The sequence below is a fragment of the Equus caballus genome, chromosome 14 (assembly GCF_041296265.1).
Source record: "Equus caballus isolate H_3958 breed thoroughbred chromosome 14, TB-T2T, whole genome shotgun sequence".
NCBI lineage: Eukaryota > Metazoa > Chordata > Mammalia > Perissodactyla > Equidae > Equus > Equus caballus.
In genome coordinates this window covers 59,745,923-60,034,280 of record NC_091697.1, presented here as the reverse complement: position 1 = coordinate 60,034,280, position 288,358 = coordinate 59,745,923, and the positions used below count along the sequence as shown (strand labels likewise).

Here is a 288,358-nt window from a genome sequence, read left to right as displayed (position 1 = left end):
GAGAGAGAGAGTAAATGAACTAGATTCTAGTTTGCAAGCCAGCTATCCCACATAGAACGAGATCATTTCTAACAGATAAGCTGGTGGGGCTTCTGACATTTGCAGGGTATTAGCTCTTGATATATTTGAAGTAGGCTCTGGGGGCATGTCTCTGCACAGAGAAACCTAACATGGGATCCATTTATAGTTTCATTGCAGGCTTGTGAAGCATCAGCGAACCGTGGTGCATCATGATGAAAGTCTTTTTAAAGCTGTATTAATGATTCACGTAGTCATTCAATAGGACCCACTAGAATCTGTACTGTCTTATCAATCCCACTTTCCTGTGAGTGCTGTTCCTGAAGATCTGGCTACTTGACCACTGAAGGGAGATGAAGGATATTTCAAAAGAACCATTTGCCCTCAGGTACCCAATACATTTTGATGGGATATTTAAAATATTTAGAGCACAGAGAGATAGATTATGCTACTTGGAGACATTTGTAACCCAGATCTTCCATAGTCTTCGTGTTTTTAAGTGCTTCAAGGTTATTCATGACAGGTAGAGTTTATTTCTAACAGTCTTAGAACAGTTTTGACTAATCCCAGGCTGGTGCCATTTGACATGAAAAATAACAACACCCTATACCTTTCATCATAGTAGTCTGCTCTTATAGGTTGTCTAGGGTTAGTTAGACAAACTTGCTTTGTCCCTTGCTTGGATTGGCTTTGCCCTCTGGTGTCTCTCAAGGTCTTTATGCACATGGGAAGGGCCAGGAGACAGCAGAGCTGTGGGTGACCCGTTTGTCTACACTGCCTCCTATCATCTCCTGTCTGGGCTTTTTCTTCCTTCTCTTATTTATCCCAACATCCCCAAATGCCCTCAGACTCTTTCTACTTCTTCAGCCCTGAGTTTCTTAAGACATGACCTGTTAAATTAATGTTACTCATGGTTAAATAGTAATTGATAGTAGAGTAAGTGAGCCAGGAAGCTGCACTTCAAATTAAATAACAATTATAAGCCAATTTATTCTCCTTTCACTCTGACACTCAAAACTCCTCTCCTTTCACATTAAGCTCGTAGCAATTCTTACAAGCCAGAGTTAGATGGACAAAATGCTGTTTATTAACCAACTCTTTATAGAAAGATAATGCATGTGAGCTGATTTCCTGTAAAATATGAGCGTTATCGGAACTTGAAGATCCTCTATTACAGTAAGATTTAGTTTGAAAATTAGTTAAGAATACAACTTGAAAAACCCTCCATTATACAAATAGGGCCATAGAGTCTCAGAGATGGGAATTTACCTAAACTCATAAAATATATTAACAGCAGAGCTGGGTTAGATTCTCTTTCCCAGTCAGTGTTCTTTCCATTGCACTCTGCTGCTATGGCCATTTAGCAGCAATATCCCATACACATTTTCAGTTAATTCAATGTGAATCAAGTAGTAAATTTCACAAAAAAAGAGACAAGGAACCTTAGAATCGTTAATTAGGCAAGTCATGAAGATTCAAAACATTAAAGCACTGGAAAATTCTGCGTCCTCCAACATTTTATCTTGAATAATTTCAAACCCATAAAAATGTTGAAGGAATAGTACAAAAACATCTATATACCCTTCACTTAGATTTGCTAATTGCTAATATCTTGTCATATTTGCTTTCTCTGTCTCTATTTACATATATACATTTACTGAACTATTTGAAAATAAATTGCAGACATCATGACATTTCATTCTTAAATTCTTTCTAAGAGTAAGAAGTTTTCTTACATAGTCAAAATACATTAGTCAAACTGGACTTTAATACAATAATATCTATTAACAACATATAGTTTACATTAAAATTAACATAGGGTAATCCCCATTCTTTTGTTTTGTTTTCACGACTTTTACTATTGTAAAGAGACCAGATTAGTGCTTTTTTTTAAGTTTCCAATAATTTGAACTTGTCTAATTGTTTCCTTATGATAAGATTCAGGTTAAATTTTTTTTTGGCAAGAATACCAAATAGAGGATATTATGTCCTTCACTGTACATCAGCTTTTTAAATGTCACTTTTCTAATTTATAAATAATCTATGCAGTGATGATTTGAGGCTATGTGAACACCTGTTCCTCAACAAATTTCTATTCAATGGTTTGAGCACTTATTAATGATGCTTTTTATCATATTGGTAGTTGTAAAATTGATTTTAGAATTTATCATTTCTTATACATTTATTAATTTATATTCTTCTGTAAAGATTAACTTTCTCTTTTTTCTAAGAACTCAGATTCTTTTTTATTCAATGTGTCATAACCTATTAATATCATAGTTTATATGAATATATATTCAAATTGTCAAACGAGAGCTCTGCCAAGAGAGTTCCTGTGTCCTTTTGACATCTCTACCTCAGTTTTTTGGCACTTCTTTAGTTCTGGCACAACACGTTATTCCAGGCTTCCTTTGAACATTTCCTACATCATATCTGGTATTAGCTCCCAGGGGTCTTGATTCCTTTTAGTGAGGAATTATATTTAGAAACTTATATAGACATATATTTTCACATCTTTCTTGCATAAGAGGTGGAATAAAAAGTCTTATCTTTTTATCTTACATATTTTGCTTGAAAATATATCCTAGCAATTACTTCATATCTATTCTTAGAGATCTTCCTTCTTCTTTTATACATCTGAATAGTATTCCATGTACCATCATTTTTCTCCTATATTTGTGCTTTTAGGTTGTTTCCAATATTTTTCTTTTGCAAATAACACTAAAACTAATACATGTGTGCATATGTATTTTTATATTACTGGAGGTGCATATTCAAGGTGAACTCATAGTAGTGGGATTTGTGGGTCAAAAGATAAATGCACACATAGTTTGCTAGATATCACCAAGTTTACCTCCAGAGGGACTGCACAATTCTTCACACATACACCCCCCACCCAGCAAAAAGATAGTGGGTATGCTGACTTTAGTAAGAATGAGTCTATTGTTTTCCCATTTAAAAAGGTACTGGCATTAGATCTGAGGTCTGTATGTCTATTTCTATCTCTATCTCTATCTCTGTATCTGTCCCTGTCTCCACCTCCATCTCCATCTCTACCTCTACTTCTGTCCCTACCCCCATCCCTATCCCTTTCAATATCGTCGTCATCATTGTCCTTCGAGATAGATAGATAACATCCAGAATAGGATTATAAAATCATGCTCAACATAAAGTATAGAACCCATGCAGTACTAAACTTATTAATAACTAAAACAATGTGGACAATAGCAAAATATAGGTTCTTTTTTTAGAATGATCTGAGACCATTGACAATTCCCCAGATGTCTTTTCTCTCCCTCATGAGGATATCTTCTGGTTTGGACTTAGCATACAAAGTGTTAAGCAGTGTATATACAACATTACTTGAACAGAGAGCCATTTCAGCAGTACATACTCATTTTGTACCCCTTTAGATATGCAGGTTATGTGACACTTTCCAATAAATCATGCCTTATAAACTGATGTCTGAGTTGATGTAAAATGAGCAATTATTCTACTAAAAGATCTATCCTAAAAATGTTAATGGATGAAGATCCTTTATGATCTTTCTGCTAGTGAATACCACTAACGTGTTTGTAGGAGGTCAGCTTGTTTGCAAGGGGTTTTGACTGGGTCTCTTTTTTTCCTTCACCAGAGGTCTCTAGTAAAAGGAGAATAATAATACAGTACAAGACTGTTGTGTGTGTATCTGTATATGTAAAATATAGGTGTACATTTTTTAAATGGGGCAGGAAGTATCAATTCCCTGTCATTGAATATTTCCATAAGAAATAGATATTGAATTTTTTCAAAGACCTTTAAGCATTTATTGAGATGATTATGTGATTTTTCTCCTTAGATCTCTTAATATAATTTATTATATTAATGGATTCCTACTGCTGAACCAGCTTTGCATTCTTAAAATAAATCCCATGTGTTCGTTATGCGTTATTTATCTAAATATAGTATGGTGTTTGCTCTTATTTTTTTAGGATTTTTCCTTTGATATTCATAGGAAACATTTGTCTGTGTGTGTGTGTGTGTGATATCTTACTCAAGTTTAGGTGTTAATGTGGTACTTGCTTCATAAAAGAAATTTGGGAATTTCCTTCATTTTCTATCCTCTGGAACATTGTTTAAAAGATTTATTCTTTCAAAACTTGGTGATATTTCCCTATAAAATTATCTGGGCCTTGTGTTTTTTTTTATGAAGTAGAAATTTTATATTTTTCTTCTAAGGAAATTGGTTTGCTCCAGCTTCTATCTTGATCAGAGTCAATTTTGGTAAATTGCTTTTGCCTAAATAATTATCTATTATTTTATATAGATATTAAACTTTATGCATAAATTGTGTAGTCTCTTTTGATTATTTTTATTATTTATTATTATTTTATTATTTATTTTGATTATTTTTGATTATCTTCTGTTCACTGGTCATTTCTTACTTATCATCAAAGTTTATGGAAAGGACTTTGGAAGATGGCGGTGAACTCACCTTCTCCCACAGACACAACAAACCTACAACTACCTGTGGAACAGTTTCCTCTGTGAGAGATCTGGAAACTGGATGAAAAGAACCTCCACAAGTGATGACACAGACAGGGGTGGAAGATGCAGAGATACAGCCCCACTGAGGTAAAAACCACAGTCTAGCTGCAGCACTTAACAGTCAAGAGCGATCTCAAGGTACAGAGCTTTTCCCAGAGGAGTAGGAGATTTGAGCTTCACATTAGGCTCTCTAGCCCTTAGATCCAGCATGATGGATGAGATCCCATAACACTTGGCTTTACTGGTTTTGAAAACCAATGGGGACTATGCCCAGGAAAACTGTATAACTTCAGTGAAAGAAAAATCTCCTCTTAAAGGGCCCATGCACAGACTCGCTCAATCTAGAAACCAGCATAAAAACACTAGATAGAAAAGTACATAGTCAATTGGTAAAAGAGACTCACTTACTAAGCTCAGAACACATCTCAGAGAAGCAGGAGGCAGCTGGGCCCACCCCAAGGGACTGAGACACTGGAGGCAACCATTATTGGGACCTAGTTCAGTTGCTCTACCACAGAGGCTAGCAGGGACCATTGGAATCCTCTCTCTAGTCTGTCAGTGCAGGGATCAGCCCCATGCGCTAGAGCACCTGAGGCAAACAAGTGCAGCCAGGCCTCAGGGACCAGCACCAGCCTCCAGTGAGGCTTCAGCAGCTTTTTGGGCCCATGGCTGACTTTTGCCGCCACTCATCACAAACAGCAACACAGGAGATCTGCCCCACTTTCCAATGCCTAAAACTGTTGTACCCTGCCACACCTGGGGCCTACCCCACCCATCAGCCAGTTTTTGCTAGAGGTCTACCCTGCCCTAAAGCAGCCAAGCCTCCTGTGCAGATAACCTCACCTGAAGCCCGCTCCACCCTGACCCAGCAAAATAGAGACAACCAGCACTGCAGGGAGCTGCACCAGGGGCCTGCAGCATTTGTGTGCCCTGGGCCTAGCAACCAGTCATGCTGGGGGCCTGAGTCACTTACTAGCAAAACTGCAGTAGTTGTGTGCTTCCAACCTCAAAGCAAGACTTGCCAGGGGCTTACCCCACCCAATAAAGTGCCTGTAGCAGCCACAAGTGGTCAAGCCTCACAACCAGCCAGCCCAGGGGCCAGCCTAGCCAACCCATGAACCTGCAGCAATAGCAGCCCTGCACAAGAGAAGGGCAGATGCAGCCCACACAGGGGACAGCCTTGGAGCATTTGGCATGGGTGACAGGAGGGAAGCACACTCCTGGGACCTCTAAAGCATCTCTTACATCAGCCCACATTTCCAAGTTCAGGAGACATAGCCGATCTACCTAATACATAGAAATAAGCACAGAGAAGTAGGCAAAATGAAGAGACAAAGAAATATATTCAAAAAAAAGGGAATAGGACAAATCCTCAGAAAAAGAATTAAATGAAACAGAGATAAACAATCTACCAAAAAAGAGAGTGCAAACTAATAGTCATAAGGATGATCACTGAGATGGGGAGAAGAATAGATGAATACAGTGAGAAATTCAATAAAGAATTAAAAAATATAAAAAAGAACCAATTAGAGCTGAAGAATACAATAATGGAAATGAAAAATTCCCTAGAGGGAATAAACAGCAGAGAAGATGACACAGAACAGATCAGTGATATGGAGTAAAGAGTAGAGGAAATCACCCAAGCTAAATGGAAAAAAGAAATAAAAAGAATGAGGACAGTCTAAGGGACCTCTGGGATAGCATCAAGTGTACTAACATCCACATTACAGGTGTCCCAGAAGATGAAGAGAGAGACAAAGGGGCAGAGAACTTATTTGAAGAAATAATATCTGAAAACTTCCCTAACCTGGGAAGGAAACAGACGCCCAGGTACAGAAAGCACAGAGAACACCAAACAAGATGAACCCAAAGTGGTCCACACCAACACACATTATAATTAAAATGTCAATAATTAAAAATAAAGAGAGAATCCTAAAAGCTGCAAAAGAAAAGCAGCAAGTTACGTGCAAAGGAAAACCCATATCGCTATCAGCTGACTTCTCAGCAGAAACCTTATGGGCTAGAAGGGATCGGCATGATATACTCAAAGTGCTGAAAGGAAAAAGCTTACAACCAAGAATATCCTACCCAGCAAGGTTATTGTTCAGAATGGAAGGAGAGATAAAGAGCTTTCCCAACAAGCAAAAACTAAAGGAGTTCATCATCACTAAACTGGCCTTACAAGAAATGTTAAAGGGACTTATTAAAATGGAAAAGAAAAGACCACAAATATGAATAAGAAAATTATCAAAGAAAAAATATCACAGGAAAAGTAGTGGATCAACCATCTATGAAGCTAGTATGAAGGTCAAAAGACAAAAGTACTAAAGTCATCTATTGTCTATGATAAGAGGTTAGGGGATACACAAAAATAAAACAGGTAAAATAAGATAAAAAAACATAAAATGTAGGGGGCAGAGTAAAAGTGCAGGTCTTTTAGTAGGAGGTCAACTTAATATTGATTGCTATATATATAGGTTAATATATATGAACTCATAATAACTACAAACTAAAAACTTATAATAAATGGACAAAAAATAAAGAAAAGGAACTCAAACATAATACTAAAGATAGCTGTCAGGGGCAGGCCCCATGGCCGAGTGGTTAATTTCACATGCTGTGCTTCGGCAGCCCAGGGTTTCACCAGTTTGAATCGTGGGTGTGGACATGGCACCGCTCATCAAGCCATGCTGATGTGGCATCCCACATGCCACAGCTAGAAGGACCCACAACTAAAAAATATGCAGCTATCTACCAGGGGGCTTTGGGAGAAAAAGGAAAAAGTAAAATCTCAAAAAAAAAAAAAAGATAGCCACCAAACCACAAGAGAAGAGAACAAGAGAAGAAAGGAACAGAGAAGAACTACAAAAACATCCAGAAAAATAGTAATAAAATGGCAATAAGTACATACTTAACAATAGTTACTCTAAATGGAAATGGACTAAATGCTGCAATCAAAAGAAATAGGGTTGGGGCTGGCCCAACGGTGTAGCAGTTAAGTTTGCACACTCAGCTTCAGCAGCCTGGGGTTCACTGGTTCGGATCTCAGGCATGGACCTACTCACCACTTATCAAGCCATGCTGTGGCAGACATCCCACATATAAAGTAGAGGAAGATGGGTACAGATGTTAGCTCAGGGCAAATCTTCCTCAGCAAAAAGAAGATTGGTGGCAGATGTTAGCTCAAGCCTAATCTTCCTCAAAAAAAGAAAAAAGACATAAGGTGGCTGAATGGAAAGAAAAACAAGACCCATATATATGCTACATGCAAGAGACACACTTCAGACCTAAAAACACTCACAAACTGAAAGTGAAGGAATGGAAAAAGATATTCTATGCAAATAGAAACAAAAAGAAATCTGAGGTAACAATATATCAGACAAAATAGACTTTAAAACAAAAACTGTAACAAGAGATAAAGAATGGCATTACATAATAATAAAGGGAACAATGCAGCAAGACAACATAACACTTGTAAATATCTATGCATCCAGCACAGGAGCACCTAAACACATAAAGCAATTGCTAACAGACATAAAAAGAGAAATAGACATTAACATAATAATAGTAGGAGACTTTAACACTCCACTTATATCAGTGGGTTGATCATCCAGACTGAAAACCAATAAGTAAACATTGACCTTAAATGATACATTAGACCAGATGGACTTAGTAGCTATATACAGAACATTCCATCCAAAACCCACAGATAACAGATTCTTTTCAAATGCGCATGGAATACTCTCCAGGATAGATCACATATTAGGCCACAAAACAAGTCTCAATAAATTTAAGAAGATTGAGGTAATACCAAGTATCTTTTCTGACCACAATAGTATGAAACTAGAAATCAACTACAAGAAGAAAACTGGAAAAATCACAAATATGTGGAGATTAAACAAATGCTACTGAACAACTACTGAGTTAATGAAGAAATCAAAGGAGAAATCACAAAAACACCTGGGACAAATAAATATGAAAATACAACATATCAAAATTTATGGGATACAACAAAAGTGGTACTAAGAGGCAAGTTTATAGTAACACAGGCCTCCCTGAAGAAACAAGAAAAATTTCAAATAAACAATCTAACAATACCCCTAAATGAACTAGAAAAAGAAGAAGAAACAAAGACCAAACTCAGCAGAACAAAAGAAATAATAAAAATCAGAGTGGAAATGAATGAAATAGAGACAAAAAAGACAAGAGAAAAGATCCATGAAACTAAGAGCTGGTTCTTTGAAAATATAAACAAATTGACAAACTTGTAGCTAGACTCACCAAGAAAAAAAGAGAAAACTCTTGGTTAAATGAAATCTGAAATGAAAGAGGAGAAATTACAATAGACACCATGGAAATACAAAGGATTATAAGAGAATACTACAAAAAGCTATACATCAACAAATTGGATTATCTAGAAGAAATTGATAAATTCTTAGAATCATACTACCTTCCAAAGCTGAATCACAAAGAAATAGAGACTCTGAGTAGTCTGATCACTAGTAAGGAGATGACAACAAATCAAAAGTAATCAAAAACCTCCCAAAAAAACAAAAGTCCAGGATCAGATAGCTTTCCCAGTGAATTCTACCAAACATTCAAAGAAGATTTAATACCTATCCTTCTCAAACTCTACGAAAATGTAAAGAGGAGGAGATGCTTCCCAACTCATTCTGTGAGACTAACATTACTCTGATACCAAAACCAAACAATGACAACAAAATAAAAGGAAATTACAGGCCAATATCACTGGTGAACATAGATGCGAAAATCCTCAAGAAAATATTAGCAAATTGAATACAACAACACATTTAAAGGGTGATACACCATGATTATGATTAAGTGGGATTTAGTCCAGGAATGCAAGGATGGTTCGACATCCACAAATCAATCAATCCAATACACCACATTAAGAAAATGAAGAATAAAAATCACATGATCATCTCAATAGATACAGAGATACAGCAAGTATCAACAAGCTATATCAGCAGGACATCAATAAGCTGTATCAACAGGAAAGTACCTCAACACAATAAAGGTCATATATGACAAACCCACAGCTAACATTATACTCAATGGTGAAAAACTAAAAGCAATCCCTCTAAGAATAGGAACAAGACAAGGATGTCCACATTCGCCACTCTTATTTAACACAGTATTGGAAATCCTCACCAGAGCAATCAGGCAAGAAAAAGAAATGAAAGGGATCCAAATTGGAATGGAAGAAGTAAAATGGTCACTATTTGCAGATGACATGATTCTACACATAGAAAACCCTAAAGAATACACCAAAAAACTGTTGGAAATAATAAATGAATATAGTAAAGTTACAGGGTACAAAATCAACATACAAAATCATTTCCATTTCTATACACTAACAATGAAATAGCAGAAAGAGAAGTCAAAAACCATCTCATTTACAATCACAACAAAAAGGAATAAAGAGGAATAAATTTTACCAAGGAGGTGAAAGGCCTGTACACTGAAAACTATAAAACATTGTTGAAAGAAATTAAAGAAGACACAAAGAAATGGAAAGCTATTCTGTGCTCTTGGATTGGAAGAATTAACATAGTTAAAATGTCTATACTTCCTAAAGCAATCTACAGATTCAATGCAATCCCTATCAAACTCCCAACGACATTTTTCACTGAAATAAAACAAAGAATCCTAAAATTCACATAGAACAACAAAAAACTCTGAATAACCAAAACAATATTGAGAAAAAAGAACAAATCTGGAGGTATCACACTCCCTGATTTCAAAATATACTACAAAGGTATAGTAATCAAAATGACATTGTACTAGTAGAAAACCAGACCCACAGATCAATGGAATAGAAATGAAGGCCCAGGAATAAACTCACACATTTATGGGCAGCTAGTTTTTGAAAAAGGAACCAAGAACAGCAATGGAGAAAGGAAAGTCTCTTCAATAAATGGTGTTGGGAAAAATGGAAAGCCACATGAAAAGGAATGAAAGTAGACCATTATCTTACACCATACACAAAAATTAACTCAAAATGGATTAAAGACTTGAATGTAAGACCTGAAACCATAGAACTAGAAGAAAATATAAGCAGTGAGCGTTCGACATGAACCTTAGCAGTAGCTTTTTGAATATCATGTCTCATCAGGCAAGGGGGAAAAAAAACAACCAAATGGGACTGCATCAAACTAGAAACCTTCTGAACAGCAAAGAAAACCATCAACAAAACAAAAACACAACTTAATTGGGAGAAAATATTTGCAAATAATATATCTCTTAAGGGTTTAATATCCAAAATGTATAAAGAACTCATACAACTGAACGACAACAAAAAAAAAAAACCCAATTAAAAAATGGGCAAAGGATCTTAACAGACATTTTTCCAGAGAAGATATACAGGTGGCCATCAGGCACGTGAAAAGATATTCAACATCACTCATTATTAGGGAAATGTAAATCAAAACTACAATGAGCTATCACCTCATGCCCATCAAAATGGCTATTATTAAAAAGACAAGAAATAAGTGTTGGAGAGGACGTGGAGAAGCGGGAACACTTGTGCACTACTGGTGGGAATGTAAACCGGTGCAGCCACTATGGAAAACAGTATGGAGATTCTTCAAAAAGTTAAAAATAGAAGTGCCATATGATCCAGCTACACTATTTCTGGATATTTATCCAAAGAACACAAAAACACTAATTCAAAAAGATATGTGCACTCCTATGTTCATTGCAGCATTATTCACAATAGCCAAGACTTGGAAGCAACCTAGGTCCCCGTCAAGGGATGAATGTATAAAGAAGATGTGGCATATATACAAAATGGAATACTAGTCAGCCATAGAAAAGGATGAAATCTTGCCATTTGCGACAACAGGGATGGACCTTGAGGGTATTATGCTAAGCAAAATAAGTCAGATGGAGAAAGCCAAGTACCATATGATTCCACTCATATGTGGAAGATAAAAAAACAAGCAAACACATAGATAAGGGGAAAAGATTGGTGGTTACCAGATGGGAAGTGGAGAGGGAGGAGGGCAAAATGGATAAAAGAGCACATGTCTATGTGATGGATGGCAATTAGTCTCTGGGTGCTGAACGCAATGTAGTCTACCCAGAAATCAAAATATAATAATCTACACCTGAAGTTATGTAGTGTTATAACCAATGGTATACCTTAATTAAAAAAGAAAATTAATATTTCTATTATCAGAATGTTTGTTGATTTGAATTTTTATTGTTCTCCAGAAGAGGCTAGGTAAAATTATCTCTGAAAGATTTTACAAACGCATAAAAGAAAATTATAGGATTTTCTAATTATACAACATAAAAAGACAAGTGATGGCTTAAAATAAATAATTAATAAAATTTATAAATTTGTGGCTTTAAGTTCATCCCATAGATTCTGGTGTACTATGTTTACATTATCATTGCTCTTTGAGAAATACAGGAATTTCAGTTCATATTTCCCCTTTCACTCAAGAATTATTTCACACAGAGTTTCCTTTTATAAATATTCAGGAATTTTCTTATTTTATTATTAATTTTTTACTTTATTGCAATGTCAAGAACTGTTTTTCTATTATAACTATTTTATAGAACTTAGGCTCTCTTTATGACTTGATATTTGGTCAATAGTTGTGTGTGTTCCATTTGTGTTGGAGGAGGACTATTCTCTATTTTGGGGTTACAGAGTATAGTATACACTATAATACCTTATTGGTATTTTTGTATAGGTCTTCTCTGCCTTACCTATTTTTTGTCCACTTGATCTGTTTTCGGCTGAGATTGTTATGAAAATGTCTCCTCTTTATAGTGGGTTTCTCTCTATTTCCCCTTTCCTTCCTTATAATTTTTGCTTTGTGAAAGTAATTGCTTGTTTCTGGTTCATAGATTTTTATAAATATTGTAACTTCTTTGTGAATTGTGGCTTTTAGTCTGTCAAAAGAAAATTCAGAGAGCTTTACTTGATGTGGATATTTTGTCGAGTGAGAAACACACTGTTGACAAATAAGGAGACTTCAAACCAGAACGTGGTACGAAGCTCAGAGGCGTGTCATTACAGGATGGCTTATAAAGTAAGAATGAGTACATTGTTTACCCTTTACAGTGGGGGGGTTCCAGACGTAGGAGATTGGTTAAAAGTAATTTTCTTATATCATATTACAAAGTGAGCTAAGTTTTTTTTGCGATTATCAGAGGTACTTACAAGAAATAGCCTAAATTAAATTTCACTTACATTCATGAAATAAGCTAGATTAAATTTGCATATGTGGCTAAACTAGTTCTGTCTGCTTGGGGGATCTTCAAGCCTGGCTTCCATTTTATTTTAACAAGTATTATAAAAAAAAATTTTTAACACTCAGTGCCTTTTAGTCTGAATTCTAGTCCGTTTGATATAGGGAATAACCACTATTTTCTTATTTTTTTCATTTGTCTCATACTTTTGCCCATCTCTTTATTTTTAGGCTTTCTGAATTACTTCATTTAAGGTGGTATCTCTTGCATACAACATAGAGTTGGGTTTTGCTTGCAAAAATTCAATGTTTTATTAAATAGACAACTAAGCTATTGTTATTCTGTCTTAAGGCAATGGGATGTAATAATTTACAGGAGTCAGGGGGTTGTCAATTACGTGCAGTTGGAAGAACACTTTATCTTACCCCGTTGTACTGTTTCTATCCCCAGATAGGTGTTGTGTAGATGGTTTTAATTGAATCACTTTAAGGGAAGAGTGAATTTTTTTAAAGTTTGCCTTTTGCTGGAAAATAAGTACCAAAAAAGAATGTAAAAAAGCATTTGGAACATGTTGCTCTAACTTTTATGTGAATGATTAAGGACTTAGGGCAAATCTCAAAGGCTATAAAGTATGTAAAATCTGGGAGATCAAGTTCTACTTTCATGTTCCCTGTTTACTATCAGCAAATCTTTGGGCAATCACTTAAACTCTCTGAGCCTCAGTTTCCTTCTAAAGAAACTAGGGATAAAATTAGCCCTGCTACCTTCTTTTCAAAATGTTTGCACACATCAAAATGTCCATCTCCATAATCCGTCTTTCATAAGGCCTCATTCCCCAGCAAAGTTTGGTCATGCTACTTGTCTTGTAAATTTCCTATAATAGCTTTCCTTTGTCTTTATGTGTTTAAATAATTAAAACATTTTTATAAAATAAGAAATCTATATCCTTTATATTTGCAATAATCTTCTCTATACCTCTTCTGAGCTCCAGTCCCCTAGAGGTAACCACTCTCAAATTTTTCTGTTTTTAGTTCTGTGGGTGCATGAACATTTGCCTTCTTTCTTCTAAGTAATACAGACAAAATTTCTTGATTTGTCAACTTGAGATTGTATCTATTGCTTCTCCACTATGAAAAATAAGGATTAACTCAAACTGAACATCATCTTCCCTTCCTTTCCCAATATTTAAGATATTGGGAAATATCTTAGATATTTATTAGATATTATATTAGATAGTATATATCTCTCCAATATCTTAGATAAGATATATATGCTTATATAAGACATAAGCTTATATAAGATATAAGACAAGATATAATATACTTATATCTCTCCCTATTGTTTCATCAATTTTAGGCACAGCCAAAGTTATTTCTTGCACCCTATCATTCCCTCTCACTACTTCTTCCTAATTGTATCCTCAACTCTGTCAACTCCGTCTGGCATATATGTGGTTACAGTTGATATAATTCACATTCTCCTCTGTTATCATAATTACTTGTTTACAGAAAAGTCATAAACAAACACTGATTTTAAAGGATGAGCTCAAATAAACAGTACTTATGTTATTGTCTCATTTTTATATTGGTAATATGCTCCAATTACATTCCCTTTTCTGGGTCCTAATAGCATCCTTGTGCTCCTAAAAGGAGCATGTTCCTAGCATCAAGGTTAAATAGATTATTTTCATTTAAAATCTACCTTTGTAGCTTGATTCATTTTTGGACCATGAGTTTCTTGCATTTCTGTTTTCTTGTTGAGAGAACTAAGTTTATCGTTTCCCAAATATCTTCCAGCTTCTTTTTTGGGTTACCTACTCCTTGACTCCATTTCATTCTCCTTGGAAATATTCTTTCAGAAGCTTCACTTTCTCCTCTAACGTGGACCCATTCAAGGCTAATATTCAACTAGTACATACTAGTACAACCGTACCCATTTTTAAAACAATGAAATATTTGTGTGTCAGAGGGAAAACATTTTAATAGTGTCTGTAACAAGTGATAAAATTAATTAGTAATATAAGTTTACATGTAAATGCATTAATTCAAGTGTTGTCATAGAATCTTGTGATGACCCTTCATGATGGACCTTCCGTCCATCATAGCAACATCTGAGAAGATACCTCCCAGTAAGCCAGCTAGACAATGTAGCATTCTTTACAATGCACTCTGTGATTTAGGCTAATCAGTTCATTTTTATTCTCTACATAATTCATACTTTGTGTGTTAAAATCATAATCCTTGCACTAATTGTTAGTGAATTGTTTTGATATTTGTAAAATCAAACAATAATAACGAAATATTAAAACTGCTCTTTTTTGCTGCCCGGGTTAATGTCACCATTTCATTTCACTGTCTGATTTTCCCCTTATTTTCATAAAATAAACCTCAAGTCTTTTCTTCTTTAAAAAAAGAATGCATAGATGGCAAAATGTGAGTCCTTGCATTTCTGAAAAATAAATTTATCGGAACACTCAAATTTAATTGTTAGCTGGGTTGGGCATAGAATCATAGATCAAATATCTTTTTTTCTCATACTCTGAAGGTATTACTTCATCATTTTTTAGCATCCATTTTTGCTGATCCTCTTAACAGATATGGATTGCATACCTATTATATTTTAGGTGCTGATATTAATCTGATACTGATTGCTTTCCTGATGACATTGCTCAATGGGCCCTTTCAATGTAACATTTCTTATACTATTTGTTTGATAATTTCCTCGCCTATGTTTTCTCACTTCTTTCTTTTAGACTTCCTAATAGTTGAATGGTGAAGAGATGCTCTCTTTCTCATGGTGCTATAGTTCTCAATGTTTTTGCTTTTTTTCCAACTTTTCCTTCACATGCTGAGAAATATCTTCCATGTAATCATCCCTGTTTTCTATTGAATTTTTCATTTTGGAAATCATTGCTTCTAATTGGTAAAAGTTGTTCATTTTCTCATTGTTCTCTTCCCTCAGCCCAATATGTAAATAAGCTTTAGTCCCCTTACATGGTACCTGAATTTGAAGCCAGGAAGATTAGAAGTATCCTAGTAAGAATACTTCACAACTGCTTTTCTTATGCCAATGGTTTCCTTTTCTCTTCTTTTTCATCTAGCTCCTTCATTTACTTTCCTATTCCTTTTCAAATTTTATTTTATTCTTTGTCTAAGATCTTTAGTTTCCTTTTCATTCTCTCTAAGATCCCCTTATCCATTTTTGTTTCTTTCATGTTTCCTCATGGAGGAATAATATCACGAAATCTGGAATAATAGCTATCTTAAAATGGACAGACCTTTTGTTTTTTATTTTCTAGAATAACTTGGCACAACCTCTTCCTTTTTCCTCTTCTCTCTTTCGATTTGAGTGTGAATGAATCTTTGTGGGGAATTTTAGGCTTCCAGTGTCTCAATGTTGTTTTGCAAAACACTTAGCAAAACTTTTGCACAGGATGACTGAGATAAGGATAGTTGTATTTGTAATATACATAATTCAGGTACCCTCATGGAAACTTGGAAGCATTAAAATGAGTACTGCTGGTTTTAGATTAATTGTGGATCAAGAAGGTTGTTTTCTATCGAAATACATTTAATTTCAGAAGTTTGAGACATTTTTAACTCTAACATGATAGCTCTGAAAAATCTGAAGGAAGATGTAGGAAACAACTTAAATACATTATATTTAATAACTCTACACATAACTTTTAATTATTCTGGAAAAGTCATAATTATCTATTAAATATTATGATCCTCAATTAAGAGTAGTTTATCTTTACCTAAGTTTTTTTCCAGTTCTGTTTACATTAATCTGCATCATTATTTTGCAGTAAAGTAAGATCAGAGAACCACTTGGGGAGAATAATAACCTTTTCTAAACATGTGAGTTGAAATTGCGTTAATTAAGTCCAAATTACATACCTAAATACAAAATGATCGGTACCATAGCAGGACTAGCTGAAGGTCTCATGCAGCCCATATCTTATTATTATCATTATTAAATTTTGGCATTCAAATATCCAGGCCCTCCCTTTCCCCACAAAAGTCATTGTTTGTTTGATGGTCCTGCTACAATAGGTGAAATAAGTGCACAAAAAAAATTTATTAGATAAGAAACCAACCTCTTGACTCCTCTGACTCACAGAGAATGTTAACAGGAAAATTCACAAGAGAGGAAGACCATTAATCGTGGCCTCAAATGCCTCTGGACCCACCATGGCCTGCCAAAGGTCATCCTAAAGAACATACATCACTGTGCCATCTGATATCTCTTTATAGCCTGTTAAATAGAAGTGGTTACCTATTTCACTCGAGCCACAAATTCAATTCCCTGCAGTAATGTAAGATAAATTTCTTTAGTGCTCCCTTGTATTTTTCCCGGTCAATTTGTCATTTGGGACTGAGTGAAGAAGAATAGTTTGTGTAGCTGAATGTCTGGACAAATTTAAAATGACGCAATGTATGTGATTAGTCCTCCACCAATTGTGATATTGTCCAGCCTACAAAAGATAATGCTGTACTACATGGAGCCGTGAATTCTGCCACCAGATGAAAACCACACTAACCAGTGCCAGCACCATCCACTGGACCAATTACCCAAATCTCGGAGGAGATAGAAACACCTTTCACCCTCAGGGTCTTTGAAATTCAGTAGAGACGCTTGCCGAAGGCATAGGTTCCACTGCATCATTTCAAAAGAAAAGGCATCTTTCTCCAGGACAAGGACGAGGCAAGTTTGTCTGTAGCACTGTGACCTTTCACACAGCAACTGAACAACTTAACAGTCTGGGGTAGGGGAGCAGGTAAGAGAAACCCTGGCAAGAATCAGTGTCCATGTTTTGTAAGTCTAAAAGCTCTAAAAACAAACAAAAGAAATTATGGTTTAAGGTTAGATCTATGGTACGATGAACTTAGAATTCTCTTGTCTACAGAGTCAGACATTCAGGCCTGTGCTCTGGTGAGCAATGCTTATCCAGTTATATATCATGGGGGATCAGAATTGGCCACCCCAAAATGTGTCTCTTTGACTTGATTTGGTTCTGCTTTCTTTTTTTTTTTTCTTTTTTTGCTGAGGAAGATTTGCCCTAAGCTAACATCTGTTGCCAATCCTCCTCTTTTTTCACTTGAGGAAAATTGTCCCTGAGCTAACATCTGTGCCAGTCTTCGTCTATTTTGTATATGGGTCACCACCACAGCATGACTGATGAGTGGTATAGGTCCACACCCGGGATCCAAACCCACAAACCTGAGCCGCCAAAGTAGAGCACACCAAACTTAACCACTAGGTCATGGGGCCAGCCCCAAGACTTGATTTTTTTTTTTTTTAAAGATTGGCACCTGGGCTAACAACTTGTTGCCAATCTTCCTTTTAAAGATTGGCACCTGGGCTAACAACTGTTGCCAATCTTTTTTTTTTTTTTTTTTTGCTTTATTTCCCCAGCCTGAGTGTATATCTTAGTTGCAGGTCCTTCTAGTTGTGGCATATGGGACACCACCTCAACGTGGCCTGATGAGCAGTACCATGTCCACGCCAGGATCCGAACCCTGGGCCGCCGCGGCGGAGCATGCGAACTTAACCACTCGGCCACAGAGCCGGCCCAAGACTTGATTATTTTAAAGAACAAAAGATTCTGAAGGAAAACTTTGACCTTCACTCTAACTACCTAAAAGAATTTAAAATAGAAGGCCTGTTCCAGGAAGAAGCTAATACCATAAGATAACTATCATATAATGTGAAATGGGTGTAATAGACAGAAAGGCATCAGCAAAACCATTTTGATCAAAGTTCTGTCTCTTGGGTCACACTATCTATAGAAGGCCCAGCAAAAGCTTGTTTATCAACATTTGCATTTCCATCTCTATGTAAATTGCCTCCCTCCCCTTTGAAGATGCAAACCACTACTCCCAACATCCCCCTTTGTCTTTAGCTGATGATGGTATTTAATGTGGCCGCTTTCACCATTCTGGTGAGTTACTCAGTTTTCCCAGGTTTCTCCCAAGTATACATGTTATTAAACTTTGATTTTCTCCTGTTACTCTGTCTCTTGTCAATTTAATTCTTAGACCAGCCAGAAAGACCTAGAGGGTAGAGGAAATTTTCTGTGCTCCACCCCCCACCCCACAATATCTACTTTAAAATGATCTGTATACATTCTAATCTTAGAGTATTCCTGCCAAGATTTTGCTGGTCATGATTTGCAGGTAAAACTTCAGCCAATGCCTACCCAAGCATCCAATAATGTTTCATCCAATGAAAACCTGGACTTAGGGACCATTCAAACTGATGATTCGGACACATTGTCGGTACAGACACACTGACTGCATCCAATGATTTTACCTCATCCACACTGACCAGTCTAGATACCCAATAGGCCTGACCCACAAGTTCATACCAAGCATCCAGTTCATCCCACTCACCATGGCAGCGGGATCTGACCACACTGATGTTGGGGAAGAAGTTCAGGTTGGCGTTGCTCAAAATTTCCAGTAGGCCATCTTCTCTCTTCTTGTAGTTATAGAAAAGTGTGATTTTTACTTAATTGCTCCAGGCTCTGAATGCAAAAGCATCCAAGTATCACATACAAACAATACCTGTTTTTCCTTCTTTTTTCTTTTCTTTTTTAAAGCCTGCTGCTTACAGAGCTCTGGCAAATAGTGTTTGGTTTGAGACATGAATACAATTTGGAGTATTCATTTACTTATCTTTTAGAAATTAATATTGGAATTTCTACAACGTCAAGCATCACAAAGATGTCTCCTATTTTAAACTTAATGGTGCCTGAAGTATAAGAATTGTACATTTTGATAGAGTCTCCTTATGTAATTTGTCTAGTAATGGAAAAGCATATGAAGCTGTGTCAAAATTTTAATCATTGGACTTAATTGTGATATCTTAGAACAATTATGTTGCTAATGGCGTTTATAATGAAATATATTAAGGCACTCATTTAATTAATAACTAGAATGATCTCTAGTAGAGTATAATTTATATTTAGTGCAGGTGGCTCAGGTAAACCGATCTGGGTAACAATTCCTTTCCATTTCCTGCAGCATCTCTTCATTTCTTTATTATAGAAGGAATTATAGGATACCTGGCATACGTTTGTCAGTGTCACCTATGGAACACTGACTGCTTTGCATGTAATATGTCTGATGTTACACTTACCATGTTTGATGAATTTTAGCTGTGACAGTTATGGTTTTATGTTCCTATAAAATGGAAGGTCATTTAAAAAGGATAATTTTCTGTGAGAAAAAACAGATAAAGTGTTTTTTTAAGGCCTTCTTTTTCTTTTTCCTTCTTTCTTTTTCCGAGTGGGAATGAAAAAAGAAGCCACCTAAATGGGTGCTGTTCACGTTATGCTGCCACCATTTAATCTGCTTGCTCTCAAACTCAGGTGTGGACATGCATATATTCTTTGAATGTAAGAGCCAATATCACCTAGGTGCATGCTGCTTTTCACAAAATAGAGATAAAATGACTTGTCTCCATTAGTGATTTCCTCAACAAAAGCATAAACAAATGCAACAAATACTTATTTAGAATTGACCCATGAAAAACCTCTATGGATTGATACTTCATATAGATTCTCTGAATCTAAAGATCAGGTGATTTGTGGTAACATAAAAATACTAGACATTATAAAGTCATTTATCAATTCTATTATACTTATTTTTCTTTCCTACCCTAAGAACAAATAATTTAGTATATTTTATTCCAATGTCTTCTCTACCGTTGGATTTCTAGGGTATATAGTTTTATTTCACACAGAACAAGACTTCTCTCACAAGAAATGAGACTTAAGCACATCAAAAAGTATTTTCTATGAATTTTTGTGACAAACACTGTAATGGAAATTCTGTTACTATAATAAGGATAACAGTCACCTTCTAGTTGACAACTCTGATATATTAATGGGAAAATGAATTGTGATTTGGAATACATTGAATTAAATCAGCTGTAGATGTGAATTCTGCTTGCTATGTCACCGCAGATTATTTTCAAACAGTGTAAATTACTAGCAACTAAAAGTTTAAAAGGATTTAATATCATGCAGTGCTAGGTAAAAAAAGAGAACATGCTTAATAGCACATTAATTAATGCTGAATTCAAATTGAATCTTGAGAGAGTCTACAAATGCATCGGGGAGCTGGTTTTAATCTTTGCGACCACAGTGAATACGATAAATTAATGATAGGGCACAGAGAATGTTGTCTAAAGTGTTACTCCATCTTATAGAAAAGCAACTGCTTATGAAAAGATTTCTCTGCAGGCAAAGTGAAACTCATAATTGACAGCAAAAAGCTAGAAAAGAAGCCAGTGTCATAAGCTTTAGGAAGCTTTTACCCAGAACTTTAAATTAGAACATGTTTTCTTCCATTCTTTGATCCCAAGCAACCTATTGAATCCCCATTTTTGTGTCTGAAGTTCACTAATGGAAGGGTGCCAAAAAAAGATGGAAATTAGACAGCAAGTCTTTCCTTTAGGGGAGAATACACATGTGCACACACAGGCAAACAAAAAACCTCATGGAGGTACAGTTTAACCGCACACATAGCTTTATTTGAGATCCATTGTGAGAGATTCTGGCTATCAGGACCCGCTCCCAGGTCAGGCCCCTCCAAGGAGCTAACTCATTTCACTGACCCCCAAAATCCTGACTTCTTTCATCTGATCCCATCAGCTCTTAAAACTTAGTAAAAACTGGCAATCCATCTCTCCTTTCTGTGCTCAGATTCCTGGACAGTAGTTTGTCATCCTGTTCTCTTTTCTTCCCTTTCTCTGTATTTTCTGCTGAAAAGTTTGACCAGACACAAGCTCATCCCCTCAGATTCTGCATTACCGTGGAGGCTGTGGCTCTGGCCAGGTGTCGCCACCCTACTACATGTGATCATGCTGGATGAGGGCTCCAGTCCTTCTGTGGTGTCTCTAGCTCTCTTGAACAAATTCTTCAAGCTCAGTTTAGAGTCAACCCTAATTACACAAGGAGTGAGAAGCAACTAGGATGAAAATAAATGCTTGTGGCAAAGATGAGCAAATTCACTTGGAAATGTTAGGCAAATGTCAGTTTATTATTTTAAGCTGAAATGCAAATATATCCCATCCTGATATCACCTTAGCCACTCACTAAAATTTAGTGAAATTATTGCTGTGTTAATGGATTTTCTGGCAGGCATTTCCCTCCTTCCATGAAATAATCTAAGGCATTAAATCTTTCAATAAATGATTGTGTGTCACTCACACAGGTTTAAATATGGAGAATTATAAGCTTCTCTTTTACTACCTAAATTGCATTGAGATACAGGTATAATTGGCAGTTTAGATATTCCTTGAGTGCTTTCCTTGTGAATCAGGACAATGCTAGGCATTTGAACTTTGAAATAGAAAGGAGCCAACTTCACATTCAACCACTGTCTTTCATTAGTTTGAATTTGTGGATTCACATGTTTGGTATTTTGTATAAATAAAAGCAAAGCATGAGAAAAGGGATTAGCAGAGAATGTATCTTCAATCTTAGAGAAATATTTGTCCTTACTAAGTTAGCTGTTTTCTGTAACAAATGTATATAGTTTAAAGAGCTTTCTCAATTTAAACTCACCACATAAAATTTGGAGAATAGCATAGAAACTGATTATTTCTGGAATGTATCCCAGGATGTTACTTACCTAAGGTTTCCTCGGAAAATTCATTTTGATTTAAGCCTAAACCCTGGATCGGATACTTCCAAAGGCTATAAATATACACGTTATTTACCAGGATAGGACTTTTTAGAAGTTATTCATACATAAAATGTTCCATCCTTAATACATAAATCTGAACTAAAACTAAACCTGCAGGGTATTCATGACAATTCATGCAAAGTCAGAATTATGCAAAAAAGTGCACCTTTGCATACTAAAAATGGAAAATACCGTCCCTACCCCAGTCCCTGCTCACGGACTAAGACAGTCAGCCTTCAGCAATAAAAAGCTTTCCTTCAAGAAACTAAGTAAGCTTATCAAGCATCTGCACCTCACATCCCTGCGGGAAGGGTTACCGTCCAAGTCCGCCTCTCCCTCTTCCCTTCAAATTCTTCACTCCCCTTGATTACTTTCCCTCCTTTTCCTGTGAATGTGCTGATTTTTTCTGCCTCTGCATTTTTCTCAGACCATATGGAGTGTTTTATAGTTGAAGGGCCTGCTTATATTTTGCCTCTACCATGAAGTTTTGGCAGACCACCCCAAAGCCCCCTCCCTCAGCTGCGTGTATTGGCTATTGTGGTCCACATCACCGATCCGACCTTAGCGGTTAATGCCTAAGTATCGTTAGGGTTTTTTTGCATTCGTTTTTCTGTACCATTAATGCCTAGGTTTTATCAGGATTTTGCATTAGTTTTTCTCTCCATTCAGATGGCAAACTTCCAAAAACGGGCAAGGACCCTGATTTTTAAAATTCCCCCCACATTCTATTATAGTGCCTTCCTCATTATACATACTGAATAGATACTAGTATTTTGATTGATTGCAAAAAGGGAGTAAAGATACCCTGAACATTTCATATAAATGTTCACAGTCTTTGAGTCCAGCTTGGACTCTGCTTAGGCTGAAGTGTTAGGTGTTTGTTCAAACCCCACAGGTACAGCTCTGCAAAGAGTGGCCTGCAGACCCCCGCAGGAACGTGAACTGTTTGCTAGCCGTCCCTGCCCAGAGAAGGAGGTGCAACAGAACGTAAACATACCGTGTCACGAAGCACACTGCCGAGTTCAGCTGCCACGTTTTTTTTAAAGCAAGACTTTCTCACTGAAGAAACCATCGACACACTGACAAACACTAAGACAGAAATTCTTTTTTTACAGTGAGGATAACAGACACTTTCTAGTTGACAATTCTGATGTATTAATGGGAAAATCAATTACGATTCATTTGATTTACTTTCAGCTTCTTATCTCATCTTGAACCCGGAACAGACGGTTCGGACCGCTGCTTGAGCAGCACTGGTCTCACCTGAAGAGTACATTAGAGTGTGAACATGTCACATACACTCCGTATAAGGCTATATACATATAAACTTTACTTTCTTGAATATGCAATTTTATAAGCCTCGGTTTCTTCATCTATAAAATGAGGATAATCATATTTCCTTCACAGAGTTTTCATAAGGATTAAAATTTTTAAAAGGCATGAAAAGCTTTTAGCCCAGGACCTGGTACGTATCAGCACTGAGCGATTGGTGCCTGTGACTATTATCTAAGCTCTGTCCTCTGTGCTGCATGCCATTCTAGCAGAATGCATTAGTTAATTATAAAATTTTAACACACTTAGTTACTATATTTAATTATAAATATAATTAAAAGAAAACATTTGTCTGCCGAATAAATTTTTGAGAAATCAATGAACAGTTTCTCATGGCAAGATACAGACTTCAGAAGATATGAGTGAGTTCTATCAAGACTTAAAAATGCCTGTAAAAAGACAGATGTCCTGCCTTATGCAGCAACATGGATGAACCTGGAGGTCATTATGCTCAGTGAAATAGGTCAGTCACAGAAGGAGAAATACTGCATGATTCCACTGATGTGAGACGTCTAAAGAAGCCACACTCATAGAAGCAGAGAGTAGAATAGTGGTCGCCATGGGCTGGGGGGAGGGGGAAATGGGGAGTTGGAGTTGCTATTCAACAAGTATAAAGTTTCAGATATGCAAGATGGTTAAGTTCTAAAGATCTGCTGTACAACGCTGTACCTATAGTCAAAAGCACTGGATTGCACGCAAACTTTTGTTAACAGGGCAGATTTCATGTTAAATGTTCCTACCACAATTTAAAAAGAAGCTACATACATTTTTATAGGCAGTTTTACACAGGGCCTGAGGTTTGAAATAGGTGAAACTATATTACGCATTGTAGAAATTCTAAGATTAATTTATTTTTTAACTTTTTTACTGATGTATAATTGACATACAACATTATATTAGTTTCAGGTGTACAACATAATGATTCAATCTTTGTATATATTGTGAAACGATCACCACAATGAGTCTAGTTAACTTCCATCACCATACAGAGTTAAAGAATTTTTTTCTTGTGATGAGAACTTTTAAGATCTCCCCTGTTAGCAACTTTCAAATATGCAATACAGTATTGTTAACTATAGTCACCATGCTGAACATTACATCTCCATGACTTATTTATTTTAAAAAAGGAAGTCTGGGGGCTGGCCCCACGGCTGAGTGGTTAAGTTTGCGCTCTCCGCTGCAAGCGGCCCAGTGTTTCGCCGGTTCGAATCCTGGGCGCGGACATGGCACAGCTCATCAAATCACGCTGAGGCAGCGTCCCACATGCCACAACTAGAAGGACCCACAATGAAGAATATACAACTATGTAGCGGGGTGCTTTGGGGAGAAAAAGGGAAAAAATAAAATCAAAAAAAAAATAGAAGTTTGTCTTTTGACTCCCTTCACCCATTGCCCCTCCCCCACCTCTGGCAACCACCAATCTGTTCTCTATATCTCTGAGCTTGGTTTTTTGTTTTTTGGTTTTTTCAGGTTCCACATATAAGTGAGATCATAAGGTATTTGTCTTTTTCTGTCTGACTCATTTCACTTAGCATAATGCCCCCGAGGTCTACCATGTTGTCGTGAATGGCAAGATTTCATTCCTTTTTATGGCTGAATAATATTCCATTATATACATATACCACATTTTCTTTATTCACTCATCCATCTATGGACACTTAGGTTGTTTCCATATCTCAGCTATTGTAAATAATGCTGCAATGGACATGGGGGTGAACATATCTTTTCAAATTAGTGTTTTTGTTTTCTTCAGGTAAATATCCAGAAGCAGAATTGTTGGATCATATGGTAATTCTATTTTTAATTTTTTCAGGAACTTCCATACTGTTTTCCGTAGTGGCTGCAGCAATTTACATTCCCTTCAATAGTGCACAAGAGTTCCCTTTTCTCCACATCCTTGCCAATGCTTATTTCTTGTCTATTTGACAATAGCCACTCTAACAGATGTGAGGTGGTGTCTCACTGTGGTTTTGATTTCCATTTCCCTGATGATTAGTGATGTTGAGCATCTTTTCATGTACCTGTTGTCCCTCTGTATGTCTTCTTTGGGAAAATGTCTATTCAGATTCTCTGCTCATTTTTTAATTGGATTGTTTGTTTTTTTGCTGTTGAGTTGTATAAGTTCTTTATATATTTTGGAAGTTAGCCCCTTATCAGATCTATAATTTGCAAATATTTCCTCTCATTCCATAGGTTGCCTTTTCATTTTGTTGATGGTTTCCTTTGCTGTGCAGAAGCTTTTTAGTTTGATGTAGTCCCATTTGTTTATTTTTGCTTTTGTTGTCTTTGCTTTTGCTGTCAAGTCCAAAAAATTATTTCTGAGACCTATATCAAGGAACTTTTTGCCTAGGTTTTCTTGTAGGAGTTTTATGGTTTCAGGTCTTACACTCAAGTCTTAAATTCACTTTGAGATAATTTTTGTGTATGGTGTAAGATAGTGGTCCAGATTCATTCATTTGCACGTGGCTGTCCAGTTTTCCCAACACTGTTTACTGATGAGACTGTCCTTTCCCCGTTGTATTAAGATTAATTAAAGAAATACATCTGTGTGTCTCAGATTGCTGGGTGATCATCATGTCTCAGATATGTGATGTGTACAGATAAAATACACTATTTATAAAGCAGACTCTGTTAATGCCTATCAGGGTGGCCAGACTGGTTATTATATAGGAACTAGAGATTCATTTATCAAACATTTATTGAGCACCTATTCTGTGCCAGGCACTATTCTGGGACCTGGGAATTTAGCAGTGAAATAAAGAGTCCTAAATCCCTGTCCTCATGGAGCCACACTCTCATGATTTTTTTATCTGCAGTGCTTTAACTGTGGCCACATCAGCACTTGTGCTTGGACTCATTAGTGTCCAGAAGGTTTAGTGTGGTTTAGTTGAGGTTTGAGCCATGCTTTTTAATTTTTACCTGATCTACTACTAGGCCTGGATGAGGGGCCCTTCTCACTCAGCTAAGGGGCTGTCGACCACAGACAGCCATGGCCGGGTGAGGGTGGTGGTGCAAGGCTTCAGGCTCCCACAGGGACTCATGTCCATGCCCTTCCTGGTTCAGCCACTCAGCCAAACCCAAAACAGCCCCTCATCCCCGAGCCAAATTTCTTTCTATTTTTTTTCCTAATGAAAGTTTTAAAAAAATATTTCCTTTGGCCATTTCTAGACCCTATTGTCCCTCTCAAATTTATACAATATACTGGAGAGTATAATTTGGGTCCTTTAGGTACCATTTAATTTTATGGAGCAGTGATTAGCTATTTGTGATTATGATTGTGTGTACTGCCTCCTGAATTACAGAGATCCTGCTCAGCCCCACAGAGTGATGATTTAATGGTGTGTTCAGCCCATCAGTGAGGTCAGACTAGTTACTATGTAAAAGGAAAGAGTTTTTTCTTTGCTAAAAACAGTATTTATTGGGCTGGCCCCGTGGCCGAGTGGTTAAGTTCGCGTGTTCCGCTGCAGGCGGCCCAGTGTTTCGTTGGTTCGAATCCTGGGCGCGGACATGGCACTGCTCATCAAACCACGCTGAGGCAGCGTCCCACATGCCACAACTAGAAGGACCCACAACGAAGAATATACAACTATGTACTGGGGGGCTTTGGGGAGAAAAAGGAAAAATAAAATCTTTAAAAAAAAAAAACAGTATTTATTTTCTAAGCCAATGGAATCTCTTGTTTTTTAAATCTATTCACATGAAATCACTAGGAAATAATATCTAGGGATATATGTTTTTGTCTCCATTTTTCAATTTAGAAAATTGACATGCGTGTATATACATATAGAATTTCTCCCTCCATGCATATTACGGCATAGTCCAGAACTATTGAAAAGTTTATTTTATAAATCAAATGTGAATCAAATGCTAGGAGCAAGAACCTTTTAATTTGTCTATGTGGCTTCTATTTGCTTTTATTATTTAAAATATACTTTTTAAGACACATAAATCAATTACTGAAATCGCCTTCTATGTTTTTCCTTTTTACCTGAGAAATTTTGACTTGGGTGGATGTCACCTTGCTAACTTCCTTTCTGTTCTTATTGGAACAAATGCCATACATTGAGAGTTAGAGTCTCCTCAAAAAAGATGCGTAAGTATCTGTGGCTTGCATCAAAAAGTGTGGCAAAATTAGTGTTAATTCACATCTTAGATAACCACTCAGGGAAACAAAGTAAGCAGAATATTGTCAGATAGGGTGTTACAGTAATAATGAATGCTTTGCTAATGATATTTACTTTTAGAATTATGTGATATCAGATTAAATGTCATGAGCAAGACAGCAGGGAGATAACAAAGAATGAAGTATCGGCTTTTTTCTTGGTAATTAAATCAAATCAAATTTAATGAAGTCTCAGTTGGAGACTTGCAGGCCAGAGGCACTTAGGACTAGGTTAAAGGAACAAGCTGATTAGAATGTTTGAATCCCTACTTCCTAGTTCTTCTCCCACACTGTACACTGCTAACAACTCACATCCACTAAATTGTAATGTTTCTTTACTACCAAACAAAAACATAAAGGAAATAGGAGGTTATCTATAATCCCTATTAAAGACTCTTTGGTGTCTAGAAATAGACTCTAAACTCAAATCCCAGGTTTCTGCCTAGGGCCCTAGGTAGCATCACACATTTGAGAAGTTCTGCATGGCTGTGTGTCCAAGCATCACTCTAGAAACATATTTAAGTCAAGGAAATCATGACATGTATGAAGATAGCTGCTGTCTGATGTGCTCAAGCGTAAACAGAGGCAGAGTGAGTCACTCCTGGATGATGAGTGACTGAGAGGCCATTCGGAGGGAGGAGTAAGAAGGTGAATCATCTGTGGGTGTCTTGGAAAAGGACAACACATCATATGAGGTTCTAATTTTGAGACCTGGAATTTGACCACTGCAGATGTTGGTATCTTTTAGCATTCACAGTGCACCACTGCAGTCTACCATAAATCACGATTGATTTTAGTCATCAGTTTTCAATCCTGAGACTCATACTCCAGCACACAGGATTTAAATCCAATCTTCCGCGGGGTCCTAGGTCCCTTCTGTTTTCCACTTACAAAAAGCACAGAGGAAAACTTGGGAACTGTTAGAATACTGCCAGGAGGGTAGCAGCAAATTTGGGAGATGAATAATTCTTAAATATAATGTTACAACATACTGGTCTAGCCAGATCAGTTGTAGAGTATATCACACAATAAATTATGACTAACATACTTAAGTGCCTCAGTAATCCCATCTATGGGTGCAAATGGCACATTATTATCCATATTTCACCGGTTTGTGCCCCCTCTCCTCATCCCACCTCCAAGCCCAACTGCAGAATATTTGTCTCTGTCTCTCAGCTACCGAACAGCCACAATATCGTCTCTCTTGTTCCTGGGCTCTCTGAAGAACCTCACGTATGCTCAAACCCAGCAGCCTCACGCATTCCTCTCAGTGACCACCCTCTTCCTGCCTAAGAAACTTTCTTTCATGCTCCCACTCCCAAGGTGCTGAATGATATGCTACCCTATTGCCTTCCCTCTGCCCCTGGAGCTGTCTTGAATTTGATTCAGAAATGGAAGAGTATCTGCTCCCAAACTGGTGTTAAGCTTGGTCCCCAGAGTTCCAGAGTAGCAGGATTTGGGCCCTAAGTCTCTTGTGGAAAACCCCATTTGGCTTCTGCTTGCTGCCGTTTCTGTGGGAATCAGACCTAGTGCCCGGGGCCAAGACACCCCACTGGTCCTCTCCATGGTCTTGGCTTCCTTACCTGGCCTCCACACACTAATAACAGCTTTCATCCAACACTAATAACAGATTTTACCCGGAGGCCCTCTGACCCCATGCTTATCAACTGAAACCAAAATGAGCCTAGGTGACACGGACTGTCAGTCCGACACACTGAGGTGATGTCTCTGAACTTGCACCAAAATGTAAAAATCCATAGAACCTTGTGGACCAGTAAACTTTTGCTGTGACTGGGAATTAGGCAAGTGTGAAATGAGTGAGGGAAGAAGAATGATAAAATATGGAGCAAGAAAATTAATTAATTTGGGGTAAAACCATTAAGGCTTTTGAACACCATGCTGTGTTTGAATATTACTTGGTAGATAAATGGAAATCATTAAAAGTTTTTAATTTAGGTAAGTAACATGGTTAGTTCTGTTTTTTAAACTATGTCCTTGGCAGCAGTGTGAGAACGATTAACCTGTGGACATGCAATGAGACTAATGCAAAGATAATGCAATAGTACAAGTAGGAAATGATGAAAGCTTGATAAAAGTCATGCACTTGTATTAATAAGGATGCTGATATTTATTGTTTACTACGTGGTAGGTGCCAAACTGAAACCTAGGGGCAAAAAAGTGAAGTGGTTAAAAGCGTGAACTCTTTAATCAGACTGTTTGGGTTTGAATCTTGGCTGAAGGTTTACTACGTGTGTGAGCTGCAGTGAGTTATTTAGCCTCTGTTCTTCAGTTCTCTCATCTATAAAATGAGAGCAACAATAGGACCTATCTCATTAGTTGTTGTGATAATTAGATGAGTTAAAACGTATAAAGTATTTAGACTAGTGCCTGGCACATAGCCTTATTCTTGTTTCTATTTCTATTTTTATTATTATTATTATTATTATTATTTCCCAAGATCATAGAGCTAACAAACAATGGAGTTTGGATTTTAATTTTTGTTGTCTGACTTCGAGCCCCATTCTTAAATACTCTGCTATACAGAGGACCTATCAGAGTGAGAATTAGAGAGGTAACATAAACAAAATAGAAAAGGTAAGGGAGAGGGAGGTATTCAGAATGACTGAATGTTTCTTATTTGCGCAGCTTTCCAGAAGAGAAGGGAAAATAGAAAACCAAGGGAAGAAAAACCTTCTTGAAGAATGAGTTGATTAACAGCATCATATGTGGTGGCATATGGCAAGCTCAATTAGTGCTAACAAGTGACTGGATTTCCAAAAAGATAGATGGAAAGAAAAGTAGGTATCTTTGATCAAAGAAGTATACTCATCTAACTCAGAAGTTAAAACTTTTTGGCAGAAAATTTGTTTGGTCAGGGAAGAAGGGAATTCTTACCCAGCAAGTGGAATGAAATGTGATCCCGATGATAATTGAGAGATCATTAATACTATTTGCTTTCAGAGGCAGATACCTATCTTCAACTCTGTGAATTCCAATTTTGTGATTCTTATTTTTTATAAAGAACCGCCACATTTTAGTATGCCTGTGATATGCCTAGATGAATAAATGGACCTGAGAAAAATATTGACCAACACAGACTTGATGGATTTGTTTCTAAAGTTTTATAAATGGGCTTTAGTATTGATAGCGTACTGATGAAAAACTAGAGTTTGATTTTCTCTCTTTTAAAACAAATTTTTCTTGGATTATTGGTCTACTGTTAATAAGAGGTTGTAAAAAGATTTTCTTTACCTTTTGAGTAATCCACTTACAAGGCACAACAGATTCTGTGTCTTAACAGAATTATTTCCTGTGCTTTAAATTGGCATTATCATATCCTTGTTTATTCAAGAGAACCAAGTCTTCTCATTTTTTAAAGAGTTAAAGGTTTGTTTTTCTTTACAATCATGTTACCTCTTAAATTTACTTTTTAAATCTTTTATTGTCACTTGGATTAAATAAGTAGCTAAATATTGTTCCTCAGTGATTCCTGATCCCATTTAACCAAGTGTTCAAACCTGACAAATTTTGGTATTTTTTTCCACAATATAAAATCTTAAGTGAAATTTTCTTTCTTTTTTTTAAAAAGCCCACCTTATTGAGATATGATTGACATACAAAAAGCTGTACATATTTAATATATACAACCTGATATGTTTGAAGATAAGTGTACATCTGTGAAACCATCACCACAATCTATGCCATAAACACATCCATTACCCTCAAAAGTTTCCTCCCATCTTCTTTATTATTATTATTATAAGAACACTTAATATGTCACCTCTTAGCAAATTTTTAAGTATACAGTACAGTATTATTAACCATAGGCACTATGCTGTGTAGTAGATCTCCAGGATTTGTTCATTTTACGTAACTGAAACTTTGTACCCTTTGAGTAATACCTCCCATTTCCTTCTTCCCCCAGCCCCTGCCAACCACCATTCTACTCTGCTTCTATGAGTTTGACTACTTTGGATTCCTCATATAAGTGGTATCATTTAGTATTTGTCCTTTGTTTTTGGCTTATGTTGCTTAGCACAAATGTCCTACAGTTCATCTATGTTGTGGCAAATGGCAGGATTTCCTTTTTTAATGGCTGAATAATATTCCATTGTATGTATATACTGAAGTTTTTTATCTATTCACCCACTGATGAACATTTAGACTGCTTCCATGTCTTGGCTGTTGTAAGTAATGCTGCAGTGAAAACGGAAGTGCAGATATCTCTTTGAGATCCCGATTTCAATTTCTTTGGAAATATACCCAGAAATGGGAATGCTTCATCATATGGTAGTTCTATTTTTAATTTTTTAAGGAACCTCCATACTGTTTTCCATAGTGGCTGTGTCAATTTACATTCCCACCAACCAAATTGCCTTGCCAATTACATAATTTTTGTAATGAATTCCTATCAGATCTTTAACCACAGCCATTTTAAGTCTTTTGTCACTCACAGATAGTTGTCTTTATTTTTTTTTACTCTGATGCTTCCCTGAAAATACTTGCAATTAGCTATAGATTGGAATGCTTTGTCTTCAACAAAAAGAGACTGTTTATGAGACCCATGGAATGGACTATGCCAGGTACTCTGGGGCATAAACTTCTGATGACATTGCTTAAATAACTTGAAGACCATACCGCTGGACTGAGTCAGAATTTCCACAACTCTAGTGGAGAGGTTGACGGGTTCATGAGACTACTAACCTGTGATCAAGCCAGACAAGAATTAATTACATAGTACTGAATGAACTAAGGAAGGATGGTTATGGGTTTTTTTGAAATGTTGCTGATGTTTTAATGTTCCATTTTCTGGATATAAGGAACTCCTTTCTCTTTAACTCACAACTTAGTAGAGTATACTTTTGTAAACAGAAATGAGACATTTATCTTTTTCTCCCTTCCTGATCCCTCCAGAATTCAGAAACTATTATTGAGTATACTTATTTTCATTGCAATATAATTATTTTAATAGGTTCAATAAGAATCTATCCTCCTTGTAACAGGCCATAATTGGAAATATTGGTTATATAACCAAGGCTTTAACTGAAACAGCATATTGAGAATGATATGCTTAGAATCAGATATGACCAGAGAGTTTTAAGGAACTAAGGTTGACTTTATAGAGTCAATGCTTACAAAGCTCTCTTGGGAAAATTGGCCTGGTTTCTGGCTGACAGGGTCCCCAGGCTTACCGGTGAGTAAGGAAGATCACTTCCTGGCAGGTGCGTGAATCTTAGGGTATTTTGGGGACCTGAAGAAGAAAGGAATTCAGCTAAATCTGTAGGTACTGCAGGTGAAATCTGGTGGCAAGTTCTTGACTTGGCTTTCTAGCCTCAAGAGGCTTTTAAAAGTCCAATCTGAGATTCGTTATGAAAACTTCCAGTAAATTTTAAAATAAGTAAATATCCCATGTAGTCAATTACCGTTCTTTCTGCACCTACACAAATAATCAAACCAAATCTAATGAGACCAGACTTATTTTGTGATTGAGGATAATCTCACTTTGAATATCTTTGATTGAAAGAGCATAGACTATGGAGAGAAATTTTATGTTTCACTAGAAAACTATAGCTCACCCTTGAGGGTTAACAGATTCTAGTGCTGTTCATTGTCTTTAAGCTATTATTCACCTATCTATAAACTGCATGGTTTCATTACCTGCCTGTAAATTACACTCAATTCTGCCATCTTACAGAAATTGTCAACTCTTAACAAATTTAAAATTTTTGCAGTTTCCTTCAATATCTGACTACAACTCTACAAACTAATGTTTCCAATTTTTTTCCCACCCTCCTGACTTGACATCACTGAGAACTAAAATCTGACTGCCCAGATCCTTATTGGGCCTCTTTGTTGTTTCACAGCTGAACTTGACCCCCAGGATCTGAAGAAGTCTTGCAAGCTAAAGCTGGATAACTTACAGTTTATACCACAGCAGGTCATGTATGGGCAAACTTTGTACCTGGAGCCCCTGCTGTGGGGGTCCATCAGGAAGTTCACTGGAACTCTGGCATCTTCCATTCTCTGTAGTGGGAAATAACCGTGACTATGAACAATCCTACCAAAACCTCTATAATGTCTATGTCATCACCAAAAATATTCAGACTGCAAATCAAGAAATCTATCAGATTGCTACTGCTATTCTCACTCCACCATCTAAATACACGTCAAGCCCAAGGTCTAAGGATCTTCTTGATGGGCCAAGCTCTGGTCTCAAAAACTGGGTTTTATAGTCTGCTCCAACCGTTAATCTTTTTCTTTTCATTTCTATAAGAATCTCCCCCATAAATGCCCAATTGCTTGTACCATACAGCAAATATTCTCTACCGCCAAGTCTCAGCCTATGGTCCAGTTAGTCCTTCAACAACAGAAATGTGCTGAAACGAACTTAGTGGAAAACCAAGTTTCCCAGTGAACAAAATAGGGAACTGACAAAGACAGTCTTAACATTCCCTCAGCTTGACCAAATTTTAGACAGGGTGCTTTCTGCCTCTAGGTCTCTGACCTCTCTTTCCTTAGAACATTTACTTCAGAAAACTTGTAATTTTAAATTATTTTCTGTCCCTTTGAGATGTAAATCTTTTTTAAAAGCTTCTTGTCAGTTTCACAGTCCAGGACTCTTTCTCAGGGATCTGAGAGCCATCCCTTTGAAATATAATTATCAATGAAGATAGCGCCCCTATCTTCCAGTTTCTGTAGGAAAGTAGGAGCCTAACTTCTGTGGGCACCTAGATCCAAGTTGTAAAATGACCTCCTGTCTCAAAGACATGAGAAAGTTTATTTTTCTTTGGGGTAATGTCAGTTAGTAAACGTAGATGGCCTATGTTCTCCTTGTCCTAGCATTTAAAAACCCTGCCTTCCCTGTGTTTCATACAGTTGAGTTCAGAGTGCTTTTGGTCTCCTTTCCACGTTGGTAATAACCTTGAATAAAGTTTTCCTTGCCTGTTTACCTTTGCCAATTTTTGCTTTGACGACATGAAACCCAAAAAACCTTTCAATTGTTCTCAGATGTCCTTAGATCTTATATCAAATATATAAATTATTTTTGACCCACAAATCCAGAGTTTAAAATTAAGCAGACTACAGGAAATAAACATTTTTAATTCAGCTAAAAAAATGGCTCACAATGCAGGTCAATGTTTGTTCATTTACCTGCGGTTCTGTATTACGAGATGGATTGCCGTTTTTCAATCCAAGCTGGATTCTTTGTGATTTGGCCAAAAACATTTGGGCTGCCTTTTTTCTGAGGTAATGAAGTTAAGATTTCTGGAACCCTGAATGTGGCTCCTTCATAAGCATCCGTACCCATTTGGTCCTTGAAAGTCTTATTAAAACTAGGGCTTCAATTACGTACCTGGACTCCTACCCCAGCTAGTTGCAAAAGCCTGAGTTTTCCTTTTACTCTTTATCTTAAAGCTTAACATGGAGGCAGACTCATGAAATCAGCTTCATGGTTTAACACAAGCAAAATATAGAGGATAAGGGAGAGGACAGGTGGAATGATGCCAGAGAGAGCAGCAGGGGAACATACATCCTCCAGAGGAGTGTGTTTGCTTCAGCTCAGACCAATTTATAATTCTTTTCCACCCCCCAGTAAAAGTTTTATGCCCCTTTCCCTAACACCTAGGCATAATTTCTTCTCCTTAGAGGCGAAGACTTGATTGTGTAGAATGTGTCACGAATAGTATTTGAACAATTTTCCATAAGGAACTACTTCTAAAACTTCCGTAATAACAACATTCATTGCCTGTTTTTGGTGTCTTATGCTGTTCTGTAACATTTAATTTTCTGCCCTAATTTATACCCTCTTAAATTTTTACTTGCTCTGGTCCATCTTCTGAATGCAAGATTTTTTACTTTTCTTTACTTACATTAATTGAATCCTAAGATTTAAAATGCGTTTTTCTTAAATGTTATCCAGTATAAATGTAAATTTAGTATTCTCACAGGTTCTCAAAGGAAAGGCCGCATGCTCAATGCTTTATGAAAGAATTTCAGCAATAATCAGACTGTAAATGCCACTCTAATAGACAGAGAGGCAGCTGCAGGGTTCACTCCCCTGAGGCTGGAAGTCTCACAGAATTCAACAATTGCAGAGAGAGAATCCTGAGAGGTCTAGTTTTGTTTTCCTTGTGGTTTTAGTCCTTTAATTACACAAACTGTTTAAGCAATCATTCATTGCTTCTTTGCAGCCATTTCCTTCTTCATGAACAGTTAACCTGTCTGATAATTTCATTAGTCAATGCATTTTAATGACTTTTCATGGCTTATATACTGTAAGGTAAAACTACATTTCCACCTTGAAATAATGGACATCTTTGAGAAATATTTAAAGGAAAAAGCAAGACCAAATGATTTTTCACTGATTAGGACATTGTTTTTTCCTAAACTTGTTTGATCTAAATCTCTCCCTACCGCCTGTCTCATTTTCTTGTAACACCTATTTATACCCCGCACTGATAGTATCCTGAAAAACACACTTCTGGAAACAGTGTTCTAGATAGACTCGGTCAAAGAATGGAATGGCTTCAGGCACTTTTTTTCATTGGAATTCTTTTGTTAAAAATATACAATTTAAGTTCACTATTATATGCCACATGACAGCATTACAGCAGAGGAAGTAAAGAAAGAGAAACACATTATATTTATTCTGCAACTATGATTGAATTTTCAGGGTGTCTGTACTTTACTGAGTAACTAAAAATTCACAATTGGATCTTCAACTTTGCAAGTTCAGTTACTCAATTTTATGAAAATGAGTTACGTGAACAAACTCATGAGACCTCAATTTATAAAATGATTTATTAATCATAATTGATTATATGTCTTTCTAGTTCACAGAAATGTTTTATGTAATACATTTTCGAAAATGTTTCTTTTATCTGTGATAAAAGAATTACTTTGTTGAAGGGCATGTCAGAGATTTGATTTCATTAATTGCATTGATTTTCCAGGAGGAAGATAGAATATGCAACTATAGGAGTTTTTATGAGATAGACTAGAAAATGTCTCTGACGATATCTGGGACTTAAATAAGGCACCAGTGTAAAAAAAAAAAAAATAAGGCACCAGTGTAACAGCAGACCTTTCTTCTCATTTTTGTCAGTGGAATTAAACCTGAAATCAGAGACCTAATTAGAAAACAGCAATTAGAATGGGAAATAGTCCTGCAACACCTGGCCGGACATTTTGAAAGGCTCTAGAACAAAACAAGATAGGCCCCAGATAAACTTATGGCCTTACAAATCAAAAAGATATGTGGCCCACTTCCTAACATACCACCTATAACCAGGACACTTGTAGATATTATAAATAGAAAAAAGCATTGATCCGTCTTGCAAAAGAAAACCAAGACAAAGAAAAATTCCTCAATTCAGATCAATGAGAATGCTCTGAGAAAAGAAAAAGCACCCAACATACTGGCTTCACCTTAAACACTCAAGGTGAATTAGCTACAAATATAGATGGTCACCTTCCTGATAGATACCAACACTAGTCTTTCTACGTCAAGTCCTGCCATCTTTCCTCAATCTCTTCCTCAGAGTAAATATACCACATGGGTGGTGGGTATTCTAAATAACCCACAGACTTTCCCTTTTTTTCCCAGTCCTTAACTGTAACCCTTGGGCAAGGGTTATTTTCAATATTGAAAAATAATTCTTCCTGCTCTGTGACGCCACTCCTTTAATAGGGAGAGACTTGCTTTGCAAACGGAATTGTAACATAAAATGCGCAGCAGAGGGACTATCTCTAGAGATTCCAGAGGACTCTTCTATTCATTATCAAGTGTGTATGCTTTGGACATACCTTTGCCTTCTTGATTATATTTGACCCCTGTTGTTGTCCATTCCATAATGGCCTTGTCTCTCTTTTTTTTCCTCTTTATGATAATTGTTAGGTCGCAACAAACTTATTCTAATGCCATTCTAATGCCATCCCAAACAGTAGTCCCTACTCTTAATCTTACCAACTGCTGAATATGTCATCCATCACCAGATCCCCATGATAAAAACCTCTGGGCAATTCTGGTCTCATCAAAAGAGACCACAGGGAATTATAGCCAATGGCATTTCTATTTGCACCTACATGGACAAATGACCTTAAAATTTGATGGTTCCTCCTCTCTCAAAAAAACAACTTTTTTACAATTGATTTTACAACTATTACAATTGATCAATTACAGATAATTTTAAATCTGAATTCGACAACCTCCATTGGATGATGAACCAAAAAATTATCACTTAGAAGAGATTAATAGAGATCCAAATATGTAACCAAGCTAATGTAAGGTCTTGGTTCTGATCTCATGTTTTGAACAAAACTCCTTTTTTCCTGTGCCCCTACCAGCTACTACTTCCTTTACAGCCAGGATGTCTGGTCTAGTTTGCCCCAGACTAACACCTTATGCATTTTAGAAATAATATTCTGAAATGAATTCTGTAAGTCACCAACTTAGATATGACCTCCAAAATGCAGCTACCCTTGCTTATTCAGGCTCTCTACCTGGAAGAATTGCTGACTCAGTGCTTATACAATCAGAGCAGTGTTCCCAATGGTAAGAATCTTACAAAAGAAAAGACTGAAAAAAAGGTATCACTAACTCTAGCAGAAGTTATTAATGACACCACCTCTTCCTTAGATGGTTTACAGATCATTTTCAGCTAACTGGCATGAGTAGGTCTTGATTTCTTGTTGCTTAGCCATGGTGGCAGCTGTGCCATTGCTAATATTTCTGTGATGGTTGTTCTGTTAGGAGCTTATGCTGCCATACGAAAGGAAGACACTCCTGGAATAGATACAATATGGATTGGAGAGGTCTAGATTTATTATTTTTTCACACGGTTGTCAATTATATATCTGAAACATGAGGAAAAGGCCATTCTTTCCTCACTGCACTGGAATGACACTACATGCAGAATAACTCTATATGTGTTTGTCTGTATTTCAGTTTTTTATTCAGCTCCTTATTCTGTTCCACTAATCTACTTATCAATCCTTGTTTAATATCACACTATCATATTTACTGTATCTTTCAATACGTGTTAATATCTGCAAGTATAATATCTCAAGTTTTATTCTTCTTCTTCAGGGGGATCTTTGCTATTTTTGGCCCTTTGCATTTCCCTATACATTTTAGAATTAGCTTGTTAATTTCTACAAAAAAAAATTCAACCTGGATTTTGATTGGGATCACACTGAATCTATAGGTCAATTTGAGAATTATTGACATTTTTCATTATTAAGGCTCTCAATTCATGCACCTGCTATATTCATCTAAGTCTTTTGTAGTTGTATTTTTTTTTTTTACTACATAGCTTCTGTCTCCAACAAGTTGCCTTTATTTTCACTTTCCTTGACTTATTTTTATATGTCTTCCATTGAGAGTTTAAAAAACTGATTGAAAGTTCTGAATAAATAGGTTGACTCCCTGAGTTTAACCCTCTCTGGTAGAGTGATCAAGTAGGCTGTTTGTTGAGAAACTCTGATATACAGTATTATTAGATTTTTTCTCTTGGGCTCATCTTTTCCTAAATATGACACTTTTATCTTCTCTTTGGCAGGTAAAGTTCAGTCTACCAGAGTTCTGGGAAGTGAGTGAGGAAAGTTGGGGATCTTAGTAAACAATCTGCATAAGATCACTTATCCCACCTATTTTTGTTACTGTACCAACGCCCTTAACTTTGCCTTACATCCCCCAAGCTAGATACCCTGTATTTTAATCTCTCCAGTCCTGAATTATCATGGGTAGAATATAATCAGTTGCCCAGAAACATATGATGGTGAGTAGGTTTATAAATATCCTTTTTATACAATATAATAAAGTATTATTTAGCATTCCCTTTGACCTTCATTCCAGAGGTATTTGATACTGCCAGTTTCCAAGTCGTTGAATATTCTGCAGTGAAAATCAGATTGTTTCTCAGTTTTTGCTTTTATTTGCTTAGTATTTGGCTCTGTACTCTGCTTAGTTGCTTACCATGCATCCATCTCTTTTCCAGCTTCCAAAATTTTGTGTATGTTGTCTCTTTTTCTGTTCTCACTGTCTTTGTGGTTTAATTTTTTAAATCCCTTTTAAAAATCCCTTACTATAGTTTTAGTTGCATTTGGGACGGACTGAAATTTGATACCTTTGTTCAATTAGACTTCTTAGTTTGGAATGTGATATCTCCATTTTCAGGGAGGATCCTAAGACTTCTTACTGAGATATATTTAACACTCTGGTTATACCAGCATCATCCTTACAAATAGACATTTAAATTAGCTATGTTCTTCAAAAAAGAACGTCCATGTTATAATGACCCTTATGCTATTCTATTTTATTTTATTTTATTTTATTTTATTTTTGAGGAAGATTACCCCTGAGCTAACATCTGCTGCCAATCTTCCTCTTTTTGCTGAGGAAGACTGGTCCTGAGCTAACATCCATGCCCATCTTCCTCTACTTTATATGTGAGATGCCTACCACAGCATGGCTTGCCAAGTGGTGCCATGTTCACACCCGGGATCCGAACTGGCAAACCCCAGTCCACCAAAGCAGAACCTACACACTTAACCACTGCATTGGACCAGCCCCTCCCTTATGCTATTTTAAAGGGGACAATTTCTAAACTTTTTCTCAAATTTTGCATATATAATGAGACTAGATATTTCCCTCAGCACTGCTTACATATACACACTAACATGGCCCACATGATTGTCATTTTTGGCTAACATGTACTTTTTAGTTTTTATTTATGTTATTAGCATTATTTGGGATTACACAGTAAATCCTTTCAGAGGTCACTTAAGTTTCACCAGTATTAAAAAAAACTTTTTTGAGGAAGATTACCCTGAGCTAACATCTGCTGTCAATCTTCCTCTTTGTGTTTGTGACCCGCCACCACAGCATGGCCACAGACAGATGAGTGGTGCAGGTCCACACCTGGGAACTGAACCTGGGCCACCAAAGCAGAGCACACCAAACTTAACTACTAGGCCACCAGGGCTGGCCCAATAAATATTGTTTTTGAAGTAAAAAAGCAATTGATCAAATTCTGGTTATTTATATTATTTACAACTAACAAAAATACATTTATCATGTTGAGCTAATTGTCCAAGAGTGATATCACCTTATTTAATAAGACAATTTTATTTTTGTTTTAAATTTTAAATTGATATTATATTTACATAAGTAGAATCCTCTCACCTTTAATCACCAATTTTCATCTGTATTCCCCGTGTCTTCTGCTAAGAATCATCAAACATCAGCATTTTAGAAGTTCTTTTAACAAATGATGATGTAGAAGTCCAATAGGTGATGTGACTTAAGCCAGGTTGAATGTTTACTGGCTGAGCAGCAGGAAGCCTTGACTTTTCTACCTTACAGTTCAGGACGTTTTTTCATTGTACCAGTATCACCTCCTCTAAATCAGTCTCATGAGAATTTTATGCACATAATTTTGGGTTCCCATTTCTTTGGGGAAGGATGTGTGTAGTGTATAAAAAAAAGCTTTTGTCTTCTGAGACTGAGCTTATTCACTCAGGAAATTTTTCATTCACATCAATTATTTGCCTGCCTGACACTTTTCTGGGTACTGTGGCAATAGCAATGAACCAGATAACCAATGTTCCTGTTTTTCTAAAGTGTGCATACTATTTGTAGAGTCAGAAGGTGTGTAAGTAATAGAGAAGGTAATTTTAGATGGAGACAAGAGATAGTGGTTGTCAAATTTAGGATGGTCATGGCCGGCCTCTTTGAAGAGAGGAAGAAAGCCTTGAATGGTGTAGTGGGTGCTATGAAGCATCACCTAGGTCCCCACTTCTATCACGACTGAAGCCTTCATTCCCCAGTTCCTGAGTCTCGCCTGCTGACAGCCCTCAGCTGAGTCCCTCACTAGAGAATGTTAACAGCTGAAAAGGACTGTCCCCCTAAGATTATACCCTTTTCCCAGGGCAGCTGTCAGCCAATGACTGGTTGATATGAGAGTGTAAAGATTCAGCCACCTTGCCTGAATTCAGGGCCATCCCAACCCCAGAGCTCTTTTTAGGATTGGCTGAGGCCTTTGTTGCAACTGCATCACAGTTCAACCTTTACCTCTGCCTAATCCTGCTTCTTTTACTCTCCTCATAGGTATTGATCCCAAGTACTCCCAGTATACTTTGTGCACATAAATCTCCATCTCCGATTCTGCTTCCCAGGAAAAATGATCTCTGACAAATGGTGAACCATCATCCATCAGTAAGGAAGAAAAGCACCCTTAGAAGTAACGGTGATTATAAAGGCCCTGAGGTGGGAATGAGCTTGTAAAGGCTGGAACATGAGGAGCGAGGGTTACAATGGTATGAATTGAGGCAGAATCCAGAACACAGAGCTGTTCAGGCCAAGGTACAGAGTCTGGAATTTATTTTAAATATAGTGGGAAATATTTAAAGCGTTTTAAGAAAAAGAATGTAATGATTGAAAGGTAAAAGATTGCTTTTCTGTGAGGAGAATGGATTATATCAACGGTGGCTGGAGGATGGAAATAAAATCAGGAAGATCAGTTAAGCAGCTATTATAGAGGTCTGAAAAAGAGATGATGCAGGATGGATTATAATGGGGATTTCTGACATAGAGAGAAATGGTCAAATTCGAGAGGGATTGTGGAGGTAGACCCTACAGGATTTGCTGATGGATTAAATGCAGAGAGTGATAAATGGAGAGGATAAAATGGTGACTCCTAGCTTTTAGTCCTTGCAATTGGGTGGATGGTGCTGCCATTTATTAGGATGGAACATACCGGAAAAGGGCAAACTGGGAACAGAATAAACTAGGAATCTGTGGTAGACATATTATATTTGAGGTGTTTTTTAGACACTTGGACATATGCATATAGATCTTAGGGAAAAGGGGCCAGAGTTTCAGTGAATCAATCTCTCTCTCTCTCCCCAGATATATGTATATAATTTGCTAGTGATTTGCTGACTTGATAAGTATATTAACAAAAACAGATTTTTCATATTCTGGCACCCATACTACATCTCCTATCTTCCCCCAAACCAGAGAGACAGCTCCACAGATTTGGTAAATCAGATGAAATGCCACCCAGAAAAGAGCAAATCACATGAGCACATAAGCACAAGGGGCTTGGCAAAAATATATATGACAAAGTTAAAAAAAAAGAAAAGCAGTCCAGCACACATTCACTATTTGCCTAAAGCCAGTTTTCTATATCCTTTAGTACAGAATCAATACAGAAGTTATATGAAAACTCTAGCAGCAAATATCATGCTGGTTTTCAAGCAAATCCTGCATCATGAGATGTAGACTGATGATGTAAGACATTATTTTTCCTGGAGAAAAAAAAGTGAGAGGTCCCCAAAGCCTGTATCCATCAGATGAGTTTAGAATTGGTCTTTGCCTTCTTTCTTCTTTCCTCATTTATTCCTTTTAGGAATATGTGAATCATAAAATTTGTGTTAATAACTTCAAGTTGAAAGCAACTAACGTGTGATTAAGACTTATATTACAATCACTGGAGCTTAAAACATTAAAATAAATCCCAATCTACATGATGAAAGTGCATTTATTCATTCCTTCTACTGCTAAAGAATAGAAATGAACATAGTGGCTCTCTCTACCCTTTTAGACTTTACTCTCTAGGATTTTATAATCTCAATACATCCAGATTTTTATGGTCACTCACCCCAGGCTTTGGCATAGACTGAGAGTTAAGCACAATTCCCTGAGCGATAGTTTATAACCCAAGTCCTTCCTCAAACCTGATTCCAACACATTAGTGGGCTAGGATACTTCTGTGGAGGACTGCTGAGCTAGGTGATAGAGACAAGTAGGTAATTACAATAACGTCTTAAAAGTTCAAGGACATTGTAACCAAAATCAATAGAATCTCCCAGGCCAGCCCACTAAGGAACTTCTAGCATGTCCCTTCCCTCGGTACCAGCCCAACCCTATTATGCAGAAATAGGTAGTAAGTGAGGGCAGGGAACAAGGAATCTGATGGGAAATGAATCCACGGAAGCGTCTGCAGAGCTGTGAGATAGATAGAGTGTGAGAGAAATGGGAAAGTGGCTAGTTTCAAAAGTAGTCCTACGAATTTTTAATTGGATCTACTTTAATGTTCTTTGAGAGACATAAGTAAAGGCCCAACTTAATTTTAATTACTTCTGATTGATCAATTCTTTGAATGTGGCAGCATGCTGAGATTGGGCAACAAGGAGCCTTTGGATTCACTCGGGTGATAAGAGAAACACGTATGGAAGGTGTCTAGCACATGAGGAGAAAGAGTTGAGAGGAAAAAGCAAGAGGTACAAGTCAGGCTTGCAGCCGTGAGCAGTAGCAGAGGCAAAGAATGTAAAAATAGGACTCAGCTTCATGGTTCATGGCTCCAGCCAGGCACAGAGGAAGAGATGGAAGAATAATAAGTAATCAAGCCTAGTAACAATCAATATTATTCTTTTTCCCACCTTCTCTTTAGAAAACCACGTATTTGAGTGTACGTGTTCTGGGGACACTCCCGGCTTAGCAAGGGGCAAAGCCATCTAGAAGGATGGATAGTGGCACTGTTAAGCTTAGAGACTAACCTGTGCATCTTTAATTGCCCTAATATGTTTTAACTAAAGCATTTATGAGCCTGACAGGATACAGTTAGATTTTGTTCTTCCTTTGGAGAAATAACCACTCTCTGTAAAATACCAAAAACTTTTCTTGGTCTTATTAGAGAAGGAAGACGAAGCAAAAGTTCTGTCTCTAGAGAAAGGTAAAACTGTTAAAATAGGATCCTGGGCATCCGTCCTAGCCACATTTAATGGCACCAGGAAACTAAGGCAATCCTCTTCTCCTCGCTTTGGCTCATTTTACCAGCCCTGAGGCTTTCTGAAAGCCAGCCCTTTCCACTCTTGTCCAGTAACATTTCTTTATGCTCAACTGACCAATTTAAGCCACATTCTTCCTCTTTGGAATTTTTTGCTCCAGGTCTCCTGTAGTTTTGTAATTATATTCTTTTAACCCACATTTATCTTTCATTATCATAAGGCAACCTTTATTCACACTTTAATCCATACCCACTCACCCATACCAGAAACAGGGGGTCATCTTTGCCTTGTCTCTCTCTTACCATACTTTTTGGTCATGGAAATTTAACGTCCTAAGTATCTCTGATTCATCCCCCTGCTACCACTGCCTTGCTTTGGGCCTTCATCACCTCTGGCCTGGAAAGCTGCCACATCATTACTGAGAGCTTGTTCCTGCAGCCTGAATCATGTCACTGCCCAGATTTAAATCCTGTAACACCCCTCCCCCACCCTACAGGGTAAAATCTCACTCTTAAGCACTTGCACAAGGTCTTTGGGCCTGATCCCTGTTGGCTGTCCCTGCACCTCCTCTTCCCTCTCCAACACACACTCGCCCTATGAGTCAGTAATTCTGAACCTCTGGAAGTTCTCCAAATGCACCATGCTCCTTCCTAAGATCCATGCCATAGCACATGATCTTCCCACTGCCCAAGATGCCCAACCTCAATCGTCAAGCTGCCTCAACTGCCAGTTTCAGGTCACAACTTGAAACTGCCCCTAATTACCAAGGTAGACTTAGGAGTTTCCTCCTGAACTCTTCTCACCCCTTGTTCATGCTTCTGATGTAGCACTTGCCACCTGCGTTGTCATGATCTCATCGTGAACCCGAGTTCTTCCTGCACTGTGACCTCCTTAAGGCCGAAGATGGCATGGTACAAGGTGTATTTGTAGAATAAGTAAACAAATGAAACAGAAAAGGGATCACTTAGAACACAGAAAGGCAGTTTTGTCACAGGCCCAAAGCCTCACTTCAGAGTCTCCAGAGATGATCAGTGACACATCAAAGAGATGGCTTAAGGTTGTCCTTATGTCTTTCAGGAACAAAATCTAGGCAGATAATCTCTAACATGAAGTTCTACTTGGCTCTTGTTCAGGTCTACTAGATCATTTTTATGGACTCTTGTTCTTTGCTGATATTTTCTAGTTACCCTTTCTTTCTCTTTTTTTTTTGGAAAACATAAAATAAAAACATACCTTATCTCTTGTAACTGATATAGCAATGAAAATAGAAGCTGTCGGTCACCAAGTTTGGACAGATTATTTCAGGCTAAATCACTCCCCAGGATTCCTTCTTTCACTTTACTTCATGCTTCTGTAGATTCCCTGCTTTCTTGCCACCTCAGAAACTCTTTTTAAATGGTGGTCTTCATGTCTTATTTAGCTTTTGTAGTCACTGAGTTGGGAGAGTCTTTAGGGTATCTAATCAACAAGCTTGCCCTCCATTATCCTAGTAACAGACCCAGAATGTCCTGGTCATGGGATGGGCACATGATACTGGTAGAGACAATCTTAGTCTCCAATCTCTCTGGGCCTGTGATTGGTTGAGGCTGAGCATGTGCCCCAAGTGGAGACAATCACAGACCTTTCCCAGGATTCTTCTAACTGGAGTCAATCGAGGAAGAGGATAGTTTCCTCTCCTTGGGTTTGAGCTGTGAGGTTGTGATATCAGAATTTCTGGCACTCATGGTTTTTTTCCCCTGACATGGGACAAAAGCCTGTTTGCCATGAGAGAAATCAAAATCACGCAGAGATCAGCAAAGATTAGAGATGGGTTGAGAAAGAGTGACAGAGAAAAAGAGAGAGTACTTTGGAGGTATCAGGTTTCCAGTTCCAATTGCTGAGATCCTTGGAGCTGCCTGAGTTCCTTTGATACTGTGACAAAACGAAATATCCTTCCTATAAATTCCTTTTTTATGCTTAATTTAGTATAAATTGGATTTCTAATACTTTTAACCAACTCATTCTAATATAGTACCTCTTTTTTTCTCTCTCTGAATATATGTGATGTTGTAAACACTTAATGTTTTCATTAACACCAAGAATCCCTGTTTTTTTCTGAAGACCACTGTCTCTTTCAAATGGAGTTCTGACTGGCCACACTGCTGTATCATTACAACATGGGAATGTGACCGCCTTTTGGGTTAGCTGAAGATGATGTGGGAATTAGTGGTTCATCCTGGTTTAAACTGGCACCCTGCTTTTTGAAACTAAAATAACAGGATGGAAAAGTTCTTATAAAACCAAATGGTGACAGAGTTTGTATCAGTCAAGGTCCAGTCAGTAGAGACCATACAGTAATTAGATAGGAAATTTTAATAGAAAGAATTATTACATGTCACAGGAGATTGGAGTAACAGAGCATTGACTAAGGGGTTAAGAGAACTTAAAATACACAGCAAAAGCAGATACAAGGAACATCTACTACCCCTTGGTCTGAGGCAGAGTACTCAAGAAAGGAATACATTTGGGAGATCCCCATTCTCCCCACCTAAAACTAATATTCAGATCTCTTTGAGGAGGGTGCATTTGTAGCCCACTGGATGGCAAAGGAGTTCATTGAGGTGCTGTGGGCCAAGGCTGGAAAGCAGGAACTAGCCTGCTGCGGTGCCGAAGAAACTCACCAATAAGCTTCCTGTGATGAGGGCCTGCCGTTGAATTTTCTGGGAAGTTGACTGGGTCACAGGTGGGACTCATTGGGAAGTCATTCACCTAGAGTAGTAGGGTACTTGCTGGGAATCTGGAGTATCTTCAGAATTCATGGGAAGGCGCCTGTGTGGGATGCTGCTGAACTTGCTGGGAAGTCATCTGGGGCACCCATGGAAATTGCTGGAAAGCTACCTGCCTGAGTGCCCCCTGAAACTTGCTGGAGGTTAGCTCTGCGGGTTGTCCTGCATGCTAGCTGAGTACCTTCAGTACTCTTGATTGGCAAAGCTTAACATTGTGCCAGCTGGCAAAAGAAGAATCTACACAAGATTTCACTCCAATACCAAAAGGTTTATAGAGATTAGATTTCTGTACAGGGCAAAGAGCAGCTGAAATGCCACATTTCAGAGTCTATTTTAGAATCTACAAGTAAAGGCAACATGTGGTCTTGGAGCTGGGTATGGAATCAGCTGGGAGCACTGGGTCAGTAGTCACAGAACCAGTCCTGGGAGCTCCGATATCATCACATGAGCTATGTAGACCCCTTGTCCTGTCTTTTGTTTGTAGATAGGTGAGACATGGTTAAAGTGATCATGAATGGGAGCCATGAAGGGAAAATAAGGAGAATAAAGGCCACAAAAAGGCAATAGCCAAAGCGGAATGTGTAGAGGCATAAAGACCCAGCCTCTAGGCCCCTCGCGTCCAGACAAGGCTGGGCAGGCAGCATGTTTCTGAGCCTCAGTTCTTCTGTAGCACCAACTGATCATTTCTCTGCTTCATTTTTCCCTTCCCTATGGCATTTCAGATGCTTGTCTCCAGACTCCAGTGCAAGCACTGAATTCAGGAAGTCCAGGTCCTTAATGATTTGCTGATTCTTACAGATGATTCTAACTAGCTATAATAATGCAGAATTAAACTCACCATTCTGATGAAAGAAAGAAAACAAGAAATTCGTTCTAAGATTCTTCAAATTAAGAAAAAATGATAATATAAATTTCAGATATTTGAAAAAAAAATGAAAGAGGAGACATTAGAACTGATACCACAGAAATACAAAGGATCATAAGAGACTACTGTGAACAATTATAAGCCAACAAGTTGGGCAACATAGAAGAAATGGATAACTCCTAGAAACATACAACCTACCAAGACTGAATCATTAAGAAGTAGAAAATCTGAACAGATCAATTACTAGTAAGGAGATTAAATCGGTAATCAAAAACCTCCCAACAAGCAAAAGTCCAGGGCCAGATGACTTCACTGGTGAATTCTACCAAACATATAAAGAAAAATTAATATCAATCCTTCTCAAACTCTTCCAAAAACCAGAAGAGGAAGGAACACTTCCAAAGTCATTTTATGAGGGCAGCATTACCCTGATACCAGACAAGAACTCCACAAGAAAATAAAATTACAGATCAATATCCCTGATAAACATAGACTCAAAAATTCTCAACAAAATATTAGCAAACTAAATTCGACAATACATTAAAAGGATTGTACACCATAATCAAGTAAGATTTATCCAGGGATGCAAAGATGGTTCAATATCTGCAAATCAATCAATGTGATACACCACATCAACAAAATGAAGGGTAAAAATCATGATAATCTCAACAACGCAGAAAAATCATTTGACAAAATTCAATATCCTGTCATCATAAAAACTCTCAAATGCTTGGTATAGAGGGAATGTACCTCAGTATTATAGAGGCCATATATGACAAGGCTACAGCTAACATTATACTCAATGATGAAAAGCTGAAAGCTTTTCCTCTAAGATCAAGAGTAAGACAAGGATGCTCGCTCTTGCCACCTTTATTCAACAGAGCACTGGAAGTCCTAGCCAGAACAATTAAGCAAGAAAAAGAAATAAAAGTCATCCAAATTGGAAAGGAAAATGTAAAACTGTCTGTATTTGCAAATGACATGATATTATATATAGAGAAAACCCTAAAGATTCCACCAAAAACCTGTTAAAACTAATAAATGAATTCAGTAAATTTGCAGGATAAAAAACCAACATACGAAAACCAGTTGCATTTCTATACACTAATAACAAGCTATCAGAAAGAGAAATTAAGAAAAAATCCTACTTGCACTTTCATCAAAAAGAATAAAATACCTAGGAAAAAATTTAACCAAGAAGTGAAAGACGTGCACTGAAAAGTATAAGACATTGATGAAAGAAATTGAAGAAGACACAAATAAATGGAAAGATATTCTGTGCTCATGGATTGGAAGAATCAATATTGTCAAAATGTCCATACTACCCAAGGCAATCTACAGATTCAATGCAATCTGTATCAAAATTCCAATGGCGTTTTTCACAGAAATAGAAAAAAACAATCCTAATATTTGTATGGAACCACATGTGACCCCAAGTACCCAAAACAATTTTGAGAAAGAAGAACAAAGTTGGAGGCATCACACTTTCTGATTTCAAACTATATTACAAAGCTATAGTAATCAAAACAATATGATTCTGGCATAAAAACAGACACACAGATCAATGGAGGAGGATAGAGGGCCCAGCAATAAACGCATGCATATATGGTCAACCAATTTATGACAAAGGAATCAAGAATTTACATAGTCTCCTTAGTAAATAGTGCTGGAAAAACTGGACAGCCTCATACAAAAGGAAATTGGGCTATCTTATACCACTCACAAAAATTAACTCAAAATGGATTAAAGACTTAACACAAGACCTGAAATGATAAAACTCCTAGAAGAAAACATAGTGGGTTCCTTATCATTGGTCTTGGCAATGATTTTTTGGATTTGACACCAAAGGTGAAGGCAACAAAAGCAGAAATAAACAAGTGGGACTACATTAAACTAAAAAGCTTCTGCACAGCAAAGGAAATCATCAACAAAATGAAAGGCAACCTACAGAACGGAAGAAAATATTTGCAAACCATGTATCTGATAAGGGGTTAATATCCAAAATATATAAACTCATATAACTCAATAGCAAAAAAGCAATCCAATGGGCAGAATTAAAAATGGGGAGAGGAACTGAACATTTTTACGAAGAAGACATACAGATGGCCAACAGGTACATGAAAAGGTGCTCCGTGTCACTAATCACCAGAGAAGTGCAAATCAAAACCACAATGAGATATCACCTCATAACTGTTAGAATGGCTCTTATCAAACACACAAGAAATAAGTGTTAGGGAAAATGTGGAGAAAATGGCACCTTTGTGCACTGTTGTTGGGAATGTAAATTGGTGTAGCCACTACGGAAAAACAGTTAGAAAAAGTTAAAAATAGAACTACCATATGATCCAGCAATTCCACTTCTGGGTACATATCTGAAAGAAATGAAATCACTATCTCAAAGAGATATCTGCACCCCCATGCTAACTGCAGCATTATTTACGATAGCCAAGACATGGAAACAATCTAAGTGTCCATCAACAGATGATTGGATAAAGAAAATGTGGTGTATATGTATACACAATGGAATATTATTCAGTCATAAAAAAGAAGAAAATACTGCCATTTGCGACAACATGGATGGACCTTGAAGGCATTATGCTAAGTGAAATAAGTCAGAGAAAAACAAATACTGTATGATTTAACTTGTATGTGGAATCAGAAAAAAAAAGAAAAAGCAATCAGGTTACCAGAGGCAGGGGATAGGGGAAGGGAAATTGGATGAAGGCGGCCAAAAGATACAAACTTCTGGTTACAAGATAAATAGGTATTAGGATGTAAAGTACAGCATGACAACTATAGTTAACACAGCTGTACGATATATGTGAAAGGTGTTACGAGCGTAAATCCTAAGGGTTCACCACACAAGGAAAAAACCTTTTTCTTTCTCTCTTTTTTTTTTCTTTGATATCTATATGAGACAGTGGATGCTAATTAAACTTATTGTGGTAATCATTTTTTTAAAAAAGGAAAAGTGCTAAGAAAATAGATCTTAAAAGTTCTCATCACAAGAAAAAAAATTATAAATATTTGAGGTGATGGATATTAACTAAACCTATTCTGTTAATCACGTTCCAGATATACAAGTATCAAATCATTATATTGTATACCTTATACTAATACAATGTTATATGTCAATTATATCTCAATAAACCTGGGAAAAAAGAGAAGAGTTAAAAGGTTTTTTTAAAGGCTCAGGGAGACTTGAGGCCTTTTAGAAACTTCTTTCTGCAATATCAGCATATATATATGTCAGAGATGAAAAAGACATATTTTTTTAAAAGCCCCCAGCCAAAGAAAATAAAACTCTAAACTTCAACATAGTATATGTCTAAGAGGCCTTTTACTGAAAAAGTGTCTCCCAAGATAATGTGAATATTACTGGATTGAGAGGAACTGGGAGGCCCACACAATAAGGCATGCGGGGCAGTGTTGGCCCAAGAAATAAGGTGAGGTATGATTGGCAAGGGGCGCCCAGGGTTCTCAATGGGCACCACAGAGAGAAAGGCTTGCTTGATCTTCAGGACAGAAAAGGTGGGCTTATATGATAAAAGAAAAGAACCACTGAATAATCCGTGAGTGAAGCAATTTGACCATCAATCTAGAAGGTGTTTGCCCCATGAAATTGATATTAGGTGAGGAATAGGGTTTTGCATAAGTCTAGGAATCCATTTTGTATAAATGTCCATGTTTTACATAAACTACTTTACAAAAGAATGTACTTCCAATTCACGTAGAGAAAGGAAGAGGAGCAGCAGAGTTGATGATCCTAAACAAGAACCCAAAATTTCAATTACCCTCATCAGTGGTTCTGAACTAGAGGTGATTTTGCTCCTCTGGGAACTTACGGCAATGTCAAGGCATTTTCGGTTGTCACAACTGGAGGAGGAGTGATACTGGCATCTAGTGGGTAGAAGTCAGGGATGCTGCTAAATATCCTACAATGCATAGGACAGCCTCAACAATTTAGCATTATCTGGATCCAAATGTCAACAGTGCCAAAATTGAGAAACCCTGCATTAGATAACCTATTTGACAAATTGATTATTTTTTTGCTTTTCCTGATAGTTTATAGCTTAGACTAATTGCACCGGAACCTATGTACTTAAGCTTGAGAAAGATATGAATTATATATTTCATGCTGTCCTTCAAATCTATGAGAGAGCAAGGTGTCACATAATAGGATTTTGCTGTACTAAGCTTTGTTGCAATCCGTAATGACTAACCAGTTGATACCGTATGTGTGTGTGCGTGAGTTCTGTGGCGAATAATGCAAAAATATCGCATGCAGAAGCAATCTGAGGTTTCACAATTTGTTGTGGATAAGTCATGGCTTGGATGATAAACCTACTGATAATTTTGGTTTGATTGTCTCAACATTTCCTAGAGCCCATGAGAAATTGGGATAAAATTATTAAGGAAGCCCGAAATTAATAAAATGCATTCATTTAATTATAGGGTCTTTGGTTTCCATTTTTCTTCTTTTTTCCAAGTATGAAACTAGGATATAATTTTTTTCTGGCACATATGCTTAACTCCACTTCTTTGATAGGTAATTTTCACCTCAAAAACATCAAAGAGTTTTCCCACCCCATCTAAAACCAGAACATTTATAACCTATGTTTTCAGAGACTTTGAAATATAAACTATATCCAGCTGTAGGAGCAACATGGAAATGGATTGATCATAGTTTGAAAAATCTAAACCAACACAATCTCTAGCCAAGAAATATATTTGATTCAACTATCCCATCGGTATTATGAGCTATTAAAAATGAAGAGTCTCTCTGGCTTCAGAGTAAGTATATCGATTCCCCACTTCCTTCCATTTCTGGAGACTTCTCAGCAATGTAAGTGCACAGAGGGAGAAAATATAATAAATATGCTTCCTTGATGAGAGTGAAGGAAAAGTTCTGCAGTAAATAGTTCAGTCAGTTCATTGTAAATTCTTAAAACCTCTCTTCCAGCATCATATTCTTTTAAATGCAAACTCAAAGCTAAGGAAAAGCTCATCTCAGGTTTGTCTTTTATGACAGCAGTGTGGGAGGATTAATAAATGTTATGAGATTTCCTGAAGAATAAAGGCACTTTTCAGAGTGAATAAAAGTAGTTTTAATAGATACAAACACCATTTTCGTCAACATAAGTTTTGAATTTCCCCTGAGGTGAGTAGAGAGATAGAGACAGCCAGGGTAACTAGTTAGTTGTTTTCTTATAGTATACCCCAACAGGAACGGCACTTCAAGGGTTCAGATTTCAGTATTAAGTGACATTATACCTTCTCCATCTTCACACTCCCTATTTCTAATATCTTCTTCCTTCTAACCAAGTTGGTGCTTGAGAAGTGAAACTGTGAAAGCTTGCTGCAAACATCCACATCTATTTTATACATAGATTTTTGAGGTGTGTAGCATAGAGAAGTTTTCTGAACCTCTGGTCCACTTAATGGTTATCTCTGTACCCTAGGATCCTTGCATCAACATTCCCATCTCTGCTGAGGCTCCCTTGTCAGATAGAGTAAGGCTTACTAGTTGATTCTACGTGATTTAAGCCTGTGGTCTCCAATAAAAGACCCCTGGAGCTCTTTTCTTCTTTTATCTTCCTCATGATTTAGTGTCATTAAAACCCACCTGAGATTCTCCCCAGCTACATGGGACTTCTACTTGCTTGTTTTGGGATGCAGCTGCAGCTGATTCATAATTGTCTCTCTTCCCTCCTTCAGAATATTTACTAGCATGTACCGTTCAAACTTCTGCATATGCCTTCCTAGGACATTTTCAAGTGCATACTTCATTTACTTGAGGATTATTCCAAATTATCGAGAGCCTAATAAGATCTGCTAGAATATAACTAAGGTTTGGGGTCGGCCCAGTGGTGCAGCGGTTAAGTGCACACATTCCGCTTCTTGGCAGCCCAGGGTTCGCCGGTTCGGATCCCCGGTGTGGACATGGCACCACTTAGCAAGCTATGCTGTGGTAGGCTTCCCACATATAAAGTAGAGGAAGATGGGCATAGATGTTAGCTCAGGGCCAGTATCCCTCACAAAAAGAGGAGGATTAGCAGTAGTTAACTCAGGGTTGCTCTTCATCAAAAAAAAAAAGGAAAAGAAACAGAATATAACTAAGGTTCATCTTGAGGTGGAAAGGCTCAGTTATCTAAAAATCCTGGAAGCTCCAATACACCCTATTTCATTGCTTATCTGTCTCTTCTTTAATCTTTCTTGAAATTGATATGCCTAGACTCATTAACCTTGTTCTCATTCAGGAGAAAATTTAATTGGATGAAGCTAGGGGAGGAGTGACTATGAGTGATATTCCCTGCATATGCATAAGTAAAGCAACAGATGAAACAGCAAAGTGGATAGAACCCCTATAGTCAACTTAGACCTTTTTGTATACATATATTTTTTATTGTGATATATTCCATATGCCATTAAATCCACCATTTTAAAGTGTACAATTCAGTAGTTTTCTAGCATAGTCACAAGGTTGTGAAACCATCACCCCTATTTAATTCCAGAACATTTTCATCAACATAGACTCATTTTTGGCCTTAAAAAAAGTTTCATAATGCTTTTGCTTTCTAATGGTTTAAGAGGGAGACAGTGTAGTAGACAGAATAATACACCCTCCCACCCAATGTCTACATCCTAATCCCAAGAGCCTCTGAACGTGTTAGATTACATGGAAAGGAGAGATTAAGATTGCAGATGGAATTCAGGTTGCTAATCAATTGATGCTGAGATGGGGAGATCATCCCAGATTATCTGTGCAGGCCCAAAATAATCACAAAGTTCCTTAAAAGTAAAAGAGGAAATCGGAAGAGTCTTTGTCATAGAGACGGGGATGTGATGAGGGAAGCAGAGGTCAGAATGTTGCAATTGCTGATTTGAAGATGGCTGGAGAGGCCAGGAGCCAAGGAACACAGGTGACACGTAGAAGCTCGAAAAGGCAAGGAAAGAGATTCTCCCATAGAGCCTCCAGGAGGAAGGCAGCCTTGATGACATTTTGATCTTAGTTCAGTGAGATTCATTTCTGACTTCTGACCTGTAAGATAATACATTTGTGTTGTTTTGAGTTACTAAATTCGCAGAAATTTGTTACAGCAGCAATAGGAAACTAATACAGATGGGGAAGGATGGTATGTGGGAGAAGGAGAAAAAGAGAAAGAGACACACACACACACACACCATTAGGTACTGTTGCATGTCTAGCCCCTTTGCTGATGTCCCAGACTGAGAGCTGCCTTTGTCATTTCGCACAGTCCTGTTGGCCTTTGAAAGAGTGGTTGAGAGTGGAGGCACTTTCCTCACATGCTCGTAGACCATTTAATGTGTTTTGCCTAGCTAGAGCTCAGGAACTCCACTAAAGGTGATGTAAATGGACTAGAATTTTGGCTGGTCTTGAGGGTTTACTGAGTCTCTCAGGAAGCTGTTAGGAAATGGAGCTTGTTAATCAAGGAGAACAAAGAGCAGCACACCTCCATCCCTAGTTGTTGACTCCACTTCAGGTGAAGCTAACCGCACAAGAGAAACCCCTTGACACTACGAGAGAGGTAAGTAACTTGATTATAGTGCTGTGACTCAGTTTCGTTTATCAACTCTTTAAAACTTCAAATCTGACAAGCTTTAAAAGTGGAAGGAACATGAATGCTAATGTAATGCGCTTCCCATTTCTTTTTGAGAAAATATTTTAAAAGATTTTGTAAAATCTGATATTAGTGGGGTTTTTTAAGTAAAAGCAAAAAATTAAATTAATCTTGAAATTCTTCAGATTCACTTTCTGAAATATGTTAAATATTAAGTCATGCTTCAAGAATTTTGAAAACAACTGGAAATACAATAGAAAATATAAGAATGCTAATTTCTCTTAAATGTTGATCTGAATGAATAGCGTGCTGGTGAAGGCTCTGGATTGACAGATTTAGGGACTGCAGCTTTAATTTTGTCTTTGACAACACAGTAAAGACTGCCTCATCTCAGCTACCTTTGATTCAGCTTCTGAATTGTGAGCCCCGGGCAGAGCTTATAACTAGTCTCTCTGATCGCAAGTCGTTAGCAGGAGAGCCATGCTGCTGGGTAGTCTTCCTCTGGAACTGGAAAGGGTAACACATGGTTATTCTCATGAGCCGCCAGTCTGCAACAGGGTTGTACTGGTAAAAGTGTGGCTCTATGGCTGACTCCTGAGTATTCTTAGATACCAGGATCTGAGTGCTGGGGCCCTGAGCTTCCATAGAATGCCCAACCTTACTGACTTAAGCAATTTATTGTAAGGATATTAAAATTTGTCACAGTATCAAAGGAAGGGCTGCAGGAACTCGGGCAGCTCCAAGAATCTCAGCAATCGGAACTGGAAACCTGATACCTCCAAAGTACTCTCTCTTTTTCTCTGTCACTCTTTTTCAACCCATCTCTAATCTTTGCTCATCTCGCTTGGCTTCAATCTCTCTCATGGCAAACAGGCTTTTGTCCCATGTCAGGGGAAAAAAAAACATGAGTGCCAGAAATTCTGATATCACAACCTCACAGCTCAAAACCAAGGAGAGGAAAATATCCCCTTCCTCTATTGACTCCAGTTAGAAAAACCCTGGGGAAGGTCTGTGATTATCTCCACTTGGGGCACATGCTCAGTCTCAACCAATCACGGACCCAGCGAGACTGGAGACTAAAATTGTCTCTGCCGGTGTCACGTGCCCATCCCATGACCAGGATATTCTGGGTCTGTTACAAGGATAATGGAGGGCAAGCTTGTTGATTAGATATCCTAAAGACTCTCCCAATTCAATGACTACAAGAGGTAAATAATATATAACAACCACCATGTAAAAAGAGTTGCTGAAATGGCAAGAAAGTAAGGAATCTACAGAAGCCAACAAGGTGAAAGACAGAATCTTGGGGAGTAATTTAGCCTGAAAGAATCTGTCCAACCCTGGTGACCTAGAGCTTCAAGGTTTATCTTCAAACAAGTATACAGGGTTAAGAGAACAAAGGATTGCAGGAACCCAGGCCAGCACCATCAGGCTGTTATCAAACCTCAACAGAGGGGCTGGCCCAGTGGCCAACTGGTTAAGTTCACGCACTCCAATTCAGCAGCCTAGGGCTCACCGGTTCGGATCCTGGATGCAGACCTACACACCGCTCATCAAGCCATGCTGTGGTGGCATCCAACATGGGGGAACTAGAATCACCTACAACTAGGATATACATCTACATGCTGGGGCTTTGGGGAGGGAAAAAAAAAGAAGAAGATTGGCAACAGACCTTAGCTCAGGCCAATCTCCTCTCCAAAAAAAAACCTCTAAAGGATGAGGGGAGGGAAAGGTTAGCAGAACCCAAAAGGAGAAAGAACCATAAAGAGTAGGCCACCTCAAGAGAAGCAAGGATCTTAGTTGAGGAACACAACCTTTGCAGAAAAGAATCCAGGGGAACAATTAGCCTAACCTCACTTTCTTTCTTTGATCCCCAACTGAGTGTTAGTCAAACCCTTCTGAAGCCAGAGGGTATGGGAACCCTGTTGAAGTAATCCATACAGATTAGCCACCTAGGACAAAGCATCAGGCGGATCTGTAGGAGCAAACAGAAGACATTCGGCATATATATGCCCTAACTGGCCTACTTCTAACATTTCCCCCATCCCCACCTCTCCACAACAGCCAGGATGATCTTTCAAAATAAAATTCACATTCTGCCACACCCTGATTAAGATGCTTTGGGTCTTCCCATTCCACTAGAGTTCCATAGTGAACAATCTCCATACCTTGTCCTTCAAAGTTCTCTCAACATAATTTGGATCCTACCTATCTCTCCAATTCATCTAGTCTCACTTTTTCCCTTAAGTTCTTTATATTTACTGTTTTATTTGGAGGGGAATCTCTTCCTTGACTTTTCATGTCAAGCTTCTTTATAGACATCAAGTATCAGCATAAATGTCACCTCCTCAAAGAAGTCTTCCATGACCACCCAATTGCAATGCTTGGTTATTTTCTAAATAACCCATAATACAATGTGCAAGTATGTTATTTATTCACTTGTCTACTTGCCTACAGTCTGTCTTACCTACTAGAACATAAAAGATCCATGAAGATGAGGAATTTTTTTACCTTGTTCACCATTGTATCCCCAGGTACTAGCATGGTGGTTGGCACAGAGTAGGTTCTCAGGAATTATTTGTTGAATGAACGAATGAATGGTTCCTGATCAAAAGAGTCGCCTTCAGTATCCCATAATGTGTCAGTCACTTATTAAGTTTACTAATTTCTCAAGGATGTGCTTGTGTCACCATGGTGGTGCTGATATTAAGTAGTCATCTGTTTAAAACTGACCAAGACTCACTAGAAATCACAGCACCTTAGAAATCCTCAAAGATTAGGAAATGTAGTACAGTTCTATAGGGAGTATTTTTGGAGGAGGAGACTGACTGAGCAAACACAACACTTTTGCTTGGGCTTTAAAGAAGCAGCAGTAATAGAGGCTCAGATACAGTGAGTTTTCAGTGAACCTCCTAAGAAAAGGAAAAATAGGGAAATATTTGCAGGCTCAGAAAACTTGCTATTGAGAACATGGAAATCATGTATGTACTCTTTGATTACTTTGAAAGCCCAGTTTCTTACTAAATCATCATCACAGTGTCAGTAAAGAGCTCCTTTCCTTCCCAAACAACAAGCACAGGAAAGGGGAGAGGAAGTCCCCTTTCTGCTGCTGCATAGGAAACCAATCATAGAGAGGTGGCATAATTAGATCTGCAAGTCAACTCGTTTGGTCAAAAACCTCACAGCTCCAAAGCAGCGATGATCATGGAAACTGAGCCAAGGGGAAATGTCTTAACCATGTACACAGACAACTGATTAGTAACAGAGTGAAGGTCTTCAGTCAAATCCTTCATTTCACTTTTTGAACCACAACACAATAAAACAATCTCAAAGTAACTTTTTAATATTTCATCATACTCCATACAAATGCACAAGTCTAAATAGTGCATAATATTGTCAGTAAAGAGGGTACAGAGAGAGTTAATCAGTTTCCCTCTCAGTCCCATTACCCATAGGAAGTTATTCAGTAGGCCCTTAAGTACTCTGTGGACTTGTATGTGTGCTAATCTGGGCATATAAACTCTTAGCCTTGAATCCTAAGGCAGTTCTAATCATACGAGGTCCTTGGATATCTTAAGGATAGGGTGTCTCATACTGAAGCTGACAGTTCTAATGACGACTATCCAACACAGGTCAGTGGATATTTGTCAAAACCTCTTAACCCAATGCAGAGGAATGCTTGGTGCCTTCATGGTAGAGGCTTTTCCCAGAAGTCTGGGAAGAAGATCAGGGATATTAACTTCTGGTTTTCAATTTATTCTGGACTGGGCAAAGGCAAATCTTGAACTCTCATTTCTCTGTGAATGTCCTACAGTCTTCGTGGAATATGCAGAGACTTGCTGCTCAGAAGGATGTAGGACTACATATGCCCTTTGTGTTCTTCAGCAAAAAATTCCTGACTGACTTCCCAAGCCTATAATTTTCTGCAGAAGGATAGATGATATCTTCTTCCTGACTTGATTACAGTCCAGTCGAAGCATTTGGGAAGAATATAATGCCATTCTTGAAATTTTAAGTAGTCAAAATCATATTCAAGACTTTTAGTCCAAGTCAGCTTGGCCTAACTCTTCATTCATTCTCCATTGACTAAATCATTCATTCAGTTGGCTGATCAACAAATATGTACTGAGAGTTGTTTTATCTGCAAGAGAGGATATAGAGAGTAATTGACAGCCTCCATTTAAATGGGAGAATTATAAACATCATACACATAACAAGGCCATATATGAGCACAGACGTTGCTGTTGATTCAGCCAATGGAAAGACAACTACAAATAGAGAAATCAAGGAAGACTCAGTTGAAAAAAACAATGATACCAGGGTTCAGCTTTGACAGGTGATTAACATGTGAATACAGAGAAAAAACAGCAGATAAACAAGAGTGGAAGAGTACAAAGACATGAACGCACTGCCAAACCTGCTGCAGAGGGTACTGATATGGGCGTAATGGAGGATGTCACTGGAAATGTGTGTTGGAACCAGACTGGAAATCCTTGAATGCCAATTTGGGCATATCTTCTAAATAACAGTAAAGTTGTAAATGTTCTTGAGTAATGGAATTATAATATCTTTGAAGTGGAAATGCCTTTAGAGATCTAAGTATTGGTCTCAGAAGACTAATATGAAAATGGTGGCTGGCTAGATTAGAGGACAGAGAGCCTGGAGGTGAGGAGGTAAGAGACAACAGGTGATAAGGGCTTAGACTTAGAGTGATGACTTTAGAAGTCTAAAGAGTCTAATATGAGAGAAGTAAGAATTGACAGGCTTTATTTAGTAACTGATCATGAGATATAACGAAGAAGAAGGAGTCTAAGATGACGCCGAAGTTTCAAGCCTATGTAAACACAACAGTGGTGGTACTCGCCATTAGAGAAGTCTATTAGGGGAATGGTGGATGATGATGACACTTATAGTTGAGTTCAGATGAGGTGAGCAAGATATCCAAATACATTCCCACTAAGTGGCTGGAGTTTTATGACTGGAACTCAGAACTGTTCAAAAGCTGGGGATGTGGATTTGGAAGTCATTTGTGTAGAGGTTTCTGCCAATATTGAAATTATGGTCTGAGAATAGCCACTGACTTCTGAGAAGCCACAGATACTGTGGCCCTTTTATGTGGACACACAAGAAAATCATTCCCTATGTTTTTGTTATCCCAAGAGAAAGAAGAGTAGGCAGAGTACATTCCACAGTTAGTACTTTTCCTTAGAAATCACAATAAATACAATGAAGTCGATATGTATCATGTGGAACAATATGGCCTATTCTTATTTGTCTTTGCATTCCCTGTCCCTTTCACACAGTAGGTGGCCTCCACAACACTTGGCCATCAAATTAAAATGAAAGCTAGCTCGTAAGATAATTAATGTGCCTTAAAAATGCATTGGGAAGGGTTTACAGTGCTCGATTTTCATTCCAAGTACTTTTGTTAAGAATATAGTAAAAAGCCCAAAGAAGTTTGGAAAACTCTGGTTATGTTTTTTTTTTTTTAAAGGAATGAAAAAGATAAAAATTCTTCATTTTGTGCCTTAATTATCATTAGCAACAGTTTTGGGAACCAAAACATTAACCTTGAATCATTATTGTCATTGTTAATCTTCTAAGGCAGTACTTAGAGCTATGCCATAAAATTTAGCATATGGTTATACATTCTTTTTCTTTGTCCTCTGAATCAGAGAACCAAAATTTTAGAATTGGAAAAACCTTAGTGCTTATTCATTTTCAATGGTAAAAATTTAGAATGCTAGCAGTTGTTTAACATCTACAGGTCTTATCTCCTATGTCTTATCTCTCAACTCCAAAACCATAGATTTATAAAGTCTAAATCCCTTGCTTGTTTGAAATCCCCCATGTTAGCAGACTGTTCAATAGATGGTATTTAGCAAATACTTTTTGACTTGTGTGTTAGTCTACCAAACAAGCCCTAAATTTACAAACACACATAATGCACACACTATAATTGCTCAAAATAAGGGTTAGAAAATCTTTTTCTTTCTGCATTAACTAAATCATAGAAAAATACTGATGTCAGTGAGGGTCCTAGGCTTTATGGAGAGCAAGGTAGCAAAGTAAATGCTATCTTTCAAGGAACTTTTCTGAAAGCACTGCCAAGAGGGGAAAGAAAAGTTAATGATAAGTGATTAGGTTTACACCTAAACAGTCATTGGAACATTTTGCCCATATATGCTCACTTACTCTATTTTTTATGTTTTAATTTACCAATGTCTACACAGAGACCTACCTACAGATTACTTTAGAAGTCAGGCTGTAGGGAAAGCCTCAAAAAAATGTCTAGATCCCCATGTAAGTGTCAAACAGGGGCTGTGAAAACAACAGGTAATACTTGGATGCATCCTTTTGTAATTTCAGCTCTACACGTAAGGAGGGAAAAGACCAGCAGCAGCATCAAGCTGATGGTTTCTCAACGCGATGCTCTGTCACAACAGCAAAACCAGTGGTTGTCTCAAGCACAAGGCTAGGTTTCTCTTACCTTCCACGGAGGATGCATCAGACAAAATGACAGGCAGTTTTACAGAATAAACATTAAGTTGTTGTCCTTCTGATTATATGGAACATACATACACACAAAATGCTCAGAGGGCATGAAAGTTCCTCAGGAAGGACCCGTAAATTTAATAAGCACAACTTCAAACAAAGCATTCACAGGGTTTCGTTAGACTGCAGAATCCAGTAAGGCGAAGGCCAGCAGACGTGGCATGCCAATAGTTCAGCTTGATTAGTGCTCATTTTATGGTGCTGCTCTGCCCTGCTGTGGGAACACTGAGAAGTGCATGAGAAGACAGTGCTCAGAACTCAGAATCAGCTAAAATAAATGCCTGTAGTCAGAGAAACCGCCAAAGCACAAATAAAGAACAGAGGCTTCTCTCTTAATAAGATATCCACACTAAATATTCACATTTTCTGAATATACACTATACTTGATTACTGGATGCAAAAGGATAAGATACAAATGACTAAGAGGGAAGGTGATTTGCAAATGTCATGTGGTTTTCAATTATCCACTTGTAAAGTTGAATTTAGTGTTCCTATAACCTTATCTTCTAGTTTTTCCAAGGTGAAATGTTGTTTGATGGTGTATATAACATGGTATGGGTTTAAATGTGAACAGCAGGGATAACAATATTAATGATTAACTTAATGAGCAATTACCGTATGTCAGATACTAGGCAAATATTAATTCTTTTAACCTTCACAACAAACTCGTGAGATGAGAACTAGCTCTTTATATTTTTCACAGTGCTTTCATGTGTTTTCTGCTGCTCCTTAAACAATGCTCTGAGGGAGACAGGGAACCACATGGTACACAAGACACCTCAAAGACCTTGAGGTGAATAGGTAGGACCAAGACCACTCCTAAGTGGGAGTCAGAATCTGTGTCCAAGTATCCTAATCCCCAGGGCAGCATTTATGTCACTTACACAAAGATGTTTGGTTTACAGACCCGTTTATCAGACGAATCTTGATGAAGAAATGCATATCAAAACTGAGTAAGCAGAAAGTATTATGATGCATCTGATAATGACATGTTTTCTCTCTACCATTTTTAACATTGGAAGAAAAAGGATACTGACCAAAATAGGAAAACAATAAGGCACAATCATTTATTCCATTATACATTAAGCAGGCTTGGTTTAAAGGAAGTTAATTACCATTACGTCCCATCTGAAGGCCCAAAATGAGGTTGAACTTTCGCAAAGAATTTCCCCCCCATTGCTCTGACCTACTTAATTAAATCCTGTTTCTAAAATCTAGACATCCATATGACACTTCCTAAGAGGTTAATATGTCTTGATCTTGACAAGCTATCCACTTTCCTGAGTTTTGATTGTTTGTTTATGTTTTTGTTTTGTTGTTTTGGTGTGGTTTGATTTTTGGTTGCTTCAGTGCTAACAATGACCATCATTTAGATTTGTAACCTTCAAGCTTGTGGTGAATCATATTTGAAAACTGCCTTCTAAATTTAGCTTGATTTCCCCAGCAATCTCCTCAAAATCAAGATATTGTATGTATATATTTTATATTTTCAAAAATAGATTTCCCAACTTCAGACTGACTGTGCTCATGTGACAGTTTATAACTGCAACCCGGAATTAACAAATGCAAGGACTAGAATCAAATTAACACGGGTTCCAAACTTATAAGTGGGTTACAAAAGTTTATTTGCAAGTTAATAGTATGGAAATTGTGAGGAGTTTTCCCATTTAAAAGTTAATCCCAATAGCACTTATTTTTAATATAGTGTTTTTTGCTACAAAACCATCAATCATTAGACCTTTGCAAGACCCCTGCAACAAGGGCCCCTGCGCCAGCTCTGAACCTTCACTTGGCTCACCCCTCTGCATGGGACATGGAGCAAGGAGTCCGCAGGGCCGCAGGGACAGGCCCACCCAGACTCTGCCCTCTTCTACTGGTACCTGGGCTCCCCAGTTCACCGGGGAGGAGGGTGAAGGGGTCTTTGTGGGAAGATGGAAGGAATGTGGTTGTGACAGCCAGGGTGTGGGCACCCTGTGCACTGTCTCAGGGAAAAAACAGAAACAAGGGGGTGGCCTGTGAACCTGGAGCTGGGTTGGAGGCCAGCACTCTCTGCAGTGCCACATTCTAGGGAAATCCCATAAGAGTCTAAAAAATCCAAATCTCACCTTCCAGGTCCTTACAAAGATATATCAGCAAGAAAGGAGGCCAGAACAGAATATTTTATTCAAATATTTATTAGCTAGATATTTTTAAACAAAAGGAGCAAACAAACAAAACTTGGCAGAATATAGAACCTGGGAACATATAATTAGAAGCACTAAAAATAGCTAAGAAGTATATAAAAATGTGTTCAACCTGTGGAGAATGCAATACAAATGCATCAGTGAGACATCTTTTCTGCCTCTCAGACTGACAAAAATTAAAAGATTGATAAAATGTAATGTTGAAGTGAAAATACCACATACAGAATGGGAAGAATATTTGCAAACCATATATCTGATAAGGGACTTGTATCCAGGATTTATAAAGAACTCTTACAACTCAACAGTAACAGACCACCCAATCAAAAATGAGTAAAGGATTTAAGCAGACATTTCTCCAAAGAAGATATGCAAATGGCCTAAAAGCACATAGTGAAAAGATGCTCAACATCATTACTTATTAGGGAAATGTACATCAAAATCAAAAGGAAATACCACTTTATACCCATCAGGATACCCCTTAGGAAAATAACAAGTGTTGGTGAGGATGTGGAAAAATTGGAACCTTCATACATCGCTGATGGGAATGTAAAATGATGCAGCCACTTTGGAAAGCAGTTTGGCATTAAACATATAGTTACCGTATGACCCAGCAATTCCACTCCTAGGCATATACCCAGGGAAAACAAAAACGTTATGTCCTCTAAAAAACTTGTCCACAAATGTTCACAGCAGCATTATATTCATAATAGCCAAAAAGTGGAAACAACCCAAATGTCCACCAACTGTTGAATAGATAAACAAAATGTGGCATATCTGTTAATGGAATATTATTCAGCCATAAAAAGGAACAGCTTTTTTTTTTTAATCAAAACTGACCTAAATGCCATCTAATTAGAATTGTTGACTGCCATATATTAAGATATGAATACAGTGTTTTCTCTCAATTTAGTGAGTCAACACTTCTGAAAGCTAGATTCCCTTGCAAACAATGCAAGAGAAAGACAAAAAAACCTTTACTTATGGCTAAAATTCATTTCTGAAGTTCTTTTCTAATACACCTAAATAATATTCTTGCATGTAGGACTTCTTGCCCAAGACCTAATCAATGCTTATTGAACAGGAAGCAATATCTACTCCTTAAAGAGAATTAACACATTGGTAGACTTAAGTGGTGGGAATTTAAGATTAATTTATTCATTAAATAAATGGTCAGATGTCATTGGATGGGGATTGCTGTGTAATCAGCAATAGAAGCACAGGAACACACACACACTGGTAAATCCTACTAAAGTGACTGGCAAAAGTACCGAGTCATAAGCCATGCCTAGGGGGAGAAAGAAGTTCTCTTGTCCCAAAACTGCCACATGGCCCTTAAAGAAGAGGAAGAATGTCACTGTGCCCTGCTGGCTGGGTGTGCAGCCTCCAGTGAGCCTCTGCAACCTGGGTCATGCTGCTGATCTCCCCAGGGTCCTGGGTCACACAGGCTCACCAGCTGGTCCTGCACACCTGCCTTCCTGAGGTTTTCCCCTCTATTTGATTTCTCATTTATACCTCATAAGATGCTACAATTCTCAGCTTCTTTCCTGCATAAAAATAGAGATTAATTACAGCTTCCTATCAGATCTATGAACTTTTAAATGGCCTGCATAAATGAAACTTAACGATTCCCCAAAGTACATGACCGATGTTCATGAATAGTACTCACCAAAAGTACGATTGTACTACATAAGTGGCCTACTAGAACTTCTAATTACATGCTGCACTTGAAAAAAAATACACTTCTGGAAAATTAACACTCTACCTACAAAACATGAATAAAATAAGGCCTTCTTTGCTCTACTTAAGTTGCATCTTTATTACTTCCTAAGGCCCATTCTCCCAATCTGCTATGGAAGCAGCAATTCTCTATTCTCATCAGCCATTCAGAGAAACTAAAGTAGTCCATAAACCCTGTAGGATGAGTCCCTCGCTCCAGGAATTAGCAATCATCAAGAAGGGGGAAATCACTGTTGACAAGTGAAAGGATACCTATCCCCTGGAAATGCCATTGAAATAACTAGAAAAATGTCCTCACAAGACACAGAAACACCCTTGCCTCCAAGACAAGGGCCCCAGTAAGCATGGAGCACAGGATCGGCAAGTCATATTCCTAAAAAGGAGACAAGCATTCTATTGTCCCACTTCACTACTAAAAACATCATTGCAAAAAGGTGGAGATAACATAAAAGGACAAGATGCTGAACTGTCAGGAATGCTGGCTCCCTCTCCCAAGATCAACCCCAATTACGTAGAAAAGGAAAACTGAGAAATCCTTGTTAATGGCTTAGAAACTTCAGCAGTCTGGGAATTATAAGCAAGGAGTGCCCTCCTATACCGTTTCTCCCCACAAGGCTGTGATATTTAATTGTTTGTGTCAACTTGACTGAGCTAAAGGATGCTAAGATAGCTGGTAAAACATTGTATCTGGGGGTACATGTGAGGGTGTTTCCAGAAGAAATTACATTTGAATCAGTAGAACAGAGCAAAGAAGATCTGCCCTCACCATGTGGGTGGGTATCATCCAATCTGGTGAGGTCCCTAATTGAGCAAAAAGGCAGAAGAAAGCAGAGTTCTCTCTCTCTCTCCTGGGGCCAGGATGGCATCCTCTCCTGCCTTTGGATACTGGACATTAGAGCTCCTGGTTCTCTGGTCTTCAGACTCTGAGACTTAAACTAGCCAGCCCCCTGGTTCTCAGTCCTTCAGACACAGACTGAATTATGCAACTGGCTTTCCTGGTTCTCCAGCTTGCAGATGGCAGATCACGGTACTTCCTGGCCTCCATAATCACGGTGAGTCAATGCCTGTAATAAATCTCCTCTTATATTTCGGTTCTGTTTCTCTGGAGAACTCTAATACAGAGGCAAAAGGGAAAGACCTGACCTGCAGGATTGTTTTGAGAGGTGAGGGGTGATTGAGTGTGGGTTTTCTTGACCATGGATTTTCTCCTGCTTGAAGCTCTCACCCTGTGACTCATCCACTTCCCCATCTCCTGAGACCTTGGAGCAGACTGGGATCTGGCCTTCCCCTGATTTCCTGCTTTTGGGTGGGGACTTCTCCTTTTCTAAATTTGTGACTATGATATGGCCTGTGAACACTTTGAAGTTTTTAAAATGGGAGACCTGGGAGAAACTTGGCTCTGAACGGGTATTATCTCTGAAATTCTGAAGGAAGCATACTCCTTCCACAAGAGCCAGCTGAAACCATGGCTACAAAAGGAACCCCAGTCCCACTCAAGCATCTAGTCCCTGACTAAAACCAAGGAGGAAAAGAAACATGAGAGAATGGGTTTTGAACTTGAAGAATTTTAGACTTTGGACTTTTAACTCACAAGCGAAAGAAATTTGGGGGTTAGATTTTAATTCCTTTGTACCTAATTGTCTCTGGGCTTAAATTTACAAAAAGATTTCATCTTTAGGCTTTAATTTCTCCCTGGGAATTTGACAATGAAGGATTTATATTCACATTTGAAACAGTTTCATATTTTGAGTTTTTATTATTAGAGTATCTTAATATTTTCATTCAGTCTCATGCAGAACCTCTGATAGGCTATATTGGTCAATGTCACTGGACATAGTTTGGGATGGAAAATAGGGGATTTTCAGCCTTTGATATGGAGTATCTTTGGTGTTGATTTAAACATGTATTGTACACTGATATGGTGACTGACAAATAATAATGTACAACTGAAATTTCACAATGTTACTACTATGACCTCAATAAAAAAAAAAATGTATTGTGCATTTTCTAGCCTTTTGGGGCCAAAATCTAAACTCCCACCAACAATCCCAGAATGATGCCCAGAAGAGAAGTGGTGGTTTGGGAGGAGCAGTTTTACAAAGAGGCAATAAAACTGGGAACAGCCTGTGATTGACCATGGACTTAGTAAATAATCAGTGAATTAAAAGAACGAAAAGCTGGGGAATATAGGAATAGAATTCCTTTCTTCTACTCCTGGCTTCCCTGAGGAGGGCTTTTTCCTAAGCACACTCTTCTTTTCTCACTCCATCCCAAGGCATGGGGAGTAATTTATCTGATTGGTAAATCTGTGAAGACTAACCACTAATACAAATTCTCAGCTCTGCTATGCTTTCTTTTACAACCCAGGTGCCTTCCAGAGGCTCACATCGCCTGCTTCTCCCCCCGTGCTTTTACCCCTCTTGGGTTAAATGTGTTTAATTCTGGGTTGAGTATTAGCAAGAGCACATGGCTACAGACCTAGAACCACATCCTCCCGCCTCATCTCTACCAAGAATAAAGATGTAATCAAAATGTTGGTCCCATCTTTAATCTTTGTTTTATTTTCTCAATTTTCCCAAAACTCAGTTAAGAAAGAGGGGTGCCACTTATCGGGGGGTGCTTTTGGAGACCTCAATACAAAGTAATTCATATTTTCCAAAGAGAAATGCTATTCATTAGGAGTTCAAAAGAGCAAATAACAAAAGTTATTATAGAATCCTAAACACACTGAAGAGTTGAATCTTAAAGATACAAACACAATATCTCAGTCTTAAGAAGGATTATATCCTCCATTGAGCAAACATGAGCATTCTCTTATATCCATCTTCTTTCTCTGAATTCATTTATAGCCACATTCAATGGAGTAAAAGTAATATAAGCTGCAAAATATATACTACATGCAGAACTTGCTCAATTATTTCCAACAGGAAGAGAATTCATTCCCTTATCTTCTGTCTTCTGCCTAACAGTAGTTAATAACAAACAAATAATTGAATGAGGCATTTCCTGAACTTCAGAAAGGAAAATGAATGCAATTCCTTTTTATTATAGCAGATGTTTTTTTAATTCACAGCATTAACAAAAACCCAAAGAAAGACTTCTTGAAGTAGAATCTAATTTATTTTCTTTAATAACAAAAATGTGTTCCATAAAAAAGTTTTATTGAATGACAAAATGCAATCTAGCAAAAACCTAATCCTCTCCTGAATGGAACCTGTACTATATAGCCAAATATAAGTGTCTAATGTGATGTGACAATAATACAATTTAAAAAGGATAAACTGTTGCTCTCGACAGTAAGATTCTTATCAATCTCACAGCTAGTGATAGCCTTTGAGCTCTTTTATTTTCAGGAACTGTTAATGCTATTCCCAACAGAACAGATACACCATATAAAGAGGAAATAGGAGAAAGAATAGTGACACAATGTATTTTGCAATATGTCATCAAAAATACTGGGAGGAATTGCAGATCATTTAGCAATTATTATTGTTTTAAAGTGTCTTATCTAGAGCAAGAATGAAGATAAAGGAGGAAAATATTGTAGACCTCAACTGCCATTACATTGGTTCCAAAGTACTTTTAGTCATTTGAAGTCATTTATTCTTGTGGAAGAATGAGAATTCTGACTGGCTTCTTTGCAGAAATTGACAAGCTAATTCAAAAATTCATATGGATATATGGGTCAAAGAAGAAATCTCAAGAGAAATTTTTAAATATTTTGAACTAAATGAAAATGAAAGTATAACATCAAAATTTGTGGGATGTGGCAAAAGCAGTGCAGCATTGAGTGCATATATTAGAAAAGAAAGATCTAAAATCAGTAATCTAAGCTTTCACCTTAGGAAACTAGAAAAAGAAGAGCAGATTAAATCCAGAGAAAGAGAAGTAAAGAAATAATAAAAATTAGAAAAGAAATCAATGACATTGAAAACTGGAAATCAATAGAAAAAAATCAATGAAATGAAAAGCTGTTTCTTTGAAAAAATTAATAAAACCAAAAGTTTCTAGCCAAGCTAAGAAAAAAAGAGAGAAGATACAAATTACTAATATCAGAAATGAAAGAGGGGATATCACTACAGACCCAATGGTATATCAAAAAGATAATAAAGGAATACTATGAACAACTCTTTGCTCAAAATTTGATAACCTTGGGGCCGGCCCCATGGCCAAGTGGTTAAGTTCGCGCGCTCTGCTGTGGCAGCCCAGGGTTTCGCCAGTTCGGATCCTGGGCGCGGACATGGCACTGCTCATCAGGCCACATTGAGGCAGTGTCCCACATGCCACAACTAGAAGGACCTGCAACTAAGATATACAACTATGTATGGCAGGGTTTGGGGAGATACAGCAGAAAAAAAAAAAAAGATTGGCAACACTTGTTAGCTCAGGTGCCAATCTTCTAAAAAACAAAAATTTTGATAACCTAGATGGAATGGACCAATTCCTTGAAAGAAGCAATCTGCCAAAACCCACACAAGAAGAAATAGACAACCTGAATAGGCCTATTTTAAAGAAAATGAATTATTCTAAAGAAAATGAATCAAAAATTAATAACCTGCCAAAACAGAAAGCACCAGGCCCAGGTGGGTTCACTGGTGAATCCTACCAAACATTTAAGGAAGAAATTATACTATTCTCTGCAATCTCTTTCAGAAAATAGAAGCAGAGAGAATGCTTCCTAACTCATGCTATGAAGTCGGTATTACCCTAATACCTATGCCAGACAAGACATTACAAGAAAAGAAAACTACAGACCAATATCTCTCATGAACATAAATGCAAAAATTCTCAACAAAACATTGACAAATCAAATCCAACAAGGCATAAAAGAATTCTATACCATAACCAAGTGGGATTTATCCCAGGTATACAAGCCTGGTTCAACATTCGAGAATCAAATAGTATAATCAAAAGGCTAAAGAAAAATCACATAACATATCAGTAGATGCAGAAAAAGCATTTGACAAAATCCAACACCCATTCATAATAAAAACTCTGAGCAAACTAGGAATAGAGGAGAACTTCCTCAACTTGATAAAGAACATCTACAAAAAACCCACAGCTAACATTATACTTAATGGTTGAGAAACTAGATGTTTTCCTGCTAAGATCAAGAAGAAGGCAAGAATGCCCGTTCTCACCATTCCTTTCCAACATCATACTGGAAGTCCTACCTAATGCAATAACACAAGAAAAGGAAGTGAAATGTATACATATTGGGAAGGAAGAAATAAAACTGTCTCTGTTTGCAGATGACATGATTGTCTACGTAGAAATTTGGAAAGAATTCACCAAAAAAAAAAACCCTCTTGAAACTAATAAGGAAATATAGCAAGGTTGCAGGATACAAGATTAATATACAAAAGTCAATCACTTTCCCATATACCAGCAATGAACAAGTAGAATTTGAAATCAAAAACACAATATCACTTACATCAGACCAAAAATGAAATACTTAGGTACAAATCTAAGAAAATATCTATAATATCTATATGAGGAAAGCTACAAAACTCTGATGAAAGGAATCAAAGAACAGCTAAATAAATGGAGAGAGATTCCATCTTCATAGATAGGAAGATTCAATATCATCAAGATGTCAGTTCTTCCCAACTTGATCTAGAGATTCAGTTGCAATCTCAATCAAAATCCCAACAAGTATTCTGAATTTACAAAAAGTATTTGCAAACAATGTATCTGATAAAGGACTGTTATCAAAAATATACAAAGACCTCTTAAAAGTCAAAAATAAGAAACGTCCAACCTGATTAAAAAATGGGCAAGAGACCTGAAAAGACATCTCACCAAAGAAGATAGACAGTTGCTAAACAAGCATAAGAAAACATCCTCAACATCATACGCCATTAGGAAATTGCAAACTAAAATAACAATGAGATACAACTACGCACCTATTTGAATGCCCCAAATCCAAAACCCTGACAATACCAAATGCTGGTGAGGATGTGGAGCAACAGAATTCTCATTCATTGCTGGTGAGAATGTAAAATGGTACTGCCATTTTGGAAGACAGTGTTGCTTTCTTGCAAAGCTAAACATACTCTTACCATACAATACAGCAACCATGCTCCTTGGTATTTACTCAAAGGAGCTGAAGACTTATGTGCACACAAAAACCTGCGCACAGATGTTTAAAGCAGCTTTATTCATAATTGCCCAAACTTGGAAGGCTACCAAGATGTCCTTCAGCAGGTGAATAGATAAATAAACTGCGGTACATCCAAACAATGGAATGTTATTCACCACGAAAAAGAAATGAGTTATCAAGCCATGAAAAGACATGAAGGAAACTTAAATGCATATTACTAAGTGAAAGAAGCCAATCTGAAAAGGCTACATACTATATGACCCCAACTATAGGACATTCTGGAAAAGGCAAAACTATGGAGACATTAATAAGATCAATGGTTGCCAGGGGTTAGTGCAGAGGGAGGGATGAAAAGGTGGAGAGGATTTTTAGGGTAGTGAAACTATTCTGTATGAAACTATACTGGTAGATATATGTCATTATAGACTTTGTCCAATCTCATAGAATGTACAATGCCAACAGTGAACCCTAATGTATTATTGGGTAATAACGATATATCATTGTAGGGTCATTGATTGTAACAAATGTACTGCTCTAGTGCAAGATGTGGATAGTAGGGGCAGGAGGTATATAGGAACTCTTGCACTTTCTGTTCAGTTATGCTGTGAACCTAAAACTGCTCTAAAAAATAAAACCTATTTTTTAAAAAATCATATAGAAATGCAAAGGACAATGGAGAAAAGAAAGCCTTTTCAACAAATGGTGCTGGGAAAACTGGAAAGCCATATGTAAAAGAATGAATATTGACCATTCTTTTTCACCATTCACCAAAATAAACTCAAAATGGATCAAAGACCTAAAGGTGAGACCTGAAACCATAAGGCTTCTAGAAGAAAACGTAGGCAGTACACTCTTTGACATCAGTATTAAAAGGTTCTTTTCAGACACCATGTCTTCTCAGAGAAGGGAAACAATAGAAAGAATAAACAAATGGGACTTAATCAGACTAAAGAGCTTCTTCAAGGCAAGGGAAAACAGGATTGAAACAAAAAAACAACCCACTAACTGGGAAAAAATATTTGCAAGTCATATATCTGACAAAGGCTTAATATCCATAATATATAAAGAACTCTCACAACTCAACAACAAAAAATCAAACAACCCGATCAAAAACTGGGCTGGAGACATGAACAGACATTTCTCCAAAGAACATATACGGATGGCCAATAGGCACATGAAAAGATGCTCATCATCGCTGATCTTCAGGGAAATGCAAATCAAAACTACACTAAGATATCACCTTACACCCATTAGAATGACAAAAATATCTAAAACTAATAGTAACAAATGTTGGAGAGGTTGTGGAGAAAAAGGAACCCTCATACACTGCTGGTGGGAATGCAAACTGGTGCAGCCCCTATGGAAAACAGTATGGAGATTCCTCAAAAAATTAAAAATAGAACTACCATACGATCCAGCCATTCCACTACTGGGTATCTATCCAAACAGCTTGAAGTCAGCGATCCCAAAAGTCCTATGTACCCCAATGCTCATTGCAGCATTATTTACAAGAGCCAAGACATGGAAGCAACCTAAGTGCCCATGAACAGATGAATGGATAAAGAAGATGTGGTACATATATACAATGGAATACTACTCAGCTGCAAAACAGAACAAAATCATTCCATTTGCAATAACATGGATGGACCTTGAGGGAATTATGTTAAGTGAAATAAGCCAGCTAGAGAAGGATAATCTGTGTATGACTCCACTCATATGAGGAATTTAAAAATGTGGACTAAGAGAACAGTTTAGTGGATACCAGGGGAAAGGTGGGGTGGGGGGTGGGCATAAAGGGTGAAGTGGTGCACCTACAACATGAATGACAAACATTAATGTACAACTGAAATTTCACAAGATTGTAACCTATCATTAACTCAATAAAAATTTTTTTAAAAATCATATAGAAATGCAAAGGACCCAGAATAGCCAGAAAAATGTTGAAAAAGAACATTGGAGGACTCACACTTCCCAGTTTCAAAACTTACTACAAAGCTACAGTAATCAAGACAGTGTGGTACTGGCATAAGAATAAACTTATAGAGCAATGGAATAGAATTGACAGTCCAAAAATTAATCGTCACATTTACAGTGATTATTTTTCTTTTTCTTTTTTTGCTGAGGAAGATTTGCCCTGAGCTAACATCTGTGCCCAGCTTCCTCTATTTTGTATGTGGGTTGCTGCCACAGCATGGCCAAGAAGTGGTGTAGGTCCACACCTGGGAACCAAACCCAGGCTGCCAAAGCAGAGCACACCAAACTTAATAGGCCATGGGGCTGGCCCCAACAGTAAGTTGATTTTTGAGGAGGGTACCAAGATAATTAAATGGGGGAAAGAACAGTCTTTTCAGCAAATGGTACTGAGACAACTGGACAGCCATATGCAAAACAATGACTTTACATGATATACGAAAACTTAAAATGGATCAAAGACCTACATGTAAGAGCTAAAACTATAAAATTCAGAAGAAAACATAGGTGTAAAATGTTGTGACCGTGATTAGGCAATGACTTCTTAGATACAACACCAAAAATACAAGCAACAAAGGAAAAGTAAATTGGACATCACCAAAATTAAAAATTTTTGTATTTCAAAGGACACCATGAAGAAAGGGAAAGATGACTCAGGGAATGATAGAAAATGTGTGCAATTTTTATTTCTAATAAGGGTCTAGCATCCAGAATATATAAAGAACTCACAACTCAATAATAAAATAACAATCTCATTTTTCAAATGGGCAAATGATCTGAATAGACATTTCTCCAAAAAATATATATAAATGGTAACTAAGCACACAAAAAATGCTCAACATCATTAGCCATCAGGGAAATGCAAATTAAAACCACAAGATACCACTTTACACCCACTAAGACAACTGTAAGTTTTTAAAAGGCAGTATCGGCCAGGATATAGAGAAATTGGAACCCTCACACACAGTGGTGTGATTGGAAAATGGTCCAGCCACTTTGGAAAACTGTTTGGCAGTTTCTCAAAAGGTTACACATAGACTAACCACATGACCAATTAAGTAACCATATAAGCAATTCCACTCCTAGGTATATACCTAAGAGAAATGCAAATACATATCTACACAAAAAACTTGTCCGTGAATGTTCATAGCAACATTATTGATAATAGCCAAATATGGAAACAACCCAAATGTCCATCAACTGATGAATGGATAAACAAAATGTGGCATATCCCAACAATGAAATATTATAAATCAATAAAAAGGAATGAAGTACTGATAGAAGCTACAACATGGATGCTAAATTAAAGAAGCCAGTCACTAAAGACCACATGCTATATGACTCCATTTATATGAAATGTCCTGAATAGGCAAATTCATGAAGACAGAAAATAGATTAGTGGTTGCCCGGGGCTGAGGGGTCAGTGAGTTTGGGGGGAAATGGGGAGTGACTACTAATGGGTAAATTGCAGACAACCTTACACTTCACTTTATCCCTAAATAATCCAGCATGTATCTGCTAAGAATAAGGATATTCTCCTTTAAAAGTACAATGTAATTACCTACCTAGGGAAATTAACAATTTAATAATGTCATCTAATATATAGTTTATATTCAAATTTTCCCAACAGTCCCAGAAATGTCTTTTATAGCTGTTTTTAAATCCAAGATCCAATCATTATAAATACATTGCATTGTCTCTTTTGCATCTTTTAATCTAGAATAGTTCTCATAACTTTTTGTGGTAGTGGTTATTTATAATGTTGGTAGTGGTGGTGGTATTGATGTTTTTCATAACATTGACTTTTTTAAAGAGTTCAGCCCTATTTTCTTATAAAATGTCGCACATCTTGGATTTGAGGATTTATCTGATTTCCTCACTATCAGATTCAGATTAAACATTTCGGCCAAGGATAATACCTAGATGGTATTGTATACTTCTTATTGCATTATTATTGGCGATGATATTTTTGTTCACATATTTAATATGCTGACCATCAGATCTCATCATTGTAAATATACACTTTCCCCTTTTGTAATTAGTAACTAATTTGGAAACAATACTTTGAGACCACGTCCCACAAAACTTTTCGTCCAATGATGTTATCATGCATTGATGATCCTTGCCTCAATCAATTATTATATTATGAGTTGCAAAATGGTGATATTTTTCATCTGATCATTTCTTCTACTAGTTGGTACTTTTGTTTGGGGGGAAAAAAAGCCTTTCTATCTCTCCACTCGCCCCCTCTCTCTATCAATATGTATTCACAGATTTATTTGCCCATGTATTATGATCCTTATTATTTATTTTTATACTCAAATTATCCCCAATTTGGCCACCAGGAGGCCCCTCAATCCAATTCCTGTGTCCTTTTGACATGACCTCATCAGTCTTTTGAGCACTTCCCACTACCTGGCTTACAGACACAACAACACATCCCATGCTCACCTTGTACATTCCCTGCCCCATACCTGAATCAACCGTTTCTTCAAGGAACCTTTAAGTTGAGAATGATATTTAAAAATCAAAAGCTGGGTATTATGTGGTGTTTATTGTCACTAGGCCTTTAGAGTGGACAAGCTAGGACTTTTTTTTTAATCATCAGTGTATACTGATACTTCTCAACTTCACTGGGTTCTTTCTCACCTTTCCATGTCCCATGTCTTTACCTACCTTTTCCCACAATGAAAACTCTAATTCCCATTCACACCAATATCTTTACTCATTCGCTCTATCCTATAATACACACAAAAAGTTACATAATTATAACACCAACAGCAAGCCCATGAGGCAGTGTTCAAGATTTCTTTGCAGTTGTCTTTGTCCTTAGAATTTATCCTACTAAGAATACAGTCAGTGTGCTGTGTTCAAAAGTAACTTGAATGATTTTTTATGTATGTTTTTAATATTTATACATAGCTGATTTCATTTGGTTCTCTTTACATTCGACACTAGGCTCTACTTTTTATCCTTTTTATTTACTTTCAGTTTATTAACTCTGGTGTGTTTCCAGGCTTTCTCTATCCCTGTCGATAGTAGAAAGTGCTAGCTTTGCCTGGCAACATCTCTTTCTGCAGTTCTAAGGATGGTCCCAAGGTGCCATTTAGGATCTCTTGGGATCTTCTGATAAATAATTGCAGAGAAAGAAATATAAGAGGTTCACGGAAGGGAGAGGATTAGGCACGAGAGAGTTCCCTTTTCTCTTTAAAGAGTCAGGCACAGGAATAGCTGCAGTATGTAAGAGAAGTAATTGAGCAAAGGTCTTCAAGCAGTCAAGAGCAGCTTCCACACTAGAGGAAAGGCTGCGTCAGTAACAAAGGGGGTTCAGTATGTTGGGAATTTGAGGTGGTCTGAGTCAGCCAAATTCTCCAATATAGTTCATTCCAAGTATTCAAATCCTACTCTTTCCTGATCAATATCCTAACTTCCTCATAAGATACAGGCTATAAATTAAACTAATAAAATTTGGCCACCTTGAGGATCAATTTTTTTTCTGGCTTACAACTGTTTCAGTTCTTCAGCTGCAAGAGCTTATGTCTTGAAAATCTCTCTCATAGATTTTTATAGTAGAGTCACAGAAAGTCCTTGAGTTGCAATTGATAACAAGCTAATAATCTAGAAATCTTAGCTTGTCATTCTTTAAGGTGTTCAATAATGTTAGAAGCAATCACAACACCTCCACAGACCTTGAATTCTGCCTATCCTTCATACTTTCTATGGCAGTAGCACTTGGAAGCCCAAAGCCTTGCCTTCAATTGGCATATCAGTACAAGTGATTCATGAAATGATTTAATTAGCTATTTTGCTACTATTTACCACAGGCTGTAAAAATCCAATTCCTTAATGTTAGCTGGATTCCCCTTGCCTTCACCCCAAACGAGGCCAAATAACTATCTCAGCTCTCCACCACCCCACTCCACCTTTCCCTGAGGATCTATTGCCTACCACCATTCCTGGTAAAAATTTCTCCAGCAGTTAATTTCTTGAAACAATATTTAATGTAAAGCTCACAGAATAACGGGGAAAATAGGTAAGAATAAAAAGAAGCTATGCAGACAATACCACAGTCAAAAACAGAACTGGAGAGCTAGTCTGTTGAGGCACTGCTACTGCTGGCACTGAACACAGAAACTAGTTTGCACCGTTTTCATCCCTGGTATTCAGTACTGGACCCAAGGGTTGGCAACACAGGTACTGTTGTGCCTGTCAACTGGATGCTACTGCCACTGACACCAGAAAGAAGTCTCCACTGCCCTTGTTTCTTTGTGTCATTAGTTTCAAATTCAAAATCCCAGATAAGTGCATCTGATTGGCAGAGCCTAAGTCAAGGGCCTACATCCCAGCTGGCAGAGAAGCCAGAGTACTAGATGTCTGTTCATTTTCACTTCTCTTTTGGAAGGCAAGGAATCTCTCAAATAGGAAGGAGGCTCAAATGCTGGACATCAATAATTGTAAGTGTCCATTATACACATAATTCTCTGAGAAAATGCCACAGGATGTAATAGATGTAAACAAGGTTGTTCATTTTTTAGCAATACTATATTTAATACGTACAGCACAGTGCCTGTCTCATAGCAGGCACTAAATAAATAGCAATTGCTATTAATACTATCATAAAACTATCATAATTACTATCATAACCATGGTCATAATTATTACAAAATGTCAACCAACAGGGATTGATGAATAAGGATTAAATGAAATAAAAGTCTCAGGTACACTGTAGAGACTAATGACAAAGAGGCCTAGCTGGCCCCTCCTAATGCCATGACACTATGTAAGACCCCCTAGAAACTAGGTATAACACCAGCAATGGAAGGGGGAAACTTTAAATTGACTAATATTAAGAATCTTCCACCATGATGGATCAGAGACTCAAAACAGAAAATAAGTTGTTACAGAAAATCAAAAAGAGGTGTATTTCTTGCATACTTGAGTTATAGGTGGATATTTGTACCCGCTATACCTTTTTTCAGGTACACTGTACTGGTCAAGCAAAGTACCTGTATTGACCGCTTCAGGAAAGCCTCAGAGGACCTGCCACACCCACTATCCCTTTCTATATGAGTCTATGAGTTCTTTACCCACTGGCTACCCTGGATACCAGATTGCCTCACCACAGTGAAAGCTGATCAGCCATTAATAGGCTATTCTGCAGCCTACGAGGTCATCTGACCCCAGGTTTGCACCTTAGGAGTCGTCTTCTCTTAGGAAGTATGAACTCAAGTCACACAGAGATACAGAAGCAATTAGTCTTAATGGCAGGAGGAGAGAAAGAAAGTAGCTAAGTCAACATAATGTTGGTGGGGTAGATTGTTTAATGGCTATATCTTCCTCCCATCCTAGTATGCACGTCCCTTTGCAAGGTGACTTTTCTGGTTCTCCCATGCATAAGTGAACTGTTTCTCCAAATCCTTAAATCAAGCTGGACTTTTAACTTGATTCTACCAACAGGATATAGTGGAAGTGACGTTATTTGAGCTCTGAAGCCTAGGCCTCAAGGGGATTTGCAGCTTCTGTTTTGCCCTCTTGAAATTCTGCCCTGAGAACATTATGCTGTGAAGCATCTTGGGGTGAAAGACAACATGGAAAGCGGCCAAGCCATCCCAGTTGTCTCAGCTGAATCCATTCCATCCACCCTACATGAGGGAGCCCAGGTGAGATAAGCAAAACTGCCCAACCAACACACAAAATGATGAGAAATAATAAATTCTAATTATTTTAAATAATTGTTTATTACCATGTGACTGCCACGTAAGCTGATCTAGCCTACAGAAGAATAAGGGGCCAGCCATACAGGAGAATCAAAAGACCCCAGGTGACTGCCAGTACCAACTGTGAGACATCTGAGTGCAATCATCTTGGCCCTTCCAACCTTCAACAGAACACAGCAACACGACTAAGCTCAGGCAAAAGCAGCAGCAGAACCAGCCAGTCGGTCCCTGGAACCTTGACCAATAATAAATCCCTGACTCCTCTCTTTGTCTTACCCCCATATTTTACACATTGGCAAATCCTGCCAACTTTACCTTCAGAATACATGATGAATCTGATCACTTCTCCTCAGCTCCATCACTATCATACTGGTCCAAGATACCACCACCTCTTGCATGGATTATAAAATGGTCTCCTAATAGGTCTTTTTGGAGTGACTAAAATATTCTATACTTGATTGTGGTGATGGATACATGACTATATACATTTGTCAAAACTCATCAAGCTGTACACTTTTTAAATTCTGTATTTAAATTTTAACTCAATAATCTTGACTTTTAAAAAACTAATATGAAGCTGTCCAAGCTTTCAGGTCATTTTCAAACAAAGTACAATGAATCCATGTCAAACCAACTGCACTTTTTCTAAGAAAAGTGCAAAATAATCTTCAGTATGAAACAAAAAGAAAGTTCACAGACACAACCAGCAACCAGCAAGACAACTTAGTGGTTGTCTACCTGATTTATTAGCACTGGTTTGACAAAATCAGTGGGAAAGACAATATGCCCAAAGAAAACAGACACAACCCTCTTATACATAATACAAATGCTTCTCTCATTTTATATTCTTTATAAGTGACACAAATTCCTCCAAAACTCCTCCCCAGACCTTCCCACATTTAAAAAAAAGTCATAAAAGTGTAAGGAGGGGCTGGCCCCGTGGCCGAGTGGTTAGGTTCACGAGCTCCGCTGCAGGCTGCCCAGTGTTTCGTCGGTTCAAATCCTGGGCACGGACATGGCACTGTTCATCGAACCACGCTGAGGCGGCGTCCCACATGCCACAACTAGAAGGACCCACAACTAAGAATATACAACTATGCACCGGGGGGCTTTGGGGAGAAAAAGGAAAAAAATAAAATCTTTAAAAAAAAAGAAGTGCAAGGAGAAAAAGAATAATTTTTAAAAACCCTCTTGACATGGGAAAGGCTTTTAAAATATGAAATAAAAAATTAATACATTAACTATACAAATATTTTAAATGCCATAAACAAAGTAAAAAAAATGACAATTGGGAAAAAATTATTTCTAAGACATAAACAGCCAATTTCCCTAGTCCCCTCCAAAAATATTTAAAAATCAGTAACAAAATAAAAAATTTAGAAGAATAACAATTTTTAATTGAATGTGTCAAATCCTACTAAAATGATCTTTTTAGAGATTAAAAATGGAAGGACCCCTTGGGGATGTAATATACAGCACGGTAACACAGTAATACTTTTGCATATTTGAAAGTTGCTAAGAGAGTAAATCTTTTTTTGTTTTGTTTTGTTTTCAGTGAGGAAGAATGGCCCTGAGCTAACATCTGGGCCGATCTTCCTCTATTTTGTTATGTGGGATGCCACTACAGCATGGCTTGATGAGCAGAGTGCAGGTCCACACCTGGGATCCAAACCCACAAACCCCAGGCTGCCAAAGCAAAGTGTGCGAAATTAACCTTTATGCCACCAGGCTGGCCTCTCAGAGAGCAAATCTTAAAAGGCCTTATGACAAAAAAATTTTTCTAACTATGTATGGTGATGGATGTTAACTAGACTTGTGGTGATCATTTTGCAATATGTACAAATATCGAATCATTATGTTGTATACCTGAAACTAACACAATGTTATATGTCAATTATACCTCAATTAAATAAAATTTATATTAACCCCCCACCACCACCACCAAATAGAAGGAACCCATAAGCACAAAGAGAATGAGAGGAGACAAAAGCAGACAAGAAGTATCAAATAAATTTTGGAAGCTGGAAAATGCTTACACGAAGGAAAGCCAAGAGGCAAAACTAGTTGCCCTTCACAAACCTAGAAAGGCTAGGGTACATGGCAAGACTAAAAACAGAGTTTGGTTGTCAGTCTATAGAAGAACAAAGACTCTGAGCTTCCCTCCCCAACTCCACATGGCCAGACTCATTCACAACTTAATTTTATTTTGCTAATGTGCACATACACATTCAAAACAGTGAGTTTTCAATTTGGAAAGTTAATTCTAAGTAATGTTTTCAAGTCTTCATAATAAATATTCAGACAAAGTTTACATCACAAGGAAATACCAATGTATGGCTTCACAGGGTAAACAGTGATTCTGTGACAAACCTACTTTCATCCCTTCCAAACTACCCCAACAGTCCCGGGGAAACATGTCGGCTGGACAAAAGGCATTGTTTCTATACCCAAAACTGTCATTTTCTGGATCAATCATATCACATACTCTTTTATGCTAGAAAATGAGAGAATTAGATTAGAAAATCTTCTCCTGCACTAATATTTTACCCTAAAAGGATATTTCAAAGCTAAAGCTAAATTTATGAAATCTTACAATTTGTCTTCAAAGACCAGTCCCACCATTATAACAACGTAGATATGTTGAGTCCTCCTTCAGGAGAAAAAACAAGAAACCCCCCAAATTATGAACTCTATCTTTATCCATTCCAACAAATATATTTATTAAAATAATAAATCACATACAGAATTCAGAGAGACTGTAAACCATGCAACAGCATCTTTTATTGTGTATGGGTTTTTTAAATTATTTCTCAATCTCTCCACACACAGGCAAAAATAAGGATACCGTTTAACATATTGGAACTTGCAAATTTGATCAGTGACTAGACAAGGGAAAATTATCCCTAAAACATGCTTAACCAGGAGGCCAATTCATCTGCCGACCTCCAAGAACATGGAGATGAACATGATAGACAGACTGTCCCCCATCTGAACCTTCATTCACCACCATTCGGTAACCTTTCTTCAGGCCCAGATCAGCAGCACATTTCTTGCCAACAATCATTAAATGTCCAAGAAGCTAGAAGAGAAAAAAACGTTTCTTAAGAACAGGCAATTTACAACTTCTTGCAAACCACCAAGTTGAAATACTAAATTAAAAAACTGCCAAGTTGAAACATACTCCTTTGGGCAATTATCTGGAAACCCTTTTAATCCTAATACAACATAATTTACAATTAAAAACTCATTAAGATTAGGTATTTATTCCTTAATTTCAATAAACAAATTAGAGATATATATCTACTGCTCAATTAAAACAATTTTAAAATCATACTCCAAGAGATTTAAATTTTCTTAATAAAGCAAAATATCTTGCTTTCTTGTTAGAAAAGAGGATATCAATTAGGATAGGTTTGGTTACACTGTGGTAAAAACCATCCCAAAATCTGGTTTACAACAAAAATACATTTCTTGTGCTTACTACACATTCATCATAAGTTGACCAGGCTCTATATTCTAAATCTTTTTCACTTTGAAACCCAGGCTGATGGAGCAGTTTCTATATGATCACAGTGGCAGAGGGAAGAGAGAACACGCTAAAACAGTTGCTAGCTCTTGAAGTTCCTACTCAAAAGACATATACCACTTCTGTTTGCATTCCTTGGCCAAATCAAGTCATACGACCAGGCCTGACATCAATGAGGCATGAAGTATAATGCACCCCTAATGAAGAATAGTATTTATGAACAATTATACAATCTACTACAAAGAGCATTAGGAAAAACTTTAATTGAGGTCTATACCTCCTGGCAAAACCAAATACTTATTCTTCTTTCCTTTAACAGCATTAATAGAAGAAGAGTCATTGAACCCTCTTTTGTATGACATACTATTTCTTTGTTGAGGATAATGAGTCTCACCAACTAATCCTTGCTTGGAACACTTTTTGCTTAAGAATTTGTGGTGATGGATGTTAACTAGACTTATTGTGGTGATGATTTTGTAATATATACATGTATCAAATCACTATGTTGTACAGCTAAAACTAATATGTTATATATCAATTATGTCCAATTAAAAAAATCCAACTATTTATATATTGCATTGAAGCATTAAGGATTTTCTGGTTTTCCTCAGTAGTGAATGCCCTTAGCAAAATGAAAATGTGACATCACTTTAAGGTCAAAATTTAGTCTCCCAATTTAAAAAGAAAGAAAATAAATTATGTTAGTAAATTTACTTACACTTTCATCATCATCTTCTGCTACAGAAATCTGGGATATATGTTTCTTGGGTATCACCAGAAAATGTGTTGGCGCTTGAGGGGAAATGTCATGGAAAGCAAGGCACTAGGGAAAAGGGGGAAAAAAAAAATCAAAGTTTTAGTACTACATCATCTTGTGGGCTTACCATTCTTTTGTACTAACCCTATGAGAGACACTGCAGTAGATGCTAGGAAATCAGAAGTGCACACAATACATGCGATCCCCTGATCCCTTTCATAAAATTTACAGTCTAATGGGAAGACTGACTTTAAACAAATAAAGGTATAATTAACCAAAGATCCTATGTTAGAAAAGAAAAAGGTGAAAGAAATGATTATCACAGAAAAACATGATTTAGATTGCATGGTCAGGAAAAACCCACTCTAAGGGAGTAGCATTTACACTGAGATCCAAAGGATAAGTAGAAATAAGGCATGCTAATCCTTGTCTACCTTTCCAGTCTGATCTCATGCAACTCTTCACGCTCAAGTCACACTGTCCGTCCTCTCTCTCCACCCTCAGGGCTTTTTCAATTGCTGTTCCCTCTACCACAAAGATCGTCTCCCCTCCAACTTTTGTCTAACTTAACTGCTATTCATTCCTCAGCTCTCAGCACAGGTATCATTTCCAGAGGAAATCTCTGATTCCCCTGGCCACCGTTCCTGGGTCAGGAGCCCCGGCTGCACCATTTCCTGGGTTTTTCTTTTACTGCAGTGATTGGTTTTGTAATCATGCAATTTGTCTGATATTTGACTAATTCCTTTTTCTTCCCACTTTACTCAACTATTTAAGAAATATACCTACTCTCCTTTGTAGAAATGAAGAGGCTAAGTAGCATTTAGACAAATTACATGAATGTTTTTGTGTCTCTCGCTCTCTCCTGGGGGTGGAGGCTGCTTAACAGACGCTGGTGTCAAGATGGCGGTGTGTGCGGCCTGTGAACTCACCTCCTCCCGGGGACACAGCAAAGTGACAACCACTCTCGGAACAAGGACCCCTGAGGGAAGCTGCTTAATAGAACCTCTCTCTGCTTATCTAGGAGTGATTCTATTCGGTTCCCCATGCAAAACGCTGTATCATTCAGATGATTTATGCTGTTACACTGTCACACTTAAGTTGTTCAAAAGTCAGTATTTCAACAATCATTTACAAAAAGCAACTGAAAGTATTTAAAGAGAAATGCACATTTTCTAAAACAGAACAATTTCCCTAACTAGTGATAAAGATATTTAAATAAAATTCACTTCAAGGAATCTATAATCAAATCTTAGATAACGTTTTGAATCGAAGAACGCTACTAGTAGCGCTAAATGTTTCTCTTTTATTCCATATTTCTTAACGTTAATTTAACAAGTTTACAAAACTTTTTCTAATTCAACCAACCTCCTGCCCAGCTTTGCTTGAGATCCACACACGTATATACAACTGCCCGCTAAAGGCTTTACACTAAGTCACTTCAACTCGGCCTTTCTAGAACAGACTCGCACCTACAATAATATCAACAAAAATTACATTCTTAGTCATAAAATGGCTTCCTGTCAAATATAAATAGAATCACTTTTCCTCGGAGAGGCCCACTTCTGCCTCGAGAGTATGCAGCCCGAGAGCGGGGGCGGGGGTGGGGGGAGGTTGGGGAGGACGTGGTCTGGGGGAAGATGCGGGGCGAGGTGTGAACCCGGCGGGCCAGCGCGTCTGCGCGCCCCCCGCAGCCCGTGCGCCCCGACCCCCAGCCCCGCGCCGCGCGGAGAGGCGCCGGGCCAGGCCGGCCGTGCGCGGGAGATCGCGGAGATTGGGCCCGAGTCAAGGCGCGATCGGGTTTCTCCCTGTCAGGCAGAGCGCTGGCGAGATTGTGGGATTCCTGACACACAGGCGAGGTCCGAGGCAGCGGGGAAGCCGGCGGGCGCCCACGCCGAGAGCCCGGCGCGCCCCCCACGCGGGTCAAACCCCGCAGTGCGGGCCCCGCGTGTGCCCGGTGGCCTGGCCCGCGCCCGGGGCTGATAACGCGTAACCGGAGCGCCGGCACGCGCCGGCAGGCCGCCTCGGAGCGGCCGCGGCCCTGCCCGCTGGCTGGGGGCCCGCGGCAGAGGCCGCGTGGGGCGGTCCGGTCAGTTCCCTTCCCCGCAGCGCCGCCCTGCCCTTCCATGCCCTCGTGGGAGACCCCCGTGTCCACGGGCGGCCGCCCTGCCTCAGCCCACGGGCGCCTGGTGCCTACCTGGTCATCCTCAAAAATGATTTTGGCTGGGATTTCCTTGCGAATGATCTTCCCGAAGATCGTGTCCCCACCAGGCCGAGCGGCCTGAGCCTTGGCGATCTCATCTGCCATCTCGGCCTCCCTCCCGCGGCCGCACGGGGAGAAGCTCGAGAGGAGGGAGGAGCCGCGGGAGCAGGCGGAGGGCGGCAGCGCAGGCTTGGGACCCCGGCTCTCGCCGCGCTGGTCCAGCGCGTGCGCACTGACGTGGCGTGGTGCGGCGGGCGTGCCAGGGCCCTGGGCAAATGGCCAGGCAAAACGTGGTGGAATAAAGGTTCCTGAGCCTGGGCCCCGGAAGGCCGTACGGAGGTGGTTTTTCTTTCTTCCTTTCTTGTGTCTCAGGGAGTGGAGTTAGTGGTATAAGACCTTCTTCACTTGCCTTATGGACGCTTGTAGGAAAATTGGATACTGTAACTGAAAAGATTTGATAATCCAAGCAGTGCTGGCCATGTTTGCTGACTGAAACACCGTAACGCTTCATTTTTCAGCCACATAAGGTCTTGGCCCACCAAATAAACGCTCCTTGCATCCATTTTTTTCTCCCTCTAGCAGTGGTTCTCACCCTTGACTGCACGTTAAAATCACTTGGGGAGCTTTAAAAAAATCCCTTTGAACCTGGCCACATGCCAGATCAATTAAATCAGACTCTGAGAGTGAGACCCAGGGATCAGTAGTTTGTAAATCAGCCTAGACGTATCTACAAAGAATTTTTCCTAGCAGTAATCAACATAATGTAGGATGCCTCAAAGGCACAAAACCTTCCTTAACCTCACATATCCCTCCATGTCTTTGCTCCTTTTTAAGAGAATTTTCTATCTATTGTGTCCACTTTCTCATGTTTCTTTTTTCAAACCATTTTCCTCTTGTCAAGGTCACTAAGGACCTCCACTTAAAAAATCCTCTAGGCAGTTCCAGTTCTCATCATTCTAGACCTCTTGGCATCATTTGCCACTGTTGACCGTTGCCTCTTTTCAGCAGTGGTCTTCACTCTCCTACTTCCCTGGATGCTATTTCTCCTTCCTAGGGAGCCTCCTGCTCCAGACCTCTCAATGGGTTCCGTTCCTGGCCCTCTTCTCTAGGTAACAGTTATTCTCCAAATGTCTTTATTTAAAAAAATTAATTATACCTCCCAGACTGCCCTATGTGATCATACTTCACCAATTTGCCGTGGTGAAATTATTGATAGTGGTCCTCTTTAATCTCAAAAGTGTCCCATTTGGTACTTCTGCTATCAAAGATTTTACTGGGACAATTGGTGAAATCTAAGTAATGGCTTTAGAGTAGATAATAGTTTTGAAAATCATGTTAACTTCCTCACATAACCACAGCAAAATTATCAAAATTAGTTGATCCTGGGTGGGGCCCTATAATTTAGGTTTCTATAGCAGTTGCTGCTGGCCCTGGAACCATACTTTGAGAACCACTCATGTAAAAGAATGTCTTTTGTAGGAAAAAAAAAAAACTCACCGAAGTATTTAGGAGTATGGAGGTATCATGTCTGCAACTCATTCTCAAACAGTGAAAAGATACAAAAAAATACGTCCACATATAGATAAGTAAAGTGATAGAAAAGATTAAAGCAATTGTAGTAAAATGTTAACATTTGGGGAATCTGAGTGAAAGGCATATGCAAACTCTATTATTCTTGCAACTTTTCTGTAAGATTGAAATTGTCAAAATAAAAATTCAAAAAGAAAAAATATGTATTGGCTTGGATAATAAATAATACAGTCACCTTTCAGTAAGTCTGATGCTTTATCATGTACAGAGCAATGACTCTCCAGTATTTATCTCCTGACCTACGTCTCACCTTAATTCCAGATTGATCTATGGTACATATCACTGCCTACTCACCATCTCCATTTGGATGTCTACCAGGTACTTCAAATTTATTTTTACTCCCTCCACAACAAACAAAAAACCTCCTCCTGCAGCATCCTAATTCTACTATAATACCATTGACCCAATTGCTCAAGCCAAAAGCCTTGAAATCATCCTTAACTCTTCTCTGTGTACTTTCAACACATATCATGAATCTAATCACTTCTCACATCCTTTAATCCAAGTCACTGTCATATCTTGCCTGGAGTACTTCAAGAGCCTCACAGTTGGCCTCTCTGCTTCCACTATAGTCAGTTTGCCATACAGCACCCGAAATGATTTTTATAAAATATAAATAATGATGTTACTCTCCTGCTGGTAAGGCATTTCATCACAGAATTAAATCCAAAATCCTTACCTTGGTTTTAGGGCTCTTATGTGATCAGGCCCATGGATGCTGCTTCTACTTCATTTCCTTTCATTTCAACCTTCTTGACAAGCTTCACCCAAGCTGGGAGTGGTAGACAGAAGATGCCCACATCCTAATCCCTGGAACCCGTGAGTATGTTACTTTACATAGTGAAGAGGATTTGCAGATGTGATTAAGGATGTTGAAGCAGAAAGAGTCCTGGATTATCCGGGAAGGCCCATTATAATCACAGGGGCCCTTACAATTGAAAGCAGACAGGGGCATGAGAGTCAGAAAAGGAGATATGATGATGGAAGTAGGAGTGAGAGGCAAAGATTCAAGATGCTCTACTGTTGGCTTTGATGATGGTAGGGCCCACAAGCAGATGACATTCTCGATCTCAGAAGTCTAAACTGAGTTTCACTGGGCCAAAATCATGGTGTCAGCAGGGCTGCATTCCTTCCAGAGGCTCTAGGGGGAAACGGTTCCCTTGCCTTCTCCAGCTTCTAGAGGCTACCTGCATTCCTTGGCTTGTGGTCCATTCCTCCATCTTCAAAGCCAACCGCAGAGCATCTTCAAACCTCTCCCTGACTCTCCTTCCCTCTTCTACGTACAAGGATCCTTATGATTACATTGGGCCCACTAGACAATCCAGGATAACCTTCCCATCTCAAAATCCTTAGTTTAATCACATCTGCAAAGTCCTTTTTGTCAAATAAGGTAACATATTCCGAAGTTCCTAGGGTTAAACAGGAACATCTTTTGGAGGCCATCATTCTGCCTACCACAAAACTCCATGAACTTACATGATGAACATGCTGGAATTTCCTGTTCATTTCTGAGTTCCACACTTTGAGATGCCAATAAATCAGGACATATTTCCAGAATAATCACCCATTTATGGAACAGCCAAAGGAACCGTACAGATTTATCTAAGAGAAGAGAAGCTTCAGGACTAAACTGATTTTGACACTATGAGAACTGTATTTTCAACACTGGCAAGTGAGGGGTTTTGACTAACTGAATACAGGACCCTACTTAGCTAGAAATTATTACAATAAATTACAAATTTTCAGGAAACTGGGATATGATTCTAAACTGGAAACGAAAAGTAAGCATCCTTTACTCTTTCATTAGCAATCAGAAGGCACTACAATGCAATGTCACAAGATAATCTAATTTATTGTTTCCTGGATACAAGTACCTAGTATATTTAGTTTAACTGTTTATGTTAAACACTCTTCTGCAAATCTAATACATTTTAATTTAAAAAACAAAGTCAACTATTATCTTGCTAATCTCATGATGACTTGCAATATTCTTTAAAATGACATAAATCACAGACAATGAAAAAGGTCTTGGAGATTCATTGACTTTCATTCCTAATAAAAAGTCAATTTTTTTTTCACCTAAAAGTTAACCTGAAAGGCTGTGCGGGTAGGGAAGACAAACAATGATTATGTAATGGGAACAAGGTTGAGATTTTTCGTTAATACTTGCAAGGTCGTAAGTTAAAATGTACTTAAATAAATGGTTTATGATTGTCTATGATCGTGATGCTGCTAACAAACTATCCATTTCCCACCTCTTGACCAGCAAAGCCAAGGAGTAGGATAAGTTGAGTAGGCAAGATGTGGAGGGTAAGAGTAGGCTTTTTGGTTAGGCATAGGGATTTGTATCCCAGACCTCCATTTACTAGACGTGTAGTCTCAAGCAAGTAACTCAACCTCACCTTCCGGGGGAATTAAATCAGAAAATGTATGAATACCACTTTTCGGAGTCAGTGTTCCAGTCAGCGTCCGCTGTGGTTGTTAGGCTTGGCTCATATTTACGCAGTTTTGCAAGGAGACAGTCGCAACTTGGAAACGTTAAAATAAGGGTTCTTTAATAGACAACCTCAACACCAAACAGAAGGTAACGACATATACCTGCCGAAGCCATCCATTAAATATCAATCCACTATCCGCCACCACAGCTTGCGTCAGAAAACACCGGAAGTGACTCTGCCCCTAACTAACATGGCGTCCAGGAGATTTCCGTTCTGCTCTCCGGTAATTGAGCGCGGCGGCTTCTCGCGGGTTTACTAGATGGCTCCGTCTTAGCAAACTCCTCTCCAGTGTCCCTCCGCGAAAGGCGGGGCTACGAAGGATACCTGCTTGGTGATTGGTTGTGGCGAGTTACGATCATGGCTCTAGGGAGTTAGACGGTCCAAGCCAGGTGGTGATTGGTTGCCGAGAGGCGGGGCAGCTTGACCGCTGGAGAGGTAGCCGCAGTGGCGAGGAGAGCGATGGGTCAGGCGGCCAAGGTGACAGGGCCCACGGACGGGTTGGTTGCGATGCGGGTGGGGAGGGTAAGGGTGTGGCCTTAGCAAGGTTGTCTAAAGTCTTTGTAGCTGAGGTTCAGGACCGTCCACGAAGGATGTAGCCGTTCCCCCTGAGGAGCCCGGCGACCAACCCCGAAGGGTGGTCGATGGTTTGTGCAGGTGCGGAGGAGGGAGGGAGGCACCAGTGGCTCCTACTTCTTAGTCAACCAGTGTACCGAGCGTTTATCCAAGATGTAAGCCCGCCACTTGAGTTCTGCCCCCGTTTCATCTCCCCACGGAGTATTTGTCTGAGGGACCCATTTCACATCCTTGGGATGTGTACGAGACGCCTAAGGCAGTCCTGCGCTGCAACCCTCCCATGAGGGGAAAGGTTTAGTCCAATAACCCGAAGGTACACAGAAGTCTAGGAACCAAGGAAATCGAGTCGCGGCAAAATCACTTGCCAAAAGTAACATTTAGCCGCACAGAGCAGAGGACCGTGAGACCTGATGCTCCAAAAGAGCTGGGAAGTGATGGCCCCACCCCCGTCACATCCCTGCGGACCTGTTCTCAGATTCATTTCTCGTCAAACTGATGCACGTTCCTGGCTGGCGCACAGTTCTCAGGGACCAGTTGTCCCTAACCTTAGATATCATCAGCATGGCCGGTTAGGACTTGTTCCTGTGGTTGGCTGAAACAGAGACATGGGAAGGGGAAAATGGCCTGCTACAGTATAGTGAGGAAAATGAATGCTTATGGTTGGTCGATAATAGGGAGCCACCAAGCGGTACCTCATGTACACCAGGCAGTACTAACTGAACTTGGTGTTCTCAGTATATTTTAATGTATGTCACACCACCAGTAGAAACAGAAATGTAAAGGGTTGTTCATTCAAAAAATTTATTGAGTGTCCATAATAGCTATTAGTAATACCTATCAGGCAGCATTTAGTCTATACTGTCTAGGCATAATGGATGCAATGATAAATAGAACACCTTTGCCTTCATACTTAAGGCTGGCAAGTGGGGAGATTTTAAACAATTACTTAATTACAATTATAGTAAGTGCTTCGGATGGAAAATGCAGTGTATTTTGTGAGCATAGGACTGGGATTTGACCTATCTGGAGGGATACAAAAAAAAATCTCTCATAGAAGTGTAAATTGAGACCTGAATGATTAGAAATTAGCAAGGAGAAGAGAGAAAAGTAGTTCAGAAAGAGGGAGTAGCGTATGGAACATCCTTAAAGTGAGAAGTTGCTGGGAAAACTTGAATACAAATGAAATTAAATAGAATTCATTTCAAAAACACTTTGGCAAGGCCTACCATGTGTGGTATGTGTGGAGGGGGTGGCGACCAAGAAGCCTTTGAGGAAGTATGGGACAACAGCAAGTTAGCATTTAGTGAGCATACAATGTAGAAAGTGCCTAGTGCTGTGGGTATACTCAGGAGGAGCATATAACCCAGACTTAGAAGAGATAGGTAAGTAATGACTATCTAAAGTGAAACTTGGTACAGAAATTATACCATGTACCCTTGAAATTAGCCCATTGTTCAAGAAAGTTGAGACAAAAGGCTAAGTAACTTGTCCAAGCTTACAAGAAGTGGCAATGTCAGGTTCAAACTGATCTGACTGTAAAGAATCCGCTTCCTATATATACTGCCTCAGTTTGTCCAATTAATGTAAGTAAATGAGGAAGAGAAGACAATCTGTGACCTAGCTCTCTGCTTTTTAATAAAAGTTTATTGACTCCAAAGTGATACTAGCTGCAATAGCTCCAAGGAAGTAATGATGACATTTGCTTTTTCTTAAAGTGGTTCTTAAATTGGGGATGCTGGTTGTTAAACTAATGGAATCACTTTCGTTTTTTTCCTCCTCTGAATAGCATGTAAAACAATTAGGTTTACTTACCTTTCATTTTCTTCTTAATCTCATGCAATCTGTCCTCCACTGCTCTTGTAATATTGAACTACCTGGGTTTCTGTATTGTTCTGTCACCTTTAAAGTCTGTGTTTCTACCAACAGTCTTTTCAAGGCAATCTTGGCCTTTTGTGGGTTTTTCTGCTAAGGAAGATTAGCCCTGAGCTAACATCTGTTGCCAGTTGTCTTCTTTTTTTGCTTGAGGAAGATTAACCCTGAGCTAATATCTGTGCCGGTCTTTCTCCACTTTTTATGTGGGTTGCTGCCACAGCGTGGCTGACAAGTGGTGTAGGTCTGCACAGGGGATGTGAACCCGTGACCCAGGCCTCTGAAGCAGAGCACACTGAACTTAACCACTATGCCACAGGGCCAGCCTTGCAATCTTGGGTTTTGCTATGAAACAAAACCCTCAAATTCTTTCAGCCTCTACACATTACTCAATTCCAAAGCCACTTCCACCTTTTTGTTGCTTGTTATCGTAGAACCCCAATTCCCAGTACTAAAATCTGTGTTAGCTTCCTCTGGCCACTCTAACAAAGTACCACAAAGTAGGTCGCTTAAAACAGCAAATTTATTGTCTTATGGTTCTGGAGGCTAGAAGTCTGAATTCAAGGTGCCAGCAGAGCCATGCTTCCTCTGAGACTCTTGGTAGAATCTTTACTTCTTCCTTGCTTCTGGTGGTGGCTGTCAATCCTTGGCATTCCTTGGTGTGCTGTTGCATTGCTCACGTCCATCTTCACATGTCAGTCTTCCCCCATATGTCCCTGTCTTCACATGGCCTTTTCCTCTTCTCTTAAGGGTAACAGTCGTGTTGGATTAGGGCCTACTCTAATGACCTCATCTTAATTTGATTACATCTACAAAGACCCTATTTCCAAATAAGGTCCCATTTACAGGTACTGGCGATTAGGACTTCAACATGTCTTTTGGGGTGGACACAAATCAAGGCATAACAATATGGATATACCACATTTTATGTAGCCATTCATGAGTTGACAGACATTTATTTAGGTTGTTTCTACTTTTTGACTATCATGAATAATACTGCTGTGAACATTCAAGTATAAGTTTTTTTGTGAACGTATGTTTCCTTTCTCTTGGGTATAGACCTATGCGTGGAATTGCTAGGTCATATGATAACTCTATGTTCAACTTTTTGAGCAACTGCCAGACTGTTTTCCGACGTTTTAAATTCCCACCAACAATGTATAAGAGTTACAATTTTTCGACATCCTTGTCAACACTTGTTATTGACTGTCTTTTTTGACTCTAGCCATCCTACTGGGGTGAAATAGTATCTCACTGAGATTTAGTTTTGTATTTCCCAGATGGCAAATTATGTTGAGCATCTTGCCAGGGCCTTAATGGCCATTTATCTGTCTTCTTTGGAGAAATGTCTATTCAAATCCTTAGCCTATTTTTAAATTAGTTTTTTTTCATTGTTGAGTTATGAAAGTTCTTTATATGTTCTAGATACTAGCCCCTTATCAGATATATGATTTGCAAATATTTTCTCCAATTCTGTGGGTTGTCTTTTTTTTTGACAGTGTCTTTTCCTTTTCTCTCTTTAAAATAATTTTTTAGTTTTTATAAAAGTGATGAATATGTAAAATTTAAGAAGTCAAATATTGTTACACAGAAACCAGTAAGTGTCTACTTCCTTCTACATATCCCCGATTCCTGTTCCCCAGAGATAAGCACCTTTAATCATTTTAGCTATTTGTTCTGAAATTTACCTCTATGTTTCTAAATAACAAGTTTAAACTGCTATTTATTTTTTTTTTCTCTTTGGAGATATTATTTATTGACTTCTTACTAGGGAAGTTGAGAACTAAGCTCCCCTTACACACTATTCCTCTCAGAATTTTGGTGAATCAGGTTTTCACCTTTGATGTTATTATAACTATATAAAACTTGTCCACAGCTGAGCCTTCTAATATAATACTATATGATTACATTGCCTTTCTTTCTTAGTTTTTCTTGAAATTAGTAACTGCCTTATTTTCATTATCATTGGCTAGTTTCCTACATATCTGTTTCCAAACTCAGAGCAAAACTGAAGTCTACCAATTTCGTTTTTTTCCTAGCAACATCTTTTCTGGAGCAGTTGAACCTTTTGCTTTAGTCCAGACTAGTTTTCCAGGCTGGCTGCACAAATGCTGACCTGTATTTGCCCTTCACCCTCATCTCTGCCTCTCCTGTGTTGGATTACTTGTCTCCCTGATTCCCATGTTTTTTTCTTTTGTGGCTCATCTTGTTTTGGTGGAGCACATTCTTCTACAGCTTTCCACTAAAGGGTGTACGGCAGATGAGAGACTGTATCTCTGAAAATATCTATTTGCCTTTATAGTTAGGTGATAGCCTGACTAGGAATGGTATTCTAAGCTAGACATTTTTTTCAAAACTTCAAGATATTATACCATTGTCTTCTCACAGCAATGCTCCTTAGAAGTGAGGTGCCATTCTGATTTTCTGTCCTGTATATGTGAACTGTTTTTTCTCTCTGAGATTTTTCTTTTCATTAGCATTGTGCTGAACTTACATCATAATGTGCTGTGGTATGGGTTTTGTGTTGGGTACTTGGTGGAGCCCTTTCAATCTAGTAACTCATGTACCTTACTTGTGGAAATTTTCTTGGGTTTTTTTCCCCCTTTTAATTTCTTCCATCTGTTTTCTCTATTCTCTCTTTGTTGAAGATCATATTAATGTAACTGTTGGGCCATTTAGACTATTCTCTTAATTTTCTTATCTTTTCTCCCCTCAATTTCTATCTCTGAATTTTTATTCTACTTTCCAGGCAACTTTTTGCAACTTAATCTTTGCTATTGCTCATTTGATATCCAAGAGCTTTTAGGAGTTTTCTGAATGTTCCTTTTTTAATGTATTATAACTTCCTTCTGTTGTTATTCCATGTTTGCAATAACTTATGTTTCTGAAGGAGCTCTTTGTGGTCATTCGGTTTTTGTTTTGTTTTTACATTTTCTGCTACCTGTTTCCTGTTTCTGATTTGGTGTCTGCCTTTGATGTTATAGTTTTTTTTAACATATGTAAAATACTTGAAACAGTGCTTAGCACACAGGATATACTCAGTATGTTAAATATTGTTATCTGATGGATGGACTGGAAGAAAGGAGGGAATGGTGGCAGAGTGACAAATCTTTGTAAGTGGTCTGAGCAAGAGATGGGGAGGGTCTGAACTTAAATAGTTTCAGGAGATGGTTAATGTATAGAAGATTAGAGAGACATTCCTAAAGTTTCTACATGAGAAGTAAGGTAGATATAAAGAATGACCTAGAGGTTTCTGGCTTGAGATATTTGGCATCTTCTATAACTGAAATTGAGAAGACAGGAGAAAGAGCATTATTGAGGGAACAGCATTGAGTACCATTTTGGACTTGAGCAGTGTGAGGTGGCCTGGGCCTGTCACTAAAGCATGTTCACAATCTGTCTTCTACCAAAATAGTAGGCTCTTTTCTGTTTTTTTAACACAGTCATAGAATATTCATAAGTCTCAGCGTTCCACTTCTCTTTTGAGAAATCACAATTAAACTTGCCTAAATTGTCTGAAACATCTTCCTTCAGTTCTCTCTTAAGATGTAAGAGATGTAAGTTCATGAGCTTATGAATATGTGTATATGACTTTAAGAGCAGATGAAGGCCTCAATATGTTAAGAAAAGTGAGAACAAATACATACCAGATTGGTAAAGTTGATTACCTTAGCAGAGTGGTTTTTGGCAGGGGGATTATTAACTTTTTAACCATCTTTGTATTGTTTTGTTTCAAAGAACTTTGTATTATTCTTGTAAATAAAGCTAATTTTTTTAAACTTAAATAATCAAGGGAAAGTTATTTTGGCAAACCCTAGTTTTCACCAGCTATTTTGAAAAATAGTCTAAGTAACAAACAGAAAGGAAATACTGTTTAATCTTTGTAATTATGTAAAATGTGAAATTTTTTCTTTTGAGGTCTGAATTCTGAGTTTCTCTACAGGTTTTACAGCTCTTTAAAACATTGCACAGGACCAGACAACAAGTTTTTAAAAATGATGCCAGAGCATTAGAAGGTAAGGTTATTTTTTTCCCCTGTGGAGCAAGTCCATTCTTGAGATGAGTGCTAGTATATCCAAGAGACCCTGTATGGTCAAGACCCATCTTGAGGAATGACCTTCATTATCTCTCCCCTTAATGTCATAATGTAAAGGTGAGTTTATATTACACTTTTTTGAGGTGTATCTGCTTAAAGAAAAATTTTAGATCAAGTCTTCATAAGGAATCAGAAGAAAAAAAGGATCAGAATTTCAGTGTGCTGCATTGCTTGCCTTATGTTCAAGCCATTAAACTCATTTCTCTATTATATGATCAAATTTTCACAGTCTCAATGGCCAGATACAGTAGTTCCCTCTTGTCCGTAATATTTAAATTGCCTGCCATTCTGAGTAGCGTGGTGAAATCTCACACCTTTCTGCTTGCTTTAAATGTTTTTAAGTGAAATAATTATAAGAACAGCTAACATTGCATATTTACTAGGTACTTTACATGGATTGTTACGTTAAATGCTCACAGCAACACAGTAAGGCAGTTTGTCAGTTAGTTTAGACTAAATTATGGTGCTGTGATGATGCCAAAGTCTCAATGGTGTAGTGAACAAAAGTTTTATTTTTCACTCACTCTACATATCAACCAAGGCACTCAAAATTATACTTATATCTCCTCTTTGCTACCATATCTTTATTTTAATTGTGTGTGTGTGTATGGTTTAACATGTTTATATGTATTGAGTTTTGCCATTTTTAAAAAGAGAATTTTAATTTAAATCCTGAGATTTATAGAAACAATATTAAATTAGATTGATTAGAATCCAATAGCTAGAAGTACGCAAATGAAATTGGAAGTAAAAAGCAGGAGCAAAAATATTAGAGCACTGAAGATTTATATTAGGTGTAACTACAAATTTGCCTGTCAAAAACTTTCCAAGAGACTTTTTTATTAAGTTTATTTTTTATACTTTATTTATATATATATTTTTTATACTTTTTTTTTATACTATACTTTTATTTTTATACTTTGTCTTACATGGAGCAAAACTGTTTCCTCTACTAGAGAAATTGTCATTCAAAATGAAGAACATGTAAATTGTTGGGACAGGAATTATAAATTAGAAAAGCAAATAACTGTATGTGTATTTTTCTCTTTCTAGCAGCCAGAATAAAGATAAATGAAGAATTCAAAAGCAATAAAAGTGAAACTTCTCCTAAGAAAATAGAAGAGGTACAGTAATTGAGTTTTTCAGTTATCATAAAACTTATAAATTTTCTCAGCAACTAGAGGAAATGATGAAAATAGAGGGGTTATATGAAATAAAAACCAATACTTGATAGTTAAAACCATCACAACTGTAGATAACCATCACTTGTTTGGTATGGCTTACCTCCTCAGGGTCATCTGCCTACACCCATAAAACAGCAGGTTGCCTGGTAGAAAGAACATGGATGTAGCCATGGTCAAAGCAAGAGCAACCCAAAAACCCACAGAAATTCTAACTTCACCTAAGGCAAGCGACTGAAACTAAGGAGAATGAGTGTTATAGTAACTCAGAACTACAGAGGGAACTCCTACTCATTTAGCTTAACTAGATAGATAGTTTTTTTTTCAATTTCTATCTTGGCAGTGGAAGTTAACCAGCCAGAGTTTATGAACTATGATTGCTTTGCCTTCTGTATTTACATTTTAGTCACTTGCTCTAGGTGAAGACAGTCTACTGACACTAGTCTGTGAGCTCGCTAGTGTTCTTAATGTTCATTAATGTACTTTTTTTTTTTTTTTGAGGAAGATCAGCCCTGAGCTAACATCTGCTGCCAATCCTCCTCTTTTTTTTTTTTTAAAGATTTTATTTTTTTCCTTTTTCTCCCCAAAGCCCCCTGGTACATAGTTGTATATTCTTCGTTGTGGGTCCTTCTAGTTGTGGTATGTGGGACGCTGCCTCAGCGTGGTTTGGTGAGCAGTGCCATGTCCGCACCCAGGATTCGAACCAACGAAACACTGGGCCACCTGCAGCGGAGCGCGCAAACTTAACCACTCGGCCACGGGGCCAGCCCCCCAATCCTCCTCTTTTTGCTGCAGAAGAGTGGCCCTCAGCTAACATCCCTGCCCATCTTCCTCTACTTTTTTATATGTGGGACGCCTACCACAGTATGGCTTGCCAAGCAGTGCCATGTCTGCACCCGGGATCTGAACTGGCGAACCCTGGGCTGCCAAATTAGAACGTGTGCACTTAACCACTGCGCCACCAGGCCAGTCCCCATTAATATACTTTTAATGTTCATTAAAAAAAATGCACAATGATTCTTTTGCTGTATAAAATCATACCACATATACGCATTGTCTCTGTCTTGAGCTTCCTAAGTGTTCCTATATCTGGCTTTGTATAAACGTAGACAAAGGATCCTTAGGAAGAAAATGAAAAATGGAAAATTATTTGAAAGGGTAGTTATGGTTCTAAGAATTGGTTTGGTAAAGAGGAAAGTACAGATTAGAGAAATTCTTCAATGGTTAATAAAATTTCCACATGTTAAAAAAAATTGATAAAGATGCATTTATATTTAGTAAAGAAAAATGCTATTTTTGAAATAGTAAATATCTGTAATGAATAAAGCTGATGAGACAAAATGACATAGCCTAAGTATTTATGTCCCTACAATATAAGGAAAGCATATGATAGGGCAAATAGGAACTGAATTTTTATTCATGGGAGAAGTGAAGATGACATTATGATCAAGTCATGACTTGAAGAGAAGTTAAAAGTTATATTTGGAAGTTGGTACTATTTGCTATTCAGTAGACTGGTTAATAACAATATGGTAATTACTTTTAAATTTTGAAATCATGCTTTAAAAACTTTTAAATTGAGGTCTGTTTATATCAACTAAACTGGGAAAATAAACTATAATCTCCCAAATTCATTGTACTTGTAGAGCACTGATTTAACGTTAAGCAATCTAGAAATTAGATGTTTATTATATACAAATGTATATTTTGTACTTTCTGTAACTCTGTGTATATTAAATATTCAGGAGTTTTTAGATAATTGCATTGTCACGTATTAGAGGGTTTATGAAATCTTGGCACCAAAAGGAATCTTAAGCATCCTCTAGACCAGCAATTTTCAAACTTTTTGGTCTCAAGACCCTTTTACCTTCTTAAAAATTGAGGACCCCGAAAAGTGCTGTTTATGTTTTAATGTCTATAAATATTTACCATATTAGAAATTAAAACAAATTTTTTAAATATATATTGATTAAATCATTTTAAAATAATAATAAGCCCATTATGTGTTAACAAACACAACATTTATGAAAAATATATTTTCGAAAGAATTTAGTGAGAAGAGTGGCATTGTTTTACATTTTTGCAAATCTTTTTAATGTCTGGCTTAATAGAAGTCAGCTAAATTCTCATAATCTGCTTCCTCATTCAATCTGGTGCAATGTTTTCTAGGTTGAAGTATATGAAGAAAATTCAGCCTCACACAGATAGGGGTATCACCTTTTCAAATAATTGTGAATATTCTTTGATACTACACCTCAACAAGTGGTAGATTTCCTTAAAGTTTAGTTGTAATGTGTAATTCAGTTATCTGTTAGACCATGAATATAATGTGTGTGTGTATATATATATATATATGTGTGTATGTATGTATGTATGTATCTACATATATATTTTTTTTTGGTTCCGAGGTTCATACAGACCCCGTCTGCTCATCCCTTCTGATCTCCCCTATTCTTTGTTCCTCATCTAGCCTTGTTTTCAGCCTTAAATCTGGGACTTGACTCAGTTTATACACCTCTAATGAGTGAGGAGGCTCATTTTTTTTCCTTTCTCTACCCTGCTAAGGCTGTCTCTACCCTTCTCAGGTCTGTCAGGAACTGAGGCTTTGCTCTTCCACAGTCTTTTCCATATCAATTAATAGCAGCTTCCTCCTTTTGAATGCTCAGACCAAAAACCTTGATGCTCTCTTTCTTGATTGCTTTCCTTTTCTCACACTTACATCCAGTCTGCCAGTAAATCATATTGGCTTCACCTTCAAAATATATCCAGAATTTGACCACTTCTCATCCTCCCCATTGTTATCTCCTGGTTCAAGCCATCGTATCTCAATGGATTGTTACAACAGCCTCCCACTGGGTCTCCCTGCTTCCTACCTGACTGCAGCCTATTCTCAATAATTTTAAAGGCAGAGTGAGCCTTTAAAAAAAGGCATATCCCATCACTGCTCTATTCACAACTCCCATGGCTTATCATCCCATTCAAAGTAAAATCGAAAGTCCTTGCCATGACCTATGAGACTCTATTGTCTGACTCCTGTTAACTTCCCACCTCAACTCACCACATCCCTCTCACTCTTCCAATCTTTGCCTTCTTTAAGGGTGCTTGAATTTACCAAGAACTTTCCTGTCTCAGGGCCGTTGTGCTGTTGCTTCTTCCTAGGATATTCTTCCACATGCCCTCAAGTCTTCATTTATTCGGCCAATAGATTGTATTCCCTTTGAATGGATCTTTTACCCATGCATGATTTTATAACATCGTGCACTGATGATTTGGAAAATACAGGTTCATCAAGTAATGCAGATCTTACAAATGTTGATATAGTTCAATATGTAATATTTTAAAGATATATATTAATATCAATATCATCTCATCAGAAAAATCTTTAAGTATTGGGAAGCTGTCAGGCTTACAGCAGCAGATACAATTTCTGCAGAATTTCAGTTTTTGCTTGAAAACTTGAGTTTTATCATTGTCAGCAGATGCTGTCAGTTGTTTTCTTGAAGTGACAGACTCACTTCACTCATTTCCAAGAAAATGTCTGCCACATACCCAAGACTGAATAGTCATAGTTTATCTGTCAATGATTCATTCAAGTAAAAATGGTATTCCATGGAGAAACATCTACTTCTGCTCACAACTCAAACAATAGGCTCTAGTATTATGAAAATAATTTTGACTTCATGGGTGCTGTGAAGAGGTCTCAAGGTCCCTCAGGAATCCACAGGTTTGAGAATCGCTCTTCTAGTCCAGTTTTCATCTTGCATATGATGAGTTCTGAAACTTAGAGAGACTAAGTTATTAACCCCAAGGCCATACTCTTAATGACAGAGCCAGAGTTGGAATCCAAGTACTCTGGTTCCTAATCCATTACTCTTTCTAGTGTTCAGAACATCCAATAATATAAAAGAAAGATTCAACCCTCCCCTGCCAAAAAAACTGTAGATTTGAGGGCTGGCTCGGTAGCGTAGTGGTTAAGTTTGGCGTGCTCCACTTCGGTGGCCCAGAGTTTGCAGGTTCAGATCCTGGGTGTGGACCTGCACTGCTCATCAAGCCATGCTGTGGCGGTGACCCACATACAAAATAGGGGAGGATGGGCACAGATGTTAGCTCAGGACCATTCTTCCTCAAGAAAAGAGGATGATTGGGGGCTGTCCCCATGGGTGTAATAGTTAAGTTCAACACGATCTGCTTCTGCAGCCCGGGTTCAGATCCCAGGCACGGACCTACCACTCATCAAGCCATGCTGTGGTGGCCACCCACATACAAATTAGAGGAAGATTGGCACAGATGTTAGCTCAGGGCAAATCTTCCTCAAGCAAAAAAAGAGGAAGATTGGCACAGATGTTAGCTTGGGCCAGTCTTCCTCACCAAAAAATAAACAAAACTGTGGATTTTAAACACATTGTAAAATATATATTACAAAAAAATCTAAATCTGTTTTGGAACAAAATATGGAGTGGATGGATAAAGTTAAAAGTATATGGGTGTCTTGAGCTTTCTGTATACTTGGGATGGTTACAAAAAGTTAAAGACAGTATTATCTGAAAAGAAATTGTAGCAAACCTATAGTTTTCAAAAACAGTACATTTGTATGAACCATTGAAAAAACACCCAAAGGATTTATTCTGTTTGTTTGGTTTTCTTAACAGCTAATAAAAATAGGTTCCGATGTTGAATTGTTGCTCAGAACATCTGTTATACAAGGTATCCACACAGACCACAATACACTGAGTAAGTAAAATTAAAGAAAAATGTTTTCTGACTGCAGTGTGTTTTAAAAATTGAACAATTACAGTGCTTTTAATGCTGAGTGGTAAAACAGCTTGATTTTGCCAGACAATGTGGTATATCTTGCATACATTTGCAAGGCTACCATTTAAAAGTGCTGAATTATGAAACTTCGTTTTACCAGATTTTTTTTTCTTTTTTAATTTATTTTTTCTTTTTACTCTTAACCACTGGTTATATTACCAAAATACAGGTACAAAGACAGTATGACTATTTTTGTTGTATTTATTTGGCATTCCTAATTATTCTAGTTCGTTTATAACCTGCCTAGACTCAGTCTGTTTCCTTTCCTTTTATTCTATGATTAGAGCTATTTTAATTCAGAAGAGTTGGGATTAGAGGAAATAGAAATGTAGTTGAGCATCGTCCATAATACCTCCAGGCTCCTGGTGAGGCTTCAGCAGAATCGCATTTCACATCATATTTTGTTTTAATTTCCTGAAGTATATTTGGAGGTAACAACAACGAAAAAAAGATGGTATTCAAAACTTTTGAAAGGTATCTTTATCTTTAAGGTAAACTAGTGAAGTGCACAAACAGAAAAGTGCACAATTTGTAACTACAGTCCAGTGAATTTTCACAAAGTGAAATATCCATGTAGCCAACATCCATATCAAGTTATATCATATGACTAGTATCCCAAAGCCCCCTCATATTCCTCTCGGTCACCCCCTTCCCACAAACGTAACCACTATCCTGACTTTTAACATTATAGATTTTTAACTTAGTATAATAAAGTGTTTGAACTTTATATAAATTGAATGATATAGGATTACTGTTTTGTCTGGCTTCTTTCAACATTTTATTTGTGAGATTTATCTATATTGTTGTGTATAGCAATATTTCTATGAATATTATTTTACTATACCACAGTTTATCCATTCTACTATTCATTTGTATTGTTCCTAATTTTGGATGATAATGAATAATGATTCTATGAACATTCTTGTATGTACCTTTTGGTTTAAAATAGATATACATGTATACACACACACAAATAAATATACATATAAAATGCATTTTCTTAGGTGTATGTATATCTAGCAGTGAAATTTCTGGGTCATAGAGTTTGTGTTTATTCAGATTTAGTAGATGCTGCTAACCAGTTTTCCAAAGTGGTGAGACTAATTTTACACTTCCAGCAGTGGCGTCTGAGAGCTCCAGTTGCTTTACATCCTCACCAACGCTTGGTACTGTGCATCTCTTAGGCTTTCTGATGGTTGTGTAACGGTATCACGTTGTGATTTTAATTTGCATTTCTCTGGTAACTAGTGAAGTATTAGCACTTTTTCAGTTGTTTAATGGCCACTTGGATATTCTCTTTTATGAAGTCGCTGTTCAAGTCTTTGACCATTTTCTAAGAGGTTATCTGCCTTTTTATTATTGATTTGAACTAATTTTTTTTATGTTCTGAATACAGATCCTTTGCTGAATATTTGCATTACAACAACCTTCTGCTTTGCGGCTTTCTTTTTTGTTCTGGTAATGTTATCTTTTGATGAGAAGTTTTTAATTTTAATGTAGACCAGTTTACCCATTTTTTCTTTTATGGTTAGTACTTTTGAATTCTGTGTAAGAAATCTTTGCCTATCTCAAGCAAAATCATGACGAGATCTCCTATGCTTTCTTCCAATAGCCTTATTGTTTGATCTTTTCCTTTGGTTGTTTATATCAACTAGAGTTGATTTTTGTATATGATGTGAGATAGAGGTCAAGATTTCTTTTTTTCCATGTGAATATTCAGGTGATCCAGCATCATTTATTGAAACAACCACTCTTTCCCCCTACACTGCAGGATCACCTTTGTCATAAAATCAAATAACTATATATGTGTGCTTCTGTTTCTAGACTTTGTAACCTCTTCAGTTAGTTTGTTTTTCTATCTTTGCATCATATACCATAATGTCTAAATTACTATAGCCTTATAATAAATTTTGATATCCAGTAGCGTAAATCCTGTAGGACTTTTTAAGTTATTTTTAGTTCATGAGGATTTATCAGAAATTATTTCATCTGAGTTAGCTTTATAAGGACAATAAACGTGGTTAATCCTAGATTGAAAATTTGTAGTCATTAGCTTTAATCTTAATAATGATCTTTAGAGCTTCTGTGTAGTATAGCTGAGATTTTACACAGGTAATCACAGCTAAGTATTATTTTCATTATATGAATAAAAATTTCGTTTATTTCAAATGACTAAATTTGATATCTATATTTCAAATGCCTGGTTTTAGATATGATAATATTCATTTAAATTTCTTTTTATCTTTTGGTTTTCTGTATAATTTAATTTTCTCACAGGATTGAACATTTTGACTTTTTAATGATTATTAGTAGGTATTATATATTAGTATATTATATTATATATATTAGTATATAATACTATATTGCCTTAATAATGGCCTTATTCTTTCCAGCAAGATATGTATGGATCTCTTTTTCCTACTTTATGCGTATAGGTCCAAGATATAACAAATTTGATTCTTTAATCTCTGTTTTAAAAAAGTTGCTTTGAGCAGAATTCCTCCACATATTTTAGCAGTCTGTACGGGCACATAGAAATGAGAGGAATTAAAATTCTGCTTCTTGGGGCCAGCCCTGTGGCTGAGTGTTTAAGTTCGTGCGCTCTGCTGCAGCAGCCCAGGGTTCAGATCCTGGGCGCAGACATGGCACCACTCATCAGGCCACGTTGAGGCGGCGTCCCATATGCCACAACTAGAAGGACCTGCAACTAAGATATACAACTATGTAACACGGGGGATTTGGGGAGATAAAGCAGAAAAAAAAAAAAAGATTGGCCACAGTTGTTAGCTCAGGTGCCAATCTTTAAAAAAAAGAAATTCTGCTTCTTGGCTAGAAAATAGAGAGTTGTGATTGTGTGTTTCTAAAAAATATAAGATAATGTCCCAACATGAAAAATCATAGAAATTGAAAATAATATAATGAAACTTCGTCTGCAAGAGTAATCACCTTGTATGCATGAATTCTAAATCCATCTCTATTTTTCCTTCCCCTCCAAATAATAGCTACGGTAGAAAGTAAATATTGACTCCCAGTAAGAACTCTTTATTGTAAATAATTTCTCTTTTTTTCCTTTTTAAAAAAATCACTTCCCTTATGCTTACAGATAATTTCAACGTTCTTTATTACAGACATAATAATTTCATCATTTGAGAAAAACTCCTTATTTTTAAAATCTTTAAAAAATATTGGGTAAACTACAGGCATACCTCGTTTTATTGTGTTTCGCAAATATTACGTTTTCTTGCAGATTAAAGGTTTGTGGCAACCCTGCATCAAGCAAGTACATCGGCAGCAGTTTTCCAAAGGCATTTGCTCAGTTCATGTCTCACTTGTACATTTTGCTAATTCTCACGATACTTCAAACTTTTTCATTACTGTTATATTTGTTATGGTGATCTGTAATTAGTGATCTTTGATGTTACTATTGTAATTGTTTTGAGGTGCCACAAACCATGCCCATATAAGATGACAAACTTGATCAGTAAATACTCTGTGTTCTGCCTGCTCCACCAACTGGCCATTCCACTGTCTCTCTCCCTCTCCTCGGGCCTCCCTAGTCCCTGAGACATAACAATATTGAAATCCAGCTAATAAACCTTTAATGGCCTTTAAGTGTTCAAGTGAAAGGAAGAGTCGCACGTGCCCACTTCAAATCAAAAGCTACAAATGATTAAGCTTAGAGAGGAAGGCATGTCGAAAGCCAAGATGGGCCCCAAGCTAGGCCTCTTACACCAAACAGTTAGCCAAGTTGTAAATACAAAGGGAAAGTTCTTGAAGGAAATTAAAAGGACTACTCCAGTGAACATATGAATGATAAGAAAGCAAAACAGCCTTATTGCTAATGAGAAGAAAGTTTTATTGGTCTGATAGAAGCTCAAACCAACTACCACATTCCCTTAAGCCACAGTGTAATCCAGAGCAAGGCCCTAACTCCCTTCAATTCTATGAAGGCTGAGAGAGGTGAGGAAGCTAGAGAAGAAGAGTTTGAAGCTAGCAGAGGTTCATTCATGAGGTTTAAGGAAAGAAGCTATTTCCATAACATAAAAGTGCAAGGTGAAACAGCAAGCACTGGTGTAGAAGCTGCAGCAAGTTACTCAGAAGATCTAGCTAAGATAATTAATGAAGGCAGCTACAGTAAACAACAGATTTTCACTGTAGACAAAACAGCTTTCTATTGGAAGAGGATACCATCTAGGACTTTCATAGCTAGAGAGAAGTCAATGCCTGGCTTCAAAGCTTCGGAGGACAGGCTGACTGTTTTGTTAGGGGCTGATGCAGCTGGTGACTTTAAGTTGAAGCCAGTACTCATTTACCATTCTGAAAATCTTAGAACCCTTAAGAATTATGCTACATTTATGCTGCTTGTGCTCTACAAATGGAAAGCAAAGCCTGGCTGACAGCACATCTGTCTACAACATGGTTTACTGAATATTTAAGTCCACTGTTTGATACCTGTTGCATAGAAAAAAAGATTGCTTTCAAAATGTTGCTGCTCATTGGCAATGCGCCTGGTCACCCGAGGGCTCTGTGGAGATGTACAAAATGAATGTTGTTTTTGTGTCTGCTAACACAGCATCCAATCTGCAGCCATGGATCAAGCAGAAATTTTGACTTTCAAGTCTTTATTATTTTAAGAAATACATTTCATAAGGCTATAGCTTCCATAGATAGTGATTTGTCTTATAGATCTGGGCAAAGTCAATTGAAAACCTTCTGGAAAGGATTCACCATTCTAGATGCCATTAAGAACATTTATGATTCATGGGAAGAGGTCAAAATATCAGCATTACAGGAGTCTGGAAGAAGTTGATTCCAACCCTCATGGATGACTTTGAGGGGTTCAAGACTTCAGTGGAAGAAGTAACTAGACGTGGTAGAAATAGCAAGAGAATTAGAATTAGAAATGGAGTCTGAAGATGTGACTGAATTGCTGCAATCTCATTAACAAAGGAGAAATTGCTTCTTCTGGATGAGTAAAGAAAGTGGTTTCTTGAGATGGAATCTGCTCCTGTTGAAGATGCTATGAAGATTGTTGAAATGACCATAAAGGATTTAGAATATGACACAAACCTAGTTGATAAAGCAGCGGCAGGGTTTGAGAAGATTGACTCCAATTTTGAAAGAAGTTCTACTATGGGTAAAATGCTATCAAACAGCGTTGCATACTGCTGCAGAAAAATCATTCTTGAAAAGAAGAGTCAATCAATGTAGCAAACTTCAGTGTTGTCTCATTTTAAGAAATTGCCATAGCTACTCCAACCTCCAGCAGCCACCACTCTGATCAGTCAGTAGCCATCAGCATCGAGGCAAGACCCTCCACCAGCAAAAAGATTATGATTCACTGAAGCCTCAGATGATGGTTAACATTTTTTAGCAATAAAGTATTTTTTGATTAAGGTATATGCATTTTATTTTAGACATAATGTTATTGCACATTAGTAGACTACAGTATAGTGTAAACATAACTTTTATGTGCACTAGGAAACCAAAACGTGTGATTTTGCTTTATTGACATACTTTATTGCAGTGGTCTGGAACCAAACCTGCAATGTCTCTGAGGTATGCCTGTATTTTTCTTTCCAAATATTCCCTACTTTTTTGTATTTTTTGAGGTATGATCTCAGGTGCATGAACTTGGATTAGTCATTTTTTATTCATACCATTCTCATCATTTGTCCAGTCTAGCCTTCCTAGATATTCTATAGAAAAATAATAACTATTATTTAGAAAAATACTGAAACTAACTCGTTATTCTACACTTACTTTCTCATTGATTATTGACATTTGTCAAAGCCCTCTTTATCCTATGGACATTGGTCAGCTAGTTTCAGTTTTGGCCTTTATCAAACATATATTCTGGGCCAGCCCCAGTGGCCTAGTGGTTAATTTCAGCACGCTCCACTTCGCTGGCCTCGGTTCAATTCCTGGGTGTGGACCTACACCGCTCATCTGTCAGTGGCCATGATGTGGCAGTGGCTCACATAGAAGAAAAGGAAGATTGGCAACAGATGTTAGTTCAGGTGAATCTTCCTCAGCAAAAAAATACAAAAACAAACACATACATTCTATAGACAGTGACCAAATTTATAAATAAAAATGGTACCAAGAAAATGCAGGACTTCAGGTGGCTGTATATTAGTGGTTCCTAGTTTTTGAGTAGCATTATCCATATTTTTTAACTTCTTATCTGGCAGATATGTGAGACAAACAAAATAGGGATGTGCTTCTGACCATGTGTAATACATTTTTTAAAAACTCTAGGAAGCTATTCTTTATTTCAAATGTGTTTTTAACTTCTGTTGTTTGGTTTTTTTATATTTGTCTTTGCCTAAAACTATCTTATGGTTTGTATTCTAAAGTAGGGTAATGTAATTCAACAGACATTTATGGGATGCCTGTTGTGCTACACACTCAGAATAGAACAATGGACAAGACAGATCTGGTTCCTGTCCTTGTGGAACTTAGAGTGCTGTGTATAAGATAGACAATTAAGTGTTCAGTCATAGTCCTTTGGGTGCCATGATAAGAGGGGCAGAGGTGTTGTTGAGGCACATAGGCGGAACTGCAAATCCAAAACTCGGTGGGTCAGGGACAGGTTCTTAGAAGAAAACAATTTTGTGTTCAAGTTCTCTAATTTGAACTTATTTATATTTGTGTGCTTGGTATATTTAGAGACATTTCTGTAACTGTGGACTTAAATATTTTAATATCCTATAAATTATGTCCCAGATGCCTCTATGATTGCCACACTATTATAAACTATGCCACCAGTAGGTTTTTTTAATTGGCATATAACACTGTATTAGTTTTAGTATAAGATAATGATTTTAAAAGCAATCCTGAGCAAGAAAAACAAAGCCGGCGGAATCACAATCCCCGATTTCAAAACATACTACAAAGCTACAGTGATCAAAACAGCATGGTACTGGTACAAAAACAGGTCCACAGATCAATGGAACAGAATTGAAAGCCCAGAGATAAAACCACACATCTATGGACAGCTAATCTTCGACAAAGGAGCAGAGGGCCTACAATGGAGAAAAGAAAGTCTCTTCAACAAATGGTGCTGGGAAAACTGGACAGCCACATGCAAAAGATTGAAAATTGACCATTCTTTTTCACCACACACCAAAATAAACTCAAAATGGATCAAAGACCTAAAGATTAGGCCTGAGACAATAAGTCTTTTGGAAGAGAATATAGGCAGTACACTCTTTGACATCAGTTTCAAAAGAATCTTTTCGGACACTGTAACTCCTCAGTTGAGGGAAACAATAGAAAGAATAAACAAATGGGACTTCATCAGACTAAAGAGCTTCTTCAAGGCAAGGGAAAACAGAATTGAAACAAAAAAACAGCTCACTAATTGGGAAAAAATATTTACAAGCCACTTATCCGACAAAGGGTTAATCTCCATAATATACAAAGAACTCACACTGCTTAACAACAAAAAAACAAACAACCCGATCAAAAAATGGGCAGAGGACATGAACAGACATTTCTCAAAAGAAGATATGAATATGGCCAATAGACACATGAAAAGATGTTCATCATCGCTAATCATCAGGGAAATGCAAATCAAAACTACACTAAGATATCACCTTACCCCCGTTAGATTGGCAAAAACATCCAAAACCAAGAACGACAAATGTTGGAGAGGTTGTGGAGAAAGAGGAACCCTCATACACTGTTGGTGGGAATGCAAACTGGTACAGCCACTATGGAAAACAGTATGGAGATTTCTCAAAAAGTTAAAAATAGAAATACCCTATGACCCAGCCATCCCATTACTGGGTATCTATCCTAAGAACCTGATAACAGATATCTTGAGTCCGTTGCACCCCTATGTTCATCGCAGCATTATTTACAATAGCCAAGACGTGGAACCAGCCTACATGCCCAGAAACTGATGACTGGATAAAGAAGATGTGGTATATATACACAATGGAATACTACTCAGCCATAAAAAAAGACGAAATTGGCCCATTCACAACAACGTGGATGGACCTCGAGGGCATTATGTTAAGCGAAATAAGTCAGTCAGAGAAAGACGATCTCTATATGACTCCACTCATAGGTGGAAATTAGTATATTGAGAAGGAGATCTGATCGGTGGTTACCAGGGAAAAGGGGGGGTGGGGGGAGGGTACGAAGGGGGAAGTGGTGTACCCACAACATGACTAACAAAAATGTACAACTGAAATCTCACAAGCTTGTAATCTATCATAACATTAATAAAAAAATATATATAAATAGAAAAAAATAAATAAAATTTGACATTCAAAAAAAAAAAAAGATAATGATTTTATATATGTGCATATGGTGAAACGATTACCACAGTTTTTAGTTAACATCCATGACCATACATAGTTCTGATTTTTTTTTCTTATAATGAGAAGTTTTAAGATTTATTGTCTTAGCATCTTTCAAATATACAATATTCTTAATTATAGTCACCATACTGTACATTACGTCTCCAGGGCTTCTTTATCTTAAAACTGGAAGTGTGTACCTTTTGACCACCTTCACCCATTTCATCCACTCTCCGACCCCCCATGTTGGGCAACCACCAGTCTGTTCTCTGTATCTATGAGTTCAGTTTTTTTATTTGTTTTCCTTTTTTTTTAGTTTCCACATATATATGTCTTTCTCTGTCTGACTTATTTCACTTATCATAATGCTCTCAAGGTCCATCATTTTGTCACAAATGACAGGGTTTCTTTCTTTTATATTTCCTTCATTTCTTTCTTTTATATACATTGTGTGTGTGTGTGTGTGTGTATACACCACATTTTCTTTATCCATTCATCTGTCAGTGGACACTTAGGTTGTTTCGATGTGTTGCCTATTGTAAGTAATGCTGCAGTGAACATGAGAGTACAGGTGTCTTTTTGAGATAGTGATTTCATTTTCTTCAGATAAATACTTAGAAGTGGAGTTGCTGAATAGTATGGTAATTCTATTTTTAATTTTTTTAGGAGCCTCCATACTGGCCATAGTGGCCTTAGCAATTTACATTCTCACCAACAATGCACAAGGATTCTGTTTCCTCCACATCCTTGGCAACGTTTATTTCTTGTCTTTTTGATAATAGTCACTCTAACAGATGTGAAATGATGGCCCCCCTGGTTTTGATTTGCATTTCCCTCATAATTAATGATGTGAGCACTTTTTTGTGTACCTGTTGGCCATTTGTATGTCTTCTTTGGAAAAATGTCTATTCAGATCCTCTGCCCATTTTGTAATCAGAATGTTTGGTTTTTTTCTATTGAGTTGTATGAGTTCTTTATATATTTTGGATATTAGCCCCTTATCAGATACATGATTTGCAAATATTTTCTCCCATTCCATGGGTTGCTTTTTCGTTTTGTTGATGATTTCCTTTGCTGTGCAGAAGCTTTTTAGTTTGATTTAGTCTCACTTGTTTATGTTTCCTTTTGTTGCCTTTGCTTTTGGGGACAAATCCAAAAAGCCATTGGCAAGACCAAATTCAAGGAGCTTACTCCCTTATGTTTTCTTCTAGGAGTTTTATGGTTTCAGATCTTATGTTCAAATCTTTAATCCATTTGAGTTAATTTTTGTGTATGGTGTAAGGTAGGGGTCCACTTTCATTCTTCTGCTCCAGGCTGTCTAGTTTTCCCAGAACTTTTTATTGAATAGACTGTCCTTTCCCCCATTTAATTCTTGGCTAATTTATCGTAAATTAATTGACCATATATGTGTGGGTTTATTGCTGGGCCCTCTTTTCTGTTCCATTGATCTATGTGTCTGTTTTTATGCTAATACCATAATGTTTTGATTACTGTAGCTTTGTACTGTAGTTTGAAATCAAGAAGTGTGATGCCTCCAGCTTTTTTCTTCTTTCTCAAGATTACTTTGGTTTCTCAGGGTCTTTTGTGGTTCCCTACAACTTTTAGGATTATTTATTCTGTTTCTGTGAAAAATGTCTTTGGAATTTTTTTTTTTTTAGGAAGATTAGCCCTGGGCTAACATCTGCCTCCAATCCTCCTCTTTTTGCTGAGGAAGACTGGCCCTGAGCTAACATGCATGCCTATCTTCCTCTACTTTTTATATATGGGATGCCTGCCACAACATGGCTCACCAAGCGGTGCCGTGTCCACACCCAGGATCCAAACTGGTGAACCCTGGGCCACCGAAGTGGAACGTGCAAACTTCACCGCTGCACCACTGGGCCGGCCCCTGGAATTTTGATACAGATTATATTGAATCTGTAGATTGCTTTTGGTCGTAGGAACATTTCAACAATGTAAATTCACCCAATCTATGAGCATAGGATATCTTTGCATTTATTTGTGTCGTCTTCAGTTTCTTTCATCAATGTCTTATAGTTTTCAGTGTACAGCTCTTTTGCTTCTGTGATTAAATTTATTGCTAGGTATTTTATTCTGTTTGATACAATTGTAAATGGAATTTTTTCCTTAATTTCTCTTTCTAATAGTTTGTTACTAATGTACAGAAACAACTGATTTTGTATATTGATTCTATATTCAGCAGCATTCCTGAATTTGTTTATTAGTTCTAGCAGTTTTTGGTGGAGTCTTTAGGATTTTCTATATATAAGGTCATGTCTGCAAATAGAGACAGTTTTACTTCTTCTGTTCTGACTTGGATGCCTTTTATTTCTTTTTCTTGCCTAATTGCTCTGGCTAGGAATTCTAGTACTGTGTTGAATAGAAGTGGTAAGAATTGGCATCCTTATCTTGTTCCTCATCTTAAAGGAAAAGTTTTCAGATTTTCACCATTGAGTATGATGTTAGCTGTGGGCTTGTCATATATGGCCTTTATTATGTTGAGGTATGTTCCCTCTATACCCACTTTGTTGAGAGCTTTTGTCATGAGTGGATGTTGAATTTTGTCAAATGGTTTTACTGCATCTATTGAGTTGATCCTATGGTTTTTATCCTTCATTTCATTAATGTGGTGTATCGCATTGATTGATTTGTGGATGTTGAACCATCATTGCATCCCTGGAATAAATCTCAATTGATCATAATGTATGATCCTTTTCATGTATTATTGAATTTGGTTTGCTAATATTTTGTTAAGGGTTTTTGCTTGTATTTTCATCAGGGATATTGGCCTGTAGTTTTCCTTTTTTGTGTGGTTCTTGTCAGGCTTTGATATCAGAGTGATGTTGGCCTCATAGAATGTGTTAGGAGGCGTTCCATCTTCCCTAATTTTTTGGAATAGCTTGAGAAGGATGGGTGTTAAATCCTCTCTGAAAGTTTGGTAGAATTCTCCAGCAAAGCTGTCTGGTCCTGGGCTTTTCATCTTTGGGATGCTTTTGATTACTGTTTCAATCTCTTTACTTGTGATTGGTCTATTCAGATTCTGTATTTCTTCTTGACTGAGCTTTAGGAGGTTGTAAGAGTCTTAGAATTTATCCATTTCCTCTTGGTTATCCATTTTGTTGGCATATAGTTTTTCATATTATTCTCTTATAATCGTTATATTTCTGTGGTATCCATTGTTATTTCTCCTCTTTCATTTCTAATTTTATTTATCTGAGCTTTCTCTCTTTTTTTCTTTGTAAGTCTGGTTAGGGGATTGTCAATTTTATTTATCTTCTCAAAGAACCGGCTCTTTGTTTCATTGATCCTTTCTACTGCCTTTTTTGTTTCAATAGCATTTATTTCTGCTGTGATTTTTATTATTTCTCTCCTTCTGCTGACTTTGGGCATTGTTTATTCTTCTTTTTCTAATTCAATTAGGTGTAGTTGAGATTGCTTATTTGGGCTTTTTCTTATTTGCTAAGGTGAGCTTGTATTGCAATGAATTTCCCTCCTAATACGGCTTTTGCTTCATCCCATATGAGTTGGTATGGTATGTTTTCATTTTCGTTTGTCTCCAGATATTTTTTTATTTCTCCTTTAATTTTTTCAATGATCTATTGCTTGTTCAATACCATGTTGTTTAGTCTCTACATCTTTGTCCTTTTCTCAGCTTTTTTCTTGTAATTAATTTCTAGTTTTATAGCACTGTGATCAGAAAAGATGCTTGTTATTATTTCAATCTTCTTAAGTTTATTGAGACTTGCTTTGTTTCCCAACATATGGTCTATTCTTGAGAATGTTCCATGCACACTTGAGAATAATGTGTGTTCTGCTGTTTTGGGATGGAGTGTTCTATATATGTCTGTTAAGTCCAACTGGTCTAGCTTTTCATTTAATTCCACTGTTTCCTTGTTGATTTTCTGTCTGGGTGATCTGTCCATTGATGTGAGTGGAATGTTGAGGTCCCCTACTATTATTGTGTTATTATTAATATCTTTTAGGTTTGTTAATAGTTGCTTTAGGTACTTTCGTTCTCTTGTGTTGGGTGCATAGATATTTATGTGTTCTTTCTTCTTGATGGAATGTCCCTTTGATCATTATATACTGCCCCTCTTTGTCTCTCTTTACCTGTCTTATCTTGAAGTTTACTTTGTCTGATAGAAGTATTGTGACACCTGCTTTCTTTTGTTTGCCATTAGCTTGGAGTATTGTCTTCCATCCCTTCACCACTCTGAGCCTGTGTTTGTCATTGGAGCAGAGGCATGTTTCCTGGAGGCAACATATTGTTGGGTCTTGTTCTTTAATCCATCTCGCCACTCTGTCTCTTTTTATTGGAGAATCCAATCCATTTACGTTTAGGGTGATTATCAATATGAGGGCTTAATACAGCCATTTTATCACTCTTTTTCTGGTTCTCCTGCATTTCCTTTGTTTCTCGTCCTGTGTATTTTGGTCTACTAATCAAGCTATATAGTTTTTTATGTTGTGTTACTTTGTTTTCTCCTTATTTATTATTTGTGTCTCTGTTCTGCATTTTGTTTAGTGATTACCCTGAGGTTTGTATTCAAGATCTCGTGGATAAGAAAGTCCCTTTTCTGATGGCCTCTAATTTCCTTAGACTAAACCAATTCAGTCCCTTTCCTCTTCTCCTCCTAATTTGTTTTTCTCACATCTTATGGCATCTTGTATTGTGAGTTTGTGGTTAAAATGACAAGATTATCTTTGTTTTTGGTGTTTTCCTTCCCTTTGTCTTTAATGCTATGCTTAAGTATTTGCTGTCCTGCTCTGATTCTGTCTACCTGTTTATCTTCTTACTTTGTGCGTTTTAACTCCTTTCTCCCTTTTTTTTTTTTCAGGTATGAGGGCCTTCTTGAGGATTTCTTAGGGGGAAGGGGGTCTCATAGCTATGAACTCCTTTAGCTTATGTTTGTCTGGGAAAGTTTTTATTTCTCTATAATATCTGATGGATATTTTTGCTGGATAGAGTGTTCTTGGCTGAAAGTTTTTGTCCTTCAAAGATTTGAATATGTCATTCCAGTCTCTCCTAGCCTGTAAAGTTTCTGCAGAGAAATCAGCTGAAAGCCTGATAGAGGTTCCTTTGTATGTTATTTTCTTCTCCCTTGCTGCCTTTAGTATACCCTCTTTGTCAGTCAGTTTTGCCTGTTTCACTACTATATGCCTTGCAGTAGGTGTTTTTACATTGACATATTTAGGAGGTCTAGCAGCCTCTTCCACATGGATTTCCTTCCCTAGGTTTAGGAAGTTCTCTGTTATTATTTCTTTGAACAAGCTTTCTACTCCATTCTCCTTCTCTTCTCCTTCTTTAATACCTATAATTCTTAGGTTGCATTTCCTAATTGAGTCAGATATTTCTTGGAGACTTTTTTCATTTCTTTTTAGTCTTAGTTCTCTCTTCTCTATCTGGAGCATTTAAACATGTCTATCTTTGATTATGCTGATATACTTCTCTATGGTGTCCACTTGAGTGTTCAGGCAATCCATATTTTGTTTTATTTCTTCCATTCTGTCTTTCATCTCTAATATTTCTGATTGATTCTTCTTTATAGTTTCAGTCTCTTTTGTGAAGTAGTTCCTGAACTCATTGAATTGTTTCTCTACATTCTCTTTTATCTCATTGAGTTTTTTGATGATAGCTTTTTTGAATTCTTTGTCATTTAGATTACATATTCTGTGTCCTCAGGACTGATTTCTGGGTACTTGTCATTTTCTCTCTGGTCTGGAGATCTAATATAATGTTTGATATTGCTAGAAGGAGTTGCTCTGTTTTTTCACATCCTAGTGTGATTTGGTCACAGTTACCACCTATCGCCAGTGGTGGGTGTCAAGAGCCACATATTCTGAGCCCTCTGCCTTCATCCGAAACCCCAGGGGCTGGAGCCATGCTGAGTGGGTTGGGGTAGGGTCACTTTGTCCTGCATGCTCTTGGGGTTTTTTCCCTCTGCTTTCACTATCCTCTTTCCTGGGGTGTTGGCTTGATAAAGTCAGCCCCCGTGAAGGCTTTCACCCCAGTAGAGGGCTTCCCTCTAGGCTACAAGGGGCCTCAGGAGTCCTTGATGTTCCCGCAAATGAATGTCCTCTCCCCTATTCCTTCCCTTTTGGAGGCCTCACGTGGTCCCAGATCGCAGTCTTTAGGGGAGGGAGTGAAGTTTTCTCTTACCCCGTTCCACTTCCTCCAAGGAGGCCTCCAGTCTCTCTGCCCTCCATCGTATGGCTGTGTGGGTCTCTTTGACGTTTTTTGTGTTGTGTTTGGATGTCCTCTGTTGGAGTATGAATGTCCTTTTCATTGTATATTGGAGGGGAAAGATTACTGGGACAACTCACTCCGCCATGATGCTAACATCACTCCATAAGTATTTTTTGATCATGACAGTTCACCAGGATTCAGCTCTTCTGGAGAAAAAAGGAGAAATCATGTATCTTCTCAAAATTTTGTATGTAAGAGCTTTATCTCAGTTGACTCCAATAAGATATCTTACCTAGTACTCAACATTTGTTGTTGTTGCTGTTTAACATTGTTTCTCAATGGTGCACTATTGGCATTTTGGATGGGTTAGTTCTTCACTGCACCAGACTGTCCCACACATCCCTGGCTCCTGCCCACTGAGTTCCAGTAGCATCCTTCAATTGGTGTGACCGCCCAAACCACCCTCATTGAGGACCACTGTTCTGTGAAATTTGGAATCTTTAATTAGGAAAGTGGTCTTGCTTTTTATATAGTAGGTAGTACAAACAAATTTTCCACTTGTCGGTTTTAATTATCAGTAATCTGTAATCAGATGGCTGATAATGTGCTTTAGCTGAATTCTGTTCAGTTATTTATTTATATTTAATAAATAAATAATAAAGTAGTAAGTTGGTCATGAATATTTTTATGTGATCTGAAATGAGAATCCTATTAACTGTCTTCATTTAAAATCAAGGATTTCACATTAGAAGTTAACTGAAAAAAATATCCCTGGAAGATTTACCTTAAAACTCAATATTTTACTGTTATAAATTTTAAGAGGAAGTGAATGTATTTGCGTTGTATTTTAATAATAATGAAGTTAATTATTCTCTTTTTGTTTTTCTTTCAGAATTGGTCCCTAGGAAAGACCTTCTTATAGAAAATGTGCCATATTGCGATGCACCAACTCAGAAGCAGTGAATTTTTTGGATAAAATCAAGTCTTTGTAATTTTTAATTTTAAAATATATAACTCTGGCAAAAGTCCTGGAAGTACAGATATTTTTCTCTGAACTGGCATATTGAAAATGAGTGAATTACAATTTCATAATTAAATTTCAAGTTAAAAGGACATTGCCAAAAACTGCAGAACATAGTTAAATATTTCTTAAGAACATTAGGTAAGAAGATATTTCATTTTCGTTGAAAATCAAACTTTATAAAGTGAAATAAATGTTTAGGGAGGTGTATCGTATTTACTTCTCTTTGACCTTGGTGAGTTTTTTGGTCTTACCATAACTATTTGACATAGTTGGTAGGTTTTCCTCCCATGTGAAATGAAACTATTAGATTAAAATTATCAGATTAAATTGATGGTTAGCTACCAGAATATTAAATTGGTTAAAAATTGCAATATGTGCCAACTCTTCACAGAAGGTGGCCTTTGTTTCCTAAAACACTGAAATTATTTGTGTACTAGCAAATGATTATACAGTTTCCTTTTAAAGAGAGATGGTATTTCTGTGTTCCTTTAAAGACATTTTTTAACCAATTTTCTGAAGCTAGATGAATAAAATATCACAGTCACCTAGGATCACTGTGGAATAAAGAAATCCTAATTTTTTTAGGAAATATTGGCCCTTGACCAAACTATATAATATAGCCTTAGTAGAATTAGCTATACTTAGACCACAGCTAGATTTTATTGTGAAAATATAATATATGGCTGCATTCTCTTCGTTTTAATCAATAAAACTTAAAGGGCTTTTCTTCTTCCATGTGTCCCATCCTGATGAGATTGGCAGTATTGCAAAATAGCTTGATTTTCTACCCTCTAATGATAGGAATTATAAAATTATATTTAATATTCTTCTTGTTTTTCTTTTATCTGTGCATCTTTACCATTGTGTTTTTTTCAGTGAACGGTGTGTTCTCTCTCATCTCTCTATTCACTGATCAGTTCTCCCATTTGATGAGACAGAGTTTTTAATTTTTACAAGATTCTCAATGAAAACTTTATTTGTTGGAAAAACATATTGGTATATCCATACTGGATATAAAATGTCATATTTAAAAATAATTTTAGGAGATCAAAAATTATCAAAATTATTTAGATGTAGTACACTTAACATTAAACCAGAGACTACCCTCCATGCCTTCTAATATTTTTGAGGAGATTGTTTAGTAGTCTGTGAAATGGATTACACATGTCAAAGATTTGCTGCATAATTTTTCATCTCCCATATATATTTCTTATTATGTATATGAAATTATACCTACATAAAAATAAAAGATGATATATCAACATATCAACAATAGGCTTCACTATCACAAAATTTTGAAAGATTTGGCACCCTATCCTTATCTAGCATATATTTGTATTTCAAATGAATTTTAACTAATTATTTAATAGTTTCATTCAGTCATTTAAAATAATTTATGAGTGCTTGACTTGTTGCTAAACAAAGGTTGAGAGTCAGTATTCTAGAGAGTAAACTACTACATCTGTGTAGGGTTTATTTTATAAACTATTTATAAAATTTTGAGAATGATTATTTGAGTACCTAACTTCTCTCAGGTATAATGTCAAATTTAATTAAACCTTTTTTATCTAGTTATGTAAAAAAAAGAAAAAAGGCTTCCCATGTTCCCACAGAAAGTTGCCCACATCTAACATTTCACTTTGACTATTGAAATCTCGTAAAAGTGGGTGGTATGAATTCTAATTGCAGATATCTAGGCTCAGGCTCAGCAGGACTTTGTAAAACTATCTTTTGGCAGAAGTTGGAAAAGGGCATATGGCAGGAGAATCAGATTTGGCAAGCATGTGTAGGGAAGAATCCTTCACTGAAGATTTGAAGCTAAGGGGAATATGACAGAGTTTGCATAACATCTAATTCAGAACATTAAAATTAAGATTTCAGTCAAATTGTATTTAAGTTGGTTCTTATTTTGCCTGCAGTTGTATTTCTTAACATCAATACAGTGTCCAAAAGCACCTGATAACGAGAATAGGTGGAATTTCTATGCTCATTGACAAAACAAATCATTTAACTGCAAACACAAAGGCATAGGTCAACAAAGAAATGAAAATTCCAGTTCTTGTGTGTGTGTGTGTGTGTGTGTGTGTGTGTGTGTGTGTTTTAAAGATTGGCATCTGAGTTAACAGCTGTTGCCAGTCTTTTTATTTTTTTCCTTTCTGCTTTTTCTCCCCAAATCCCCCCAGTACATAGTTGTGTATTTTTTAGTTGTGGGTCCTTCTACTTATGGCACGTGGGACACTGCCTCAGCATGGCCTGACAAGCGGTGCCATGTCCATGCCCAGGATCTGAACCAGCGAAACCCTGGGCTGCTGCAGTGGAGCACGCAAACTTAACCACTCGGCCACTGGGCTGGCCCCTGAAAATTCCAGTTCTTAAGCAGAGTTTTCTAAAGCAAACGTAGATGAATACAAAATTAATATAACTTTACTACTTATCAGCTATAACCAATCAGAATGACATGGAAAAAAGATCTTGTTTATAATAACAAACAAAACTATAAAATAGGAATAAACTTTTTTAAAAACTGTAAAACTTAAAAATGAAAGACATGCTATGTCCCTAGATGGGACAATTGACAACTGTGGAGGTGACAGTTCTTTTAAAATGTAATCTATCAAAATCCCAACAGATTGATGGATATGTCTACATAAAGATATAAAACTTCTGTATTCTGTGAAAACTACCATAAATACAGTTTAGAGAAAATATTTGCTGCCTGCATAATGATTAAAACAGTTAAGGTATTCCTGTGACTCAGTTAGCAAAAGATAAAACTCAATGGAAAAATGATATAAATAAGAAGTTCACAAAAGAAGAAATACTAAGCCTGTCTATTGATCAGAGAAATGTAAATTAAAACAAAATGAAACATTTTTGTTCATCAAATTTACAAAAGTTAAAGAAACTGATCATATCCAATCTATGTAATGGTGTAAGGGTGTGAGGAAATGGGCACTCACTCTACTTCAGAAAGGAATCTAAGTTCTACAACCTTTTTGAAAGAAAAGTTGACAGTATCAAAGTTTAAAATAAACATACTATTCAGTCTATATCTTAAAGGCTCACAAGAATACAAATAAATGTACGCTTAGATATATGTACAGAAATTTCTATAGCATTTTTGTAATTTTAAAAAATTGAAAACAGCCTAAATTTACAAATTTAGGGGAACAATTAAAATGTGGTTCATTCATATTCTGGGATATTATGCAGGAGTTGAAAAGAATGATACAAAATATATATACTGTCAAGTGAAAGAAGCAAGTCACAGAATATATGTTCTCTATGAATCTACTTCATACAAAAGAACTATTTTTGCACACATATATGCATATGTACATAGAAATGCATAGAAATAATACATGATAAATGTTAGTAGTTAGGGAGGAAAATAAGATTGGCAAGGGGACCAGTAGATTGAGGACTTTTATTCTGATAACACCTGCGTATTTAAATATTGTTTACAGTGAGTATGTCAATATATAAGAGATTTTTTTTTGGTGAGGAAGATTGGCACTGAGCTAACATCTGTTGCTGATCTTCTTTTTGCTTAAGGAAGATTGTCCCTGAACTAAAATCTGTGCCAATCTTCCCCTATTTTGTATGTAGGATGCCGCCACAGCATGGCTTGGTGAGCAGTATGTAGGTCCACGCCCAGGATCCGAATCCGTGAACCCTGGGCCTCCAAAGGAGCACATGAACCTAACCAGTATGCCACCAGGCAGCCCTTCAACATATGTGTATATATATATTTTTTTAAATGCTGAAGCATTCTTTTTTTTTTTTTACTCCTTCTCCCCAAAGCTCCCCAGTACATAGTTGTGTGTTCCAGTTGTAGGTCCTTGTGGCTGTGCCATGTGGAATGCTACCTCAGAACAGCCTGATGAGCAGTGCCATGACCATGCCCAGGATCCAAACCAGCAAAACCCTGGGCCACCAAAGCAGAGTGCATGAACCCAATCACTTGGCCACAGGGCTGGCCCCTCAACATATAATTTTTAAAGGACAGTACCTAAGCTACTAGTGATTTTTTATTTAAAATTTTTAATTATGCAATATTTCTAATATTATAAATAGTATATAAGACACTCATGAACCTAATTCTCACATTTGACAGATGTTATATTTTCCTGTTATTTGTTTAAAGATCTCTTTCAAGTTATAAAATCTTATGAAGCTAAAATCCAAGGATGATGGCTGTTTTATAGTTGGTGGATATCATTCCCATACTTGTTTTTGTACTTTTACCAAATGTATATGTATTCAAAACAATATACAGTCAGCCCTCCATATCCTCAGGTTCTGCTTCTGTGGATTCAGCCAACCTCGGATCGAAAGGCCTACAGTGATCGTGTCTGTACTGAACATGTACAGACTTTTTTCCTTGTCATTATTCCCTAGACAATACAGCATAACAAGTATTTACATAGCATGCACAGCGTATTGGGTATTATAAGTAAACTAGAGGTGATTTAAAGTATGGGAGGATATGCATAGGTTATATGCAAATTCTACACCCTTTTATGTAAGGGATTTGAGCATCTGTGGATTTTGGTATCCATGAGGGGTCCTGGAACCAATCCCCTGCAGATACCCAGATATGGAGAGGCAACTGTATAGTATTGTTTTGTGGTTTTAAAATGCAAATGAATGGTGTTATGCTCCATGCATTCTGCAACTTATTTTTTTTTTTAATTGAAGTGTAATTGACATATACTATCCTATTAGTTTCAGGTATTGCAGCTTACACTTCATCATACATTAGGTTTTAGAGACTTATTTATATTGTTGCATAAATGTCTAGATCTTTCCATTTTACATCTTATTCCACTGTAAGAAAAAACTTGTTTGTTTATCCATGTCTCTTGATGAACAATATTGTTTCATTTTTTGATATTACAAACAGATTTACTAAAAATCCCAGTACGTGGATTCTTGCACCCATATAAAAGTTTATTTGGATAAATACCAAGAAGCAGAACTGTTAAGTCATAGGGTATGTACATATTCAACTCTCTTAGGAGTTTTTTTTTAATGTGTGGAAGATTGGCCCTGAGCTAACATCTACTGCCAATCTTCCTCTTTTTCCTTGAGGAAGATTGTTGCTAACCTAACATCTATGGCAATCTGCCACTATTTTTCACGTGGGATGCTGCCACAGTGTGGCTTGACAAGTGGTGCTAGCTCTGTGCCCAGGATCAGAACCTGTGAACCCTGGGCCGCTGAAGCGGAACATGCAAACGTAATCACTGTGCTACCAAGCTGGTGGGCCGGCCCCACATGAAAATTTTTTAATTGTTCTTTAACGCAGTTGTACCAGTTTACACTCCAATCAACACTGTGTGAGAGGTCCCATTTCTCCATATCCTCACAGTTATTTTTATGTATGACTTTTCTCATCTTTATCAAGCTGATGGATATGAAATGGTATCACATTGCTTTAATTTGCATTTCTGGATTGCTGGGAGGTAGGTCATCTTGTCATCACAGTTTCTCTTATGAATGTGTGTTCATAGCCTTTGTCCACTTTTCTCTATTGGGCTGTCTGGCTTTTTCTTACTAATCCTTTACATATTCTGGATACTAATCCTGTGTTGGTTGTCTGTGATGCAGATGTCTTCTTCTAATACGTGACTTGTCTTTTATGATAAACCTGTAATACGGGAGTTTATTTTAGTGTATCCATGTTTAAAAATCTTTTTTGTTGTTAATTTTGCCTTTGTTAATTTTGTTAATTTTTAAGAAATTCTTTTCTACTCCACAGTCATAAAAATGTTCTAATACATTTTCCTCTGAACGTTGAAGTTTTGCTTTTTATTTTCAGGCCTTTAAACCACCTAGAATTTATTTTTATTATGATGTGAGGAAGGGGTCTCATTTTATCTTTTTTTTAATGGGAAAACAATTTGCCTCAGCAACATTTATTGAATAGCCCGTCCTTTTTCTGATTACATATAAAGCACCTTTGCTCATATCCCAGGTTACTATATATTGGAATCAGTCTAACCCTGTTAGCTATTCAAGGACTTTGCTCCTGCAATTATCCCTCTCCTGCTAAATCTTCTTTTCCCTCTCTCCACTAGATTATTCTCAGCAGCATTCACCATTCTGAAATATTTCGCATATTAAAAAAAACCTTCTTGAACCCCCCTAGCCTCCCAGGTTCAGTACCCTTTCTCTGCTCCTCTTTGTTCTAAGAGGTTTCTGTACTTACTGCCTTCACTTCTCTCCCCATTCTCTCTTGTACAGACCCCAATCAAGATCTAATCCCAGCCGCTCCACTGAAGCCCTTCTTGTTCCAGTTACTACTGACCTCTACTTGATGAGTCCGAAGGTCAATTCTTAGTTCTCATTGTATTCATCCATATGAACCAAAGTAACAAAAATACCTGCTTCACCTTCTGTGTGTGATTTTAGATCCACGCCACCTGTTCTTAACCCTGCTCTCAGCCTTCTCTGGCGAGACTGATCTGTATGAAGCAGCCCAAGTAGCTCCTGTACCTCTGATTTTCAGAAGGAGGGAGGAGAGTGAAGGCAGGTGTTTATTTTCCTGGCTCTATTCCTAAAAAGTTACCTCAGGCTGGCAGTATATCCCTCAATCAGAGTTTCTCTCAAGGTGATTCTTTCCTTCTAGTTTAGGTAAGAGCTTCCCTCCCCTTCTCAAGTCGGGTAGCAACAATTTATCTGCTACTATCCATGTCAGTTCCCCTACATGCACAGTTTTGTAACTAGTCCCTTTATAAATAAATCTTACTCGAACTACTGTAATTTAAATATATCACCTATTTCTTGTTGAGACCCTCAATAATTCACTGACCTAGGGGAACTTACTTTTTGGAGATGAGAGACAGACAATAAACAAAATTAAAAAGTAAATTAGAAAGGGATAAGTAATGTGGAGAAAGATAAGGCAGGAAAAGGAGATACGGGAGCTAGGAAGAACAGGGTATTGCGATTTTAAACACTGTGATCAGAGAAGGTCTCATTAAAAAAGTGATAGTTGAGCAAAGATGAAGGATGTGAGGGATCTAGCCATGCAGATATCAAAGAGAACAGCTCTCCAAGCAGAGCAAACTGCTAGTGCAATGTTCCTGAGACAGGTTCATGCCTGCTATGTTTGAGGAGAACCAATGAAAGGAGCAAAGTGTTTTATGGGGAGAGTAGTAGGAGATGAAGTCACAGAAATGGTAGAGGAAGGCAGGGAGTGAATGCCAGGTTATCTAGGGTATTACAAGGACTGTGGTTTTAACTCTTAATAAAATGCAGAGCCATTAGATGGTTTTGAGAAGAGGAGTGATATGATCTGATCTTAAGTTTTAAAGAGATCACTCTGGCTGTTGTGCTGAGAACAGACTATGGGGGCAAGAGTGAATGTATGGATACTAATTAGAAATGTCTCGCATTATTCTAGTAAGAGACGATAGTGGCTTAGACCAGAGTGGCAGCAGTGATGGTGGTGAGAAGTGGCAAGATTCTAGATATATTTTGATAGAGCTCATGGGTTTCCTGATGGATTGAATGTGAAGTGAGACAAAAAAGAAAGGAATCAGGGATGATTCCCAAGGATTTTGGCCTGAGCAACTAGAAGGATATTGTTGCCATGAACTGTGATGGTGGAAACAGACTAGATTTGTGAAGAAAGATCAGGAGTTGCATTTTGGGCATGTATTGATTAAAATGCCTATTAGATATCCAAGTGAAGATGTTAATAGGACACTGATTATAGCGTATGTAATTCAGGAAGTGGGCTGGGTTGGTGTTACAAATTTGGGAGCCATTAAGTACTTAAAATCATGACATTGGATGAAATTACCAAGAAATTGGTTATATAGAAGAAGAAAAGTCAATGACTGAGTCCTAGGAGACTCCAAGGTTAAGAGGTTAAGGAGATAAAGAACAAAAATTGATTATGTAGAAAGAAGAAGAAAAGTCAATGATTGAGTCCTAGGGCACTCTGGTGTTAAGAGGTTAAGGATATAAAGAACAAAAAGCACAAGAGACAGAGAAGTTTCCAGTAAGGTAGGATGGAAACAAGGGGAATGTAGAGCAAAGGTTGGCCAAGTATGACTCACAGGAGCCAAATCTGAGGCACTGCCTTTTTTTGTAAATGAAATTTTATTGGAACACTTATCACACCTACTCATTTACATATTATCTATGGCTGCTTTCACACTACAATGGCATATTTGAGTAATTGCAACAGAAACTATATGATCTGCAAAGCCTAAAATTGCTCTCTACCCCTTATAGAAGTTTGTTGCCACCTAATGTATAGGTCCTGGAAGCCAATCAAAAGAGTTTCATTAAAGAGGGAATGATTGCATTGAAATTACAATTAAAATTCCAGGAGACTTTAGCAACACGGAGGTGACTTTAGTGTTTCTGGCAAAAGAGTTTCAGTGAAATAATTGAAGAAATGTATGCTCATGTTGATTCTCCCCAAACTGATCTCTAAATTCATTATAATCACTATTAAAATTGCAGTGGGATTTTTTTTGAGGAACTGGTAAAACTTACTCAAAAATTTATGATGAATAATAAAGATCCATAAATAGCTAAATCAGATATGACAAAAGAGAGTAAAATTGGATATCTATATGCAAAAAAGTGGAACTTTGATCCATACTTCACACTATATACAAAAATTCAGTCAAAATTGATCATAGACCTAAATGTAAAACCTAAAACTATAAAACTTCTTGAAGTAACAGGAGAAGATCTTTGTGAATTTGTATTAGGCAAAGATTTCTTAGCTATGACACCAGAAGCACAATACATAGAAGAAAAAATTAATAAACTGGACTTTATCAAAATTAAAAAATCTTGCTCTGCAAAAAGTAACAAGAGAATGAAAAGACAAGCCACAGACTGGGAGAAAATATTTACGGTACAAATCATAAACTGATAAAGAACTTTTATCCAGAATATATAAAGAACTTTTAATAAGAAGAAAACAACTCAATTTTTAAAGATTTGAGTGGACACTTTATCAAAAAAGATATACAAGTGAAAAACACATGAAAAGATGCTCAACACTATTAGCCATTGGAAATTAAAATCACAATGAAATACTCTACATACCTATTAGAATAGCTAAAATTAGAATGATCATACCAAGTGTGAGCAAGGATTTGGAGGAACTGAAACTCATACACTACTGGTAGGAATGTAAACTGGCAGAACAACATTGGAAAACTGTTTAGCAATTCTTTAAAAAGTTATACATACTCCCCGTATAATCAAGACTTTCCACTCCTAGGTATTTACCTAAGAGAGATGAAAGCGTTTATCCATACAAAGACCTATTTATATTGCAAAGCAAAGAAAAGCATCAACAAAATGAAAATGCAACCTACAAAATGGGAGGAAATATTTGCAAATCGTGTTTGATAAGGGATTAATATCCGAAATATATAAAGAACTTATACAACTCAATAGCAAAAAACCAAACAATCCAATTTAAAAAATGAGCAGAGAGCATTTTCCAAAGAAGACATACAGATGGCCAATAGGTACATGAAAAGATTTCAACATCACTAATCATCAGGGAAATGCAAATCAAAACCACGAGATATCACCTCACACCTGTCGGAATGGTTATTATTAAAAACACAAGAAATAAGTGTTGGTGAGGATATCGAGAAAAGGGAATCCTTGTTCACTGTTGGTGGGAATGTAAATTGGCACAGCCACTAAAGAAAACAGTATGGAGGCTCCTCAAAAAATTAAAAATAGAACTACCATATGATCCAACAATTCCACTTGTGGGTATTTATCCAAAGGAAATGAAAACACTAACTGGAAAAGATAATATGCACCCCCATGTTCATTGCAACATTATTTACAATAGCCAAGACATGGAAGCAATCTAAGTGTCCATTGATGGATGAATAGATAAAGAAAATGTGGTGTGTGTGTGTATATGTATAATATATGTGTGTATATTATATTATTATTCAGCATAAAAAATTATGTTCAGCATAAATAGTATTCAGCATAAAATTCAGGAATATTATTCAGCATAAAAAAGAATGGAGTCTTGCAATTTGTGACAACTTAGATGGACCTTGAGGGCAGTATGCTAGTGAAATGAGTCAGACAAAGAAAGAAAAATAATATATGATCTTGCTTATACACGGAATCTAAAAAGAAAACAAAAAACCAGAACTCATGGTAAAAGAGAACAGATTAGTGGTTGCCAGAAGAAGGATGTGAGGGGTGGGCAAAATAGCCGAAGGTGGTCAAAAGGTACAAACTTCCTGTTGTAAAATAAGTAAGTCAAGGGGATGTAATATACAGCATGGCAACTATAGTTGATAATACTGTATTATAAATTTGAAAGCTGCTAAGAGAGTAAATCTTGAAAGTTCTCATCACAAGAAAAAAATTCACCACTGTATGTGGTGATAGATGTTAACCTGACTTATTGTGGTGATCATATCACAATATATACAAATATGGAATCATTATGTTGTATACTTGAAACTAATATAATGTTATATATCAATTATATCTCAATTAATAAAAAAGCCTTATTTATAGCAGCTTTATTTGTAATGGCCCAAAACTGGAAACAACCCAAATGCCCATCAACAGAAGAATGGATAAACAAATTGTGTTATATCCTTACAATGGAATACTTCTCAGGAATAAAAAGAAATGGACTGTTGCTACATGCAACAACACAGATGAATCTCAAAATACTTATCCTGAGTGAAAGAAACCAAATGAAAACAGATACATATTTTATGATTCCATTTATATAAAATTCTAGAAACTGCAAACTAATTCCTAGTGACAGAAAGCAGATCAGTGCTTGCCAGGGGATGAGGGCAGGGGGACAGGTGGAGGGAGGGATTAAAAAGGTAGATGAGGAAATTTTGGAGGGTGATGGATATAGTCATTATCTTGATTGTGGTGATGGTTTCATGGGTGGTGTATGCACATGTCAAAAAAATGTACAAAATGCATGTGTACATTTTAAATATGTATAGTTTACTGTATGCCAATTATAACTCAATAAAGCTCTTAAAAAATATTACAAAGCCATAGTAATGTTTTAAGTGTAGTATTGGTGAAGGAATTGAAAAATGGTTAGCAGTTGACCAGAAGAGAGAGCTCAGAGATAGACCCATATGCTCTCTATATATACACAATTTATATCCTATACATTCTGTTTTGTTTTGTTTTGTTTTGTTTTTTTGAGGAAGATTAACCCTGAGCTAACATCCGTGCCCATCTTCCTCTACTTTATACGTGGGACGCCTACCACAGCATGGCGTGCCAAGCAGTGCCATGTCCACACCTGGGATCCAAGCAAACCCCAGGCCACCGAAGAGGAACATGTGCACTTAACCACTGCTCCACCAGGCCAGCCCCATATACATTCTTAATAGTTCTTTCAGTAAATCTCTTTGCCTGAAAATATTTGTTTGCATCCTTTCTCCTGAATATTAATTTAGTTAGGTACAGAATTCTACTTCGGCATTATGTCCCTTAGCTCCGCAGATACTGTTGCATTGTCTTCTAACCTCTCATTTTACTGCTGAGAGGTCTATTAGCAGGCTAGTTGCACTTCCTTTCGGCTATTCTATCTTTTCTTGATGTTTAAGATTTTTGTCTTTTCTTTGGAATTCGAGGTAGAGATTTTATTTTTATTTATCCTACTTAACACTTGGTGTACTTCCTCTTTCTAAGGATTCATGGCATACACCAATTCTGGAAATTTCTCATCTGTTATATTTTCAAATATCGCCTTAGAAACATTCTCTCCATTTTTTCTCTCCTGGATCTCCTGTCAGGCATCTCTCATTGTGCTTCATTCAGGTTACTCTGCTCAATTTCACTGGTTTAGTACCTGCTCTAATTCACTACTATTTTCTTCACCTGTGTCTAATCTGCTTTTTATTCACCACATGTATTTCTCTTTTAATTTCAGTGACTTTATTTTTCATTTCTAGGCATTATATTTGTTTTTTATATCAGATACACTATTCCTTTTTCACAGTGATTTTTTTCTCTAGTTGTAGTTCTTTGTATCTCTCATCATTTAAAGATACTAGTTTTATAATCTCTTTCAGAATATTCTATTTTATCAAGTGTCCTAAATTTGTCAGTACTCTTCTTTGTTCATGACACAGTCTTTTCTCATGTGTTTTGTAATTTTTGATTGTGTGTAGATCTCGAATGACAATTGTTAATTCTCTGAGGATCCCATGTGAAGTTGTGGATTGCGGGAATATGCCTCCAAAGAGACTTTGTGCATGCCTCTGCCAGATACCCCAAGGGTACCTTGGAAATTTTCATACCATTCAGATATTTTTTTTTTTTGAGGAAGATTAGCCCTGATTATCTACTGCCAATCCTCCTCTTTTTGCTGAGGAAGACTGGCCCTGAGCTAACATCCATGCCCATTTTCCTCTTCTTTATATGTGAGACGCCTACCACAGCATGGCTTTTGCCAAGCCCTGCCATGTCCACACCCGGGATCCGAACCAGCGAACCCTGGGCCGCTGAGCAGCAGAACGTGCAAACCCACCTGCTGCGCCACCAGGCTGGCCCCCATTCAGATAATTTAAAATTGATCCTGAATCACCACATGGTTTGGTGATTTTCTTCTCTCACCAGTGATTTTTTTTTTTCCCTCACCCAGACAGAATCCCTGGACCTTGCTCTCTTTCTGGCTTGTGGATAGTTTTTCAGCCCCCTTTCGTGGTACTTAGAATCCTTTGAAGGGTCCTGGCTTTAAACATGGATCTCAGTTCTACTCCCTGCTACACCCAAGTCCAGGGACTCATCATCTGTTGATATGTAAGAAAAATCTAAACTCCTGGCTGTTAGGGTCTATTTCCGGGTCCCCTCACAGCCTCTAGGGCTACCTAAGTGTCCGCCTACAATTACACTCTGCTTTGGCTTCCAGATCTCTTTTCTTTCTGGTATATGGGAATTTCCTTTCTTTTCTTCTGAGCCCAGGCATGTAATACGAGCCAGAATGCAAAGTGCTGAAAGACTAATGGGATCATGTCAACAGGACACAGGAGCCTGATTGAAGGCACTCTTGCTGGTCAGTTTTGGGACAACTTGTGCATCAAAAATAATAATGACTACAATGGACTAACACATTAAATAAAAAAGAAAATGACCCATGAGTTTGTAAAGATACTCAGAGAAAGGGGAAAAAAAGGAAAGAGTTTTTTTGTTTTTTTACAGACTTTCGACTTTTCTTTAGCTTTGACATTTTTCAAAATAAAAGAGGAAATTAAAATTGAATCTCACTCAGCATTTTTGGGGGGAAATGGTTCTACATTAGCTTAGTCCACATGTCGCCAAACTCAGAATTCCAGATACTGATTCTTTTAGGAAACAAACAAATTTTTAAAATGTCTTTCTGGCAATCCGTTGTTAATATCTCAAGGCTTCTGAGTATAAGAAATCTTATTCAATGAAGTGTGATTCAGGTCTTCAATTTAGGATTTTTTTTTCCTACTATAACCTTTTTTCCTAATTTCAGCTGAATGCAATCTCTCCATTTATTCAGCCAATATTAACTGAATCGCCCAGGGTCAATCTCAAAGATAGGTGCTAGAGATTCAAAGACAAGACAATCTAGCAGGGAAGACCAGCAAGGAAGTAGGCAGTTATAGTGTATTTAGTGCCATATAGAGATTAAACAGAGTTTTAAGAATATAAAAGTAATTTATTAGAACGTGGTTTGTACAGTATGATAAATATACAAGATGATGTGCTTTCAATCTCTTAAAGAAGTAAACATAAAATAACTTACACCTAACACCATTAAAAATATAAGCTGGAATGAAAAAACAAGATTTTGTTTGCGAGGCAGGAGAACTTTGGGGATCTTAAGGTTTCTGCCACAAACTGCTTTATGTAGCTTTTTTCCTCCTCTTATCTTTTACTCTGGCAACAGAGTGAGAGAGCTACTGTCTTCGATAAGATTCCCCAAGAAACAGACTTTGAAATAGAGATTTGCATGCAGGAGGTTTGAATGAGGGAGTGTGCTCAGGAAGAACCCCTGTGAGGGAGTGAGGGAAGCAAGATCGGGCAGAGGGAGTCGTGGGACTGCGTGCGATGCAGCTGCACAGGAGGCCTGGAGCTGAAATGACCTTCAGAATTGTGCTGAACTGAGGCAAGGGGACCAGGCTTTTTTCCCTGGCACCAACAGTCGTTGAGGGCAGGCCGACCCCAGGGAAGAGGCATAACTTTGGTGAGGCAATTCCCTTCAGTGGGCCAGCTCCCAGAAAGAGCAGTAGCTGTGAACCTTCAGCAGCAGGCACTCCCAGGAACCAGGGAAATGAATGCCTCCTTTTGAAGGGGACATCTGGGCAGTGCGCAGAATACATTACACCAAATAAGGTTTTTCCATAATTAGCTCAAACTGCTTGAGCAGCAAAAGCAGAACTTTAAAGCTGGGTATTTCTCTTCTGGGAAGCAAGTTCCCCAAGGACAGTTTGTGACCTATTCAGACCAACAGAAGAGAGCAAGCCCATTGGAAAAGAGCTAATTACAAGTTGAGACTCAAGGTGAGTTAATGCACGGGGTTATTCATTCATTTAGTAAATGTCTACGTAGCATCACCTGGAAAAAAGCTCACCAAAGAGGGAGCTAGAGACTGGGTTGTAGTCACAGCTCTGTCACTGAAAATGGGGTATTTGAGCAAATCGTTTATCATCCCTGGACTTCTGTTTCTTTTCCTGTACAATGAGAAATGTGGACTAAATGATATATTAGTTAGAAATATTTTAGCTGTGAGAAACAGAAACCACCTTTAGCTAGGTTGTGAGAGAGAGAGAAAAGGAAATTGGTTTAAGGAGTAAATCTGTGTCTCCCAGACTCGGACTGGGTTGGAGCTGGGCTTCAGGAACAGACTGCAGTGCTATAGGCAATCCAGGGGCGCCCGCCACCCCTACCTCTGCACTTGCTTCATTCTTCACTATTGCTGCAGTTCAGCTCACTCTGTTTTTCAGTTCACATGAGGAAAATAACTACATACAGTAGCTCCTGAGTTTCATCTCCTCTTTTCAAGAGAGCAGCCACACGCAGGCTAAAATATCCTTGGTCCCAATTTCAGACTGTCTGAGAACAGAATTTATTGGCAGTATTTATGTGAAGGGTGCAACCTCTGATTCAAACAACTGTGTGTGGGTGAGGGACTCAGTAGGGGGAGGAGGAGAAGTTTCCAGAAAAGATTTAGGAGCATGCTTGTCAGCAGCCAAGATGTCCAACCAAGATGCTATTATCTCTAAAATCCCATGATTTGATTAAACAACTACCTAAGTAAAATTTGATTCACTTCTCACTGATCTGTATATGATGCTTTAAACTGTCATTTAGGAATTATAATGGTTAGTTAAAATACATAATTGTGAATGGAAATTTGACAATTAAATGAGGGAGGCTGAAGCCTAAAACTCTCAGGAAAATGCATTGACAACTTCACTTTTCTATTTAGACCCAGACAAAACTGACAGTGTTTACCTAGTAATAACATATCAAGAAGTATTCAGGGGCTAGCCCAGTGGCATAGTGGTTAAGTTCGCCCATTCCACTTTGGCAGCCCAGGATTCACCAGTTCTGATCCTGGGCGTGGACCAACACACCGCTCATCAAGCCATGCTGCGGTGGCATCCCACTTGGAAGAACTAGAAGGACTTACAACTAGGATATACAACCATGCACTGGAGCTTTGGGGAGGGAAAAAAAAGGACAATTGGCAATAGATGTTAGCTCAGGGCCAATCTTCTTCACCAAAAAGCATTTTTTAAAAAAGGAAGTATGCAAGGAACATTTTTAGAGGGCGAAAATGTTGAGTGGTTTTCTCATTGTGCATGTGTATGTGTATGTAAGGAAGAGTGGCCCTGAGCTAACGTCTGCTGCCAGTCCTCTTCTTTTTGCTTGAGGAAGATTGTCCCTGAGCCAATCTTGCTCTATTTTGTATGTGGGATGCTGCCACAGCATGGCTTGACGAGCAGTGTAAGTCTGCATCCAGGATCCAAACCTGTGAACCCCAGGCTGCCACAGTGGAGCATACAAACCTAACCATTATGCCACCAGGCTGGCCCCAGAAATGTTGAGTATTTAAACCACTTGGACTACAGATGGTTTTTCCCAATTTGTGATTGGTGTATGGCTTAGACTAATTTCTTTTTTTTTTTTTTCTGCTTCATCTCCCCAAATCCCCCCGGTACATAGTTGTATATCTTAGTTGCAGGTCCTTCTAGTTGTGGCATATGGGACGCCACCTCAACGTGGCCTGACGAACAGTGCCATGTCCGCGCCCGGGATCCGAACCCTGGGCCGCTGCAGTGGAGCACGCTAACTTAACCACTCAGCCACGGGGCCAGCCCCCTAGACTAATTTCTGATATTCACTTATGATGAAGGTCATATTCTATAACCAGGAGTTATAAGGAGTGTCATAAGAGTTTGCGAAGTGATTGACAGAAACAGCCCACTGACCTAGGGTGAGGATTCAGTCTCCTTTTTTAAGTAGAGGGCACAGCTCATCTGCACTAGAGCAGGGGACCCAGCAGTGTTTCCAGTCCTGGGTGCAAACTTCAAAGCTGCCAATGAAATGACCTGACTGGGAGGATGATCCAATCAGTTCCTTCAAGACCAGTCCTCGTCATCTCAGGGAACTTTATACCACATTAATCCTTCTGGACTGTTCTGGAGACTCTCACTACATGACTGACTGGGGATGATGCACTGGAGAAGCTGATATTGTTTCACTCGGTCTTGCCATAGATACTCAGGAAAGCGCTAAGGTCGCTTAAAGATGAATCAGTATCAGCTCCTTTGAGCAATCCCTGAGCAAGAGCACGCCAGGGGGCTCTCTAAGTTCTGTTCCTTTATCAGATAGTCACTGATGGAAAGAAATAGAGAAATGCATAATTATTTGGCAATTTCGTGACAAGCTAGAGCAGTAGTTGGCAAACTATGGTCATCAGGCCAAATCCAGCCCCTCAGCTGTTTTCGTAAATAAAGTCTAATCGGAATACAACCATACCTGTTCGTTTACGTGTTGTCTGTGACTACTTTCTTGCTACAGCAGCACACTGGAGCAACAGTGAGTAGTTGTGACAGAAACGATATGACCCATAAAGACTAAAATATTAACTGTCTCATTCTTTACCTAAAATGTTTGCCAACCCATCATCTAGAAACAAGTTAATTTCCTCATACTATCTGTGTTGGCAATCAAGAGCATTCCAATTTGCCACACAATTATATACAATTCTGCTTTTAAGGACTTATGTTTTCTAAATGTGTCTTCTCATATCAACTTGTCTCAAAAGCATGATTTAGAAAAGATGTTCTTTTCAATAAATGGTAGTGGATAAATAGGATATCAATACGAAAAAAAATCTTGGGCCATATCTCCCACCATACTAAAAAATCTACTCCAAGTGTGTAGATCTAAACATAGAAAACAACAAACCTTTTAAAGGAAAACATAGGAGAATATCTTCATGACTTTGGGGTAGGCAGCATTTCTTAAGTAGGACACAAAAAAGCATTAACTATAAAGGAAAAAATTAATTAATTGGACTACATTAAACTTAAGAACCTCTGTTTGCCAAAGACACATTAAGAAAGTGAATAGACAAGCTACAGAGTAGAAGAAGATATCTGCAATACATATATCTGATTCGTATCCAGAATATGTAAAGAATTCCTCCAAGTCATTATACAAAAGACATGTAATAGAAAAATGGGCATAAGACTTGAATAGATATCTTCAAAGGCAGATACCTAATTAGCCAATAAACCTGTGAAAAAGGTGTTCCACTAGTAGATTACTCATCATAGAAATGGAAAATAGTGCAAGGCACTATTATCACTCCATGCCCACCAGAATGACTAAAATGTAAATGACAGATAATACCAAGAGTTGTCAGGGATGTAGAGCATCTAGAACTTTCATACATTGCTGATAGGAATGAGAATTGGTACAACTTTGGAAACTGTCAGTATCTACTGAAGCTGGACATATGCATGTCCTATGACCCAACATTTGCACTCTGAGGTATCGAACTGTGTCAACCAAAAGACATATACAAAACAATGGTCACAGCATTACTGTTTGTATTAGCCCAAACTGGAAATAAGTATGAGGTTATTAGTAATGTTCTATGTATTGATCTAAGTGGGGATTGCACACTGTTCACTTTGTGAAAATTCATTGAGCTTACACACTTGCAATGTGTGCCTTTCTATATATATGTATGTTATGCTACAATAAAAATTTTTATTTAAAGAGAAAGTGCAACTTATGTTAGATTATTAGCGCCTGCGATCTTGGCATAGTGATTTGAACACAACACATATTTGGAAAACAAAAAAACATTTTTGTTATTGATAAGAGTGTAGATTCTCCCAGTAAGTTGTAAGCCCACAGTCCTGTTCTATTTCAAGATTTAAAAATCATCAATTACTGTTTAACTAAATCTGGCACTAGGAAACTCCCTGATAGCAGCTTATGTATAAGCCCACATTTGTTGCTTATTCTGAATGTACCTCAATATCCTTTTCAGAGTAATAAAATTCTGACCATTTACACTAAAAATAAAGTCTGGTCATTTTTTCCAGGAACTGTAGCTCTTTATTACTTCCCTCCACAATAATGAACAAGTAAGCCTGAAAAATACGACTCAGTGAGATGGGTCGTTAACTATTGTACTCAGAACTTGGGCTGCTGTAATGTCATTTGCAAAACATCATGTTGTGGCACACAGAATGCAGGAAAACAAAAGTTGTGGGTTGCCACAGCAACTGTAATGTAGGTATCTATTGGAATAAGATTTGATTATTTCTGCTTATGATCACTCTAATTCCTCTATGTTTTATTTCAATATGACTGAGTAGTGGTTGATACAGGAGTTACTTAGAAGTATTGAATTTCTATAAATGTAAGCTGTCAGCACATAATGCTCTGGTCATACACTTGCATTTACTTGGGTCATTTGTTTTAGGAATAACCCTGTTTTAAAAATACTTTTGACTTTTTTCTCAGAAAATATTTCCAAACAAGCAGCATATAACACTTACTTCCATCTGCAACATCACATTTACCTGGTAAGACCGCATGGCACCTTGATAGAATTCCTACTATAGGTGTAGAAAATGAAGTAGAAGGACAGGAGATAATAAATCCTTTAAGATCACAAAGCAAATCAGGACAGAACTATTACTGGAATTTTGCTCAGGATGAGCCATTCGCTAAGTGGTATTTTCATGAAACATGTGCTGTGGCCTGATTACTAGAGCACAGTTCTACGTTATTGGTGCCTGTGTATATTTGCCTCTATTCTCCAAGTTATACATGCTTGTTTGTGTGTCTCCTAGGTTGAAATGTTTCCAGGAGTACCTCACCTGAGACTGAATGTTCCGCTCATTTCTTCTGTCACTGAGTGTATTAGAGTTCTCCAGAGAAAGAGAACCAATATATAAAAATACTTATATTTATTACAGGAATTGGCTCATGCCAGTTATGGAGGCCAAGAAGTCCCATGTTCTGCCATCCCTAAGCTCGAGAACCAGGAAAGCTGCTGATGTAACTCAGACCCAGTCTGAAGTCCTGAGAATGGGGTGGAGGTGAGGGAGCCCCATGGTGTCAGTCCTGGTCAGAGTCTGAAAACCCAAGGAGGACCAGAGGCACCAATGTCCTAGGGCAGGAAAAGATAGATGTCTCACCTCAAACAGAGAGAGCAAATTCACCCTTCCTCCACCTTTTTGTTCTGTTCAGGCCCTCAATGGATTGGATGATGCCCACCTACATTAGTAAGGGAGATCTTCTTCACTCAGTCTACTGATTCAAATGCTAATCTCTCTGGCATGTGTCAGAGACACACCCAGAAATAATGTTTTATAGGCTATCTGAGCATCCTTTAGCCTAGTAAAGTTGACACGTGAAATTAACCATCACGCCCAGTCAAATCAATATTTATTAACACCCTCCATTACGCAAAGCACAGCACTAGACACTGTGCAAAATACAAAAGAAATGAGAAATGTAACCCTGCCTTCAGAGTGTACAATGTAATATTCTCTTGTGTGAGCACACTATCAGTGGGAAAAGAAAAAAGAGCTACCCCAGAATACCCGATCTCTTTTTCTGGAGGATGAAGCTTTCATGGACTACTTCTATTACAGGATGAAGAAGCTTCACGCCTAACAGAATATCCTCTGACTTCTTTGTTTCATTTTTTCTTCTCTACAAACAATTTCTAAAGTAAAGAGGAAAATATTTCTACTTACTTACAAAAATGAATTCTTATTTCTCATTTTTTCCCTCTATTTGCAGCCCTCTTTTTTCCTACTTCCGATCAGCTCTTTTCCATAGGTGAATTATGTGAGTTTAATACTTTATTAATTGTTAAATATTGGTATTGAAAAGAACATGGCAAGTTACCATTGATTCATATGTATTCATAAAGTCAGAAATCATTTAAAAACCAACAATCTACCTGAAGAATATTCATAATAAACATTGTATAAAGTTATTTTAGTGTGATGAGACAATTAGCAATATGAATAATATATCACTCCCTAAACCTTTCAAACAGCTCTGACTCATCATTACATAATGCTCACATGGATGAGTGCTCCTGGAAATTGTTTGAATTCATAAGAAAGCATAGCTAAGTTTTTCTACTTTAACGTCTACTCAAATTTCGATATTGGAATAGAATCTCATAATGCAAAGATAAAATGGATTTTTCACAAACATACACAAATAAAGTCAGGAGTTCTCAGCAATCCAAAAGTCCCTAAGTCCTAAGATAGAGTATTCCAGAGTAGGTAAGAACATAGGCTTTTGCCACTAGACTGCCTGGGCTGACTCCCAGCTTTCCCACTAGCTTTGTGTGCAGGGTCAGGCTATCTAACCTCTCTGTGCCTCAGTTTCCTCATCTGTATAGAGAGAACAATAGTCCCTACTTGTATTAATTAATACATTTTAACTATTTAGAACAGTGCCTGCTACTTGGTAAGTTCTTAAGATGTTAGCTATTATTTGCATTACTTGATAATGACGCTGAATCAAAGAAACCAGAGCTATTGCTGAATGAAATTTAAAACAGAAAATGAATGGAGATGAAGACTCTCACACATCACTGCCCTTGCCTTTGCATTTCTACTGCACGTCTATTGCAGACAAGTACCCCACAATCCTGTTTTGGCCTCAGATGACACACTATCTGATTCTTGTCCAGTTGTTTTATCTCAGCAGGCTTCTTTAGCAGAGTGACATGTGCACTGTTATGGAGACAGAAGAAGACACGAGTGTGGGACACCACACCCTTAATTCCTCAATACTATTCCCTGCAACTCCCTCAGAAAGACAGACACGGACAATGTCATTTTCTACCTTCATCCTACCACTTATCCAGTCTTTGCTTATTACTCTGCTTGCTACCAACCTTCCAGATTTGTCCTAGATTCAAGACTTTAGCCCTCTCCCCCATGAAAGGTACAATAAGTGCTGACTGGGTTCTTAGCTAATGTAATTAAATCATTGTCGCTCCATCCATTTTCTTAAAATAGCAGATTACTTTCTCTCCTTTCTGGCACTGTTTCTTAGCTAATTTAATTGACTCATCATCACCTTACCCATTTACTTAAAATAGAAAATTGTTTCTTTCTTCTTCCTTTCTAGTCCTAAATGGAACTCAATTGACAGTAAAACACAATTGTTTCTTTCTTTCCTCTATTCCCACCTGACATTTTAATCTAATCTGGAGCATCTTCAAACTAGAATTGAATGTCATCAGAAAGACCCCCTTCTTTGGCCTTTCCTAATTACGCCTGGGGCATGGACCTCGCATGTTGGGATTGGGCATGTGTCTGCAGGATGAGTACTAGGGGAGGATGTATGAGGTCACAGCTGCCAACTTGGACAGCTGACTTTCCATTGATCTGACAAATGCAGCCTTTCTTATGATCAATATTATAAACCAGATCAAAAAATGAAATTTTCTACGTAAAACAAAAACTGCCCCAAAATGCCTTGTTACCATAGATGAACTATTCGTGTTCTGTTAAAACCACTCCCTCAACTTATACAATAGATCCTGTCCCCTCTCACCCGATAAGAGACATTGCTCCAGCAGTTCCTGCTCCCTAGCCCATGGAATCAATTTTTCACTCTCCACTAAATCATTTCTGTCAGCCTACAAGCATGATATTATTTCTACTGTCTTTAATAAAATGAACAAAAATCTCTTTTTGACCTACTTTCCACATCCATCTACTGCCCAATTTCTTTACAGTTAAACTCCTTAACAGCCATCTGTAAATTCTGTCTCCATTTTTTCTGTTCCCACTCTCTTTTGAAACTACTCCAATAAGGCTTTTGCCTACACCATTCCATCAAAACTGTTCTTGTCAAGACCATCAAGTGACCACATATTGATCATTCCAATGGTCAATTATCAGTCCTCATCTTACCTGACCAGGAGCATTTTATGACATTGATCACTCCCTCCTGCTTGATGTACTTTCTTCACTTGGCTTCCAGGATATGACACTGTCTTGGTTTTCCTTTTACCTCCCTAGCCATTACTTCTCAGTCTCTGGCTGACTTGGTCTCTTCTCTCTCTAACATTTTAATGTTAGATCGTTCAAGGCTCAGTCCTGGGCCCTCTCTTCCCTATCCACATTCACTCCCTCAACAATCTCATCTCTTCTCTGGGCTATAAATGTCACCTCTAATCTAACAACTCCCAAATGTATCTCTCCAGCTCAGACCTCCCTCTTGAATTCCTGACTTACATATCCAACTGCCTATTCAACATCTCCACTTATATATCTAATAGGAAACTCAAATTTTACAGGTCTCAAACAGAGCTTCAGGTCTTACTCTTCAAACCTGGCCCAACTGCAGCGTTCTCCATCTTGGTATCTTGGAAGTTCATGACCATCCCGCCTTTCCATCTGCTCAGGTCAAAAATCTTAGAAGAGACTTGACTCCTCTCTATCTCTCACATCCAATTTGTTGGGAAATCCTGTTTGGCTGTGCCTTCAAATATTACCAGAATCTGACTACTCACCACCTCTTTGGTGTTAAATAACAAAAAATTCAACTGAGTAAATTTAAATGTCAAATTAGCTTTATTTGATGATTCATGAATTGGGCAGAATCCCATCTGTCAATAAAAAGGAGCTCCAGCGAGCTGCAAAAGAGGAAAGGTTTTTAAAGACAGAGAGGGAGTAGGAGAAAAAAGAAATTATTAGCAAAGAAGTCATTGTTTCAGGCAAGGTCGCCTTCGTAAGGGGAACAAAAGGAGTCTATCAACAGATTACCTCCTAACTGCTGACCAAGAAATTCCAGGTTGGCTCGTTAAAAGTCACATTCCTGGGTGCTTGAAACTGCAGTTAGGTTGGGTATTAAGTCTTGGTTTCTGATGTGGGACCTTAACATAAGTGACTCCATTTTGTGCCTGCTGTCTCCTTTTTAACATAGGTTACTACCCTTATCTGAGTCACCATCCACTTTCACCTGGACTAACCCAATAACCTCCTCACTATCTCTCTCCTCTAACCTAAACCCCATAGTCAGTAGCCAGAATGTCATTTGCCTGTTCAAAATCCTCCAATCATTTCCTGCTTTACTCAGAGTAAAAGCCAAAACTCTTACAAAGGCTCAAAGTCCTATCTGACCTGGCATCCCATTATGTCTCTGACCTGATCTCTTTCTATGGTGCCTTTCACTCGCTGGCTTCCTTGTTGTTACTCTATTATTCCAGGCACGCTCTCACGTCAGGACTTGGTTCTGGCGATGCCCTCTGCCTGAAACGTTCTTTTCCTTAGCTAACTTCCCTAGAAGGACTAGAGTCCTTCACATCTTCCCTCAGTGAGGGGACCTTCTCAAAGGGACTTTCTCTACCTACTTGTTTACTACTACAACTATGCCCATGTGTGCATGCAACACTCACGCAGGTGCACACATATACCACCGGCACTTCTGATTATCCGTACCCTGCTCCATTGTTCCCTTTTTGCTGCAGTCCATCACCTGCTAATATGTAACATTTACTATAGTTACTATTTATTGTCAGTCTCTTCACTAAAATGTAAGCTCCTTGAGTGTAGAGATCTTTGTTTTGTTCCCAGATGTACATCAGTATACATATATTGAAGTATCTGTCACAATATATGTATTTGATAAATAGTTGATATATATCATAAAATGAAGTTATTTCCTTCTGATAAAGCCAAATGAGAACTTTTAAGTCCTGTCGTGGAGTGACTATTCTCCATATTCTAATGTGGAGTAAGCCCACACCCACCACTGGATCTGTTTGCCTTATTGAGCTACAAGTTAAGGCATCTTCTAGGACAAGAATTTTGAACTATGTTCATGATAGGAATTCTAACTGGGTAAAAGAAAAGTGGATTATGCAGCCCTGAGAAGAAGTCTGGCATGATCTCAAGGAAAGAAGCATGGCATGATAAACCAAACTCAGTGACAAGGGCTGAGATTTTAAGAGGATTTCTGGGTGTGTGCAATGCCTCTGACCCGACCTCCCCCACAGGCTCTATCGCCGTCCTCATCACCAGCATGGCTGTATAAGGACAGGAAAGTGTGTGGATAATACCAAAGACTTCTTACTAAAGGCTCCTTAAACTGTGTAACACCTCAGGCCTCAAGCAGCCCCAACGTGAGATTCTGCAAGAGGACAGAACACAAGGAAAAGGAAATTGTTTCCGTACTCATTTTAGAAAAGAAAGGTGAGCACTAGCAGCCTAGGGCAGAGTGGTGGTGACAGTGAAGCGAGCTGATGGCTGCAGAAGATAGGGTGACTGAAGCAGAAGCAGGAGCCACAGCAGGACGTTCGACAGTGGAGTAGGACAGAAGATCAGGGCACACAAAAGTAGTATCCAGTAGAATGACTGCATCTGGGCCAGCAGAGCCCATGTGGAAGGGCCAAGAGAGCACCTTGGGCAGCAGCAGCGGCATAAGCAGCAGTCTGAGGGAGGGGAAATGGGGGTCCAGGTGAGGCAGCTCTGATAGGTACAGTGGGTGCAGAGTGTAAAGCCGCGGCCCCTGTGTGGACAGTGACTCAGGTGGAGCACGGAGTGGCAGTTGAGAGTAGAGCTGTGGTGCCAGCTCAGGCAGCAGCCTCCTGGGAGTCTGCAGTGTTGGCCCAGAGCCCAGCAGAGCCGAGAGCAAAGTGAAAGCAATGCCATATACAGTGGCCTCACGTCATTTGTGACACTATGAGACAACCTCCAAAAGCCTCAGAGAGATGTCTGTAAGAGAGAAGAGAGGTCTCAGGTTTTACAGTTATGTGTGTGAGAGCTTCCAAACCAATGGAATTTGGTCCTCACTATTAAGGCGACTTCATTTGTATCCACAAGTCAGGGAGTTTTAGGAACATTCGGAATTACAAACTCGTTTGTGACTAAAAGAAACTATCTCATGCAGTAGCAAAATTTCTGAAAAACAAGCAAAAGACTAATCCTGTAGGTGATTGAATTACAAGGCAAATTGAATTCACAACTCTACAGGATCTCTTTTGGTCAAGTTAGGGCATTAAGAAGAAGAGAGACTTTAAAAATTGGTATGAGGACTCTCTGGGCAAATCTGAATGAAGCTTGGTCCTTGAGCTTTAAATTCTGCCAAGCTTTCTTTGCCAGTAGAAGCAGCCCTTCTCCCCTGCCTGTACGGGTCAGTCTCCGCTTGCCTGAAGAACCTGACAGAGTGGCTTTGCAGAAGACAGAGCCTCCTCAAGACCTATCCCCATCACCTCTCATTGTTTCTCGACCTATAACAGACTTATATCCTGACGGGCCTCAGGAGGTCAGTTACAAAATGACCTATGAGAAGGAATCAAATACACCAAAAGAATAGCAAGATTTTGCCAATTTTGATTGATAAAAACATGTGGAATATGTTTGGGATCTTAAGACTATTAGATCAGGGTAGAAAGAATGTAAAGGTGGATCAGATCAACTTTCTTGATATGGGGACATGAAGCAATTCTAAAATTGCTTCTAAAAATTCTAGACCTGATATGTTAGGTCAAGAAACTGAGAGCGGCTTTAACAGTTTGCTTTGTTGTTCACTGAACCCTGGAACCAAAGGATGATAAACTCCTGGCGTGGCAAGGACTAAGCAGCAATGCTTAATTGCCAAAGACAAGATGGGTGTGGTTAACGTAATGGACAGCTAAGCTGAAATAGTAATCAGAACAAGTTGACCCATAGAGATCTTTGGTGTTGACCAATTGCTTGTGGTGTCCCCAGTTCTGAATTAGACAGTCTACTGAAGTCTTACTTTAGTATAGTAATTTAGTGCCATTTGTATTTACTGTGATTTGAATAAGCAGGAAACTCTAGGCCTAATGAGCAGAAGTCTAACTTGAATTACACAATACAGTGTCTTGTCCCCTGAACAAATTTCCAGGCTTAAGCTCATTCACAACCCCAGAGCCCCTTGAATAAATGGAAGACCAAGTTCCCCCGAGGAACAATCCTGATACACAGCCAAAAGTAGATACTGTGAATCTTTCTCCTAACCTTCCCCAAAGGAAGCTGCAGTCATTTACTGGGGTGACGTACATTGGGGAAGGTGGAATAACCAAACTTTGTGGAGATTATAGGACACTGGCTCTGAACTGGCACTAATTCCTAGAGGACCAACGCACCACCTTGGTCCACCAGTCAGAGCAGGGGCTTATGAAGGTCAGGTGTTTACTGGAGTTTTGGCTCTGGGCCACTTCATAGCAAGCTCTGTAGGTTCTTGAATTCACCCCATGGTTATTTCTCTAGTTCTGCCATGCATAGTTGGAACAGACATACTCAGTAGCTGGGCAATAGCCCCACATTGGTTTCCTGACTCTTGAAATAAAGGTTATTACAGTAGGAAAGGCCAAATGGAAGTCACCACAAACTTGCCTCTACTTACCAAATAGATACTCATTCTGGTTTGCTTCAGCTATATGGATCCAATCTGTCATCCCTAGAATTAGCAAAGATTGCATAGACGCATAATGACCTTTTCTAAATCGGACTGTGAAACAAGCTCATTAAATAGCGTTGTAAAGGAGAGAAGGTGGTACATGTAATACTGTCAAATTATTGTGATTGATCTCAAAAATTTTTTCTTTCATTTAATATTTACTAAGCATTAATACCCTATACAATTTCCCCCTGTATCCTGTAATTTAATTTACTATGTAGTTGTTTTTTACTAATGTAAGAAAACTTTGAGCTCTGACCTAATCATTTGTCATTTTTCATCGTGAACGTTGACTGCAAAATTCCTGTGACCATTGTTGAAGAAGCGTCCTTGTGGAGAAGTTTTGGATTTGCTACTTCCAGGCATCCTGGGTGTTTTTCATTGGGATCCAGTGCCAGTTTTAATATTAATGTCTCAGCTGGGAGTTTCCCACCATAGGGGTAGAATAAATTCAGATTCCACATCTGAGAGAGGCTTAACTTTACATTTTGTTTCTCAGTGGGGGAGTGGGGATCTCTGTCTCAGACTCCTGCTCAAAGCAAATTTCCTTAACTCTTTTCTGATTTGACAGTTTTTCTACCCAGAGGGGAAATCCTTCCACAGGTCATTGCTTTTTATAGGAAGTTTCAGTTCCCTATCCTTGCTTTGAAAGGGCCAAGGCTGTATGTTCTGTTCTCCTAGGATTATTAAACCCCAGCCTCTGGCTATTAGGGTCAACATTTCTACCCAGTAATCTGCCTGGGTATCAGGTAATACACTTCCCATTTTAGAAATGAGTTATCTTTCCTTTCTGGCACCTGGAAATTTCTCTCTCTTTCTTATAAGCTCAGTACAGATTTTAAACATTTCTCTATGTTTTATGCGATATTTTTCTGAATTTCCAACTTCATGTTGTAGATTTTTATTATGTTCTCTCTTAGCTCAGAATCCAAACTGCTTTTGCATTCTATTCTTTCATTCATCAAGAAAGCAGTATCGAGTTTCTCTACTCCTAACATTCCTTTGTATGTTTATTTTTGCCTGGTTACCTCTTAAATTCTACATCTAATTTCTACTGACCATTTATTTTAGGACTTTGTAGAAGTTATCAGGAAAGTGCATTTACATATTGAGGTGCAACCGAGCATGACTCTTAGCCTTCTGCTGTGAACTCCAGGCAGATCTTGTTCAGAGCTTCAGCAAGATTCTCTAAGAGTAAACATCCCTGTGTTGTGAGCGTATCACAAAACAAGTGACCTAGACCCTTGTTTACCTATGATCTGATTTTGTCTATCCTGCATGTCCTCTGGTTTATAAAATTTGGAATAGCTGTTCTCTGGTTTTAATAAAATCATGGTGAAAATATTATCTGTTATCTTATCCACTTCCCCTTAAACATCAAATGGCTTATGGTAAATTTGTCCTAAAGTTAGTTCTGGAAAAATATGTGCCAATATCAATGATTTTGTATGCCCTCTGATGTCAGAAAATGAATAATATATGCCATAACTTAATTCATTTTTGCCTTCAATGCCAGGAAACATGGAATCCAAACCAGTGTTTATTGACAATAAATAAATTTCTAGTACATGCTAGATAATTTGGACCCCCTGAATTTCCTTCATATATTTTATGTTTTTCTCACCATTATAAAACTATGGTCTTGTTTTCCATGGTGCTTCCTTTATAAGCTGTAATATTAATAATGCATTTAACACTCTCTTCTCATGTATTATTCTAAAAAGAACTTGTTTTTCCTTATTCTATACTTCAGCTCTCCAATTATATATTTTTGCCTTTCTATCCTATGCACTTTCTTTTTTCTACTAAAATCATCACTATATTTCATATGCCACACTGGATTTAAAGTTGCTAACATCATCTTAACTTTGTATAAAAGCCAACAATTTACAATGCCCTTTTACTCTGAATTCACTTTTAAGTCATTTCCTCAGATCTCAGAAAATGAATCGTCTTTTCCGTTTACAGAGTCAACCCCTTTGCTACGTCCCTTGACCCACCCTCTTATCACCTCTCAGACCACCTCCTATCATTTTTCTCTTCTCCTTTATCTTCAATCTCTTCATATTCACAAACACACTCAAAACTCTGATAACACCTGCATCTTCTTCAAGCATTTCCGCACATGTCATATTCTCAGTGAAATCTACCCTGACCACCACCCCTTTAAAATTTCAACCTCTCTCCACTTCCCACACCTTTCACCTGCTCTTTTCCTCTTTAAGCACTAATCTCTGCTACATACATGTACATAGATACATATATATACAATCTTATTTTTTTGCTCTCTCTCTACTGGACCTATAGTAGGCGCTCAATAAACATTTGTTGAATTAATTAATAATATACTGCTTTTCATCTGTCCAACCTAATGAAAGTGTGATACCTTATTAGGCATCTGAATTATACTTTGGCTTGAGACCCTTCCGTTCGTACATCACACAACTGTTATTTACTTGCTGCTATGTATTTATTTCATCTAAGTTATTATTTCCACGGTGAAATCTAAAGGTGGGTGGTAGCTATGGGAAAATGTTCAGAAAACAGAATTGAACTCTGGATTCTTTTTTCCTTCTGCTTCAGTGCTATCTTCTTCTAAGTGGTAATCATTGTGGTAAATGAGTAAAAATGAGTATCTTCACCTTTTTGACACTGCTACTTGCTTATTATAATTAGGGTAAGTTGTCTTCTGAAATCAATAGCTGAGAATTGTAAGAATTCCTTGGCTTATATATTCTTTCTAGAATAAGTCTTTTTACATTTGCAAGAAGGTTATCAATTTCTAAAGTTTTATGACTCATTTCTTGCAATCAGCTGTCTTTTCCTTTGAATTTCACTGAATTCCTATGAAACAAATGGCTCCATTTGTGCAGAAAAATAATAGATCAGATCAGCAAGAAGAGTCTGTTTCACACAGGGCCAGTTTCATGGGTGTGTAACCTGTGCAGTCACACAGGGTCCCGTGCTCAGAAAAACTCTGAACTTGGTTTAATATTCTGCTATAACTGTCTTGATATTCTTAGTAATTTTTAACAAGAACCCCACATTTTCATTTTGCACAAGGCAGCAGAAATTATGTAGCCAATTCTGATCTTAGAACTTAGTCATTTCTAAAGCAAAGATTCTCAGTGAAAATGGAGAGGTTCTGATGTCAATGAAAAGTTAAAATTCCTTATAAATTGAGGTCATGTTCCTGGGTTAGCCCAGGAGGCTCATAATCTCAGTCTGTGAGAAAGAGGACTTTGATCTAGGAACAATTGTTCTGAATTATCTGAGCTGGAGAACCTGCTGCCCAGGGTCATAGCTGCAGCGTATACCTTTAAAGCAGCCACAGTTAGATCCCAACAGTGGAAGCCAGAAAACAATGAAGTGATAGCTTCAATGTGCTTACTGAATGACTGTCAAATTAGAATTCAATAAACTTCAATTGTTTTGAGTGGAGATCTTGAAGTTGAAAGCAAGAGAACAGAAAACGTTAGACCATACAAATACTAACCAAAAGAAAGCTGATGTAGCTTTAATTGTATCAGGCTTTAAAACAAAAAGTACCACTAGAGATAGAGAAACATTTCACAGTGATAAAGACCAGGTCCAATTCACCAGGAAGATACAAAATTCCAAATTTGTATGGACTTAACATGATCCCCACATTTAAAAGCCAAAAATCAGCATAACTGCTAGTAGAATTAGACAAAATGATCATCCTAATGGGTGATATGAATCCACCCCTTTCAATATTGATAGAACAAACAGACTCCAAAAAACCCAGAAAAAATAAAGAAGATTTAAACAATATGATGAGCAAGCTTGACTTAATGGTCATATGGAGAACACTGGTACTTACAACTACAGAAAACATATTCATTTCAAGTACACAAAGAACATTTTCAAAAATCAAAAAGGTGTCTGAAGACTCTGAGGGGAGAGAAGGCCAAGGTGTCTGCTAACCCAGGAGTGAGTGAGGTGGCCACAGATTTCCATGATCTCAGGTGCTGCTGAGGAATCTGCTCCAACCCCTGAGGGTTAGGTCATAGCAGCAAGATCTACTAGTCCACAAAACCTGAAAATATGCAGATGACTCCAAAGAGAGGTGGATTCACTGCGAAAAGGAAACTCTGGGTAGTTTTCCTACCTGAAAAACAAACAGACATATGAATGTGTATTCTTTATGGCTAAAGCTGGGAACTCAGAATTACTGGATGGGAACCACGATAAGAGACAGCAGGAGCTGTTTCTATAGTATACAGAGAAAATGTAAAAGAAAAGCCAAGTATGGGCTACCAATGGCTCAGAATTGCAGCCAGCCTGATGGGTGGATATAAATCCCTGGAATGCATTTCACTGCTTCTTTGGAGCAAAACTACAGACAAGCACATAGGCTGATGGGAAACCCCAGAATGGAGTAAGAAAATTATGGGAACAGGAAAGAAAGGACAAGGATTATGTCAGTCCCCAACTGCTCTTCTCTCAAGGAGGAGCGCCAAACATTCTTGAATTTGCTGGAGCTTATAGGTGGTTATTTATGTTTTTTTTCTAATTTTTTTTTTTTTTTGTCTGTACTGTGGTTACTGTTCTTTTATCACTCCCCATGCTTGATATGGATGTTCTGGGTACAGGACATACCGATTAGATTTATTCAATGTAACCCCTGTTGGTGACTTCTATAACAATTGGCCAGATTCACAGCCAGAAACAGCCTCTTCTTGCTGAGATTGTACATTAAAACAATGTGTCATGCTAAGAAGAAAAAATATTACTTGGTTTTCTCCTACAAGATTTAATATATGGATTGTTACACACTGCTATCTCCTTGTTCAACAGTCCTAAGACTGGGAGAAGTCAACAGTGTTTGGTGTACTTACCATGAACAACTGAGGCTTACACAGGAGAGTAACTTTCTTCATTCCCATAATGCAGTGGTTCCTAAATTTTGCTATACATTGGCATCACCTGGAGGGGCTTCTAAAAATCCCAATACCAGATGAATTTTCTTACATGTATTACTTGAGCCTTTACCTTTTTTCCTTCCTGTTCCAACTTCTGTTGAAAGTAACATTCCTTTAACATCATAACTTAGAACATTTACATTTGTTCTTTAGCCGTAAACTTGACTTTTATTTTGTTCTAGTGTCACAGTTAAATGAATTCAATATTACATGCTTCGTCCTTTTGCCATAGTTTCTCCATTTATCTCAGGTGACTGCAAGTGAATCCTCAAGTAGGTTGCTCAAGAAGAACCCGTGGGTATTATATTCCTGAATTCTTCCCTATTCAGGATTGTACTTCCATTTCTTTTATACCTGAAAAGCAATTTACTGGGCCTAAAATTCTTGAGTCACACTTCCCTTCCTTGAGGACTTTGAGGACATTACTTTACTGACTTCTAATCAGGGCTACACGAAACACAATTATTGTGACTTAGACTTTTGCTTGGCAAACCAAAGTTTTCTTTCCTCAGTGACTTTTTTGCTAGGATATGTCTCATGTTGGTTGATTCATAGTAGAGTCAAGTTACCTTTTATCTGGAGAAAAAGTTTCCTTGATTTGTGTCTTTAAATACTTAAGACACTCTTTTTGCGGGGGAAGGGTTCATATTTTGGAGGAGACCAAGCATATATATGTAGGATCCACTTTCTCATCTTCCTTACTGTGACTGGGTATCTATAAATAACCTAAAGCAAACACCATTCTAAGTGGGAAAATACTAGACGCATTCCCTTTAAAAACAGGAACGAGACAAAGATTCCTCCACCATCTTTTCTATTAAATCTTACGTTCGAGGTCCTAACCTGTGTAGAGACATAAGTTTTGGCAAGGAGGAAATAAAATGGCCAATATTTGCAGCTGATGTTGTTTACATAGAAAACCCCAAATAATTTACAAATTAACAATATGTTCTATGTAAGACAAAAGCCAGTTGCATTCCTATATACTAGCACCAAACAACTAGAAAACATAACTAAAAAGCAGAAACTATAGTCATATTAGAGAATATCAAGTCTCTAAGGAATAAATCTAACAGAAGATATCCAAGACCTCTTTAGAGGAAAGTTCAAAACTTTGTTAAAAAAATATGAATCATAACAAATATGCCACACTAATGCAAGATGTTAATAATAGAGGAAGCCACGGGGTGGGGAGATGTGGGCTATAAGGGAACTCTCTGTACTTTCCCTTCAATTCTTCTGTAAACCTAAAGCTACAGAAAAAAAAGTCCATTAATTAAAAAAATGAACTTTTAAAGAATATATATAGGTGCAATAAAACTATATAAAAACAAAGTGAAGAAAGAATGAATAACACTAAAGCTACTTAGAATTCTTAACAAACAGACGACTTACTTTAGTATTTTGTATATCTTATTGATCTACAATTTATCAGTTAATGGAATATGAAAGGAGAACTGAAATTTTCTTTTTCTTTTTTATTTTTTTGAGGAAGATTAGCCCTGAGCTAAGATCCACCACGGAGCATCCTCCTTTTTGCTGAGGAAGACGGGCCCTGAGCTGACATCCATGCCCATCTTCCTCTCCTTTATATGTGGGACGCCTGCCACAGCATGTCTTGATAAGCAGTGCGTAGGTCTGCACGCAGGATCCCCACTGGCAAAGCCCGGGCCGCCAAAGTGGAGCACAAGAACTTAACTGCTACACCACTGGCCTGGCCCCTAAAATTATTTCTTGGTGGGCAACAGACTATGTTGGGTAGGTCTTGTCAGGAGCAGGAAGCTGTAATAAACCCCTTTAGTCCTTTTCACTTTTCTAAATCAAGAAATTGCTTTGGAGATCATTCTTTTTACTAAAGGTAACTATTTTCAAAAAGACTTTCATCTTTTCCCCATTTAAGAAATTCCCATGAACCTGTCAAATGGTCAAAACGTTAACATCCCCCTCTAGAAATAAGTTAACTTTCCTTCTCTTTTAAGGCATCAGCCTCTTCTAATAGCTTCTCATAATTTTTATCTTTGTATTTAACCTACTTTTTAGTAGAGTAGAATATGCAATTCTCTATTATGAGAGAAGGAAAAAATTGTCTGGCAGACAGTATGTGAACAGCAGAATAACTCATGGAATTGACATTGCCCATTGAATGTGTGTGTGCATAAGGAGATAACCCTAGTTAATAAAAACCTGCTCAGATTAATGGAAAATAAACCAGGAAGAAATCAACCTCCTCAATACTGATGATTTATTAAAAGCAAACAGATGAGCATGAAATAATCACGTAGGTAATATATTTCCATTTCAACATACTACCCTTTATGAATGGATCCTACATGGAGCTTATCAAGGAAGTAACTGAAGCAAGAATATTTTGAAGTTCAAAGGTTATGTATGATACATTAATGATACGTCCATATATATAAACTTTATTCCTAAAACAACATTAGTGCGTTTTGTCTTTCTGCCCTACTTATCATCTTCTAAATAAAGCCAAACTCCTTAGCATGTAGTCTCTTTCTGCAGGCCCAGCATCATTGCCTTTCTGTGCCTACAGGTACCCTTCCCTGACCCTGCACTCATTCTCTAGTTCCCTAAGGGTATCACACTCTCATCTCTCCCTGACTTCACACATATTGCTCTTCTGTCAAAATAATCTTGGGGCCGGACCGGCGGCACAGCGGTTAAGTTCCCACCTTCCGCTTCTCGGCAGCCCAGGGTTCGCTGGTTCAGATCCCAGGTGCAGACATGGCACTGCTTGGCAAAAGCCATGCTTTGGTAGGCGTCCCACGTATAAAGTACAGGAAGATGGGCATGCATGTTAGCTCAGGGCCAGTCTTCCTCAGCAAAAAGAGGAGGATGGGTAGCAGTTAGCTCAGGGCTAATCTTCCTCAAAAAAAAAAAAAAAATCTTATCATGCCTTTCATTTTTGGATAATTCCTCTCTAGCATCTGCTCTTTTAGCAGTCCTTTCTGGATCCCACAGACTGAGTCAAATGTCCTTCACTAGAACTATCTCTATGATAATACTTAGCAAACTGTGCCCAACTTCCTCTTCACACTAGAGTAATGCTGGACCGGAAGCTGTGGTGGTAGCTTCTTGATTCAGCAGCTTCCTGACTAGAGCTAGAGCCAGAGCAGGGGGTGGGCAGAGTCTGCATGTGACCGCAAGGCAGGAGTCAGAGAATGAAACACTCCCAGGATGGGCTGAGAATGAGGTAAGACCAAGAGTCATATTCTAAATGGACGGTCAGAAACAAAGAAGAGGAAAGAAGTTGTTTGTGGGTACAAGAGGCAGAGCCTGGGAAGACATCAGAGGCAGAGGGATGCTAGAGGTGTTGTAAGGTGCAGAGAGCTGTTGGAATCCAGAACAGTGCTGTATTGCTGGTTTTACTTGTCTTTGACCCTTCTCCATCCCCATCCCAACAGCTTTAGCACAGACTTCCGTCACTATATCCCCACTGTCTGTTACCGTCCTGCCCTACAGTAGGGAGGATGCAAATATCTGTTAAATTGAATTGAGCCCTATTAACCATCCTTTAAAACCTTTCACAAAGGATATTTTCCTAGGAAACCTTCCCTCATCTCCACTGAAAAGGCTTCTGTTCTTGCACATACTCAGGGTATGTTTTGTTATCTTTCAGTCTCTTTCAATATTCCATCTTGTATTATATATGTTTGGCTGTGTCATGTTTTTTCTGAGTGTATCCACTGTAGGGGCAAGATCACTGTCTGAATCATCTTTGAAGATCCCAGTAGAAGTGTCCCAGATTTTGTGTGAGTCTTTAGGTGGCTGCTGTGCAGTGCTCCTATTTCCCACCATTTCCAACGGGCTTTAGTCCTCTTTCTCAATAATGGAGACACTGACTTAGAAAGAAAAAACAAGCTTATGTAGAATTCTAAAGTCTAGTCCAATATCTTCAAAGGAAAAACAAAGGAAATAAATATTCAATCATCTGCTAAAGTTACTTTAAAAGCCGACGGAGTCTTCTTTTGTGCAAGATAGGTTTTTGTTTTAACCTGGCCATCATGGTTGCTCAGTATTCCTTTACTCTGGCTATGTAGCTCTGATTTGTGGGATGTTTTGGAATTTGAAATTAGAAACCCGTGTACCACTTATGCCATGATCCTCTGATTGAAGTGTGACTCATTGTAACTAAGAACTGATGGTAAAAAACCAAAACAAAACAAAGCCATCTGGGTTTGGTATGTGCCAGAGTGTGATGTGTGTGCATGTGTGTTCTCATAGATCTATAATTATCTATTTATCACCTATTTATGTATATTTTAGAATTAATAAAGAGTAAAGGAAAATTTATTGAAATATTTACTTAGAGGTCTATTTATTTAGCTGTCCAATACCATACCCACTAGCTACATGTTGCTATTAAGTACTTGAAACATGGCTATATTGAGATGTATTATAAATGTAAAAAATATAAACTGAACTTTGAGGGCTTATTAAAACAAAAGTAAAATATAACATTAATATATTTTTATGTTGACTGAATGTTGAAATTATATTTTTATATATTGGGTTAAATAAAATATATTATTAAAATTAATTTCATATGTTTACTTTTAATTTTTTTATGCAGCTACTAGAAAATTTAAAATTACATATGTGACATGCATAATATTTCTGTAAGATAGCATTGGTCTAGTATATGCTATAATTTAGTTGTTTTTACTATAAAAACAGTGCAAAGAAATTGTGGAAAAAATTCCACGCTAATAATGGCGACAAACTATTTATAGTCTACTGTGCTGCAGGCACTGAGATTTTATGTGAACTATTTCATTTAATTCTCTCCACATCTTATTAGACAGGTATTTTAAGATAAGTAGACTGGGGCTCAGAGAGGTTAAGAAAATTTCCCACAGGCTCATGATCAGAGAGCTAGCAATCTGCAAAACACACCTATATCCATCTGACCCTAGAGATCATCCTCTTTCTACTAGAGAACATTGCCTTTCCTTTGTCTTTGCTTTTCAGAGACTGGCGCTATATGCTACCAGAAATTCTAATACCACCCACAATTGTGAGGTCTCACCAGCCTGTTACTTCAAAATAAGGTCCTATTTCCTTTTTTACTCAAATGAAAATAACATATACGCCCTTCACATGCCAAATTATTAGGAGTTCTAATCTTTTCCCATAGTTCCCTTCCCCATATAATCGTAAATGACCCAGCCTTGTTTACTAATGTCTAAGAATTGAGCCATTTGTCTTTGTGGATTGACAATAGAGCAGAAACTCAGATACACTCTTAAGTTGGAGGGGCACTTCGCAGCCTGTCTAGTGAAGGGTTAATTCAGTGACTGTGGCTGTGTTCGTTTTCTATTGCTGTGTAGCAAATTACCGTTAGTGGCTTAAACACAACACCCTTTTATTAGCTCATATTATCTATAGGTCAGGAGTCCAGCATGGTGTTGCCGAACTCTCTGCTCACAGTATCACATGGCTGAAATCAAGGTGCCTGTAAGTCTGAGAGGGAAGAATCTGCCTCCCAGCACATTCTTGGTGTTGGCAGAATTCAGTTCCTTGTGGGTAATAGGACTTAGGTCCCTGTTTCCTTGCTGGCCATCAGCCAAGGGCCACTCTTTGCTTCTAAAGGTCACTGTATTCCTTGTCATGTGCCCATCCCCCATCTTCGAGCCAGCAATGGCACATCATATCATTTTCATGCTTTGAATCTCTCTGACTTCTCCTTGTGCCACCAGTCACAGAAAACTCCCTGCTTTTAAGGGCTCATGTACTGAGATCAGGCTCACCCAGACAAGCTTATTTTAAGGTCAACTATAATACATAACATAACATAATCGTGGGAATGATATCTCATCCTAGTCACAGGTTCCAGGGATCAGGGTGTGGGATATTGGGAACAGCGGGGGGTGCATTTTCTGCAATCTACCCGCTACAATTCTGGGGATTATATAGGGCGTGGACACGACCACAGTGGCAGCCACAGGGAGCAAGGTATTAGAATCCTCCTAGCTACTTAGCTTAGGTAGGCGTCAGGACAAAAGCAGGCACTGAATCACTAGCAGGTAGTAGCACTTACTAGGAGAAGAGTGGAGGATGGGATGTGAAGGTTCCAGGTTTGCCACCTTCCCTTTCTTCCAACTTTACCCTAAAATTTTACTCATCATAAACTTTCCTTGTGAAAGCAATATGTAGATCTCTGTGCTAGGAGGGAGTGTAACAGTTCTGTCCCACCTGTTTTAAGGGCAGCAACGTCCAGGCACTTTGAGGTATGTTGGAGCCTCCATGCCCCCTCTTGCTGGGGCCTTGGTAAACCACGGAGATGGGAGTCCTGCTGGTGTCTGCTGCATGGTTTCCTAACAGCCACTGGGGCCAGGGAGGAACACCCTGCCCCTTTTGGTTACCTGCCTTTTGGACTCTTTCTTTCTCCACTCTTGTATACCAATCTGCCAATACTCTGCTCAAAACCCACTGTGGCTCCTGCTCTCCCTGGGAACACACCTTTAAGGTGCCAGTGACTGAACCTTTCCTCGCCAAGCTTTGTGCCCCCTGGAGTGCCACATCCCCTTTCTCTTTATTGCACTATTGTTTACTTGAGACGTTTCTTTTAGCTGACTCATATTTTTAACTTTAACAAATGTATAAAGGAAACTTTTATCACTATCATATGTGGAAAAATCTGAATTACTTGCCATATACAGGTGTTAACTGTAAAAAAAAATTCTTAGTCACTGGTGGTTTCTAACCTGACATAGCGGAGTGATTCTCAAAAGGCTCCTTTCTTCTTCTCTGGTTGTCCCCAGAGGAGTTTTTATTACAATTTCTAACTCTTTCTGTGTTTTTTTTGTTTTGGGGTTGATTTTTTGAGCTGAGGGGCTACAATGCAATTATATCACAGGCTATGCGTTGAGGCGAGGCAAACTGCGTGTACCCCAAACTACCTTTCCCCATCCTTGCCCCTCCCCACTGCCCCTCTTAAATGCATCACCTAAAATCACCTCCTACAACATCAGAGGTGTGCAATGCACAGTTTAGAAAACACTGGTCTGACTCCTTTCTTCCCAGAGACCCACCTCAAATTCCTCTCCCTCTAAGAAAACTTTTCTGACCAACACAGACCTCAGTGATCCCCTCGACTGCATTCATAAGGCTACTGTGTCTAATTATTCAAATGTTGCTGTGTGACATTTCATTAAGGACAAAGACCATGCTTTATATTAAGTTTCCCCAGAGCACTTGGTATGTTACCTGGCAAATAGCAGGCATTCAATGAATGTTTGTGGTTTGATGAGCAGCAAGGGTCAGTTCTGGGTAAAAGTGTAAAGCAAAGTTTGACTTAGGTTCCCCTCCTGCCTTGGGCTGCTTCAGTCACAGAACGGCCCGTGGACTATGATTCTCCTCTGAGTTGGTTGTTTTCTCCTTTCTCAATAAGTTCCATGTGTTTCTTGATTTTTCTCAGTCTCCCCAAATTACGCTTCACATGCTACGTGTCTCATTATCTTGCTGACTAATTAGCTAAGATATCTGGTGTTTGTCACTAGATTTTACTCTGCTTGACTGTGTTTCGTAAAAGTTTTTGTGTCTCTTCTATCACACCGAAGACAGACCATGTATACACAATGGATGCTCAACAGATATTTGTTGTATAAAGAAATGAATACATATCGTATTGTTTGTGTATTGGAGTATCCATTTTATCTTCAGGAAAAAACACGAAATCCCCAAACGAATTCATCTAACATCAGCCAAAGGGATTTACTCAGCTTGTTAACAAGTATAGAGAATTTTTGTAGTTTTGACTTAGAATAATAAAAATGAAATCTTCCTTCTGTCTTTCTTCCTTTTTTGGTCCACTTGGTCAATTTAGTTGTTCCTTTCAAGAAGCAATTTAGGTCTCTATAGATTTACACAGAACTGATGGTTCCTTCTCTGTACCCCAAGCAATTTATGCATACTTCTTCTTAGCAGTGACCACATAATTTATCATCCAAACCTGGACACATTGAGAATGAAAGGGGGCACACATAACTATTATGCCAGGACAAGAGGCATCCCTGACAAACCAGGAGGTATAGCCATACTACTTTGAAAGTAGTTATTTACTAACTACATGTCTCTTGTCATTCAACTGTAAAGCTATTCTAAGTCTGGGCCTTATTTCTCTTAGCTTCCTTTGTTGCCTAGAACTGTACCTGGCACATGGTGGTGGTAGAAGAAATGTTAGTGCCTCTTTAAAAATGTTCATTTCATTGCATATCTTACCATAAAACTCGAACCATCCCATTTGGGGCCTATTATGAGCCATTTTCTCAGTATTACAAATATAGTGCAATGAGCTTAATTATATGCTTGTGCAATGGTAATAGCTAGCATTTACCAGCACTTAGCATGTACCAGGCCCAGGGCTAAGAACTTTGCCTGTTCTCTCATTGATTTCTCACAACAATTCTTGGAGGTAAGTATTACTACAGTCCCATTAAATTAGAAGAAAAGACAGGTTTAGAAAGATTAAGAACCTGGCTCAGGGTCAACCAGCTAATCATGCAGCAGAGTTGGAACTTCAGACTCTGACTCTATACACCATCTCCCCTATATGTGAGAAGTAGCTGGTATCAAATTTTGGAAAGCAGTTTAAAAAAATGTTAATAGCATACTTTTAGAAAAAATTCATTTGCTTTAAAGGAAAATTTATTTAACTAAGTAAAAGATTGCAGAATCAGGCCGGTGTGGCAGCTACGTGAGCACATGGGTAGTGACAGTGGTTGGTTAGATGAACACATTGCTTGCTGTTACGTTTCCATTTGTCCTGGCACAAATATACCATGTTAGTCTTGTTGAGATCATTTCTTGTTTATGGAGTATTAAGTGTGAAAAAGAGTTTCTTTTGTACTGTAACAGTTGCATTTACTTTTAGCAGTGTTTTCAATGTACGTTATGTGAATAAATTATGAACAGTGTCTATTTTTTACCCTGTCCTTTTGGAAGAAGATTTTACTTGATAACAATGTTAAGGAGGGTACAGACACATCATAATATTGGACTCCAGAAAAATTATTGCTTGGTATTATTGTAATTACAAGCCATATTTTGACATTGATGAACCACATCGTCAATGGTTTTTTAAACAAATGAGGTCCATTTAATTTTATAAAAAATAATCCAAATTGTAAGGGATAATCTGTAGCCTTAAATTGTTTTAAATCATAAAGAATAAATTAAATATGTAAAGAGACTATGCTATAAACACAAAACTAAGCAAATAATTATGTACACAGACTTTCATACAAAAGCTATCCTTTGATTCAATGGAATTGTCTTTTTTTTTTTTTTTTTTTGGTGAGGAGGATTATCCCTGAGCAAACATCTGTTGCCAATCCTCCTCTTTTTGCTTGAGGAAGATTGTCCCTGAGCTAACATCTGTATCAATCTTCCTCTGTTTTTTGTATGTGGGATGCTGCCACAGCATGACTTGATGAACAGTGTGTAGGTCTGTGAACCTGCAAACTCCAGGCCCAGAAGCAGAGTGTGTGAATTTAACCACTATGCCACTGGGGTGGCTCCTGGAATTGTCTTCTTAATTGACTTTTTTCTACCAAAAAGAGGGGTGTATGAATAGCTACAGCAACTGAAATTAGATATTACCAAGGTATTCAATCACATATGATGTTGTGTTATGAACAAAATAGGAAAAATCTGAAAATAAATGTTTACATAATGAATAGTAACATTTGAATAAATGATAGGAAATGTTACTATTTAAGGCATTCACACAAGATGACTATATTTGTACTTCAAAGGAAGGATTACAAACACATATCAAGTTCAGGAATTTTCTGATTTTTTGTTCTAGGAAATTTTTAGAATTAATATGTTTTTGAGTTTCACACCAGAAAGTTTCCTCTAGTTATCACCTTATTCCTATTCAGTGAAATAGGATATCAGGATATCATTGGTCAGAAAACTTTACACTTTTTATTATCTCAGGGATTTAAAAAATTTTTCAGTTATTCTAGGTACTTGGGATAGATCAGTTGAACAAAACAGACAAAAAATCCATCTTCTATTGGGGAAGACAGACACAAAAAGATAAACATACCAAATAATAAATTGTAAAGATTGTTGCAAAGTTTGAAGCGTCATGGGAAGAATAGAAAAAGAGTGAATTAGGAAGAATTGAGAGTTGGGATTGGGGCAATTGGTCAGGCCAAGCATCACTGTTAAGGTAAGATTTGAGCAAGGAGTTAAAAGAGGTGAAGGTGAACACTGGGAAAGAATGTTCCTGGCAGAAGGAATGGCTCTTGAAAATGTCCTAAGCAGTAGTCTAGTCTGCAATATTGAAGCGACAACGGGCAGTTGGAGTTGAAGTCAGAGAGGTAAAGGGACAGGGCAATTCCAGGGCTTCGTAGGTCACTGTGAAGACCTTAGCTTTTATAAAGAATGAAATAGGAACCCACTGGAGGATTTTGACCAGATGAGACAGGAGCTGACTTTTCTTGTAAGAGGATATTCTTGCTGTTGTTTTGACAGTAGGCTGAGTTAACGGTGAGCACGGAGACCATTTAGTAGGCCACTGAAGTATAATCCAGCCCAGAGAAGATGGAAGTAATGCAGGTAAGAAGTGGTCTGATTCTGATTTATTTTGAAGGTACAACCAACAGGCTTGCTTGACAGGTTGGAGGTGAAGATGAGAGAATGGGAGGAGGCAAGGACGACTCCAAAGTTTTTGGCCTGAGCAACTCATTAGAAAGACTGTGTTATGGTGTTGAGTTGCTTTTTAAGCAAGGGAGAACTCTAAACTTAGGGAAAAAAGAAAACTAATGTTGCACTAATAACGTTGCACTAATATAAGACGTATATTAGTATATCCCAAGTATTGTAGGCTTGAAAACTTATTGTAGGGATTTTGGTGGAGTGCTGGCTGCTAGATAGGGGCACTCACATGTTTCTGATTTCTGGGATATATAAAACATACACCTAAAGGAGTCTCAGAGATCCAGTAGACGAGTCATTTCACACATTTCAAATGCCAGGTGGATGTTCTCGGCCGTAAGCCAGTTAATGAGGGTTCAACTACTCTGACGTTCACATTTAAAAAAAGCGGTGGTCCGATGATTTCAGCGCATCTGTCTCTCAGCTGCAGCCAACTGAGCGATGCCTGGTCCGACGGCTCAGCACTCACCCTCGCTCGCCCGGGAGCGTCCGCGGCCCCACTGCGAGCGCAGGCACCGCCCCACCGCTTGGTCCGGGAAGGGGGCGCGAGCCGCCGCCGCCTGCTGCCCGGCGGAGGCGGGGAGGGGCTCCTGCGCGCTCCCCCTCAGCCCCGGTCGCCATCTTCCGGCGCGTCCTTTCCCGCGCGGGCTCCTGCCCCGGCTCTAGGCTCTCCGCTCGCCTCGGAGAGGCTTCCCGGCCGGCACGGCTCTAGCGCGCGGCGCGGCGCGGGGCTCCAGGGCAGAGCCCACCCGGAGGCGGGGCCGGGGGCGGGGCCGGCGCGGCGGCGCGGCCCTCCCGCCGCTCCCGGAGAGCGCACCGCCCCTCGCCCCGCCCGCGCGCGAGCCTGGGCGGGGAGGGCGGGGCCAGGAAGCGGCGAGCGCGCCGGGGAGCGCAGCTGCGGGAGTGGGGGCGGCAGGAGCCGCGGAGCCGGCGCCGAGGGCGGCAGCGGCCGGAGCAGGCGGCCGAGACAAAGGCGACGGTGAGTGCAGCGCCGGCCCCCACCCCTCGCCCTCGCTGCCCCCTGGGCGGGGACCCGAAGCCCCGAACCTCCGCTGCCGAGGGCTCCGGGGCGAGGGCGGCCCGGCCCTGCCCGCCGCGCGCTGCGGGCTGTGGGCTGAGCCTGCGGCTCCATTTTCAGGTCTGGGCGAGGTCCTCCTGCGGACCCTGCCTTTGGCTTTTCTTCCACTGCCTCTGAGAAATGGTTCCATGCTCAGTTCAGAATTCACGGCGGGGGGGCGGCTGAGTGAGCCAACCCGCCCGCCGCCTGGTGTAAGATGGAAATGAAGACCCCTTCCCCCCAAGTTTGCAGGTCTGGAAGTCGGGAGGGTGGCGCGAGGGGCGGGCGGAGAGGGCCCGGGTGGACCAGGTGAGGGGTTCGGAGGGGCGGGGACCCCGGCTCCGGAGCCCGGACTCCAGCCTGAGGCGCCCGGCGCGTTCCGCCCGCGGGTGTCGCCGCGGTTCTTTTGGGCCCCGGAGAGAAAGCCCTGGACACCTCGGAGGAGGAGCTCATGTACTCTTACAGGTTGTTCACCCCGCGCTTGCTGCTTGAGTTGTGATTTCTGGTAACGGGTGTGGTGGGTAGCGGCTCCCTGTTGCCGCATCAATAGCTGAAAAGGAACCCCGATGGGCTGACTTCGTGTATCCGTGAATCAACATCGGGATTCCTCTTGAGCTGCTGTTATCTTAAATGATAAGCTTCTGTAGGGGAATTGGGTGCTGATGTTCAGTTTACAAAATGTACACGTTTTGTTAAAGGACCTGGCATATAGTAGATGCTCAATAAAATAGTTGACTGAATGCATCCTGAAACATCAGACAAAGCCGATCTCACATCTAGTCAAATTTAGCCACGTACCCTCTTGACCCAAATTAAAGAAAAAAATTGGCGAACAACGTGTAGTTTTTGTTTATATGTTTGTTTTTACCCAACATATACTTACTCTTGATGAATAATCATTTATCAGTTTTGCAAGCGTAGAAAATATACTTGAAATGTGGAAGCTTTCATTTTGAGGAAAGTTGGTAGGCATCTTCTGTCTCTTAAAAATAAGCCTTAATTCTAATTTTCTTTCCGAAGACTGGAGAAGATGAAGAAGAGGCGCTTGGATTGTGTTTTGTTCTTTTGAGACGCAGGTTTCTATTTCATTATGAATAAAGAAGTTTAGCTGCTTTTGAGGGAGGGTAGCCTGAACTTGAGTTGCCTTTTGAACAAGGAGAGCTCTAAATTTAGAGAGAAAAGAAGACTAATGTTGCACTAATATAGTTAAACCTCACCATTTACGCCACAGATATTCATTAAGCGCCTATTGTGTGTTGGCTCCTGTGTTGGATGCGAGTTTCTAGGGGGGAAAACCCCCCTCAATTATCCTTTTCTTAAACGAGCGTGAAGTTCTTTCCTCATTATGGTGGTTGTAGGCGGGGTCTACTTACAGTTGGGAAAGATGGCAGGTGAAACTGCAGGAAGTGTAGCTTCATAACAGTCTATATAAAGGTTAATAAGTAACTTTTTAAGGCTAAGATTATTGGGTTACATTTTCATATTGTCAGTTTAATAAAATCTGTGTTTTAAAATGAAAGGAAGAAGAGGTTTAACAAACCAGTGTTTTCGTTCTCTCCCTCTTCCATATTAGATGATTTTGGTATAGTGTATTTATTGAAGAGTAATGTACTTCTGGTTCTGTTTTCTGTAAATAGTCTTTGCTGTGCATCATTTTCTATTTTTAAAAATCTCCAAGGAGAAACAGTGGATTTCTTTTCTATAAGAAATGTTTTTAAATAGAGCACCTTTCAGAAATTTTATTTTTACCTTTTATTCACCGTTTACAAATAATACAGTGCTGACTTGACAGTCCTGAAAAGGGAAGGACTTAATAATAATTTGTGGTTCTGTACTTGTAGTATTGTGTTTATTAATTCTGAACATAAGGTTTCATTGGCTCTTTTTATCTTCTTTACATCTGATTTAAAAAAATCCCAGTACTTGGTTATTTTGTTTGGCTTCTTCAAAAGTCCAAATTAATGTGCTCCAAAGTCGGGATGATCATTACAAAATAATGTAGATTAATAATCTTTTTACGGATAGCTTTTGAATTTAGGTGGACCCTTTTGACTTACTGATGTTTATAACATACATTGTTGAAGATAATGTGAATATTTAAATAGAACTTTCATATTTTTAGACTCACTGGCTATTAGCTTTTTATGGTTCTTCCTAGGAATAAGAAGAAAAGTAATCCCTTAAATTTTGGTGGTAGACAGTTGTGATAGTTTTTCTTCAAACGTACATTTCTCGTAGGAAGAGTTATTTGACAGTATACTCCTGAGAGCCTGGTGTTGATGAGAGACCTAATAGTAAATAATAATAGCGATGATAAAGAACAATATAAGCAAGCTGTGATATGTTGAATAAAAAATTCTCCACATATTTTATTTGGATAAGAGTTTCATCAAAGTTCTTGACAGTCAACAGCATTGAGAGATGTTAAAGTAATTTTTCCAAGAAATAAGAACCTGTAATGACTTTTTTTTTTTGCTAAGGAAGATTTGCCCAGCTAACACCTATTTCCAGTCTTCCTGTATTTTGTATGTGGGTCACTGCCAAAGCATGGCTGCCGATGAATGGTGTAGGTCCATGCCTGGGAACTGAACCTGGGCCACCAAAGTGGAGTGTGCCAAACTTAACCATTAGGCCCCAGGGCCTAATGACTATTTTTTTGTACTTTAAAAAAAGGCTGTGTGTTGTCAAACTATTATTCCTGTGTTAGAGTAGTTCATAATGTTTTGAGGCTAAGTAAATTCCAGGATCATCCTATTTTGTAATTTTTGGAATATTTGAAATATCGTTCTTTTCATCTGGGTATGTTTCTGTGTTGAGGGGTGTGTGTCATTTTTTGTTATACCCTTTAGAATGATGCAGAAAGTGTTTCCTGGGGCCGGCGTGTGGCTGAGTGGTTAAGTTCGTGCGCTCTGCTTCGGCGGCCCGGGGTTTCACCGGTTCGAGTCCTGGGTGCAGATGTGGCACTGCTTGTCAGGCCATGCTGAGGCGGTGTCCCACATGCCACAGCTGGAAGGACCCACAACTAAGAATGCATAACCATGTGCTGGGGGCTTTGGGAGAAAAAGGAAAAATAAAATCTTAAAAAAAAAAAAGAAAGTGTTTCCTTTATCACGTGTAATTAATAAAGTGATTAAGAATGATGCTGACATGGCATATTGTAGCCGTGCCCATATTTACCTAAACAAATTGTGAGAAAGTACCAGTTAGCATTTGTGTAAAACATTTCCAAAGTGCTTTATAACTAATTTGTCACATTTATTTTCTAGGATAGATTGCTATTAAGTTTTTATGTCCCTGTTTTTTTTTTTTTTTTAATTTATTTCTTTTAATCTTTTATCATTGAAAGTGTTCAGGTTTCTCATCTGCTTTAGGATGAGTCTGGAATATTTTGTTAAGGCTTTCTAAGATTTTTCTCACAATTGCAAATGCATGTTGGTTTTGATCTGTTACAGTATTCTTAATCTCAGTTTTCATAAAAGAAATGTTTTAACATTTTATTGAACGTTAAATGTTAGTAATGTTTTGGTCTGTCTCTGAGGGGGCCATTATGGGTTCCCTCTGCATTCTTGAGAGGAACTGAGTGAAACATGTCTTATCCTTAATACTTACTCACAAGGTGAGAGCATTTATTCTGATCTTTTTCATACTACCTGGAAAAACTTGACATTTAGCTTATTAATAATTAACTTTATGCATCCTACTACCTCACTTCAAAGCTTAAGTATACTTGAACCTTTCTGTAGTACCAACAACTGAACAAAGCAAGATTTAGCTGGAACTGCTCTGGGACCCCATGCAAAGGAAGTTTCTGAACTGGAAGCCCAAAGACTTGGTAATAAGTTGTCTTTATCATGACACTATAAAATACCTGTAAATTTATTTTAGTCAGAATGGGTTCTAGTGAAACAAACTCCCTATTTTTCTTAGAAAGCGTTAGATAACTTCATGTTAAATTTAGGTGTCTGAAAATGATTAAACGATGAGCACTGATATTTCGTTTTGTAGCTTACCCACTTAGAAATTCATGCTAAGATTTTTCTTATTAAATCATTATATTGAATTTTTGTGAGTATCTTGTACTAAAACATAAAATGATTTTGTTTTATTTGACTTAATCTACTTTCACTTTTTGCTTAATAAAACAAAAATGAATTTTTCATATATTCGGCATTGTGTATATTTTACACCCTGTACATAGTGGGAATCCATGGATATTTGTGGAACTGGTATTTTCAATGGCTGGGACTTGATAAGGTCTAAGCAGAAAACAACTTTCTTTCTCTCGCTGTACCTTCAAGCCCTCCCTATAGATTGCTTCTCTGCCTCTCAGTGAGACTTTTTCTTTTTGAGGAAGATTAGCTCTGAGCTAACATCCACTGCCAGTCTTCCTTTTTTTGTTTTTTGTTGCTGAGGAAGATTGGCCCTGAGCTAACATCTGTGCCCATCTTCCTCTACTTTATATGTGGGATACCTGCCACAGCATGGCTTGACAAGCACTGTGTAAGTCCGCACCCGGCATCTGAACCGGCGAACCCTGGGCTGCCAAAGTGGAGTGCGTGAGCTTAACCGCTGCGTCACTGGGCTGGCCCCTCTAGTTACTTCTAGATAATAAAAAGTCATCTGTTCACTTGTCAATGAGAGTCTTATTTTAGTCATTAGAAGGTACGGTTCAGTATAACAATCAGTGTTCAAACTTAACACAGTTTAAAACTTTTCTTCCTTAGCTCAGAACTGCTTCAGACCTAGAAGCCTGCTTTGGAGGAAGAGTCCTAGTAGGCGTCTCTTTTTACTTGACCAGCTTCTCTTCAGTGTGCTGTCCTCACCTGTCCAGGGTCCAGCCCAGTGGGGAAGGGGACTCGGGGGAAAGGTATGGTTTTACTGTGACTCATGCTATCATGATCTGGCATTGGTGCCCTCTGAGTTGGGCAGGTTGTTCAAATCCGAGTCTTTGTCCTGGAGTGCTGGAAATGGTTTTCTTGGGGATTCCATGCTGGGAACCTCCAGCTACAATTCCTGTGATAGAATTCTTCTGTTCCAGTCCCTTAGTCTTCCAGATTCCCTCATCTCCAGACTCACTCTGTCCAGGGAGAGGTGTTGCTTTAGTCTTTAAGGTAGTTCTATAACATTTTAACCAGGCCTGCCTGTACTTCATTAAAGTTATTTCATAAGACGCAATTTCAAGCATTCCACCAGGGCCTGAGTGTCCTATCTTGCTGGCTCCTTCTGTCAAGTACCCCTGCTTGAACAGTACTTCTGTGTGTGGGACTTACAATCCATTGCTGCTACCACCTTTTTTCTGTTCCAAGCCCCCTTCCATCACGTCCTCACTTGACTATTTACCCTACTTTGAATCCACAGTCCACTATTCTAATTTCTCCCTTTTGTATACCCTCAGTTCCTTTGTAGCACTTCTCCCTTTAGTGTACTCACCTGGCGACCTCTGCCCCCTGCCCCCCTCGTTATCCAGTTCTCCATCTAGTCCAGCGTGTACCTGGCAGTTGAGCATATCTTAAGGAAAACATATCCACGCTGACCTGTGTCCTTTTAAATTTATGACCGGTGACCTCAGGAGGCCTCTGCTGCCCACAGTCCTATTATTTTAGTGATTTCCCTGGTTGAATCACTCTCCCACTCCCCACGTGACTGTTTTACATCTCTCTCAAACCTCTAGCTCCTCTTTTCTCTTCTTCATTTTCAGCTGATGATCTTGTTTCCTGTATGTTAAAAATGAAAGCAATCAGAAGAAAACTTTTGCATGTCTCGCTGCATCTATACCCATAGATGCGCATTTCCTCTTGTGCTGTGACTGTCACCTCCACCCTTGCCCTTGATTCTGTCCCCGTTCTCCTGTCAAGGACATCGCGTTGCTGCCATGTTCATCCTGTTCTCCTGCCTACCAGTGAGTTGCATCATCAGCGTTTCCCATTTCTTCTGGATTATTCCTATCAGCATATAGATATGATGAAATATCTCCCATATTTTAAAAAAACAAAACCTCCCCCAACACCGCATCTTTCTTCAGGTACTGCTCTCCAAAAGAGTTGTTATTTGTGGTCATCAGTACTCCCTATCTTTTTTGGATCCACTACTGTCCAGGTTTTTTCTCTTTCACTCTACCATAACCGCTCCTATTGAGATTGCTAGTGACCTCCTTGGTGATAAATTCCCTAGTCAATTCTCAGTTCTAATCTCACTGGATGTAGCAGCAGCAACATTTGACATGGTTGATAATTTTCTCTTCATTGAAGCTTTTCTTCCCTTTGCTTCTGGGACACTGCTGCTTATTTTCAGTTTCTTTTGCTTATTCCTTTTTGTTGCCCCAACTTATGAAAAATAAGGCAGCATCCCAGAGCTCTATGTTTAGACCTCTTCTATATTTATACGTAGTCTCTTGTGATCTCACCCTACCCTGTAGCTAGAATTATCATATATTTCAAACTAAAAATATTGTCTTTAGTCTGAATCTCTTTCCCAACCTCCAGACTTGTACACCCAGCTGCCTAGTCAACATTTTCAATTAGACGTCCCAAATTTAACGTGTCAAAACTGAACTCCTCCTCCTCCTTCCCTCCCCAACCCCAATGATCCCATTCCAGTCTTCCTCATCTTATTAAATGTCAGCTCCATCTTTCAGTTTCTCTGGCTGTAACTTTGTAGACATTCTTGACTCCTTTTTCTCACACTCCCACATCTAATTCAAAATAATGTATTATGGAATTGTCCTTTATTTACTTTAAAATCTACCTTAAGAATAAATGTAACCATAACTAGCTACGTTCCACTGCTGCCGCCCTCTCTAAGCAACCGTCATCTCTTGCCTGTGTTATTTTAGTAGTCTCCTTTCTCATTTCCCTGCTGCTTCTGCTCTTTTCTATTCTCAACACAGCAACCAGGGCAATCTTTTTGAAATGAAGGCCCGATTATTTTACTCCTACGTTCGAAACCCTTGGGTGGCTTTCTGTCATTTAGAGTGAAAGCCAGAATACAGCAGTGCCTACAGGGCCCCTCCAGCCTCTCTGCTTATGTGTCCTACTGGGTTCTCCCTGGCTTACTCCACACCAGGCACATGGGTCTCCTTGAAGTTTTGTGAACCTGCCAGGCACAGTCTTGCTTTAGTGTCTTTAGGGAAAGAGATTTGTTTTATTCACTGCAGAGTCCCCAATATTCAGAATAGTGGCTGATAGATGGTGAGCACCCACATCTGCTAAATGAATGGCTGCTTCTTATTCATGTCTTTGGTAACAGTTTTTACGTATGTTTCTGTGACTGAAACTGTTTCATCTAAGACCATTTAGTCTCATGAGAATTAAATGAAAATATAGAAAAAAAAGAGGAAAAGGTAAGTTTCAAATCAGTTTTTGTCTAGGAAAGTGAAAATACACAGGAAAGGGGCAGAGGAGGTAAGAAAGGAATAAGAAAGGTAAGGTAAATGGAATAAAGAAAAGGAAAAGGCAAGATTTGGAAGTAGAGTGACACTTTTAAAAAACTATTTTTGGCTTGCCCCATATTTCTTTTAAGCTGTATTTCTTGAATTCCAAGTGTTGATGACTTACATGGACTTAGACACTTCAAGTTGGACTATATTATACCTTTCTTTTATCAAGGATATGGGCTCAAATGAGATTGGGAGCCAAAACTTAGTTGCTTTTCTGTTGCCAAACTTTTTATTAAGGAAAGCAGTTACTATTACTAAGCAGTTTACCTGATAATATTCTTATCATTACTTTTTTTTTTTTTTTTTTTGCTGAGGAAGATTCCCCATGAACTAACATCTGTGCCAATCTTCCTCTGTTTTGTATGTGGATTGCTGCCACAGCATGGCTCCCAATGAGTGGTATAGGTCTGCCCAGGAACTGAACCCAGACTGCTGAAGCAGTGCATGCTGAACTCACCACTAGGCCATGGGGCCAGCCCCTCTTATTTTTTTGTAGAAAGCTCAAACAGAAGTCTCATAGTTTTAGGGAAGGATTTTCAGTATGCAAAAATTTATTAGTATGCCTGTCCTCTCAATACTGCACTGCCTGTTTACTACTGCCTCAAAGAAGAGAGGGCTTGTAAGTACACTTAATTGTATTTCTGTGGTAAGTTAGCAGCTAGTTACATCAATGTACACAGCTCTATAAGTAATATTTACCATATGCATATTTGTGCTCTTAAGTGAAAAGTACTTGAATATAGTTAAATCAGTTTTTAAACTGCAGTTTAACTGATATTTAGGTAGGAAATGAGAGTGCAACAAAGTTGATGGTATGCAAACTTTCAGTATTTCATTCTGCCGAGACAAGATTTTTTTTTTTAACTCTATTTTCTGAGTTACAGGTCTCATTTCCTGTTGGTTGATTTAAAAAAATCCTTTAAATAAATTGTTGAAATAGGTCACTTAGAAGCTCCTGGATAAATTATTTTTTATGTATAACCATAAATTATTCTCCATAAACCAGTCTAAACCTTTCTGTATTTTTGTGTAATATGCAATAATTTATGTCTCAATTGACTTGTTTGGTAGTCTTTTATGTGGACATAATGTGGACTTAATTTTCATGGCTATAGAGTTGTGGACGTGTGTATGTTTGTATATTTACAGTTTTTTGTAATATGCAAATATAATTTAAGCTTGTATGTGTTTGATATTTTACTTTAACTTCTAAGCAATATTATCTGTAAACCAGACTTGGTATTATATTTTTATTTCACATTAAAATATGAAATTAAATATAAAAATTTTCATATTAAAACGTAGGATCAGGGGCCGACCTGTGGCCTAATGGTTAAATTTGGCATGCTCTACTTCAGTGGCCCAGATTTGGTTCCGAGGTGCAGACTTATACCATTTGTCGTTTGCCATGCTGTGGTAGCAACCCACATATGAAATAGAGGAAGATTGGCACAGATGTTAGCTCAGGGCAAATCTTCCTCAAGCAAAAAGAGGAAGATTGGCAACAGATGTTAGCTCAGGGTGAATCTTCCTCAGCAAAAAACAAACATATGATCATTATAATTTTTTTTTTTTGAGGAAGATTAGCCCTGAGCTAACATCTGCTACCAGTCCTCCTCTTTTTTTTGCTGAGGACGGCTGGCCCTGAGCTAATATCCATGCCCAGCTTCCTCTACTTTATATGTGGGACGCCTACCACAGCATGGCTTTTGCCAAGCGGTGCCATGTCCGCACCCAGGATCTGAACCAGCGAACCCCGGGCCGCCGAAGTGGAATGTGCACACTTAACCACTGTGCCACCGGGCCGGCCCCATATAATTTTTTAAAAGTTTATTTACATGCCATGTAAAGTCATTTTGGATGATATACTAGCAAGTGTTTGCCTACAGTTTTGAATTAATCTTTCTATTTTGTAGACTAATTAGGTCATCTTCATTGGAATTTGACATTGACCTACCTGAATTCATATGCTAGCATTTCACATGTGAAATAACCATCTTGGATTGATAAGATCCTTATTTCTGAACTGACGTGTAGTCCTACCATTAAGTTTATTTCAGCAACGTTTGTAGTTTGAGGCCTACCATACCATACTGCTTTAACTTCATAATGTTGTAGGTAGATTTTGTGGTAACCAAAATGATCGTTTTGAGAAAAGTGAATACAGTTAATCGGCTGTGACCTAAGTCTCAAAAAGGGTCATTAAACTGATGGATTAAAGTATTCATTCATTCAACACATTTATTAAACTACTATGTGAAATTGCTTCCCAGTCTACTCAGAATAAAATACACACTCTGCTCACTTAGAACATACACACTCACTCACAGTGTCTATATGATATGGCGCTGACAGCCTCGTGGAGTATCTCACCTTTGCTCACTACCTTCTAGCCACGTTAGCTGTCCAGTTTCTCACACACACCATGCTTGTTCTTTCGTTAGGGCTTTTACACTAGTTTCCTCTACCTGAAGCGATCTTCCCTAGATCTTTGCAAGGTTGACCCCTTATCGTTAAGATCTCAGCTTAAATATCACCTCCTCATTTCCTCACCACTCAGTTTAAAATAACTCCCTCATCACTAATTTTGCTTTCTTCATAACATTTGTCAGTCCTTGGAATTAGATATTTTAATTTTTTTTTATTGTGTCCCCAAATAGATTATAAGCTTTATGGGAGCAGAGACCTCCTTTGTCTTGTTCCTTGTTGTCCACAATGCCCAGAACAATACCTTGAAATTGCTATTTTATAGATTAAAAAAAAAGCATCAATATTGCAAATTTCTTATGGTTTAACCTAGGTAGACTTCTTATTTTGGTTTTAAAATTAATTTCTTTATGGGATTCAGTGAAATTACCTCAGTGCTTTACCTTGTTTTGTTTTTCAAAGCTGCATTCCCTTCACATCTGATGATTGCGTCTAGATTCATATAATGTGTAAAAGTTGGCCATTTATGTGTTTGTATGTTAGTTGCTTAACTGTATACCTAATTGTTTAGCTAGTCCATTCCAAAGCAGGCACAGAATATCTTGAGATGCCTCCGAGGATGTTCTTGGTTTGACTACTGAGTGCTAAGCCTATTGAAAGATGTTCTTTTTCTGGTGAAGAAGGTAGAGCTGATTCGGTTTGAGTTATGTATTATTAGATGACATTTTTTTTCACTTGCTTTTTCAGAATGACTTACATAAATACACCTGAGTTCAGTTTTGGGTTTTATTTCTGGCTTTTTTCTTTTGCCCATTATCATCCTCTCTAAGTGCTTTCCTACTGTCTCTGATCATTTACTTTCTGCTACTCTGTGGTTTCTTCTATGAATCAATGTCTCTAAATCAATGAAATGATTTTATCTTGTTTCTCAAGTTTTCATAGTTTTTTGCTATTGTCTTTGCAATGAACACCTGGACATTCCAAGCCATTTCTCACCCTTACCCCCACAGTTCTATAAAGAGATATGATTTCTTATAGGCAGCATTTTCCTATCTGAGGAAATTTATTGTTTAAAAATTGACCTTTGTTGGCTCAGGGATTTCACTAATAGTTCTTGAGCGACATTTGTATTGTATTAACTCTGAATAAGTGGATTTGAATTGGTGATATTGAATTAAAATATGGCGCCTGGATTTCTTATCCTTTAACTCCAGTTGTTCTGTGCATAAGAGTATGCACAAGCACTAAAAAATAACTTGCTTTCAATGCAGAAAATCAAAATATACATAATAAGCTAAAGGAAAAGTGCATTCATAATCCTGCCACCCAAGGATAACCACTGGTAATGTTGTGATGAATGTCCTTCCAGACAAGTCAATGAATAAATGTTTTTTCACAAAGTAAGATCTTAGTACACATACTACTCTATAAGTTCTGTAACTTCTCACTTTAGCAAATGTAGCAATCATAAAGGCACTACTTCTTATTACTTCAGTTTGAAAGGATCTTATTGGGAAGTGAAAATTGTCTTTGACATAAGGTAAAGCTCTAAGTAAGGTTGTGATTAAAAACAATGATGTTTATGGTGAGTAGAATGTGGTAAGTCACCTCAAGACAAGAATTACTTCAGCAGTCATTTTTTTCTTAAGAGCCCTCTTACCATTGCACAATAGCCTGATTGTATTATACCAGCTAAGGAAAACAGTACATGATTCTGTGTACAGTAGAATTATTTTAATAATAGCCCTAGGGTAAATTATGGGGCTGTAGATAAGTTCATATTTTTTGGTCTGCCCCAAGTCTGATTGATGCCTTAATATTGAAATAATTTTAGAAGAAAATGTGTTTTATTGAAGGCCTTCGTCTGCCCAAGTTGGACAATTTTATTAGATATTGCTTCCCTTTTTATATGTCAGAATGAGGAGTGAGGGAGTTCTTGGAAAAAGAAAATTTTAGTACAAGAATTCTTGTATTAGTATTTGAGTTGATTTTTGTTTTCTGAATGTGAAGATCCTTGTGGAAGAACCAGAGATATATACTGGTGTCTGCATCCTTTGGAAGTCAGTCCCAGTCTTGTCAAGTGGTTGTTTGGGTCTTACAGGAGCAGTTTTTAAAGCTAATCAGAAGTCTTTTTTTTTTTTTTTTTTTAAAGATTTTATTTATTGCCTTTTTCTCCTCAAAGCCCCCCAGTACATAGTTGTATATTCTTCGTTGTGGGTCCTTCTAGTTGTGGTATGTGGGACGCTGCCTCAGCATGGCCTGATGAGCAGTGCTGTGTCCGCGCCCAGGATTCGAACCAACGAAACGCTGGGCCGCCTGCAGCAGAGCGCGCGAACTTAACCACTCGGCCACTCGGCCATGGGGCCAGCCCCCCTAATCAGAAGTCTTTTAAGGGTTGTATTTAAATGACTTTTCCTTTACTGTGTGATGTCCGTTACCTAGGGTAGAGTAACCACTGATTTCTTGCCTTATTTTTATTATTCTTGCCCTTCTCTTTTTCTGTGTTGTGTTACTGCCTGCTCAGAAGCTCCTGCAGTCTTTATCCCTTCGTAAGCAGCTAAAGTAGACATTTCTCTTACCCTCACTGCTGCTTCCTGTATGGTGCATATAATGCCGAAACGCTTCTCATGTGGTAGAGAATAAAAAGCAGTGTAGTTGATGTGGCTTTTTCTACTGAGAAATGATGCATTTGTTGTCAAAAGTGGAGACTGGCAGTCAGTCCCTAAAAAAATGTTTTTTTTTTGTAAATGGATATGCAAGTACCACTGCTTGTTGGAAGATAAAGTGAATCTTGATATAAATTCAAGAAAAGTGTTTAGAATTATTCCATACATTTTGCTGTTTAAAAACTTGGTGTTTTTTAAAAGTTTCATTTCATGGAGAATTTTTAGCCTCTCATTTTTATATTTATTTAGTGAATAATGACCTTGTTTTTGCAAAAATGGTACGTACACACTAAAGAAGCTTAGAAGTTAGTCACATAATAAGTGATAGAAACTAGTATTCAGAGTCTTGTCTGATTTTCAGTGGGCGCTGTAAAGTGGCAGAAAGAATATGAACTTTGGAATTAGGCACACCTCAGTTTGATCCCTAACTTTGCCACATTTTTGCCCCATGGCAAGCTCTTAGCCTTGGTGATTTTTATTTTCTTTTTTGATTAAGTCCGGGTAATAGGTTTGTTAGGAGTAAGTGAGGTACACATTAAGTACTTGGCTTGTAGAAAGTGTTAATAAATGTTTCATTTCCTTTCTGCTACTCCATATTGTTTTAAAATACGTCCATGGTCACTTGGACATTTCACTAGAAAGTGAATTGCAGTCAGGAAACTGGAAATATATGAAACCCAGATGGACTCATATTGTCGTGTCCTTTTAATCTGCCTGTCCAAGGAGGAGAGTGTTTCTTGGGACTATTTAAAAAAATATTTTGACTTCAAGGAAAGTTTTAAAGTTAAAAGCTGATTTGTAGAACTGAATTAGGGTGAGTTAATTTTTGCTCATCAAAATGGAAAGAAAGTAACTAATTTCTATGGTTCCTGAGAAATCAAAGTATTTGTGTGTAGTAGAACAATTGTATGCATAAAGATGTCTGTCTTAAAGGGTAACTGACCCTCTGCAAGAGAAAAATATGATGAAAATATGGAAAAAAGTGTTGAAATTTTATAATAATCAATAACAAGTTTCTCTTATCAGATTTAAGATTTAAGAAATGGTGCTAATTCACTTGAATACTGTAACACAAGTAATAAATACATTGCTTGAGGGAGTATAAATCTGTCGAACCCTTTTCAAAAGCAGCGTGGCATATATCAAAGAGTAGTATTTCTGCCTTTGAGAGTATACCCGAAGGAAATAACCTTTTTTCCCCTTTTTTTGAGGGAGGAGGTTATTTTCTTTTTTATGACAGCTTTATTGAGATAATTCATGTGATAATGTGATTTGTAATAAGAAATATATATTATGTCTTTGTTCCTGTTTCTGGCACAGAGCTCCTAAAACCCGTGGCACTTCCTAAATGATGAGCACCATAAATGTCTTTTGTTATGTTAATGAGGTGACTTCTGGAAAGCACTAAAGGATGGGGGCTGGTTGCCAGGAGAACCAACCTTGCAATTGGAGGGTTGGAACTTTTAGTCCCACCCTTCTGACTTCGAGAGGGGGGAGGGGCTAGGGGCAGAAGGCTGAATTGCCAGTGATTTAATCAATCATGGCTGTAATGAAGCCTCCCTAGAAACCCAAAAGAATGGGGTGCTGAGAGCTTCCGGTTTAGTGAACACTTGGAGATGCTGGAAGCGCAGTGCGCTCAGAGAGCGTGGAAGTTCTACGCCTCTTTCCCCATGTGTTCCACCTGACTGTTCTGAATGATTTCCTTTTATAGGAAACCATAATTTAGTAAGTAAAATCTTTCTCAGAGTTCTCTGAGCTGCTCTGGCAAATTAGTCAACCCAAGGAGGGGATCATGGGGCCCTCAGAAGCACAGGTAACAACCTGGACTTATGATTGGCCTCTGAAGGGGGAGGGGCAGTCTTGTTGGACTGAGCCCTTGACCTGATGCTGTCAGAAATGAGTTGAATTGTAGGACACTCAGTTGGTGTCAGAGAATTGCTTGGTGTTGGTGTGTTCTGCACATTGGAATTGCTGTCAGAGTTGTAATTCATCTTTTGTGTGTGTGTGTGTGTGTGTGTGTGAGAAAGATTGGCCCTGAGCTAACATCTCTTGCCAATCTTCCTCTTGTTTTTCTCCTCAAAGCCCTCCAGTACATCGTTGTATGTCCTAGTTGCAGCTTCTTCTAGTTCCTCTGTGGGACGCTACTTCAGCATGGCTTGATATGAGTGGTGCCATGTCCATGCCCAGGACCCAAACCAGCAAATCCCTGGCCGCCAAAGCAGAACGTGTGACTTAACCACTTGGCCATGGGGACCAGCCTTGTAATTCATCTTTTTAAGTCACATTTTAAAGTACGTAAGTCAGTATTGTGCAACCATCAGCACTATCTAATTTTAGAATATTTTCATCACCCCAAAAAGAAATTAGCAGTCATTCCCCATTTGTCCCTTACCCCCAGCCCCTGGCAACCACTACTTTGTTTTCTGTGTCTCTGGATTTGCCTCTTTTGGACATTTTATATAAATGGAATGATAGAGTATATGGCCTTTTGAGAGTGGCTTTTTTCACTTAGAATAATATTTCAAGGTTCATCTTTGTTGTAGCATGTATCTGCACTTCATTCTTTGTTATGGTTGAAGATTATTCCATTGTATGAATATACCACATTTTATTCATTCATTGGTTAATGCATATTTTTCACATTTTGTCTATTATGAATAATGCTGCAATGAACATTCATGCACAATTTTTTGTGCGGATGTATATTTTAATTTTTCTTGCTTATATACCTAGGAGTGGTATTGCTGCGTCATCTGGTAACTCTCTGTTTAACACTTTGAGAAACTGCTGGACTGTTTTCCAAAGTGGCTGCATCATTTAACATTTCCACTAACAGTATAGGAAATACATGGCCTTTTGTACCTGGCTTCTTTCACTTAGCATGTTTTTCAAGGTTCATCCGTGTTGCAGCATGTATCCATACTCATTTCTTTTTATAACTGAATCGTGTTTGGTTGTATGGATATACTACTATGTTTTGTTTATGCTTTTTTTTTTTGAAAGATTGGCACCTGAGCTAACAACTGTTGCCAATCTTTTTTTTCCCTCCCTGAAACCCCCCAGTACATAGTTGTATATTTTAGTTGTAGGTCCTTCTGGTTGTGGCATGTGGGACGCCACCTCAGCATGGCCTGATGAGTGGTGCCATGTCCTCGTCCAGGATCCGAACCAGTGAAACCCTAGGCTGCTGAAGCGGAGTGCGCAAACTCAACCACTCAGCCACAGGGCCAGCCCCTTGTTTATCCTTAAAAAAGCTTTCTATCCAAAAATGTTCAGTGAAGCATTTTTTCTATTAAAGAACAATTGAAAATTACTTAAATTTTCAGTAAAGAGGAGTGACTATATTAGGTGCATCTGTGTGTACCATCCATTAGTAATTTATTATGGAGAGTTTCAAGGGGAAATGATTGTCAGAGTGCTAAAGTAGGATACAAAGTTGTACGTGTACAACTGTTATTCAGTGTCTGTGTGTTTTGGGGGACACTGATTGTCAAATTTTTGAAATATTTCTATATTTTCCATAGTTTTCACAGCAAGCATATATTTCTTTTATAATCAGAATAAAACATTTTTAAAAATGACCATAGCTATAACTTTGTATGTTGCTGATATAAATTTATTCAGCCAGGCAAAGCAAGATCATTCAGTGTTAGGAATGTTACTATTTGATGTTGATCAAATAATTATCCAATATTATAAATAAAATCATTTCAGACTACTGGTAAGAGAACTTTTAATTCTTCATATTGACCTCAAATTTTTAATTTGTAATTGTAATATAGAATGACACTAATTCTTGTGTATTTGAATTCTAAAATGGGGAGGGGAAGATAAATATAGACAATGCATATTTTAAACTTACTGAACAATACTATATCAATTCATTGCAAGAAGCAAAAACTGCTCTAGGATTGTTAGACAGAAAGATATTTTATCCTGGGAATTCAGTGCTTATAAAATCATTGGGTGGTCTGGAAGAGCCAGATCAGAGGACTATCACCTAATTAATGTATTTAAGAGTATCAGACCATAACCGAGAGGGCAGGAAGCTGAAACTGGGAACCAGTCATAGGAATACTGGCTCTGGTGCCGTGGCTGCTGCTAGATACCTTAAATCTGGTGGCTAGCATTTGGCTACTATAACTGCTTCTAATCATTCATTTCTTTGCGTCATTGCTTACCAGGTAAATCAACAGTGAAAGATAGCTTCCATGTCACTTTCGCTTTCCAATTCTTGTAGGAGGCCTTCTTACTGGCAGAACCTGATTTACGTTCTGAATGCTACCTATAAGGGAAAGTCTGGGAAATGTAGTGTTTTTGTTTTGTTTTAGTTTTCTTGCCCCTGAGGTACAAGAAGGCATGTATAGGGAGTGGTGGGAAAGAAGAATGCCAAGTGCTACTTGACATATCTAACATATCTAACATTCAGCAGAAGCCTTCTGTTTATTAGGTGATAAGGCTTTATGTGTAGAATATTTTGAGGGTGGTTGAAATTAAAAAATCCAACTTAGACTTGATTTGTTTAGAAGTTTTTCTTTTCCTTTAATGTGAGCCATTGCTTTCCTGTTATTTTCATAAAGCAGCATGTCAATTCTAATATTTCCAATTGGGAATAAGCTCAAACTAATGTTTGTAGAAACCTCTTTTACAGTGTGTTTCTCTCTGGGTGGAATAGGTGAAATATTACAAAAGGCTGTAACTGTAAAATCTCCTTTCTTTTTTCCCTAATTTCGAAGTTTCTACAGAATTAGTAGGTAATTTTTTTTTTAAGATTTTACTTTTCCTTTTTCTCCCAAAGCCCCCCAGTACATAGTTGTGTATTTTTTTTCTTTAGTTGTAGGTCCTTCTAGTTGTGGCATGTGGGATGCCGCCTCAGCATGGTCTGATGAGTGGTGCCATGTCCATGCCCAAGATTGGAACTGGCGAAACCCTGGGCCACCAGAGCGGAGCCCTCGAACCTAACCACTCTGCCACGGGGCTGGCCCCTAATGCGTAATTTAAGTGTCTCCTTTTTTTTTAGTTCAATTATGCTACCTTAGTTTATTATTTTGTCAACATAGGAGAATCTGTGGTAATCTTTAAAAAGAATGTATGAGCTAGTAAATGTAGCTTTTCCCCTTAAAATCTAGACTGAAAAGATGTATGCTTTTTTTTGATATTGCGCTTTCTAAAAAAATTTTATTTCCCTATAAAATTTTGACAGTATTACAAGTTCATGTGTTTTTCTATCAGAAAATATTTATACGGGGCTGGCCCCGTGGCCGAGTGGTTAAGTTCGCGCGCTCCGCTGCAGGCGGCCCAGTGTTTCGTCGGTTCGAATCCTGGGCGCGGACATGGCGCTGCTCGTCAGACCACGCTGAGGCAGCGTCCCACATGCCACAACTAGAGGAACCCACAACGAAGAATATACAACTATGTACCGGGGGGCTTTGGGGAGAAAAAGGAAAAAAATAAAATCTTTAAAAAAAAAAAAAAAAAAAAAAAAAAAAAAAAAGAAAATATTTATACTTCCCATATTTTGTGAGATATCAAACTGTTGAGTAGTTTCAGTATGGTGAACATCTCTTTTCAAAAGGCTTATGCTAAATAACTTCCAAATACTATAGCCTGGGTTCTTCACTATTAAGTATTTGAGAGCATTTTGGGGATATAGCTTCAGTTGACATCTGTTATTTGCAAGAAAAAGTGTTAGATTGACCTGGAAATGTAACTCTCCTTTAGAGATGCCTGTTGACTACTTGCAAAGAGCAAGGAATTAGGTTTTGGTATAAGCATTTTCTCGGCACTGAAATGGAATAGTTGTTTCCCAATTTGACACCGCCCCCCCCCCCCCCCCCCCGCTACTTTCCAAATTGATTCCTTTTAAAGAGCTGATAATATTCTCTTGCTATTCTAGTTAATTCTGGAGTGCTGTTATTCTGTGTCAGCAAGTTAATGTAATCTTTATATTTTTTGTACATGTACCCTCTGAAATTTTTTTGAAAAACTTTGTACTTTCTTATGCATTTTAGAACTGACATCAGAAATTTTTCATCTTAAGTTTTAAAAGTTGCAAAAGATGTAATTTCTGAAGTATTGTATGTTGTATATGTTTTTAAAGAATGTATTGCCAAAAACCTTGACTCTGTGGGTTTTGCTTATTCACTTTAATGGAAACTGTTGCTATAAAACTTGTCAAACTAGCCAAATTTGGTATGTTTTCTTGTCAGAAGTGGTCTGATTTCTTTTTCAATTCTTATAAACATGGGAACACCTGCACTGAACAACCACTGGACACCTACTTTCACTTCCGAATTCTAACATAGATTGATTGATTAGGCAAGAAGTCTTGCCATGAGTTTCTTTCAGTATTTCTTGCTTTGCTCACATGAGACTCTTCCTCAGTCTCTCCCAGTTATCTCTTTGGTGCACTGGAAATTTCTCAAAGCAAAGTACCAGATAAAATAAGGTTTGAGATGAGTAAGTATGACTTTCTTCTATAACATAGAAGAGCTATTTTGAAAGGGAAGGTAGAAAAAGAATGAATGATGCCTGGGCACATCAGTTTTAGGAAAGAGTACAGAAGGAAGTTGGAGATCTGGAAATTGATTTACTTAAAACTGTCCAGACTTGTATACCCCCTGGAAAGTATCAAACCTTACACTGGGTTGACGACCCTTGATGTTAAGGGTAGCTTATCTTCTACTTTAATTGGTGATGTGTGTTTAGCCTTTTAAGTAAATTATCTCACTTACTTTTTTAATTTTGCCTTGAAAGCTTTGCTTTGACAATCTGTATAACTGACCTTTATGATGAAACCAGTGTGGTTTTTACAGTACTTTACAGACCAGTGGAGATAATAATCAGAACCTCATGGCATTGATTGCCAAAGTACAAAAATAAGAAAAAAAAACCAACTGGATCTTTACACTCTATACCAAGATAAGTTCTTGATTTTCCAGAGTTTATAAAAAAGAAAACCTAAAAAATACTAGAAGGAAACATGGATCAATATAAAAACTCTTAGGTGTGGGGAAAGCCTTCACAAGCACTTCAGTGTACTCCTTTTTCTCATTAAAAGAGTAAATCTGCAAATTATTGTTTTATGACCATAACTGTTTTTTAATACAAATTATCTTTTTCAGAAATACAATTTTCAAAATACATGTAAGATCAACTGTCATTTACATCTAAGTTATCTTGCAGATTTCCTCGATTATCTTTTCCCTGCAGGCCTTAAGCTCAAAGAATCCTTCAAAATGCTGTTGTAACAAACATGATCCAGTACCCATGAGCCTTCCTAATGATTCCTTTCCTAAGTTTAGGCATTACTTAGCTCTTGGTAACACACGTGATTGTACATATGCAGAAGTGGGTGGAATTAAAATTGTTAGGGGACCAGTCTGTTATGTACTCTTTTGGAATAAACTATTGGTTACTAAGCTTGTTTAAAATGGAGATCTTCATACTGAGTAAATATATGCACACACAAACACACACTTGTTAATTTGAATTTTGAACGGTTGAACATAGAGATATTTTTATAGTACAATTTGCATATTTGTCAGATTTTAATCTAAAAATGAGTAAGAAGTTATTTCTCTTGTTCTTTATTTTTCTATGAAGTTGTATCATGCCCCATCCCTGTTGTACCCCCCCACCCCCAGCAATTTGTCAGTGACCACTTTACTTTTCAGCTCTAGTGTGCCAGGCCTGATTGAAATGCAGGCTGATCTGTATGCAAGAGAATGACGCAACTTGCCATGTCCTAACTCCTTATGAAGGCAGTTGGAACAAATTAAACATGTATTGACTTTCTCAAGATAAGTTGAGATTTCAGCACCCTTTGCATTTACCAGAAATAATACCACACTGAGTCACTCTTCTGGTGATTGAACATGCACAGCTGGTAGAAGAAATTGCATGTTAGTAATATTGTCAGTACAGCAGGGCCACTCCATACAATGATGCAGAGACTTAATAAAGAAGCCACTGTTTGGGTGAAGATTTAGAAAGGCCAGGACACATTATCTTTGGTCAAATAGACTGAATTGATAAATAAATCGAGACACTCCTGGGTTCACAGAGTATATCAAATCTTGATTGAACTAAAATGTAACAGTCTCATTTGACACAATGTAGAAAATTAATGCAAGACAGATTACTGATCAGTTTGGGAACTGTGATTTATTTTGCCTTGAATGGAAGATATGTTGTATGTTTTAGTTATCATGTATGTTTATCTTTTGTGGGATTAAATAAAAATACTCAGTTATTCAGTAAATACTGAGCCCTAGCTCTGTGCCAGACACTCAGGTCCTAGCGGTTCGTCTGCAAACTAAAGAGACAAAGATCCCTGTCTTCCTAGAGCCTACATTCTAGTTGGTGAAGACAAAGAGTAAATGAGTAAAATACATAGAATGCCAGATAAAGTGCTGTGAGGAAAAATAAAGCATAGGAGCAAGAAGGGGGACTGCCAGGGTAGGGAACAGGAGATTGCAGTTTAAAATTGGATGGCACAGAATGGGCTCAAAGAAAAGAAAATAAAAAGATAGTCATTACAGCATCATTTGTGACAAAGATAAATACTGGCAGCAACTTAAATACCCATCTATAGGGGATTGGTTAAATGTGTAATGATGCATCTGTATAATGGAATACAGCAAATAAGAACATAAATCTTACATATGCACAATGATCTGCCAAGATATGTGAAGTGATAAAAACAAAGTGCAGAATGGTAGATAGACTATCCTACTGTTTATGTCTATCACATACATGATATATATATAATATATGTTTTTATAGATGCATGGAATCTCAGTGGAACGATACATAAAAAACTTGTTAACGGTCGTTCTTGGAGTGGAGAACAGGATGATTTGTAGACAGGAGAGTGAGGGTGAAATACTTTATATCCTATTTTACTAGGTATATGTACTACCGAGTCAAAATAAGTAAATAAGTAAGATGTAATGTAAGACCATGATGACTGTTTGCCCAATTAGAAAATGATGGGAGGCTGGACCGGTGGTGCAGTGGTTAAGTGCACTTCGGCGGCCCGGGGTTCGCTGGTTCAGATCCCAGGTGCGGACATGGCACCACGTGGCAAGCCATGCTGTGGTAGGCATCCCACATATAAGGTGGAGGAACACGGGCATGATGTTAGTTCAGGGCCAGTCTTCCTCAGCAAAAAGAGGAGGATGGGCAGCAGTTAGCTCAGGGCTAATCTTCCTCAAAAAAAAAAAAAGAAAATGATGGAAAAACACAGATATTTCTAAAACCTGGTGACTTAGATAGCAGTCTAGCCTAGATAGTTAATAAATGGGAGAGTTAATAGAAACATGGACTCACTTCTGATGAGCTGGAGGCCTTGTTGACAGTGACTGCTGCAAAGCAAGGCCAAAATCCTGTTTTGATTGGGTAATGGATTGTAATGGTCATGATCCTAACATTTAGATTCACATGATTTTTTTCACTCTTCTAGTCAAATGGAAGCTGTATTCATTTCCTAGGGCAGCCACAGTGGAGTACCACAAACAAAAATTTGTTGTCTCACAGTTCTAGAAGCTAGAAGTCAAAAAGCAAGGTGTCAGTAGGGCCATGCTCCACCTGAAACCTATAAGGGAATCCTTCCTTGTCTCTTCCTAGCTTCTGGTGGTTTGCTGGCAATCTTTGGTGTTCCTAGGCTTGCTGCTGCCTTGTCATTGCGTGGCATTCTCCCCGTTTGTCTGTCTTCACATGGCCGGCCTCTTATAAGGATGTTGATCTTCTTGGATTAGGGGCCCACCCTACTCTAGTATGACTTCATCTTAACCGATTGTATCTGCAACGACCCTGTTTCCAGAAAAGGTCACATTCAGTGGTACTGGGGGTTAGGGCTTCAACATATCTCTTTGGGAGGTGGGAGAGGGAAACACTCCAGTTTGGTTAAGTTGCTTCTCTATTATAGCCTTCCATATATGCAAAAGTGTTTTGGGAAAGTTGTATGGCGTACATAATCTTTTACAAGTTTAATTTATTTTTAAAGACTATTATAAAAGTTTTTCCTATAGGGAAAAGAAAGACCATCCCATCTCCCTGAATAAAGTCAAACTTAAGAGTACAGCATATTTATTAAAGCTAATGTTTTAATAAAAGTAGAATTTTTTTCTTTATGTGTCGTAAGATAGAAGTACAGAGGTTCTAAGTAGTAGTGAGTTAAAGGTAGTGGGTTACTAATTTAGACATTTTTATGTGCTTTTTAAAAAAGTCAAACCATGAGGATAAATACCTTACACAGTCACTCACTGCATGATGATGTTTCCTTCAATGACAGACCACATATATGACAGTGGTCCCATAAAATTAGTACCCTATAGCCTAGGTGTGTAGTAGGCTATGCCACCTAGGTTTGTGTAAGTACGCTCTATGATGTTCACACAATGACGAAATTGCCTAATGATGCAATTCTCAGAACGTATCTGTCGTTAAGCAACGCCTGGCTGTATTCTAATTCTGCATTTCTCACTCATGCAAAAATGACTTCTTTTCAGATCAATTTAACCTCAAGATGAAATCAAATAGGACAGCAGAGAGGACAAAGTCTTTATTGAGCCTCATTCTTCTCAGTAATTTTTCTTCCTGTACACATGGCCATTATAATTCTGTAAAACATTAAGAAACCTCTTAAAATTCTTCCTTGCCTTTCCCTCTCCTCTAATATAAATCAGAAGCCAAACATTTGTTAGTCTGCAAAGTCTTTTTAAAGGTTAGAACATCCTAAAGAAGCCTTTTTGATATCATTTTACCTTTTGAGAAATATGCATTCTAAATAAATTGAAAAATTGGCATCTAGGTTTTTTTCTAAGTTTTCACACAGGGTCAGTTTAAAAAAATAGACTCTGCCTACTTTTAATCTTATTGAAAATGCTTCTCTTTTTTTCTTTAAAAACTTCATTAATATAGGAAAATATAATGTATTCAGCTATTTTTATAATGAGTAATTTCTCTGATTTCTTTGTGAAACAGGCCGTTAAATTTCACATCTTGGGCAAGTATGCTTCCTCTTAGGGTAGGCCAGGGTAGTGTGCTTTAATCAGCTGCTGTCTAGTCATAACTATTTTATGAATTTAGGTGTCATAAACTCTTAGAATTGATTGGGACTGTAGATATTGCCTGCTGACATTCTCTCAAACGTTGGAATTTTTTTAGTGTCCCTGATCTTTAAAAATTCTAGTGATTATGAATTCACCACTTTTCTACACAACCCAGTATCTTTTGGAGGACAGTTATACTTTTAGGTAGTTCTTCCTTTTTTTTAAACCAAAAATTACCTTCCTGAAACTTCTGCGTAGTGCCTTTGATTCCACCCTCTTTGACAACCTACAGTGTCTGCTTCCTCTTTCACATGCCATATGCTAAGGCCTACACATATTTGAAGGCTGTCATATCTTCCCCTTGTCCTTTTTGCTAGGCTAAATCTCTCTAGTTTCCTTAAGTCTTGATTATGTGACGTAATTTTCAGATTCCTTACCATTCTGTTTTCTCTGGATACCTTCTAGTTTATTAATGTCTCTTAAGATATGGCACCCAAAACAGGATGCCATATTCCTGAACTTTTGAATCTGAAATTCTGGGCTTCACTTCCCCTCACGATTTGGAGGTGCAGCCAGGATTGATAACCTCTGCAATATGAGTGCCCTGAAGGGAAGGCACATGATACTTTGGAAGAGTGCCTAACGTAGGTTTAGGGGGTTGGGGAAGGCATCCTGAGGGAAGCGATGGCCATATTAAGTTCTGAAGAATATACCAGGCAGTGGTGAACAGCAAGTGTGATGTCCTGTAGGCAAGAGAGTGAGTGAACCTGATGGTTTTTTTTTTTTTTCCTTTTTTCCCCTCAAAGCTCCCCAGTACATAGTTGTATATTCTAGTTGTAGGTCCTTCTAGTTCTGCTATGTGGGACACCACCTCAGCCTGGCTTGATGAGCAGTGCTAGGTCTGTGCCCAGGATCTGAACCAGTGAAACGCTGGGCCTCTGAAGCGGAGTGCATGAACTTAACCACTCAGTCATGGGGCTGGCCTCAAACCTGCTATTTTTGAGGAACAGAAAGAAATTGAGAATGGTTGGATGGCACAGTTATGGGATGTTGAGTGGAAGAGGTGGTAGATGAGGTTGAGGAGAAAAGTGGGGACCAAATCATAAAGGCACTTAGAAGTCATGTTAAGGAATTGAACTGTTCCTGGGGATTATAGTGAGTCATTAAAGGAAGGTTTAAGTTGGAAAAAAAACGCTATCAGACATTTGTTTTAGAAGGATCATTCTACCCTAAATAGGTCTAAATTGGAGAGGCTGTGGTTTGGTGACTAGGAGATCAGTTAGCAGCTGTTATGACATTTTTAAAGATATGATGTTGGTGCCTACACCTTGTCTAGTAACTCTAGGCTTGGGAAGAAACAGACAGATTGGAAAAATAGTTGAGAGAATTTTTTTTTTTGCCCTGGGGGAAGAGATGGAAAGGTAGGAGTCAAGGATAATATCCTTGTTTTTGGTTTAGAGAACTTGGTAGATGAGAAACTTTAATGAAAATATATTGAATGGGATTAGAGTAGAGGAGTTGTGGGGAAGAAATGTTCAGTTAAGCTTGGCACAGAGGTCGTGCATCCAGGTGGAGAGGTACTATATGCAATTGGATATGTGAAGTTAAACTGAATGACACTGGGCTGGCCTGGTGGCGCAGCGGTTCAGTTGTGCTTTGGCAGCCCTGGGTTCGCCGGTTTGGATCCTGGGTGCGGACCTACGCACCGCTTGTTAAGCCATGCTGTAGCAGGTGTCCCACATATAGAGTAGAGGAAGATGGGCACGGATGTTAGCTCGGGGCCACTTTTCCTCAGCAAAGAGAGGAGGATTGGCAGCAGATGTTAGCTCAGGGCTAATCTTCCTCAAAAAAAAATAAAGAAAGAAAGAAACTGAACGACATCTAGGCTGAGAGCTTTGGGCTGGGGATAGAGCTTTGGCTGGAAACGTAGATTTGGCTGTCATTAGTTTACATATGGTAATTGAGCTCCTGGTAGTGATCCCTACAACCTAGGGGAGCATTTGTAGAGTGATAGGGGACGGCACAGGACAAAATCCTTAAGAACTGTTAACTAATATTGGAGCCTTTGTTGTTTTTGACTGGATTATTTGGGAACTGGCAAAAAAGAAGGAAATCAAGGCTGTTCTGATATATTTATTTAGTAGAAACTGAATGAAATTGTTTGATTTGAGGAGTAAAAATGGTCCTTAAATGATCTCCCCTACTCAGCTGTCACGGTATCTGAAATTTTGTTATTAGATATTCTCTACTTTGTGTTAAGGCATTGTCTCTCTAGAATTACTGGTTAAAATGTAGATAACCCAAGAGAGCTAAAATTTTCATCCATTATTGGTGGTGGTGGTATTTTTAGGTCACTAGGTTTTATTCTGCAATTCAAATTGAAGGGACAGATAGGAATTTGAGAAAGATTAGGTTTGGGAAACCTGACGTTGCTGAGGAATAGGGGACCACAGAGGAACCCGGACTTGCAGCATTGAGGTCACAGAGCACCTGGATAAGGAGATAAGGAGGGCGAGACTGTGTGTGTGTATGCTTGGAAAAGGGGGACAGTGAGTTGGGGAGCAAAGAGATAATGTCACTAAAAAAGGAATAAGAGAAGCTTTAAGAGGATGAAGAACTAAATAGAGGGAAAATCTTGAAAGTATTTCAGTTCTCAGTTAGGGTGAACATATAATTTATCATCTAAACTAGGACATATTGAGATAATATATCATCTAAATTGGGACATATTGTGATAAAATAGAAAGGGGAATGGCTGTTAGTAATTCATTGTGAAAACCTGCATAAACTGGGACTATCATAAGCAAATAAGGACAAATGGTTACTCTAGTTATAATGTACTTATTTCAGTAATAGTGTAATAAAGTAGTATCAGTTTTTAGCTAACATGTGCCAAGCACTTTACTAAACATTTTATACATCTTACTACATTCTTACAATAATCCTCTGAGGTAAGTGGTCTTGTCTTCATATAAGGTCGTTGAAACCAAATCTCAGGAAGGGAAAATATCTTGCCTGCAATTCTCCACGGCCGTCAGAATTGGAAACAGTGAAAGGCTTAATATTGACCATAAACAAATCCAAGTAAACTCTTAAACACTACGTTGTACGCAGTTGCTGTGGGTGTGTATATGTATTTAAAAATGTGCTCTGACTTGCTAATAAAATCACTGTCATAGTGTTACATCATGTATTAAACCACATTCCCCTTCTAATGGCTATACTTCTGAAGCTTACATTATGCCAGACCATGTTCCAGGCATTTTACATGTATTAACCTAATTTAAACCTCATAATAGCCTTATACATTATTTCCATTTTACAGTTTAGGAAAGTGGGGCATGGTGAACAACTTGCCTAAAGTCAATACGTTTAGTAAGTGGCAGAGCCAGAATTCAGGCTGTGACTCCAGAGCCTGTTTTCTTAACTGCTGTCCTGTACTGCCTCCACTAGCCCATATTCTTTGTGTGGACATGTATTTTCATTTCTCTTGGGGGTGGGTTTGTTTGGGTGCCTGGTGAATGTATGTGAGAAAATGGCCTCACTGTTTCCAAAGTGATTGTACCATTTTGCATCCCACCAGTAGTCCATCTTTATTACCTCATCACTCCTTTGCTATTTCTTATTCAGGCATATGCAGCCTTTTCCATCAGATTCTGAAATTCTAGCAATTAGAAATAAATTCTTTCCCCTTGTTTAAAAATTTTGCCTCATTCACAGCTGCCCACATATACACCCTCACCTGTATCCATTTCTGTAACCCTTTAGAATCTTAGGAATGTGAACAGCACCAGCAAACAATAGCCAGAGGCAAACCAAAATGTCTTGAGTCTTAACAGTATCACCACTGGCTATGACATTATTGCCCAGGTAACTTTTCACTTAAACTAAGTGAATGGTTATATGCGTTTTTTTACAGTGTTCTTTTGGAGGAAATAAATGGTGGTGATTTATTGGAGTGCTAATAGGCATTATACTGACTAGTTATGAGATTTGGGGCAAATTTCTTTACCTTTTTGAGTCTGTAACATCAGGAAATTGGACTAGATTTCTTACAGATCTTTCTTTTTCCCTGTCAGATCTATATTTCTTTGGGAAGAAAAAGGGAATTGGTGTTTGACGTTAAATGATTGAGGAAATGGGACACGTATTTAGCACATACTTTTCATTCAACATCAGAGTAATTTAATAGGGTCAAGGCCTGATAATTTAAGCCACTATCCTTTGGGGAAAAGTGGAACTAAACAAAAATATTACTGTAAGATTTAGGACTTTAGCTTCTCGTAGTGTGATCAGCTTAAATTTAAAACTTTTGAATTGCAGTGCATTTAGGCACTTAAAAATAGATTTATTTTTAAATTCATAAGAGGATTTGAGGATTGTAAGGAATCATAAAGTTGGTGTCAATTGACTATCTATGGGACTTTTGAATCACTATCGTAATATCCTGACTGCTGATGATAGGTGTCCCAAGGCAGGACATTCCTCCTTTAGGCAGCAGTGACTCAGAAAGATGTTCTAATATGTGGAACATAGAACCTCCACTCATTCACTCTAGTTCTGGTATTTGGGATGATGCAGAACTAGTCTAAGTTTTCTCTGTGACTGCCTTAAAAGTATTCAGAGGTAGCACTGTTAACTCATTTCTTTAAAGATGCAGCCTTTTTTTCGTAGAAATATGATGAAACTGAGACTGATTAACTTGGAGAATAGAAATCTCTGGGTAGAGACAAGAGTACACACTTTTGATATTGTCTAAAAATTTAGTGGTTAAATTCAGCTGAGATAATGCAGTTTGTCTCTTCAGTATAAATAACAGGCAGATGGGAGTAGAGGTGACATCTAATGTGGTACAGAAAGCACCAAGCTATGCCAGCACTTAACAATTAAATTGGATCTGATTTCATGACTTCTTCATTCATTCTAAGCAGAATTCAAAATACATTTTAGTAGTGATACCCAGATGAATGCTATTCAAATGAGTATATTAAAATATCTTTTTGGTTGGCAATAAAATAGCTTAATATTTAAGGTACATTGTGGACTACAGTTGACTGAATAATGTTGAAACCAAATTTCCTTTTTGCCTATCTCAAATTACACTAGGTTAGTTAGAATGCTGTTTTGGTTAGGTTCTCTTTGTGATCAGTGATTATGTTTTTGATCCTTAGTATTGAGATGATATACCTTTGAAAGAATTATTTTCTGAAGAGAAAGATCGTGGCCATGATTTTCAAACTTAATGCATTGAAAAAGTCTTGCTTTTTGTATTAATCAGTCTTGCTACCAATTATTAATATGCGGGGAGTTACTTTGTTTTAAAATTAACTGCACATTTTTACTATTTTTTTTTTTTTAAAGCTTGGCACCTGAGCTAACAGTTGTTGCCAATCTTTTTTTTTCTTTCTGCTTTTTTGTCCCAAATTCCCCCAGTACATAGTTGTATAGTTGTATATTTTTTAGTTGTGGGTCCTTCTAGTTGTGGCACATTGGACGCCACCTCAACGTGGGCTGATGAGCAGTGCCATGTCCGCACCCAGGATGCGAACCAGTGAAACCCTGGGCTGCCACAGCGGAGTGCGCAAACTTAACCGCTTGGCCACGGGGCCGGCCCCTAACTGCACGTTTCTTTTAATATAACTTTTTTTTTCCCCTGCTTTATCTCCCCAAATCCCCCTGGTACATAGTTGTATATCTTAGTTGCAGGTCCTTGTAGTTGTGGCATATGGGACGCCGCCTCAACGTGACCTGACGAGCTGTGCCATGTCCATGCCCAGGATTCGAACCAGCGAAACCCTGGGCTGTAGTAGCAGAGCGTGTGAACTTAACCACTCGGCCACAGGACTGGCCCCTAACTGCACATTTTTAAAGTGTTCAGTTTGATAAATTTTGACATATATCTCGCTGTGAAAAATATGTCTGAAAAAATATATATTTGACTATATAAATATTTAATATATATTTGACTATACATATTCACGTATATATAAATATGTCTGTGTGTGTGTGTGTGTGTCTGTCTGTGAAAAATACATCACCGCAGAAGTTTCTTTTCATCCATTGTAGGCCTTCCCTCTTACCCACCCCTATTCCCAGGCAGTCAGCTGAACTGCTTCCTATTACTTGAGATTCTAGAATTTTATATAAATGAACTTTACAGTATATACTGTTGTGGCTTCTTAGCATAATTATTTTGAGATTCATCCATGTTGATGAATGCATAAAAGTTCATTATTTTTTATTACAAGTAGTAATACATTGAATGGTTATACCACACCTTGTTTATCCATTTACCTGTTGATGGACAGTTGGGTTGTTTCAAGTTTTTGTCTATTATAAATAAAGCTGCTATAAACCATCTTTTGTGGACATGCATTTTCATTTCTCTTAGGTAAATACCTAGGAACAGAATGGCTGAGTTGTACGGTAAATGTGTGTTTAATTTTTTAAGAAACTGCCACACTCTATTCTGAAGTGGTTTTACCATTTCACATTCTCACCAACAGCATATTAGAATTCCAGTTGCTCCATATCTTTGTCAACACTCATATTTTCCTGATGAATAATGATGTTTGGCATATGTCCTTGTGCTTGTTTGCTACGTGTATATCATTGGTGAAGAGTGTGTTCAGATCATTTGTCCCTTTTTTAAATTGGGTTTTCTTATTATTGAATTTTGAGTGTTCTTTCTACATTCTGAATACAAGTCTATTTTCAGAGAACATGATTTGTGTATATTTTCTTCCACTATGTGAATTGTCCTTCATTCTATTAACGGTGTCTTGCAAGTGGCAGAAATTAGTAATTTTGGTGAAGTCCTGTTTGTCACTTTTGTCTTTTATGTATCAGCCTTTTGTGTTGTATCTAAGAAATCTTTGCCTAAGCCAAGGCCACAAAAGTTTTCCCCTATGTTTTTTTATGAAGTTTTATAGTTTTAGGTTTTACCTTTAGGTCTATGATCCATTTTGAGTTCATTTTTTTTATATGGTACGAGGTATGGATATCCAGTCACTCCAGCTCTCTTTGTTGAAAAGGCTGTCCTCTCCCCACTGAGTTGCTTCTGCACCTTTGTGGAAAATCAATTGACCATATGTGTGTAGGTCTATTTCTGGACTCTCAATTTTGTTTTATTGATCTATTTGTCTCTTCAAGCTGGTACCACGCTATCTTGATTTTTGTAGTTTTATAACAAATCTTGAAATCAGGTAATATAAAGGCTTCTAGTATTGTTCTTTGAAGTTGTTTTGGATATTCTAAGTTATTTGCATTTCTATATGAATTTTAGAATCAGCTTGTCAATTTGTACAAAAACTGCTGGGATTTTCATCAGAGATGCATTAAATCTTTTCTCAAATTGAGGAAAATTGACATGTTAACAGCATTGAATCCCTGGATTTATGAACATGGTGTATCTCTCCATTTATTTTTCTTCGTTGCACATCATTTGATAATTTATTCCTAATTATTTCATATTTTCTGATGACACCCAATAAAATTATTTCTTAAAATTTCAGTTTCTGATTGTTCTTTGAACAGTTGTTCTGTAGAAACAATTGGTTTTTGAGTATTGATCCTGTATCCTGCAACCTTCCTGAACTCACTTATTAGTTCTCATCTGTTTTCTCAAACTCATTTTCAGATTAAGCATGATGTCCTAGTTCATTATCAGTTTAGATTTGAAGAAATGTGTAAGTTTACAGAATGCAATGAATCAGTGCCTTGCAAGGAGTGATGTGTGGCATCCTCATTATTTTGTTTTTACTTTCCGTGTAAGGAAATAATATTCCTCGTAATACAGAACCTTGAAATTTCAAGCTACCATTGTTTAAATAGTTGAATTTTTAGGCAGTTTTCAGGAAAGTGATTGATTCTGAGGGAGGAATTGCTGTTTGGTTTTGTGGGATTCTAAGAATCTGTTAAAAATTATATATTTTAGAGAGAGAAACAACTGCCTTGGTGATGGTTTGGGGAGGATGAGGCAGAGTATATAATAAGGACTTTGAGGTTGAGGCATGAGCACTAACTACGTGGATCGCAGAGCGATTTACTAAGAGGAAGACTGAAGGAGTAATGGATTTGAGTTATCAGTTCAGCTTGGACGTGTTAGGCTTTAGGCCTTTTGTTTGTTGACTGTGTTAAGTGCTTATATGTTTATTTACAGGCTTGTAAATGAAGAAATATATCTTAGAGAGGTGAAAACAGGCCTAAGGTCACACAGCTAGTCATTTGCAGAATTAGAACTCAAACCTAGGACCCTCTGACTGCAAAGCCAATGTAGTTATCCCTATTCTATGTTGTATCCTCAAGGCAGAAAAACATGGTTGGCTTTGACGGTAATAAATGTGCCCTATGAGCTATGATAGATACATAGCAGGTTTTGCAAGCTCAGATGCCAACAGGGTTCAGGCAGATAACTGTGAGTCAGGTTATAATATAAGAAAGTGATGCCATCTGTGGAGAACTGGAAAGCCCAGGTCCCATCTGAAGGATTGGCTGCTAATCAGCTCCAACGGATTGTTACTGTGTGGAAATGTAGGCCCAGTATTGCCAGATCTTCTGGGGTTTTTTCCAAAAGAGGTCAGAAATCTTGATTTTTTATGTTAAATTTTCTGATTTATAAATGTAGGCAGCTATCCTTTAACATGCTGTGTAGGCCAGTCTTGGGTGGGTCCACCAAACGTGTGTTGGATTCTGCCCAGTGGGTGACCTTTGGTAAGAGTTGCACCTAGTGTACTGTGGACACAACAATAAATTTATATGATAGGGAAAGGGTGGAAACTGTGTAATAAGTACATCACAACCTTTGAAATGCAGGTTGCTTAGTTTGAACATGGTGCTTAGTGAATCTGGTGTTTAAGTTCAGTTTTCATATGGATCAGTTAATTCTGGATGGGGGGGAAGGGGAAATTGCTCCCTGCAGCTTTTTGCCTCCTAGTCGCATGCTTTCATTTGCAGATAGGGCCAGGTGTGTGTGTGTGGAATTTTGAGTAAAACCTTGAACCCAAAGGAGAAGAAAACTTCAAGGAACAACTTCCATTGACAGTGAGTCTGCAGTCATCTGTATGCATAATACGGAGTGTTCTCAGCCTAGAGATAGCTGAGTGGGTGCCTGTTGACAAGGAGTGGTGAGTCTGACTACCCCCACTGATAATTAATCTAAATCCTTTCTGTAAAAAGAGGACTACTCCTCCTCCATTTACTGACTGTTGAATAGTAAGTTAATTTTTGTATTAGAGAGACTGACAACAGTGCACTTTTAAGAGAATTTATTCCTAACAGCATGTTTAATATGTGATTGCAGTTTGACTTTTGGGCACGTCCCTTCCTTTGCATATGTATTTATCTCTTTTATTTCATCCCCAGTCCAAACCATACTGTCATCCAAGGCCTGTCTTCCTTGAAATATTCAGCCAACACTAAAGGGATGGTTATGGTAGTTACCAGCATCCATTCTAATCTTAGTTATGGTAGGTCTCATTTCCTTTGGAAGTGATTGTTTTAGGAATGGCCTTGAGATCCAGTTGTGCCAATGGGAAATAAAAGAGAAGTCTGCAGGAGGCTTCTGGGAAATGTTTTCTTGCACTTGAGAAAGAAGAAAGAAAAGAAATGGTCCTTCTTCTCCCTAGAGCTTATTTTATCTGGATGTGACATCTGGAACTCCTGCAGCCATCTTGCTACTAGTCTGAAGGTTAAAAGGAGGGCAGGAGGGCACAGGCAAGAGAATTGCAGAGAAGTGGAGGCCCATTTACTATGTCTAGAACTACCCTAACTGAGAATTCCTTGTTATGTGAGAGAAATTTCCTTATTGTTTAAGCAGTTTTGCCCTTAGATTTTCTGGCTACATACTGCAGAAATCATCCTGATTCATTTGATTTCTCCTCTTGTGATTACCCACTGTCTTTAGTGTCTCATGCATTTCTATTTGATTATGTTTTGTGTTGTCCAGTAGTGTGTGTTTGTGTTTGTTGCCTTTGTAGCACTTTATAAACTTTGGAAAGTCAAGGGCTGTGTTTATATGCCTTCTGTGTGCAACACCAGTACTATATTCTTAATGAAGCCATCAGTGCATATTTGTTGAATTGAATTATTTGAACAGTAGAGTATTTGAAAAACCCATCCACAGAATTGAATAATTGTAGAGATTTTCTTTTAATTCACATTGTTTTCTTTAACCACACTGCTTCCCTCTAGGATTATGAATGAAGTTTGGCTTTTGACTTAAGATGACTGATTTGTAACACATTTTCAAGTGGTTAGTTCTACTCTAAAAAATGTTGCTTGGACTTTGCCTTTTGTTTTTGTCCAACTTTACTGTCAAAATCAGCTCCTCTCCTATATGTTTGAGTATGATGGGGATATGTTCTGAGAAATGTGTCATTAGGTAGTTTTGTTGTGCAAACATCATAGAGTGTATTTACACAAACCTAGATTGTATAGCCTACTACACACCTAGGCTATATGCTACTAATCTTATGGGTCCACTGTCGTATATGCGGCCCGCCATTGACCAAAACACTATGAAACGCATGACTGTATTGGCTTTCAATCTAATAAATGTTACTTTCTTCACTGTTATAAAAACAGAATGTGTACCTCTTTTTTTTCTATGCTAATTATAGGAATGAAGGACATGAATAGTAAGAAAAATAGTAATTCAAGAATAATTTATATTTGGCTTTGGAATGCACATTTGCAAAAAGACTCCCTAAAGTATACATCTCTGCTCTGTTCTTAGGACCTAGTTGTGTGTCTGTGTGTGTGTGTGTGTGTGTGTGTGTGTAGGGAGGTTTGGTGGTGAATCTAGTGTCTAGTAAGAGGAGTCTTGAGTTACAGGATGGATTATTTAGTTACTTCTATTTTAAAGCCCTATGAAACAAGACCATCATTTCTTTTGGTCTAACTCAAGATATCCATGTACTGTTATATCTTTTCTTTAAATTCTGCTATTATAATTTTGAAAAAGTGGGATAAGAACCTCTCCCTTCTATGGTGTTGCTCTCAGTTATGTAAGAAGGAAAAATCATAAACCTGTGTGGTAATCAGGTAATACAGTTATGCGTTGCTTAAGAACAAGGACACGCTTTGAGAAATGCATTGTTAGGCGATTTTGTCATTGGGCGAACATCATAGAGTGTACTGAAGGGGAACAAAATTTGCCACCCCAAAAATGTGTCTCTTTAATACGAGGATTATTTTAGGCTGATTGTCTTTAAGAAACAAAAGACTCAGAAAGTTTTCTTTATTACCTCCCCCTCAACTGCCTAAAAGAATTCAGATTAAAAAACCTGTCTCAGGAAGCAAGCTATCCACCTTAGCATAACATGAACTAGGTGGTAGACAGGGAGGAACCCAGAAATGCCTGCTTGTTGGGCTTCCTCTGTGTTTTTCTGTTTCTGTGTGGCCAAACACTTGTTTTCCAAACATTTGCTTCTTTTCACCTACCTGTGAATTACCTTCCTTCCCTTTGAAGTCCCTGACTTTCCTCACTCTCATCTTCTTTTGTCTTTAGCTGAGGATGTTATTAAGATGAGCACTTTTTGGCCATTTTGTTTGTTTCTTTTTTTTTTGAGGAAGATTAGCCAATCCTTCTCTTTTCACTGAGGAAAACTGGCCCTGAGCTAACATCCATGCCCATCTTCCTCTACTTTATATGTGGGATGCCTTCCACAGCATGGCTTGCCCCACGGTGCCATGTCTGCACCCGGGATCTGAACTGGTGAACCCCAGCCAGGCCACCAAAGCGGAACATGCACACTTAACCGCTGCGCCACCGGGCTGGCCCTTTTTGGCCGTTTTGAAATGTTATTCGGTTTTCTGGGTTTCTCCCATGTATACATGTTCTTAAACTTTTTTTTCTCCTATTAAACTGTCACATGTAAATTTATTCTTAGACCAGCCAGAAGAACCTAGAAGGGTAAAGGAAGATTTCTTCCTCCCCTACAGTACTTACACAAACCTAGATGGTATAGCCTACTGCACATCTAGGCTGTATGGTACTAATCTTACAGGTCCACCATTGTATATGCAGTTTGTGATTGGCTGAAATGTTGTTATGTGGCACATGACTGTACATTCTGAATCCTTCAGAAAGTGATTTACATTCAGGGAAGAATTTACTTTTTATTTTTCTTGATAGGTTGTGATTAAAATCTGGGGAAATAACTTTTTAAGAAGATAGAGAAAGTTGTATGATGTGCTTGACCCATCAGTTTTTATTTAGTAATACTATAATTTAGTAATATAAGACGTTCAAGTCACTAAGGTCAACTTTAATGTGCTTTATTTCATATATATTTTGAAGAGTTTATAAGAATGGAACATGTGTCTTAACCTAAGCAATCGTGGCAGGCATGTGATTGAAGCCACATCAATCAGAATGATCTTAGGACATTTGCTGGGAATGCTGGGATAAAGGCACATATTTTTTTCTGTTGAATTTCAACCTGAAAACATACAGTCATTAAACTCCTGTCACCTATCTTCTGACCATAAAAGGAAGGCTATTTGAATAAAAAGGCAACGCTGAAGGAGTCGAGCAGAGAAAAAGCACACCTGGTCACCTCAGTTGAGCTGCTGGATCAAGTCTTCCCTGAAGATAGTATACCTCTAAGACGTTTCAGTTCATGAGCCAATGAATTTCTTATTTAATTCAGTTGGCTTTGGCTTTTATGTTACATGTATATAAAAACATCCTGATAGATCCTTATCATCACTCATTCTACATATAGTAATAACTCAAGGGACTTGCTAAAACTTGAATTGTGAATTAGGCGAGTAGGTCTCTGATGTAGATGTGCAAGATGGCAGATAATGCAGTCCATTCATGGATTTATTCGAGAATTCAAGTTTTAAGTACAAGAGTTAAGATGGTAAATACATATTCCATTCCCTTGCTAATAGAGCTTATTGTCAACTGGAAGAGGGTGACATTACATGAATAATCCTACTAATGAATAGATTCTTATTAACTGAGGTTAGGATTCTGGGAGAAAAGGAGTATCCATCATCTAGTGATTAGCTCTATGGTGGAGACTGCTACTGAACCCTTGGCATCTCTAGAACTGTAAAACAAACAATTGTAGGGAACCTGGAATCTGGCAGACTTAAAAAATGATATAAATTATTATTGATAATTTTTTCTTAAGAAGGCATTAGAAAAGCACAGGACCACAATCTCTTATTCAGAATCTTAAGGCCAGATAGGTTTTGGAATTTCAGAATTCTTCAGATTTTAGAAAAGTTAATATGGTATACATACTCTATGTTTAATATAATACTCTTTTTACTTAAGGAAGGGACAAGTGGCTTTCTGTTATTAATAATACAAATAATAATGCCTTACAGTAGTTGAACTACTAAATGCCAGACTCTCTATACTTTTCAACATAGTCTTAACTGATAAACTGTCTTCATTTTTACACTTGAGAAGAAGCTAGACACGTTAGGTGACTTTATCAAGGTTCACGCAGCGAGGAGGTAGTAGAGTTGAGATTCTAACCGTATCTGTTTGACTCTGAGGTCTGTGCCCTCAACCACTGTGCTCCTAACCACCACTGTGTTGCCTCTTGATTGTGTGGTACTGCCAAAACTCATGTATTGTTAGCATCAGGAACATTATCACTCTTTGTTAAGCTTAGTCAACTAACAACTAAATTCACCTAGTGTTTCTAATCTTAAAATTGAGTCACTTTGCTTTTCTTGGAATGTAGTTCTTATTTGTAACTATACATGATTTTGCTTTATCGTTTCCAGATTTTACATCTCATATTGGTTCATTTACCAATTGGCTAGAACTTCTAGAACATTGTAATTAAAACGAGCATCTTATCTTGTTCATTAATTTAACGCATCTGATGTTTCACTAAATGCTTAACGTTAATTGGAATGTTTATAATGTTTCACCATTGAGCATGAAGCCAGCCTTTTAGTATTTTTTACAAATAAAAGGTAAAAGAGATCAGTTTACTTCTGTTTTATTAAGAATTTTGAAAAATTCTATTTTGACGTCTGTGTAGGTCTGATTTTAAAATGTTAATTGTTGCCAGGTCATAATTGCTACAAACTAAAAATTGTTCAATTATTTCTACCTACTTACACTACACTTCAGTTTTAATCTCTGGAAGTCTATAAACTTCTTACCTTTTTGGTAAATTCATTTTTATGTGTTTAAAAATATGTTTATTATACTTTATAATTTGCTGACTTATAGTTACTTTATTTTTTATACGTATTGTTTTTTAAATGTTTATGTGGGTCTAGCATGTAGTAGGAGCTCATTGAATGTATGTTGAATAAGTTAATTTTTATAATTATCTGATTAATGAGGCATCTTGATAGACTATGTTTTGGCTAGTGATAGGAAAATATTGCATCAATTTTAGAGATGGAAAAACCCCAGAAAATATGTATTTAGTACTAATAGTTGTGGTTCCCTGCTTTAGTGGTCATGTGGCTGATTTCTGATCCTTCCGTTTTCTCATTCTGACTTGATAGAGTCTTGCTGTAGGTACCAACCTACTAGAAGCTGTCTGGTAGGTTTAGGTGGGTAACACACACACACACACACATAGAGAGACAGACATGAGGAATAATTCATTCACCAAATGTAAAAGAATGAGGAAATGTACATATTACGGATAATTATTAAAATGCAGAGGTAGAATGGGATATTCATTCAAATGTTGCCCCTGAATGGCTCTTAGTTTCTCCTATTCTAACTTGAGGATATCTATAAAGAAGGAGGTTGGAAGATTTTCAGCGAATAGAATAGTTGGCATTAGCTCTTCAGTTTTGGCAATAGGGTCCAAAATATCTGTCTTTATCTATAGCTAGAAAATATTTTTGAAAGTCTGATAATAGTTTTACAGTTTAAGGGAATGGAAACTGATAATAAATTTCTGGTTCTTTGGTTAATTGTCCAGGGTGGAAGTATCTGGAAATAATTGCCATCTGAGGGGCTAGGCTGTGCTTGTGTAAATAGAATTGGTGGTCTTAATGTTGGGCCCACTCAGCAGCTAACCATAGTATAATAATTCTTACCACAGCAGCTGGAATTTATTGTAGCTGTTGCTATATGTCCTCACTGTAAAGGCCTTGATTTCCATGAAGAAATCATGAAAGCAGCCCTTCTGTGGTTTTGATTAAGGAGTGTTTTCTGGGCAGCATGAGAAAATGCTCTGCTTGTTTTGTGCTATATGGACAGAAGACATGCTTTTTATAAAAGAAGCCATTTCTTCCTTGAAAAGAAATAGTTACATGCAAGATACCTATTTTCATTTATTGTTACCATCAAATATTTGTGAACATCTCTAATGTTCACTGAAAAATATTTATAAGGAGTGATATTAAATGAAATATGTTAATGTTAGGATTGATATAGAAATTTTCTGCCCGACTATCTTCCTATGTTTATCTCTCTTATTTTTGTAGTTTTCTTTAAAAATGGTTGACCTATAAAACTCACTAAAAGATTAGTGCTGTCTATATTGTCATTGGGTTTTAATGCCAGATAGGGAAGAATAAATGTTACTCCTTAAATATTAACCAACTTTCATGCCTAATTACTTACATTCTTAGACATTTTAAGTTAGAGTTGCATTTCTCTTATTCTCTCAAGTATTTCAAGCAGTTAACAAAGCAGATTTACTAGTATAGCAAACAAATTTTCTCTAAAACTTAAATAATTCTTAAAAGTCCAATAAATTGAACTTATAAACTTAGCATATGAAATTTTCTTGTCTTTCAAATATCTTAATAAATAGAGCATAAAATACCATAGTAATAAGTTATTACAAACATATTTAATAGGACAAAAGTATTAATACTGTAGATTTTGGTTTACTTCATCATTTCTATATTGATTTATATATTTTCCCAGAGTTAGAAATTTATCCACCCAAAAGGAAACAATTACTGTGTTAGGCCAGCTGAGGTAATTTGGTTAAGGATCATGGCTGTGATAGTGGTATGAGTAAAGCTATTTGGGTCAAAAAAACGGTAGAATAAGAATGGATTTATGGGAAAAAAACTTTGAGACTGATAGAGGCCTAGGACCTAAGTGTGTCTGCCATGACTGAGCTGGCCATTGTTAGGATGTGGGCTTTTCTCAGGCTAAAGTTCTGCCTGTCGCTCAACAGGACTTTTTGAGCCCATTCCTTTCAGCTGGGACTTCCTCAGACACGAAGGTTTTAATTTTATGCACCTGGAATGCTGATCTTTTAAATGAGTTGGGAGTGGAGGGTGGGTGAAGGATCTTTCCAAGCCCCACTGTTAATTTTTTTTTTCCAGACCCAGGCTCTGACTCCATTCTGGTATTCTGGTGCTCTAAGCCTGTTGTTAGTGCCCTCGAGTAGATTCCTACGCCTAGCGACCCTGTGTACAGTTGAGCGGAACCCTGTCTGCTTTCCATGGCCCATTTTTTGAGAAGTGGGTGGCCAGGTCCTTCTTCCTAGTCTGTGTTAGTCTGGCTCCATTGAAATCTGTCCAATGTGGGTGACTCTGCTGGTATTTGAAATACTGGTGGTATAGCTTTCAGCATCATAGCAACACAGTGCCGCCACAATATGACAAGTGACAGACAGGTGGTATGGTTCCCCGACCTGGAAATAAACCCATGCTGTGGTGGTGAGAATACCCACTCTTAACTACTAGACCACCAGGGTTAGCTAGGCGTCTAGTAATCTACTAATTTTAAGTTCTTGTATAGGATGGAATTCTGAACCACTTATTTCAGCTGTAATTGTTCCTTTAGCCTAGGGCCATGGAAGGTGGTTTGGAGGAGAACAGTTTCTGCCTCTGGGAAGAACTTTTTTTTTTTTTTTGGTGAGGAAGATTGGCCTTGAGCTAACATCTGTGTCAGTCTTCCTCTATTTTTTGTATGTGGGATGCCCCCACAGCATGGCTTGATGAGTGGTGTATAGGTCTGTGCCCAGGGTCTGAACCTGCGAACCCCAGGCTGCACTACACCACCAGACCAGCCCTGGGAAGAACTTTTATTGGTCTCCCTGGCAATGACAAATTTGTATTGATAGGTAAGATAAAGGCTATAGCCTCCCTTCTACATACAGCCACACTGTGTAATGGCTCCCCTTGTCCCTCCCTTATCCACCACAGTTCTTAGTTGGACATAAAGTGTTATTTCTCACAAAGCAGATCACCTATAGCAGAATCACCTGAGACCCAAAAGAGACTTAAGTAGGGACTCAACATGATGGTTCAATATCTGAAAGATATGATTCTCTTTCAACTTATAGCATGATCCCAATAAAAATACCAGCAGGAGTTTTAAAAATTAGACTAGATGAATCTAAAATTTAAGTGGGAAAATAAGATTGCCGAGAAAATTTTTTAAGAAAAAAGGGAACTGGTTCTCTCAGATATTAAAAATATGTTCTAAAACTATAGTTAAAAAAATTTGTGATTCTGGTATATGAGATAGATCAGTGGTACAGAGTAGACATAGTCTCAGATTCATATGGAAATTTAGAATATGATAAAGGGGCATTTCAGATCAGTGGATAGGAGGATTTTTTTTTTCTCAAATGGCAGTATTATTGTTGGGTAGTCGTTAAAAAAAAAATCAGATCCTTACCTTCAGAAGATTTTTTTCCCCTTTCTTTTATTGGAGTTAGGGAAGCCTTTTAAGAAAATAAATTTTGAAAGATTGGAAATGCAGATTCTCTAATGCATTGTTATAGGGAATGTAGGTTGGTACATTATCTTAGAAGGAGATTTGGATAATATCAGTGAAAATTTAAAATGCCTACCAAAAATTTAAATGTACAGACTCTTTGATCTGTCAGTTTTACTTCTTGGAATTTATCCTACAGATAAACCCTATAGGTTTTGGATTCACTTCTTCATCATATTCCACGTGTGAATATACAAGGTTATTCTTTGCAGCATGTTTATAGTAGTAAAAGATTAGAAACAACTTAACTCTTCATCTATGGGAGACTAGTTATACCCATATGATAAAATACAGCCTTTAAAAACGAGAGGCAATTTTTAAAGTTATTGATATTGCCTGATTTCCAAGATAAAAGTGTTAAGTGAAAAAGCAGGATACCAAGTGTTGTATGCGGTCATGTGAAGATACTTTAAAATAAAAAAGCACATACTTATATTTTTGTATATTTATAGAGTATCTGTGAAAGGCTACACAAGTAGCTAATACTAGTGTCTGTGTCTAGGGAGGAGAACTGGGTGGCTAGGGATAATGGTAAGAAGAAAATTTATTTTTCATGATTTAATCTTGTATCTTTTGAGTTTGACACCATGGTTTTGTGTTACCTATCAGACAAAAAACTCCACATACATTAATATTTGGTACTTAGTAAAAAACCAAAAAACAGATTCATCCTAGTTTTCATCTTTATCAACGCATCAGAATCTCTAAGAAAGACCCACGTCCAGTTACGTAAAAACAATTTTTTTATTGTAGTAAAAACACATAACATAACATTTACCATCTTAATCATTTTTAAGTGTACAGTTCAGTAATGTTAAGTACATTCAGGTTGTTGTGAAACAGATCTTCTTAACTTTTTCATCTTCCAAAACTGAATCTTTATACCTGTTAAACAACTCCTTTTTCCCCATATTGCCAGCCTCTGGTAACCACCGTTCTACTTTATGTTTCTATGAATTTGACTGTTTTAGATACTTCATATAAGTATAGTCATACAGTATTTGTCTTTTTGTGACAGCTTATTTCACTTACCATAGTGTCTTCAAGGTTCATCCATGTTGTGCATTCTATTGTACTATGTGTATTTCACGTCTTGTTTAACTGTTTGTTGGCTGTTGGACATTTGGCTTGCTTCCACCTGTTGACTAATGTGAACAGTGCTGTTATGAACATGGGGGCGCAAATATTCTTCAAGATCCTGCCTTCAGTTCTTTTGGATGTATATCCAGAAGTGGGATTGCTGGATATGGTAATACTGTTTAAAAATTTTTGAGGAACCTCCATATTGTTTACCGTAGGGGTTGTACCATTTTACAATTTCGCCAACAATGTGCCAGAGTTCCAATTTCTTCCTGTCCTCGTCAACACTTGTTATTGTCTGTTTTCTTTATTTTTTTGTTAGTAGCCATCATAATGGATGTGAGGTGATCTCAATCTACATTTTTAACAAGCATAATCATATGTTTTTTGTATACTTAAGGAAGTTTATCAAGTACATTTAACTTAATGATTTCAGTTGATCACTTAAAATGCAACAAGTAGTCACTTTTTAGAGTTATTTTTCAGGTAACTTGGGGTGAATGTTGTTTAATAAGATCCTCATGAAGGGATAGTAGCTAATGAAAGGATAGAAGCCTTCACTCTGGGTCCCCTATTTTTTTTTTCTATTTAACCATGAATGAATCACCCGGAGAACAAACTAGGCTATACCTAACCCCAATGAAAATTCTTTTCTCTAACATAGTTAAAATTCTAAGATTCTGCATGTTATAGGAATTCCAACTGTGTACCAGCGTTAAAAAATATTATGTTTTAATAAAAAACTGACCTTTTTACTTGGCAACAGAATATTTGACCTCTGTTTACTTTTAGTTGAAAATAATTTTACCTTCATAGTCTTGACAGTTCTGTGTTAACTTTTTTCATAAGACGAATTCAGTCATAAATTGTCTTTCAAAGAGCAAGTTCAAGCAGTGTTTAAGGATTTTATCCAGAGAAGAAAAGTATGTGAGATTCTAGTAAAAAAGAGAAAAGGGGTGTATATTGTCCTTCAATTTTTTCTCCTTTTCCAAGAAATTTTTAGGGGCTTGAGTGTTCTACAGCAAAATTAATAGCTTCTAAAGTGTTTTGCATTTTGAGTAAATTAATTGCAGTTTTTGTTTTCCTGACTTGAAGTTTCTGAAATTATTCTGAAGTTATTATCGCAGAAATCTTGCAAGTGTTTGTTCACTAGAAGTATCATTTAGAAGTATTGTTACATCATTTATGAGTATCCAGCTATAACATAAGGTTACATAAGTATTAGAAGTCATTTTTTAATAATTTTTGCCAGACTTTAAGGTTCATTACTGTGTGGTTTACTCCTTTATGACTTTTTATTTGAATATTTAAGACTGAGCTGCTGCATTTACTGTATTTAGTGTGTGAGTTGGTGGCGAAGGTTGCAAGTGGTGGTATGGCTTGGGAAGGGCGGGAGTTTAATCTTCACTCTGAGTTTTGAGAAAAGATAATGAAATCCTTTATATCCCTTTCCTTAGACTTGCATTTCAAAGACTTACATTTTAATAAGAATTGGGGCAGCATTCCAGAAATCAAGGCAGGCAGTGGTTTCATGTGGAGCTGAGCTAATGAAACTGATAAAAATATTAAGCACTTAGTAGAAATAAGACCAGTACTTTCTTTGGCATAGTGGATGTTGAAATTTTCTACGCTGTATTTTATTATTTAAAAAGTCCAAAAGCTGTTATAAGCTGCTCACTCAATAAAAGTAGCTACATTATATTCTCCTTAGTGTGAAAATATGAAATACTCTTGGAAGCTAATATTTCTGTGAATTATATCTGAAATGTAATTGTTGTTGGCCCCTTCTTGTTGAAGTCCAGACATTTTCAAAACACAAGGTACCAAGTTTGTGAGATTTTTTTTAAAAACAAATTTTTAATAATTTAAAAAATTAAATGCTCATAGCAGTTTTAATGTAAATTTCTTATGGTTATTGGATTCTTTAGATGCCCTCAAATAATAAAATTTGTTAAACGTATTTTCCTTTCTCAACACTATGACAATGACTATATAATCTGTCATTAAACCATAATTTAATTAGTACTTAGTTGTTAGACATTTAGGTTTTGTCTGGAATTTTCTATCATAATAAGTATTGTAATAAGACATTTTTGTGCATGTAAGTATTTTGCTTTCTTCTGAATTACTTAGGATTACTTTTGGATTTCCCAAACTGATACTAATGCATTGCATGTAAAAATTTTGAATACTTTCTAAAAGTACTACCAATTACACAGTATTCTTAATTTCTAGAAATGAGTTTTTTTATTATATTTTATTTGGCTCTCTGAGCCCTTAAATCTTGACGTTTTCATCTTTAATTCTGGGAAACTTATTCTCATTATTTCTTGAAATGTTTACTTTTTTCTTGATTTGTTTTACTTTTTCCCTCCTTGTGGAACTCCTGTTATCTGGATGTCTATTTTTCATACTCAGTCTTTCCGCTTGATTCTTTTTCATGGTTTCTTGTTGTGACTCCACAGTACTAATGTGCTGTGGTCCCTGGGTGCACATTCTTGGATCCGCCAGTCTAGTAATTCTGCTTCAGATGGTGTGAGTTGTTTAGTGTGTTGCCCTTCTTCTGTAGTGGTTTCAAGATGAAAATGAAACTACTCTTTATTTTGGCTAGTAAGCCAATGATCCCTTGAGAAGGGAGTATTATCCACTTAATCTAATAATGTATATTAGGGAATGGCCAACAGCCAGGTTTTTGTGTCAGTTCAGGTAAGTTGAAGGAGAGGGAGGATTTGAGTCTCGGGTCAGTTAGCCACCTGGCACCACTTAATTGCTGTTAACTTCTGTTGGCTGCTACTGCGTCAGACAACTTTCCGTCAGGGTTTGTTTTGTAACTCTTAGAAATAAGTAATACTTATTCTAAGAGGTAGTTTTCTTAGATTGTAATTCACCACCAGCTCTGTAAAGTTTTTTTTTGAGGGCAGAAGGGCTGGGAAGAGTAAATGCCACCAGAGTAGCTAGTCAGTCTGTACCTGTTTTCATGAGCTTGCCCCACCAGGGCTTTTTGCTGTCCTGATTTTATCCTGCTGACAAAGACATCGAGGCTGTTCCTGCTAATTTCTGTGGTGAAGGGGCAATCAAGGGAAAGGCAAGGGCAGAATCTAAGAAAGCTTTTAGCTAATCTGTCTTTTAACTCCTCCTGCTGCTGCTCTTTGCTCCTGGCTGTAGGTCACCAGTTTCCTCTCAGACAAGTTCAGTACAGTTTTCTTTATGCCCATCAGTTTTTGTTTGTTTCTTTTTGTTGTTCCTGGAATCTAGATTTATTTATTTATTTATTTTCTTCCAGGCTTTCTTTTGGAGGAAGGGACCAGAAGCCCATGATAGTTTGTCATCTTGATAGGAATTGGATGACCTCATTTGAGCCAATAAAGATAGTTATACAAAGGTTTCGTTTAAAACACGTGAAAGTCTTTAATTGAAAAGCATATGCGTACAAGATATATACAAACTATATGAAAACAAAGTACTCTCAAACCTCAGTGGCTTAAAACAACAACTGTTTTGTTATATCTCTCAATTTTGAGGGTCAGGAATTTGAGCAGGTCTTGGCAGTTCTTCTCTTACATGTGGCATCAACGAAGGTCATTGGATCGTATTCAGCTAGCAGACTGGTTGGACTGGAGGATCCTAGGCAGCTTCATTCCCATATCTGGTGCTCTGGCTAGGAAGGCTGGACGGCCAGGCTCAGCTGGGACTGTTAACCTGTGTGCCTACACATGTGGTCTTTTCAGCATGTCTGTCTTAGAGTAGTTGGACTTCTGAGCAGAAGGCACAAGGTTTTTTCTGACCTCATCAGTTCCAAAACATGACTTCAGCGTCATTCTGTTGATCAAAGAAGTCACTAAGGTCACCTTAGTTCAGTGTTGGAAATGTGTCTCTAGCTCTCCTTTGGAGGGATTTGTAGTCATCTTTAATGTACCATGTAAGGTTATTAGAATTTTGTGTTGCTGATTGTTGCTTTTAGGAGAATGTCATTAAAAGCTTGGGGCAGGGAACCTTTATCTTCTCCCATCTGAAGGAGATTATCTGGAGTAGAGGGGAATCAATACTTCTTTTTCAGTTCCTTTTTATAATAATGCTTTCCCCTCCGGCAGTGGTTCTCAACTTGAGGAAACCAGTCCCCAGGAACATTTGACAAGTGACTGGAGCCATTTTTTGGTTGTTAAAACTGGTACTACTGGGATTTACTGGATAGGGGCCAGGGGTTCTGCTAAATATCCTACAATGCACAAGACAGCACCTCCCCGCCCCCCAACAAAACCCAGTTACCTGGACCAAAAAGTCAGTAGCGCAGAGGTAGAGAAACTGACTTGCCTTACAGTAATCCTGAAAAGTTGGTATAATCTTCATAAGAGAAAACTTCGACTTAGTGAGGTTATAAAGTAGTGCCACTTAGCTAATCAGTGGTAGAATCTAGTTTTGAAACAGGTTTTCCAATGCTAAATTCCATGTATTCTGCAGTACTATATATATATTTAATTCGTTAAGTATTTTTTTTTGCAAATACTGGGACAAATTACCATGTCTAAGTGCTATAAGACGTATAATAATTCAGAGTTTGCCTTGATGGAGCTTACAACAATCAGTATGTCATAAATAATTGTAATTTAAGGTAGCGTTAAGCTAGACCTTAAAAAAGACTACAGAGAATACGGTCTGTCTTTAAATTACTTAATGTGTTTGAGCTGTAGTTTCCTCATTTCCAGTAAGGATAATACTTACCTCTTAGACTTGTAAAAATTAAATGAGATAGTATTTGTCATCTCATGATGACATACCATCATCATGTATAGTATGTGTATATTAAATGTATATGTCATACATATAAATAGTATATTATATGCTATATATAGTATATGTATATATGTATATGCTATACATATAGTATGGTATATAAACATATGTATGCTATATACATAGTATAATGTGTGACTAGCACGAAAATGTTTTTTTCCCCACCTCAGGGGGTTTACAGGTTAGTTGGACCTTTCTTTATAATCTAGGGAAATTTTCTGTCATCACTGAATTTTTTTATATAAAGCACACAAAAATAGAATAGAGAATCCAAGAATATTAAATTTCTGGGGCCAGCCTCTTGGCATAGTGGTTAAGTTCGGCACGCTCCACTTTGGCAGCCTGAGTTCATGGGTGCAGACCCTGGGTGCAGACCTACACCACCTGTCAGCCATGCTATGCTAGTGACCTGTATATAAAGTGGAGGAAGATTGGCACAGATATTAACTCAGGGCTAATCTTCCTCAGCAAAAAAAAGAATATTAAATTTCTCATTTGACCCACTAGGATTTGTCTAATTTTATGAACCAGAAATAGTTCATGTTTGTTGATGACTGATTAGTATTTTCTCCTTCTGATAGCATTTTCATCGTCATAACACCATCATCAAAGCTTTCCATTATTACAAGCTTTCCTTTGAATATGAAAATGAAGATGTTTTATACTCATTAAAAGTTTTTCTCCCAATATTGTTCAGAATTCTGACTTTATAAGGTGCTTCAAAAAGGTTTCAAGGTTAAAAAAACTTTTTAGTACTACATTATATATGAACGAGTAGTCAAATTTGTACTGAATTGAACAAGTAGTTCAATTTGTACAGGAACAGCTGCAGTCATTTCTATTCTGCTCCATAGGCATCTCCTGTGTAATATAGCACATGGCAGTCCTATGGTCTAATTCATCCCAGACCTTTTGTAGCATATTGTCATTGATGTTTGAAATGACAGCCTTCAGTTCCTCAAGTCTGCAAGGAATAGATGGTCCCAACTCTAGTTTTCCTTTTACATATCCCCACTAGAAATAGTGTGGTATGATAACTGGGAATTTGGGTGGCTGCTATTTCAGAGAGTTCAAATTTTTTAACGGAATGCCCTGTCTAGCACCATGGTGGGTATTCATTAAAGAACCTCTGGACTGTGTGATAGAAGTGAGGCAGAGCTCTATCCTGGTGGAAAATGAAGTTGTACAACTTCCATAGTTGTAGGAAAAAACAATTCATCAGCATGTCCAAACAGGGGATTCTTGACATTGTATTCTTTTCTGCAAAAAAGAATTATTGAAAACCCAATGTATGATGTGGCATGAAAGCATTAACTTTTGGTGAATTCTTTATATGTTCAAATGAAATCTATTAGCTTTCATAGTCACATATGCAGGCATTCTAGTGATTCATTTTTCCCCTTAAATGAAGCTTAGCCTTCTCAGTGAACCTTAAGCAACCTGCAGTTATCACCCATATAATTGAAATTTTTGTCCTATCGGCCTCCATCAGGGCCTGAATCAGATGCAAATAGTAAGACTTCTACTTTAGTAGCTTATTGAATATGCCGCAAACTAGACTGCTTGGATGCCTAGCTCTCTTTGTCATAGTCCTGGAACTTGATCGATGGAACCCAAAATTCAATTACTTCTTTAGTAGTCAAATGAAATAAAAGATGACCCTACAGTTTGATACATGTTACATATTTATATTTAACCTAGTTAGTGAGTAATAAATTTTTGAAGTGTTCGATTCTATTTGAATTACTCTCTGTTAAATAATTGTCATATTCCCAGCACCTAGTACATAGAATTGCTCTATAACACCTGCCAAATGCATGCGTGTATATGTACATACATACATGCATACACACATACATAACACACATATGGTAAAATCCTACGTTCAAAATATATGTGGAAGTTTTTCCGTTATTCACTTAAGAAGTGATATCAGAGAGGATTATTGATTACCTGATTTAATTTGAGAAAAGAAATACCAAAAAAAGGGAAGCTAAATGTGCCTGTACTTTTTAATTTCCTCACTGATAAACTGCACTTAAAGTTTAAGATAGCAATGCAGGGCTCTCTTTTCAGTTGATAATATGACGTTACAGGTATTTTATATTCTCTTTGTGTTTATATGTTCTATCTGTTTATATGTTTGTGTTGTCCCCAAATTGAGCTTATTTGACTGTTATCTTTGAGATTATTATGCTATAAGATAACCTATTTAAAAAAATTATTCCTGTTTTTATGTTTACATGTAAACTGCCAAAGCTATTTATTATATTAAACTATTAATATATTATATTACATATTTAATATACATAATATATTAAACTATAATATATTAAACTATTTATTATAATATATTAAATTTCATTCTGGGGCTGGAAGATAAAATGTGATAAGAGAAGTATTTTTTCCTTACATTATTTTCTCTAAGCAACCAAAAAGAGCAATAGCTTTTAACCACAGACTGGAATCCCACATAGATATCTTTTTTTTGAGGAAAATTAGCCCTGAGCTAACATCCGTGCCCATCTTCCTCTACTTTATATGTGGGACGCCTGCCACAGCATGGCTTGCCAAGCAGTGCCATGTCCACACCTGGGATCTGAACCAGCGAACTCCCGGCTGCTGAAGCGGAACATGTGCACTTCACCGCTGCGCCACTGGCCGGCCCCCATAGGTGTCTTTTTAACTTTTTCTTTAACAGTTGTCACAGCCCTGTTACCATCCTAACTGGTTCACAGTCAAGTCTATGAATGCTTTCAAGGCCTTTTAAGTCTTTTTCATATAGTCTGGATACTCTGTTTTGGTCTTCGTTGCAGAACAGAACTTTATCCTTTGATATAAATTCAAAGTTAATTTTTCTTGATTTTAGTAAAGCATACATCTTATTCTTACAAAGTTCATGTGTGGGCTAAGCAAGGAGAATAGCAGATTTATTTGAATAATTTTTTTCAAGATGTTTTTAAGGTCATTTAAGATGAAAATATCTTATTTTTAACTTTTGGGAATGTCATTTTACCATGTTTTTAAAAATAATTATGTAAACACACTTATGGAGTTGATAAGAAAACTTTTTTAAAAGATAAAGGTAACAGCAAGTTTTCCCCTTTGACAGCTTGAATTTTTATATTATTTTAGCATCCAGAGACATTAAGTTTTAAGAGAGTCCATGAGTTTAATCTGCCCATAGTATGTTTTACTAAAGAGTTCAGTGATTCTTCTTTTGGAAAAATACAAACTCATTCTGACTAGAGGCAGCATAGCTCTTGTATGTGCTCCTGAGAACACAGATCAAGAAGTCATGCACTAATTTGCAGTTGATGGCATTGATTTAATTTTGTTTCTTCTCATTTCCTCTGTAAAATTCCCAAAGGATTTCAGTATGATATTTCCTGGGATTTTTTTCTTTTTTAACCTGTCGAAACAGTTCTGTACATTTGTAGATTAAACAAAAAAATCTTTTTGGTAAGAATGAGAAAGATCAACTCTTTTTTTGTCCAAAGCTTAAAATATAAATTTTATCTTCTTAGTACCGGAAGCAATAGGCCACTTACACATTACTTATTTTATAAGGGTTCCAGTCGTTTTTATTTGTAATAAATGTGATTTATTTTGATTGTTTTTATTTGCGTAATAAAGCTAATGGCAGTATATTTGTTGAAATCTTTCAGGAAGATTTTCTCCACTTCCCAGTCCACCCTTATATAACTTTATGTAGGCCTTATTTTTTCTACATTAGTTTCCTCTTCTCCTTACTGTCTCTCCTAAGAATAGGAAAAACTATTTAGCCTTAGGACAACCATTTGGAGACCTAAGCAACTGTTGGAAAAAAAAAATAATTTACAATAAGTTTGACTGACAGCTCCAAAGCTGTACATAAATTGTATAGCCTGGTTAGTCTTTAGCAATGGGCATACGTTTGTCACAGATAGCATTGTTCATCTTTAACTTATTAATGATGAGAAATATAAGTAAAATTCAATGCTAGCAGCTTTTTTGTTTATGCTTATCACTTCCATCTGGAACTTAAAAGATAGTATTTACATATGTAATTCTTAGAGAAGTTTTTTCTCTAGGTAGTATTAGTCTCTTTCATAAGAAAATCTTTGACCCATTTTAAACTTAGAGGACTTACTGTGTCAGGTGCTAAACACTCTGTTAATACTACTTGATCTCTGACTTGAGTGAAAGCTTGATAATCTAATAACATAAGTCACCTCTTACCTTGTGCCAGGTATGATGTTAGGCACTTGGATAATACAATTTGATGTTAATTTTTGTAGTCGTGCTGAGGTGGAGAAATTTAAAACAACTAAGAGAGCTTTTTAAAGAGCATGGCATAGTTTTGTTGTCATAGCAAATTAATCTTGTAAAAGGTTCTCTCAGCCAAAATATCAGTGGCAGCTGAAAATACTTCATTTATTTGGGGAAAATATCAAGTTAACAAAAGGTCCTAAGGCAGTCGTCACAAAACAAATAGGAATCAAATATAAATTACAGTGATCTTTTTCCTCTCTGGGGATGAATCTGAAACACAGTATCACAGCCTGATCTCCACCTTACCTTGTTCTGAGCTCAGATAAATGACTGCAGTTTGTGCTCAGTTGACTTTCACATCCCCAAGGGATTGATAGGGGAGTCCATGCCTGACCAAGAAGCATGAATTACACATACTTCTCATTCTTCAAGGCTTTTAATTACTTCCCATCATGCTTGCTTTTGCAAAACAGACTTGGCAGCCAGTTTAGGCAGTAACTAGGTATTGAACAAGCATTCCCTTCTGAAAGTTTAATCCTCTGATGTCCAAGGCCTAAGAAGAGAAAACCTAACTAAATGCAATTCATTATATGAATGTATTTTTTTTACAATTAATAACTGATAGATGTACTAAGTTAGAATTACTTATTCAGCTGTCTACTGAAAATCCTCCATATTGTTAATCTTATTGTATGTCATTGATATATAAATTATATACAAATAAATGTGCTTTTGAGGAAAATATGCCATTGCTGTCAAAGGGATTAATTTAATTGGCTTAGATAAGTTTTGTTTTTCTTTACCTTAATACTGCTCCTGCTTCACTTTCTTTCTTAAATATAAGTTATAATAAACAGTCTCATGTATTTTTGTATGTGTTCTACTCCATCTGAGAAAGGGAGGCTGACTAGAAGAATCTTGGTCCATTTGCCCAGGTAAGCATCAAGGAAGCTTGTCTCTGCTCAGTTCTCTGGGTGGAAAGAAAAAAAAAGATACAATAATAATGATGATGATAATAGTAGCATAGTAACAATAACATTTATTTATTTAAACAAACAAACGAACTTACTGTCTGCCAAGCACTATTCAAAGCAATTTAAGTTTATTCATTTAATCCTCACATAACCCTTTGAGGTAGATACGATTATAAACTCCATTTTATAAAAAGTAAATTGAGATACACAGAGGTAAAGTAACTTAGCCAAGATCATATAACTAGTTAGGGGAGGAAATCCAGGATTCAAACTTAGGCTGTCTAGTTTCAGAGTCTAAGTTCTAAACCACTACATCACACTGTCTTTCCAAGCTTGCACCTGTACACCAGTATGCAATATGAATGTGTACTGTCTATGTGGTATGAGAATCCCAAGCCAAGGAATTAAATTAAAACTTATATTTGAACTTGTGAACTTCACCTTGTGGGTATCTGAGCACTAGCAATTGCAAATTGCCAGTTCTTTAGGAATTCATCCTCAACTAGGGAGCACTGAACTTTCATAGGAAAACAACCTCCCAATCATAATGAAGTCATAATAAGATAATTACCAGGAAACAGTCCAACATGAGGCAGAGTTAGCAGTCACTCTAATAAGGCTAATCAGAAGGCTAGGAATTGATTTAACAGAATAAGAAAAACACTATAAAATAAGTCTATTTAAAGTGTCTAAATGAAAGACTAAGACATTGAAGTAAGTGAATTTGCAAAAGAACCAAATAGAATTTATTAAAATGAAAATTGTGTTATTAAAATGAAAGTCACTAGTTGGGGGAAAATATTAATAGCAAAAGTTAAATAGCAGAGTAGAAACAGGTTAGTAGAAACAGAGTAGAAAGACTCCTACATAAATAGAAATGAATCTGAAACTAGAGATTCTATGAAATTGGAGCCAGATGCAAAGAGTCTTCAAAGCATGCATAGAGAAAAAACAAGTTTACATAGAAAGGACCAAAAATTAGATTGATAGTTGACTTCTCATCAGTAACAATAGAGGTCAGAATAATATCTACAAAGGACTAATAGAAAAGCACCATCAACCAAGAATTGTATACTTAACTCTTTTGCAAGAATAAGGGCAAAACACAGACATCATGTTAACAGTTAGTGTATCTGAGTGAAGGATACATGGGAGATTTCTGTTCTATTTTAGCAACTCTTCTGTAAGTAAATTATTTCAAAATTAAAATGAAAAACCCACAATTTTAAAGAAACAATTGAGAAGCTTACCACTTGTGATAACTACTAGAAAACATACTATTGAAAAAACTCTTAAAGTATATACTTTATGAAGAAGGAAGTTGAACTTTAAATGAAGGATTGAGAGGCAAGAAACCATGGTGATGAAAGAAATTGGTAAATGTGGATAAATATCAACATCATTGTACACTTACATATTCTAAGTATGAGTATTTTGTTTAATTCTCATAACAACTCTATGGTGTAGATATTAACGTTTTTCTGAAGTAAAGGACATCATTCTCCAGTTTGAAAGAGCTCATTCAGTCCCCAGGACAATGAATGAAAAAGGACCAAACCAAGTTTCATCTCTGTGAAATTTGAGAATTCCAAGAGTAAAGAAAAAATCTCTAAACCTTCCAGAGAGGTGAGGAATACATGACCTACAAAGTCGCTAGACTTCTCAGCAGCAACTCTAGAAGGTAGCAGACAGTGAAGCAATGCCTTTAAAATCCTGAGGAAAAAGTCTTTAACTTGGTATTCTGTATTCAACCAAATGATCAATCAAATATCGAATGCAAGGATTTAAAACATTTTCCTTCCATGTACCCTTTCTTAAGAAGTTATTGGAGTATGTGATTTTACAAGATAAGCTAAGGAGAATGAAAAAAGACATGATTCTCCAAAACAAGGCATCAACCTAAGAAATAAGAAAGGAACTTGGAATGTGCCTAGAGAACAACTAGACAGGAATGAAGCGGGAGGCTAGGTGGTTCTGCGAAGAAACCCAAACAAAATTTGAACCAGTACGTCTACACGTATGTTCAGGCATTTGGAAATTACAGGTCTTTTACAGATCTGATGTAAATTGATAGAAAAACTAAGCAAATGGAAAAGCTCAGCAGTTATTAACCTCAGGGAAAATAAAAGATTATTCCAGAAAGAATAGCTAATTCTAACGTGTTACTTAATTCAGCAGTGGCAATTATAATAACATGGATATTGAATATTGATTCAACCAAAAATTATAATTATCTAGTGGTGATGATGGTGTTAGGGAGTTTAAGGATAGGAGCTGATGTAAAAAAGACATAACCTAATCCGTTTTAACAGGAAGTCAGTTTATCTAAAAATCTATAACTTAAGAAATAGCAGTAGGCATCTTACTTATAATTAACTTATAAATATCACAAGAAACATCAAGGTAAGTTAAAAATGGCCACCACTAACAGATGGAGAGGGACAGGTCAGAGATTTGCCATTTTTAGCAGCTTTTTATTACTCATTGATTTTTAAAAATCTATGTGCTTGTATTATTTTGAATAATAGTAAAGATTTGTTTAAATATAAGAAAGCATTTTACAGTATGGTTTTATTCAGAGAACTGCAGGCAGTAGGATAGAATTTTGAATATGTATTGCTTGGTAAGCAGTGGATGGTGGTGCCACCCTCCAAGAAAGGTAACACAGAGACAGATATGGGGGAAAAGACAGTGAATTCAATTTTACAAGTACTGTATTTAAGGTAACTAGGAGACCACATGAGATATTCATTAGCAGGTGGATATCAGTGTCTACCTAGACTCAGGAGAAAAGTTCAGGGTGGAAATACAGATTTCAATCCATCAACTAATACACTGAGAACCTACTATGTGTCACATAATCATTACTTCTAACTTGAAGCAGCTAAAGAAGGTTTTAAAGACAGTGAATAAAGAGATGGAAAAAGGAGAAAGAAAAAGGGAGAGAGAAACCAAAAAAAGAAAAAAGGAAAGTAGCAGGAAAGGAAAAGGAGGAAGATTATTAAAGAGAGGGAAAGATAAACATGGCAAGGGGGAGAAGAAATGTGGATAGTAGAGAATGGGACAGTGGTTTTCAGGTATATTACTTTTCTCTGGGTTTGTATTGCAAGCTCTTTTAGGTTTGAGCCAAGATAGTATTCTCTCTTATATCCCCTACCATAATGATGTGTATATGTTTGGTGTTAAATACTTGAGTTTTAATTAAGAGGGAAAAGGAAGATGTCAGAAAGAAAAAACCTGAGTAGGCTGTGAAAATGTTACCTAAGTATACCTATAAAATATTAATGTCCAAGTCAATTTATAAATTAAACCCAAAGGAAACTATATAGGATGATAGGTTTATAATCCTGGGATGGGGAGAGCCTTCTTAAGTAAGATAAACTCCCTAATCCGTGATTAAAATTGACATTTTGACTACTTAAGACTTTAAAGCTTCCATATGAAAGCTATAAACAAAGTTAATAAAAGTGATGCAACAAAATACATGCAAAACCTGTATACTGAAAACTGCAAAATATTGGATATGCCATGTTAATGGATTAAAACACTCAATATTGTTAAAATGTAGTTCCCCTCCAAATAATTGTTAGAATCAGTGCAATTCAAATCAGAATCACAGGAGGCCTTTTTGTAGAAATTGGCCAACTGATTCAAAAATGTGTATGGAAATGCAAAGGACCTAGATAATCTAAAGCAATTTTGAAAAACAATAATAATTTGGAAATTTATCACTACCTGACTTCATGTCTTAGTATAAAACTGTAGCAGTTAAGACAATGTGGTACTGGCATAGACATAGGATCAACAAATAGACCAATGTAATGTAATCATCAGCCCAGAAAGGGACCCAAACTTAGAAAGTCATTTGATTTTCAATAAAAGTGCCAAATCAATCCAGTAGACAAAGGATATCCTTCATTGAAAGTGCTAGAACGACTGAATATCCATGTCAAAAAAGTAATTTTTGGCCTTTACTTTATACCACCGACAATATTAAAGTGACTAAAAATGGACTATAGACCTGAAAGTAAAAACTAAAGGTTCTAGAAGGAGAAATGGGAGAAAATCTTTATATTTTGGGAATATGCAAAAATTTCTTAGAATAAGAAAAGTACAAATCATAAAAAATAAAACTGATAAACTAGACTTCATTAAATTAAAAAACTTAAACTCTTTGAAAAATGCTGTTAAAGAAAAAAGGAAAGACAAAGACGAGGAAAAAATATTCATAATATATTATCAGACAAAGGACTTGATCCAGAATATGTAAAGAACACAACTGAATAAGACAACTAAATGTAATATTGGGCAAAAGATCTGAACATACCTAACCAGAGATGATATATGAATGGCCAATAAGCATATGAAAAGACCAAATATAATCAGTTCTCAGGAAAGTGCAAATAAAGCACAGCGAGATACTACTTCATACCCACTAGGATGCCTAAGATTAAAGACTGGCAATACAAAGTGTTAATAGGAACAACTTAACTCTCATATATTGCTGTCACAAATGCGAAATGGTACAACTAGTTTGCAAAACAGGTGAACAGTTTCTTACAGAGTTAAAATTATACTTAAAATACGACCCAAAATATTCACTCAGAAGAAATTAAAACTTTTGTCCACACAAACACTTGTACACACAAGTTCACAGCAGCTTCATTTTTAATAGCCAAAAAGCTGGAAAAGCAGTAATATCCATCAACAGATGAATGGTTAAACAAATTGTGTCGTATCTATACAATGGAAACCTACTTAGCAAAAAAAAAAAAAAAAAAGGAATGAATTAACTAATAGAGGCAACGTGGATAGATCTCAAAAACATGCTGAATGAAAAGAAGCCAGATATTAAAAAAAAAGTACATAATGTGTGATTGCATTTACATGAAACTATAGGAAAGACTAACCTATAATGGGTCATTTCAAAAATAAGAAAAAGTTACCCCTCTCATTTCAATAGTTACACGTGCCCCTATCTATGGCTTTTATAACTGAGTTCAGGGAACAATGGTTTGTTTGAACTCTAATTAGCCACAGAAAAGTAGATCTGTGGTAAGTACATAGTTTGAAAGCTCTTCTTAAAATGGGTTATTTTTTTCAAAAGGACCTTGTACCACAAATCAATATCAAAGAACCATTTTAATAAGATTGAGAGATTTAGTGCTGGCGCAGCTATGAATAAACTTTATTGATAAGTCAAGCTTGATCATTGATTAATAATTTTTGCATTTCTGGTAGAAACCTCTTTGGCATCTGATGGAACCTCAGACCCCCTCCTGGGCCCCCCAATAATTTTACCAAGTCCTTCAAAGTCTCTAGCAAGGATGTTCATTTTTTCGTGATTGCGTGGTTTGCATTTCCATCCCTAAATTCATCACTCTACTATGATAAACCGGAAATTGTTAGTATTTGCTTCTTTTACTTATATTTCATTTAAATTATTTAAAAATATTATATGCATATAATTACATAAACCATAAGGGTACTATTTAATAAATAAGTATAAAGCGAGTACCTGTGTTAAGTACACCCAGGTCAAGAGCTAGAGTGCTGCCAGCATTTCAGGAGCCCTTATGCATCTCTTCCTCCTCTCAGACCTTGCCCTTAGCCCTGGAGGTAACCACTCTCCTGGCTTTTATTATAATAATTTCCTTGCCTTATTTTTCTATCTGTGTATGCATCTCTAAACAAAATAGTTTAACTCGTTTTTGAAATTCATATAAATGAAATCATTCCATGTATATTGTTTTGAACCTTACTTCTTTCCCTCAATAACGTCAGTGAAAATTAGCCACTGTGTTGTATGAAGCTACCATTCGTTTTCATTTTTTTAAGCCGAACCCACGAACTTAACCACTCAGCCACGGGGCCAGCCCTTGTTTTCATTTTATATAGTATTCTTTTCTATGAATATACCACACTTCATTCTTTTTCACATTATTCATTTCTTTTTCTTGATAGGCTTTTGTTTCCTAAAAGTTTGTGGCTGTTACAAATTACTATTTGCTGTTTTAATTCTGATAACAAAACATCTTATATCAGTATAGCTCTTTATAATATATACAATGCTTTCATATACATCATCTAATTTAGTCCTCATTTCAGACCTGTGACATTGGCAGTGCAGCATTCCATTTTAAACTGGTGATAGAACTTGTCACTTGCTCAAGCTAACATTTCTAAAAATTAGTGAAATGCTAAAACTGCCAGAGATCTTTTTTTCCAAAGTCTAAATTCTAAACTTCTGATTCCATTTCACACAAACTGAGCTTGCTCAGTACCTCAACTGAGTTAAGATATTTCAGATTAAAAAAATAAATTATTTGGCTAAAGTTATGCCTCATTGTCCTGTTTTCAAATCAAGGCTTTATTGTTGTTTCTTTGGAAGTTGACCTGAAAAGCAATTTTAGCAAATTGTGGGTAGGATGTTGGAACATAAATTCTTTAAACCGTCAGCAGCAAACCTGTTCACACATGTGTAAAGCTGGTATCTGCAGCATTGATTTAGGTGTGGAAAGTGAGGAGGAGAGGAAGCAGATGGTGGTTAATTAATATATATATATATATTTTTTTTTTGGTGAGGAAGATTGGCCTTGAGCTAACATCTGTTGCCAATCTTCCTCTTTTTGCTTAAGGAGGATTGTCACTGAGCCAACATCTATGCCAGTCTTCCTGTATTTTGTATGTGGGATGCTGCCACAGCATGGCTTCATGAGTGGTGTGCGGGTCCACATCTGGGATCCAAACTCTTGAACCAGGGGCTGCCGAAGTGGAGCGTGTGGTGCGAACTTAACCACTACACCACGGGGCTGGACCCTAGTATTTTTGACCAGAGAATACTCCTAGCACACTTTTATACTCCTGCCAGTGTCTTTAGAAGTCAAAATACTGAGCTTTTAATTCAGGGAAGCTCTGTCAGTCACTAAGTGGCCTGATAATTCATTTCAAACTTTTCTAAAATCTTATGTCTTGTGAATCTGAATTTGTGAAATACTCTCTGCTGCTGTAGACTAGTCTGACCCCTTATTTATGTGTGGAATGTGCTGAGCTGTGTTTAAAGTCAAGTTTTGATGTTGATGTTGTTGCAAAGTCACACTCCTTTTGTTGTCTTAAGATTAAAAAAAAGTATAAGGTTTTCAAAATGGCTATGTTTTAAGCAACTTTTAGCTCAAGAAGCAAATGTAACTGTTATTGTATTATTAGTGGCAGTGTTGAAATTTTTCGTGACAAATTCAGTACTTCTCTAAAGATGTTTATATATAAATGTGTTTTAAGTGTATACACTTTTGAAAAAAAATTTAAAAAGGAAGTTTGTTTAGAAAAGCAAGAAGATGGAAAGTGTATCAGTATGACATTCCAAGGCAGGTTTGAAACCTTTTTAGATCTGTATATTTACTTAACAAATAAAAACCATGGAGTTGCAAACATCCCCTTGAGTTGAAATACATTTCAGCAGATCTATTATCTAGGTGGAAATGCTTAAGGCAGAAAGGATATAACAGCTTTACTTATCTCCAAAAATAGAAGCACAAGCACAAATTGTTGCATTTTTGAGCAGTCATTCTTCAACTAAACATTAGGAAAGAGGAAATATTGTGAAGTAGGAAAATGCGTATTTTCAAATTTGCAAAATAAGGAATACCTTTACTCTAAATGGGATGGAAATTTGAATTTGGGAAATGTGAGGTGATAAAGTATTATGGGTTGTAAATTAGGAAGCCATTTATTAATTTTAAGTATTAAACAGAGTAAACACTGTTAAAAAGAGAACGAAATACAGCACCTCCCAGTGGAAAATTAATATTTGAAGGTGATTTCTGGCAAAGGTAATTTATAAATAAAAAGGAAATTGCCTAGCTTTAAATGTAGATGAGAAAATATGATGATGGAATAAATCAGACAGTAGATCAGAGATAGTTCCATATCTGTATGTGTTATAACAATGAGCATAAAGAATGAGTTTCAAACAAAGGCATATTTGTTTTCATAGGCTTGGTTAAAAGAGATTTCATTTCACAATGACTTTTTAATGGCCAAGTTCTTTCGTTCAGGATGGAGTTAAAATTTGTTAAATAACAACACTGAAATAATGTTCACGAAATTATGAATTTAACCCTTTACTCTTATATTCTTGCTAAGAAGGAAATAAGTGAAACATACTGTACTGTTGAGCTTATAAGCATTCACAGTATTTACTCAGTTCAGTGGAGAAAGCCAACTGCAAGACTGCCACTTCCTTATTTTGGAGTGTGGGTACGATGAGGAATGTTTATCCCTGCTTAAAAGTAAGCGAGCATTCCAGGGGCCAGTCTGATGGTGCAGGGGTTAAGTTTGCACATTCTGCTTCGGTGGCCTGGGATTTGCCAGTTCGGATCCCAGTTTCGGACGTATGCACCACTTGGCAAGCCATATGGTGGCAGGCATCCCACATATAAAGTAGAGGAAGATGGTCATGGATGTTAGCTCACAGCTAATCTTCCTCAAAAGAAGAAGGAAAAAAAAAGCTTTCCAGGTTCTGAATTTTAACTATGGCAAGAATATAAATTTTCTTCCTTTTGATCTTCCTTAAACATCTCAACATCTTAAATCTTAACATGTCATTTTCTGTAGTATGTTAGAGGACTTGTCCTCTGGACTCTAGAATCAGAGTCCCAAATTCATGCTTTATTACTAGCCACATTTTTGTTTTTTTTTTTAATGAATACTAGGCTTGGCAAAGTCTAGTGTTCACATTTTTTTTTTTCTTAAAGATTGGCACCTGAGCTAACATTGTTGCCAATCTTCTTTTTTTTTTTCTTTTTTCTCCCCAAATCCCCCCAGTACATAGTTGTATGTTTTTAGTTGTCTGTCCTTCTAGTTGTGGCAAGTGAGATGCTGCCTCAACATGGCCTGATGAGTGGTGCCATGTCCACGTCCAATATCCAAACAGGCGAAACCCTGGGCCACCGAAGCAGAGCACACGAACTTAACCAATTGGCCACAGGACCGGCCCCCCTACCCACATTTTAACATTGAGTATATATGCATTTATCTTCGCTGAAGATCTTCATCTATGCAAATGTAAAAATAACTGTCATTCCTGCCTTACCAGGTTTAGAGTCATGGCTTTGGGAAAAGCAAAAGGGAGGAATTTTATTTCACTTAACGTTCAGGGTTCTGTGACTCTATAATGTAGCTGTTATTGATTTATAATTGATATGGCTTATACATGTATGAGATCTTGTTCAAAAATTTATAATTATGTGGTGTATATTTCAATACTTGGGACAAAAATGTTAACATCTCTTTGAATAATCAAATTAATGCATCTTTGGTGTTTGATCTCTTCACTTCAAGGATGGCTTTTTTCTTTGCTTTACCTACCACCCTATCTTTTAAAACTTCCTATCCAGTCTTCTTGCAAACATTTTCTACATTTGTTGACTCTGCTTCTTTTGTTCACTCACTTTTCAACCCACTCTAATCTGATTTCTGCCCACACTACTTCACTGAAACTGTCATAGCCAGGGCCACTGAGTGTCTTCTGTGCATTCTAATGGACACTTCTCAGTTTTTACTGTCTCACTGGCAGTTAATACTGTTAGCCACTTCCTCCTTGAAATGGGCTCCAGTGACACCACAGTAACCCGTTTTCCTTCTCTCTCTTTCTGATAACACCAAAACCTCCTTTGTACACTTTTCTTTCTCTACTCATCATTTAAATGCTGCCATTCCTTAGAGTTCTCCATTAGACCCTCTTTGCATCTCATGCTACTGTTTTCCCTAGAATTTGGCATTCATTCTTTCAATTATAAGCTGATGATTCCAAGACTTCTCTTTGGCTTCACAGCTGTATATCCAACTATCTGCTGGACATCTTCACTTGACGGTTGTAGTAGGCTGCAGGTGATGAAGACTCGCTTCAGTATAGCTCCAGGCTAAGGAGGGAGAAATGTTGCCTCATACCTCAGGTGCACAGGTCAAACTGGTCTTTTGGGAGGACTAGAACCAGAGATTCATGTCATCTGGACTTCCTCCTCTCTCTTGTCCCTGCTTGTTGGCATTATTATCTCAACCATCTTCTACTTGAAGTTTGGAACCTGTTGGGCTAGGGTCAACCTTCATGTCAACAGCTTAGCAGTCAAGAAGAAAAGAAAGTTTCACTCTTTGTCCAAATCCAGATAGAAAATTGCCTGACATGGCTTCTGATTGACTCGGCTTGGTTGGCCTCCGTGGGATACAAAGTATTTTGACTGATGCTCATTCCAGTGGTGATAGGGCAGGGGTCCAATATCTGGGTTCACAAAATGGAGCCTAACTTAACCCCCATCCATCTGTCTTGTACAATTCTGATTTCAATGGAGAAGGAATTTTGTTTATAGTTATTAATGAGTTATAGTTGCTTGTTTATCTAAGAAGAGTTGATTGCAATGCCAGTTACTATCTGGGTGGTTTGTGAGAACTGTGAACTCAATTGAAGAAACCTGTATGAAAATGATTGGTATGTCTTTTTGGAATTAGAGACTTTTGTATGGCAATCATGGTGTTCTAATTAGTGATTAAAAAATAAACTTATTAGAGTAATTCATACTTTTATAGTCATGAAATAGAATGTTCTATGAAGGCAAGGATTTCTGTCTTCTTTTACTGCTGTATCCCTAACACCTGACACTCAGTGCTTAAAAAGTTGTTGAATGAATAGCAGTTTATTAAAATCTTGATTTTTTTTTCAGTATTTACTTTTTGGGGAAATATTTATTCTTAATTTTAGCACAGATTTAAGAAATAAAAGCTTCTAAGGATAAGTAAAGTAACTTGTTTTCTTTTACTTTTCCTTTTTTTTTCTAGACTACCTGTTATAGGCCCTGAGTCAAGACAACAATTTTTATACCTTCCTGGTGGTTCAGAAACGAGTCTCTGTAGAACCAGAAACAAAGAAAGGAAACAATCTGACTTTTCTTCATTAAATTGACTGTATAAGATACTTGACTTCCAGGAACAAAAACACAAAGAAGTAATAAAATTATTCCTTTGGCATCATTGGACATTCATCATATTGAGGAGCGTGCGTTGTTAAGCTGCACGAGTTGACGTTTGGAGACTTCATTGGTGCTCATTTATACCTTGGACTATAAGCATGAGTGAATTCTGGTTGTGTTTCAACTGCTGTATTGCAGAGCAGCCTCAGCCTGTAAGTATGAAGCAATATGTGTACAGATTGGGTGGGGTGCTTATTAAACATAACAGTGGATCTCAAGCTGAGAATCAGGACCCTGGCAGTAATTACAGGGCAGTTCTAATGAGTGTCACAGAGAGTTGTTCAGTAGAACTCTTGACTATCTGGTAAAAAAAAAAAAGTTAACGTTTTTTGAGTAAGTGCTATGTGTTAAGGACTGTGCTAGACCATTGTACGCGATGGAGAAGGTTGTGCTCTTCTGCCAAGTAGGCGTCTTCTGGAGGAAGTGAGAGAAGGAGGAGACAGAACCTGAGGTAAAACAGCTGAGTCAGCCTTGGAAATCAGTGGGTGGAAGATGTGACGGTCAGATTGCCCTCATATCCTTCTTTGTTTACCAGCCCTCTGAGGGAAATACCGTTATGCTTATTTTTCAGTTGAAATAGGTCCAGTTTTTCACCCAAAGTCATATGAATAGTACTTGGGCTTGGCTGACTTCTTTTTGGTACATGCCCTACTTTTGTGCCTTCTAACCTATACGTATATTGTTACCTCTACCAAAGTCCTGCCCTTCAACCTTCCATTTTCTGTTCATCTTTTAAGATGCCTAGATCAAATGTTACCTCTATAAAATTTTACCTAGCTTTCCCCCAGCTTAGCTAATACCTCATCTGTATTCCCACCAGCTCTTTAGTTCATTTTTCTGTTATAGCATGGAACTTCTTGCCTAGTAAATAACTGTCCTACAGTCTCTCCCGCCACATGTTTTTATTCTTTAGGGTTCCTGACCGTATTTACTTTGTATCTTCAAGATCAAATCTAATACCTTGGAGAATGTAGCTATACATGCTAGCTGGTTGGCTGGCTGGCTGGCTGAATAAGTGAATTTATATTTTATTCCATTTTGTTTACATTTGTAACAACATAAAAGGAAGAATGAAGTATAATCTTAGGGTCTTTTTTGAGCCTTTCCTTGGGCATGCACAGTCACTTTCTAATTTTCCTTGTATATGCAGTTGATTTTGAATGTCCTAGTCTTTAATGTTTGGTTCCCGAAAAGGGGAAAAGTAAAAAAATGAAGGTTGGGGCAGAAGAAAAGGGTGCTGGCTTTTTAAATTCCCTGGAAGTCACTTAAACCGAGGGGGAGGGGCTTGCAACAATGGGGGAAGGTACAACAACAATGGCTGGCCCTCCTCTTTGTCTGCTCATCTCTGATCAGAAGTAGAGGTGTTTGGAGGACAGGGTCCTTTTTGCCCACCCTGACTCTCACAAGCTGTGCGCAAGCTGCTCTAGGAACACAGCTAGGGGTGGGGACTGGTTAGCTGCTACTGTGCTAAGCGCTGACATTGACTGAAATTAGCTGCAGTTTACCTTCCAAGTTTTCTCCTGGAAGTTGCAAGCCTTGAATAGACTCCATAGTTTCAAAATAGTTATATTGGCAGACTTTTTCAGTCCAGTTGTTGGGATGGGGATGCAGATTCCTGGTGCTACTTATTCTATCGTCTTCCTTTTTACTACTTTTATAATTTTGTTTTTTACATTTAGCTCTGTGATCCATGTGGTGGACTGATTGATTTGTGTGGTGTGAGGTAGGGCTCTAACTATTTTTTCATGGCAATCAGCTATCTAAAGACAGTTTATTGAATAGCTGATCTTTTTTATTAGTGATTGAAATGTCACCTTTATTGTATACTGCGTTTTCATATATTTAAGAGTCCATTCCTGAAATCTATTTTATTCTTTTGGTACATGTGTTTACACCTGTGCCGCAACTGTACTGTTTTAATTGGTTCAGTTTCTTAGTATATTTTGCTGTCTCGTAGAGGATGTCTCTTTCATAGATCTTCATTTTCACCTGTATTGTAATGTCTTACTTTTTAGGCTGGATTGTTGTTACTTGGGTCCTTATTATGTTTTTCTTTATATTTCTCTTTGTATACTTCATAATGTATATTTTTAATCCTATAGTTGTTTAAGACTGCATTGAATTTAGAGTGTAATGGGATGAGAATTGACATCTTTAAAATTCTGAGTAATCCCACTGAGAAACATGGCATATGTCTTCATTTATATAGACCTTTTCATATTCTTTTAGTAAAGCTTAAAAATTTCATCATGTAAGTTTTATACATTTCTTGTTAGATTTGTTCTAGATATTTTATGGATTTTTATTACTATTCTGGATGAAATTCTGTTTTTCTATTTCAATTCCTAATTGGATTTTACAAGTATATAGGAAACTGATAATTTTTATACACTAATTTTTTATCTGAACACATTACTGAACACTTTGTGCTTTGTAAATGTCTCCATATAGTGACAATATTTTTAGTCTTTTTCTGATACATAAACCTTTTGTCCTGTTAGTATCTTACTGCATTGACTAAGACCTCCAATATAATGTTGAACAGTGTTAGTGATGGGTGAACATCCTTGCTGCTTCTGACTTTAATGGGAAAGGTTCTAATTTACTTGAGACTGTTTTAGTGAACGTGTGTTTAGCTATACGTTTAAGTTATTGTGTATAATTTATTATCTGTGATATTTGTAAGGATTACATTTTCAACAGTTTTTAAAGATTATGGAATACTTGAATCCTATTTCCATATTGTTTTTAGTACGCCTTGTAATTTTTTGTTGAAATCAGACTTGATAATAGTGGGTAAAAGGAACTGAGGTTAATAGGCCATTAGTGTGAGGTTTTGTGTTTATCTGGCTGGGAGTTAGGCCACATTTACTGTTCGCTCAGGTTGTAGGTGTCAGAGGATAAAATTTCCTCTAGTGTTCTTGTTTTTGTGCTCTGTTGTCTTTGGGTTTCCTTATAGCCTTCTTCTTAAATAAGGGTTGAGATGTCTAGTTCTTTTAGTTGTATTCTCCTGTTATATAGGAGCCAAATTAATGTGGTGGTAAGGTTTTGGTGGCGGGAAGCATTTATATACTGCTGTGGTTAGGTTTCAGTCTTTTTGTGAGTCTGTGCCCCTGGGCTGTGACCTACACAAATGCTTCTCAGTTTTGTTTTGTTTTTTTACTCCTTAGTTGAAGCAAAAAGGCTAGAGGGGGCTGGAGTTGGGTAGTTCCCTTTTCTTACATGGGATGCTAGAGTGGACTAGGGTTGGTTAGCTCCTGGGAAAACCCCAGTTGATTAGGCTCTGGTAGAATAGTTTCTCTTGAGGGTAGTCTTTAAGAAGAACAGAATGCACTGGCTTCATTTAAAATGGTTACCTTTCCCCTCTCTTTGCTGAAGTACAGGGAGATTTTTCTCTGACCTTCACTTTGAGAACATGGTAGAGTTCCTGGAGGTAAAATTCAAAGAAGTGTGGGGGCCCCCTAAGACTGTGCCCCCCTGGAGTTTTCAACTCTCAAACTTATCTACACTGATCTTCTAGCAATTCATCAATTACAGTTTAGGCTTTCCTGCATTGGTCCTGGATACCATGGAGGTTTCTACTCATGGGTTTCTGCTCTGGTAAGTTGTGATTTTCTGTATTTGCCTGTCTCTCCAATTTTGGGGACAACAGTTCTCTCTGTGATCTCCGTTCTTGAGTGGATCTAGGAAGAGTTGTTGGTTTTCAGTTTGTTAAACTGTTTTCTTGTGGTGTGGGTGGGAGTGACTACCTTCCAAGCTCCTTACATGCCAGACTGGAAACCAGAAGTCAATATTGTCATATTCTTTAAGATTGATTTATTTATTGCCAATATTCATAATGTATGTAATAAAATGAATCCTGTTCGAGTATGTGATGTAGGTATACTCACCAATAGCTAAAATAGAAAGACATAGATCAGGAATTTAAATAGCAGGAGTGTAAGGCCTTGGAATTATAAATATGAGACATTAGAAATATATTTTGTTACACAAAGGATTTGCCGCTTCAGTTTTTTGCACACATATAACATGTCAGTATTGTGTCATTGTTTAATAATACATTTTTGTGTGAAATATTCCACAAGACTTCCACAGGCATCTGATTTCTTAGTCTTTTTAACTTGCTGAGAAAATGACATAAAACTTAATAGGGCCATATGGTTACTATAGTGGAAGAATAACTTGCTTGTTGGCCTCAGGAAAACACGTTTAAAGGATGCACTAATAATTTTATGTATGTTTACAATCTACAAAGGCATATCGTTGCAGTTCTCTTAGACAGTATCAAGAGTGCCTTATTTGACAACTGGTCATCTCTAAAGTTTTCTAAAGTATTTACTGAACTTAAGTGCTGCATGCCAATTCTCCCACTCATTCCTTACCACCCACTGCTCTTGCACATTCCATGTGTGAAAAAGGAACAACCCAATATTGGGAAGAACATAGAACACATTTTTCTGAGTAGTAGCATAAGAATCATATTTTTTCTTCCTACTCCTTCGTTTCAGCACAGTACCATACAGAATATAATGGAGTCCCAAGTTTTTTGAGCCATGGTAATCCAAACCTTTTTAATTGATTATAGTGTAAATGGTGTAGTTGCTGTTGCTAGATATGGCTAAGGTTGTAAATTTAAAATTGGATGGTTGCTGCCTTGCGACTTAATTTTTTTCTTTAACTGAAAAGATTTGTCAGCTTTTTACAGAACTGTGGTGAATTCTTTGCCTGCTTAGTTTTGCGCGTTGGAGTATTGGTGGACTTCCCCCCAACCCCCCAGGTTTATTGTGATAACAATTGGTGTGCAAAAAACTGCACATAATTAATGTATATAATCTGGTGAGTTTGCACAAATGTATACACTCATGTCACCGTCACCACAATCAAGGTAATAAATTTCAAAGATATCCTCAAAGACAATGAATGTTGATTTACACCCCCCGTTTTCTATTCATATTACATGCCTTTCTCATTTAGTGTTTCACACATGGTATTGATATTTCATAATGCTGTTTATCTTTCAAACATGTTATTTTAATTGGAGGTATATGCACAGTCACCATCTATTAGTGCATATAATAATACTCTGGTATTTCTACATTGAGCCAGGTACTGATGAAATAACTGAGCAAAACAGACATTGTTTCTGCTGTTGTGGCTCTCACTCTAGTGGAGGAGATATTTAGTGAATAAATAAGTATATATGATGTCAGGTGGTGATAACTGCTTTGTGGAAAAGAAAGCAGGAAAAGAAGATAGAGGAGGAGAAACGAGAGGATATTAAGGGTGTACAAGGAAGTCCTCTCTGATGAAGTAATATTTAAGCAAGGGTTTAAGGGAGTGAGGCACACAGATACCTAAGGAGGAGCATTTTAGTCAGAGGGACTAAAGAGTGCAAGGTTTCTGGAAGTGCAAAGGTTGTATGTGTGAGAAGAGCATCAAAAGAGGCAGAGTGGCAGTGAGGCAAGGGGACAGTGGTGGGAAGTGAGGTCAGAGAGGTAGCTAAGGGCCAGGTCATGTATGACCTTCCAGGCCATGAAAAGACTTTGGTCTTTATTCTTTGTGAAATGGCAAATCATTGAATGCATGCCCAGACTGAGAGTTAGCACTGACTGACCAAACCATACACTCAGGCCAGTGAGTTACCGTCTCCTTCCTCTACACTCAACCAGTCGTTCCTGATCAGTGCGTGGTGTGTTCTGCAATAAGATGGTTTATTCTCTGCAGTGGCTTTCCTTTCTGCCATTTTTTTGGTTGTTTCTGATGTACAGTTTTAATCGATATGTGTGTGTGTGTGTATAAGTGATGATGCTGGACCTGCCACAACAAAGCAGAGGAACAGCATTATGCTCAGTGTTTTTAAGGGTTTAAGGTTTCTTCAAGGGAAATGGTTGAGGAATTGGAGGGGGAATGGGATGAGTCAGTAGACAATTAGGGATTGCTAGAAGACCTTAGACATCCTGAAAAGCATCAAAGCCATTACTGCAGCCTGAGAGGATGAACCAACAATTCTGTGAATGGTGGCTAGAGGTAACTCTAGCTGAGGGCGTTCTATGATTTTGGGGGATTTATATAAAATAGAAGAGTGCTCACTCAAGTGGTACATCTCCAGAGATATTATGCTATGGTGATCCCAGATGGCATAGATTCATTTAGAACTTCTGCTTTCAGGAATCGCATTCCATACACCCTAAATGAGGTGTGAGTATGGTAGAAATATTCTTTTTTCCTTTTTCTGAAAACATAAATGTCCATGTTCTTGATTTGTTTAATTTTGTAGAAAATCATATTATGTAACTACAATCATCTCAAAAGACTTAATATGAATTTACTTAATAGAAATAGAAAATTATTCTTATTAATTGAGAAATGAAAAATATATCTACTTTTTAGAAAAAGGCATCGCAGAGGACTAGTTCAAATGTTTTAACTGTATTGCTAAACCTAGAAATTCTTAAGACTACTTTATGCACTGGAACTGCCTGCCCTGCCTTAGGAGTGGCCACCGTATTTCCTCAGAGAGACAGTCAGCTGCTTTGGGGTGCAGTGGATGGTATTTCCTGTATACTTAATATCCTGTGGAGAAAGTTTGCATTTGTCTGTATGTGCTTGAAGACAAACCAGAAAGGCTCTTGGCCTAAGGGTGGAGTGGCAGAGTTTTGGTGTTCCTACCCTGTTGTTTTGTGCCCTTTAACCAGTCAGGAGGTGCTGGTTAAGTTAATGTCTATAGCATTCCATGTGAGTTCAAGTTGGAGAAGGGAGTAAGAAGGTAGTAGAAAGCCATTTATTTTCAAAAACTAGAATGCTTTTATAAGTTTGTAAATGTCAGAGAGGAAATTTTTGCTTTAATCTTTTTCTAAGTTAATGTTTATTCAGTTCAGATTGGAGTTTTTTAGTATATGCCTGAAGATGAAGCAAAGCATTTCTTAGCAAGCCATGTAGTTGCTGTCATTTTTAGTTACTTGAAATGTGACATCTGCAAAAATAATAATAATTCAAAAGTAGACAATAGTATAATGAATCCCATGCACCCATGTCTTGGCTTCAACAGTTTCAGTTTTTATCTGATCTTGTTCATCTCATTCCGTCTGCTTTCCCTTTTCCTGTATTATTTTGAAGCCAAATCCCAAGGATTGTATCATTTTATCCATAAATATGTCAGTATTTATCCCTGAAAGATAATGACTCTTTTTTTTCTTTTTTGAGGAAGATTGGCCTTGAGCTAACATCTGTTGCCAATCTTCCTCTTTTTTTTTTTTCTGCCCAAAGCCCTAGTACATAGTCGTATATTCTAGTTGTTAAGTCCTTCTAATTCTTCTTTGTGGGATGCTACCACAGCATGGCTTGATGAGCGGCGTGTAGGTCTGCACCCAGGATCCGAACCAACGAATCCTGGGCGGCCGAAGTGGAGCATGTGAACTTAACTACTATGCCACCGGCCCGGCCCCTAGTGGCTCTTATTTAACATAACTGCAATACCAATCTCATACCAAAAAATTAATAATTTGAAAGTTTGTTTTATATATAAATGTACAGTATAATAAATAATTATGAAACATATATTATGAAGCAAATATTATCCAAATTAAGAAACGGGCCATTGCCAACACCCCAGAAGCCTCTTAGTATGCTTTCCCCATACCCCTGCTCCAGCACCTGGAGGGATCGCTACCCTGGTTCTTAGTAATCACTTCCTTGTTGCGTTTGAAAATTTTATCATCTATATATGTATCCCTAAACAGTATAATTTACCTGTTTTTAACTTTATTAAATAGTGTTCTACTAAATATAATCTTTTGTTTTTCCTTCCTTAATTCAATATCAAATTTAAAAGATTGATTCAGAGGCTGGCCCGGTGGCATAGTGGTTGAGTTCACACACTCGCTTTGATGGCCTGGGGTTCATGGGTTTGGATCCCGGGCACAGACCTAGCTCTACTTGTCAAGCCATGCTGTAGCAGCATCCCACATAAAATAGAGGAAGGTTGGCACAGATGTTAGCTCAGCGAAAATCTTCCTCACACAAAAAAAGAGATTGATTCATATTGATGCCAGTAGCTGAACTTCATTTTCATTTTTCTTGAACAGTTTGTTGTATGACTATACCATGATATATTTATCCGTTATAGTCCTTTTGAAAATCTGGCCGGTTACCAGCCTGGGACTATTATGAACAATGCTCTTTTGTGCCTTTGTGTATATTTGTTGCCTGGTGAACACATGCTTGAGTTTCTCTAGGTTGTATACCTAGGAGTGAAATTACTGGTTCTAAAGTCTAAGGACGTTCGCTTTTACCATGCAAGACCAGTGTTTTAAATTCAGTGTTCTCAGTTTACATTACCACCAGCAGTTTGTATGTACCATTGTTCTATATCCTCATCAACACAGGGTATTTTCAGACTTTTAGATTTTTATCAGTCTGGGAGAAAGGTAGTGGCATCTCTTTGAAGTTTAATCTTGCATTATCTTGCCTTTTTTTTTTTTAAAAGATTTTATTTTTTTCCTTTTTCTCCCCAAAGCCCCCCGGTACATAGTTGTATATTCTTCGTTGTGGGTCCTTCTAGTTGTGGCATGTGGGACGCTGCCTCAGCGTGGTTTGATGAGCAGTGCCATGTCTGCGCCCAGGATTCCAACCAACGAAACACTGGGCCGCCTGCAGTGGAGTGCGCGAACTTAACCACTTGGCCACGGGGCCAGCCCCAGCATTATCTTGCCTTTTAATATGAGAGTGAAAAGTAACTTGACTTTTTTGACTATTAGGTTGTAAGCCTCAACATTATGCACACATTGGAAATTTCTTGAAAAAGAAATTCCCCAATTCTGCTCTTTCACAGCTTTGTTCATCAGCATATTCCATTTATGTTATATCAAAGATAGGTTTTTCAGGGGCCAGCCCGTGGCGTACTGGTGAAGTTCACGTGTTTTGCTTTGGCGGCCCAGGGTTGGCTGGTTCGGATCCTGGGTGTGGACCTACACACTGCTCATCAAGTCACTCTGTGGTGGCATCCCACATGGAAGAACTAGAGGGACTTACAACTAGGATATACAACTATGTACTTGGCCTTTGGGGAGGGAAAAGAAAGGAAGATTGGCAACAGATGTTGCTCAGGGCCAATCTTCCTCACCAAAAAAAAAGCGTTAAAAAAAAAGTTTTTTCAGAGTACAGAAAAAGACCCATTTAGATAAACTGAGGCAGATTAAGACCTTATACTATAGAAGCTGTCATTTCTGTATTTAGTTTCAAGTATGGTTAAATATTAATCTAATTCAGTGCTTTCTATTTACTCTGTTTCTAGTAGCTATTATAGAAATAAATGCAGTCAGTAGCCACCAGGCATCAATGGCAAACCTATATACTAAATATAAGTAGAGCTTAATTTAAAAAAAGGTGAAAAATAAAAATAGAAGTTCTAGTTTTTACCTCTCTTATGCTAACAGACCATTTTGAGCACCCCTCAGGTGGGCATATCCCATGTTGCAGATGGCTGAATATATAGAGCATGTCAGAGCATGGAGCTCTGTAGTTCAAAAACAGGATTCTATTATCTTTATGGCATAAAAACACTTAGCACTAAAAGGAAAAGAAACTCAGGAAAAAGTTTTTTGATGAACAGGAGAAGAAACCCCATTGTAGTCAAACAATTGAAATATGTGTATATTTATATATCGCAAATAAGCCCCAATTTATTTTTTTCTATATGCTCATTAGAAAATAATCTGCATCCTTTATATTCATAAAGCACATCTTCCTCATCTAGGAGGTCATGTTAAGTAGTCAGTGTGAGCGCCTATTAACTGGCTGCTTATATGAATACTGAAACATTTCTTAAAAGATCTATTGTTTGCAAGTCATCTGACCACATCTGGGAGATTGTTATGTTTATTTAGAAAACACAGTCTTCAATTACAAGTTCTGTCATTTGTGTAAATCATATGAAAGTCTGTATCTTTTCATAAAATGGTGAATTCTTAAAATGGCTAAAATAAGGACGCTTCTAAAACACCAATAGCATTAGGTATTGTTTTGTTTTACTGACTGTTGAGTTTTATAAGCCTAGAAACAGTAAGAATGAAGAGGATTAAGGCTTTACTTGTCTAGAGTTAGTGTGGATTGGTTTCTGATTCTCACATGGTCTTGGTATTACATACAAATAGGAAAGAAAGTAATCTGTTAAGAAACTCAAATTTGATTATTTTAAAAATTAGAAAAAAAAGAAAAAAAATTAGTACCAGGCAGGTAAAGGCTAGGTAATAAACTATTCCTTGTTGTAGAAGAATAAAATGTGTATACAAATTTTATATAATCTGTGACTAAAGAGAAATTAGAGTTTAAATAATTTCTGGGACCTAATACTATTGTGGTATTTTAATAATAATCTGAGACTGATATTTATGATGTCTATAGTACATTGAACAGTTTTAGAAGTACTTGTTAAGAATCTCTTCATCTTTGATGTAAACACATGGTAAAAACCATTCTGTTTTTCATCCTGCTCTGCCTTAAACTTGTTTCTAATGAGTAGAAAATAGTATAGATTAATTTTATTAGCAGCTTTTGTATGCAGGACAAACTTAAGATCTCAGCTGTATCTCCTTTAAGTGCCAAGTACTCTTAAGTTTGGTCTAGGTCTTTTATCACCTTTGTACATACTAAAAATTCTTCTGATTTTTTAGATAAGATATTTCTGGTGCTTTTGTTCCATTTACTTTTGTAGACTGAACTTTTAGTTCCTTGAAAAGCTGTTTCTTATGCTTGTGAACTGACAGTAATTTTCATACAGTCATACAATTTTAGCTCTTACAGGCATCTAAGCAAACATCTATCAGGTCAAATGCAGGTGTATGCAGGCACATGCAGATTTGGAAATTATTAGGAAGTTAACTAGTTAACTAAGTTAAGAGTAATGAATTAATGGCAGAACCTTTGCATTTTAAGACTAGTTTTCTCTCTAGTATGTGTTTTGGTAAATTTTACCCAAATAGAAATGAATAATATGAAATTGAATTTTGAGACTATGCAAATATACATCCCTAATTTTGAAAAGTTATGGTGAAACCAGCAGTTTCATCATTTTAAAGGGCTCCCCTGGCCACCGAGTGTTAATTATTATCTGCCATTTTTACAGACTCTTAGTTCAAATACTTTCGTATATATTAACTTAATGATATACAGCCTGTCATTTTAATTCCTTCATTTGCTGTTTTTTCTCCTGTCACTCTTTGTTTTGTGTGGTTTTGATTTGAGTTTTATTTTCTTTGTTCTTGCAGTATCTACCTGGGTAGCAGTTGAGTAATGTCCTCACTGGGATTTTAACATATATGAATACTTCTGCATGTTTCTCATGTGCATTTGCATATATGAATATATTCAAAAGTCATTAAGATATTGGAAACAGTATTAGCTGTCTGTGAATCCTGCATATAGGATAAGTAACAGAACCTCCTCTACATTAAACAAAAGCTATTACTAGATGCCATTTTCTTGCCTACTTTAAGAACAGATAAAATTATTACGAACATAAGACAAATGTGCTTCCAGTAGTGGTTAGCTATGGGAAATTGATCTTATATTTAGGAGCCCTGAAGTTGAGAGTAATTATGAAAATCCAAACAAGTTTTTCTCCATTTTTTTTCCCCTCTTTCATATGAAATCTGTTTTTCTGTGGGTTTTAGAATTGTTAAGATATAGGTTTGAATTCCAATGCCAGTACTTATTTACTGTTTGACCTTGAGCAGAATAATTAAACCTCTGCAAATAGGAATAATAATCCTATCTCATAGGATTCAGTATATTCAGTAGCTTATAGATTAAGTATATGAAATAAGATAATTTATGTGAAGTGCTTAGCATAGAATCTGACATACAGTACGTGCTCTTATTATGGATGTTGAGTTGATGGATAGCAGTTTCCTCTCATTTTAAATGATGGGTTTTTTGCTTTGTTTTGTTTTTATCTCTATTAGTTATTTTCAAGTACATTCTATTTGAAATGAACAGGACTTTCAAAGCTTGAAGAGTTGGCCTCTTACCGGCAGTATTTTGGTTTGGTTTTCACTTACCAGGAAGAGAGATCCAGTTGTCCAATATAAGAGAGGTTGGTGGACTGAGCATACACACTCACACACAGTCTCCTCCCTCCTGAAACCTCACTTTCCATAACATTAAGGGAGATTTTTTAAAAAATAAAAGCCTCAAAGAAAAAGCAAATGGAGAGAAGAGATAACCGTGGATGATAGAATAGGAATTTGCAGAATGCAGCCACAACCTAATTACCTAAAGAAGGGATACTGACAAGAAGCCAGCCAGTGGTCTTTACCTGCCTTGCTCTGAGAATGCCTGCAGCTAGGCTTGAATCCTTCAGGCTGGCCTTCATCAGATCCTTCTCTAGAGAACTGACTGTCTACAGAAAAGCCCTGGTGATACTTGCATTTGTGGGCTCCCCAAGGAAAAAGTCAGCTCACCGTCTTACCACCTTTCATTGAACTCACCACTCAGCCTGACCCATGCATACTAAGCCTCATTTGGACAGTCCATGATCATCAGACATGAGGAAAACTAAAAGAAATAAATTGAGTAAAAGAGCTCGGAGGAAATTGATGATACAGGGAATAGAAAAGAACTAAAACAAAACAAAAAATGGTGAATATTCTTCAGATGATTAAGATATTGGACCCATTAAACAAGAACAACACGCCTACAAAGGAAAGGAGAAACAGAACAAATCGAGAAGAAGAAATAGTGTTTGGAAATGACATGGTAGCTGAAATAAAGAAGTCCAGTAGAAGGGTTGGAAGATAAAGAAATCTTCCAGAAAGTAAAACAAAGAAAGAGAGAGAAAGTAAAAGTAGAAAGTTACGAAAATTAGATGATCAACGCTGGAAGTTCAAAACCTGTCTAATTAGAGTTTCACAAAGGAGAGAACAAAGGCATTGGAGGACAATAAATTCTCAAAGTAACAATACAGGAAGATTTTCCTGAACTAAAAAAACACACATGAGTTTCTTGGTTAAAGCCCTGTTGAATGAAAAAACCCATAGCATTTAGTGAAATTTGAGACTGTATGGAGTAGTCATTTAGCTGTTTAACCAGTTGTACTACAAAATATTCATGGACGATGTTGAACAATTAATAATAGTATCATATAAAGTTAAGCAAACAAAAAGAATTCACAAAACATAGTACAAGAAAAGTAATTACACAGTACTGCTTGGCTCAGTTGTGAACAATATTTACAAAAAGTTAATATAAAAACATTTAATTTTACTTTATTTTACATAGTAAATGGGGAGAATTATGTGACTCTTTTTGAAACACAAAGATGTTTATTTTAGAGCAACTGTCAATACAGTGGTGTGAAGGGAAGAATAGTGGACAAGGAAGACTCCCAGATGTGTTTAGTTAGCTGTGGGACCTTGGCAAGTAATACGTTCTCCCTAGGTACGTTAGTTTCCTATTGCTGCCATAACAGATTATCACAAGTGTAGTGGCTTAAAACAACACAGATTTATTATCCTACAGTTCTAGAGGTTAGAAGTCCTATACAGGCCTCACTGTACTAAAATCAGTGTAGGCCATTGTATTACATCACAATTTCTTTATGCAAGGTGTTCCACCAGTCATTAACTGTAGTTAGCTATACTGTGCGCGCACACACATGCATGCACATGCAGTGTACAGAAACAATCTCAGGCGGACCTGTGGTGGCAGAAATCTCTAGTGTTATAAAGTCTTTAAACACTCAAAAATATAGAAAAATATATCATTAGTAGTTGGAAAAGCTATTTCAGATTAGTTTTGTTTTTAAAGCCTAGTTTGTACTTCAGTTTTCATACTTGCAATATATGACAAAGCAGATACTAACTTTAAATAGAAGGAGAAAAAGAACTCCCTGTGTTCACTTCAGGTTTCTCACTGAGAGATGAGAACAACTAGTTCCTTCAGTTTTGCTTTTAGCAATTTTTCCCTTGAAAAGGTCACTATAAACTTGCTTGAGATTCATTTTAAAAACAAGTTTTGGGGCCTTCTGCAAACTTCTCATCTGTCACCAACTGTGAAATTTATACCAAGTGGGAAAAGGTTAGTTATCTACTGAATTCTACAGGGCAAAATAAAGACAGCGCTGCATTTGAGATTGAATTTTTAGTACATTTCCAGCAACCAACCTATTTATAAATATTTCCAGCGTGAAATATCTTGCCTTTCTGTACTGGAATTTAGATAATTCCCTGCTTGTAACTCTCGTTGGGCATTTGATTTCTCTGTGGTGATCTATGGCGTGGCTCTCTTTTTCTCTTTTATAGGAACGGCTCATTATATAAGCCCTCTCACCTGTGGGCCACTGCCTGCATTCCAGTGAGTGCACCAGGCTCTAGAAGTCAGAGAAGTAGAATTATCCTTTATTGTTCCCAGAGTGGAAGATACAGTACAAGCTGGCATACTGAAAGGTTTATTATTTTCTGAAGTTTTGACCTACATATGAGAATCTGAAATCCAAAGTAGGCTAGTCAGATACTGAAGAGCAGATATTTTTTCAATCTCTGCACTGTCTAACCCCTTGTTCCACTTCTGTTTGTCTGTTAGCCTATTAATCAGAGATTTTGGTTACCATCTTGGAAACCAGACTTCCACAGGTCTGTATCCAGGACCTGGGACATTGTTAAGACTTTCATCTCTGTCCCTTGCTTGATCTTTTCTTTGCACATAGGCATCTTACTTTCTGACTAGAGATGGGTGTTTTTTTCCTTCATAGGAAACATGGTTGCCCTCAGCTCCAGGATCGTCATCTCAGTTTAACAACCATGCGGAAGAAAGGGCTTCTCCCTGCTTTAGTCCCTCCTAGGGAAGGATTCTGGCCCAAGTTGTGTCATATGCACCCCGTTGTGATCAGAGTTGTGGACTACCGTGGTTGGCTGTCTACTTAAGTCGTATGATTGGGGTTGAGAAGAGGTGATTTCCCGAAAGGAAAGGAAGGAGGCTGCTGTTTGCAGAACGAAGTATGCAGAAAGAAATGGCATATGTCCGCTGTAAAGATTTGAGCCCATTTATGCTGAAGAATGAATCTCAAGTGGTCAGTTTGAATATCCATTAATTACTCTGGTAAAATGTTATAATGCTGCCTCAAATCCTTTAAGAACAATAAAAAATTTATTACTTATTGTAGGTCTGGAATACCCTAAGCTACTGTTGAGGTGTAAAAAACCAGAAAGTTAACCCAAATCAGTAAAATAAAAACTAAGGATATATGAATTGCATAACCTTTATCTTTTGGTACATGATATTCAAAAACTTGGATCTCTTTACCAAATACTGAAATAAACTTTGAGGCTATTTCACACCCTATAGAATAACCAAAGTGAAAGAAGGCTAAAGACCTAATGCTAATTAAAGACCTTCGGCGGTGAAGCTAGGGTGTGTAAGCCCTTAGCTCCAGTTATCTTTTGACTTTTGTGCCGTATTAAATAAATTTGGTATGAAAGATAATGAGCAAAAGGTAGAGGCTTCCTGTATTATCTTACACAGTTTATTTATATGGTTTCATCCGCCCCTAAATTATAAGTGCTATATCATTTTGAGCACCATATCAGAACTCATTAGATACATGTTGATTAATTAATAGGTAATAAAGTCCTCTGATGGCTCATTTATTTTTGTATATTTTAAAGTCATGGCAATAATGCTTTTTTTCCAAGGTTACTTTTTTATGTCTAATGATTTTTAAAAACTTTTCTTGCTCCACTTTAATATGTTTTGGTTGCTATTTGCAGAGTATAAGATGTTGTAATTTATATACTAACTTCAAAGTTGGTCTGACTCAGTAGTCATGGAGTTCAAGGACGCAGATGGGAGACAGTGGATTTAGTAGTTAAAAACATCACCAGTACCTGTAAATAGATATATATGACCTCTGTATCATCATCCTGGTATGCTTAGGATTTATCACATCATTACTGGAATAAAACCATGACTCAAACTTGAGGTGTATATAGAAAATTTGGTTAGGTCCTGGGGTAAGGAATGAAAGTGGTAAGAAGTAGGTCGTATGAGAGAATGATGGAGCTGAAGTTAATTTACTATCTCCAGTCTATGATGTAGGAGTAGACTCTTCTCACTGTGCACCCCCCCCAGTTTTATTGAGATATAATTGACATATCATGTATTAGTTTAAGGTGTACACATAATGGTTTGATATATGTATATATTGCAAAATGATTGCCACAATAAGATTAGTTAACATCCATCATGTCACATTAGTTACAATTTTATTTTTCTTGTATGAGAACTTTTGAGATCTATTCTCTTAGCACCATTCATGTATACAATACTGTGTTAACTATAGTCGCCATACTGTACATTACGTCCCCAGAACTTATTTATCTTACAACTGGAAGTTTGTACCTTTTAACCACTCACTCGTTTCCCATACCTGCTGCCTCTGGCAACCAACAGTCTGTTCTCTGTTTCTGTGAGTTCATTTTTTTTTAGATTCCACATATAAGTGAGATCATACTGTATTTGTCTTTTTCTGTCTAATTTCTTTCACTTAGCATAATACTCTCCAGGGTCATCCATGTTGTCACAAATGGCAGGATTTCCTTCCCTTTTTTTATGGCTGAATAATATTCCATTGTGTGTGTATCTTTATCTGTATCACATTTTTGTTATCTATTCATCCATCGATAGACACTTAGGTTGCTTCCATGTCTTGGCTATGCAGATATGCTTCAGTGAACATGAGGGTGCATATCTCTTTGAGACAGCGATTTCGGTTATTTCAGATATATACCCAGAAGTGGAATTGTTGCATCATATGGTAGTTCTATTTTTAATTTTTTGAGGAACCTTCATTATTGTTTTTCATAGCAACTGCACAAATTTACATTCCCACCAGCAATGTACAAGGGTTCCCTTTTCCCCACATCCTTGCCAACATTTGCTCTCTCTGGTCTTTTTGATGATAGGCATTCTAAAAGGTGTGAGATGCTATCTCATTGTGGATTTGATTTGCATTTCCCTGATGATTAGTGATGTTGAGCACCTTTTCATGGACCTGTTGATCATCCGTATGTCATCTTTGAAAAAATGTTCAGTTTCTCTGCCCATTTTTTAATCAGGTTCTTTTTTTTGCTATTGATATTTATGAGTTCTTTATATATTTTGTATATTAGCCTCTTATCAGTGCTATGATTTGCAAATATTTTCTCCCATTCCATAGGTTGCCTTTTCATTTTGTTGATAGTTTCCTTTGCTGTGCAAAAGTTTTTCAGTTTCATGGTCTCACTTGTTTATTTTTGCTTTTGTTGCGTTTGCTTTGGGTGTGAAATGTAAATGAAAACACTGCCAAGGCTGATGTCAAGGAGCTTATCCTCTATGTTTTCTTCTAGGAGTTTTATGGTTTCAGATCTTATGATGAAGTCTTTAATCCATTTTGAGTTGATTTTTGTTTATAGTATGAGATAGGGGTCCAGTTTCATTCTTTTACATGTGGCTGTTCAGTTTTCCCAGCACCATTTATTGAAGAGACTTTCTTTTCTCCATTGTGTGTTTTTGGCTCCTTTGTCCAAAATTAGCTATCTGTTGATGTGTGGGTTTATTTCTGGGCTCTCAATTCTATTCCATTGATCTGTGTGTCTGTTTTTGTGTCAGTACCATGCTGTTTTGATTACTATAGCTTTGTAATATAGTGTGAAATCAGGAAGTGTGATGCCTCCAGCTCTGTTATTCTTTCTCGTGATTGCTTTGGCATACATCACATACAGTTTTTTGGTGGTCTGTAGTGTTTTCTGTATATAGTATTATGTCATCTGTAAATGGAGACAGTTGTACTTATTCATTTTCAATTTGGATGCCTTTTATTTCTTTTTCTTGCCTAACTGCTCTGGCTACGACTTCCGGTACTATATTGAATAAAAGTGGCAAGAGTGAGCATCCTTGTCTTCTATTGGGTCTTAGAGAAAAAGTGATCAGCTTTTCACCATTGAATATGATATTAGCTGTGGGCTTGTCATATATGGCCCTTATTATATTGAAGTACATTTCCTCTATGCCCAATTTGTTGGGAGTTTTGATAAAAGTCAACATCTATTTATAATAAAGTGTTTTTTTCTGCATCTGAATATTTTATTAACATGATATACCACATTTTGTAATTTGCAGATGTTGAACCATCCTTCTATCTCTGGAATAAATCCCACTTGATCATGGTATATGATCCTTTTAATGTGCTATTGAATTCAATTTCCTAATATTTTGTTGAGAATTTTTGAATCTATGTTCATCAGGGTTATTGGCCTGTAATTTTTTTCTTGTTCTTGTCTGGTTTTGGTATCAGGTAATTCTGGTCTTGTAAAATGAGTTTGGAAGTGTTCTCTCCTCTTACACTTTTTGGAAGAATTTGAGAAGGGTTGGTGTTACTTCTTTTGTAAATGTTTGGTAGAATTCACCAGGGAAACCATCTGGTCCTGGACTTTTCATTGTTGGGAGATTTTTGATTACTGATTCAATGTCCTCACAGAATGTGTTTTCTGCTGCTGTTGGATGGAATGTTCTGTAAAAGTCTAAGTCCACCTGATCTAGCATGTCATTTAAGTCCAGTGTTTCCTTATTGATTTTCTGCGTGGATGAGCTATCCATTGTTGAAAGTGGACTATTGAAGTCCCCTAATATTACTGCATGGTTGTCTAGTTCTGCCTTCAGGTATGTTAATAAATGCTTTATATATTTAGGTGCTCCCTTGTTGGGTGCATAAATATTTACAAATGTTATATCCTCTTGTTAGATTGACTCCTTTATCATTATATAATGCCATTCTTTGTCACTTATTACAGTCTTTGTCTTAAAGTCTAATTTGTCTCATATAAGTATAGCTACCCCTGCTTTCTTTTGGTTTTTGTTTGCATGGAATATCTGTTTTCATCCCTTCACTTTCAGTCTGTGTATATCCTTAAAATTGAAGTGAGTCTCTTGTAGGCAGCACCTAATTGGGTCTTTTTTTTTAAGATCCATTCAGATACTATGTGTTTTGATTGGAGAATTTAGTCTATTTGCGTTTAAACTCATTATTGATAGGTATGGACTTACTATTGCCATATTTGTTAATTGTTTTATGGCTGTTTTGTAATTCCTTTGTTCCTTTCTTCTGTTTCTCTCTTCCTTTGTGATTTGACAGTTTTCTGTAGTAGCAGGCTTAGATTCCTTTCTTTTTATCTTTTGTGTATCTGTTACAAGTTTTTGCTTCTTGGTTACCATGAGGCTTATATAAAACATCTTATATTTATAACAGTCTATTTTAAGTTGGTGACAACTTGAGTTTGAACACATACTGAAGTTCTATACTTTTACTCTCCTCCTAATGTTTTATGTTTTGTTTTGCTGAGGAAGATTAGCCCTGAGCTAACATCTGTTGCCAATCTTCCTCTTTTTTTGCTTGAGGAATGTTAGCCCTGTGCTAACATCTGTGCCAGTCTTCTTCCACTTTATGTGTAGGTCGCCACCACAGCATGGCTGACAAGTGGTGTAGGTCCGTGCCCAGGCTCCAAACCCACAAATCTGGGCCGCTGAAGTGGAATGCGCCACACTTAACCACTTTGCCATGGGGCTGGCCCCACATTTTATGTTTTGATGTCACAGCTTACATCTTTTTACCTTGTGTATCCATTAACAAATTACTGTAGTTATAGTTATTTTTACTACTTTTGTCTGTTAACTTTCATACTAGATTTATAAATCTATTGATTTAGTCACCACCCTTACAATATTTGAGTATTCTGAATATTTACCTTTACTAGTGAGACATATGTTCATATGTGTTCCTGTTACTAATTAGTGTCCATGCATTTCAGCTTGAATGACTCTCTTTAACATTATTGTACTGCCAGCATAGTCAGTTTTTGCTTATCTGGAAGACTCTTTATCTCTTCCAATTCTGAAGGACACTTTGCTGGGTAGAGTATTCTTGGTTGGCAGTTTTTTTTCTTTCAGCACCTAGAATAAATATATCATACCACTCTCTTCTGGCCTGCAATGTTTCTGCTGATTGTCTTATGGGAGAGATTCCCCTTGTAGGTAACAAGTTGTTTTTCTCTTGCTGCTTTTAAGATTCTTTTCTTGTCTTTAACTTTTGACAATTTAATTATAATGTCTTTTGGTGTGGGCCTCGTTGCATTCATCTTATTTGGAACCCTCTGGGCTTCCTTGATTTGGACATCTGTTACTTTCATCAGTGTTGGGAAATTTTCAGTCACTATTTCTTCAAATAAGCTTTCTGTACTGGCCTGTCTTCTCCTTCTGGGACCTCTTTAATGTGAATGTTGGTCCATCTGATGTTGTCCCATAAGTCCCTTAAGATATCTTCAGTCTTTTTCATTCATTTTTTTTTTTTTTTCCTCTGACTGGATAAATTCCACTGCCCTCTCCTCAAGTTTGCTGATCCTTTCTTCCACTTGAGCTAGGCTTTTGTTGAACCCCTCTGTTGAACTTTTCAGTTTACTTATTGTATTCTTCAGCTCTATGATTTCTGTTTGGTAATTTCTTATATTTTCTATCTCTTTCTTGAAATTGTCACTTTTTTCATGTATTTCCCCCCGACCTCAGTGAGCATCTTTATGACCATTGTTTCAAACTTTTTATCAGGTAAATCACTTATCTCCATTTCATTAAGGTCTGTTTCTGGAGTTGTATCTTGTTCTTTTGTTTGGAACATATTCCTGTTTCTTCATTTTCCTTAACTCTTTGTTTTGGTTTCTGTGCCTTATATAAAGGAGCCACCTCTCCCAGTCTCAACGGACTGGTCTCGTGTAGGAGTTGAACCTTATTATTCAGCCTGGCCCACGTTCTTGGTAGTCTTTCAAACCTTGTTATTGTTCACACTATGTTTTTTGTTAATGGTTCCTAGTCTGTGAGGGTATGCTAAGAGCTGTCAGTGTCCCAAACAGGAGGGTCTCAGTCAGCATCTAGATGCAGGCTGATTGGAAGCCATATGCTCAGGCAGCAGCTTAAAGTATGCAAATAGGCCTCTTCTGGGGAAATACTGGGAGATGTGTGTTTCTGTCTGCTTCTTCTTTGCTGAGCCCTGAGAAGATAGAAGTGTTTCTTTGTTTGCTACAGTGAAATAAGCCCTTCTTTTTGATAAAAACTATTGATTAAAAAAACATTGGTGGCTTGGTTGTTGTAGAGTTGTTCATTTTTAATGAGAAAAAAATACTCAACCTAATGGCTATCCAAATAATGAAAAAAGACACAAATAATTGTAAAATTTTATTCAGGGAGTACAGTTGAGAGGTGACCAAATGGGAATATAAGGTAGGGACTTGAGCAAAGGTCAAGAGATAGCAAGTGAGAGTTTGCCAGAGGCTCTCAGATTTGAAGGGAATATTAAAACATACTGCTATTCAAGGTAGTAGCAAATGAGTTCCTGTATTTAAAGTGCTTAGAAGTGTGCCTGGCGTGTAGTAAGACTCTTAAGTATTACCCATTACTTTTTAAATACTCAGTTGTAAATCTTTAGAGCCAGTGTTTCTAAACCACTGAGCCATCAGTGTCACTTGGCGTGTTGTTAGATATGCAGATGCCCCACCCTTCCCCTAAACCTGCTGGATCTTAAACTCTGCAAGTAGAGCTGGCAGCATGTGTTGTAACAAACACTCCAGGGATTCTGGTGTATCCTAAAGTTTGAGAACCACTGCTTTCCAGGTTCCACCCAGTATAAAACCAAAACAGTGATGACAGTGAATTACTCTGTGGGACGCAGCAGTATTGTGAAATAGAGAAAATAAAACCGTTAGAGAAGTAATTTTGGGGGCAGAAATATAAACTATACTAGCATCGGCATTACATTTTTTCATAATAGGTCCTTGAGAGGTATTTGGTCATAACGTTGCATAAGACAGTAGTATTTAGAGAACTGAGCTGACATTGTTTCTTTTAAAGCCTTTTATTCATTCAGCAGCCATTTATTGTCTGATGTATCAGGCACAGCTGTGGTCACAGAAGAACTTTTAGTAGAGTGGGAAAATCAGACTCTAAGTAGATAAATCATAACATGGTATTTTAAGTGCTATAATTGAAATAGGAGCCTTGTGCTCTGAATGCTAAGACCAAGGAATACCCAGCGGCCTCAACTTAGGTTATGTTTGAGCTGTGTCTTAAGGAATGAATAGGGAATTGCCAAGTGGGAAGAGGTTTGCGGTAAGAGCATTTCATGTAGTTTGTTGACATTATTACCATGAAAGGTATTGTTTTCATTTTTTGTGTAAGTGAAGACCCACTAGGAAAGTCCTTTTCCTTTACTACCAAAAATGTCGAATCCATTTTTATGTTATTATTGTGTTTGTTAGCCTTTTTTTTTTTCCTGTCATATGAACTGGATGGATAATAGGAGGTGACTCGAAGGCAACTCATGTACTCTAGGCATCAATGTCAGTGGCATCATAGAAAAAATTGCTGTTTGTTTAAGAAATGCCTGGTGCCTGGTTACACTGTCAATATTTCAAACAATTAACTTAGCTTATTTCAGAGGCTCCCAAACTTTCTGTTTTTGGTGCCCTTAACACTTTAGTAATTTTTTTCATGGCACCCCTGGGCCAAAAGAAATACTTTGCAGATTTATTTAATAACTAGTTTGGTGCAGACAACTTAGTAAATATTTATGTCCTAACAACTTGGTTGCCATTTAAAAAAATAATACACATAAACTGAAAGAAAAAATAAATTCTTATTTCATTCTTAAATAACCACAATTACTTATGGGATGTGTGTGCCTACTAAGCATTACCCAGCTCCTTACCCAGCTTCTCAAGCTGTAGAATCAGAATGAAAACCACCACCTGCTTTTCCAGTTCCATATTGACTTTTGTACAATGCTTGGGCTTTTTTCATAACAACCACTGAAAACTCTGCTTCACAAAGATATGTCATTGAAAAGAGTGTATGCTCTAATGTTGAAATTTTGAAATTTCTCTCAAGTTAGTAGTTCACACAGTATCATACCTATATTGACTATCAGTGTGTTTCCTTCAAATTGAAAATATCCTGTGGGGCCCCTGGATGTTTGCTGGGTGTTCAACATAATCTGGGAATCATACGTTTATTTGATATAATCCACAGGTGGGGGGATTAAGTTTTATGACTCAGCTGACTTTCTCCAGGTCACAAAGTCAAGTCAGGAGCATCTCTTTCTTTTTCAACCTTTTATTTACTTTTAATACTTTTATTTACTTTTACTTTTTTTACTTTTTACTTTTTTTACTTTATTTACTTTTATTTACTTAGGCCATATTGATATAACTGATTACTATCTTACAGCCTGAAAGTACCAGCTGTTTTTCACTGCCCCAGATGGCAGGCACTTTTATTGTTAATTTGTTCTCTGTGTCCCTTTCTAGAAGTACTTCAGGCTGTTCCACCCTGCGCTCTTAACCTTAGGCCTCCTGTTACCCTGTGGGCCTTAATTTGCTCCTCAGTGGCATGTGTTTACACACTAATCTGCCCAGAGACCAGTCTTAGAGGAGGTTTTAACTTTTAAGTGACTAAGTAATTAGTTTCTCTAGAAGCTGTACTTGATCAATAGTCTGGAAATATGAGAGAGACAAAGTATTTATATTGCTACAAAAACGTGTTTGAAAATTAATCCTTAAAAACTATGAATGTAACATTTATACATTCATAAATTCATTCATTCCAAAAAAAGTTTGTTGATGAATTGCTAGGTACCATGTATGGTGCTGGCCCTTGTGGATTCACATTTTATATGCCCTCTGTATATAGGAGCACATCTACCATCCAGTGGACAGTTTGAACTTGGTGTGAGATGTAAATTTTACTTTGGTAGAGGTGAACACAAGGCACTCTGAGAGCACAGAGGAGGAGCACCTCACCCAGACTAGAGGGTATGAAGGAATAAGGCCTGAGTTAGTCAAATTAAGGAGCTGTAGGAGAGATCCTTCTGGACAGAGGGCAGAGGAGTGAGAGGGAACATAGCATATTTAGGGAACTTCAAGTAGCAGATGACAGCTTAGAATGTGAGGAAGGGAATAGTGTAAGATGAGTTTGGAGAGAGAAACAGGACTTCATGAGCTGTAGAGTTTCGAATTTATCCTGAAAGTTTTGGAAAGCCATTAGGGATTTTAAACAGATGAATGACATAATCAGTTTTGTACTTTATGAAGGTATATGTGGATACAAGGGGAAGAATATTGGGAGGAGAAAGAACGTTGTAAAACTGGAAGCAAGTAAGTTAGTGATCTAGGTAAAAGGCGACAGGGACTTGATATAAGGCTGTAGCAGTGACAGGGATGGAAAGAGTAAAAGGGAACAATTCATAGGATGTGATGCTGATCGGACGTGATAATATGAGGAAGGAGGAGGAGCGAGGGACAGCCTTCAAATCTAGCTTGAAACACTGGTAGAAATGTTTACCCAGAGAGGAAATGAAGAGGAGGAATGGATTACAGAAAGAAGATTGTGTGTTCAGTTTTGGACATAGGAAATTTGAAAATCCTCTTGAGCTTCACATGGAGCTGTCCGGTAAGCAGTGGAATGTATAGTCTTAATCCCAGAAAAGAGAAAATAGACTGACTTAGTTATCAGCATAGAGTTAATGAGATGAAGACATGGGAGAGGGAAGAAAAGGGACCTAGGATATCCTGGAGAACACCAGCTTCTGCAAGATAAACAAAAGCAGATAGAAGTAGTGGCCAGAGAGATTGGTGGGAAACCAGAGAAGAGGGATCTGTTGGAAGAATAATCTTGGAATAATCTTTCTCTGAATTTTACATTCCAGGTTTTTAAAATAAACATTTGCCTAGTAATTTTTAAATTTCATAACAGTTGCTTGGTGGACATTATCATTCTAACCACGGCATCCATTCCTCCTCCCCTCTGCTGTATAGAAGCCATACAGTTTGAGCAGTGGACCCTCATACTCCTGGTGATCCCTGAGGCTCTGTGCCAGTCATGGAGTCTGCACTCCTTTAGCTGTGATTGGCTTGGCTAAGACAGACATTCTGTGAGTGAAAGGGGTTGGTTCAAGACAGGGCGTAGAACTCACAGAATTCCCCTATGCCAGGGGAAGTTGTGTGGAAACCTCAGGGGAAATGTGCCTTGTTTCTGATAAAGAGGTATTCCTCTGTATGTCGTTCTACACAGATGCAAGGCCTGGACTTGCTGCATCTGTGTTGCTCCCAGCCTGAGACTAAAACTGACATGAGGAGGGCGGAGGGTGGAGCTGAGAACAGTGTAGAGAAGTGGTATGGAGACTCTGAAGACAGTGAACACCTTGCCTTATTGTTTAAGTCATTTTTGCCGTTTTATTTTCAAAGAAGAAACATGTGATGTGAAGATATGAATGATGTATATGAATAGCAGTGTTAAACTAAATAGATGTTGTAGCTAGCCGTATGTTATGTGGTAGCTCTGCAGTAAATTTTTTTAAAACTTACATCTTTTAGTAGTTTTGGGAGGAAGACGGGAAGTGGGTAGGGAATGAATTTAGAATTGTAAGGCATCAGGAAGAATAAGGACAAGATTAAGTTCTGATGGAAATCAGACATGAAATTAAATGTTTATTCCTACTTGTGCCACACCATTTTTATTAGTCCATGATACAGAATTTTTTATGTAAAGTTGTATGAGTAGGAGGAAACTAAAGGAATTTACAAGTCTTTTTTAAAACTTCTTATTTTTTAAAACTTCTTATTGGGAAAATTATCAAATATACACAAAAATAGGGGGAAGAGAAACCCAGCCACCCAACCACACACATAGTTGTCGATGGGGGGGGTGCCATCTTGTTTCACATGTAACACCTCCCCCTCCAGTTGGAGAATTTAATGCAAATTCTGGATATGACAGTTCATCCAAAAATATTTCAGTATGGATCTCTAAGATTTAAACAGCTCTAATGAGGCATAATTGACACACAATAAATGGGAAGAGACATTTCCCCTAATCCCCTCCACCCTAACACAGCTATTCGCTTTTGCATACCTCTAGTCCTTGACCTTATGCAGAATAATAGTTAATATTTTAAGGATGGCAGGAATTATTCAGACGGTCGACAGTCTTAATAAAGTTCCCTGTGAAGAATAGAGTATGTTTCCAGGAAAAACGGTGACTCTGCTACTGACAACAGTTAATACGTATCAGAGCCGAGTGCACCATTTCCTGTTTTTCTTTGCAGAGGCCCAACTCTGGAATTCCCCTTGTTTGCCCATGATTTAAATCTTGTCTGTATCTTTTATTCTTAATTCAGCACACCAAAAAAGTGTGCTATTCTTTAAATATCCACAGTGTGCCTGAAAAATATCGCGTTTTTGTATTTTAAAATATTTAATTATACTTAGAATCTAGATTTTGATTCATTAACAGTGTTAGGAGTCTAAAGAACACCTCGGCCTCTGTCTGGATTCATCCCTCCTACCTTCTCTGGAACCTTATGTTGGTAATCCTTTATTTTTCTATACTTTCAGTCTCTCCTCTTTTACTGGATCTTTCTCATCTTCAAGGGAAATTTGCAGTCCTCATTTCTTCTGCCTTCAGCTACAGCTCTTTCTTCTCCTTGTCCAGAAGGCCAGACTTCTCCAGTTGTCTGTTTGATGGCTCAATTTCTCCACCTCCTGGACACCCCTCAGTCCCCTCTGCTGCCTTCCAGCCTCACTCCGCTGACACAGCACTCACTGAGGTGCTCGCTCCATGTTGCTGAAACCAGTGAACATATTTCTCTCTAACTGACATCTCACCAGCTTTCAACTATATTGCCTAATTCTTCTTGACACTTTCAAGAAGACACACCTGCTTTTCCTCCTTACTTTCAGGCTGTTGCTGGCCTCTTTTGATGGCTTATTTCCCTCCCACCCCCAAACTTATTTCAAGTTCCTCCCCGCAGCTTTCTTCCTAGGAAGTCTCATTAACTCCTACAGCATTTTTATGACTCTCTATTTGTTATCTCTAGTTTACCCTCTTTTGATTGCTGTATCCATGTATCCAACTTGCCATTTTGATAACTTCACCTGGATGTCTCACAGACACCTCAGATTCAGTGTGTTTTAAACTGGATTTTTCGTCTTCCCCTAAAGCCTGGTCCTCTTTCAGTATTATCTAACCCGGGGAATTGTGCATTCTTCTCAGATAGGAAATCTTTGCATCTTTCTTAATTTCTTCCTCTCCCTCAATTCTCAAATCCAGTCAACAACCAAATTCTATTGTTTTTACCCACTGAAGACCTCTTGATTATACCCACTTCTTTTCATTTCTGCTATTAGTTGAATCCAGGTAATCTCTTTTCACCATCATTACTATAATAGCTTCTCCTTTGGTCCCCTCCATCCTGCCTTCCACCTGTACGTGTCACGGAGTAGCCTTTTAAAACCAATTTGGTCATGTCATTCCCCTGCTTTAGAAGCTGTGTCCCTGTAGCCTTTCATGAAGGAACGACTGAAAGCTTCCACTTTTATACCCTAAAATCAAGGTGAGATTAGGTGGCATGAAGAAACCTTCCAGTACTAAAGAGAAAGTTCAACTCCCCAACTCAGTGAAATTCAAATTGAAAAGGATTCACTATTTTCAGATTTTTAAATTAGTTACCTAACATAGTCATTATAGTAGAGGTAAGTTGAAGTCTTCCTGTCCTTTGCTTTTCAGTGTGAGAGTAGTCTCTTTTGAACCAGTTTAGTTAATCCTTTTTTGCACATTCTCCCTTGGTATTCAGAATATTATTTATCAGTGTATATTAATATCCCTCTTTCAGAAGTGTATCAGTTCACAAGCATATCCATTAATTGGTTCTTTCAAGATGCATTTCTGGGTGACATTAGTGGTGGCCTGAGTGCACCATGGTAACTCTTCTCTGCCAACATCTTCCTGCAATAATTCGACTGTTAGAATAAATCACTTAACCGGGAGATGCGGGCCAAGTGTAGCCGTCTGCTAAGCCCCAAACACATCCTTCCGGAGGAAATGATGCAGATTCAGAACTGTTAGAAGTTGCTTCTGTGTGCTCACAGGGCAAGGGATGATCAAGACACAGTGACCTAGAAGTGTGGATCTTATTCTCTGAAATATGCCAGTCCCTTGCCTGCTTGAAAGGGCCCTTTGGCAGAGCCAAGTGGCACACTCAGCACATCAGGCGCTGTTGTCCCTGTGAGTTAGGTGCACAGGGCCTTGGGAAAAGTCTGCAGTCCTGCAGATACAATTATCCCATGGAACCTAACTGGTAGCCTTTTTCTTCAACTGGAGACTTCCCTTTTATGCTCATATCTGGAGTGTGCCAAGAACCTAGAAGCCTCCCTCTCTACTTGTCAGTCAAGGGGCTTACTGGGGAAGAAACTCCAACAATTTGTCCTGCCCAGGTGTTGAGAAAATTCACATCCTCTGATGGTGAAGATACATTTGGGTGTGCCTGGCAAACAAATAGCTTCCTAACAGTGCAAATTTAATGGAAATGTAACACTATTTACCAAGAAGAAAAAAGGCGCACAACTACCATTAGCATCTTCTTTCCCTACCTTAATCTTAGAAAAGAGAAGGTAGCATTACATCTTAAGGCTCATTTAGGGACTTATGCTGTATCATCCCAGATGAGAAGAGTTTGAAGGGAAGTGTGTTGAAAGGGGTGTGTAGAAATAGACAAACTGAGAGTCTGGGGAACAGGATGGAAGAGATGAGCACATTGCTAGCATGGCATCCTGGGTCAAAGGAGGGCTGTGGGTGTCAAGTCTGTGATTAGGGGCAGGGAGTGTGTATGAGGCACCTTTAGGGCACCTGAATTAGCCTGTGCAAAAAAAAAAAAAATAGCAGGAAATCCGTGCACTGTGCTACAGAATAGAAAAATTGAAGAACAAAGACAAAGGATCTAGACCCTCCCTTGGTTTCCTGACGCCATTTTAACCTATAATTTTTCTATAATCCTATGGAGCAGGGCCCCACAACATGGGTTGAATTTCTTATCAACCCTTCTAAAAGGGGCTTGAAGTAACTAAATTTGGAGAAGTAAAGGAATGAGAGTATTTTGCTCCCTAGTTTATAGACTCTAATTCATATAGTCAAACATTTTAAGAGGAAAAGATAAGAAGCTATAATACAAATTCTCAAAGAGATTAAAAAATATTGCAGTGATGAGATCTCATAACAAAGAGCTTCTGAAGAAATAGCTATAATTGAAAAGTGAAATTATGAATGTACCACTGAAAAAATTACTGGTCTGGAACTGGGGTCACCAAACTACTGCTTGTAGGCCAGATCTAGCCTGCCACCTGTTTTTGTAAGTAAATATGTACTGGAACACAGCCACACTCATTTGTTTATGCATTGTCTGTAGCTGCTTTCATACTACAATGACAGACATACTACATTCTACTACGACAGAGACTGTACGGCTTGCATGCTTAAAAACTTTACTATCTGGCCTATAAAAAAAATTTGTTGATTCCTGAAGGGGATCAAGTGGAATTATTTTCCACTGCAGCAAAACTATAAAGAGAAATAAAAATAATGGATGAAAATATAAGGAACTTGGAAGATAACACACGCTCTCTCTCACATGTAAACACTCATTCAAATGTCCACATAACAGGAGCTCTGGGAATAGCAAAAAGGAACCCAAGGAGCGATATCAAAGAAATAATAGAAGAAAACTTTTCTAAGATATAGTAAAACCTGTGTTCAGATCTAGAGTGACCAACCGTATGCCGTACGGAACACTGGAAGGAAAAACCAACAAACTTAGAGATAGCCCAGTGTCTCTGTTGAACTCTGAGGATGAACATAAATATTTCAGAGGAAAAACATCAGGCTTCTTTTGGGATTCTAATCTGTAGCAATAAAAGCTAGAGGACAGTAAAAGAATGTATACTGGCTTTTAACATTAATGCCTTAATCTCTGGAAAAATCTCAGATGACCAGTGAAACAGCAGCAGGGTAGGAAATATCTCTACTGAGGTGGATGGGCATATTGGTGGGGCAAGGACTCCAGCTGGTAGCTAAGTTACTGGGAAGTAGGGTCCTGCACTTGTAAGAAGTGGTTGCCAAAAATTAGGAGTCAGTAAACCCCAGCCTAGTGGACTGAGGTTGGATAGGGTTTTGTTCCAGCTGGAACAGATCAGAAAACAGTGAATGAACTAGGACCAAATCTTCCCCATACAGAGCAGCTGACAGGTTGATTGCAGCGTGGAAGGGTAGTTGGGTATAATCAAAGTAATAACCATCAAAATACAATCCTTTTGTTAATGTTAAAAGTCATAATGTTGGGCCAGCCCTGGTGGCCTAGTGGTTAAGTTTGGTGTGCTCTGCTTTGGTGGCCCAGGTTCAGTTCCCAGGTATGTGGACCTACACTGCTCTGTTAGTGGCCATGTTGTGCTGGTGGCTCACATACTAAAAAATAGAAGAAGATTGGCAGGATGTCAGGTCAGGCTGAATCTTCCTCGGGGAAAAAAAAAGTCATAATGTTGTACTCAAATCACACTGTATTCTTTGCTGACAATAATACTGACTGATGATAAGTTTATATTTGTCTCATTTTTTTAAAAAAGAATAAAACTTAAATGGTTATTATACTAATGTGTCTGACCAAAACCAGACCAAATAATCTATTTCACGTTCTAAATAATAACCTAATATTTTGCTTTACCGATCATTTTTTTTGTACGTATATTTCTATTGGGGACTTCATCATAAGAAGTAATAATGGTAGTCCAAGATTTAGGTATTTTTGTGTCCTGGGCAAATTTATTAAATTGTTAAACAAAGCTACTCATAGTATATAAATCCATCAGAATAAGTTTTTCGTTAACAAGATCATGTTCTCTATACATTGTTCTCCATGTTTTAGAAAAGGCGCCGGCGGATTGACCGAAGTATGATTGGAGAGCCAACCAACTTTGTACATACTGCTCACGTGGGATCCGGAGATCTGTTCAGCGGAATGAATTCAGTAAGTATATTGGTGGGGCATGCAGATGGGGCCTTGGGGCATAGACGTATGTAACCTGTGTGACATGTATGGACGTTCTTAATGATTACACCATGCTGAATGAATTTGTAGACATCGAAGATAAATATATAATGTGAGTATAGAAGAGAGAAGAAAATGAACAATTAAAACTTAATCTCTCATCTAATTTGCCAAGTTATGCATTGGTCTCTGTTTCTTGTACTAAACTCTTCATAGCTACCTTTCTCCTGAATACAAACTTGTAACCTTTAAAGGACTTGAGTTCAGAATGGAAGTTAATATCCCATTGATTCTCATGCAGTGTAATGGAAGCACCACCAAATGAGGGCTTTTCTCAGGGCTCTGCCTCACTTTTGCCCTGAAGCAAGCCACTAAGTATCCAGAGCCTCTTTCCCTCAAATGTAAAGCAAGGTGTGCATCTAGATGATCCTTAAAGTGTGTAGAACCAGAAAGTCGATAAGGCTTCTAAAACACAAAATCATGACCCGTTATATGCTCACTCACTCATCAGCATCAAGGCCTTAGCAGAGAACAGAGACTTTAAACTAGCTGGATGGGTATCCTGGATACAGCAAACAAGTTTGTCACTTCAGTTACTAGGTAAGCAAAGGAATGACATTTGTAGCTTCCTGGAAAGGAAACATCGTGTTTTAAATCTGTAGGAAAAGTACTTTGTTTCACTCAGTGCTTTTGTGGAAATGTAAGAAGTGTCAGGTTGCTGTCAAAGTATAATGCAGCAGCTTTGTTTCCTGGATGAGTGTGGAATGAAAAGACCAAAGGGGACCCTATGACTTTTGTTAATATGGTTATTATTATATAGAGAGAGACAATGAATGCTTTCAAATGTGTTATATATGATGAATTTTAATTTCTTTCTCATCAACAAATGTCTTCTTCCCCAGTTCAGGTTTTTAAAACATCTGACTATATAGGACAATTTAAATTTTTAGTTCATGATATTTAAATTTTTAACTCTTGTTTATGCACATTTCAGAATTTCCTTTAAGATTCCTGTCTGGCATTTTGTCTCTGTGAAAAGCCTGTCCTTGGTGGAGGTGACTGTTGCTTGCCATTGTTTTAGGCAGAACTTAAGCACTGTTCCTTGCAGGGCTCCCACGGCCGCCTCTTCAGCTGAGATGTGGGATCGAGACGGGCCCTCAGCTGCTGTGGAGGTTCTGCCCTGCAGGCTCCAGGCAGCCTCTCTGCTCCCTGCAGCAGGATTTTTATGAAGTGTTTTAGCTCTTCAGAACCAGTGTGTCTCCCAAAGGCCTTTGTAGTCATTGCCTGTGTTAGTTTTTTGTCTCCACAGTGATATGCACTCCCTGATTTGGTGAGAGACTTCTGTTCTCCTGTGCAATAACAGTGCAAATGAGACAAAACCATAAATATGTTCTCTCTCCAAAGAAATGGTTTCTCTTAAGTTTCTCTATCCTAAGAACTGAGCAGCTCGTATTAGGAACATGGCTTGATGTGTATGAAACAGCCGTGCCACACTGGCTGCTGAAGACTCAAGTGACTTATAGTTTCTTTTTTCCCCTAAATATACTGTTCTTCCCAGGACTGCCTTTCATACTAACTTCTTTCTAGAAAAGGTTTCTGTGACTCTTTTAATAATATAGCCCTGTTGTGTTAAAATATTATATATCCACAATTACAGTAGTACATTCAGTCTTAACACTGAAGGGTTTCTTATTAGAAAATTCAGATCCTTCAGTTTGGAATTGAAGGATTGACTTTTGGAGGAAAAACAGGTTGTTTTTTTTTTTTTTAAGAAGCTGCATAGCATTATAAATGCACCACGTAAAAATATAAAGATGTTGTTGTTTTTTAAATAGACCTAAAAATAGCTGTAAAAGCTAACATGTCATGTTAGGTAGGAAATTATGTGGTACCAGGGTGAAATCAAGTTTGTGCCACAAAACATGATATTACCAGAAAGGAGCAGAAAATGAATTTGAACTGATTGGAAAATGAGTTTGAACTGGCTGTAGCCTCCTCAGACTGAGCAAGTTTACTTAAAATAAATACTGACATAACTCAGAGATATTGTGCATTTGGTTCCAGACCACTGCAGTAAAGTGAGTATCACAATAAAACTAGTCACAAGAATTTTTTGGTTTCCCAGTGGATATAAAAGTTATGTTCAGGTGCCAATCTTTAAAAAAAAAAGTTATGTTTACACTATACTGTAGTCTGATAGCATTATGTCTTTAAAAGAAAAAAGTGCATACCTTAATTAAAAAATACTTTATTGCTAAAAAATGTTAACCATCATCTGAGCCTTCAGTGAGTCGTAGTCTTTTTGCTGGGGGATGGTTATGTAAAAAAACGCAGTATCTGCAAAGCACAATAAAACATGTTGCGCCTGCGGGCCTGTAGATTTCAGTTTCTTTTTCATAGACTCTTACCTAAAATAGTCATTTGAGTAATGTGAACAGATATTACAGTAACACTTTACAGTCATGTGTCACTTAATGCTGGGGATGTGTTCTGAGAAATGTGTCGTTAGGTGATTTTGTTGTTGTGTGCACATCATGGAGTGTACTTCCATGAACTTCGGTGGTGTAGCCCAGTACACACGTAGGCTACATGGTGCTCATCTTATGGGACCACTGTTGTCTGCGGTCCATCATTGACAGAAACGCCATTAGGTGGGGCATGACTGTATGTGATATTGTTAGAGTAAGATGTTCCACAAAAGTAAATTTTTCAGTTAATGGGTAAAAAGGTACCCATTTAAGAGTGACAGTTTTTGTTTTTTTGTTTTTCGGTGAGGAAGATTGGCCCTGAGCTAACATCTGTTGCCGATCTTCCTCTTTTTGCTTCAGAAAGATGGTTGTTGAGCTCACATCTGTGCCAATCCTCCTCTATTTTGTATGTGGGACCCCACCACAGCATGGCTTGATGAGCGGTGTGTAAGTCCATACTGGGGATCCAAACCCGTGAACCCCTGGCTGCCAGAGTGGAACGCATGAACTTAACCACTACACCACCAGGCCAGCCCCATAAAATGTACCCATTTAAGAGCCAACTACATTTACTCACCTAAACCCTTTGGATCTAAATAAGCTATGCATTTTATATTTTGCTTTTCTGTTCTCTTAGAATATATTTAAACCTGCCTTACTCCAAAAACAAAGTAGGCAAGTGTTATTACTTTCTTTAAACATATTGACTCAGGATCACCAATGAAAAAAGCACCTTGTATGTCATGTTTTCTGTTGTATTAAGTGCTTAGTAAGTATTTGATAAGTAGATTAATTAATGGATGGTGCTCCCTTCCCCTGTGCTTGCCCCACCTCCGCCTCCTGAGACTGTGGAAATGTGAAGTGCCCTTTGAGCTGATTCCATTATGTCCGGACCTGCCTCCCAGTGCTGACTCTTCACTGTCAGCTCATCACTTCCAGAACCACCTTAGTGCTCCCTTTTTCTAGCAGTCTAGCCTGATTCTCTTATTCTCTGCTTCCAAACTGTTTCTAATTGATATGAACTAAGATTGGAATAATGATGATACATTAAGAATACTGCACAGTTTGCAAATAACTTTAGGTGCTTTTGTTTCAGCAAAGTTAGAAATTATCCCAGCATTTATATATCTTACAGTCTATCAGAAAGTAGCCCTGTGATGTGGTTAGGAGAGATTATCATGTTAACCGTTTTACAGAGAATAAGCCTGATATTCAGAGAGGATAAATGGTTCACCTGGAGTTACAATATGAATAAATCTGGACTACAGTCTAAGTCTTTGGATTCTTAGGCTCTTTTTTATTTTATCAGACGATATTACAACTGTATCAAGTATGTAAATTTTACATGGACTTGAAAATTTTTTCTTTGGCTGGTCCAATTTCATTCATACTTATTTTGTTTCTGATTCTATTCTAAGTAATTGAGGTGATCATATGTGAGGTGTCTGTAAGTTAAGATACTTGAGGTTAAGGAACAGAAGGTTGAATTTATCTGTATACTTTTGACTGTTTTTGAAATGCTACCAAGTGCTTTGTGAATTACAAAACTCATTTTTAGTAATTGGGAACTAGAGAACGCAGTGGGGAGAGGGAGCTGTGGCAAAAAAAAAAAAATGTTTCAATTACTAGCCTCACCATTTGCCCTTATAGTCAGAAAAATTTTAAGTCTATAAAAAAATTACAGATTTTTTCCTATAAAAAATACCCTTCTGAGAACAGCCGCCCAGCTAAAATGTTGAGGCGAGAATGGCTTGGTTGCTTTGGCCCTGGTTCCTGACTTGTTCGGTTCTGTTCTGTTCTGTCGTGTTTCAGGTTAGCTCCATTCAGAACCAGATGCAGTCCAAGGGCGGCTACGGGGGCGGGATGTCTGCTGCCAATGTGCAGATGCAGCTTGTGGACACGAAGGCAGGATAGCCCCCGGGTCCCTTCTCTGGTGAGTACCTCAGAGCTGGGGCTTCACGGCCCTCCATCACCGACAGACAGCTGACAACATAGACAGACTTAAGTCTTGGGGTTACAAATATATATTTTGTTCTCTTTTTTAAAAAATTGTGAATTACTGGAAAAGGCACAATATTTAGTAGGCTGCTGAAGTGCCGATTCTACGTAGTTACTGCATATTTGGTTATTAGTTTTAGCTTGCTCTTTTCCATATGAAGACATTAAACGCTGTAAGACATCTGGTTGGGGAGGAGGCTTTGACTGAGATTCTGGTGACAAGACGTTGCTTATGTGTCCTTTAGACAAGAGTGAGGCTATTATTTTGAGTACTGGTACTGCAGGGAGTCCAACTGTAGTGAAGGAACTGTATTTAACTCTGCCTTATTGATAGACTTTTCAAATTAAAAAGAAAAGACAACTTTTAAAAAGGATGAATCCTTAAAGTGTAAAAATAATTTGGATTTTTCTTTTGGTTTTTATAGGTCATTGTGAATTTCTGTGTTTTCTCTTTCCCCTATTCTTTCATTTTTGTTGTCGTGATTGCTTTTCTCTTCTTTTCAATTACAAAAGAGAAGTGTGACGGCGTCTTGTTCACCCCGTTGTGATTACTCCAGTGAGACATTTCTGTTCTGCTCCGAAGCAGCTATTGCCAGGCGACTCCTGCGTTTTCCTCAGCTGGCGTGCATGCCTTTGGACTCATGGACAGAGTTCTTTGGATTGCGGCATAGTTTTCAATTTTTATCACTATGGATCTGATCTTAGCATGATCTTTTTGTGAATGCAGCACTATTATTTTTTCGTTTCTCCTTCCACCTCCAACCCTCTGCCTTATGATTTTCTTGGTAAGCAAGGACCTGCTATTGTGTTAATTTGTCACCGTTTATGTATATTTGGAAGGTATGAGACCCACAAGCACAATGATCATTTTTATTCATTTGAAACTTCAAGCAGAGTAGATATCTGCATGCTTTATGAAGTTGCTTCGTGTGGGAGCCCATGGGATGCAGGAGTGAGCGTTTCTTTGCTGCCGTGGGTTGACGATACTGCTGCTATTAGAGAAGGGTTAGCTGTGGCACCAAGTCACATCAGTTCTACAGAAAGCTAACTGGTAGCTTATTTTAGAAGTATAACTTTTTCATCTATTACAATAAAAGAAAAGCTTGCATTCATAAGGCCTTCATTCTGTTGTAAATGTTCAGTATATTTATTTTGAGAGCAAGGACCTGTGATTATAAACAGGTATGGTATGTATCTGAGTGTTGCGGTGATACGCTCATCCAGTCTGATTCTGAGCATCATCATCTTAGTAACTGTTCGTTTCTTTGTGTACTCATTCTATTTTTACTTGTTTTTATTTTGTGTTTAACATTATGGTATCCAGTTGTTTCCAGTAACAGTTTGTTGAACTTCTGGCCTGTACTACTAACTGCAGACTCCAGAGTCCTTGGGCTGTCCATATTCTACATATTTTGGGGCAATGGAAGTTGCCAAGAGCAACACACTGACCTGGCTGAATCGTTGCCAGGGAAAATAACCTGTATCGTGACTTTTTATGGTATTGATAAGAAACCTTTGCTCAGGTTCCAAAATATGTTTATTCTTCACAAACTGTGTGTATTTCAGATATTTCTGTAAATGCTTCTGCTTCCCCTAAGGGTCTAGTGTTAAGCCAGTTAGTGGTCTGTATTCTCATGGAAAGGTTTCAATCTTATTTCCAATTCAGTCCTGTCTAACTATATTCGGTAGAATTAACATTTCATGTAGCAGATGGGGCTTAATTGAAAACTTACTTAGAGAACTATAAGGAATTAGGTAATTGAATAAAGAAATTTTCTCTTCTTTTACCCCTTTCCCCTGACCTTAGTCCCAGGTTCTTGTGAGAAAGGTAACTGAATAAATATTAGGTTTATGCGGGCAAAACATAAAAGCATTTCCCCCCTAATTCTTTTGAATTTAATTTCATTTACCCGGTAGGGTGGTGCACTAGATTGCTCAATCCTTGTATTTCTGCAATGTTGAGCCTTCCTGGGTGTCAATCCTGAACAGACACATAATCTGTCAAGGAGAAATATTTATGCTTAGTAATCAAAATAGGCAATAACTTCTAAAATTTAATTCATCTAGTGTCATTAATTCACTGTGTGGATATTGGACTCTGGAATTTGCCTGAGTACATTGTCATTCTGCTCAGCCAGAGTCAGTGCTCCTCAAAAGACAGATTGGATTTTCTAGGCATTGTCAGCACTGATGCTCTTTAGTCTACTTCTATTTTGACTTTTAAAATTAGTACAAGTTTTATACTTGTCATATAACTCCTAGAACAATAGGTCCCTTTTCCCCAACTCATGATTTGATTTTATTCTTTTTTTCCAATCACTGTCTTTTCTGCTTCTACCAAGGACCAAATACTCCAGTGAGCCGCTGGAGCATCTCTCCATGGTAAGCCAAAGGCTGCCCTGTGCAGCCACCACTGACCTCACAGTAGCCACACTGTGTACACAGCACATGCCAAGGGAGGTGCCAAGAAATTCAAGAAATAAGAAAATTACAAAAATCCTAAGATAGTAACCTTGGACACACGTCTTTTAGGGAGTGTGAAGCATTCATAAGTGGGACTCTAAATCTCGAGAGGTCATTTGTTCCCCATAGCAATGTATCTCATTTTAAAATTGAAGCTAATTAAATAAATAGGATTGACGGTTAATACTTTGTTGACATACATGCTGACCACTGTTAAGCAAGGGAAACTGAGTGAAGGTTTAAAGTAAGGACATGGATTCTGTCTTCAGTGATAAAAGAGGTGCTTTCCCATGGTGGGGGCATGAAGTGGTGCCAATAACCATCGAGCGGAAATGTCAGCTGTGGTGACTGGGTTTAGCATTTCCAATGCAGCATTATCAGTGGGCCTTTAAAGATACTTTGGGAGGATATTAGCTTTCACTTTTGTTATTAAATTATAGCAGTTTCATTATGGAGAGCAAGTTTGCCTTGATTTTGTTTAAAATGATGTCTGCTCAGCACCCAGAAGATAAATTGACATATTTTTATAATATAAGCATACTTTTTTTGTACATTGTGTTCATTCTTGAATAAAGTAAATTCAGTGTTGGCTTGTAGATATTAAAAAGAAAATATTGATTTTGATTCAATAAATGTTTTCTTTGAATCCTGGTTTGGTTTTTCCTTTCTTTTAGTTCATTTAGATTTTTCCCTTCACAGAATTATTTACCAGAATTCACTTAGAGCACCTTTTTAGCATTCTCATATTTTCAGTTATGACTACTATTATGCAAAAACAATTTATCTCTTTTCTCTTTAGTTTAGAAATTTAAGTTCTTATCTTTTAATCTTTAACTTCACCTTATAATTTACCAAATGCCTAGTGAGAGTGAACCTAAAGTGCCTGGAAATAGGACTTATTTTAAAAAATTTTATGTAAGATGATAGGAAGAAAGTAAGTTATTGAGCAAAGATAAAAAGTGGAAATGAGAGGGAGGGAGGTTTTTTAAAAAAAATATATTAATATCCTTTTTCTTTACATTTTTATTGCCTGTCAACCTCACAAGTGATTGATAGCTGATTTTTAACAAAGGTGTTAAATACGTCCTCAATTTTCCATACTGAGGCATTTTGTTCTCATGGTATATATAGGATTTAAATAAAATTAAGCATTCTTTTCCTCAGTTGTTATAGAGCCACATTTGAAGTGCTCAATAGCTTCATGTAGCTATCAGCTACCATAGTAGATAATTATAGGACATTTCCATCATCACAGAAAGTTCAGGCAATTTAGAGCTTCCCCCTAAAATAGTTTAGGATGCTGGTTCCCATTGGGGGTGATTGTGTTCCCCAGGTAACACTAGGCAATGTCTGGAGATATTTTGGTTGTCACAACTTGAGGAAGGGGTGCTCCTGACATCTGGTGGGGGTAGAAACCAGGGAGGCTGCTAAATAGCGACAACACATAGGACAGCCCCCACAGCAAGGATTTATCCAGCCCCAAATGTCATAGTGCCACATTTGAGAAACCCTGGTTTAGGACAAAGAAGATCTATATACTTACTTACAGGTACGTCCTGTGAGAGACTTCACTGCATTGGACCTTGTGCAGAGGTCAGTGAGGTTTGGCTGTATCATAATTGCCACACAATATTCTAGAATAGAAAAATCAATGAGAAAAGTGCTAGGGAAGCATATTTCAAAAAGTATTGTTAATTTTTTCCCTCATCTCATGGCCAAAGACTCTAAAAGGAAATTGGGTTAAGATGAAGTTCTTTGTAAGATAAAATACTCACAATTCAGTAAGACATCCTGATTAAGAGAAAAAGTATCTCAAGAAACTGATGTTGGTGTAACATCAGGAGCTCTATTTTGAGCTCAGGTTTTCAAAGGACAAGCGTAAAATGTAGAAGAGCTCATAAGACAAGCACAAAAAGTAGGACGAGTCTATAAAAATAGAGACAGTCTGGAATTTGCTAAAACCTGTGAAAATGCAAAGATCTACAAAATTGATACAGATAAGAAGGGAATTATATACCCTCTGCTTAAAACAAGAAAACTTAAATCACTCAATGACTCATGTTAGTTACTTTTTATATTTGGCACATTAACTTAGTTTTTATGATGTTTCCAAGACTATGAGGCCTTGTTTTTAATGCTTTCTACCAGATATGTGCAATCTCTGGGTGTGTGTGTGTGTGTTTTTTCTTTTTTTGAGGCAGATTGGTTCTGAGCTAACATCCACCGCCAATCCTCCTCTTTTTGCTGAGGAAGATTGGCCCTGAGCTAACATCTGTGCCCATCTTCCTCTATTTTTTTCATATGTGGGATGCCTGCCACAGCATGACTTGATAAGTGGTGCCTAGGTCAGCATCTGGGCTCCAAACCAGTGAACCTTGGGCCGCCAAAGCAGAGCATGTGAACTTAACTGCTTTGCCACCAGGCTGGCCCCTCTGGGCTCCTTTGACCCCTATCCTTACCTTCATCTTTACAGTTTTCTATCTGGCCTGCCTTTGTTGCTCAGCAGAAAAATCAGCTTCCTATAACAAAATGTTACTTCCTGGGTAAGAAGAGCCAAATGTTTAATCTGGGACCTCACTAGCCGTTGCTGAAAGATTGTGATCTTGGTATTGAAGAAACAGTGATTTTACTCTCATTGGAAGGTAACAGCAGGAGAGTAAAGACAGTGTCTTATTCTAACCCCAGATTTTCTCTTCTGTAAACCCAGACTCCAGGGTTCACTAGAGCTTTTACAACTCACTAGAACTCGTGTCCAGGAGCTGTGACAGATAAATGTGCTGACAGCCTGCCCGGGGGCCCAGAAAGGATTCTAGGCACAGCTTTTTATTTTTGTTTTTGCTTGTTTAAAGGAGCAGCAAATAAGATACTTCTTTCAAAATCTTCAGAGCTTCACCTAGTTACCTTTTTCTTAATGTTATTAATTTCAGCCGCTAAACACTTACAGCCTTTGTATGTCTCTGTATCTTTCAAATGTGTGAGCTGACTGAATCCTTCACATTAGACCCTAGTTCTTGGCCACAAGTTCCCCCTGGGCTCGTCCACCCCTGCTGATGTGCATGAGCACTTTGTCTGCTGGGGGCAGCACGTGCAGGCAGTGTCAGAAAACACTTGAGTCGCTGTTTCTGGGTCTCTTTAAAAATTATTTCACTTTTCAGAAACAGTGCAAAGAGGTAAAAATCACTGTACTTACTGCTTTTGGCAGAGCCACTCAGATTCAGAATTCCAAATGGGGTGATTTTTGAGTTGAACTTCTTTCCAGTTTCTATAATGTCTATTTTGTCTCATAAAATTTTTGCACAAATGTCTATAGGTTTTACTTAGCTCTAAGTTTTGCCACTTGGATACTGTCTTAGTCTGTCTGGGCTGTTAAAATATCCCAGACTGGGTGGCTTATAAACAACAAGAATTTTGTTGCTCACAGTTCTGGAGGCTGGGAATCTGAGACCCGGGTGCCAGCATGGTCAGGCGAGGGCCCTCTTCCAGGTCACAAACTTCCTTGTATCTTCACATGATAGAAGGAACTAGGGAGCTCTCTGGAGCCCCTTTTTGTAAGGCACTAATCCCATTCATGAGAGTTACACTCTCCTGACAAGCACCTCCCAAAGGCCTTACCTACTAATACCATCATCCCTTTGGGAGTTAGGATTTCAACATGAATTCTGGTGAGGACACAAACATTGAGACCATGGCACATGGGTACCAGAAATGAGAGACTGGACCATCCCTCAGTAGATGCAGCCACATCCAACCTGTGCATGAGAGAGCCAAGGCCGCAGGCCATCTAGGCCAAGAGCATATCAGGATCAGCTACGACTGCAACCCAGAAGGGAAGCAAGCAGTCCTTTCTCCCTTTCTCCCCCTTTTGAATATGATATTCTTGAAGGAGACTGACCCAACAGGTAGACATTTTAGGGGAAAAATCACTCTAGTAAGTCATTTATACTTTCACACTTCACAGTCCTCAATAGAGCTTTTGTCCTGAAGACTCATCTATTCAGCAATGCAAAATTATATTGTTTCTCTGATTATTCCTCCTCCTTTGGAGGATTACCAGATTTCTAAGCAGCAGCAGTGAAGTCTAGAATATAATGGAGCACTTGCTTCAAACTTCTAAGAGAAGTCATTTTGAACTAGTGTGCTCTCTATAGCCAAACTTTCAATGAAGTGAGATGGCAAAATAAAGATCAGACTAGCAAGGAATCAAAACTTCCACACGCCCTTCCTGAAAACACTTGAGAGTATGCTCTGCAAGAACACGTAGAACAAATCTAGTAGCATAATTAAGATTTTTTCCCCTTTTTCTCCCCAAAGCCACCCAGTACATAGTCATATATTTTAGTTGCGGGTTCCTCCAGTTGTCAAGTAGCATAATTAAATCTCAAGATTTCTAGGTGTGAAGAAGACCTTGAAAGCAATCTACCCAAATTAGAACAAACAATGAACAAGAAGCATAATTGAATGGATACCATTTAATAGATGGAAGATTAATGCATTCAAAAATATTTTATTGAGCACTATGTGCCAGGCACTGCTTTGGCACTGGGGATATAGCAGCAAACAAAAACAAATTCCTTTACCCTCCAGGAGCTTTCATTTTGGAGGTGGGGGTACAGAGAGACAGACATTAAGTCAAATAAGTAAACAATATAAAAGATTAGAAAATGCTAAGTGCTCTGGACAGATAGCTGGGGATATGGGAGAGGAGATGTAGTTTAAAATAGCAGCAGCCTGAGATGGTGATATGGAAACTGACAAGGTCTTAGTAACATGGCAACAAAACACATTTTACTGTTGGCAAGAAAAAGGAAAGACAACTCTAGATATCCTAGTATAAAGCAAAAACATGTCCAAAGATGTGACATGATTTTGGGTGTGGATAGATGTTCTCCAAGCTCCTATAACAGAGTCAGCCACGTAAATAAATGACAAACTGTGTTTTGAATGAAATTTAAGAAAAGAGAACACTGTCGTTTGAGAGGCACAGTTTCAGTGACAAATAATTGTATTTCTTTAAGAGCTCATAACATAACTTGATTGTACAGTGAATTATAAGGACATAATTACAATCTTCAAGTCTTTTTAAATCAAACCAGGAAAGATTATTGTAGTCACAAGACAGAATGTAAATTCTAGAAAACTTGACAAAATTCAGAAGATAGTGTAGGGGAAAAGAAGTGGAGGAGAGTATAGTGCTAATTTCCTTTATGCACATATTGGGAATTCATGAAGTACTGTCAATATGTATCCTCTAAAGTTATAAAAATATACAACAATGTTATATCAATTATATCTCAGTAAAGATAGAAAAAAATAAAGTTATATATAAAAAAAAGAAACTTAAGTCAACGGTCATACCATCCAGAGTGCACCCAACTGTCTGATCTCAGAACCTAAGCAGGGTCAGGCCTGGTTAGTAATTGAATGGGAGGAACTTAAGTGTAAAAATATAATCATGATCCTGGTTCTCCTGCCTCCCCTCTGACTGTTTCTCTTCAGTCTCCTTCCCCTGCCTCCCAAAACTGAATCCACCCCTTGAATGTTGGTCACCCATGGGGATCTGTCTTTGTTTTGGCTCCAAAGACTAATGGCATTTAGAAGGTGATGTCAGCATCATGGCCGAGTGAGCTCTTCCTTAGTCTCTCCCCACTAAGATACAAAGAAAAGGACACTCAGACGAACAGAGGACATTCACACAACATAATGGACATCTGAGAGATCCATGGAGTCATATGTGTGAAGGTGGAGGTGCTGGACTCCCCAGGAGGCAGTGGAAGGAAGTAAGGGGATCTCCTGTCCTCCCCTGAATGGCAGAGACCCTGAATGTGCATGGCTCTCAGAGGAAAGAGGAGGGGGAAGCCTTCTGTGGGAATGCTTACACTCTTGGAGTTGCCTCCCAGCCCATGGGAAAGCTCCACACTGAGGAGGCTAAGCCTTCACAGGAGTGTCTTCACCAAGCCAAGCACCCTAGGAGGGCAAACAGTGAGTGCAGAGCAGGAGCGCCCCCAGGATTTTGCATGTGAAATAAAGCACCTGTCCCCACACCTGGTGCACCAGCTAGGCCAGTCAGCCAGAGCCAGGGATCCCTACCAGAGTGCCTGCGCATACGTTTGTAAAGCAGCCGTGGTGAGTGGGCAAACACAGGCCCTGTCAGCATAGCTTCTAATGGACATGCACAGCTGCCAGCGTTTGTGGCGGGCTCAGAATACACAGCTCCTGTTCCCCCTGCCCTCCCACTGATGGCAGGTAGAATCTGCGACCAGATACTGCCACTATGTGAAAGCACAAATCCACCCCATCAAATCAGATAAAGTACATTAACACTCCAGACCAGAAGGAAAATGACAAGTACCTGGGAATGAATCCAGAAGGCACAGAAATTTACAATCTAAATGACAGAGAATTCAAAATAGCTACAAGAAAACTCAGACAGTTCACTGAAATCAGGAATAAAATTAATGAACAGAGGGAGTTCTTCACAAAAGAGACTGAAACCATAAAAAACCCCAGAAATGTGGGAGATGAAAAACAATGAATGAAGTAAGAAAACTCTGGAGCCCTTAAATAACAGAGCTGATATTATGGAGGATAGAATTAGCATTTAGAGGACAGAAATACAGTAATGCTTCATATGGAGGAGGAGAGAGAACTAAGACTAAAAAGAAACGAAGAAATTTTCCGAGAAATATCCAACTCAATTAGGAAATGCAACAAAAGGACTATAGGTATTCCAGGGGGAGAAAGGAGCAGAGAGCTTGTTCAAACAAACAATAGCTGAGAACTTCCCAAACCTGGGGAAAGAGCTGGAATTACAAGTAAAAGAAGCTAATAGAACTCCTAATTACATCAATGTAAACCCTCTACAAGTCATATATTAGTAAAACTGGCAGAAGTCAATGACAAAGAAAAAATATGAAGAGCAGAAAGGAAAAAGAAAATAACTTACAAACGAACCTCTATCAGGCTTTCAGGGGATTTCTCAGCAGGAAACTTACAGGCTAGAAAAGAGTGGAATGATTTATTCAAAATTCTGAAAGACAAAAACTTTCAGCCAAGAATACTTTATCCAGCGAAAATATCCTTCAGATTTGATGCAGAAATAAAAACTTTTACAGATAAACAAAAGTGGAGGGAGTTCATTGCTACAACTCCCCCCCCCCTCAACCCCACGCACACAAGAAATGATCAAGAAGGCCCTCATACCAGAAAAAAAAAACCCAAAACCCAGAAGGGTTTACAAAGCCTTGAGCAAGGAGATAAATAGGCAGACAAAATCAGAAAATTGCAGTTTTCCCCAGAACAGGTTAGCTAAAACTTAATTATAACATTAAAGATAAAGGGAAGGAAAACATCAAAAATAACTATAATCACTTCATTTTAACCACAAACTTGCAACACAAAATTGAATAAGTTGTGACAATAACTTAGATGGGGTTGAGGAAAGGGATGGAGCCTGCTTAGACTAAGGAGATAAGAGGCCATCAGAAAATGGACTATCTCACCTACAAGATCTTTTATACAAACTGCATGATAACCACTAAACAAAAAGTCAGAACAGAGACACAAATGATAAATAAAGACAAAACTGAGAAAACCATCATAAAGAACCACCAAACTGAATTGGCAGTCCAAAATACATGGGATGAGAAACAAGGGAAATACAGAACAACCGGAAAACAAGTGATAAAATAGCAGCATTAAACCCTCGTATATCAGTAATCACTCTAAATGTAAATAGATTGAATTCTCCAATCAAAAGATGCAGTGGCTTGATGGATTAAAAACAAGACCCAAAAAGATGCTGCCTCCATGAACACATTTCAGCTCTAAAGACAAACACAGGCCCAGAGTGAAGGGATGGAAGATGATACTCCAAACAAATGGCAAACAAAAGAAAGCAGGTGTTGCCATACTTAGACAAAGTAGACTTCAAGATAAAAAAGGCAATGAGAGAAAAACAGGGGCAGTATATAATGAGAAAAAGGACACTCCACCAAGAGTACATAACATTTATGAATATATATGCACCTAACGAAGGAGCACTAAAGTATATAAGACACCTATTAACAAACCTAAAGAGAGAAATTGACAGCAACACAGTAATAGTAGGGGACCTCAACAGCCCACTTACATCAATGGATAGATCATTCAGCCAGAGAGTCAAAAAGGAAACAGTGGCCTTAAATGAAAACCTAGACTTGATGGACTCAATATATATATCTAGAACATTCCATCCAAAAACAGAATACACATTCTTCTCAAGTGCACATGGAACATTACCAAAGATAGACCATATGTTGGGAAACAAGGCAAGCCTCAGTAAATTTACAAGGGTTTAAATCATATCAAGCATCTTTTCTGACCATAATGCTATGAAACTAGAAATCGACTACACAAGAAAAGCTGGGAAAGTGACAAATGTGTGGAGGCTAAACAACATGCTACTGAAGAACCAATGGATCACTGAAGAAATTCAAGGAGAAATCAAAACTATCTGGAGACAAATGAAAATGAAACTACACCATACCAACTCATATGGGATGTGGCAAAAGCAGTCCTAGGAGGGAAATTCATAGCAATACAGGCCCACCTTATCAAGCAAGAAAAATCTCAAATAAGAAATCTTAAACTACACCTAACAGAACTAGAAAAAGAAGAAGCAAAGCCCAAAATGAGCAAAGGGAGGGAAATAGTAAAAATTAGAGCAATAATAAATGAAATTGAAAGCAAAAAAACTCCACAAAACAGTAGAAAGGGTCAATGAAACAAAAGCTGGTTCTTTGAGAAGATAGACAAAATTGACAAAAACTTAGCTAGACTCACAAAGGAAAAAAAAGAGAAGGTTCAAATGAATAAAATTGGAAATGAAAGAGAAGAAATTACAATGGATATCACGGAAATACAAAAGATTATGAGAGAATACTATGAAAAACTATAAGACAACAAATTGGACAATGTAGAAGAAATGCATAAATTCTTAGACTCATACAACCTCCCAAAACTGAATCAAGAAGACATAAAAGATCTGAATAGACCAATCACAAGTAAAGAGATTGAAACAGTAATCAAAAACCTCCCAAAAAATAAAAGTCCAGGACCAGATGGCTTCCCTGGATAATTTTACCAAACATTCAAAGAAGATTTAATACCTATCCTTCTCAACTATTCCATAAAAGTTGAAGAAGATGGAACACTTCCTAACACATTCTACGAGGCCAACATCAAAGTGATCCAAAAGCCAGACAAGGACAACACAAAGAAGGAAAATTACAGGCCAATATTGCTGATGAGTATCGATGATCCTCAACAAAATATTGGCAAACCAAATACAGCAATACAATAAAAGTATCATACACTATGATCAAGTAGAATTTATACCAGGGATGCAGGGATGGTTCATCATCTGCAAATCAATCAAAGTGATACACCACATTAACAAAATGAGAAATAAAACCACATAATCATCTCAATAGATGCAGAGAAAGCATTTGATAATATCCAAGATCCATTTATGATAGAAACTCTCAATTTTAAAATGGATATAGAAGGAAAGCATATCTCAGCATAATAAAAGGCATATTTGAGAAACCCACAGCCAACATCATACTCAACAGGGAAAAACTGAAAGCCATCCATCTGAGAACAGGAACAAGACAAGTGCGCTCACTCTCACCACTCTTATTCAATATAGTACTGGAAGTTTTGGCCAGAGCAATTAGGCAAGAAAAAGAAGTAAAAGGTATTCAAATTGGCAATGAAGAAGTGAAACTCTCACTGTTTGCAGACATGATCTTATATATAGAAAACCCTAAAGAATCCACCAGAAAACTATTAGAAATAATCAACAACTACTGCAAAGTGGCAGGGTACAAGATCAACTTACAAAAATCAGTTACATTTGTATACTCTAATAACAAACTACAAGAAAGAGAACTCAAGAATACAATCCTATTTACAATTGCAACAAAAATAATAAAATATCTAGGAATAAATTTGACCAAGGAGGTGGAAGACCTCTTCAATGAAAACTATAAGACATTATTGAAAGAAATCGATGATATAAAGAAATGGAAAGATATTCCATGCACATGGATTGGAAGAATAAATATAGTTAAAATGTCCATATTACCTAAAGCAATCTACAGATTAATGCAATCCCAATCAGAATCCTAATGATTCTCAAAGAAATAGAACAAAGAGTTGTAAAGTTTACATGGAACAACAAAAGACCCTGAATAGCTAAAGCAATCCTCAGGAAAAAGAACAAAGCTGGAGGCATCAGAATCCCTGACTTCAAAATATACTACAAAGCTATAGTAATCAAAACAGCATGGTACTGGTACAAAAATAGGTACACAGATCAATGGAAAGGAATCGAAAGCCCAGAAATAAAACCACACATCTACAGACAGCTAATCTTCAACAAAGGAGCTAAGAACATACAATGGAGAAAGGAAAGTCTATTTACTAAAGGTACTGGGAAAACTGGACAGCCACATGCAAAAGAATGAAAGTAGACCATTATCTTTCACCATACATGAAAATTAACTCAAAATGGATTAAAGACTTGAAAGTAAGACTTGAAACCATGAAACTCCTAGAAGAAAATATAGGCAGTACTGTCTTTGAAGTTAGTCTTAGGAGGGTCTTTTTGAATCCATGTCTACTTGGGAAAGGGAAACAGAAGGAAAAATAAACAAATGGGACTTTATCAGATTAAAGAGCTTCTACAGGGCAAAAGAAACCAGGGCAAAATGAAAAAACAACCCATCAACTGGGAGAAAATATTTGCAAATCATATATCTGACAAGAGGTTAATCTCCAAAATATATAAAGAACTCATACAAATCAACAACAAAAAACAAACAACCTGATCAAAAAATGGGCATAGGATATGAACAGATATTTTTCCAAAGAAGATATACAGATGGCCAATAAACACATGAAAAGATGTTCAATATCACTAATCATCAGGGAAATGCAAATCAAAACTACAATGAGATATCACCTACACCTATTAGAATGGCTATAATTACTAAGGCAAAAAACAACAAATGTTGCAGCGGATGTGGAGAAAAGGGAACTCTCATACACTGCTGGTGGGAATGCAAACTGGTGCAGCCACTATGGAAAACACTATGGAGATTTCTCAAAATATTAAAAATAGAAATACCATACGACCCAACTATCCCACTACTGGGTATTTATCCAAAGAACTTGAAATCAACAATTCAAAGAGACTTATGCATCCCTATGTTCATTGCAGCATTATCCACAATAGCCAAGACATGGAAGTAACCCAAGTGCCCATCGACTAATGAATGGATAAAGAAGATGTGGTATATATATGCAATGGAATACTACTCAGCCATAAAAAAGGACAAAATTGTTCCATTTGCAACAACATGGATGGACCTTGAGGGTATTATGTTAAGTGAAATAAGCCAGACAGAGAAAGACAAACACCGTATGATTTCACTCATATATGGAAGATAAACACATGGACAAAGAGAACAGATTAGTGGTTACCAGAGGGGTAGTGGGTTGGGGGGTGGGCATAAGGGGTAAAGGGGGTACGTATATATGGTGACTGACAAATAATAACGTATAACTGAAATTTCACAATATTATAAACTATTATGACCTTAATAAAATATATATAAAATATATATATATATATATAATCATAACTGGAAGGAGGGACCAGCAAGTCTATTCCAAGCCTCATCTTTTGTTGCATAAAATCATTTGTACAATTCAAAGTTGATGGATCAAGAAAATATGTCTACATTATTTACAATTAAGGATATAACCCTCAGAAGAATTCAAAAACGCAAATGGCTATAAGTAGTTATCCCTAGAAGTACAAATGGAGTGTGAGAAGTAGATAAGGGGACTTTTATTTTTCAGACAATGCCAGTCTATCCTGTTTGGATTTCATTTTCTTTATACTACTAATTTCATAATACTAATGTGACACAAAATAACATTACATTTTAAAGATTAAAAAAAAAAATTTTCCTTTTTCTCCTTAAAGCCCCTTTGTCCATACTTGTATATTTTAGTTGTGGGTCCTTCTAGTTGTGGCACATGGGACGCTGCCTCAACATGGCCTGACGAGCGGTGCCATGTCTGTGCCCAGGACATGAACCAGCGAAACCCTGGGCCATAGCAGCAGTGTGCAAACTTAACCACTCAGTCATGGGGCCAGCCCCTAACATTACATTTTAAACAAGAAATATTAGAGAGGTGACCTCAGCAAAATGGCAGACTAGAAATCTCCAGGCCCTTGTTCCCCAACAGACACACCAATTAATAACTACATAAGGACCAAAATAGCTTTGTGAGAACTCTAGAAACCAGTTAAGAAGCTGCAACAACCAAGTAAATGCCTAAACAAGAAAAAGGCCTGCTCAAAATGGTAGGGAATTTCATGGCATGTGGCATGCCCTTGCCCCACCCTCTCCCTGGTGCAGGACAGCTCAGTTGGGAGGAAACCACCCAATTCCCAGTTTCTCCCTCAGGGCTGAAGGCAAAGAATAAAACTTGCTTGTAACTTTCTAGCTTGCCTCAGGGTTGAAGGTTGCCTGAGGGACTGGTTTGTCTTGCCAGACTCCAAACACTGATGGAAATGGTGATATAATTTGGAAACTAGGTTGGAGGCTGCTGAAAGCAGAAGTGGGTGCAGCAGCATGTTAGACTGCAGGTGGTCTGCAGACCTGTGGATGCCTGGAGGCAAGAGATTATAGGCACAAGATACAACAGAAATTCAAGGTTACTGAGAAGCAGCAGGAATGAGACTCTTCTGGAAATAAAGACACTTAAAAGCAGTTGGATTTATGTGGAACTGGCAAAAAGGCACAAATACAGTCCCAGGGAAGATGTATCCTCAGAAAAGGTTCAAGAGGACTATGAACCATTAAGTTGAGTTGACTAGTGAAGGTCTTTCCCTGCATGAAGCCAGTCAGTAAAGTGGGAGAGGTGGCCGTTTTTTCAAATGTCCAAAACTCAACAAAATATCACAAGACATACAAAGAAACAACAAAACATGGCTCGTTCAAAGGAATAAAATAAATCTCCAGGAACCAATCTTTAAAAAATGCAGACCTGTGACTTGACAAAGAATTTAAAACAACTGTCTTAAACATGCTCAGTGAGCTAAATGAGAACATGGAGAGAAAACTAAACAAAATCAAGAAAATAATTTAAAAAAAAAGAATATTAACAGAGATAAAAATTATAAAAAAGAATCAAACAAATTATGCAGCTGAAAGATACAATCACTGAATTGAAAAATTCACTAGAGGGCTTCAACATCAGACCTGATCAGAGAGAAGAAAGAATCAGTAAACCTGAAGATGGATCATTTGAAATTTTTGAGGCAGAGGAACAAAAGAAAAAAGAATGAAGAAGAGTGAATAGAAGCTAAGGGATTTATGGGATGCCATCAAGTGAACTGATACATGCACTATGGCAGTCCCAGAAAGAGAAGAGAGAGAGAAAGGCGCAGAGAGCTCATTCTAAAAAGATGGCTGAAAACACCCCAAATTTGAGGAAACAAATAGAAATATAAATACAAGAGGCTCAAAACACTCTAAGGAGGATACAGCCAAAGAGACCCAAACCAAGATATAATCAAAGTGTCAAAAGTCAAAGACAGAGAGAATCTTAAAAGCAGCAAGAAGAAAGCAAGGCAAAAATCCTCAACAAAATACTAGCAAACAGAATTCAACAGCACATTAAAAGGATTATACATGATGACGAAAGGATGATACATAATGAACAAGTGGGATCTATTCCTAGAATGCAAGAATGTTTCAACATAAGAAAATCAATCAATGTAATACACTAGATTTACAGAATGATGGGGTGAAAAGCCCATATGATCATCTCAATTGATAGAGAAAAAGCATCTGACAAAATTCAATACTCTTTCACAATAAAAACACTCAACAGTCTAGGAACAGCAGGAAACTACTTCAACAAAATGGAGGACATATGTGAAAAGTCCACAGCTAACATCATACTCAATAGTGAAAGACTGAAAGCTTTTCCTCCAAGATCAGGAAGTCTGGTTTTATTACTTCTATTGAACAAAATAGAAGTCCTAGTCAAAGCAGTTAAGCCAGGAAAAGAAATAAAAGGCATCCAAATTGGAAAAGAAGAAGTAAAATTATCTCTGTTCACAGACAACACGATCTGATATGTAGAAAGCCCTAAAGATTCCACACACACACACAAAACCCTCAAAAAACTGTTAGAATAAATGAATTCAGCAACGTTGCAAGATACAAAATCAACACACAAAAATTACTAATGTTTCTGTACACTAACAATGAACAATCTGAAAATGAAATTAAGAAAACAATTCCATTTAAATAGCATCAAAAAGAGTAAAATGCTTAGGAATAAATCTAACCAAGGAGGCAAAAAACTTGTACACCGAAAACTATAAACCATTAGTGAAAGAAATTAAAGACGACAGAAATAAATGGAAAGACATCCTGTGTTCATGGATTGTAAGACAATATTGGTAAGATGTCAATACTACCCAAAGTAATCTACAGATTTAATGCAACTGCTATCTAAATCCCCATGGCATTTTTTTCATAAATAGAAAAATCCATCCTAACATTCATATGGAATCTCAAAGGACCCTTAAGAGCCAAACAATCCTGAAAAAGAACAAAGTTGGAGGTCTCATACTTGATTTCAAAATTTATTACAAGTCTACAGTAATCAAAACAGCATAGTACTGGCATAAAGACATATATACCAACGGAATAGAATAGAGGGCCCAGAAATAAACTCTCTCCATGTAAGGTCAAATGATTTTCAACAAGGATGTGAAGACCATTTAATGGGTTAAGGCCAGTCTTTTCAACAAATGATGCTGGGAAAATTGGAGAGCCACACCCAAAGGAATGAAGTTGGACCTTGTCTTTGTTTGGGCTACTATGACTAAACACCACAGACTGGATAGTTTACAAACAACAGAAATTTATTTCTCACAGTTCTGGAGGTTGGGAAGTCCAAGATCAAGATGCCAGCATGGTCGAGTTCTGGTGAAGGCCCTATTCCCAGTTTGGGGCTGGTGCCTTCTTGGTATGTCCTCACATGGTGGAAGAGGCAAGGGACCTCTCTCTAGTTTCCCTTATATGAGTACCAATTCCATTCATGAGGACTCCACCCTTATGACTTAAGCACTTCCCAAAGGCTTCATCTACTAATACCATCACACAGGGCATTAGGATCTAAACATATGAAAACATCCAACCATAGCAGACCTTTACCCTACATGATAAACAAAAATTAAAATGGATCAAAGATGTAAACATTAAGACCTACAACTATAACACTCTAAGAAGAAAACATTGGGGAAAACCTTCACAACAGCAGATTTGGCAATGATTTCTTAGATATGACCCCAAAAGCACAGGCAACAACAGCAAAAATAGATAAACCAGACCATGTCAAAATTAAAACTTCTATGCATCAAAAAACACAATCAACAGAGTAAAAATGCAACCTATGGAATGGGAGAATATATTTGCAAATCATACATCTGATAAGGGGTTATATCCAGAATATATAAAGAACTCCTACAACTCAACAACAAAAAACAAACAACCCAATTAAAAAACGGGCAAAGGACTTGAATAGACATTTCTCCAGAGAAAACATACAAATGGCCAATAAGCACATGAGAAGAAGCTCAACATCACTGATAATGAGGGAAGGCAAATCAAAACCACAGTGAGATATCACCTCATACCAATCAAGATGGCTCCCATCAAAAAAAAAAGAAAAAAAAATACAAGTGTTAGCAAGGATATTGAGAAATTGGAACACTGTGCATTGTTGGTGGCAATGTAAAATGGTGCACCTGCCATGGAAAACAACATGGAGTTTCCTCAAAAATACTACTACCAGCATATGATCCAGCAATCTCACTTCTGGGCATATATCCAAAAGCATTGAGAGCAGAGTCTCAAAGAGATATTTGTACACACATGTCCATAGCAACATTATTCACAATAGCCAAGAGTTAGAAGCAACCCAAGTGTCCATCACAAGCTGAATGGAAAAATAAAATACAATGGAATATTATTCAGAATTTTAAAAAAAGGAAATTCTGACACATGCTACGACCTGGATGAACCTTGAGGACAGACATACTAAGTGAAACAAGCCAGCCACAAAAAGACAAATATAGTATGATCTCACTTTTTGTGAGTTATCTAAAGTATTCAAATTCATAGAAAGAGAAAGCCAAAGAACTGGTCAGGTGAACTCATTCAAAGGCAATAGCAGAGCAGAAAAATAAAGAGAAGGGAAACATTAAGAAAAGTAAGCCATTCAGTCTTATCAAGCATACACTGAGAACCACCTCAGAGGAGATGTGGACATACCACTGAGAAATGCAAATCACTGACTCACTCACCTAATAGCCTTCTGTCTACGCCTATCTAAATGCATACTTGGGAAAAACTCTAATTGAGACCACCTGTGCTCAACACTCTGCCAGCAGAAATGATGCCTTCAGGATTGAGATCTTGTCAAAAAGATGCATGGGAACATGATCGTCACGAGAACCAGAGACCCCAAAAGAGGCCATGTCAGCAGCTCAGGTTATTCAGCAACTGCCCGATACCGCAGGACTAAGCTGTGTTTGTTCCTCAGGCAGCAGCAGTTCTGCACAGGCTGTAAAAAAGTGATAAATCAGTCATGAGTGGCTATAGAAAAACCATTTGATGTTTTCAATTGACGCCTCAGACACGGCACACATGGTCAGATACAGATCCTGACATAGCCACCCATGTGAAAACAGCATGTGAAAAGTCTATGCCGTGGACTGGGGCTTTCCTAGCATGCCGGGCACTGAGGAAGGGGAAAACCCAGTCCAGCCCAGCGGGTTATTCCAGGAAATCAATGAGCGGCCAGCACATTGTGTTCTACAAGGATTAAACAAACCTCCTCCTAATGATCTCCTTCTTGACCCGATTTTACAATGCAAGGCAGTTTTTTTTCTTCCCCAATGTTGGCCCCCTCCTCCCTCTGCTTGGCAGTTTGTGAACTCAGTGCAGAGTTCTCTCTCCTGCCTCTCACTGTCACCTCTTGCAGCTCCCAGATATAATGAATAACCAGAGAACAGGCAGGTGTTTCAATCTATCTCAAAGCTGCTCTTGGGGAAGTTCCTCAGACCCTTGGTGTTTCATGAAATGAAGGATTTACAAGGACTAGTGAAAGAGGAAATCAGCAGCATAGCTTCTGGTGAAATAGGTAAAAGTGCTAATAAAATTAATTATGATCTCATTGTCCATTCTTAAGAAATAAACATAGAAGGTAGAACTTCCAGTAGAGGTTTAATTATTGGTTAGTTCATTAGACTTTTATTAGTTCCAGATTGCTGAAAGCACTTTACAGACCCAGCCTAATGGGAGAGAGATGGGGAGCTCAGTGGAAGTGCCTGACTGTGGAGTTATGTGAGGGAATGGGACACTGGAGGGAGGGGATGAGGACACCTTCAGTAAACACCAGTCACATGCTGGGCACGAGCTTTGCTCCTTCTCACAACCGTCCTACTAAAGAGCTTTCACTCTTCCAATTTCATAGATGATGGAACAGACAGAGAGGATAAAAAAGTCGCTCAAGATCAAACAGCTAATAACTGGGTATGTTAGTCTTGTAGTTTATGAGAAATGGCCTGGGGTCATACAGGAACTGACCTCCATCCACATGCTAGGAATTCCAGGGAAGGCCTCACACTGGCCTGCCTGCAGTCATGTACACAATACACACACGAGTGTGTGCACAGATGTGTGAGGAGGCATGCTACTGTGACTCGAAGTCCCACCAGAACCCCATGGATTGGGGATGAAATAGTAACCTTAAAAAAGGGATTGAGGGGCCAGCCTGGTGGCATAGTGGTTAAGTTCACATGTTCTGCTTTGGTGGCCCGGGGTTCCCTGGATCCTGGGTGCAGACCTAGCACAGCTTGTCAAGCCACGCTGTGGCTGCATCCTACATAAAGTAGAGGGAGATTGGCACAGATGTTAGCTCAGCAACAATCTGCCTCAAGCAAAAAGAGGAAGATTGGCAACAGATGTTAGCTCAGGGAAGGCAGGAAAGCTTGTGGAGCAGAATGCAGAACTGGGGTGAAGTCCACATAGCCTGCTAGCCAGTGCTTGAGTCAAAGGGGGCAGGCTTTTACAGATGAGAGAAAAAGACAACAGGACAGAGAAGAGAGGAGGATGCTCAGCCTATTCTCTGCTAGACTTGCGGCTCTCCTTCCCTGTCCTCTGGATGGAGGGAGAAAACCTGGCTCTGAAGCCTCAAAACGTTTGCTCATCAGAAGCCCAGATCCAACACTGCATTCCAGGCCCTGTTAACCTGAGAGGACGCTGTACTCTTTAAACCAAAAGGTGTTGGCAGGACAGGGTTCAAGACAAATCAGTGCAAAATGTTTCTTAAATTGGAAAATAAACAAAAAATACTGAAAAGAACATAAGCAGTAACCCAGAATGCCAGTAACAATCTAGCAGCAGTACCTCCCCCGAGGTCCAGGCCACAGTGGGCTTCCTGGCTCTGGGGAGGTCAGAAGCCAGGGAGAAGGTTCAATGTTCTGCTCTGAATGGTGAGTCCACACAGGATTGAAGAACTCCTGGCATCCTCAGCACCTGGGTCCTCAGCAGATCTCCAGAGCACAACCCCATACCTGTCCCCTCCCTGCACCGCCTGAAACAGAAAGCGCTCTCTGGCCCATCTCTTCTATTTCTCTGCCTCTCAAAGGAAGCCATGAGCTCAAATAAAATTTAAATGTCTAACCTTGGTGATGATAGAAAAATAACTACTTTTCAAGCTTGTTAGCTCCTCAGCATGATGAAGCGCCAGGTTTTTAGTGAAATGAAGAGCTTGACATGCTGAAGTTAAAACCCAAGGTCAAGTTTTCCTGTGAATTTTTGCTCAGTGCTGACTAGCTACTTGGCCTCCAGTGCCCTAGGGGATTCTATGATGAGACACAGGAGAGATCCTCTGGAGTTTGGGTTTTTTAGGTGTAACTGTCCTAAATGTGTTCCTGATCTCATGAGAGATGAAATTCTCCATCGCTGCCTATTGGTTTTCCCCTCCTTCTCTAGCTGCAGCCCACCACAGATATTTCATTTGTTAATCTTTCTTGAATTGGATTTTTTTTGGGGGGGGGGTATTATAGAAAATTCTGGAAAAATACACAAGCATAAAATTTACCATCTTAACCATTTTTAAGTGTATATTTCTGTAGTATTACATACATTTACATTGCTGCGTAACCAATCTCCAGAACTTTTTCGTCTTGGAAAACCGAAACTCTATACCTATTGAACAACTCCCCATTCCCCTTCCCAAGTCCCTGGTAACCACCATTCTACTTTCTATGAATTTGACTACTCTAGATACCTCACATAATCATGTTTTGTGTGTGTGACTGGCTTGTTTTATTTAGCATAATGTCTGTTCTCAAAGTTCATCCATGTTGCAGCAGGTGTCAGAATTTCTTTCCTTTTTAAGGCTGAATAATATCCCATCGTATGTATATACCACATTTTATTTTTCTATAGCTATCAATGGCCGTTTGGCTTGCTTCCACCTCCTGGCTATTGTTAATAACGCATAGGTGTGTAAAGATCTTGTTGAGACTCTGCTCTCAATTCTTTTGGATATACACCCAGAAGTGGGATTGTTGGATCATAAGGTAGTATGATTTTCAACTATTTGAGGGACATACATATTGTTTTCCATGGCAGTTGCACCATTTTACATTGTCACTAACAATGTACAGAGTTCCAGTTTCTCCACATCCTTGCCAACACTTGTCTTTTTATTTTTGATAGGAGCCATCTTAATGAGTGTGAGGTGATATCTCATTGTAGTTTCAATTTGCATTTCTCTCATTATTAGTGATATTGAGCATCTTTTCATATGCTTATTGGCCATTTGTATATCTTCTTTGGAGAAATGTCTATTCAAGTCTTTGACCATCCTTTAACTGGATTGTATTTTGTTATTGAACAAGAGATCCTTTATTTAATAATTAAAAAATTTTTTTTGAAATATATTTCTAATATTATATACATTTCAAGTATGGAAATATAAAATATACACTCTGCTCTCCTAATCAAAGTAGAATGGATTTTGAGGCCCTCTTGATGACAATATTGTCATTATAAACAAACATGGAAATTGAAATTGAGAGAGGATAAGCGTCTCATCCAAGAACACGTTATATTTGTCCAGTGATAACTTAAGAGATCCCTGCAGTGCAGCCTGTCTCTGCCTCCAGCTGCTTCGTGAGTTCTTTGCCTTTTACAGTTTTCAGGTTCCCTACCTCTCAGGTTGTCTTAATCACATTCTTATTGCTATAAATATTCTTCCTTCTAGTTTCCTGGAAACTCACTGTTTTAAATTTTGACTTCTAGTGCGTTTTAACTTAGGAAACAAGAAATATCTAAAGTCTCATCAACAAGTCAAGAATATAATTTTAGTGCATGTTCTACATGGAATCATTTTTAGTTTTTGGGGCATCTTGCTTATATTTTGAACAGTTGACATTGTCAGATAAATGACCACTAGGAAAAGGAGCTGTTGGCCAGCCAAGACTATATTGAGCAAAGAAATAAAATTCTAGAAAAGGAGGTGAGATGGAAGAATTACAGTAGGAAATTATAGAGGTGTGATGAGGGAAAAGGAGGAGGGAGAGAGAGAAAGAAGAAAAAGCATATAATCACTAAGGCAGTGATAATACAGCTTACAATTACTGAGCACTTTCTAGGTGGCTAGGCATTGACAAAGGATTATACATTTATTAACTCATTTTGTCTTCATAGCAACAATTAATAGGAGATAGGTTATTGTTGTTAACCTGTTATGAGATTGTGAGAACTAAAGCACAGGGAATAAACACGACTTCTCCAAGGTCATACAGCTAAGTGACATATTAGTTATCTGTTGCTTTATAGTAAATTACTATAAACTCAGCAGCTTAAAATAGCACAATTTCAGTGAGTCAGGAGTTTGGGGCCAGCCTGGCTGGGTCTTCTGCTTAGGGTCTCACAACACTGCAGTCAAGGTGTCAGTTTGGCTCTGCTCTAATCTGGAGGCTTACCAAGGCAAGAAGCCACTTCTAAACACTCTCATGTTTTGGCAGAATTAATATCCGTGTAGAAGTCAAAACTCATGTTGTAGAACTGAGGGCACCAGCTTCTTGTTGACTGTTGGCTGAAGAGATCTGCACTTCACTGCAGCATTATTCACAATTGCCAAGACTTGAAACAACCTAACTGTCCACTGACAGATGAATGGATAAAGAAAATGTGGAATACGTACACACACGTGCTCATGCATGCATGCCCACACATACAGGAATATTATTCAATCTTAAAAAAGAAAATTCTGCCATTTGTGACAATATGGATAAACCTGGACCATATTATGCTAAGCAGAATAAGCCAGGCACAGAAAGACAAATACTGCATGATCTCACTTACATGTGGAATCTGGGGGTTGCCAAGGGTTGAGGGGTGGGGGAAACGGAGAGATGCTGCTCAGAAGTTACAAGGACTCAGTTATGCAGATAAATAAGTTCTGGAGTAGTAGTATACAGATTTGACTAGAGTTACTAATGCTATATTGTATGCTTGAAGTTTGCTAAGAGAGTAGATCTCAAATGTTCTTACCACACACGCAAATTGAAACTATGTGAGGTGATGGAAATGCTAACTAGTTTAATTGTGGTAATCATTTCACAATGTATACATATATCAGATCATCACACTGTCTAGTTGTACACTGCTATACACTGAATGTTTGTGCCCGTCCCCCATTCATTTGCTGGAATCCTAATCCATAAAGGTGATGGTATGAGCAGGTGGGGCCTTTAGGAGGTGATAAGGTCAAGAGGGTGGAGCCCTCATGAATAGGTTTAGTGCCCTTATAAAAGAGGTCCCAGAGAGATCTCTCACCCCCTTCTGCTCTGTGAGGATACAGTGAGAAGGTGCAACTATGACTCCGGAAACAGGCCTTCTCCTGACACTGAATCTGCAGGTGCCTTGATCTTGGACTTCCTAGGCTTCAGAACTGTGAGAAATAAATTTGCTGTTTATAAGCCACTCAGTCTATGGTATTTTGTTATAGCAGCTCAAATGGACTAAGACATACACCTCAAATATATTCATTTTTTGTCTCGTATATCTCAATAAATCAGGGAAAAAAAAGAAACACATCAAACACTTAAAAGTAAATCTTATATAAAAAATATGAAGGTTCTTAAGTCAAAACAATAAAACAGTGAGAACAATAAAAAAGTCTAAATAAATGGAGAAATATAGTGGGTTCACAAATTGGAAGACAATTTTACAAAGATATTCATTTCCTTCAAATTGTTTTATAATTTCAAGAAAATCCTATTCAAAATTGCAATTGTGTGTGTGTGAGTCGATAAGTTGGTTGTAAAATTTACTTGGAAATGAAACATACTAGAATAGCTATCATATACTTGAAAAAGAACAAGGTCAGAGAACTTTGCTACCAAATATCAATATGTATTATAAAACTAGAAAAATTAAGACAGTATGGTATTGGGGGATGGAAGAACAAATAGGCCAATTAAACAGAATATGAGCCCCAGAATAAATTCAAACATATATGGGCAGTTGACTTACAGGAAAGACAGCACTGAAGTCAGTGGAACAAAGGACGTGTCTTTTTCACTAAGTGGTGCAGGCGCAATCTGTAGGCGAAAGAATGAAACCTGATCTCTATCTTATGCTACACACAAAAATCGACTACAGATATATTTTAGAGCTAAATTTAAAAGGCAAAACTTCATGAGTATTTAAAAGATAACACAAATATGTTAATGAACTTAGAGTAGGGAAAGACTTTAAATCACAAAAAAAGCAGTAATCATAAAGGAAAAGAATAATACGTTTCTCTAGTTTAAAATTATGAACTTTTCTTCATCAAGAGCCATCATTAAGGGTATAACAAAGCAAGCCACAGACTGGGAGAAAATATTTGCCATAGACATAACTGATAAAGGAGTCATATCCAGAATATATAAAGAATACCTACAAATTGATAAGAAAAAAAATAGACTAAGAAAGGCATTTCATAAAAGTGGAAATCAAATGGTCCATACAAATATGAAAAGGAGCTCAAGCCCACTAATAATCAGAGAAATGAAAACTGTAGCCATATAGTTTATATAACATGTTTATATGTTTTATACATATATATAAAATGTGTTTCTATAACTGTATGTTTATATAAATGTATAGCCATATAGTTATATAACAATAAAATACCATTACATACCCACCAAAATGGCCAAAGTTAAAAAGAACTTAAATTCCAAGCGGTCAGAACAGATAAGCAGCTGCCAGGAGTCTCGCAGTATGCCATTGTTCACTGTAGACTGTTAAAAGTTTGGTTCTTATATATATCACCTACTCTTCATTCCTATTCAGAGGCGGGCCATGTGTATTTTCTGGAAGATCTCCCTCAGGAGCCCTGGAAAAGACACACTCATTAAGTCTTCCAAATCCTATGTCCAAATGTACACACACTGCATTAGAAAATAGCTGTATCCACACTGTCCACTCATTACTGTCTGAAGATCATCGAAACAGAATCTAAAATTTTATATTTTTTGGTCGGAAATGCTTCAGCTTCGTTACCTCTGTGAAGGAGGAGTATCCCAAAATACCTCACTATGGACTGTAGACATAACCTAGAGAGATGGCTAAGAAATTGCGTTGCTCTTAGATTTTTAAAGACAAAGAGCCCAGCCCTCCACCCCCAAGAGGAGTCACACTGTAGCGTGGTGCCATCTGGTGGTTCCAGAGTATTTTTACCACAACTTCCCCGTTTTAGTCCATATTCTTGTTTCTTCCAAAGAAAGTTTTCTGTCCATGATCATCTGCCACCACACTCCAAAGAGAGGGCAGCACAGCTAACACTTCCCCATCATCAATTAAAAACCTATTTGGAGAGGCCAGCCTGGTGGCACAGTGGTTAAGTTCGCACGTTCTGCTTCTTGGTGGCCCGGGGGTTTGCCGGTTCGGATCCCAGGTGCGGACATGGCACGGCTTGGCAAAAGCCATGCTGTGGTAGGCGTCCCGCGCATAAAGGAGAGGAAGATGGGCAGGGATGTTAGCTCGGGGCCAGTCTTCCTCAGCAAAAAGAGAAGGATTGGCGTAGTTAGCTCAGGGCTAATCTCCCTCAAACAAACAAAACCCATGTGGAGTTTTTCACAATAAGATTAAGCACCTTTTCATATGTTTATTGGACAATTTCCTCTTTTATGAAGTGCTTCTTTAGCTCTTTTGCCCATTTTCCTACTGCAAGCTCTTTCTCTGTTTATAGAAGTACTTTATATATTCTGGATTCCTGTCCTTTGAAGAGTGTATGAATTACGATATATTTTCCAACTCTATGGCATTTTGCTCTTTTAAAAGGTATTTTTTGATGAATAGCTTTTTAATTTTAAATTGGTCAAATATCAATCATTTCCTTGATAGTGTTTTCTT

The 288,358-nt window shown here is 37.7% G+C and overlaps 3 protein-coding genes and 1 long non-coding RNA gene across 48 annotated transcripts; 2 read left to right on the top strand and 2 right to left on the bottom strand.

Annotated features, from left to right (window-relative positions):
• Window positions 1-82,931: 82,931 nt before the first annotated feature.
• On the bottom strand, window positions 82,932-90,984 carry HINT1 (histidine triad nucleotide binding protein 1). 3 transcript variants are annotated; one of them, XM_070234435.1, is made up of 4 exons: window positions 90,908-90,984; window positions 86,714-87,163; window positions 84,481-84,585; window positions 82,932-83,315 (listed from the first exon to the last, which is right to left on the bottom strand). In XM_070234435.1, exons 2-4 carry the CDS (start codon window positions 86,822-86,824, stop codon window positions 83,151-83,153), a joined length of 381 nt encoding a protein of 126 aa, XP_070090536.1. In that variant the 5' UTR covers window positions 86,825-87,163; window positions 90,908-90,984; the 3' UTR covers window positions 82,932-83,150. The 3 variants fall into 3 exon arrangements, with proteins under 3 accessions (XP_070090536.1, XP_070090534.1, XP_070090535.1); XM_070234433.1 differs by having other exon boundaries at window positions 90,712-90,962; XM_070234434.1 differs by having other exon boundaries at window positions 90,748-90,962.
• Window positions 90,985-91,017: 33 nt separating this feature from the next.
• Window positions 91,018-120,752, top strand: LYRM7 (LYR motif containing 7). Of its 2 annotated transcripts, XR_011425597.1 has the most exons (6): window positions 91,018-91,284; window positions 97,193-97,265; window positions 98,399-98,469; window positions 103,176-103,257; window positions 103,623-103,703; window positions 118,730-120,752. XR_011425597.1 is itself a non-coding variant. In XM_003362828.5 (5 exons), the coding sequence occupies exons 1-5, from the start codon at window positions 91,267-91,269 to the stop codon at window positions 118,798-118,800; spliced, it is 315 nt and encodes a 104-aa protein (XP_003362876.2). In that variant the 5' UTR covers window positions 91,018-91,266; the 3' UTR covers window positions 118,801-120,752. The 2 variants fall into 2 exon arrangements, 1 of the variants encoding a protein (XP_003362876.2); XM_003362828.5 differs by lacking the exon at window positions 103,623-103,703.
• Window positions 120,753-132,895: 12,143 nt separating this feature from the next.
• CDC42SE2 (CDC42 small effector 2) lies at window positions 132,896-264,446 on the top strand. 42 transcript variants are annotated; one of them, XM_070232704.1, is made up of 7 exons: window positions 133,072-133,401; window positions 161,296-161,379; window positions 195,076-195,245; window positions 225,739-226,081; window positions 256,744-256,845; window positions 261,147-261,267; window positions 261,846-264,441. In XM_070232704.1, the coding sequence occupies exons 4-6, from the start codon at window positions 226,028-226,030 to the stop codon at window positions 261,246-261,248; spliced, it is 258 nt and encodes an 85-aa protein (XP_070088805.1). In that variant the 5' UTR covers window positions 133,072-133,401; window positions 161,296-161,379; window positions 195,076-195,245; window positions 225,739-226,027; the 3' UTR covers window positions 261,249-261,267; window positions 261,846-264,441.
• An 848-nt stretch (window positions 264,447-265,294) lies between these two features.
• LOC102148406 (uncharacterized) lies at window positions 265,295-287,285 on the bottom strand. The gene is made up of 3 exons (XR_001378311.3): window positions 287,145-287,285; window positions 286,490-286,557; window positions 265,295-265,429 (listed from the first exon to the last, which is right to left on the bottom strand). It is a non-coding gene; the product is annotated as an uncharacterized lncRNA (long non-coding RNA).
• Window positions 287,286-288,358: the final 1,073 nt, after the last annotated feature.

What these genes read in the sequence shown, in the direction of transcription:
- LYRM7 (XM_003362828.5), top strand. An exon ending in TGATGCCAGAGCATTAGAAG is followed by an intron (nt 97,266 to 98,398) that starts GTAAGGTTATTT and finishes TTCTCTTTCTAG; the next exon opens with CAGCCAGAATAAAGATAAAT. An exon ending in CTCCTAAGAAAATAGAAGAG is followed by an intron (nt 98,470 to 103,175) that starts GTACAGTAATTG and finishes TTTTCTTAACAG; the next exon opens with CTAATAAAAATAGGTTCCGA.
- CDC42SE2 (XM_070232682.1), top strand. Translation starts at nt 161,877, where the DNA reads ATGATTTCAGCGCATCTGTCTCTCAGCTGCAGCCAACTGAGCGATGCC.
- HINT1 (XM_070234435.1), bottom strand. Translation starts at nt 86,824, where the DNA reads ATGGCAGATGAGATCGCCAAGGCTCAGGCCGCTCGGCCTGGTGGGGAC. An exon ending in TCATTTTTGAGGATGACCAG is followed by an intron (nt 84,586 to 86,713) that starts GTAGGCACCAGG and finishes CCTTTTCCCTAG; the next exon opens with TGCCTTGCTTTCCATGACAT. An exon ending in CAGAAGATGATGATGAAAGT is followed by an intron (nt 83,316 to 84,480) that starts GTAAGTAAATTT and finishes TTTCTCTTCTAG; the next exon opens with CTTCTTGGACATTTAATGAT.